The following is a 211826-nucleotide window of genomic DNA, read 5'->3' as shown; positions in this document are numbered from 1 at the left end:
GACACGGGGAGTCCAACTGTACTGGACTCGACGGTCCCCGTCATGGGGCCGAAGTCGACGTTGCAGGCTCCAAAATTTTGGCACAAGGGGCTCCACTGGCCAGCTCCAAGGGGGTTGGTACCGAAATGGGGGAACCACTCCTCCCCTGCTTCCGTTGTTGCTTCTGCACTGGTGAATGGGATCTGTGCCGGGTCGTTCCCACCAGCTTCGGTTCTGGGGGGCAGCAGTGCCGTGGGTCTTGAGCAGAGTCCTTCCGTCGTGCCATCTCCACCACAGCTGCTGGGGCACTGCACACCGAGGAACGCCGTGCCGGGTCCTGCTGCGCCGATGCGGGTTGTGGTCGAAGTGCTGGCTCCATAAGGAGCTGCTTCATTCTAAAGTCCCGCTCCTTCTTGGTTCGCGGGTGAAAGACCTTACAAATCCTCCACTTTTCTGATTGATGAGCTTCCCCCAGACACTTTAAACAAGCGTCATGAGGGATGCCCGTTGGTATGGGCTTGTTGCAGGATGTGAACCCCTGGGACTTAGGCATGTAAATCCCACAGGGAGGTAAAACCCCCAGCCCAACAGTTAACTAACTAGAACTTCAATAACTAAGAACTAGCTATGAATTAATCAACTAGGGAATACAAACAGTCCGAAAGAGAAAAAACGGTTACTCACCTTTGTAACTGTTGTTCTTCGAGATGTGTTGCTCATGTCCATTCCAATTAGGTGTGCGCGCATTGCGTGCATGGCCATTGGAAAGTTTTACCCTAGCAACACCCGGCGGGTCAGCGGTGGAGCCCCCTAGAGTGGCGCCTTCATGGAGCTCGATATATACCCCAGCCGACCTGGTGCCTCCTCAGTTCCTTCTTGCCGGCTACTCCGACAGAGGGGAAGGGGGGAGGGTTTGGAACGGATACGAGCAACACATCTCGAACAACAGTTACAAAGGTGAGTGAGTAAACTTTTTTCTTCTTTGAGTGCTTGCTCATATCGATTCCAATTAGGTGACTCCCAAGCCTTACCTAGGCGGTGGGGTCGGAGTGAAGTACCCTGTACTGCAGTATCACTCTACCAAATGCCGCGTGGTCTCTGGCGTGCCAGACGATGGTCCGATAGTGCGAGGTGAAAGCATGCACTGAGGACCAAGTCGCTGCTCTGCAGATCTCCTGGATCGGAACCTGGGCCAAAAAAGCCGCAGATGAGGCCTGGGCCCTCGTGGAGTGAGCGGTGAGGGCTGGGGTCAGTACACCGGCCAGCTCATAGCAAGCGTGGATGCAGGACGTGATCCATGAAGAGATCTGTTGAGAGGAGACCGGAGTCCTTTCATCTGGTCTGCCACCGCAACGAAAAGCTGGGCCAACTTCCTGAACTGCTTTGTGCACTCGATGTAGAAGGGCAAGGGCCCTATGGATGTTGAGGGAGTGCAGCCACCATTCCTGGGGACCAGTGTGCGGTTTTGGACAAAAAACTGGCAGGAAAATGTCCTGGTTGGTATGGAAGGCCGACATCACCTTGGGAAGAAAAGCCTGGTGAGGTCCAAGTTGCACCTTGCCCTTATGGAAGATCATGTAAGCCAGTTCCGAGGTAAGGCCCCTCAGCTCAGAGACATGCTGCACTGACGTGATAGCGACAAGGAAAGCTGTCTTCCAAGAGTGATAAAAGGGAGCATGTGGCCAGCAGCTCAAACAGGGGTCCCATGAGTCTTGAAAGGACCAGGTTAAGGTCCCACATGGGGACTGGCTGCTGGACTTGATGGTAGAGGTGGTCTAAGCCCTTGAGAAACTGACTAACCATCGGATTGACGAAGACAGAGCGGCCAGACACGCCCGGGTGAAAGGCCGAGATGGCCATGAGGTGAACCCTCACGGAGGACGCCACCAGGCCCTGCTGCTTCAGGTCTAGGAGGTACTCCAAAATGAGAGGCACTGGTGCTTGGAGAGGGGATGTGCGTTGCTGGTCGCACCAACACAAAAACCACTTCCACTTCGCCAGATGCGTGGCTTGAGTGGAGGGTTGCCTGCTGCCCATCAGTACTTGTACGGATTCTGAACACAAAAGCTCTGAAGGGTTCAGCCACACAGCATCCATGCCGTGAGGTGGAGAAACTGCAGCGTGGGATGGCAGAGGCGACCGTGATCCTGAGTGAGCAGGTCGGGATGGCAGAGGCAATAGGACTGGAGCATCCACGGACAGATCCAACAGCACAGTGTACCAATGCTGTCTGGGCCACGCCGGAGCCACCAGAATCACCTGCACCGTGTCCCTGAGAACCTTGAGCAGGACCTTGTGCACAAGGGAAAACGGAGGGAAAGCGTAAAACAGGTGACCAGTCCACGGAAGCAAGAACCCGTCTGTGAGGGAGCCAGGGCAGTGACCCTGGAGGGAGAAGAAAGCTGGGCATTTCCGATTGCTGCAGGAGGCAAACAGGTCGACCTGGGGAAACCCCCACCTTCGGAAGTTGGGGTGGATGACATCCAGTCAGAGCGACCACTCGTGGGAGCGGATGGACCTGCTCAAGCGGTCCGCCAACATGTTCTGGACCCCGGGGAGAAAGGACACCACCGGGTGAATGGAGCGGGCTATACAGAATTATCAGTCGAACGGCCTCCTGACAGAGGGGAGAGGGGCGGGAGCGGGCCGCCCCGCTTGTTGATGTAGAACAAGGCTGTGCTGTTGTCCGTGTGGACCACCACACAACAACCCTGTAGCCGTTCCTGGAAGGCCTGACAGGCAAGGTGCACTGCCATGAGCTCCCGGATGTTGATATGAAGGGAGAGCATGGATGGAGGCCACAGGCCGTGTGTCTGAAGGTCTCCGAGGTGGGCGCCCCATCCCAGGGCTGACACATCCGTGACCAGGGACAAGGAGGGCTGTGGACTGTGAAAAGGGACTCCTTTGCATACCACCCGGGGATCTAGCCACCAAGGACCCGCTCCGGGACGGTGACCACCAAGTTCAGGCTGTCTTGACCTGGGCGAAAGACTGAAGCGAGCCAGGCTTGCAACGGGCGGAGTCGGAGCGTGGCGTGCCTGGTCACATATGTGCAGGAAGCCATGTGGCCGAGAAGACTCGGCCACTTTTTGCCGACGAGGTTGGGAAGCTCTGAAGGCTCTGGACGAGACCCACAATAGCTTGAAAATGAGCATCCAATAGCAGGGCTCATGCCTGAACGGAGCCCAGAACTGCCCCGGTGAATTCTGTTCTCTGGGTCGGTTCTAGGGTCAATTTTGCTATGTTGAGGAAGAGGCCCAGCCGAAGAAACGTGTCCCTGACCAGGTGGAGGTGGGACTGCACCCGTTCTCTGGTGCGACCCCGGATTAGCCAGTCGAGGTTAGGGTGTACTTGCATCCATCATCGATGGAGGAAGGCCGCCACGACCAACATACATTTGGTGAACACCTGGGGCGCTGTGGAAAGTCTGAAGGGAAGGGCAGTGAACTGGTAGTGTTTGCGGTTGACCACAAAGCGGAGGAAGCGTCTGTGCGCCAGATGAATCGCTATGTGGAAATACGTGTCCTTCATGACTGGTCTCTGGAAAGGTGAGCTACCCTTTTCCGGCTTCTGGTGCTGCTTCTGCCCAGAATGGGAGAGGTGCTGGGACGATGTCACTGGTTGCGGTGCCGGGAATGTTGGTGCCAGGGGTCTTGGTCGGAGTCCAACTGAGGAGCAGCCCCCGCCGCTGGGGCGCTGTGCACCAAGGCACTTGGTGCTGGGTCTTGGCGCACTGCAGGAGGCTGAGGGCTAAGAGCCGTCTCCATGAGGAGCTGCTTTAAACGAAAGTCCTGCTCCTTTTTAGCCCGAGGACGAAATCCTTCACAGATCCTGCACTTCTCGGATTGATGAGCCTCCCCCAGACACTTCAAACAAAAGTCATGGGGGTTGCCTGTTGGCATGGGCTTAGAGCAGGAACTGTAGGGCTTGAATCCCGGAGCTTTGGGCATGAGCCCAAGAAGAAGAATCGGAGAGGAGGGGAAAGCCCCCCAACCCAACTAACACTAAGTAAAAACCAAATTAAACTATTAACTATAATGCTAAGGAGCGTGGAGAGCAAGCGAAGCAGGACTCCACAGTTCCAACGACCATCATGGGCGGTAAGCAGGAACTGAGGCAGCGCTGGGTCGGCTGGGGTACATATCGAGTGCCATGAAGGCGCCACTCTGGAATACTCCACAGCCGACCCGGCGAGTGTTGCTAGGGTAAACATTTCCGACGGCCGTGCACGCAGTGTGCGCACATCAAACTGGAATCAATATGAGCAAGCACTCGAAGAAGAATGCGCTTGCTTAGAGAGAGCTGCATGGTACCATATACGCACAGGCAATTATGCCGTTTACAGCCTCTGAGTCTTTAGTCTGCAGAAGAGAAGAATGAGGGGGGATTTGATAGCTGCTTTCAACTACCTGAAAGGGGGTTCCAAAGAGGATGGCTCTAGACTGTTCTCAATGGTAGCAGATGACAGAACGAGGAGTAATGGTCTCAAGTTGCAGTGGGGGAGGTTTTGGTTGGATATTAGGAAAAACTTTTTCACTAAGAGGGTGGTGAAACACTGGAATGCGTTACCTAGGGAGGTGGTAGAATCTGCTTCCTTAGAGGTTTTTAAGGTCAGGCTTGACAAAGCCCTGGCTGGGATGATTTAACTGGGAATTGGTCCTGCTTCGAGCAGGGGGTTGGACTAGATGACCTTCTGGGATCCCTTCCAACCCTGATATTCCATGATTCTATGAGTAGAAAGCAATGAGCAACCCTTAGCCTGCTCAGGCAGCGCGGCCTGCTGGGGATAACAGTGTAGACGGAGCTGTGCGACCTGCAAACACCCCCGTCAGAGGGGAAAGAACAGGTCTCTGCCCACAAGAGTTGAGGGCCGGGAGCCTAGAGCTGCCCTGAACTGTGACACAAGGGGCCAGCTGCTGCTCTAGCCAAAGGCTTGTGGGAAGTCACTTGAAATGCAGATCTCAAGAGGTCTAAAGCCCAGGACAGGTGGCCACAGCAATGGCCCCAAACACTCCATCTCAGAATACGCAGGACCCTGGCTCCATGCCCTGGGATAGGCTCTCGCTCCATAATCCCCAGCCTTCCTCACTGCGCCACTGAGACAGGTGGAGGGGCTCCGGCAGGCCGAACGGCCAGCCCATAGTGTATCCGGTGCCCAGTAGTGCTCGCCCACTCCTCCTGCTCAGACACACTCCCTGGGTTACAGACCTATTGGAAATGGGGCTGGGGGGATGGCAGACAGCCAACCTAGGTCCCTGTCCCCTCTCCCCCAGCCAGGCCTGTCACACAATCACGCTCATCAAAACTGCAGATGGCAAACCACACCTGACATCTGCCTGTCCCCACCACAAAGGGACACGGCTGTGCCATTGACCCTGGGAAGCTCTGCCCAGTGGCCAGCCCTTCATTACACTCATCAGCACAGCCTATGGTGGGGGCCTGACCCTGTTGCATCCCTGTGACACGCAATGTGAAGGCCCTTGCCCGCTGCCTGCCCAGTTCCACCACTCTCGCCTCAGCCCTGCTTTTGGATAGGGCTTTATGCAGTGGTCGGCTCAAGTGGCCATGGTCAGAGCTGGAGTGGGACACACCTGGAGCTTGGGGTGGGGGGTGGGGGGGGGCTGTGCAAAGCTCTGGGTTGTTCCCATGTTGGGTTTGACCCCTTCCAGGGAGGGACAGCTCGGTTCTGGGTCTGAGCTTGGCTGATGCCCATCTGGATTTTGCAGGCAGGTTGAGAGCCTGTCCCATTCGGGGCTCACTGAGCTTTCTCCAGGGTACAGGAACAGGTGGTTCTAAGGGCTGGTGTGCAAAATTGATCCCCACTCTCCAACTGGTGGACAGATCCTGACCCTCTACCCCTAGGAGAGCCATGTGTGCGAACGGAGCCCGCTCCGACACACAGGCTCTAGGCATCTGCAAAGCCCTTTGAAGCTTACGGTCTTATCTAAAGGCCACAGGATCGTTCCCACTCACTTCAACGGGCTCTGGAGTGGGTGGTTGGCCTGACTCTGCATGGTGCTGAGTTGGGCTCCCACTGGTTGCAGTGCGGGTTAAAGGAGCCCTTCCCGTCAGCAGATACTCGGCTCCTGGAGGTTTGACTCTTGACACTAGCCCACCAGGACAGGTTTTTGAAGATCTTTCCTCAGGACTGAGAGGAAAGAATTTATTTTATGCAAGCCAATCCTCAGCAAAGGGCTATTAAGATGAGCCAGCCCCACTCTAAAGAAAGCAGCAGCCATAAAAGCAGAGGGAGATGGTATTCCTCAGCCTCCCACCTACCCCAGGACAACTCCAAGTCATCCAGAGGAGGGTCATTTCTAGAGGAGCTGCCCCCTTAACAGAGTCCCCCTAACCACACCTGGCCTTGTTCCATCTCCGTGCATCAGCTCTCAGCACTGCTCTGGGAAGGGCCATCTGTAGTTAACTCCTGCTGCAGAGCAAGCACCAAAGCCCTCCCGCTTGCTTTGAGCTACAAGGTCATACCGTGCTGGGAGGCATTGATACAGGCCTTACCAAAAATAGATCCTTGGAACCCGGAACACTGTCTGCATCCTGTTCGGTCTTCTGATTTGGGCTGCCCAGAATCCTCTCCAATTCTGGAGGGCGTAGCAAGGGGGGACCCAAGACATAACCCCCAGTGGCCCTGCTGCTTCTTGCTAGCTTGTGTCACACAAGGAGGAGGGTGAGAATTCGGGAGATTAGACCACAAGCTGGATCCTGCAGAGCCCTGGATATTGCTGGGAAGGGGTGAGGAAATGCCACTCATCCAGCAACTGGCAGGAATTTAAGCCCAGCAGAGCAGCAGGCTGCCCAGGGGAAAGACGCATTTCTGCTGCACTTGTGACCAACCCAACCAAGAGGGGAGCGAGTGGGTGGGTGCAGGGTGGGGTGGGGAAGGAAGTGGGCAGCATGAGGATTAAATGTTTCTATGGGTAATGAGACCATCTGATTATACGTTCTCCTGCTTCACACCCAGGTCAAGCACTGGCAGAGAGGAGCTGGAAAGAGACTTCCCTGTAACGGAATAGCCGGCCCCCAGGGGCTCCTTCCCCTTCCTCAGACACTGGCCACTATTGGAGCAGACAGACCCCTGGGCTCTTGGCTTGCCTGAGGAATAAACACACTCAGCCCTGCAACAGTTTGCTCACACTTCACAGCTTCCTCCGAGCAACTCCGCCAGGGCTTCTCAGTGGCCGTTTGCAGCAGCTCATCACTCAGGGTACGTCGGTCCTGCAATCTCAGGATGTGACTGCAGCTCCTTCGGCCTGCTCGACACTGAACATTTAGGCTGACACAGCTACAGAGTGTGAGAAGTCCAATCCCTGGGCCCCGTAACTTTGCCAACCTCACCCGCCCTGTAGAAGCGGCTTCCAGTGACCCAGCTACTGTTGCTTGGGGAGGCGGAGTTCCTAGAGTGATGGAAAACCCACTTCTGGCCCTGCAGCCTGCATCTACACGCCAGGTGCGATAGCAGCATAGCTCAGGTGCCGAGCAGTGCCAACAGTGAAGACATGGCCTTACTCTGGCTAGCTCTGGCCCCAGAGCAGAGAAGCTGCGGCAGTGTGGGTCACGAACCCATGCCTGCCCTGCTCTGGGACCCGAGCACGTCTACTGGACCTGCAGTTACCTCCTAGGATTTCAGCATCGCTGATGTGGATCATCCCTCCCAGACCCTGCCATGCAGAAGGGGCACTTCTTTTGCCTGGGAAACAAATGGCAGACATGGGCCAAATCTCAAACCCATGTAGGACATTTGGGGGATGCGGAACCAGCCAGGGGAGAGGGCCCCAAAGGGCTCAGTGGGTGTGGAGGGCAGCCTCAGTCCAGGTGATGACCATCCTGGGGGCCTTCCCCCAAGGAGCAGCAGATACCAGGCAGGGACTTTGCCATAATTCTTTTATTTCAATGTGGGAAGTTTTTACATTGGTACAAATCTATTTTCAGGCTAGAACTCTGACTTGGACTGAACCCCTCCTCTATATACACACACGTGATGTTTTCAGGGGGCTATGAATTAAGGCTGCACTGCCATATGTACTAGAGGGAGGTGGGTCCAAGGGGGGTGACAAGAGGCGGCTGAGTGACGCGCACACACAGGAATGCACGTCCACAGGACCAAGAGCACTGGAGGATTAGATAGTGCTGTTGCCACAGGGAACTAAGGGCAGTGGACGGCTGAGATCCAAGAAGCCAGCTACCAGAGGCCGGCTTTCCTTTCGGGACTGCAGCACATGCCTGCCTGCCTGCCTGGTGGTGGAGGGGGGGGAGGAGAGAAACAGGGAGGTGAGGCCAGTCCAGTCACATGCCCACAGACACTAATGCTTGTTTGAGGCTGGAGGTAGCAGAAAATGCTTTTTATGTGTCTTCCCTCTGGCCTTACTGGCCCGGCTGTGCCATCAGCTGACTGTTGCCAGGGAGGGCTTAGTAAGGCAGAATGTGGGGTGGGGGGAGCGTGTAGCTTCATTTGTCCCTTTAGTCCCCTCCTACAACTTCCCCACATGCTTGCTTGTGATGCTCTGGAAGTTTGTGCAGCTGGGGTGCTGGGCTCCGGCTTGGTCTCTGGAGATCCTCCCCAGTTGAGCGCTGTGGCCACCTCCACCGCCTCTCCCCTGGAACAAGCACCCCCGCTGGATCAGACACCCTGGAACCCATGGCAGCCACCAGGTCTCTCTGGCTCCCCTCCCCAGGTCACTGTCTCCATGCACGCCAGCGGTGGCTGGTGCTCAGAGGATGACCCTTCGGTCTGGGGGCTCTCCCCGGCCAACCCGCTGGTGTCTCACTTCCAGGTGCTTGTTCTGGACTCGCTCAAAGTGCTGCAGCAGCTCCAGGTAGTCGATGTTGGTGGTGGTCGCTTTCTTGAAGCCCAGGGTTGTCTTAGTGCTGTCCCTGGGGAGAGGAAGCAGAGAGAGAGAGAGATGAGAGGGCATGGTGTGTGCCAAGCACCCAGTATGTTACCACCCCCACACAGACACCACATACTGAAGCTCCCTGCCCCAAGGGCCAGACGTTTGTGCTTTCCACTACAAAACACGTCCCCCTCAGCCTGGGTGGCAGGGAGACGCCTGGGCGGCAGGGAGACGCCTGGGCAACGACTGCGGAAGAGCCTACAGCTAGGAGCAGGCCAAGGGCTGCTAAGCAGCTGAGAAGGGGTCAGGGAGGAGGAAACTGGGTATCACGGTAGTGATGCTGCTGTCCATCCCCTACGTTTCTAGTGAACCGGCCAAGTGCACGGGGCAAGTGAAGACCCTGGTGAACCGATCTATCACCATGGATCAGAGCGCCCAGAGTGATGCTGGGCCAAGCTAACTGGCCCAAGCAGCAAGAGGCTTGGAGTAGAGGGGTGATGCGAATCTCTCCTGAAAGCTGGAGAGCACTGCCCCCACTACTGACAGCACCCCGTCCTATGAGCCACTCCCGCTCTCAGCAGAGCTAGGCTCCAGGGGGCTGGCTGGCGTTCTGGACTCCAGAAACTGCACTGCTCACCATCCAGAGACTGGGAGGAGCTGGAGCGCCCTGCGGAGTAATGCTCAGTACCTGCACCTGCTGGCGTTGCCATCCTTGGGGGGTAGAGGTGCCAGGCGCTTCCCGGGGACAGTGTGCTCCAGGCTTGTCCTCTGCTCTATGCCTGCCAGGAGGAGCCACCCCAATGACAAGCCTGGTGGGGAGTTCAGTGCCCTGGCACCTCACTGCCTGAGAGCTGGCTTCACCTGGCAACAGGAGCCTCCATGGGATACAAACCGCGGGGCCTGGCTGGGTCTGTATCAGAGGGATCCCAAACTGGAACCAGGGATGCCCCCCAGGCCAGGCAGGAGGAGTTTGGCAGAGCCCAGCTGCAGCACAGGAGGCAGCTGCAGAGGCCTGGTCTGGCCCTAGCACTGGTCTCAGATTGAAGGTGGGGCTGACACCAGCAGTGTTAGACAGTGCTGCTGCCCTGCGTGTCCGGTTACTCAGGAGCCATTCGCGGCATGTGATGTGCCCTCCCAGGGCAGGGGGCCTAGCAAGCTGTGGGCACCAGGCTGGTTTTCAATCCCAGGGTTATGCGGAGACAGTGCAAAGCCCCAGCTTCGCCACACACGGCGAGGCATTTCCCAGCGGAGCAGACAGTGCGGCAGGCAGCTGCTCAGCAGGTCAGCGCCCTGGGACAACAGCGCAGGCCAGCCCGCCTGAGTGGGAAGGTCACACCAGGTTAAGGTGCTGCAGCCAGACACAGAGGAAGCACGCAGGCTTCATTGCTGCGCAGCACCAGGGAAGTTCCTGCCCCAGTGGGACCAAGAACCAGAGCACCCAGCCGGGCTGTGGCCTCATGTCCTTTCAAAGCTAGCCCCACACCCCCACCAAGGCCACTGCCCTACAACCCTGCTGGCTGCCCCCCAAGCCCATCTGGCTCTTCACTCCTGTCCGACTGCACCCCCCCCTCCTCTCCAGCAGAGCCGGCCAAACCCTGACTTGGACGGTGAATGCACCAGCCCCCCTCTGCCACATGTGCCCATCCCCCTGGCCCCACAGAGCATGCTGCCCTCATCCGTGTGACCCACCCTGCTGATCAGCACAATGAGCCAGGCTCTCGCCCCACCCCAGCTCCCATCATTTCCCAGAAGGGGGGGAAGGGAGGGGTAGGGACGGCCCAGTCCGATGTTATCTCCCACGCCCAGTGCCTGGCCCAGCTGCAGCCGACATCACAACAAAGGGGGCCAATAGTGTCAGGGTTCCTGGGGGAAGCTCAGCCCCAGCCCCTCCCTACTCCCAGCAGGGCTGGGGTAGGTCAGGGTACAAGAAGAGGAGACAAACGTACATGCAGGAACATGTGGCTTGGAGCCAGACACGCTGCCTGGGAAGGGGGATCCGGGCAGCCTGGGACTTGGGCCCTATGGCTCAGATGGACCCCAGCTGCAGCCCATGACGCAGAGCAGGAGAGGTGGGACTGTCCTGTGGGAAGAGCACGCGAGCAGCGAGAGTGTCTGGGACAGAGCCAGGAGGGTGGGACAGTCTGCCCAGGGCTGGGAGTGCTGATGGACCCGGGACCTGTCCCTGAGCAGGAGAGAACGAGTTGCTGGAGGGGAAAGTGGTCTGAGGCTCCAAGCAGCTCTGCCTGGTTGGAGCCATGGGCTGAACTCAGCGGCCACCACCCTCCCCTGCTGGGGGAGAGATCCTGGCCTAGTGCTTGGTGGGAGCACGTGAACTCTCCCCTGGGGTTCTCGCGGGCGCTGATCTAAGGGCGCACAGATCCAGGCTAGTGTGGGATGGCTCAAGGGGACTCTGGACAAAGAAGGTCAAAGCACTTTATCTCCTGCCGCCAGCGCCCACAAAAGCCACGTGTGCTCTGCTAAAACCAGTGGCAGGCTGGGTGGTTCAGCGGCAGCACTGGAAATAGAGCCTGGAGCCTTGACCGTCAGCCAGCAGCTCTAACCACAGGCCAAGCTCCCTTGCTGTGAGGGCAGCCAAGCAGTGACTGCAGCAGTACATGGCGACACTCACCAGATGATCCCGGGTGGGAGACTCCAGTTCTCAGGTACGAATCCCAGGACATGCCAGGAGGAGACCAAGCCCTGTGCATTTTAACTGCCAATAAGCCGCGTGGATCACGAAGGAGCCAACTTAGCAGCATCTGCTTTGCAATTCTGAGGCCCTGGCTACACCCAAATTGCCTTGGGTTAGTGGAGCCAGTGCAAAAGGCGCTGGGCACATGCTGGTTCTGATTTAATGCGGTTTAATTTCAACCCAGTTCTAAGCAATTTATGCCAAACAGAAATAAGAGCCTCCCCCCACCCATGGGCCTGGACTGGTCTGACCGAGGGCAGGTGTCCACTGACGATGCTGCAGTGGTGCGGCTACCCCCGTCGCGCTCCAGGGAAGAAGCCACCACACCAGCAGGAGAACTCCTCCCACCTCCCTTGCAAGTGGCAGTAGCTATGTCAGTGGGGAAGCTCTCCTGCCAATACAGCGCTGTCTACACTGGGGCGCAGACTGGGTACCTGGTGGCTTTTTCACACCCCGAGCGACACTTATACTGACGTACGTTTATAGTGTCGACCAGCCCTAAAGCTTGTTTAGATTCACACCTGAAGTTAAACCAGGGCGACGCTGCAGGGAGACCAGCCCCGAGCGCTGGCTCCACGGCTGTATGTACTGCTGGACGAAGGAGGGCCAGGGATCGCCCGTTGGCAATATGGCACTGTGCGTCAAGGCTCGCAGAGTGAGCTCCCTCAGGCTTAAGCTGATTTACGGGGGTGGCGAGTGTGGTGCTTGGGAAAGGGAGGGACCCAAAAGCACAAACAGGCGCTGAGTGACCCGCCTCAGTGCAAGACACGAGAAGTGAATCTTCCCCTCTACTCTGCACTGATGAGGCCTCAGCTGGAGTATCGTGTCCAGTTCTGGGCGCCACCTTTCAGGAAAGATGGGGACAAACTGGAGAAAGTCCAGAGAAGAGCAACAAAAATGATTAAAGGTCTAGAAACCAGCTATGAGGGAAGACTGAAAAAATTAAGTTTGCTTAGTCTGGAGAAGAGAAGACTGAGAGGGGACCTGGTAACAGTTTTCAAGTACATGAAAGATTGTTACAAGAAGGAGGGAAAAGAATTGTTCTTCTTAACCTCTGAGGACAGGACAAGAAGCAATGGGCTTAAATTGTAGCAAGGGCGGACATTAGGAAAGCTTCCTAACGGTCAGGGTGGTTAAGCACTGGAATAAATTGCCTAGGGAGGTTGTGGAATCTCCATCATTCGGGATTTTTAAGAGCAGGTTAGACAAACACCTGTCAGTGATGGCCTTCTAAGAAATACTCAGTCCTGCCAGGAGTGCAGGGGACGGGACTAGATGACCTCTAGAGGTCCTTTCCAGTCCCATGATTCTACTGATGCCCCTCAATCCAGACCTGCAGCCCCCTGAGTAATTCCAACCTGAGAGCACCCCACCTACAGCTCCGCCAATACCCTAAACCCAGACCTGACCCCCGCTATGCCACTTAGTCCCCCCCGAGCTCTTCTGATGCCCCTCCATCCAGACAGGCACCCCCTGCTATTCCACTCCTAGTCCCCCATTCCCCAAGCTCTGCCAAGGTCCCTCCACACTTGTGCTACGGTAAGGCCCCACTGTGCTGGGTACGGTACAGACAGACAGTCCTGCTCTGAAGAACTTGCAATCCAAGTGTAAGAGCACAGATGAGAGGAGGATAATGCACGCGCACATGGCTTTCCAGCCCGCGTCTCCTCCCACACAGCTCCGCCAAGGCTCCTCATGCTGTGCACCAGCCCTGCTCTTCCAGGAGGGGAAAAGCACAAGGCACAAGCAAGCGTTTAATCCTTTCCCACAGCAGGACGGGAACCCCGCCTCCCGGCTCCTGCTGGCTGAGTTCTGCTTCTGGCTGCACTGCTTAGGAAGCTGTACTTGGCCAGATAATAAAGAGCGTTTGTCTCCTTGAGATTAATTGGAATTAGGAGCAAACCTGAGACACGGTCTGCGGGCCGGGTGCATGTGTGTCTGAGGTAGGGCTTCCCCCCCCTCCGCCGTGCTAAGACACTGCCAGGAGGAGGGGTTTCCCCTGGCCTGGATATTTTGGGGAGGAAGGACAATCTGCAGAGCTTGACATTTGGGAAATCAACAACCCCCACCTACACACACAAGGTGATTCATGGAGGAGGGGCAGAAAGAGACAGGGCCCGTTTCTTTAGCTTTGAGGAGCTCAGAAGGGGAAGAAAAAAACCCCATGCTGAAGGATTAACCCTTCAGTCACCCACTACATGCCGCAGAGAATATCTCCGAAATGCTTAGACAGACTGAGCTGAATGGCCCAGTTTCTCCTGCTGAATCAGATGCTGCTTGAGTTCCTGTTTCCAGCTGATGGCTGGGGCATCTCCACTCAGCTTTCGGGACCTGCTCCATGGCTGGGAAGACAGAACCACTGGGCGAGGAGGTGGCAAGCAGCAAGGGGCCAGTTTGCTGGGAGGTCAGCACTGATTGGGGTCCCCCGGAAGGGGGCAGGAACAGACACTGCTATTCTGCTTAGCAAGCGGCTAATGCTCCCTTCAGAGCCAGGCATGCTGAGCCAAGTGACTGACCTAGGCTATGTTCTGCCTGCCAGTGCCATGCAGTTCTTGGGGAAGCTCCTGCCATGGCTTTCGTCTCACAGGGTCCCTAGGGCCCCGTCTGATTCTCCCTCCTGGCCTCCTTGTTCCAAGGAAGCCATGCTGGCCAGCTGAAGGTGAGCATGTCTGTCCAAGGTCCCGTCTACACTGGGCTGGGACAGTGGTGGGAAACATGTGGCCAAGCTGATCCGGCTCCTGGTGCTTGGGCTGTCAGAGCAGGCAGGGCTCATGGGCCGAAGCCATGTGATTACCTGGGTGCCTATCACATCCACAGCATACTGTTTATTTTCTCTAAAGCCATAGATCTACTTGGTTTGGCTGGCTCTGCTCCCACTCCAGTGTGGATGCGATGTAACAGAGCAGGCTGCCAAGACCACGCGCTGAGAAGTAACACTTCCTGATCCCCCAACCCCACACTGCTCCACTGAACTCAGGGGATGAGGTTCTGCTAAGCCCTTTGCTCCACTGAGATCACTAGCGAAGTGTGGGGCAACAGGCCCCTGCTACTCCCTTGGTAGGTACAGTATCCCCACAAGCCCAGTCCCACTGGCCAAGTATGGTGTCCACCTTGGGTTAGTGCCGTGGGGCAGGACCGTAAAACAAATGCTTTGAGGTTGGGGGAGTTCCTTGTCCCTGGCTTTCCACCTGCACTGCTCAGAGGCTGCGGGGAAGAGCGTGAGGCAAAGAGAGAAGTGTTCCTCCCTGGAGGACAGAGGAGCGCTGCTGGGTCACAGGCAAAGAGCCCAGCAGAGTACAGCCCCACAATGCCAGCTGACAGCCGGTCACCTCCAGCACACTGCACTGGGCTGCCATTGGCATTTACTTGGGGGCAAGCGTCCGTGAAGCTGAAGCGCAAAGAGCACTAGCCTGAGACAAGTGTCATCTGGGCAGGCACCAAGTACTGCCGGCAGGTGCCAACGGGAACGCCGCATCCCTGCAGCGCCATCACGGCTGCTCCAGTCCTGTGAAGGGATGGCCCAGGGGACTGGAGAACTCAGGGCACCTGCAACGAGCCTTTTGCCACGGGGTTTGGCCTCTGATCCTAGTGACCAAAGTGCATTACCAGCTCCTTGGAGGCTCATGTAAGAAGAATTGATGGCCTCAGTTTTGTTCATAGGGGATAGGTGGCCACTTCCATCACTGCTGGCCCCTCAGCAGACAGGCCGAGACGAGGAATGGGGCACAGAATCCCCCCAGCAGCAAGACCCTCCATGGGAGGAAGGACATGCTGGAGGCCGGGATACATTTGTTCGGGATGGCCAGTTGTGATGCAGTTTGGAGAAGTAAAGCCTACAGGGAGTGACAACACCCAGCTCCCTTTCACATGGACTATGGCACTTGTGAACCTGGCCCCCCAGAGCAGGATGGCCAGCATGCTAAGCCACCAGGCTGTGGCTGTTTTAAATGCTGCAAAAAGTCTGTTTCAGGCACGGTTCTGGCTTGCTCTCTCTGGATTTGGGTGTTTCTTTGACGAAGACTGCCACATGGTAGTTGAAACCTCAGGAACCAAGAGAGTCAGCATGACCTAACAGGTAGGACACTGGATTGGCAGTCCTGGGTTCTAATTTGAGATGTGCCATTGGCCTGCTGGGTGAGCTAGTGAGAGGCACACCTCGGTGCCTGAGTTTCCCCCCACCCTCACACACACTTTGTCTTGTCTATTCAGACTGTAAAGCTGTGGGGGCAGGAATGGTCTCTCACTTTGTGTCTAGTGCAATGGATGCATAACTGTAACAGACTAGAAGAACGGACGCGCAGCTCTCCTGTGTCGACCCCCACTCTTGGATTAAGAGATTAACCCAAGGCTCAGTGACGGTCAGACTGGGGAACACAGGGAAATTCACATCCAGGGATCAATGCAACAGTCTTCTCTGCAGAGGAATGTTTAAGAAGAGATCTGATCCGTACAAGGAGTGCAGACAAAGGAGATGGGCCACCTTGATGGGGATGGAAAACCCACTAGGCATCTCTGCCCAGCCAGTGGGTCGACAACTTTCCCGCACGGCTTGCTTCTGCCCCAGCTGGCTTCCCCCAAGAAGGGGCAGCTTGGTCTGTTATGAAAGCGGGCTTCAATGTTTAATGGAATGTAGGTCACAGTTAATCAGATGCTCAGTCTGTCTGGCAGCTCTGATTGCTCCAAAAGCCCGGGTAGTCAGGGGCAAAGGGAGGAAACCCCTCCCCCTGAACATACACACAAATATAACTGCTCACACTCGAAAAAACAGAGGCTGAGAACAGAGGCCAATGCTCCTGAGTGCACAGGCTGGGGAGCGTGATGCAGCCTGCCTAGGGACTAGTTAAAAAGCAAGGATCTGCTTTCTGCACATCTTGGAACTTTGTCCCCATGGCTTTGCAGAGGAGGGATAAGCCTTTCATGTCTCCAGAAGGGATGTACTGCCACTGAGAAGCACCCCTCCCACCTCATTAGCCCGGACTTTGAAAGAGCTACTTCCCCACCAAGTGGGGCTGCCCAGCTGAACGGAGATGGGGCGGGCTGACCTGGGCCAGGGTGAAGATGTCCCTAGGAACCTTGCCCTCCACAGCCAAGAGATGCCTCATCACTGCCAAGAGAAGAGGAGAGCCACATACACTGGGAAATTTTATGCCTGGTACCGGTTTATGGTAGCAAAGGATTAACAGCACTGGCTGGAGACCCTGGCATGCCACATCTTCCCTCTCCTAGGACTTGCCACCCTCAGCCCTAGCTGCATTCTGCTCCAGAGATTTCATACCAAGATGGACAGATGTCCAGCAAGGATCAGAACCTGGCCATCCTGGGCCAGCCTGAAGAGCGAAGCAGTAAGGCAAGCCCTGATCTCTGGCTCCAAGCTGGAGGGCACCAGCCACTAGGTCACTGGGTCATCCCCCCCTTGCTGAGCCTTGTGCCCAGCTGGAGAGATACACACTCCAGTTGGAGAGCTCGCTGCCTGCAGCAGGATGCAGAGCTGGCTCGGTATACATTAGATGGGCATCCCGGGCTCGGCACTGCTAAGGTTCCTGGCCCAGTCTGCACAGCTGATGTCTAGGTCCCTGCCCCCTAAGCAGCATCCCAGCCAGTCCGTAGAGTTAAAGCCAGAAGGGGCCATTATAATCATGTAGCCCGAGCTCCTACGTAACCAGAATCAGGTGCACTGAGGGGCTGTGGTGTTGCCCAGCAGCGTAGGGGACAAGAGCAGCAGATACATCCCTGGCAGGTGACTGCTTGCGAGACAGCAAAGAAGAGGCAGAGCAGGCAAAGGTGATCAATGGCTCTCAAAGGCCAGAGTAGCCCAGGCCTAGCAGCCCATCAGACTCGCAGGGCTGCTAGCGAGGTGTGTGCACTGCAGTGGCCGGCTAGTTCAGCTGCAGGCAGGAAAAGGACTGAAGCAGCTCTCAGCGTAGGAGGCTGAATGCGAGACGCGCTGGCTCCCCACGACGCCCGGTGCTGGTGCACACCAGGCAAGCCTGGGGCAGGCAGCCCCAGGGTAGGCTCCTAGGGGCTGTTCCTAACAAGCTGGGGCAGCTGATGGGAGATCCGCCAGTCTCCATTCAGTGTAAATCTTCTCCAGGGCTCTGCTTGTTTCCATGGAGACCCTGCAAGTGAAATTTTCCATCCCGGATGCCAAATGCCTGTGGATGAGGCACAGCCCTCCAAGGGTTACCAAATATAGACAAAAGCTGAGCGAGTGCTCCACAGCGCAAGGCAAGGAGCGCGCGCAGGAGGAAGCCTCAGGCCTGACACCCAGCTCCGCGGGCAGGTGCCTCAGAGCAAGGCCCTGCTGCTGCTCGCACAGAGAAGGGGTCCGGCCTGGCCTGCCAAACGGCTCATAGGCCTTAATGCTCCTGAGCCCCGCACGTATATGCTCTGCAGCCCTCGACTGCTGCAGAAGGCAGAGGTGCCCTGGCACCTCAGTGATGTTACCGGAGGGTGAGAGTCGCAGCCACTGCTCTGCTATGAACCCCTGCCCCTGCCTCTCCCCAACTACCACTGCAGAGGTGGCAGCTCGAGCCCATGAGGTCCCAGCATGCATTGCTCCATCTTGATGCAAGCAGCCAAGTCTCAGGCCCTTCAATCCCACCAGGTCATGGCTTTGTATTAAATATAAGGGCAGCCACGCTAAATACAATTAGCTGTGTCCCGTGCATAGGTCACCACTCCACAACGGAGCACAGACCCCCCCCCCCCCAAATGTCACTATTCTTCCTCATCAGGATTGCCCTTCGACCTCCCCGCACCTTACACCAGGCTGCGAGGGCCCAAGCCCATGCTGCATCACTGAAGGAGTGGAGGTGGCTCAGCACCTGCAGGAATGGGCCTTCATAAGGGATGTTGCCAAGCCAGGCGCATATCGTATTGGGAGCTCTAGGGTTAGGACCAACATGGGCTGTGCCCGTTCCCTGAGGATACCGCATACATGGCTGGCAGGAACGCAAGAGGACAGCATGCGCTCCCAATGCCTCTAGTGCTACAGGAACCCTAGGTCAGGGCAGTCTCTGCAGGGGGCTGGAGTCCCAGCCTCCCTGTGCGGTTTCAAGGAGTTACTCCCCCAGCTGGTGTCACTCACGTGGTCTGCAGGAGCTCGGGGTTGGGCACGCACTGCAGACGGTGGGAGAGGAGCTGGAAGGCACTGCTCTGAGGCAGAAGCATCAGCAGCCCGTAGAGAGCCTTGATCAGGTAGGGGTTATTCTTCACATCCAGCAGCTGCAAGCGCAGATCTGTGGCCAGAATAGACAGGCAATCAATGGAGGTGAAAACAATCCGTCCATCTGGCAGCCAGATCCCCCCACCAAACCCTCTGCATAGGTTCAGAGATAGATCCGGGTCGTTCTTTACAAACCACCCCAAACTTCTCCCAGCTGGCTCAGAAAAGCACCTCCTGGGTGCCATGCACTCATCTGCTTTCAGAGGGCCTGGCAAGCACAACCCCGCAAGGTCCCATTATTCTCTACCCCAAAGATTGCTTTCATGTACCATTGCTTCCAACACCCAGGGGTGATGGGCGGGAGTCCCCGCCCAACACCTCTAATGCCACGGCAACTTCGGTCAGAGGCTTTGTGCGCTCCCCACCCTCCCCCACTGCTAAGCATGTGCTTCCAGAAGCAGTACACCTGATCTGAGTCAGGAAGACATGCTCCTTTCTAGGTCACTGGGCTGGCACAATGGCACCCCTCTAATCCACTGCTTTTGTCCCTGACCTGCAGGCCTGCCACCTTCCCCAGCTCCTGCTGCAGTGTCTCTGCATGGATGTGATGGCATTTCTCAGGCACAGCCTGAATTTGGATTCCTGCACCAACTGCAGAACGAGTCCTGCCACAGCCCTGCCAATGAACCCAGGCCAAGGATGGGGGTCTGCAGCTCACAGACCCCTCTTTCTTTTTGCTTTGGGAAGCAAAATCTACCAGAGTCAGTTGATTGGATGGTTTCCCTTTGCCATTTCCTTTCTAGGCCACCCCTTGCTGCACATCCCTTCACCACCTTGTGAACAGGTTGCTCACAAAATATCCAGTTTAAGATGTAGTTCTACATTGCAAAGCAGCTCTTTTCTATTCCACAGATTCTGTATTCAGTCAGAATCATAGAATATCAGGGTTGGAAGGGACCTCAGGAGGTCATCTAGTCCAATCCCCTCCTCAAAGCAGCACCAACCCCAACTAAATCATCCCAGCCAGGCCTTTGTCAAGCCGGGCCTTAAAAACCTCTAAGGATGGAGATTCCACCACCTCCCTAGGTAACGCATTCCTGTGCTTCACCACCCTCCTAGTGAAAAATGTTTCCTAATATCCAACCTAGACCTCCCCCACTGCAACTTGAGACCATTGCTTCTTGTTCTGTCATCTGCCACCACTGAGAACAGCCTACCTCCTTCCTCTTTGGAACCCCCCTTCAGGTAGTTGAAGGCTGCTATCAAATCCTCCCTCACTCTTCTCTTCTGCAGACTAAATAACCCCAGTTCCCTCAGCCTCTCCTCATAAGTCATGTGCTCCAGCCCCCCTAATCATTTTCATTGCTCTCTGCTGGACTCTCTAATTTGTTCACATCACTTCTGTAGTGAAGGGACCAAAACTGAATGCAATACTCCAGGTGTGGCCTCACCTGAAAGGAAGCATGCTGAGGAGAAAACTGGAGGCAGCAAAAGAGGCAGAAAAAACCCAAGAGGCTGCCCACAGGAGAGCTATGGAGGCAAGGGAAAAAGAACTGGAGGAAAAGGAAAAAGAGAGGAAGCATGCACTGGAGACGGAGAAGGCAGAATATACCAACAAACCCTAGAAATCCTTCTCCAGGTACTGCTTCACATCCCAGGAAGTTCCCCACCTACAAGGCAGGCGATGATACCGAGGCCTTTTTAGAAAACTTCGAAAGGGCCTGCCTTGGGTACAGCATCTCTACAGACCAATACATGGCAGAGCTGAGGCTGCAGCTCAGTGGACCCTTAGCTGAAGTGGCAGCTGAAATGCCTAAGGAATACATGAACCAGTATGAACTGTTTAAAACCCAGGCGAGAGTCAGAATGGGGCTAACACCCGAGCATTCCCGTCGGTGGTTCAGAGCCCTAAGGTGGAAACCAGACATGTCATTTACCCGACATGCCTACCGTATTGTGAAACATTGGGATGCCTGGATATCAGGAGCAAGAGTTAAATCTCCAGAAGAGTTGCCCTTCCTAATGCAAATGGAGCAGCTCTTAGAGGGTGTTCCTGAGGAAATAGAAAGATACATCCTAGATGGGAAGCCTACAACTGTAATCGAGGTGGGGGAGATTGGAGCCATATGGGTGGAGGTGGCAGAAAAGAAAAAACTAGTAGCAGTTGGGGCGAATATCAGAAGGGGCAAAACGGAACAAAACGGGTGGAGGGAGGAGAGAGGAACAATCCTGGTCGCAGTTGGAGCGGATACCAGAAGGGACAACCTCAGACCACACCCTACTACCGGGGGCAGCCCAAGACCCCAACTACAGCCCCAAGGAACAGTCCAGACACCTTATCGTCCAGCCACACCGTTCTCCAGCAACCCACCTCGCCCCAGTGACCCGTCAGCTGGACAATGTTTTAAATGTAATGAGCCAGGGCATGAAAAGGCCAACTGCCCCAAGAACCCCAACAGATTACAGTTCATTGCACTGGAATCACACCAGAGGTCCTCAGGCTCAAATGCCTCCCAGATACCCTCGGAGCGGAGGGAAACTGAGTGTGGGCAGGAAGAAGGTAACCGTGTGGCGGGACACCGGAGCACAACTGAGGGCTATCCATGCTTCCTTAGTGGACCCCAATTTAATCGGCCCAGAGATCCAAGTGATGATTCAACCCTTCAAGTCAAACTCTTTTGACTTGCCTACAGCCAAGTTGCTGGTCTAGTACAAGGACTGGTCAGGAACGTGGACTTTTGCAGTCTATGATGATTATCCCATCCCCATGCTGTTGGGGGAAGACTTGGCCAATCATGTGGGAATCGTCACCTGGAGCCAGGCTAAGCAAGCTGTCACACCTAGCTCTATTCTGGAAACTTCTACCAGGACCCGGTCAGAGGTAATGGAACCGGACCCCATGCCAACGTCAGCAACAGCAGTAGTGGATCCAGTCCCAGAGACCCAGACAGAGTCAGTCCCAGAACCAGAACCGGCGGAACAACCAGCACCAGACCCATTGCCAGCACTGAATCCAGTGCTTGCAACCCCAACACCAGAGGGCCCCACCGAACCTGCACCAGTAGATAACCCTACACAAGAGGCTCAGCAGGAGCCTGAACCCCAACATAGTGCACCAGCAGAGAGCAGTTCACAGTCAACAGAAACAGCCCTATCACCTGCATCGCTTCCAGAGGGACCAAGCATAGGTCCACAATCCAATGAGGATTGTGGAACTGATGTCTCCAGCATCAAGGGAATGGTTCCAGACCGAACAGGAAGCAGATGAAAGCCTCCAGAGAGCTTGGATAGCGGCACGGAGCAACCCACCACCTCTCAGCTCTTCTAATCGATCCAGGTTTGTTGTAGAAAGAGGACTTTTATACAAGGAAACTCTTTCTGATGGACACCAGGAAGACTGGCATCCTCGGAGACAGTTGGTAGTTCCAACTAAGTACCGGGTAAAGCTCTTGAGCTTAGCCCACGATCATCCTAGTGGCCACGCTGGGGTGAACAGGACCAAAGACCATTTGGGGAGGTCATTCCACTGGGAAGGAATGGGCAAGGATGTTTCTACCTATGTCCAACCTTGTGAGGTATGCCAAAGAGTGGGAAAACCCCAAGACCAGGTCAAAGCCCCTCTCCAGCCACTCCCCACCATTGAGGTTCCATTTTAGCGAGTAGCTGTGGATATTCTGGGTCCTTTTCCGAAAAAGACACCCACAGAAAAGCAGTACATATGAACTTTCATGGATTTTGCCATCCGATGGCCGGAAGCAGGAGCTCTAAGCAACACCAGGGCTAAAAGTGCGTGCCAGGCACTAACAGACATTTTTGCCAGGGTAGGTTGGCCCTCCAACATCCTCACAGATGCAGGAACTAATTTCCTGGCAGGAACTATGGAAAGCCTTTGGGAAGCTCATGGGGTAAATCACTTGGTTGCCACCTCTCACCACCATCAAACAAATGGCATGGTGGAGAAATTTAATGGAACTTTGGGGGCCATGATACGTAAATTCGTAAATGAGCACTCCAATGATTGGGACCTAGTGTTGCAGCAGTTGCTCTTTGTCTACAGAGCTGTACCACATCCCAGTTTAGGGTTTTAACCATTTGACTTTGTATACGGCCGTGAGGTTAAGGGGCCATTACAGTTGGTGAAGCAGCAATGGGAGGGATTTACATCTTCTCCAGGAACTAACATTCTGGACTTTGTAACCAACCTACAAATCTCCCTCAGAACCTCTTTAGCCCTTGCTAAAGAAAACCTAGAGAATGCTCAAAAAGAGCAAAAAGCCTGGTATGATAAACATACCAGAGAGTGTTCCTTCAAAGTAGGGGACCAGGTCATGGTCTTAAAGGCGCTCCAGGCACATAAAATGGAAGCGTTGTGGGAAGGGCCATTCACAGTCCAAGAGCACCTGGGAGCTGTTAATTCCCCACCTCCAACCAAAAGCCTAAGGAGTACCATATTAATTCTCTAAAGCCCTTTTATTCCAGAGAATTAAAGGTTTGTCAGTTTACAGCCCAGGGAGGAGATGACACTGAGTGGCCTGAAGAGGTGTCTACTACGAAGGGAAAAGTGCTGGTGGCGTGGAAGAGGTGAACCTCTCCATGACCCTTAGGCATATGCAGTGACAGCAGATCCAGGAGCTCTGCACTAGCTACACGCAGACGTTCTTAGCCACCCCAGGACTGACTGAACGGGCATAACACTCCATTGACACAGGTAATGTAGTTAACAATTCCAACCACAGGATCAAATCCCACCTCCAGGTGCACAGGTGACAGGAAGGTAAGTTTGCAGCCATGTATGAGGCACCAGACTAAGGGCTTGTCTATCCTTCAGATATGCTGTGAATTTAAAGGTGCAATAGCTGTTCCAGAATAACTGCATGTGTAGAGAAGCTCTAAGCACTTAGCTTGACTCTCAGATTCCAGCCAAGATTGCAGCTCCAGCAATTAGGAAAAGCCATCTTTCTTATACACTGAGCATGTCTGATTTGATCCGGAGGCAGTGAGACACCACAGACATGGTACTGCATGATGCCATTTGCAGAAGTGCTTTTCTGAATAGCATGGCACCATGAATTTCCCAGAAGAGGAACAGCACACACACGTGTCGAAATCAAGCAACCCCTGCAGGGATTACAACTGCCACCACCTGCATTAGAAAAAATTGAGTGCAGAAATCCTGCAGAGGGCTAGGTGGCTTGTGCCATCAACACAGATTCTTTTGGAATGGAAGAAACGCCTCCAGGCCTACCCCAAAGCCTCGCCAGCTGTGAACATGGCACAGCCCTTCCTAGTTACTGCATAGCACAAGCTACAAGACACAGACAGAGCAGCAGCGGAGTGAAGAAGAAACCAGCACTTCGATTCTTCAACAACAACAAGAATGTGAGCAGCATTTCTGAGTGCCACGCTGTGCCGCAGCGACTCAAGAGCCAGAGTACCAACCTCTGGGCAGAGTCCTGGGCTGTAGCCCCACCCCCGTCGGCGGGGAGCTCTAGCTTTCGATTTCACCAACCACTTGTCACGTTCATACTCCTCGGACACTATAACCGTCTCAACAGGGAGACGCAGACAGCCCCTTGGGCACTCCGATCTGTCCTGCCACCTAGGCAAGCCTGCCTTTGCCATAGATGGCCCCTTACACCAGGATCACAGCAATATTCAGATTACTCCCAAGTCCAAAGGACCAGCCACTGACCCCAGCTCAATTGCACCTTACATCTCACACAAAGACAACACTGTAGCCAGTCCTATAACAAACTCTCTAAAGATGTACTAACTAAGAAACAGAAAGAAGAGTTATTGACAAGGTTAAAGCAGGCTACCATACACACCAATGAGTTCCAATCTTAAGTTTCAAAATGAAACAGATGCTTCTATACGAAGGAAATGCTACTTGTCCTTTAGGGATGACCCAGACTAAGCACAGGGGATCTTCTGCTTATGCCTGGTAATCCTTGCGCCCCCGGAGTCCAAGCAGCATAAAGACACCTTTCCTCCTCGACAGGGGTTTTTATTCCCTTCCCCCTTTCTGCTCAGAGCTGCAAACTCAACTGATGAGTCATGCAAGCGAATTCCTCCCATCTTCACGGGGCTGGGGAAAGTAAACAGAGTCTTTTGCCCTCTTTAAGGTTCTGCACTAGTCCCCCTGGTGTCGCTGGGCAGGAGCTAACATCTTCTGCTGGAGACCAGCATGCCACACTCGTTCGTGGCTCTCCCCCGTCTGGTGAGCTAAAGTCACAGACGCTTACAATGCACACGCACACACATTACCTTGCAGTGTGGGATACGGATGCTAGAAGTGAGATTAACGCAGGCAGTAATTTGCAATCATTCCATAAACACTAAAACATACTTAGAATTCCAGCACCTATTTCAACAACACTAACACACAAGCGAGCCAGACCGGTCACAGCTCTGTATTTGTCATTGTTCAGTTGAGACATGGGGACCTGGGCATGAGCCAGCACCTGCCCTGCCAGCATCACAATGAGCACCACCCATGGCCAATTCTGATTGGTTTTCCTGTCACTAACTTTTTTTTGACCTACAGATCTAGCTACCGGCAGGAAGAGAGTTGGATCTGAAGAGCAATCCTTACTCATGAGCGTGAATGCGAGTTGGAGACCTGCTGCCCACTGTATTTCTTGCACGTCACTCCCTGCAGTATATCTATGCTAGTCGTAGTCCTGGCTCCCCTGCTGAACTGGCCATATCACTGCCCTTCCAGGCCCCTGCTTCCCCATTGGTAAAATGATGAGGACACAGACCCACCTTTGTAAAGTGCTTTGAGATCTCTGCATGGGAAGCCCTTCCAATCCTCTCTCCCCACCCACCTACTCTGTTAATGAGCCTCCCTCCCGAAAGGGGTCAGAGCTATGGCACTAACATTTCTGTGTCTGCCTCATGGAAATGGACTCTCCCTGTCCAGCCCTGCCAGTTCCCCGCAGTGCTCATGTGCAGGCTCTCAGAGCTCTTGGAAAACTGCTCTTGGAGAGAGACCCACGGGAGGGAGGGCTGGAGAGTCCCTCCCCTCCCAGCCCAGGGCCAGGCATTTCCCACCTGATGTTAGCTGGTTCCCCAGCAGTACATCTGAGCTGACATCTCAGGGGCAGGCAGCCACCTGGTGACCCCAGAGCTCAGGCAACATCAGCAAGGCTCACTGTAGGGGGAGGGCGTACAGAAGTGCATGTACTTTCCACCTTTAATTTAACCCATTCCCATCTCAATTACTCTGCCCAGTTACCAGAGAACCAACCAAGACCACCTCTTCCCCCTCCTCACTCTACGCCAGCCCTGCAGTCCTGGGCTTGTAGCATTACAGGAATTTCCATGGTAACAGGCTGGGATGCAGCAAGACTTCAGAACAAAGACCGTGAGAGACAGGGATAAAGGAGGAGATGGACCCAGAGGCTCCGGCAGGAGATCATCTTGAAGGCCACCCAACACTGGGACAGGTATATTGGCAATAAGAAGAAAGCCAAGGAAAGTGTCGGCCCTTTTCTGAATGAGGGAGGCAACCTAGTGACAGAGGATGTGGAAAAAGCTAACGTACTCAATGCTTTCTTGGCCTCTGTCTTCACGAACAAGGTCAGCTCCCAGACAACTGCACTGGGCAGCACAGCATGGGGAGGAGGTGGCCAGCCCTCTGTGAAGGAAGAAGTGGTTCGGGACTATTTAGAAAAGCTGGACAGGCACAAGTCCATGGGGCCGGATGCGTTGCATCCGAGAGTGCTAAAGGAATTGGCAGATGTGATTGCAGAGCCATTGGCCATTATCTTTGAAAACTCATGGCGATCGGGGGAAGTCCCGGAAGACTGGAAAAAGGCTAATGTAGTGCCAATCTTTAAAAAAGGGAAGGAGGAGGATCCTGGGAACTACAGGCCGGTCAGCCTCACCTCAGTCCCCGGAAAAATCATGGAGCATGTCCTCAAGGAATCAATTCTGAAGCACTTAGACGAGAGGAAAGGGATCAGGAACAGTCAGCATGGATTCACCAAGGGAAAGTCATGCCTGACTAATCTAATTGCCTTCTATGATGAGATAACTGGCTCTGTGGATGAAGGGAAAGCAGTGGACGTGTTATTCCTTGACTTTAGCAAAGCTTTTGACACTGTCTCGCACAGTATTCTTGTCAGCAAGTTAAAGAAATATGGGCTGGATGGATGCACTACAAGGTGGGTAGAAAGTTGGCTAGATTGTCGGGCTCAACGGGTAGTGATCAGTGGCTCCATGTCTAGTTGGCAGCCGGTATCTAGCGGAGTGCCCCAAGGGTCGGTCCTGGGGCCGGTTTTGTTCAATATCTTCATTAATGATCTGGAGGATAGTGTGGATTGCACTCTCAGCAAGTTTGCGGATGACACTAAACTGGGAGGAGTGGTAGATACGCTGGAGGGTAGGGATAGGATACAGAGGGACCTAGACAAATTGGAGGACTGAGCCAAAAGAAATCTGATGAGGTTCAACAAGGACAAGTGCAGAGTCCTGCACTTAGGACGGAAGAATCCAATGCACCGCTACAGACTAGGGACCAAATGGCTAGGCAGCAGTTCTGCAGAGAAGGACCTAGGGGTGACAGTGGACGAGAAGCTGGATATGAGTCAACAGTGTGCCCTTGTTGCCAAGAAGGCCAATGGCATTTTGCGATGTATAAGTAGGGGCATTGCCAGCAGATCGAGGGACGTGATTGTTCCCCCTTTATTCGACACTGGTGAGGCCTCATCTGGAGTACTGTGTCCAGTTTTGGGCCCCACACTACAAGAAGGATGTGGATAAATTGGAGAGAGTCCAGCGAAGGGCAACAAAAATGATTAGGGGTCTGGAACACATGACTTATGAGGAGAGGCTGAGCGAACTGGGATTGTTTAATCTACGGAAGAGAAGAATGAGGGGGGATTTGATAGCTGCTTTTAACTACCTGAAAGGTGGATCCAAAGAGGATGGATCTAGACTATTCTCAGTGATAGCAGATGACAGGACAAGGAGTAATGGTCTCAAGTTGCAGTGGGGGAGATTTAGGTTGGATATTAGGAAAAACTTCCACTCGGAGGGTGGTGAAACACTGGAATGCGTTCCCTAGGGAAGTGGTGGAATCCCCTTCCTTAGAAGTTTTTAAGGTCAGGCTTGACAAAGCCCTGCCTGGGATGATTTAGTTGGGATTGGTCCTGCTCTGGGCAGGGGGTTGGACTAGATGGTCTCCAGAGGTCCCTTCCAACTCTGTTTTTCTATGATTCTATGATAGGTATTCCCAGATTAGGGAGTGCTAGATAGTTTAGGGTTTTAGCGTGGATGGGGGAGGTGAAGCTGCACAGAAATCTGTATTTCACTTCCTGGGCCTGTGGCTGGGTGCAGCAATGGTGTGCGTGTGGCCTGCTGAACTCCCAGGGGCCTGAAGGGAGGTGTATTCAGCTGTGACGCCTGACCCTGGCTGTTCAATGGAGCTGGTAAAGAGCATCCATGTCCCAAGAACACCAAACTCTGCTGTGGAGAGCCAGCAACTTCGCCTCATTTGCACCCTCTCATGTAGCACCACGAGCCAGTAGTTGCACTAGGGACGAGAAATGGAGCTTAAAGTTTGACTCCATTCGCTGCTCAAGGAGAGAAGTGGACAGGAGAACAAGCTCAAAGCAATCACTACCCACAGAACAGGGCACCCAACCTGGTGCCAGCTGTGATGAGGTGGTTGGGGGGACCTCAGCCCAGCTCATTTTAAGGCACTCTCCTGGTGCACGACAGCTCCGTGCAATGAATCTGCACGCACTGCTTGAGAGAGAAGCAGATGCACTGTGCTACCAACCCTTGTAAGGTGTAGCCCGAGATGCTAGGGACTGGGTCAAGCTAGGCCCTTTGGGACATGTTTCCTTCTCTCCCATCTCACACCACAAGCATAGCTACATCAGGCAGTCCTGCCTCTCGGCTCTGAGCACCTAAGGAAAGTGCCTGTCACAAATCACATGTTCCTCACTCTGCAGATCCTGCTGGCCTGTCCCACTGATCTAGGCAGAACTGGACCAATGGCACAGGCAGCTGAAATCAGAGGGCCACTCATGCTGCTGCACGACTTGAGCGATGGAGCAGAGCAGCGGGGTACGAGTCGGCCGGGGTAAGCATTCCAAGCGAGTGCTCCAAAAGCAGGGAAGGCCTATGGCTGGGGGCTCCCACTCACCCCGGATGGATGAGCATGCCCTGGTCAAGTTTCCATCTGCAGTTACTGTGTGAAGTGTCACAAGATTTAACATGGTCAAGAGCCTGTCTCCTACATGGCACTGGGATCGTGTGATAGCACCACCCAGAATCGGGACAGGGATCCTCCAAACCGACAGCCACTGCTGCTTGAGACACATGAACACCAGGACATGGAGAGGGCACCGACAGCTCAACTCCTGTGCCCCACAGGGCGTCGGTAACTGCAGCTTGGCACAGGCCCCTTGCCCATCACCCAATTCACTGTCCTCTCCCCCCAAACTTACCACCACTGAAGTTTGCCACACAGGCTCTCTGGTCCCTTTACGCTGCCCGCCACCCTTCCTGAGCAGCTGCTGCTGGGTGTGTCAGGAGCGTGGTCACAGCTCCAGCATTGCAGTGTTGCCAATTCAGGTGGCATCCAAGGTTCCACTCGGAGTCCCAGCTCCTGGAGTCATGATTATGCAAGACTCAGTTTTCAATTAAAAGAAAAGTTTCTAGCCTCATGGTTGCAGAGAAAAGCTTGACCATGAGTCTCATGTGCACCTGACCAGCTCGGACCACAAAAGGAAGGACCACGCCCAAATTACCTGCTTTTACATGTCATGATTTTAAGCCAATCTCATGATCTTTGGGGGCCTGACTCCTGATCTGTGTATGTTGGGGGTTGGCGATACCATATGTGCTCATGCTCTGGGACATGATCATCATATCTAGAGCAGGGCTGGACTAAAGCCCATCATGCCACCGCTACAGCCCCACCCCTCACTCAGCAGCAGCTGCATGGGGTCTCCTTACCGACTACTGGAGCAGCAGAAGCTGCTGGGCATCCTTCCCATTAGGAGCAGTACCGAGCACCCCCCCACTCTCACCTGAGCAGCCAAGTGTATCTGATGAGGGGGGACAAGGGCAGGTCTGCTGCACTCTTCTCCTGCCATATATGGAGTCCTCTTCTGGGGTGGGGTTAGTGGGACTGCTCTCAGAGCAGTAGACCTTGGAGTTGGCACCCCACTGAGAAGTATGGAACAGTTCATCCTTCTCTGAGCAGTTCTTTCAGGCTCTCTGCAGACGCACGCAGACGTTGCTGCATTGGTTACACTCAGGCCACATTTTCAAGCTTTTCTTCCCACTCATGAGGGCTAGAAACTGTCTTGGTTTTTAAATGAAAGCGGAGATTCCAGTGTACCCACATGACTCCAGCAGCTGAGGTCCCAAGCAGGAATGTGTAATACTGTGCCTTGGTCCTGCTTGAATTTCAGATAGGTACTCTGCGAAGCTGAGCCCTCGCTCTGCATCCACTGTGACAGCTGTTTTCTGCAGTGAGTAACTTTGTCCATCACTTCAGGGGCTTCCCATCCTAGTGAGGCTGTTACATGTTGTGCCTTGCAGCCACATCCCCTTGTGCTGAGATCACAACACAACTTGGAAGTTAAGCAGTGTCAGGTTGGTCCAAGGGCTGCAGAAAGCAGTTGGGGTAACTCAGCAGCCTTCTGCTCTCTGGGTCTCTTAGACAGGAGGGGCAAAAGAAATCTGCTGGCTAAACCAGTCCATCTGACTGGAAAAGACAGTTACCTGTTTCCGTAACTGGTGTTCTTTGGGATGTGTTGCTCATGTCCATTCCATGACCTCCTTCCCCAATGTCTGAGTTTCTGGCAAGAATGAACGGGGGGAGGGAGGGAAGAGAGCTGGCAGTGCCCCTTATTCCATGGCATTCGTGTGCTGCTCCAGAGGGCACCAGAGCTGGTCCCCTACGGATACCACTGAGGGAAAAACTTCTGCACCGGTGCACGTGGTGAGCACACACACCTACAATGGAATGGACATGAGCAGCACCTCTCGAAGAACGCCAGCTATTTGCTTTCCTCTGATCACACTCGGCCCCATTGATCAGGATGACTACACAATTCCTAGAGTCTTATCTTTCCTTTATTCTATTAGTGCTCGTTTCCTTGACAACACTTGTCAATCAGAGTCTGCGTGTGGATTTTAGAGCCCTTTAAAATATTGCTCAAACCAGAAATTTTGGTCTCTGAGCAAAACTTCTCCTAGGAGCAGGCGGACAGCAAGAGACACGCATAACTTACATTCTGTGGAAGCTGCTAAAGGTAGGGCTCGAACCCACAGTACACGGGCACAGATGAGGTTCAAGGACCACAGCATGTCTTCTTGAGCCACACAGTTCTCATGACAATATACTACCTGGAAATCCTTTGGCTCTGAACCGAGCCCTAGGCTTGCTGTACATGAACATTTCATTGTCTTTGGCTCAAGCTACTAACATGCCAACCTGGAGTCCATTAACATAACCCTGAATACCTTCACTATAAATCTGCCACCCTCCCCCAAGGAGCAGTGGGGACCATGCACTAGCCAAACTCAATCCTGCGTGGCTGAGATCAGTTTGGAGATAATCAGAGTCATAGCCTGAGCCCCAGGTGTGCACAAAACACAAAAACAAGGTGATTTCAGTAACATGATTTTTTTTGGGAGGGGAGTGGGGGGGTGGATCCCAGGAACCCCTTGCTTAGATGACTCCAAATTTGGACCATTAACCGTACCCCACGTTCCCACAAGGCACAGCAAAGTTTGAGACTACCTGCGTCAGCAAGTGGATTTGGAGCACTTAGAGACAAGCACAACAGCAGAGCTGCCATTGCACTATAATGTTCTCAATCCCTCCATCCATGTACCTTCGCGCAGAGACAGGTAGCAGCTTTCCCATGCCACTGCCCTAAGCAGCATCACCTATACACAGTCTACGTGCAGAAGCCACGCACGTGAATCTAAGAGGCCCCTTTGAAATGGGTCCCCTCTGTTCTTTCCATCCCTTTGTTCAGTGCCAATGCGCTTAGTACTGTTAGCCTGCATTCGGAGCGCCCTCCCTCTGCGCTGCAGCGATCCAGCGTGTCCCTGATGGACTGTTCTACTGGAGGTCTCACACCGCTCACAGCAAAAAGTCTCATAACTTCTGCTCTATTTATTTGTGTAGAGCTGCCACTTGTGATGAAGGAGCAGGGAGGGGACATGCCCAGGGAGCCTGAGCAAGCAAACACACTACATGCACCAGGCGCTCCTTCCCCCACACATGTACACATGCTCTGCCACTAGGAAGCAAATTATGGAAGGGCTCCATATGATCCTTACATGTGAAAATTGGACACTCGATGAGCTGCACCAGCTTGTCTACCTCAGTTAGGAAATCCACTGTGACCTCCAGGTCCCCGCTGGACATGTCTGTTAAGGAAATTCCACTGAAAAAGAGGAGCATCCTTGGTCACCGCTGACCACAGTTTAAGTAGCCAGCAGATGAGATGCAGTGCAGATTACCCCCTGCTTCTCTCCTCCATGCGACCAATTACTGCATATCATAGAATCATAGAATATCAGGGTTGGAAGGGACCCCAGAAGGTCATCTAGTCCAACCCCCTGCTCAAAGCAGGACCAATTCCCAGTTAAATCATCCCAGCCAGGGCTTTGTCAAGCCTGACCTTAAAAACCTCTAAGGAAGGAGATTCTACCACCTCCCTAGGTAACGCATTCCAGTGTTTCACCACCCTCTTAGTGAAAAAGTTTTTCCTAATATCCAACCTAAACCTCCCCCACTGCAACTTGAGACCATTACTCCTCGTTCTGTCATCCGCTACCACTGAGAACAGTCTAGATCCATCCTCTTTGGAACCCCTTTTCAGGTAGTTGAAAGCAGCTATCAAATCCCCCCTCATTCTTCTCTTTTGCAGACTAAACAATCCCAGCTCCCTCAGCCTCTCCTCCTAAGTCATGTGTTCTAGACCCCTAATCATTTTTGTTGCCCTTCGCTGGACTCTCTCCAATTTATCCACATCCTTCTTGTAGTGTGGGGCCCAAAACTGGACACAGTACTCCAGATGAGGCTTCACCATCTCACATATCTGCTGGGGTGGCACTGCACATCAGAGTCAGGTTTCCAAAACGACGTGCAGCTGTGCCCATCACACATGCATCTGCAGAGGCAGATGGGAAATCACTACCCAGCAACCAGTGTGTGCATAGAATTACCAGGCTGGGTGCATGTCAGTGCTGATCTGGAAATCTGACCGAGTCTTTTCCACATATGGGCAGTAAAATATTACTACGTTGCGCGCGTGTGTGTGTGTGTGTGTGTGTGTGTATCACACACACTCTCTGTGGCTTATTTGGGTTTCTGCTCTAACAAACCCTCCCTGAGCTCCTACTTCAACTGCTCCATTCACCACCTATCCACCCATACCAGCAAGCGGCAAACAGTTGGTTCCTTCAGGAAGCTGCACAACAAATGAGAAATGTATCCTGGGGGAGGGGAAGGTGCATGATTAGGCAGTGGCTCAAAGTAGGAGGTTGAAGGAAGCTGTAAGGAGGTGGCCTAGAGTTTAAGAGTCTCAGCTCTTTAAACCAAGAGTCTTTCCAAGACCTGAGAGAGTCAGGCTGCCCTTCAAGCCAGCAGTGGGTTTATCAAATGTGGGCCACAGAGGTAGCTGCGAGGCGCTCTCCATAAGGAGAGCGAACGTTACCATTAGCACTGTGACACAGCCTCCCCTTGCAGCCGGCGCAGGGCTCTCGCGGCACCAATCCAAAGCATTCCCATCTCCTAAGATGAATTCTAGTGCACAGCAGAGGGGATCACGTAGATCACTATCAAGCCAGTGCTTAGGGAAATGTACTTTGGGAGTTTCATGTTTTGCTGGCACATGGAAATAATCATTATGCTCAACATAAACAATGATGTCAATGGAACTACTGGAGAACCACAGAAAACTGGTCTGGGTCCCGCCAGCAGAGCCCTCAGCTGCTGTCTCTGCCCTGGGCTTGCTAAACAAGGAAGCATTTCTGAGGCTCTGGACGAGCCGGCCAAATAAACCAAGGAATCAAGCGCAGAAACACTCAGCTTAACTAACAGAGGCCAAGGCGAGCAGAGAATCTCAGAGGAAGGGTGACAGCTGGATCACACTTGTGCTGAAAACTGAAATAAAGCAGCAGACAGAGCATGAGCCCATAGGCCCCACCTCTACTGCAGGAATGGCCGTGATTAACCCTGGTTCAGATCCAACCACGACAATGCTTGTTTTCTGCCCGCATGGAGGGAGACGACCCCTCCCCCATGTTGTAACACAACTGGACCAACCCCCAAGCTGCCACAGGGTGTTTCTGTGGCACAGCCAACGCTCTAAGGACAGATAGGCTGCCCTGGGGATGTGTTGGGGTCTCCACTGCTTAGCGTAAAAACTCGTTAGGGCAGTGACTCTTTATACAACACCTAGCAATAGGTGCTACTGTAATATTAATAGCACATTAGTAGCATTGCAAGCATCAGCACTAGAAACGCAGCGCGTGAGCCACAAGCCATCTGTCATAGCAGCAGCTGGGGGGTGGGGTGGGGGCACATGGCTCCCAGGGTGCATGTGGGATCAGGAGCAGGGGAGAGGAGGGTCAGTGACATCAGCCAGCTGGCACAATGCCATCAGCTGCTCACTGTGTGGGGCTCCTCCAAGCGAAGGGCCTGGGACCGGAGACTCCTGCCTTTGCCCTCGCCCTCCCTAGGTGGTCCCCAGGACTGAGCTTCATACCCCGGTATAGAAAAAGAAACAGTGGGGAATTGCATGGTGGAGCTTTAAGGTCACAAGGGTGACCCCTCTGAGAGCTGCATGAGGCAGCAGCCTCAGCTGCAGAAACGGACCCAACAGAGTGGGTGCATGGAAGTGTAAATGATACAGGAGGAGGGACCCTTCTCTTCCCCAGCCACTGCGCTCCTTGCTGGGGAGATAAAGGTCGGTACTCAGCCCTGAGGCACTTTCCTCTCTGCACCCACAAAAACAGACCAAAGGGAGAAACTATCCAGCCCCAGTCAAGGAAACGCTTCCAAGGCCTTTACTCTCACTCCCTCAGCAAGGGATGCCTCCTGTGTAATGAGGGTCGAGCTGGTGGGGGGCCGACTGGCGCAGCGAGGCTAAGGCGGGCTCCCTGCCCTGGCTCTGCACAAGCTCCCTGGAAGCGGCCGCAGGCGCCATCAGGGAAGCTGTGCATGCTGCCCCCTCCCACAGCGCCGGCTTTGCAGTTCCCGCAGGCTGGGAACTGCAGCCAATGGGAAATGCGGGGGCGGCACCTGCGGGTGCAGACAGTGCACCTCTGCCTAGGGGCTGGACATGCAGGCCACTGCCAGGAGCGGCGCTGAGCCAGGGCAGGGAGCCTGCCTTAGCCCCACTGCGCCGCTGACGGGGAGCTGCCTGAGGTAAGAGATCTCCCTGCCCCAGGTCGGAACCCCCTCACACACCGTAATTCCCTCCCAGACCCTGAACCCCTAACCACACTCCAACCCTGAGCCCCCTCCCGTACCCCACACCCCAACCCCCTGCCCCAGGTCAGAACCCTCTCCCGCACCCTAACTCCCTCCCAGAGCCCGCACCCCACACCCCTGCTCCAGCCCTGAGACCCCTCCCGGAGCCCACACCCCAATCCCAGCAGAGCTCCCTCCCACACTCCAAACCCCTTGGTCCCAGACCAGAGTCCCCTCCTGCACCCCAAACGCCTCATCCCTGGCTCCGCCCTAGAGCCCACACCCCCAGCTGGAGCCCTCACCCCTCCTGCACCCCAACTCCCTGCCCCAGCCCAAAGCCCCCTCTTGCACCCTGAACCCCTCATTTCTGGCCCCACCCCAGAGCCCACACCCCCAGCTGGAGCCTCCACCCCCTCCCGCACCTGAACCCCCTGCCCAGTGAAAATGAGTGAGGGCACGGGAGAGCGAGCCCAGAGGGAGGGGGCTGGAGTGAGTGGGTGGCGGGGGCTCAGAGAAAAGGTGGGGCAAGGGTGTTCGGTTTTGTGCAATTAGAAAGTTAGCAACCCTACGTTCCCACCCTGTGCAGGGTTTGAGCGCTCACCATTGTGCTCCCAGCTCCTGCTGGCTAGAGGAGCTTGGGCTTGTGCTTCCTGCTGCATTCAGAGCAAGAAGTGAAGTACTGTGTGCTGCCATACCCTCAGAGCGGGTGCTCACCCCTCGGGATGATCCCTGACCCACAGCTCCACTCACTGTCCCATGTAAGCCAGAAAGACTAGGGTCACTGGGAACTGTGGAAGACTGGCTTCCTGTTCACGGTGAGGTTACGGGGGCATCATAGCCACTGTCCCAGAAGCAACATCTTTGCTGCAGTCTGTCACCAATCAGGTCATTCACTGTGGAGCAGGAAGAAAAATGCAGTTCATAGCCACATCATACAACTCCCCGCTCAAAACCATTATGGAACAGGGCAAGAATGCTGTTTGCTAGAGCTCCCAGCTCATCTGAAGGGAGGGGAAAATAATGGCAGCCAGAAAAGGTGAAACGGTGGATGACTTCAAAGGAGATGCCAAGTGTATGCACGTGTGAACAACTCTCGTGAGCCGTGTCCTTCACAGCAACCTGTCCTGGCAAACAGAGGCCCCTGGCTGGAAGCGTCTAGTCAAATAGCTGACGTTCTCTGCACCCGGCTTACATGGAAATGGTGCTGCTGAACCAACCCTGACTGCCACCTTCTTAGAGGCTGCTCTTAAAGCACATCCTGTTTCCTGGGGAGAGCCATGCAAAGACGTCTGATGGATGAAGGAGAGAGTGGCTGTCGTGATGTGTGCACATCATGCCCACGAAACTACTTGTCACGACACTGGCCATCTCCAACAGATTCTGAAAGATGCTGGTCCAGCTCAGAACTCCAAAGTCCCATGCTAGTCCCCTAGCCACAGGCCCATCCTTCCTCTCCAAAGGGGAGGGCCTGGGGTGTTGGTTCACTGCTTCCTCTGTGCTCTGTTGAACAGAGAATTGGTTTCACAAGCAGGCAACAGCAGGAAGACTAAGGAGAAAATTATCTGCTGTCCTAGTCATGAGCACAGAGCAATTTTGAACCAATTCATTGCACTGGCCGCTCTCTCAACTTGCAGATGCCCCTTTATTTGTCTGAAAAGCCCCAGTGGCGGGTACCACACCAGAGGGGAGAGTTTCAGACTTTTTCAGAATTATTTGGGCTTCTTGCAAGAGTGGGTGCAGGCAATGAACTCAGGCCCTTGAGGCAGTTCCCTTACACAATGAAGCATACAATATACCGAGGTTTCCTCCTGGCCCAGGGGATAGCAAATGGCCTGGTTAGGGACCATCCTTAATCAGCTGTTTAACTCTACCACTGTTTGTTATGAAAACAGAGGCAAGGCTGGCTCCTCAGCTCTGACCTTGTGAGCCAGGGAGAGTCAGCTTGGCAGGTCTGCTGCCCTGTTTAGACTACATAACGTTACCACTGCTGCCCTCCTGCTCTTCCCCTGCCCACTCCCTCAGAGACCCCCGGCAGCACTGAAAAGGATACAACTTCTGGATGAGGTCGTAAGCATGTTTGTAGTTCTGGGTGAGGAAGCAGAGGGACACGGTCGTCACAGGGTTGTGGCACCAGGAGCGGTAGAGACAGCAGAATAGATTACGACTCTCCTGGGGGAAGAGAAAGCAATCAGGAGTCAGACCCATGGGTGGAGGGGTGGCATAGTGTGCAGGGCCTCAGGTTCCAAACACAGAGTACCTGCAGTCAGAAGGTCACTGCTCAGCAAGGCCAACTCAACCCTGCATCCATCCAAATCTGGATTCTGTGGCTCCACTGGAACAATAGTAAGGGCTAGATTTCCAGACTTCTGAACATACCAATGAACTCCTAAGTTGTGCAATAGTGCATGAAGCTGTGGTATTTATAAATGCAAATGACAATCTCCAGCTCCCTGGCTATTTGCATGTGCAATTACCATAACTGTGCACAGCTGTGGTCAATGCCAGTGAAACTCATGCACAACTGTTCATACATTTTCATGCAAGCATTTGTGGAGCACACTGGAAATCAGGCCTCATACAGCTGTTATAAGAACACAGGGCCTGCTCTGGATGGCTGGCAGACTGTTGTGCATTGTGGCACTAGGTTGCTGCCCTCCACACCAGCACTGGCTGCATTTCAGTTGTTATATGAAAGCTCTTTGGGGTAAGGGGAGCTCTATGACTGTAAAAATATCAGTGCAAAAGTTACCTAGTATTATCCAAAATTGTGGTGGAGTGGAAGAAATCTCCCCTGGGCTGGGATCTTCTCTGCCAGGTTTCAAGCCAGAGAGAATTTGTACAGCTGACTAATAAGAGGTTGTGAAGGAAACTGACAGACCCTTAACTCTGGTATCATCATGTGGATGCTATTGTGTGCGGAACCGGAGAGCTCTGTGAGGTGGGGACCACAGGCACAGCAAGGGGTAGAAAGGAGGGGCAGACATCTGTTTGGGTGTTTCCCCCTGCAGAAATAGCCAATAGTCCTCCTTAGCAGTTAGTGGTTTGGGAAGGCTGCCTATTGCAGCAGACAAATTGAGGCATGTCGGCTCCTTCTCTGCCCTGGCCCACAGAGGAGTCGTCTGAACCCCTTGGAGCAGCAGAGCGCATGGCAGAAGCCTGCACCATCTTGACACAGACTGAAAGACATGAAAGGCAGGAGCACAGTGGCTGCTAACAGAGCCTCCTATGCTCCTGCGTGTGGATGGCGAGCTGCAAGACGCACCCAAGGACTGGATCTGAAGGCTGTCTACCAACACAGGCCTGATTACAAAGGAGAACTCTGAACTGAGTGCCAGGGAGACAAGACACAGACCCCACCCCAGACTGGCAGCAGCACGGAAAGAGGGATGCCAGCGCTGTATGCAGGATGCCCTCGGAATGGGAAGGGGTGACATCGAGGTCCCCAGAACTGATGCCCCCTGCAGGAGGTGCTGGTTATTTATCTAGCTCTCGGAGGTGCATTCACCTGACCAATGGCAAACAAGAAGGTGGGGGGAGGGCTCTGAATGGAGAGCTGCCAGCCCCTTCAGACACCAAGAAAACAGGAGTGCTGAAGAAATCAGGGCAGTCTTGGGAAAACAGATGATGTCTAGAAAAGAATTCAACTGATGTCAGCTTCCCAGGCAGCCCACCCCCAGGGAGCCACAGGGCAACTGTCTCCTTTCAGAGCAACATTACGGCTGTGTTAGAGCATTAACGCTTCCTCCACAAAGGGCAGAGGCTCAGCGCGCTCACAGGCAGGCCTTGCTATTGCTCAGACCCCACCACACAGCAGCGCCCACTCCCACCGCCTCTGGAGCCAAGTCTGAGGCTAGGGGCGCTGTCCTGGACACAGGGACAGTGCAGGGTCGAGTCTCCAGCTGGCACCGGGGGAGGCTCTCCACCTTTCAGTCCCCAGAACTGCTTCCGGAGAGATCATCTCTGCACCCTGCCTCACAGGGCCTTCGTTTCCCCAGGCAGCAGCAGCTGCTTTGGGACCCAGGGAGCACTGCAAACTTCTCAGGGATGAACAGCTGAAGCAGAGGGCTTTGAGGGGAATGTGATGAGGTGATGCTACCACCATCACCTGTCCCCTTCCTAGCGTGCCTGGTTTGGGAGCTGGGGGGCAGACGTCAGCTGCTAAGGAGTGCCAATGGCTGTGGGGGACCCATGAGAGAGAGGCTCGTGTGCCATGGGATCAGCTTACACAACAAAGGCTGCTCTCTGCTCAGCAGAGTGCACCAGAAACCCCCTCAGAAGAGGGGGCTGCAAACCTTGGAACTGCCTCCAGGCCCCCCCAGGCACACTACTGGCGTTTGCCTCCAGCGATTAAAAACATTCACATTCCAGCTTGGCAGAGAGGGCCCTGGCACCAGTTTCCACTGGGGAAACTTTAATACCCAGCCTAGGGAGGGAGGGGGTCCCACAGCCAGGCACCGGTCTGGAGCTTGGGAGATCTAGATTCGATTGAGCTCTGCAATTCTTTCTATGGGACCTCAGCTGGTCTCAGTGCACCTCCATTTCTCCCCACCATTGTCATCTATTTAGATCCTAAGCTCTTTGGGACAGGTACTGTACGTGTCTGCACAGCACAGCACAACGGGGCCCTGATCTCATTTCAGGCCTCTAGGCAGTACCCGAATACAGAACAAGTTGTGTGCAAGGGGAAACGGATCGAATTCCAAAAGAAAAACCACTCCTCTGCGGAGAGACTGAATACAGAGATTCCAGTCACAGGAGACTGGGGCCGGTCCAAAACTGGACTTCAGTGAACTTGCAATGTTCAATTTGGATTCACTGCTTCCTTGACATAGTAACCTGCTTTTCTCTTCCGGCGTCACTGATGCAGTGTACAAAGACAGGTACACACTACCCCTAACTGCTCAGTCCCAAACGAAGTGACCATTTTTTCCCTGAGATATCAGCATCTTTCTTGGCAACAGTTTGTCACATTACTGAGGATTATGGCTTCCAATGAGAAAGGAAATGTGTATACGGACCCTACATTAATCAGGTCTAGTCACACGCAATTCTTGGACCCATCTTTCTTTCAAGCAATAACAAAGAACAATGGTTACATTTTGCACATAGATAACCCCTTCCAACCAAGGACAGAAAAGCTAACAGCCTGTTAGGAACCATTAAGAAAGGGATAGATAAGACGACAGAAAATATCATAATGCCACTATATAAATCTGTAGTACACCCACACCTTGAACACTGAGTGCAGTTTTGGTCCCCATCTCAGAAAAAGATACATTACAACTGGAAATGGTACAGAGCGGGGCAACAAAAATCATTAGGGTATGGAACAGCTTCCACGTGAAGAGCGATTAAGAAGACTGGGACCGTTCACCTTAGAAAACAGACGACTAAGGGGGGATACGATAGAGGTCTATAAAATCATGACTGGTGTGGAGAAAGTAAATAAGAGTTATGTAAAGGGGTAAACAACACAAGAACCAGAGGTCACCCAATGAAATCAATAGGCAGAAGGTTTAATACAAACATAAGAAAGCACTTCTTCACACAACACACAGTCAACCTGCGGAACTCATTACCAAGAGAGGTTGTGAAGGACCAAAGCATGAATGAGTTCAAAAAAGAACTAGACAAGTTCATGGAGGTTAGGTCCATCAGTGGCTATTAGCTAAGATGGTCATAGATGCAACCCCATGCTCTGGGCGTCCCCAAGCCTCTGACTGCCAGAAGTTGGGAGTGGACAACAGGGGCTAGATCGCTTGATGATTGCCTGTTCTGTTCATTGCCTCTGGGGCATCTGGCATTGGCCACTGTTGGAAGACAGGAAACTGGGCTAAATGGACCATTGGTCTGACCCATTATCGCTGTTCTTATGACCTCAAAGCACCATACAACTGTTAAGCCTCAATTTCTACCACGGAAATCTCAAGCCAAGAGTAAATCAACTGAGTCAGGAGCAGATTAGAGCAGCGCTATTCCAAGTGGTGGTCCACGGACTGGTGCCGGTCTGCGAGCCATCGGCTGCTGGTCTGCACGCACATTGGGAAAAAAAATTGCCGGTCCCCCCCCCATCAGATAGCTTGAGAAGCACTGGGCTAGAGGACTCCCAAGGCCACACTGTCAATGGTAAAAAGAAGAATCGGACCCAAATCCTAACCCTTGTATGACGCTCTCTTCCTCCTTGAATACTAGCCCTGCGACCATACCTTGTGGGGAACATGAGTGTAAGGTAGACACCAGACAAAATACTGAGCAGCTCCTTACCAGCAAGTCTTAAGATGGGGCTTCTGTTTAGGGCACCAAGAAGCAAGCAAGCGAGACACACGGGAGAAGCGAAGGGGCTCGGAGGTTACGTACTGGCCAGAGAAAAAGGCTCAGTATATCCTTCCCCTCAGCCAAAGTTAGTCTTGCCCCTTAATTCATTCCACGAGAAACCTGTCCGAAGCCAGCCTACATCCTGAGGGGACAACTCTGCCCAAAGGTCGCTAGGGGCCCTGGGTACATGACAGCCTCAGTCACGTGCACACAAACAGAGGGTAATAGGTGGGGAGAGCCTGTTTAATGAGGAAGTGTTCCTGTTCAACATACCGGGGTCTTCAGGTCCTTCAGCTGGTTTCTCAGCTGGAAGAGCTCGGAGGAAGTCAGCAATATTGTGTTGAGAGTGTGGACCATAGTTGAGGCAAACTTGAGGTCCTCTTCCCGCAGCAGGATGTCTGCCATGGAGTGGAAGATGTTTTCTGCATTGAGAAGCAGACAAAGCTGCCTGTATGTCAAAGAGAGAAACAAAGGGAGAAAGAAGGTTATTTACTCCAGTCTGTGACCACAATAGCAGACCCATACACCACACCCCTCTCGGAAGGTGCCCGTGTGGTGTAGAGACATAGGAGATGGAAAAGACCTATTTGGTCACATCCAAGTGCTCCCCAAGGGGCCATTACAGCACTTCCCCCTCCAGTACTGTGTTCAGAACCAGCCCAGTGTTCCAACCAATGGAGTTTCCACCACTCCCTTGGGAGAACAGTCCAAAGTCCTGCAGACAGACCTCACCATGCGGAAAGGTGCTGGGACCCTCAGATACTTGCAGAGACAGTGATGCCCACAATCCTTAGGGGCCGTTTGCCCAAGTTACTCATATCAAGCACTTCACCCTTCCCCAGACAGTAAGTCACCCTCTCTAGCGCACTCATTTTTGTTGCCTTTTCCTGACTCTCCTCTGTTTTGCCATACTCCTGTGGAGCAAAGATGCTCAGAATGGAACACAGTATTCTAGATGTGCAGAACAGCGTTCTCTGCCCTCCCCCTCAAGCAACTCAAATATCACATGGGTTTTCCACTGCTCCCTCTAGATCGCTTTTGGCTTTGTGTGACCTGGAGGAAGCATTTCTTGACAGCTGTTCAAGGTGCCTGCGTGCAGACCTAGGTTAGTGCTCCAACTGAGGACTAGTTCCGCTACCTTGATTCCCATGGAGCAGTGCCTCCCACCCAGCTCCCAGAACACTTCACAGAGGCAGGTAAGAACTGTCTCCATGTTACAGACAGGGAAACTGAGGCACAAACAGGTTGTGAGAGTTCTGCAAGGACACCCAACAAATATGTGGCAGAGTCAAGAGTCAAACCCAGGTCTCCTGACTCCCAGTCCACTTGAACACAGTGATCTGGGGGTTATGATGGACATGCTCCTACAAATACACTTTCTGCCACTATTTCTTTTATAACAGCCCAGCTCTGCACAATTCTGCTGATACAGGGTGCTTCATAAGCTGTATCACGGGGGCTCAGCTGGTCACAGCCGGAATGTTCTGCTTAGCAAACTGCAGCATTCTCCAGGTTTTTAACATTTTTCACTAAAAACCAAACCCCAGATTTTCCTCAGTGTTTGTTTGGATTTTAGGATTTTCTGTTTGGTCTGCGAAGCCTCCATGTGTCTCTAGCTCGCTACGGTTCTGGACGGTTTGTTCAAGGACACCTGAAATGCTGCCCAACACTGGCTTTGCTATTCTGTACTAGCAGAAGCCCTGATCCAACAGCCTTCAGTACCTGGAGAAGGACTTGATCCATTCCCTTTTTGTCACTGGGCAAAACACAGGCTTAAAAACTTCAAATCTCATTTTATTTTCAATGTAGAATAATCCATACAATGCACTTTCTCCTGGAGCCCACTCCGTGCCATGCAGAGACTTTCGGGTTGTGTGTGTGTGTGGGGGGGAAGGGGCCGGGACTTCCCCCAACGTGCATGACATTAAGAATTTCTTGCCCAAGTTCATTAAAATTAAAGGGAGACATTTCAGTGCAGAAATGTCCCCAATGTCTGAGGACCACACTAGCAGAGGTCAGCTAGTTGAGCCAGCAAAGTGATGCTTTCCCCTCGTCTACACTAGCGTTTTTCACCAACATTTCTCACTGGATCATGGGCTCAACTTGACCAGTACAGAAAATACCCTACTGTAGACACAGCCACTAGCAACCTGCTGGCTGGGTTGATTCTTAACAGACCCAATCCTGCCTGGTGCTGGGTTCTCTACCTTGACTTACTTCACTAGATCCGGCTCTCACCAGAATCCTATTCAGGGAAGAGCTCTGGGTGCTAAGTGGGCTTGGGTACCAAGGATACTACTTATCGCCTGTTTATATAGCATGCTCCAAGGTAGCACTGAGTGCTGGAAATGTGTCTCCTTTCTTATCCTTAGGTTGACAGGACCCAAGGACATGGGGAGGGAGGGGAAGGACACAGTCTGAGAGGGCTTCCAAGGCTACCTATAAACAACATCCCCTAGTGCACCACTGGGATTCTTCCAAGCACTCATGCCATAACCGGGCACTTGGCACTTAACAGTGGGGTGCTCTGCGATACAGGGGTGGTCTCGGTTGCATTCATAAAACCCCTTTCTTTCCCATTAAAGTAGGGGGCAAATTCCTCATGAAGATTTAATTGGATGGAGAAAGATTGACACGTTGTCCAGCTGATTGTAGGACAGTGTTCAGCACACTGGCCATCTCCGTGTTTGCACCCCAGTACCCAGGAAGTGACACTCACCATCAGGTAAACCAAACCAGCAACCGGAAATATCCCCTGGAGGCATCCGATGGACATTTATGAAGGCAAAAGCAGCAGCATGAGCCTTCCTGAAGGGGCTGGGGGCGTTAGCAAGCTGTTTGGCGAAGCTTTGCTGTGACTGGCTGGGGGGTCGGTATGCTGATGGAACACTCCCAGCACGCACCGATTAAACATGCCAGACAGGCGCTGCTGCAGGAGCTCGGAGGAAGATCACAAGGCTCGTTCTCCTTCTTGCCAGTGCTGTGCCTGTGCTCTCCGAGGCAGCAGTGGCAGCATATGGTGACTTCTGATAGCACATGCTGGATGCGTGGCTGAAGGCTCTGCCTTAGAGAACAATAAGCATCCTCCGTTGCACATGGCTTCAAGCTGTGATCTCGTTACATCCCATAAACGAAACACAGTCAAACTAGAGCAGTGATTTCTTTGGAAAACTCCTGGGCAGTAGGAAGTGGTGCTGGTGACTAAATAGGTGGCAATTCTTCTCTCTAGTGTCCCTGGAGAACCAGTGCCCCCGCTTGGTTGTGGTGGGGGGCTGTGCTGCTGGAGTGAGATTTTAAACCATCTTATGGCACTTTTTGCACGAGCTAAGGATGACAGTCCTAGTGTCTTGGCCAAATATGCTCTGCCTAGATTCCCTTCCTGTAGTTTTGGTTGAACGCCATCCTTCACTTCTTGTCCTAATGTTGTGCAGTCATTCATCCCCTTCTGGAGAGCGGTCCCATTCCACTCCAGGGAGGCTGCACTTCTGTACTGGGCAAAGGGATTTCAGTTCGTGATGCCAGGCAAAAAGTGCTTCAGGATCTCTCCTGGCTGAAAGGCAACCCAGAGATGCAGGATTGCTACCACTGCTCGGTTGGGCTGTCTGCTCCTTCACTAAACCTCCAGCACACCTATGTTGACACAAGTTACTTGATCTAGGGCATGGTTATGTGTTGCTACACTAACGTGACTGTTTCAACTACAATCCTGGCTGTGGTTAGAAGTTCCCTGGATAAAAAACAGCTTATGGTACTGCTGTACTCCTAGCTACAGGATATAACTATGACTTGCTTTGGTCCTTCCTTGTGATACTGCTTATTTTAGACAATCCATATTAGATTTGATCAGGCCCTTCTGGCCTGAAAAATCCATGAAGATAGTTCATTGTAGAAAGGTCCTACTGAAGTTACACCTCTTGGCAGGTGAAAAGCAGATTTGTTAATACAGTTTTAAAACAAATTCTTTAAGCAGAAGGCTGAGTTGCTACTGCCATAGGACCAAGAAAACTGTTGACAAGTCAGACTGAGGACATAGTAAGGCAAGACTTGGGATGAGTACACAATGAAGTCAAAGCAGTACCGCTTTTAGGAGGGTAAACCCTGCCTTTCTAATCTGCTCTGGAGTCTCTGAAAGAGTCAGTAAAGCTTTGGATGAAGGAGACCCTGTTGAACATAATTTGCTTGGATTTTTAAAATGCTTTTGACAAGATCTCTCACAAGAGGCTATTAAAGACAATAAATAGCCAAGGGGCGATGCGGAAGTGCCCCAAGGTGGATCAAAACACACAGGAAACACTGTTAATGAACAGCTGCTACTGAGAGTCCAGGGAGGCTAATAACAGGGTACTGCAGGGAGCAGCATTTAATAGATTACTGATCTAGAGGAGTAAGTGGGCAGTAGGTGAGAACATCTCTGATGACAGAGGTATTTACAGCAGGGTTGTGAGAGCTCAGGGCTGGAGGAACCCCGGAAGGGTGGAAGATGGGATAGTGAAGTGTAATTCTTCAAGTTTTGTTTAGCAATTAGGCAGCTGAACCCCCAGACAATTTTACTTTTGTCCCTCTACTGCATACCAGCATCTTACTTAAAAAAACAAAACAAAACTTTCATTTCTGCTATGAATGATTTAGATTATTTGGATGATTTAGTTGGGCTTGGTCCTGCTTTGAGCAGGGGGTTGGACTAGATGACCTCCTGAGGTCCCTTCCAACCCCGATAGTCGATGATTCTATGAATTCAGAGGGAGGAAGAGAAGGCTCAGTCCAGTTTGTGAAGGATGGGCTCCCACATCACTGAAGTATCCTCACAAGTGCCCACCTTGCTGGCAGGATTCAAAGGGCTGAAAGCTCTCTGCAGGGAGGAGTGGAGAAACACCAGTGGGGGTGAAGTGGAGACGTCAGCCCCGCCACTCTCCATCTGCAGGGCAGTCAGCCCAGCAGCTTTCACCAGCACACAATTCCCTGCACTATTTTTGAAAACCAGTGCCACAGCATCCTCCGCACCCTCCTAAACAGGAGAGGGACAGCGGTACTTTCATGGCAACTTTCTACCCTGGGTCCTGCTAAGCTCAGCATGCACAGCAGAATCCCTCTACCCACGTGGATTTTCCATGCTAGGAGCAGGGTGGCTGGGACTCAAAGGCAGCAGGAGCAGCTCAAGGCGCCGCTGGTGCGATTAGCGACACAGTACTGGCCGACAATTGGATTCCCTGTGCAGAGCTTTACGTAACCTAATCTAACATTCTTTATGGACTGTGTTCAAATGGAACGGGCAGCAATAAATAAGCCCATTTATATCAATTATTCTTACATAACTGGCTGCAGACATGTGCTTTTGGAATTAAACACTTCCCCCCTCAGTGGAGCGGAGGCAAAGATCAGCACCACAACAAACAGGCCAGGAAGCAGGGGACATAAGATACAGGAGGCCGCTTGGGTCAGGATGCTGCTCCTGATGGCACATCATGGCAAGTGGCAGCCTCAAACAGGAGCTAGCGGAGGTTGCGGAGAAGGAAGGGAGACAACCATGGGAATGAGTCACTTGCTTATTTCAAGTCAAACCTGATGCAGTGCAGCAGAAAACAAACCTTAGTGCCACAGAGAACGACCAGGGAGGAAACACGGCACTGCAGGGAGCCAGAATCACCCCAACAACCTTTGGGAGAGGGCTGGGACCTCTCCTTAGAGTTATAAAGGTAGCACAGAGCTTTTCCTACAAAACACATTTATTCTCAAGGTGAAAGCATTACAGAGAAAACATATTAACTGATCTGAGAACCCACATGCCCGCTAATAAGCTTCCCAGAGATCACTCCAGCTAGGACTCCGGTAGGAGTCAGTCCTTCAAACCCTACACAGGTTTTTCTGTGGGCACATGTTCATAAAATCTTTGGCTCAGAACAAGCACCACCCTAGATCTGAGAGTCACCCCTTTATTCAGTTTGGGTCTTTGATCTTGGGACCCTGGAAGCAGGTGATCAGCAGGCCATGGGTTTCTTCTCAAGGCAGTTTCAAAAGGAAGGGTCAGGCGATGGTCATCTGTATTGCCCACCTCCGAAGCATTTTCCAGGAAATTCACTCAACTTCAAGTTCCTTCTTGTCCTGCACACCTGCTGGTTCCTTGAAGCTCATGACTCTTCCCAGGGTTTACAATGTCCTAGAGCCGTTATAGACGATCCCACAGTAATACAAATATTGGCATTTTTAATACGATGCGCTAAGATACTTAAACTTAATTCACTCAGGTTTGTCCAGAACGTTGCAGGAAATGGCCATGGCTGACACAGGTACCAGTTCACAACCAGGCGCCTAGGATATCCAGGGACAAAGTATGCAAGGAGGCTCTTCCTCTGGCAGAGAAACATCAGTGCCAAGAACATTCCTTCCTGGGTCTGGGCCCACCCTCTAGGCACCTTGAAAATACACAAACTTCAGCTAGATCAGCATCCACTGAGCATCTGTCCCCACACCCCATTCCAGGCCATAAGGGACCACACTGGGGATCCAGTCTGACCTGCATGAGCGCTCAAACCCACTCTCTCCCTCTGGGAAAGCCAGGAGCACAGATGGGCTCTGACCATGTCTCAAAGGCAGAGAGACCAGGTTCTCCTGTACCTATTACTTCTGCAAGTGCAGGGGAGCATGTTTTCCAGGCTATACAAGCCCTCCCTGGCTACAATTCCTCAAGGAGAAACGCTGAATGGGGCAGGGGAGAACAGCCTCCAAAAGGGCCCTACAGTGTCAACCAGGAGAGAAAGGACACCCCATCCTTCAGCCTTCCTGATGGTCCATCCCACCCCTGCCATGAACTCCCAGCCGGCACGCCGAAGGGATCCCCCCGGCTCCCCACCCCCCAAACTCCCAGCCGGCACGCCGAAGGGATCCCCCCGGCTCCCCACCCCCCAAACTCCCAGCCGGCACGCCGAAGGGATCCCCCCGGCTCCCCACCCCCCAAACTCCCAGCCGGCACGCCGAAGGGATCCCCCCGGCTCCCCACCCCCCAAACTCCCAGCCGGCACGCCGAAGGGATCCCCCCGGCTCCCCACCCCCCAAACTCCCAGCCGGCACGCCGAAGGGATCCCCCCGGCTCCCCACCCCCCAAACTCCCAGCCGGCACGCCGAAGGGATCCTCCCGGCTCCCCACCCCCCAAACTCCCAGCCGGCACGCCGAAGGGATCCCCCCGGCTCCCCATCCACAGCTAACGCAGCATGGAAGTGGCTCCTCCACACGCAGTTGCACAGGGCAGGTGACCCCATGCCCATCACCGCTCACAATGGAGTTGCCTCTGGGCACAGATCCCCACCTGAACCACGCGAGAGAGAGAGATATCAGCCTTGGGGATGGGGGCGGAGGGGAGGCTGCCTCCCTGGCTTAAGTGCCTCTGGGGGCAATTACAGCCAGTCAGGGCCCAAATGCCATGATCCTGTCAGTCCTGGGGGAAGAAGAGACGAGCCCTTCATTACCCTCTAACCAGAAGGTCTGTTTTGTGCTGTGCCGCTCAGCACTGCCTTGGCCCTTAGACAAAAGCCTCCCTCCCCGCCCCAAAAGAACCCGGCAAGGTTGGGTCAGTTGAGCAAAGCTCTCAGGGCAGCGAGGAGCCAGTTTCCCTGGCTGCAGGCTAGGATACACATCAAGTAGCCAGTGCTGCAGAAGCAAGAACTGCCCTGGAAAGCTTCCTGGGAAACCCTGTGTAGGGAGCCAGAAAGGCAGCTGTGACGAGCCTGGTGACCTCTGACACGCCCCTCACAAGCCTACGCGCTGGAGCAGGCATTTTAAGGCCAGTATAATTCTGGTTCTCGCTCCCTCCCCTGACCCTCGATCAAAACCAAGAGCTCATTTTCCATAAATAGAAGCTCTGACATTTTGCTGGCCAACGCCTTGTTCCCTCGAGCAGGAGTCTGAAGCAAACTGCTGGCCAATTGCAAGCCTGGTTTTGATTAGCAAGGATGGGATTTTGTTGTTGTTTTTGTGTGTGCTAGCACTGGGAAATCTGGAAACATTTTGCATTAAAGGAACAACACACACATCACCCCTCTGTGTGAGGCGAACGGGTACTCCATTGCTTTCCACCTCAATTGGTGGAGGGATTGCTTTGCATTCCAGTCCATTTATAGGTTTGAGAGTAACAGCCGTGTTAGTCTGTATTCGCAAAAAGAAAAGGAGGACTTGTGGCACCTTAGAGACTAACCAATTTATTTGAGCATAAGCTTTCCTGAGCTACAGCTCACTTCATCGGATGCATACCGTGGAAACTACAGCAGACTTTATATACACACAGAGAATATGAAACAATATCTCCTCCCACCCCACTGTCCTGCTGGTAATAGCTTATCTAAAGTGATCATCAGGTTGGGCCATTTCCAGCACAAATCCAGGTTTTCTCACCCTCCACCCCCCCACACAAATTCACTCTCCTGCTGGTGATAGCCCATCCAAAGTGACAACTCTCTTCACAATGTGCATGATAATCAAGTTGGGCCATTTCCTGCACAAATCCAGGTTCTCTCACCCCCTCACCCCCCTCCCAAAAACCACACACACAAACTCACTCTCCTGCTGGTAATAGCTCATCCAAACTGACCACTCTCCAAGTTTAAATCCAAGTTAAACCTGAACATCTGGGAGGGGGGGGGTAGGAAAAAACAAGGCACTAATATACTGTTTACAGACAAAGCCTGGGTCCTCTTCACCTTAAATACCCATGTCTAATCTCTGCATGGGGAGGCCGGGGGGAGACACGACAGGGACACACTGCCTGCTGCAGAACTCAGGGGAGAGCTTCAGGGAGCACAAGCCGCAGAGAAGCAGCAGCAGTGTTCCGCCCTCCCTTTTCACCAGGATCGCAGCCCGTGCTTCAGGCACAGCAGTTTCGGCCCTGCTCCAGTTCTTGAAAGCTTCTGAAGACAATACTGTGGGAGGGGCAGGGAAGAGGAGAGAACAACCGGCCAAAGCACATCAACCAACCACGTGCAGCTGCTAGCCTCCATAACAGCAGCCAACAGCTGAAGCCATCAGCACAATGACTCGCAGATCACATGCCAGGGACATGGGAAACCCAGAGCAGATCTCCGCTGTTGAAGGGTTTCCACTGAGTGAAGGACAGCATAGAACAGGAGTCTGTCACATGGTAGATGGGGAAGTGGGAGGGGAAGGAGCCTGGGAAAACAGGTGGCTTTAACTAACCAAGCAATACTGGAGATTCCAGAGAGCTTCTGGGAGCGGGTCTAGAGAAACCCTTGGCAGGAGGGCAGGAAAAAGGAGAGCATGACCATCCTTCCATGCACGTTCTCTTTCCGGTACGTCACCGGCTCTGCCATTCCCTCTCCTCACCTTGGCACCGCAGGCCAGTGCACAGCATTTTGGATTTGCTGCTACTACAGCTTACAATGAAGCAGGCTTGATGCAATCAGCCATGGAGCATCTGCATAGCTAGGGGTGAGGTGGCACAGCAGGCCTTGCATTTCTGCAGACTGGGTGAAGCTCCTGCACGTTGGTCTTCAAGTGGAAATGAGATGGAGACTGTAATCTGGTCTATTTATCCCTATCACAGCCTCCTAAATGGCCTGGCACAGCAGTGCAGTGAGCTGCCTTGTGAGCACAGAAGCCTTGTAGAAGTCTTGTGAGCATAGAAGCCCAAGTCAAGTAGGATGGTTACAGAGAAGGCTTTAGGTCCAGGCAGCAGAGCTTGGGGGTGGGAGGAGATTGCACTGGTTCCGTCTGCACTACATCTGGTTCTAGGGTGACCAGACATCCCAATAAAATCGGGACTGTCCCGATGTTTCAGTTTGGGACTGGCTGGGGACATGGAGTGAAGTGCAGACGTGGTTGTCTGGCTCACTGCCCCCCAGAATGCACCCGGCTGAGGGGTCCTGTTCTCTGTACCTAGCTGTGTGTTAGACCATGTTCCTGTCGTCTAATAAACCTCTGTTTTACTGGCTGGCTGAGAGTCCCATCTGACTGCGAAGTTGGGGTGCAGGACCCTCTGGCTTCCCCAGGACCCCATCTGGGCGGACTCGCTGTGGGAAGTGCACAGAGGGGCAGAGGATACTGAATGCTCCGAGGACAGACCCAGGAAGGTAGAAGCTGTGTGTCCTGCAGACAGTCTGCTTACAGAGAGGAGACCTCACCAGAGTCCTGACTGGCTTCGTAGGGAGAAGTTCCAGAGCATTGCCCGGGGACTCTGTGACAGGGTCGGGAATTTTCCTCCAGGGCAGATTGGCAGAGGCCCTGGGGTTTTTTCGCCTTCCTCTGCAGTGTGGGGCATGGGTCACTTGCTGGAGGATTCTCTGCACCTCAAAGTCTTTAAACCACGATTTGAGGACTTCAATAGCTCCCTCATAAGTTAGGGGTTCGTTACGGGAGTTGGTGGGTGGGATTCTGTGGCCTGCGTTGTGCAGGAGGTCAGACTAGACGATCATAATGGTCCCTTCCGACCTTAAAGTCTATGATTCTAGGATTTAGTAGTTTGTCCCGCGTCCCGACCGTACACTTGTCCCGATATTTTGCTTTGAAGGCACTCCGCCTTTTATTTATTTATTTATTTTTGCTTGGGGTGGCAAAAAACCTAGAGCCCGCCGGGGGGGGGGGGGTGTTGAGCCTGTGGCTGCCCCCCATGTGTCCTGATATTTTGTTCTTGTCATCTGGTCACCCTGTCTGGTTCCAGCTGATACTCTCTGCTTCTTGTTTTCCATCAACATTGGAATCCATTCAGGGCCTTGTCTGAGAATTTGAGAGTTCAATGGCGCAGTCACACACCCGAAGTGAGAGGGGTGGGGGTCTTCCAGCCACCTCACCTTGCCCCCAAACTGCCTTGGTGCGGGAGCAGTGCCACAGAAAGAGGAGCCAGGTACATCTCCCGGGGGGGGCGGGGGGGTAGGGCATGTCATGCAGGAAGATGGATGGAAATCTCAATGGCTTCCAGGTCCCCAAGTGCTGAGGGACGGAGAGCAGAAGCAGAAGGGCACTGTAAGATCGTGCAATATAGGATCCATAGCAGAAGCAGCTGCACTTGTTGGCACTGGGAAGGTCTAGGAGTAGATTCCAGCAGACGCCCTAATCCCTCCCTTCCCTGCAGTCAGGGCCCGGATTCTGCTAACATTGATTTCCAGGTGTCAATCCCACCACCACAACTAGATGCAGTGACTACAACTGGACTGACAAGGCATGGTAGTAAGTGCCCCATTTGGTAGTTTTTGCAAGATCCTTCGGGTGCACCTACACGGCAGCTGGGGCTGTGAAGGGCAGCTCGTGTGGCTTTGGAGCAGGCTGCACAAGCAAGTACATACACAAGGGGGACAGGTGGGCTTGTACTGCATCCTCACTTCTAATCTTAGCAAGCTAGCTAGACTACAGCTAGTGCAGGCATGTTTCCAGGAGCTGCCGTTCACATCCCTGGCTGCAATGGACATGCACCCTTACGGCTGCAGCTCTTCAGGTTACGGACTGAGTCTTGCTGATTGTCTCCTTCGGGACTGGCACACTTTAGAACTGTACTAGGCACTAAATAACCAATGATAAGCCAGGAACTTGCTGGCTTCTGCCTCAAGCTTTAGAAGGTCTTTTTGGGTTGAAGCTGTTCGTGCAGAGGAAGCCGGTCTTTTTCAAAAGGAGCATCAACTTAAAAAAAAGCCCAGATGTGATTTCAAATTTACTGTTGTGACAAGGAGCACCAAGATCCAACAGTTTGGTTCTCTCTCCTTTGTTATAAGCTGTTTAGTTGCTTGTGGGTTCTACAGCACTCTGCATTGACCCAGTGTCAGTCACTCTGTTGGTTTGTCTGGGTCTTTCATCCAGCAATGGCGGAGAGAAAAGCCATTAGAAAAATAGAGGACAATGTGTTGGTAAAGACATAAGAAGTGGCAGGGCCACTGAGGGGCAGATGTAGCAGTGAACTGTTTTGGGAGTGTGGAAATGACTAGATTTCAAGTCTGTGAGCCCTTACGACAAGTTTTCAGAAAGTAAATCTATTTAGCAGGTTTGGCTGTAGAGCTGCAGCTGCTCGTCATCTTGTAGCTTTGTCGGGCAGAGGCTGTTCCTGGAGGAGGGAACTTTTTGCCTCCAAAGCTAGTTCAGCAAACCTGTTCCTGTTCGGAGGAAGGGGCAGAGAAGGGCTCGACAGAAGCAGCACAAGGTGAGATGATGTGAAATTGCTGACTGGGGCATGCCGTGACAGCCAGAGGCTGGCCGGGGACAGGATGCAGCAGAGTGCATTGAGGCAGAGCTTTGTAGCTAGCAAGAGGCAGGACCGCTCAATACAAGCATTAAAAGAAATTGTAAGGTGAACCAAAGTAAGTGAGGGGCATCCCTGTGCACAGGGCCCCATTGCCAGCGTCACTGGTAGAGCCAGCACTGTGTCTCCTCGTCCTTGGGCTGCCACCTTGACACGGTGGAGAAGCTTGCGCATACTTAAGACCTTAAGAGCGATGCCGTCTGGAACCTGTACTCCTGGTAGGGTCACCCGACTGGTAAGGTTGAAGGTGAGGTACCAGACAAAGTGCAGCCCAGCACAACACAACCCAGTACAAGACCTCAACAGCAGAACAGGTGGATGAAGCAGGATCAGCTCTCAACAGCTGCAAAGGAGGAGAAACCCCCGGTCGTCTTGGACCTCCTTGCCACCAGACACAGGTGCCTCGTCCGCCAAGATTTGCATGGCTGCCAGTGCACATCAGCTCCCTCTACATTAAACTGCTCATGAGCAGGCTTCTTTCACAGGAAGAACTTTTCCCCCCATCCCTACCCATAAAAGTCCTGCCGTGATGGGCGAGTGGCGATGGGGATAAGTGAAGTGATCGCCAGGAGTCTTTAATCACAGACCCATACGCAGGCATTGTCTGCAAGATGGTCGTCACATGTCCCTGGACTGGGATAGGGGGGCATTTTCGGCAGCAGAGGTCATGACGGAGCAAGCCTTTTTAGGAACCTCTCTGCTCACCCCATATGAGGAAGGGGCTAGAAAAGGTGCCCCAAACTTAGGCTGTCCCACCATACCTGACTGGAGAACCGTGCCCAGAGGGATCACTCCCAATGCAGTTGAAAAACAAAAATGTTTGTTGCAACTTGGAACGTCCGTACTCTACTAGATGAATTAAAAAGTGAAAGACCCAAACGCAGACCAGCAATTGTTGACCGAGAACTCTCGAGGTACAACTTCAACATCACTGCTCTCTGTGAAACAAGACGTGTAGATGAAGGCCACTTGAGGGAAGAGGGCGGTGGTTACACTTTCTTCTGGAAAGTAAAACCAGCAAGCGACAGGCGAATACACTGTGTTGGTTTTGCAATCAAAACCTTCTAGTTAACCACTTGACAGCTTCCCGTTGGCATCAACAAGCGCCTTATGATCCTCCGCATCCAATTGGTCAATAAGTCATTTGCCACTATCATCAGTGCATATGCACCAACTCTTGACTCTGAAGAACAGAAAGAATCCTTCTACACTGACCTTGATAAAATGTTGTCATCCACTCCAAAAACTGATAAGATAATCCTCTTAGGAAACTTCAACGCAACAGTTGGACAAGATTCTAACATATGGAGTAGCACCACTGGGAAGAAAGGAGTGGGCAAGACCAATTCCAATGGCTCTTCCAATTCCTTCTACTCAGCAAATGTGCAGAGCACGACCTTGTAATCACAAATACAATCTACAGACAAAGCAACAAGTACAAAACAACTTGGCAACATCCCCGCTCAAAATAGTGGCACCTCCTAGACTATGTCATTGTAAGAACACAGGATCTAAGAGATGTCCAAATCACTCGTGTCATGAGAGGAGCTGACCATTGCTGGACTGACCTCTGCCTGGTGAGGTCAGTCATGTCCATCAGGATTGCACCGAAACATAGAAAGCAATCCAAATCACACAGACAGCAATACAACATCCACAGACTTCAATCCTCAGTGCACCAAGAGAACTTCCAAACACTCCTCAGTGAAAAACTGGTCATATGAACACCAGGAAATGACAACACAAGTGTCGAAGAAGAGTGGGAAGCCCTAAAACAGACCATCTACGAGGCTTGCAAGCAATCCATTGGCCTTGCTACCTGCCGCCATCAGGACTGGTTTGACAACAACATTATTGAGATTACAGCCCTTTTGGACCAGAAGAGGAAAGCTTTCTATGACTGGCAAAATCAACCACTACCCAGGCAGAAGCAGAGCTCTTTCCATCAAGTTCAAATCTGAAGTTTAAAGGAGGACCCAAGAAATCAAAAACAAATGGTGAGAGGACAAAGCAAAAGAAATCCAAACATTCGCTGACAGACATGATATGCAGAGCTTTTTTGGTGAGTCAAAGATCTTGTACGGACCAAGCTCACGTAGCCTCACACCTCTGAGCTCCAAAGATGGTAGTGCCCTTCTTAAAGATAATGAATCCATCAAAGAACACTGGAAGGAACACCACCAAAAGCTTCTAAATCAAGCAATCAACTGTGACGGACGACACCATCAACTCCATCCCTCAGCACCCAACCTGGGAAACTCTCACCAGCCCACCAACCCCTGGGGAGGTCTGCAAAGCAATTAAACAAAAGACGAACAATAAAGCACCAGGACCTGATGGCATACCAGCTGAAGTACGGAAAGTGGAGGGAGAAAAACTGACTAACAAGGTTCACTTGCTGCTCCTCAAAATCTGGGGCACCGGAGAAATCCCTGCTGACTTACGTAACGCTAATACCATCACCATTTTCAAAAAGGGAGACAGGGCCGACTGTGGCAACTATCGGGGCACTGCCCTCTTCTCCATTGCGGGGAAGATTCTTGCTAGAATCTCACTGAATCGCCTGCTCCCTCTTGCAGAGGAAGTACTTCCAGAGTCCCAGTGTGGCTTCAGACCATCACAAGGCACAACGGACGTGATTTCCACAGCCAGGCAGATCCAGGAAAAATGTGAAGAACACCAGGAACTGTATATGGCCTTTATTGATCTGACCAAAGCCTCTGACTGTCAGCTGTGTGGCTCTGTGGAAAATCATGCCAAAGTTTGGCTGCCCAGGCAAATTTATCACCATTGTAAGACTCCTCCACGACCAGATGACTCTCTCCATCCTGTGCAGTGGCTCTGCCTCTGAACCCTTTGTCATCCGAATTGGTGTAAAACAAGGCTGTGTACCAGCACCCACCCTTTTCTCCATTTTCTTAGCAGCTACGAAAACACTAACCCAAGACTGTCTACCACAGGGCATTGGCATCCAACATCGGACTGACGGCAACCTCTTCAACCTCTCTCGTCTCCGTGCCAGAACTAAAGTAATATCGGCAACAGTAACCGAACTCCAGTACGAAGATGATTGAGCTGTAGTTGCACACTCAAAGGAGGATCTACAAACAGCCCTTAATTGTGTCTCTGAAGCTTACAAAAGCCTAGGGCTGACTGAACATCGGCACAACAAAAGTTCTCCATTAGCCAGTCCCCGGTCAATCATCAGACCCAGCAAGAAAGATCTAGTTCTTCTTTGTCAATGTATTTGTAGAAAATGTAGAATTCTTTACCTATCTTGGCAGCCATCTCTCAAAGAGGGCAGACACAGGTGTCGAGATTCAGCACAGAATTCGCTGTGCCGGCCTTGCTCAGCAATCACGGGTTCAACATCAGAACGCATACTCAACTTTTAGTTCATAAAGCGGTGGTAATCCCAACTCTCCTCTATGGCTGAGAGACTTGGGTGACATAGAAAACACCTGAAAAACCTGGAATGCCAACCCCAGCACTTTCTTTGGAAGATCAACAACAAAGTGGGAGGATCATCACACTAAAGTCAGTGCCCTCAGAGACCAACATCTTCAGCATTGAGGCCCCTATTATCCAGCACCAGCTGAGTGGGAGCGGGCACTGTGTGCGCATGCCTGATGTGCACTTACCAGCACAACTGCTGTATGCCCAACTCACCAAAGGAAACGGGGAGGCCAAAAGAAACGCTTTAAAGACACCCTCAAGCTAAACATCAAGAGATGTGGCATTGACACCATGCACTGGGAGACAGCAGCCCAGGAGAGGGGTAACCGGCGAAGACTTGTCAGAGAGGGAACGTCCACTTTGGAGGAAAACTGCCTTGCCCTGGTTGCAGAAAAACACCAGAAAAGAAAGGAAAGACAACTGTCATGCAGCAATTGTGGCCCAACCCCGTCTTCCCACACCACCTGCAATGTCTGCCAGCGAGCCTGTGGACTCAAGGATCAGACTCCTCAGTCACCAAAGGACCCGTGAAAAATAAAACCTGTGAAAGATCAACCTTGAGGGATTGTCGATGACCCTGTGCCACTGGCAGAGCTAGCATTGTGTCATGAGAAGAAGAGGGGGTAGCTAGGGAAATAGCCCTGGGTGGGGAATGGCCACTGCCATGCTCCCTGCTTGGCCGTCTCCTATCTCACCAAGAGACCAAGCCCTCCCATTTACACAGCCTACCTCAAAGTGCTATTGCAATTCATCTTTGGCCCCAGGCAGCCAGCCAATTTTAAGCCAGGTGAAACAGAGGAAATCTATCTGGCCCAATGGATAGGGCTTGCATGGAGTTGGCCTGTAATATACTGGCTGCATGTATGAGCAAGTGATATCTCCCTGTAGTGGCTGGCTGCCCCCAAAAAGGATTAGGCACCACCAGCTAGCACAGGTCTCCTTTAGCTGAAGTAGTTGAGGCTCGGACTCAATGGTCCAAGGTTCTAGTCCCGGTTCCCCAGGGATATGTGATTTATACAACTGTGCCCACTGTCTACAGAACCCAAATTAGCAACATCAGCTGAGTGTCTCCTCTCTCTGGCCAAGCTGGTAGATGCTACCAGGCCTGCTGGCGGGGGGGCGGCGGCAAAGGGGTGCAACTGCCCCGGGGCCTGGGCCCTTTTAAATTGCCCTGGAGGCCTGCAGGGCTCCTAGGTATGCGAGACCGCTCTGGGACCCACACTTTGGGGGGCCCCACAGGCCGGCGTGATTGGCCAGCACGGGCAGTCCCATAAGTAACAGATTCATCACTTCTGCCTCAGGTCCCGCCCACCCCAGGGATGGCCCTGGCCCCCGGAATTTCGGTCGGTGGGCCTGGATGCTGCGCTAAGCTTTACTCAGCCAAAAGTCAACGCTACAGCGCTTACCATACACCAGCTCAACAAGCAATCCAGCAGGGCCGGTCTCAGAGATTCCTAGCTATGCATATGTACTAGTCTCTATCATGCCAATTCCCCGGGAAGGTTCAGTTTGCATGTGCGTTCTACCAACGTTACAAGAAAAGCCGCAAGTGCTGGCAGGAGCAAAATGGGCCTGCACAGGTTTTATTTCAACCCTTTATTAAAATTCTCTGGCTGCTGATCAACCCTCTTTGTTCAGCACTGATTGCTTCACCGGTATTGGAATGAGAAACTGCAGGCCCTTTGATGAGAAGATTGAAGGTCTGTTGCGTTTCCCTGCAGCCTCTTCACCCCTTTCCTGGAGTGCTACTTTAACTTCTGACAACGCTTTTGGTGAATCACAACAGATAGCTCCCCCGATGTATTCTTGCCCTCCGGGACACCGCAAGCCTCACCCTACTTCTCCGGCACTGGGAGATCACTACTGTCAAAGCCATGCTGAGATCCAGCCAGAACCCTTCTGTCATAAATATAAAGGGAAGGGTAAACCCATTTAAAATCCCTCCTGGCCAGAGGAAAAATCCTCTCATCTGTAAAGGGTTAAGAAACTAAAGGTAACCTCGCTGGCACCTGACCAAAATGACCAATGAGGAGACAAGATACTTTCAAAAGCTGGGAGGAGGGAGAAAAACAAAGGGTCTGTGTCTGTCTGTGTGATGCTTTTGCCAGAGACAGAACAGGAATGGAGTCTTAGAACTTTAGTAAGTAATCTAGCTAGGTATGTGTTAGATTATGATTTCTTTAAATGGCTGAGAAAATAGCTGTGCTGAATAGAATGAATATTCCTGTCTGTGTGTCTTTTTTGTAACTTAAGGTTTTGCCGAGAGGGATTATCTATGTTTTGAATCTAATTACCCTGTAAGGTATTCACCATCCTGATTTTACAGAGGTGATTCTTTTTTTTTTTTTTTTACTTCTATTCAAAGTCTTCTTGTAAGGAAACTGAATGCTTTTTCATTGTTCTAAGATCCAAGGGTTTGGGTCTGTGGTCACCTATGCAAATTGGTGAGGATTTTACCAAACCTTCCCCAGGAAGTGGGGTGCAAGGGTTGGGAGGATTTTGGGGGAAAGACGTGTCCAAACTCCGTTTTTTCAGGAACCCAGATAAAGTTTGGTGGTGGCAGTGGAAATCCAAGGGCAAAGGGTAAAATAATTTGTACCTTGGGGAAGTTTTAACCTAAGCTGGTAAAAGTAAGCTGAGGAGGTTTTCATGCAGGTCCCCACATCTGTACCCTAGAGTTCAGAGTGGGGAAGGAACCTTGACACCTTCCCACATCAATACCAGCAGGCCTCTGTACTTCAACTGCAGAGCTACAATCTACTGCTGTCAAACAGTGCATTTGGGCCCAGGAAACTGGAAATTCCAGACATGCACCATGCCTTACGACTCAGCTCTCTGAACGCAGTTACACAATGCTCACCACCCCATCATGCCAATACCTGGCTGAGAGGATGTGTCAGAGACACTGCAGCTCCTGCCGAGTTGTAGTGGGGTTGGTCCTGGGAACGCTGGGAAAGGGAGTGCTCACTCTGAACTGTTATACCTATTTTATGACGGTAGCGAGGAGAAAGCCAGACAAGCAGCAGTAGATCTCAAGGAAACAACATGCAGCCTGCACGGAGGGGAAAGGGATACTGCAGCCTACAGGAGACACTTGGAGCTCAAGAACTCCCCCTGAAGAGCGAGATGGGGAAGGTCTCTCCACACGGAGAAGGGCCAGCCAGTCTCACACCAGGTTCTTGGAAGAGAGGGGAAGAGGAAAGTTGCTCCATTTCCAGTGTGCAGCCAGCACGTAAAAGGCTCCTCATGCTGCATCCCCCCGTTACGAAGAAGCCGCGTGTGCTAGCCGCCAGCAGCTATGCAGAGCTCACAGGCACACAGCAGCAGCAGCAAAAGACAGGCCTTAGGTCATTAAGAATTACCTCTCTCAATTCAGAGGGTTAGTCCTCCTTTTACACAGAGCAGGGAAGAGGGAGTGGCAGCAGCATTTCTGGCTGAGTAATGGTGAAAGCACCTGCCTGCTGGGAGCTCAGCACCTTTTGCCTGTGTGTGTCGGAGGAGGGCGGGGGCAAATGCTGAGGTGCATCTCACACAGCAGGCCAGGGCTGAACAGGGCAGCCAGCCCTCCATGGGAAAGCCAGCCTGCAGTAGGACACCTATCTCTTGCCTCCCACAAAGGGACCCTGAAACCCAGATGGGAGCTCCCTCCAGCACAGAGGATTCTGCGGCCGCCTGCAGAGCCCAGGGCAAGGGTGGGCTGTCCTCCCAGCCAGCTGTTGGCTGATTACCATGAATCAATTCCCAGTGGGGCAGGAGGGGCTGTAAGTCACTCACAGGAGGGTTGTTTCCTTCGCTTTGCAAGCGGAATCCACCTGGAAATGCCACCCCAACCTTCCCAATAATTAGGCGGTAGGGGATTGTCTGTGTTGGAGGTGGCAGGTGGAATTCAATAGGATGCAGACCCCCTGCAGGAAACCCCTTCAGCAAGGGGGCAGGTGTGGGGCGGGACTGGTTGAAAGAACAGCACGCAGGGTTGACTCTAGGCTTTGCAGCCTGGCCAGGAAGCAAGCGTAGGGATGAGCACATCTCCATGCTAGCCTGAAGCACCATCTGCCTTCCTACTGCATGCAGTGGCCCAGCAGCCCCGAGTCCAGGGGAGCAGCAGGAGAGCCAGGCGCAGCGCTGGCAAGAGTTAGGTGCCCCAGCAGAGCACAGGGCAGTGGCCAGGAAGTTGGAGCCCAACAGGTGAGTTGTTTCTGCTGACTGGCATCGTCTAGCTCCCCACTGCTGTTCTGGACCCAGTGCTCAAGAGAGGGCAAATGGTTTCTTCTTCCCTCCCCTGGCCCAGCCCTGCGAGGATGCTGGAACCGCTCCGCAGCTGCAGTGGTTACGTTTTTACAGGGCAAACGTGCTGGCAGCCAGCCAAGGCGGATAACAACTCAGCAGCTGGCTATCACGCAGAACCAATCAGAAGGGCCAGCACTGCGGCAGCTGTGTGCAATGCACCCTCCTTCCCTCACTGCAAGGCTCCTGTCTTGCATTCTCTGACATGCACCTCCCAAGTTCATGCCACCCCCTCTCCCGTCACAGCGTGACCCCCGCTAGCAGTGAGGTGCATGCACACACCAACCGAGACAGGGCAAAGGTTCAACGGACGCGGCCAGCACAGAAGCCATTTCCTCCAGCGGGAGCTGGCCTGAAAGTGAGCTGTGCAGGGTAGTCAGGGCAGACAGAGGGAGTGGAGCAGGGAGAGGTTAGGGGATAAGTCTATTTGGGGCTAATTAAACTATCTGGCTGCAACAGCAGCTCTACTGGGGTGATGCACTGCCCCTACAGGACCAGCAGCTCAGAACACTCTTCTCTTGGCTGCTCTCACCTGACCCTCCTCTGACGGATGCACCTAGGAGTCAAATCTGAAACTCATATTCAGCGTCCTTCCTCAGGACTCCCTGCTACAGCGGCAAGCCACGGCCATCAGACTGGGAGTTCCTGGCCTGTCCTCTCGGCGTGGGGGAGGAGCGCACCACCGAAGCTTGGGGTTTGTGCAGACCTCGGGGAGATGCACTGCACTGAGGTACAGCAAGTTCTGGGGATCAATCAGCAGAGTGGTGCATCTATGGGCCTGTCTCCATTGCACAGTTATCCCAGGCTCCTCACTGGGCTTTAGCCTAACCCCCCTAGGTTTACACAGAAAAGCATGACACCGTTTTGGAGTCTCTTCAAAGCCTAGGCTAGCTGACCTGGCTGGGGTGTGGTTAAACCCAGGCTCCACTTCAACTTGGGCTGGAACCCATTCACTTTGCAGTGAGGACGCAGGCTAAATCACTCGAAAGCTGACAGCCTCCAAGACGGTACCTTCCCACAATCCCCCTGAGGACTGATGAGTTCTCCCTGCATGGACTGGGAAAGAACCATGAGAGCCTCAGCCCAAAGAGCCGTGGGATATGGTCCACGACAGGGCACTAGGGGGCCCGGCTCAAGTTGGTCTCAAGTTGGCCAAAGACAGGTGTAGGGGGAAGAGGTCCTGGCCAGACTCATTTCCCGTGGGAGGGGTGGGGGAAAAGAGGCTCCGGTCTCTCTGGTGGGAGAGGTGGGGAAATAGATCCAAGCTGGTCCCAGTTTCTACAGTGGGAGGGAGAGAGGTCACAGCAGTGTGAGAGGCGGAGGGGGATTAGGGTTGCCAGCCATCCAGGATTGCCCTGGAGTCTCCAGGAATTAAAGATGAAAACTCCAGGACTAAGTCCAACCAAAATTGCCAACCCTAGGGGACCCCATGCACATGCATGCCTCTTGGGCTCCCTCCTTACATAACTTCTGCTTGTGCTGGGCACAGTAACAGCGCAGCTGTTTGCACACGAGCTAGGCTAACCCAGGTTAACAGTGCAGCACAGACAACTTCTCTCACAAGTTTACGGCAGTGCAGCCTGACTAATGTCTCTGCTCCAGTGTAATACCCAGATATACTATGACCACAGGACGGTGATTCAGAACCAGGAACAGCTTCATTCCCCTTACTCTAAGGCTCCTCCATCCAGAGTCAGGCCAGAATTTCACAGCACCCCATCTTTCACTGCTCTCTGTGGCAGCGGGGGGGAGCTGCACTTTTGAAGTCTTGCCCTAGTATGGATAAAAATCCCAAACATTTTGGCCAAGACAGCTAACGACACAGCTCTGAGTTCCCCCCCAACTTCCTGCCAGTGAAGCCCAGTAAAACATTCTCCACCACTGTCCAGGTGAGCTGGGATTTATATGGCACAGTAGGGTCTCGTGAAGTCTGAGGCATGGGTGGGTGGAGGGAGGCAGAGACAGAACAGAGATTAGAATGGAAGAATTAGAGGCAGAGAATGCCAGGGAAGAGCCAGAGAATTCAGCGCAGGGACAGGAGAACAGTATGGTGTAGGTGGCGGGACAGAACACGGGCTGACGACAGTTCAGGAAAAGCTCTATAGGAAAGGAAAAGGGATAGAAGACAAGAGGCTCAGAGCCAGGAAGCTGCACTCAGAGATGGAGTAGAGAGATAATTTGACACTGTGTTGCCATTAAATACAGCAGCCAGGGGCTGAGTTCCTTTACACAGGAGGGACTGAGCTCATACACCCACTTCCAGCCCTAGCTAGCAGGCTTAGCCCTGGGGCAATGTGTCAAGGCCTAGCCATTAAGCCTCAGGGCCATGGGAGACTGTGTGTAAGGGGAAGACTCCCTGCACCTTTATGCATTGTGCTTTATTTCACTGCTGAGCAGCTGCACAACCAAGAATCCCCCTCCCCCACACCACAAGCCAGGCCGACACACAGCTATAGTTCCCTCAGGCTGGCCTGGCCCCTTGGAAGGGCGGTGGGTTTTCTGCAGGGATTCCCTGGGAGTAGCTTGTTTGGATCTTTCCCAGCTCTCCACCAAGACAGACAGACAGACACCAAGTAAGGCCAGAACCGGTCTTTCCTCCCAGCTGCCTTGGCTGCTGCAGCTCTGTGAAGGTCTCTCTTGGAAATGGGGCTAATCTAAATATTGCTACTGCGATTGGTCAGAGCTCCCTTTGCCTCCCGCTTTCACTGCTCCGTCCCTAGGCCTCCCCAATGGCTGGTCGAAGGACCATGGCCGAGGGGATGTGTTTAACAGTGCAAAACTGCCCCAGCCCTCCAGCTTCTGAAAGCAGAAGGCACAGTGGCATATTGGTATGACTGGCAAAGCCTTGGGAAAAATGGAGGGTCTTGGTGGCAGCTCTCAAGTCCAAAGCAAGACACAGGACCAGTTGCCACAGAAGGAGACGGCTTAGAAAACCTTTGTACATTTGCAAGATAGGAAGAGAACAGGTGGCCAGTGGCAAATGGGATCCAAAACAATCCCCAAAACTACTGCCTCCCCACTACCCTTCTCTTCCTGTACGGGAAGTCTGCGCTGGATTTCGTCTCAGTAAATCTGGAGCAACTCCAGCAGGGTTAATCCAAATTCACACCATTTTAACATTAAAATCTGTCCCTTTCCCTGATCCAGAGGGAATTTCTGCCTCTCTCACTCAAAAATCAGCTCTCCCTGGCAGATCCAGCATGTGCACGGTGGCGAGATTTCCGAGACACATGGGCAAGCCCTGTTATCAGTGCACAGCTGTTGGATGGGAACTAGGATTTAGACACACACCAAATCCATTTCAGCTGCAGGCAGAAATGCCTCTTGGTGATGGAGTGGAATCTGCTGACCTCTCCAAGTACTGTGAATAGGAATGGCTGCCCCCACAACCATCACTCTTAATAACATTCCTTTGCATTATTTAATAAAGGCGATTTTCACTTTTAAGTAAGAGTCGCTCCTGCATTTTATTGATAATGCACCATGACTAATATACAGCAACAATAAATCATCATCATACTGGCAGCAAATTCCACTTAAGCATCTTCCCCTGCCATAGCCACCTGTTAAATAAATCAATCAACTCTTTACTAGGTACCAGTTAGCTCTCCAAGAATTTAGTCGATTGGTGCTGGATACACACTTAGGCAATGGTGCAGACAGCATTATTTCTGCTCCCTCTTTAAACAACTGAAACAGAACTGTAGGACCAGGATGTAATAATTGCCCCAAGACTCACTAATGAAACACACTTTGTGGGTGATGCTCACCCTCCCGGACATGCTCTAGATGGGCTAACTAAGGCACAAAGGGGAAGAGACAGTTATCTTTCCGTAGCTGGCGTTCGAGAGGTGCTGCTCATGTCCATTCCATTGTAGGTGTGTGTGCTCACCACGTGCACCGGTGCAGAAGTTTTTCCCTCAGTGGTATCTGTAGGGGACCGGCTCTATCACCCTCTGGAGTGGTGCGCACATGCCACGGAATAAGGGGCCGTGCCGGCTCCCCCCACCCTCAGTTCTTTCTTGCCAGAAACTCTGACAAAGTGGGGAAGGACGGGATGTGGAATGGACATAAGCAACACATCCCGAAGGAAAAGGTAACTTTTCTTTGAGTGCTTGCTCATGTCCATTCCATTGTAAGTGACTCCCAAGCAGTACCACCGGAGGCTGGTAGGGGTTCACGGGCGTGTCGATTGCAACACAGCTCTGCCAAATCCAGCATCATCTCTGGCTTGCTGGGTGATGGCGTAGTGCGCCGTGAACGTGTGTACTGAAGACCACGTTGCAGCCCTGCAGATGTCCTGGATAGGGATGGGCACTAGGAAGGCAGCTGAAGACGCCTGAGCCCTGGCCGAGTGAGCTTTCACTATCGGTGGAGACACAACCTGCTCCAACTCTTAACAAGTACGGATGCAGGTGATGATCAGATTCAAAATCCTCCGCGAGGACACCGGAAGGCCTTTCATCTTGTCAGCTGTCACGATAAAGAGCAGGGTCCATCTGTGGAAGGGCTTGGTGCACTCCAGGCAGAATGCCACAGCGCGCCGGACATCCAGAGTGTGCAGCCACCTCTCCTCATCGGTCGAGTGAGGCGTGGGCAGAGCACCAGGAGGAAGAGGTCCTGGTTGACATAGAAGTGCGACACCACTGTAAGCAGGAAAGCTAGATGGGGCTGCAGCGGGACCTTGTCTTTGTAGAATGCCGTGTAAGAAGGCTCGAAAGTGACGGCTGAGTCTTGCCTGGCGGACAACATACGTACATGCTGCCATGTGACCCAATAATCCGAAACAGACCTGGGCCATGGCGAGTGGTAAAGCTGGCAATGAGATCTGACTTTGCCCTGAACCTGGCCTCTGGCAGAAATGCTCTGGCTCAGGTAGAGTTGAGTACCTCTCCGATAATCCCGGTCCAACGGACAGAGTTTAACGTTGATTTTTGTTCGTTTATCAGCAGACCAAGAGCTTGACAAGTGGCTTGTAGCATCTCGATGCTGCGCTGGACCTGGACCCTGGAGCGGCCCTTGATGAGCCAGTCGTCAAGGTACGGTAAATCTGGATACCCCGACACCTGAGGTAAGCCGCCACCACTGACACACATTATAAACACTCTTGGAGCTATTGCTAGGCCAAAGCGGAGCAAACTGGTAGTGAGTGGTCCCAACTATGAAACATAGGAACTGTCTGTGAATATCAATATGTGAAAGTAAGTGTCTTTCAGATTGAGGGCAGCATACCAGTCTCCGGGATCCAGGGAAGGCATGACGGAGACCAGGGAGACCATGCGGAACTTCGACTTCTTGAGGTACTTTTTGAGGTTCCGCAGGTCAAGGATGGGGCATAGGCCCTCCTTGGCATTTGGGATTAAAAAACAGTTGGAGTAAAGCCCTCTCCTCCTTAAATGCAGTGGAACCTCCTTCACAGCTCCCACCTGCAGAAGGTCTTGTACCTCCTGAGAGGGCAGATGCTCATGAGAGAAGGGTCCCTGAAGAGGGGCAGAGGTAGGAGTGGGGGGGATAGAAGTAAACTAGAGGATACATCCTCCTGCTACTGTGCTGAGGACCCACCAGTCTGATGTTATAGTGGCCCAGGCAGGGAGGAAGGGGGATAGACGGTTGGAAAACAACAGGGAAGCAGAATCCAGGACAGAGGCTGGAAGGTCGTCCTCGAGCGCACCCTCAAAATGCCTGCTTACTACCCAATTGGTTACGGGTGGAGCTCGAGTGAGCAGAGAATGCCGGCTGATGGCCTTGCTGGCGCTTAGAGCCCACACCCCAACCCTCTGCCCGAGCCCTGAACCCCCTTCCGCACCCCAAACCCCATCCCAGAGCCTTCACCCCTTGCCAGAGCCCTTACCCCCTGCACCGAACCTTCTCTCCCAGCCCTGAGCCCCCTCCTGCACCCCAAACCCCAGCCCCACCCCAGAATCTGCACCTCCAGCCACAGCCCTCACCCCTGTACATCCCAACCCTCTGCCCTAGCCCTGCACCCCCTCCCGCACCCCAAACCCCATATCCCTGGCCCCAGCCCAGAGCCCACATCCCCAGCCAGTGCCCTCATCCCCCACACCCCAACCCTCTGCCCTAGCCCTGAGCCCCCTCCCTAGGCTAAGTCCTGTTTGGGACTAAAACCATCACTAACTCTTACACTAAGGGAACTAGCAAAGTTTTTAACAACTATATACAAAAAGTTCACAACTAGACACAGTTGAGAGGAGCAAGCTTGCCGAAGCAAGGAGACATTCCGGCACCGACACGGACGGTAAGAAGGAACTGAGGGTGGGTGGCAGCACCCCTTATACTGAGGCATATGCGCACCACTCCAGAAGGCGCTAGACCCAGTCCTCTACGGATACCACTGAGGGAAAAACTTCCGGCACCGGTGCATCTTGCAAGCACAGACACCTACAACGGAATGGACATGAGCAAGCACTCGAAGCAGCAGCACCTTGTCCAAGGTTACAAGTAGCCGAGCCAAACCCGGGACACAGAACGGGGTTTGATCTGCTGAACTGCACGGCTCCCCGTTTACACACAGCACTTTGTCCCATGCACCCCAGCACAGTAAGAACCCAGTGTTTGTTGCTGCCGTTCTTGCCACCATCCAACCTCCACTTTTCTCTTCTCAATAACCACCTTCTGCAACAGCTGGAAGCTGTGACCTGAGCACAATCGGCCTGTTCTCAGAGAAGACGCCCCCCGCTCTCTTATCCCACAGCATATCTGCAGGAGTCTCCATAGCTGGGTTCTTCATGCCACACTTCAAGGAGGGCTGCTCCCCTCCCTGCTTCCTCCCCACCCTGTGCTTCCTGCACTAATTCCATTTGGCTGGACCTTGCTTGGCAAATTCCTTCCTGTGGCCTTCACACCTTGCCTCCAGCAGCCTTTCACCATCCTTCCCACCAGCTCTGCACAGCATTAGAGAAAGGGGGAGCCCTGCACCATTTCCTCCTTTTAACTGGTCTGTGCGAGGTGGGTGTTCTAATGCTACGAAGCCCACACTGCATTAGCGATTGCTAAGGGGGATACCTGTTGCTGCGCACTTTGTGACAAATGGATGAGCGACCCTGTCTCTGCAGCCCGCCCGCCAGGACACGCTGCATCCATGCCTTAGAATCGTAGAATATCAGGGTTGGAAGGGACCTCAGGAGGTCATCTAGTCCAACCCCCTGCTCAAAGCAGGACCAATCCCCAATTTTTGCCCCAGATCCCTAAATGGCCCCCTCAAGGATTGAACTCACAACCCTGGGTTTAGCAGGCCAATGCTCAAACCACAGCTGTGGTCCTTTAGGAATTTGAAGAGGAAGCAGCTCTGTGAGCAAGGATAAAACTAGGACACTGAGGGGAGGAGACAGAGAGAAGTCAGAAGTCAAGAGAGCTCTGAAGCTGGAGAGAGGATTTCTCCCACCCCACTAAAGTAGGAAAATTGTAATTCTCCATTTTATTTTATTTATTTCCATCAATCCTCAGAAGTGCACCCCTTGGGGCAAAGGAAACCATGGCAACCCTGCCAGCTCCCACTTTAAAAATTCATCGTGCTCAATACAGTAGATTTCCAGGTGCACTTTTAAAGTTCCAGGAAAAGAGAACGGGATATCGTTTTAGTGCTTTTACCACAAACTGGGTTGGGGGAAGCTTTCTATTTCCCACCCTGTCACGGAGTCCCTGGGCGATGCTCTGGAACTGCTCCCCATGAAGCCAGTCAGGACTCTGGGGTAGTCGCCTTTCTGTGAGCAGCCTGTCTTCAGGACACACAGCTCACACAGCTTCCACCTTCCTGGGTCTGACCTCGGAGCATTCAGCATCCTCTGCCCCTCCGTGTGCTTCCCCCCAGCGAGTCCGCTCAGGCGGGGCTCCTGGGGAAGCCAGAGGGTCCTGCACCCCAACTTCGCAGTCAGACGTGACTCTCAGCCAGCCAGTAAAACAGAAGGTTTATTAGACGACAGGAACATGGTCTAAAACAGAGCTTGCAGGTGCAGAGAACGGGACCCCTCAGCTGGGTCCATTTTGGGGGGCCGTGAGCCAGACAACCACGTCTGCACTTCACTCCATGTCCCAGCCAGCCCCAAACTGAAACTCCCTCCAGCCCCTCCTCCTCTGGGCTTTGTTCCTTTCCCGGGCCAGGTGGTCACCTGATTCCTTTGTTCTCCAACCCTTTAGCTCTCACCTCGCAGGGGGGAAGGGCCCAGGCCATCAGTTGCCAGGAAACAGGGTGTCGGCCATTCTCTGTGTCCAGACTCCTGCACACACCGGCCCTCTAGGGCTCTGCAATGATCATACACCCTTACCCCACCCCCTAGATACTTAAGAACTGCATAGGGGAAACTGAGGCACCCCCACAATATTCGGAGGAAACATTAAGAACAGGCCCACTTCGTCACATCTCTCCCCCCTTCGAGATCGAACTGAGCGGGGTCACTTTACCCGGTGACCTGGGGAAGTTCGAAGCCACCAATGTTCCCATGGATGCCCCAGCATCTCTCCCATTCCTTGGTAGGAGTTACACCAGGCCCTTCCAGTTTCACGCCCTCCCTTAGGTCGGGGGTGGTCGATAGCACTAGCAGGCTGCATGTGGTAAGGTTTCTGCAGCCCATGCCCTTTGGCCACCCCAAAACCCCAGGGGGTCAAACTGGGATTGGGTTTTCTCCGAGTGCTCCAGTCTGGAGGGCTGCAATTCGGGCTCTCTTGGTTAAGGGCCCCCATCTTGACCTGGGCCACATACTGTTCACTTACAGAACTAGCATGGAGACATCCCTTTCTCCACAACCTTGTCTCCCCAACAAGCTGGCCAAACACAGCCACTTGGTTATAGGACGGTGTACCTTTCTTAACAGCTTTCACTCCATCTGAGACCTTCTCAAAGCTATCCACACTGGATCTTTCAACAGGAAAGTCAGTGGATCCATTCACAACAGAAAATTTCTGGCTGTTAGGAACTGAAACTTTCTTGATTAAATCATTTTCACACCCTTCAGTTGCAGTAAACTGCTTGCAAAGACTCCATGAGGATTCCTTTCCCAAGGGCTTTTCTATGCAACAATTCACCCCTCCCAGAAATTCTGCTCTTACCCTCTTTACCTAGGGCTTGCTCTAGGGGAACACTTTCCTGAGCAACAACAGACTCTTTCTGGGTCTCCCTTACATCCAGAATCACCTCTGGCCCATCCGGTGGATTCCTACATAATCCCCTTTGAGGCAAACTTACAGACTTCCTAGATAAAAGGTTAGAAGCATTCTCCTTCCCTTTGCCACACACAAGTTCAGGAATCTTTTCCTTCTTGCTACAGGTTTCCACACCCTCAGTAGGTAACACAATCACACACCTTCATGCTCTCCTTGTGCCCTGGCTAGGATCTCACCCTGATTAGACAGAGTTGCTCCACCCTTTCCAACAACACACTAGCAACAGGCAAAATACAAGCACCAGAATTGTCTGGTCTCGGGGATTTTACATAGACCCTAACTGGATGCGACCTAGTTACAGGGCCATTCTCCCGAGCAGACAGAAACTTAGGACCCTTCCCTTCCTGGGCTTTAGCTGAGTCCAGAACCAGCTCTGAGACAACTGCACGACCCTCAACCATCATAGGCTGAAAGGTCCCTTCTGTCTGCTCCACAGACCAAGAAGAGCCGGACACACTTTCTCCTTTACCAGACACACAGGTTGGGATCTCTTTCCCTTTGTCCCAGCACACAAGGCTGGTCACAGACAACTGCTTGGAGATCAGGGTAGCTCCCTCCATAGGCAAGTCAATACCCCTGACAGACAGAGACCCATTTCCTTCACTGTCCCAATTCTCCACCCAGCTAACAGGTAAGGTCCAGGGACTCTCATCTTCCGCTCTCCTCGCCTTCCCACCCTGCTGACTGGACACAGCCATCAGATCGCAAGGCTGCCTAGGCTCATCCAAACTTTCCTAACCAAGCACCTTGCCACTCCCCACAGATCCCCTGCCCTGCCTGTGTCTCCCCCCACTCTGCTGGGGTCTCAGCTCCCACTGTGCTCAGCGCTGCCCTGGCTGTCCCAGTGGGGGCAGGCCACTGCTTTCCTCAATGCATCAGAGCCAGGGAGAGTCCCCACTCTTGTGTGCAAGAGGGCAGGGAGCATCTCTCTGTCCCACCCAGCCCCAGGGGTCTGGTTACAGGCAGGCAGGTATCCTGAGCCTAGCGGCTCCTCCCTGCTGCCAGCCAGGTCATCTGCATTTTCACTGACCATTTCCCTCTCCGCTGATTGGTTCCCTGGATTCAAATTCAAACCCTTGGCAGTTACAGGAACAGGGCCTGGATCCTGTCCCAAAGAGACACAGTCACCCCACAACAGGGTCTCGCAGCTGGTGTCCTGGGGCACCCCAACGACCAGTCAGCCCCACTCCTCCTGGGTCTGCACAGGGATCTGGGCCATAGGCAGGGCGAGGGGCTTCGTCCCTGGGACCCTCACCCAGCTCACACAGACCCTCAGCATCTGAGGCTGCACCACCCAGGGCCTGACACCAGTTCTCTCTGTCCCAGGATCTCGCCACCCCAGGAATGTCTCCCCATTGACCATCACCTTCCGCTCCCACTGGGGGTCCGAGGGGCCTGGCCCCAGGAAACTCCACACAGACATATAGGTTGGGGTCAGGAGTGGGAGCGTGTCCACCTCCCCACCCATCTGGCTGACGGAGTCTGTGGCCTTGGGACCCAGCAAGGGAGCTAGACACCGGGGCTTTTCCGCAGGGTCCCCTTGGTTCAAATCGCCAGCCTGCTCAAAGGCAGTGAGGTGGGCATCCACACCCCCCCCCTCCTTAACTAGGGGCAGCAATTTAGTCTCGAGGTTCCCTGTGGAACTGGCCCCCCGGGGTCTATCCCCACTCACCCCGGGGAGGTCCCCTAGGCCTCTCCGCTCCCCCACCGCCAGTTCATGCTGCTGCTGCTTCTGCAGCTCTTTCTCGGGCTCTCGCTGTCTCCCACGATCCTCTTGCTCCCTCGGACTCAGCTCCAATCCCGTCCGTCTCCGATCCCCCGATGGGGAACCCGATCGTGAAGACCCCCATCTGGTCGGGGACAGGAGTCTTGGCGATGCCTGGCTCCCACTCCAGCTGCTCCCAGATCCTGCTATAGCCCCATTGGGGGTCAGGAATCTGTTCCTTACAGCGGTCATCCTCCTCCAGCTGCATGATTAACTCTGCTTTGGTGAACTTTCCAACGCTCAACCCTCTCTTTCTGCACAGGGTTACAATGTCCTTCTTAAGGAGACGGGGACAAACCATCACTCCGCTCCTCCCAAGGTGTTGTGGACTCACAGGCCCGTGTGTTCTCAGCTGCCCACGGTTTCCAGGGAGAACCCCTAGTGTGCCAGCCCTTCTCGAGGTCACCACCTCTTTGCCAGGGTCGAGCTGCAGACTCCTCCGCCCCTTGGACTGGTCACTGCAATCCCCAGGGGAACCCTGTTACTGCAAAATTCCTTCTCGCTAGTCACACACTCCCAGGGGTTAACCGCCCCCCGAAACCGCTCCTCTCCGAGCCTTCAGCAGGCCTGGTCCTCGGCAATCCCCCTTCGTGTTACTGCTCCCCAGTCACTTGCTGCAGGAAGCGCCATCCACGGGGTGCAGTACATCCCACCGCTGCCACCAGTTGTCACGGAGTCCCTGGGCGATGCTCTGGAACTGCTCCCCATGAAGCCAGTCAGGACTCTGGGGTAGTCGCCTTTCTGTGAGCAGCCTGTCTTCAGGACACACAGCTCACACAGCTTCCACCTTCCTGGGTCTGACCTCGGAGCATTCAGCATCCTCTGCCCCTCCGTGTGCTTCCCCCCAGCGAGTCCGCTCAGGCGGGGCTCCTGGGGAAGCCAGAGGGTCCTGCACCCCAACTTCGCAGTCAGACGTGACTCTCAGCCAGCCAGTAAAACAGAAGGTTTATTAGACGACAGGAACATGGTCTAAAACAGAGCTTGCAGGTGCAGAGAACGGGACCCCTCAGCTGGGTCCATTTTGGGGGGGCCGTGAGCCAGACAACCACGTCTGCACTTCACTCCATGTCCCAGCCAGCCCCAAACTGAAACTCCCTCCAGCCCCTCCTCCTCTGGGCTTTGTTCCTTTCCCGGGCCAGGTGGTCACCTGATTCCTTTGTTCTCCAACCCTTTAGCTCTCACCTCGCAGGGGGGAAGGGCCCAGGCCATCAGTTGCCAGGAAACAGGGTGTCGGCCATTCTCTGTGTCCAGACTCCTGCACACACCGGCCCTCTAGGGCTCTGCAATGATCATACACCCTTACCCCACCCCCTAGATACTTAAGAACTGCATAGGGGAAACTGAGGCACCCCCACAATATTCGGAGGAAACATTAAGAACAGGCCCACTTCGTCACACACCCTCATCTTGGGGAACATGCAGTGATCTGCATTTTAAAGAGAGTCTCCCATTAGATACTTCCCCATATGAGCACAGATGCCGAGTTCAAGCTGGGTGTCACGTGCTGAGCAGACCATGCTCAGGTTCCTAGTGGCCAGATCCTCCGACGTTGTTGCACTGTTACCCCCTTACAGACAGGTAGATAAACAGAAGAATTAGACAGTGAGCAGGAATGGACAGGAGGTGAATGGGCAGCAGGAAGAGAGGCAAGGACAGGACCCCAGCGAGTGGGCAGGACAAGAACCACCAGCTCCCACAGCACAGTATCCAGAAGAGAGGTGCTACACGCATTGGGGCATGGGAAGATTAACAGTGTGAGCCACCCAAGAGGAGCAATGTGCTCTGGATGAATGGGCCCTTGCTAAGGAGGCACTGGGGGGCCCCAGGAGCATGAAGTAATTGTGGACTTCCCAGAATGGATAGAAATCAAACTAGATGCCAGGCAGTGACCAAATCCAGGACCATGGCAGTGCTTCTGTTCTTTAATGCAGCTCTTGGACAGCATTTTGATGCCTTGATATTTAAGCCCTTGGGCTTCTTACACCTTACGCCTCACTCTTTGCAGTGTCAGGTTAACTAAGAATAAAAGCGTTCGATCAAAGGCAGATGCTCAATGGAAACAGTGAGTAGCTCCTTTGGAGACCTAGTTCAGAGGTGGGTAGTTGAACTCAGGAAGGAAAGATTAACTTTCCTCTCCACAATATTTCCAAGCTTTAACATGCGCTCACTGTCCATAACCCACTCGCCATCAGAGAACTGGGGCCTGTAGCGAAACTCCTTCCCTTCCAGCATACACAGCACCTCCTTTCCTTGAGGCCCTGGAACCTTGACACACCCCAGCACGTGGCCAATGTCCTTACAGAAATGGCCATTTATCACATGGCTGCTGAAGTTTATGCACCTTGGATGAGCCTCACCAACACCCTGCTCAGGATCACGTCCAACAGGAGTGCTGCCGGTGGGCCAGGTCCGAGCCACCCATGACAGCTGCCACCGACAGCAGAAAGACACATGCAGAAGTGCACTTCCTCCTGCCTTCCCCTGCCTGAAAGAGAATGAACCGCGCTGGTCAGAGATGCACCCAGGGCAATATTCATGGCTGGAGCAGTGATAAGTCGATGGTTTAGAGGAAGCTGGTTTTCCAATACAGAGCAGAAAGGAAAAGAAACCAGCTGAGTCTCTCCAGACTCCACCCCCTCCCCAGCCCTCAGGACAGTCTCCTTGTCTCTCCCTGATTTGGGGGAAGGGGCTGGCAGGGAGCAGAGAGGCTCCCCAGTGGCTCTACATGGCAGCTGAGCAGGCCAGTGAGACTCCATGCTGGGCTAGCCACTCCTAGCTCAGGGTCTCACATGGCCACAAAAGTTTTGCCCCAGCCTAGCTGTGGGCATCTGTCCTGGCTCCTGACCAGGCTGGAGGAGGGCAAGAAGCAAGCTGTGGCTTGTCCTCCCTGTCTGTTGGGCGGGGATCTTCGGGCTGGTGCTTTGCAAAGCAGCTGCCCATCTTCTTCAGCAGCAACTATTGCCTGCCTGCTGCTGAGGTGGTCTAGATCCTTAGCAGAGAGGGGACTTGTCCAGCCAGCTGCCCCTTAATGGCAGGCCCATACATCAGCCCTCGCTTGCATGTAAAGAGCTTTGCCTCTCCATGGGCCCCGTTCAGTTCTGTAATATTTATGCCATCAGTGTCAAATGGAAGGGGGAGGGATGGGCCTGGAAGCAATCCACAGCTAAATCTGTGGGAGTCTTTCCACTGTGGGCTCAGGCCAGGAGCTGCCAGGCTGATGTGGAGAGGAGTGGGACTCCCTGATGGGGGGCAGAGACCCTGTAAGCACTGAAGAGCCCTACTTGCACCCACGAGAGACAGAGCCCCAACGGCTTGGGGAAGAGATGTTCTCCTAGGTGGCTCAACTCATTCCACACGGGGTGGGGGCGGGTTTGCTACACATGAAAGAACCCTCCTACACCATGTCTGCTTGTGAGGAAGAATTAACTTAAGAACTGCTGAACAAGTCGCCCTACCCGGGATCCCCAGGACCAAAAGAGAACAATGAGGAGGAGAGAATCACCGCCGAGGAGGGCTGCTGCTCTCCCCTCAAAGCACTTTCACAGAGACTCTAGTGACTCGGGGAGCTGAGTTTATATAGGGACAGTGCCTGGGTGCTCCCTCTTCAGGAACATCTCCTCTTCCTGGCCAGAATAACACTTTGGCAATTGCTTCAAGGTAAATGACTCTAGGAAAAGGTTAATGATTTCATGACATAGTGCACTAAGTGGCTACATCACCTCCTTTTGCTGCGTCTCCTCTTTGTTCCCCTGCAGCTCCCAGTCCTTGCATTCAGACCTCCTCCTTTCCACTGCACATGCTGCTCCTTCTCCCCTAGACATTCCTCTTCTGCTGGCAACTTCGGTCTCCTGCTCCCATGGATGCTCCAGATGGCAGCGCCAGTCCCCGAAAGAACCTTCTGTTTCTTCAGAGCACCAGCCTCTAGTCAGTGGATGGAGGCAGCTAATTTGGTTCCTCCTTATTTCTAGCTGCTTTTACAGGCATCCAAGCTCCTCTTTGCTATCAACCAAATGTTCTGCAGAGCCCAATTGAGAACCTCTGGTATGCAGAGCTGACTACCTCATATCATTTATGAGAGATACTCAATGTCAAGTTTGCTTGCAGTGATTAAAGTTTAAGACCAGAGGGGGATAGATTAGAGATCCTAGTACTATGTAACATTTGAAATACCCAGATCAGAGAACTACAAGTTCAAATCCTGACAGATCCAGTTAGCTCTTAATTCTTCCATGTCGGAAACTGAATTTCATATATGGTCTTTTGGGCATCTTCTTTAAAAACCAAGGTCCTGTCTGCTAGATGCAGATACTAGATGGCACTCGACAGGAGTATGTTTATCCCAGAGTTTTTAATCCAACAACCTTCGCACACTGCTAAGCAACATGTTCTGAAGCAGCTTGTTAGCCCGGCCAGCTGGGTTGGGGCTGCAAGTCAGTGGTGCTGCACATTGCTTGTAAAACACTTTGGGAGCTACAGAAATGCAACACACACACTTTAAAGGATTCATGACAATACCTGCTTGTGTTTGATAGCTTGTAAAGGAGGCAGTGTGGGCCTAGTGGACAGAGCACTGGCCTGGACTCAAGAAACATGGATTCTATTCCCGACTCCACCACTAGCCTGCTGAGTGACCTTGGACAACCCTTCTCTGCTCCCCATGCCTCAGTTTCCCCAACTGTAAAATGGGGATAATGATACTGACCTTTTTTTTAAGTGCTTTGAGATCTACTGATAAAAAGTGCTACACCAGAGTTAGGGATTCAGAGAGAACACCTATCTGCAGCAGACAGACGGACAGGCTTGGCAGAACTCAATGTTTATTTTTCTCAAATTTTGATGGATAATATCCATGTTTATTTTTAAGCTTTTTTAGATCAATTTAAATTTTCCACAATTGCGTGAAATTACGAGGGGGGAGGGTCAGACCATTATTTAATGACAGCCAACGTTGAGATTCAAAAAATTAAAGCTTTATAACTATTAAAACAAATTGTCCACATCACATGTCAAAATACACAAAGTAAATATTCCTAAACTGCAATAAGAAAAATGTATCTTAAGAACTTACTTTGCCTCTGTAAATTTGATCATTGTCCATGGAAATATTTTTTCACAGGTTTGCTTGTGTACAGTGAAACCAACATTTTCGGATGTTTGCCAATAAAAATCTGACCCTTCCAAGCCTATACACAGCCACGGAGTTGAGCTAAGGTGGAAGGCAGAGGTATGCACTACGTACTGGGGAGGGGAACAGCGGGAGTAGGACTACAATTGCAAAATACCTTTGTTTGGATGTTTGTTATTTTGCAATTTATCCTTGCTGAGTCTGCTTAAAAGTGCACTGCTCCCAAGCTCACCACTTGCTGTGTCAATGCAAAAAGCAAAGCACTGAAGAGAGCTGGAGTTCAGGGACCCTACACATTGAGTGCTAGGAGATGGGAGCGTTGCAGAGGCAGGGAGTTCGATGCTCCAGGACATACTTGCTGGCTGCAGAATGAAGGATAGCTTCATTGGGGGAGGGATAGCTCAGTGGTTTGAGCATTGGCCTGCTAAACTCAGGGTTGAGAGTTCAATCCTTGAGGGGACCATTTAGGGATCTAGGTCAAAAACTGGGGATTGGTGGGGTTGGACAAGATCATCTCCTGAGGTCCCTTCCAACCCCGATATTCTACGATACCACAAAGCATGGCAGATTCCCAAGTGCTACTGGACCGGGGGAGGGACGGCCAGAACACAGCCCTGGCCGGACCAGCCCCGGCAGCTGGGGGAGGGGCGCCTATCCTGTGGCCCCAGCCCCGGAGCTGCACGGCGGGAGAGGTGCTTCTCCCCACCAGTCCAGGTGCTGCTGTGGGGAGAGAGCTGAGGTGAGTCCTCTCTCCCCGCTGTAGCCCCAGAGCATCCTCTGAACTTTTCAGCCCCACCCCCACCACATGAATTTTATGTGCACCAATGTGAAAGTGACGTGTCACACACCACCTCCATTTTGATGCACATAACAAAATTGATTCCACACACGGGTGGGGAAAATGAGAGGGAACCTGCTGCACACACTTCGTAACACGGCACCTCCTACACAGCATAGTTTTTACCGCATCCCAGTGCTCAGTTCGATTGCTGCCTGCATCAGCATGTCGTTCCTAGTTATGGGGCACTCTTCACTCTTATCATCTTCACCCAGGGAGCCAGCCGATGGGCCCATTTTAATGTTTTGGGGCTGGAGGGCATTGTAGCTGTTTCCGACCTGTCTGGCAACCCCATGACTGTGCATCTAGATTTTTAACCTGCAGGATGATCTCTTGGAAAACTGCTTTGAGACTTTGTAAAATGCCAGATAAATTAAAACTGTGACCACCTGACAGCAATCACCTATGGAACGGATGTGATTCTGCGTGCATCAGAATGAACTACGTGGCAGAGCTGGGGCTCAAAGCACAGCTTTTCCGCCTTTGCAAATTGATTGCCCAGGACCAGGCTCCAATGAGAGTCAAAGCTCAAAGGAGGCAGCAGCTTGTTTTAGTAAGTATTTGAGAAAGAAGAATTAGGCATTCCTTCATGGAAGATCTTGCTGAACATGTGCTTTACAGTGTCAGTCCAACACCTCAGGGATAATTCCTAGCAGCGTATGCACACCAGCTAAGTGGAGTTCAGGCAAGTCGCTGTGTTCCTCTTGGCTAAAAGAGCCAGGGATCAGAGAAGATGCTGTATCAGGCTGCTAACAAGTGTTGGCTTGAAAGTTCTCTGGAAGCTGGCTAGCCTGCTGAGCCATCCCAAGTCCTTGTGGAAGACCTTCCTGTGTTTGAGTGTTTGCCATTCCTTACGGACACCCAAGTAGGCACTTTGTTAGTCTCTAACACACAGCAGTGCTCTCCCAAGAAGTTACCACGAAACAAGGTTTTGGATATTCAACACCTCTAGATAATTACAAGACCAGCAAAACAACCACAGCTAAGTACTCCCCAGAAAAGGGAGCGAGCACGTTGTATTAAGGAGAGGGAAAGGGAGAGGGAAATGAGAAGAAAGTCTGCCACTGATGCACTCAGGGATTAGTGGAGGGAAGCCAAGAAAAGCTAAAATACAATGAGGGGCCATCAGGCCCAATGCCCTGATGAGCTGCTACAGCAGCCTTGCACAGTCTCAGTGCCTTGAGATTTAAGTACATTGAAAATGTGTTCAAAATCTGCCTCCTGCCGCCCAGGAGTGCTGTGCCCCAGATCTCCCCCACCATCCAAAAATAAGGATAAACTAGAAATGGTACATGACCAAAGTTACCCAAGGCAGAAGTGCATCATGACCAACAATTAGGGATCATGCAAGCAGCAGTAGGAATGGCTACGTTTCTACAGGAAAAAGAACAAGGAGGACTTGTGGCACCTTAGAGACTAACAAAGTTATTTGAGCATGAGCTTTCGTGGGCTAAAACCCACTGTTTTAGCCCACGAAAGCTTATGCTCAAATAAATTTGTTAGCCTCTAAGGTGCCACAAATACTCCTCGTTCTTTTTGCTGGTACAGACTAACATGGCTACCACTCTGAAACCTGTTTCTACAGGAGACTCATCTGAAAGAGAACAACAACTAAACAATTGTTACCTCCAAGCCCTGTTGGGAGCTTGTGTCAACCACCCTGCTTTTTAACCAGATGTCTTCACGCAGCAAGCCAGAGGTCTTAACTCAGCAATATCTGTCCCTGACCCAGGGGACAGGATTTCAGACTTTATGTTACTGAGAACCCCACTGTGTTCTTACAAGGTCACGGTGAAGGGTTAAAAGGTGAAAGGTCTGCAGGTGTCATGGCACAACACACAGCTAGGGAAAGCCAGTCCATGCCAATCTTATCACTGAAAAAGGAGAGGCACTTTTCAGCTTGCGCTGTAATTCAGAGGGGCTGCAGGTTCCACAGAGCAGGACATGCCACCCTGTGCTTTTCAGCAGTCTAGCCTCGAGAGGGAAGAACAGACGCACAACATTACAGCACGTGCCTTTGAGGGTGAATGCTAGGCACAGAACATGCCCAGAGGCCCCTGACTCACGTGCAATTCAGCTCCCTGAGTGCTCATAACATCCCGAACGGCTTGGGCCATCCCTGCTAACAGGGATGGCTTCAATGAAGCATCACCCTCCATATACCTTTTAACTCAAGTTAGTGCTGCAATCACTGTGCAAGCTCTTCCCTCGCTCCACATTCCTTTTTCCGCTCCAAGGCGCGAGGTTGTTACCGATACTTCAGAGGGTTAGGCAGCAGCAGCTCTTGGTAGATTTCTCCTTTGAGATGGATGCTCTCCTTTCAGGCTGATAGCTATGGCCTAATTTTCAAGAAAACTGACAAGCTCCTTATTTCCACTCATACAATTTCTTTCATTACAAATAAAATCAGTTAGGAACTGGCTGCAAGCCAGTGTAACAACAGCTCATACTCAGATGTTTATCCAGTTTTAGGGGTGTGTCTGAAAGGGGGTTGCTGGATGCAGCATGAGAAGGGCCAATGACTTAAGAATTTCACAAAAGGAAGGGGCCACAGTCTAGCTATTAAAGGCTTTAAGTGAGCTGTCATCACCAAACAGCTCCAATGTACTCAGCAAAATCTTGGAGCTGTCCTGGTTTTTAAGAGAACGCCCCACTGCCGTTGCTGAGCGAGGAGCAGATTGCTGTCCTAGGGCAGCGTGGGCCAAGAAACAGTGTATTCACACAGCTGTGAAAGAGTTCCAGTTTCTCATCTTGAGCCCAGCAGGGAAATAGTGGGGGCTCCCCCACATCTGCAAAGGGGCTAACATGAAGACCATCTCCTTCATTTTCAGTAACACTCCCTAAGGCCTGCTCCTGTAGTAACCTTGTGTCTGGGCTGGCTTTTAAGCCAGTTAACTCCAGTTCAAGGGGAATTGCACATGTTCTCCTTAGCCCAGCAGTATTAAAGTTCAAGCGGCCAGAGGCACTGATCAGCGTGAAGGAACTGAAATGCCCTTGACGTTAAAGTTCAGGAGAGGTGCATGGTGGCGCCATGCTGGCTACTCGCTGGAGAAGGGCCGTAGGGACAGCATGGGAGCCCAGCGCTGGAAGAGGTCAGACTGGAAGCAGATCACGCTGGGGAGGGGAGATGTGTTGGAAGGTGAAGCCAGGGGAGAGTGTTTTAAGGAGGGATTTGAGGAGAGAGGCCACCTGGTACCCTAAGGGGGTGGCTACCCTGCCCCGGCAGTGAGCCTTGTGCCCAGGCCTTGCGCTCCAACATTGGTTGTGCAGATGCTGTGGCTAGGCCTGGAGCTCCGGCTCTGAAGCCTAGGGATGAGGGTGGGCATCAGAGCCTTGACCGCCATTGAAAAGTGCGGTCTGCACAGCTATTTTTAGTGACCCGGGCCCAGAGGCTGGCTGCCGCAGGCCGTGCAGATGTACTCTAGAGTGACGACCTCAGAAGGCAAAGAGAAAGGCATGAATGACACAAAGAAGAGGGCAGGAGATAGACAAAGGAACCACTATGACAGGGTTGGACAGAGCTAAGGACTTGACGCACAGGAGAGGAATGAAAGCAGATTTGGAAGCAGGGGTGGGACAGAGCAGCCTCAGGCCTGAGATGTACAGCTTCCCCTAAGTTTGGGGGATGTGGGGTTCTGGCTCAAGTCCATCTCTTACGCCAGCTTGAAGGGAGGAGGCGAATTTAATGTTGATGAGGAAAGAGGAAGCCAGCGAAGGAAATTATGGGAGGGGAGAGAGAGATTCAGAGTGGCAGGAAGAAATCTGACACAAAGCATTCAGGGAATTGGAAAATGAAGAAAACTGTCAAGAGAATCAGTTATCAGTTCTAACCGAGGCTGTGGACTTTGGCAATAGGAACAGTGCAATGCATTCAATGGCTAGTGCTGGTGTTAGCCAGGAAGACGACGAAGTGAATCATCCTCGTGGGTTGCAGAGATCTTACAGCAGGATCGAGGGGGAACTAATAAACCCTCAAATATCAGTGGCTGTGAGGGTCACTGCCAGTGCCATTCTGATTGCGAGAGCAGGGCCCACCATCCGCGTGAGCTGCAGGGGAGCATGTCAGATACAGCAGAGAATAGCATGACAGAGGACAGCAACCAAGGGAAGGGAGTGCAGAGAGCTGATGAATGAGAGGCAGTTTCCAGGAAATCCACGGAAGATGAGCTGGTAAACAAGGGGAGCCCAGCAAAGGATGGTGAAGTACTTTGATGGGAGAAGAGAATACTGTTTAGTGGTGCACTCAGCTATACACTAAGTCTGCCCAACTCCCTTGTGGTGGCTAGCAGCAGCAATTGGCCTTCCAAGGACTGGACAGATAGAATATCAGGGTTGGAAGGGACCTCAGGAGGGGAGAGTTAGTCAGGAGATTGGACATCAGCCACTGTGTAGACCTGGATAGGGGATGAGGCTGTACTTGAAAGAAAAAGGAGGTGTAAAGTTGGTACATTTTAGTCCCTTACCAAGCAATGGCAGAAGTGAGCAGGACCCAAGTGGGATATGTGAGGAAACAGTTGGCACTGGCCAAAAATTGGGGGATTTTTATTGAGCAACCAGGATTTGTGGAGTAGAGCGAGGCTATGTCTGCATTTATGGCATCTAGAGCACATACACTGCATGCCCCCAGCACAGGTATAAAGAGCAGTGTAGCCAGTGAGGCACGGCTCAGACGTGGCAGAACATTCAGGTAGATGGGGCTCTACATGCCCAACCAGCGTCTCTCACATCTACACGACTATCTTTAGCAGTGGTGCGTGCCGCTGCCTCTCTCCAGCGCAGGGAAAGGTTCCAGCACAGCTCCTGCTGCTTAAGTCTTTTCCCACAGCCTCCCCCACCAGAGCCTTTCACTGCTGTGCATAGCTACACATCGCAGCGTGGTCACAGCCTACGGGGTACCCCACTAGTGTAGACAAGGCCTTAGTGTCATAGAATGATAGAGTATCAGGGTTGGAAGGGACCTCAGGAGGTCATCTAGTTCAACCCCCTGCTCAAAGCAGGACCAATCCCCAATTTTTGCCCCAGATCCCTAAATGGCCCCCTCAAGGATTGAACTCACAACCCTGGGTTTAGCAGGCCAATGCTCAAAGCACTGAGCTATCCCTCCCTCCGGTCGCAAGAGAGATTCTCCAACTCTCCCACTGGGGAGCCAAAGGCTAGCTATCATAAGCTCGTTTGGGCCTTATTACCATAACATGTGAGCACATCACAATCTTTCAATATTTATCTCTGTAGCACCCCTGTGAAATACATAAGAACAGCCATACTGGATCAGACCAAAGGACCATCTAGCCCAGTATCCTGGCCAATGCCAGGTGCCCCAGAAGGAATGAACAGAACAGGTATCATCAAGTGATCCATCCTCGGTTGCCCATTCCCAGCTTCTGGCAAACAGAGGCTAGGGACACCATCCCTGCCCATCCTGGCTAATAGCCATTGATGGACCTATCCTCCATGAACTTAGCTAGTTCTTTTTTGAACCCTGTTAGTATCGTGGCCTTCACGATACTCTGGCAAAGAGTTCCACAGGTTGACTGCACTGTGTGACGAAATACTGCCTTTTGTTGGTTTTAAACCAGCTACCTATCAATTTCCTTTGGTGACCCTTAGTTCTTGTGTTCACTCCTTCTCATAACAACACTTCCTTATTTGCTTTCTCCATAGGGAAATATCCCCATTATACAGGTGGGGATCTGAGGCCCAGTAAGACTAAGTGACTTGCCCAGGGTGACCCAGGAAATCTGAGAGCGCGCAGGGAATTGAATCCAGGTCTCTCAAGACCCAGACTTCCCCTTCTCTCAGAGCTCGGCTGATAACGTGGACAGTTAGCCTGGTCAGATTTTCAAGTCTGAGGAGCGAACAGCAGTTTAGAAGGAAGCAAGCCTAGTTTTTAAGGTAATGGCTGCACTGAAGCAGAGAACGAGGGGATCAGGAAACTGAAGAGCCAAGGAAACTCTTCCATGCAAATGCCAGTGACGTACAGAAGGCAGCTGGTGGAGATGGGGGAGAAGGGCATTACATGCTTTCAAGGGCTAAGAGACACATTACTGGACAACGCATAGATGGACCAGGAAAATGGCATGGGATACAAAACCAGAGGGGATAGATTCCTAAAGGGATAGACTAAGCTGAGTCAGAACCAGCTGACTGGAGACTGGACTGAGCTGACAAAGCTGCGTCTTGGATACCAGCCAGGGGAGAAGGCTCAGAAACCCCCAGCTTGCAGCTTGCTGCAGCCCAATGTCTTCAAGAAGAGCTAGCACTGGGGGCAGACTGCTTTCTGGCTTCCCAGCCCTAGAGCCCAGCCAAGAAGAGGCCAGCTGGGCTTTAAGTTTCCCCAAGTCCAAAGTGCAGTGATGAGCACACTGGCTGACCGGCTCTGAAAGGGGATGCACTTGACTACAGCATATCCCATTCCAAAGCCAGCTGGCCCGCTGATCAGGCTGGCTCCCTGCAGAACCCAAGCAGTCAGCTGGTGCAACAGGTGTTTACAGGGGAGGTGGAACAGGATCAGGGAAGGAAGTGGAGTTTACTCAGCTCCCATCCTGCCGCTCAAAAGCCTTAAGGTTTCAATGCGTTAAAACCCTTCTGATTCAATGCTGGCGCCTCAAATCCCTGTGCTTAGCCACAGCAGCCTCCGCTGCCCTTTCCCCAGCTCAGACTGAAGAGGGGTAAAATCTTGCACCCAGCTTACTGAGGTCACTCTCATTGGTTTGCCAGGCACGTCCCGAGCCTCACAGCCCTCGCGCAGCGGTCTGGGGAACGTAGCTTCCCTTCAGAAATCCGCCTTCCGAGCGTCAAAGCAAGATGGGGTGTGGCTTCCTCTTGCCTTTAGTCTTCCAATTATTCAAACACACGGGCCTGCTCGTGAGATTCAACAGGCTTCTGTTATTTGGCTCGTGCTCAGCCACTAGGCCCACCGCTACCGCTGACCTGACTAGAAAACAACCCTGCCCTGCGGCTAGAAATAAGCGCCTGTTTCTGCGGAATCCTCTCCAGCCGCAACAGCCATTACCAGGCTTCTGGCCTCGCTAACCTGCCAATGAAGTAGGGAAGCTGGAGTACAGTCAAGCCATAAGGGACAGGGCTGGAGTGGTTAACTAGGGTTTCACTGCACTTGGGGCTTTACTTGTGGGGTGACCACATGTCCTGGAAGGCAGCACATTGATTCTCCTGGGCCCTGGCCTTGGGGACAAACATCAGTGTTGCGTGGTGACTTTTACAAAGCCCTGTCAACTGGGCACCTAAGCCAGCAAGATGGAGAGCAGGCTGGCTGTGCCCTGTGCATCTCGGTCTCACTCCTCCTCCCTGTCCGTTCCTCAGCTCAGACAGAGTGAACACGGGAGGGACACTGCTTGGGTGACGAAAGGACCAGCCTCAGCCTTCCCACCCCTGCCAACGCAGCTTGTAAGTACTCCTCTGCCCTGAGCCTCTCACACTGCCTGCGAGCAGGGCAGTGCTGCTCTCCCTATTGTGCAGACGGGAAGTTGAGGCCCAGAGACCCCAAGTGATGTGCCCATGGTGTTCCTGGGGCGTTCCACCAGTCTATGCTGCAGCACCCCGATGGCTTTCCCCTTCGGTTCCACGAGCAGAGCCGAATCTGTCACCTAGCGTGGCACCTGCAGAACCAGGCAGCTTTGCGCCTTAACCGCCGGGACCGCTTTGGGCACTGAAGGCCCCATCGCTGGCTGGGAACCCCTGCTGCTGCCTGCGGCTGGGGGCAGGTCCCTGGCTGGGCTGGGGGGCGGTCTGACCTCCGTGGTACCCCCTTGAAGCCCTGTAGTAGGAGCATAGCCTGACACAGGTCCTTTGCCTGAGGTCCCTCTGTCCTTCAGTGCTGAGGGGCTTCTTTTCTTTTGCTGCCTCTTTGGCGTAGGCGAGACGGAATGATGCCGGGCCAAGTCCGGCTCCGGCGGTGTGCTGCACGCCAAGGCCAAAGTGCTGGGCATGGGTGCCGCGGTGGAGGGTTCCAATGCCGGACGAAGAGCGGCCTCAAGCGGATATCCCACTCCTTCCGAGTCCACCGGCGAAAGTTTCTACAGATGTGGCACCAGTTTTTCCTATGGCTTTCTCCCAGACACTTAAGACAGCTGTCGTGCGGATCGCTGATCGGCATTAGCCTGCTGCATGACACACATGGCTTGAAGCTAGGGGAGTGGGGCATGCCCTGCTCGGGGCAAAGTCCCAACTGGGACGCCCCTGACTATCAACTAACTACCTATGAAACTATGAACAACAACAACTAAACAAGTCAATGGATAAACCGCTGCTGCTCTTGCGAGGCAAGACAAGGTGCTCCCCACCAACCGTCACAGGTGGTGAGAAGGAACAGAGGGCGCAGTGGGCAGAATCGACATGAGCAAGCACTTTAAGAAGAACCGAGGCTTGTTCCTCATGACACTAGGGAGTTTGGGTTCTTCTCTCCCCAGCTTGAGGACCCACATGTCGCTTAGAATGACAGGGTGGGCAGGTTTGAGTTTCCCTGAATGACAGATCCTTGTTACCACGCCTTGCAAATATGAATTTCTCATGTTCTATAATATTAGTTGAATTATCAAAATTGCTCCCACGCTCATGGAAAGGAGTGTGTCATTTTTTAAAAAGAAAAGGAGGACTTGTGGCACCTTAGAGACTAACAAATTTATTGGTCTCTAAGGTGCCACAAGTCCTCCTTTTCTTTTTGCGGATACAGACTAACACGGCTGTTACTCTGAAACCTGTCATTTTTTAAAGAACTTTATTTACCCAGGCTAACAACTCCAGTGCAGCCATTATGCTCTTTGCTGGAAAGAGGTACTTGGCCCGCGCACATTTTACCCGTAGACCACACCAGCTGCTTTGTGAGTGGTTACGAGCTGCCCTGTAAATCTACAGCAAGGGGTTTTTCAACCCAACAGCCTGGTTAAGATCTAATCATGTCAACGACTATTCAGAGACCCCTTAATAGCAGATTATTATTTTTGAGAGACTGCTATGCATGCACACATACCTTTTATGTTATAAATCTGTACACACTTTTGCAGGGCTGGGGTGGGAAGAAGAAAACTGAGCCAAGGATTAGAACAGCTTCTCTAAAAGATCAGAAAACAAGACTTAAGAGATTTTTCTAGGAGACCCCAGACCACATTTCAGACTCCAGCCACAGGTTCAGCTGAAGAAAAGTATTGAGGTTTAGAAGCAACAAACATTATTGCAAGCACAATACTGCTGAGCTCATCTGTAGCTTATCACACAGTGCAGCTTTATGCATGAAGCCTGATGATTACATTATACAGCTGAAGTGTGTGAAATCCACCTAGGACCAGCCTGCAGCCCAGCCATCCTTCCTCAGCCAACCCAGCCCTCTCCCAGCACCACTGTTCTCATTGAGCTGAGCCCTTCTGCCCTCAATATCACCCTCCCTGCGAGCCTGTTCAGGGCAACATGGACCCCTCAGACAGTGCAGTCGATGCACCCGCCCTGCCCAAGCATGGCTGCTCTACCCACAAACCCTGCTTCAATGGCCTGAAGGGTCCGTTTGATTTGCCCCAGGCTGTCTCATACAACCACACGAACACATCAGAATTCAACAGGAAACTGCACTGGGGCAGAGATGCTGTTCCAGCTGGGAGACAGTCAGTGCGGCACAGCCATGCAGGCTACACGAGACAGGAGCAGCAGAGGGACAGCTCTTGTACCAACAAGCCAACCTACTGAGAAGAGGGACAGAAAGGAGGTCCCTGCTGGACGAGTGGGAGGAGCAGGAGGGGAGCAAAACAAGATCAGGGAGTCGGGGCAGAACGATCTGCACCAAGGTTTGAAGTCTGCGGTCGCAGTGAGACTTTCCCGCGCTGTGTTCTGGCCCAAAGCAAAGCTCCAGAGTCTAGCCCTAACCCGCAGAAAATACGACTAATGGGGATGCTGCTGCACTCTCACTACAGCAGCCTCTTTCCTGTGCGCTGCTGGCTCGCTCCACGCAATGCCAAGAGCGAGCGTGCACTTGGCAGCCTCCCGAGCTGAAGAGGCACAGAGTGAAAAACCAGATGCCCCCAAGGCGTCAGCGTATCAAGTCGTCAGCGAGGATTCCAGAGGTACCAAGATGCACAGCCTCGCCCTAGAGGCCTGGAACAGAGCGTGGTCAGTGAGTCAGGAGCCCCATGCAAGGGCAAGGCAAGACAAACTCATTCCCAAACTGATTTCCCCTCCCCTCCCCAATACACTCTGCTGCCCCATAACTAGACGTTCCACTGACGGCAGTAGACAGCCAGGAGATTTGCAGCAACTCAGAGGATGACACATGACTGGCATAGTCAGGACTGACGCAGGTTATACTAGTCTCTGGTACTTTAATAGTTAATGCCTCACTTCTACGGCCCCACCTATCCTGACTTTTCAGCACTGCTGCAATCCCCAACTGCCATGCACATTTTCCAAGCTAACCAAAGCCAAATGGGTCCCCCACACTTAACACAAGGGAGGATCAAAGAAGCCTTTTCTTGTTCAATCATTTTACTTGCCCTGGGTGAGCAGAATTTTGCAAGGTAGCTTTAAATCATACTTGGGAGCTATGAGTAGACACTGCAGCCAGCAATCCTACTGTTTTACAATAGACTCAGTTCTCTCCCTGCACTGGTATAAACTGCAGTGACTCCACTGAACTCAACGGAGTTACACTGGTGTGAACAAGAGGTGAATCAAACACAGTTTATCCAGACAGGATGCATGGGGCCAAAGAACCATGTTAGAACAGTTGTTCAGAAACTGTGTTCTAGCCACAGTCCCTAGGGACAAGTCAAATTCGCTCTCTCCCCCCTCTCAATTCCCCAGGCTAAGAATCCCAATTCCCCAACCTGCTCCTGCAGTCCATGCAGCGTTCCCTGGGGGCTAGGAAAACTAGTGGGAAGAACTGCTCCTCCACCCCCGCACCAAAACCATGCAAATAGGAATGCTGCCCTGCACAGAACTTCTTGCATAGTTTGAAAGGTTTTGTTGTTTTTTCCCCTAGCCAGCACTTCCTCTTCCTCTCCTCCACACACTCACCAAATTGAATTAATCCCAGCCCATTCCAATGATGTTGATCACATGTGTTTTCCATTTTTCTCAAGGAAAAGATATCCAGTTCTTACAGGCAGCTTGGAGTAATCTGGGTCACAGAGCAACTTGAGCATATAGGACAGTTAGCTTATTCCAACAGCACTCTGGAGGTATTTTTAAAAGGACATAGTCACAATTCCCTGGGCACTGTTGAGAGAGGGGGAGTTGGAGGAATCCTCAGACAGCTCGGCTTTCGTTCCCTACTTACACTCCTCTCGGAGTCTGCCAGTGGTGGCACCTGTCCCAAAGCTCCAGAGGTTGGGCATGGAGGTCTCCAAGTTTCATGCATTGCCATGGGCTGGGGGAGCCCTACAACTAAGGGTCTGCTCTGCAGTGATGCTGGGCTCCTGGGGCAGGAAGGTTCGAGAGTCACTGCTTGTTTCCAGCTTCCTAAATACAGGCCCCTGGTGCAAGCTCTAACCCCTGCAGAAATCTCTCTCCTCACCCGCGGCTTGCAGGTCTGGTTCATTTACACAGTAAATTTCTTATGCTATGGTCAAGCCCTGCTGAGCTGCCCCCCTATGCTCATGAGGCTTTTGCTGTGTATAAGCAACCATACTCAGCTGCAGTCAGGTCCTGAGTAACAATGCACTCTGAGTTCCATGTGGCCACGTAGGATATTGCAGAGATGAGAACACAATGGCACTTTGGGGTTCCCAGTGACCCGACAGAAGCCAAAGCCTTCTCAGGGTTCTCCAGAAATAATCTGGCAACATCCATGCCACATATTAACCCCCCCGCCATAGTAAGCACCACTGCCCCTAACATGCAAAGGATTTGATACATAAAACTGCCAAGACACCAGGTCACCTGTGCCTTCAGCTGCTGAGCCCATTGCATCATAGGAAGCGGGATCATTCTTATAGAAATTAATTCCGGCCACAAATTAACATAACCCATCAGTCTGAGAGGCTCCATCAAAGACACCTCCTTGCAGCACGTGCACCGGCAGGAATAGCCCAATCCTTACAGCGCCACTTAATAAACATTGCTCTTTATCTTCGGTTACCAGTGCTAGAATTCAGTGGATGCAAAGGTAAGAGCTAGAGATGGGGAGCTGGGCTGGGGGCCACTGGAGGAGAGAAGTATGGCAGGATAATTTGTGGAGATGGGGGGCAAGGGGGATGGAAAGATATCAGCCAACTGACTCCTGACCAGCTACCATAATAAATTGGACATGACGATTAACAGGAACATCCATTCATCACTAGAACTGACTAGTTTAGCAAAGCTGTAGTCCCCCAATTATTGCATGAAAAGGCAGGTTTTTTTCATGTCATCTTGCAGAGCAATTAAAAATGAATCCAACTTTCAACTACATCAGTGCAACGCACGGATTACCACCAATTCCCCCGCCAAGTCAACAGAAACTGAGCAGGTCACCAAGTGCACTAATGACTATTACATAAACTGCACTCATGAAAATTAGTGTCATGCTGACCATCAAAGGAGGAGAAGAATGTGGAGGAAAGGCAACTGACTTGGCAGTTGAATTTACCACCATGCAGGTCTAAACTAGAGGTGGGCCTGGACCAAGACTCTGCATCCAAACCCCCCAGGACCTATGGGAACATTCAGGTCTGAACTTGGTGGCTTGGCCCTTTAAGTTGACTCTATTGCCTCTGCCCCAATGCACTCACAATTTTCAACTGCTCTGAATTCAGATCACACATTCCTAGCTCAGACTTTGTCCATCGCGCTGCCCCCTGTCCTGTCCTGTCGGGAAGTCAGAGCTCCAAGTACATTTCTGGCTGCACATTGCACCATTCGGAGCCCCACAGTTCACTGAACTAAATTACACTGAAGTTGGTGATTTTTTTTTAAAAGGAAAAAAGATATAAGTAAAATGCTCCAGTTACTCCTTTCTGCAAGGCAACGGGGGCGGTGGGGGAGAATGCACAGTTCATTAAAGCAAAAAGGGCAGTCGGCCAGAGAGCCATCTTGGCAGGCAGCGCAGGGCATTTTCACAGACTTTCCTGCTTCCCAGCACAGAAGCATCCCTTGTAAAGATCACAGCTGTTTGGATTATGCCTGAGTTCATAACACAGTTTATCAAAGAGGCCAGGGTTTTTTTCCCTCTCGCTTTGCCCAGTACAAGTGGAACAGTTCACATGAAAACAAACCAGGGTTTTGTTCTGCATGCATTACCATGGAGGGTGGGAAATAGGAGGAAGAAACACACACCAGCCTCATTGGAGGGGATTTTCAGTGAAAGGGTTCCTGGGGTCTCTGGAAAGTGAGTTGCTATGCACAGGGCTGGAAGGGGTGGGTTGACATAGCCTAACTCAGAAGACTAGGTTACAGCAGGTCTCATCTCTGGAAATCTATAGCATGTCATGAGTTTGATGTTCTCAACCTAAAATCCCAGTGGGATTTGGAGTGCATCCCAAAATGGCCAAACAAATCAACAAGTGGCAGAGCATTCAGAAGGGGCCCAGAGTTGCAAAGGCAGGGAGCACTGGTGGGACAGAGCAGATATGCCTGGGGAGAGCTGCGCAGGCCCATGGCTGCTGCAAGCGTGAGGTGAGCTGGGAAAGCTGCATGAGGGCGCGAGGACCGGAACAGCAGGCGGGGCTGCAGGTCTGAAGGGCACTGGCAGAGCTGGGGATGAGGACCTAGGACTGGAACAGCAGAGGATGTTTCAGGTCAGGAGGCAGTATACCTGCAGAGCTGGGTAGGTGCCAGAGCTGGAAAAGCAGATGGCGTGACAGGGTAAGTGTAGATGCACCGGGCAAAGCAACAGGGGAAATCTGCACAGCTCCTTCCAGAATTGCCCTGGGCTCTCGCCATTCCCTTGTCACTCGTTCTGCATGAATTCAGTGCTAGAGAGAGGCTGCCTAGCCCACCCACGAGGAAGCACTGGCGGTAATATTCATCCCTAGACCCCCATTCATTCCAGTGCATGAGGATTCTGCATTCTTTCCAGTATCATAGAAGGGCCCCAACCTCAACTGTCCAATGCAGATCTGTTTCCTCAGAAGGCTGAGGAGCTTGGATCTGGGCCCCGGTTCTACGCGTGGGGCATGCTAAGATTCTGAGCTTGCTACATACCGAGTTATACTGTGACACCATTGCCTGCCCTTCCCTGAGCTGTGGGGGTAATGACAGCTCGAGTTCCTTAAAAACAAGGGGATGCAGTCTGTTACAACTGGCACAAGAAAATCCCGGGGGAATTCTCCCTTTATCCAGCCTGAAGAGTCAGCAAGAGCCTCTTAACTCAAACAAAAGCTCCTTCCTTTGCCAGCAGGTTTTCAGGGGCTCGTGTCCTGGCCATGCTCACCAGAGCGCAGAGAGCGCGGCCGTGGGGAAGCTCTGCAGACAGAGTGAAACCAATGTAACATGCGACTTAGAGGGAAAAGCGCCTCTGCTCCATCCTGCCTCCGCCCAGCAAGCACCAGATGGTTTTCTACCGTGGAAGCCAGTTGCTTTTGAACACGCCTGCCCCCCCGCCACCCCACTTTCTAAACACAGCATCTTGGTTAACAGGTTTGGTCAACTTGTCAGTCTAAAGCCTGGTCTACACGGAAGCTGGGTGTCCCACATCGCAGGCAAGTGCCCACCACACCTCTTCCTCTGGCTTGTGTGGGGCTCAACCCAAGGGACAGCTTCTGAGCACACCTACTGGCTCATGCCCCTGGGTGCACCAGGCAAGGCAACACCTAGTTTGAGGACCCTGCTGGTGTTCAGGTGTGAGCTAAGTGCCCAGGTGTCCACACCCAGCAGCACATTTTGGTACTAAGAGGGTTCTACCAGCAGAAACCTAAGGACATTAGGTGTCTACAGCCAACATTTTGATCCCCCAAACCCCAGCACACGTGCGGCTTAAACCCCTTTGTGCATCTAGCCTTAAGTGACTTGCCCAAGGTTACACAGCAAGTGTGACAGAGCAAGAAATTGAACCCAGGTCTCCCAGGCTAGCCCAGAGCCACTGGACTCTCCTTATCTGCTGTAGGGTCCATCTTCTAGCTCAGACAAAGCTGAAGGTCCTAACCACTGGGGATACCAAGGTGCTTGTGACAGACCTGGCAATTTCCTGCAATATGCTGGACAAACCTGAATTCAATAAGGTTTAACTTAATGAATACATTTAAGTATCGTAGGAGTTCATTGTATTAAAAAGGCAAATATTTATGTACTATTGGGGGTTGTCTCTAGGACAGAGACATGACTAATGTGGATTCTGGGAAGCGTTATGAGCTTCAAAGGACTGAGACAATGGGTAGGGTTGGCAGTTTTGGTAGGATGTATTGCTGGAGATTTCATCACATGACAACCTTTAATTAAATATAAATCTTTAAGTCCTGGAGACTCCAGGCCAATCCTGGAGGCTTGGCAACCCTGACAACAGGCCAGACAAGAATGAACTTTTAAAGTGAGGTAGTTTTCCCAGGAAGTCTCTGGGGGAACTGCATACAAATGTGACCCCTCCGCCCCTCACTATGCAAGAACGCAGTCTTCTGATGCTTTGCCCTTAGGAGGGGACCTTTGTCTGCTGATTGTGTGTTTCCAGAGGCCCAAACTGGATAGAAGAATGACTTACAGCTGTTAGGAACAAACTTGCGGCCACAGAAAAAACCTCAGTGAGGACTGAAGGACTGATCACCTGCCAGAGCCCTTACTGGAGTTGGGGTGATCTCTGGCAAGCTTATTAGCATGCATGTAGGTTATTTTATTGTTGTAATTTGTTTTCTCTGTACTGCTTTCACATTAAGAATAAGTGTGCTTGCTTAGGAAAAGCTGTGTGCTACCTTATATCTATAGGCAATTACACCGTTTATAGCCTCGGAGGGAGGGGTCTAAGCAGTCTGACTTGCTGGGGAACTTGCAGTATAGACAGGGAGCTTTGCAGCCTAGAAAAACCTCCATCAGGATGGAGAGAGATGTATGTCTCTACCCAAGAGGTGTTGGCTGGGATTTGAGGCCTGGTCTACATGGGGGGGGGGGGGGGGGGTTGCCGCCGCGAAAACCGATCTAAGTTACACAACTTCAGCTAGGTGAATAAAGTAGCTGAAGTCGACGTACTTAGACCTACTCACCGCGGTGTCTTCACTGAGGTTAGTCAACTGCTGCCACTCCCCCGTCGACACTGCCTGCGCTTCTCGCAGCGGTGGAGTACTTGAGTCGATGGGAGAGCACTCGGGGCTCAATTTATCACGCTTCGACTAGACGCAATAAATTGACCCCTGCTGGATTGACCGCTGCCCCCCGATCCAGCGGGTAGTACAGACATACCCTGAATTACTGTTGGTATCTTCACGTCCTGTCCTCAGCTGCTGCCTGGCACTGCTGTCACAGCTGCTGCAGCCCAGGCTGGAGGAAGGCAGTCATCCCCCAGGAGAGTGCATCGAGCTGAAGCTTGGAAAGTGCTTTGGGCTCCTTTGGGAGCAGAGGTGCGTTGCAGAGGGGAATTTTACCGAACCTGCAAAACTGGCATCTGTGAAGAGCTCCAACAATGTGGGTAAATGGGCCCTTTCCCCACAGGCAGGCAAAATGCTAAATCAGGAGCCATCTCTTGGCCTAGGGGGTTACTGTGGATAAAGTACATAGGACCTACTAGAGTGTCTAGATTTAACACACTAACAAACCTGGTTAACATCAAGCATGCCAAACAGAACAGGACGAGCACATGGATTCTTACGCTTACTCCAAAACCCCCTGAAGTGTAGAAAAAGTGTAGTGTTCACTTCTCCACACAGCCCCCAGATGGGCTCAGAAAAAGAACCACTGTGTATGTGGGGTAAGACATGCCCCTGAGGTTTTTACTGGAGCAGATGACTGCAGCCCTGAGAACACGGTGCCCTAAGGGCTGCCCATTAGAGCAACGTCCTACTTATGATGCTTTAGTGAAAGCACAGATGAACTTCCAGGGGCCATTTGCTGCCCAGAAGCCCACCTGACTCCTGGTCTGATGAGCTTTAGTGGCAAGGGATTTCATCTGGTTTTCAATGCTTCAAGGACAGCTGGATGGATCCAGGGGGAAATGCGATGCTTTGGAAGCTGCTTTGCATATTTGTGCTGCTACAAACCATTTCAGCAAGCCAGTAGTTGAATATTAATATTTTGTTCTTGCTTAATGGTACAGCCCACAGCTAGTGAGTACAGGACTCTTTCCTTGCCACATGTCAGGCTAGGGCAGAGGGAGGCAGGGTCTATCTTTCCTGGTTAGCGTGAAGGTTGGTATTTCTCACGGCCACTGACACAGTGGAAAGCAATGAGCAATAGTGAGCAAAAGGCTGCTGTGATTCCTACCCCTCTGTCTGGGCCAACAAAAGCAGCCCCTTTGAATGCAAGAACATCTGGGAGAAGAGCGTCTGTGGGTTCAAAGGGAGAGAGGCAGTGTCTTGAGCACTAGACTGTGTTTCTGAGGTGCAGTCACCTCACAGGGTTTGGGCTTAGGGTGCTCAAGTGCCAGCAGAAAACATCTGGATGAGGGACGAGATCCCACAAGGAAGTCATCCACCTGCTGAGACAGACGCTTGTCCAGGTGAAAAGGTGCCCCACCAAAGACTCGAAGTTTGGTGTGTGCCCTTTTGCTTCTTTAGGGTTATAAAGGCTGCCTGAAAGGGCTCGTCTTCCCCAAAGATGGGGCTGTATAAAGAAATATCAGGAATTTCAGTTCAGGTATTCCCTGGAGGAAGATGAGTGGTTACTGGGAGCAGCCAGTCCTTCAGGGAAGCAGTGGGGGTGCTGAGTCTTTAATAAAGATGGCTGCTCTCCTACGTGTTCTTTTGACCTTGGAGACGAGTATGTGCTAACACTGATTACAGCCCCCTTGCCTCTCCCAAATGCTTGGCTTTCATTCCCTTCTCTGGTTTCAGAGTAACAGCCATGTTAGTCTGTATTCGCAAAAAGAAAAAGGAGTACTTGTGGCACCTTAGAGACTAACCAATTTATTTGAGCATGAGCTTTCGTGAGCTACAGCTCACTTCATCGGATGCATACCGTGGAAACTGCAGCAGACGACTTCTTCTCTGCTAGCGTCAATTTCACTAACTCTACAGTCAGCGCAGGCAGGGCCTACACTAGACTTCTTCCCACTAGCGAGTTCCCTCCTTTGCTGTGACTGGCCCAGCCCCAGAACTGGTAATGACCGGTATGGCTAGTGTCGACAGGGCACCGCGTAACGACCTACATTTTAATCACACATCTACTAAGGGGACTATGTGCTTGGGATTTCCTCCCTGGTGGAGCCAGCCGTGAGTTCTCATTCACGAACATTTGGATGAAAACTGGCCTTCCCCCTGCCTCTTTTCCCTTTGGTCACTGGAGGGAGGGAGAGGAAGGCAAGGGGGAAATATTTGGGTTTTAGTTAAAAAAAAAAAAAAAAAAAAAAAAAGTACAGACAATTTTGGAACAAACTGTTCTGAAGTGTCCTGTGGGCCAGTTCTCATTTTCAGCCAGCTCCGCCTCCAGGTTGTCTCTGGCCCCTCAGGATAGGCACATCTCTCATGGTGGCTAGCACAAGCCTGGGCGAGACCCACCTGGCAGCGTTTAACTGGGGTGTTAGCCTCTGGGGTTGGGCTGAGCAGCAGTGGGAGGCTTGGGATTCCTTGAAGGCCTTGTGGCAGCTGGCCTGCCTTGGACTTGAGGCGGCACAGGGCAAAGCAGGGTGTACTCAGGTGGCAGAAGAGGGGATGTCTGAACCCACCAGCACTCGGCGTAGTGGGAAGTGTCCAACAGGGAAGGTATTTCTGTGGCTCCTGCCAGAAGTGAGCAGGGAACCTCCTGTTGTAAGGCAAGAGGCTTTACTAAACTGCAGCCTGCTGATCTGACCTCATGCCTTTCAGGCACACAGGGGCCCCGGAAGACAAGGAGCAGGAGCTGAAGTTCCTCTTACTGAACTTTATTTTCCCAGGCACCTTCTGAAGAAAGCAGGCCCCTAAGGAGAGCTGTGCATCAACAGCTGCACTGAGGGGAGTGGAAACTGGACTCTATATATCCCCGCAGCAATGCCCCCTTCGGTCAGGAGGTGGATTTAGCTATGGGCCTGTAAGTTACCCATAGAGGGAAAGCCATTAGCAGAAGGATGGGGGAGTGGAGCTACGCACTGCGGAAATGAAAAGGTCAGCAATGTTACTATTCTGTGTCCGTGGTGACTGTTCAATTCTCCAGGGCTGATTTCCTCAGTCTCCCAAGGTTACGGGAAGCCAGGGCATAATGTGACTGAGCACTACCCATTCTGTTTTGGTGCTAGGACTATGACCCAGGCATCATACCTGTCCTCTGGCCAGAAAAAAGGAAAGACCCTCCGTCAGGAGTAGATGCCAACATCACTCCAGAGACTGTCCTACAGAAGATGCTTTGCACATGTGACTTGCCAGAAATTCATTTGCCTCTAGGATCACTGAAGAACTACCCACCTGAGTCATATTCCCTGAACTTCATACACAGAACATACCTTCAGCCTCCAGGGTCAAATGAAGACTTAGTAGAAAAGAGGTGAAAGTCTTTCATAATCACCAACTACAAGGGGCCATTGCTGAGCACCAGAGGGGGTTAGGAAATAAACCATGATTATTTCAGACATTGCCTGGCAGCCTCCATCTGACCCTCTGGACCTCCCTCTTTGCCAAGATCAGACAACACTGGCAACACTAGAGAAAGAGTCACTACTTTGTTTTTTGGAGCTTTCTATCGCACAATTCCTTTTCATCTCATGTTATTCCTTCACCCCAAAATAGTCTTCTAAATTTAACCATTTTGTTCTCATTCTCTGCTCCCAAGTCAGGTTCCAAGGGTGTACAACAAGTGACTGAAATGCAGCTTGTTCCCAGTTTTCCTTAGTTTTAGCTGTCCTTGGGGCTGCAGGCAATCAAAACAGACAGAATCTGTGCCACATGTGGGGGATAAGGAATTAAAAGAAAGGAGAAAGGCTGTAGCCTTTCAATTAATTTGGGGTGCAACATGCACTTGTCACTAATAATGTGTTTGTGCTTTGGTGGCTACTTGGAGATTAATTAAGAAGAGGATTGGTGAGACACACTACATTTTATTAATACTACAATCAATATAAACAAAATCTTAGAACTAGAAGATAGCAGCAGAATCTGCATGATGTATACTCTCCAATCCATGGGCTGAGGGCTCCCCTGAAAGGGGGAGTAAGCATTAAGGTTGCCACCATCCTATCCCGAGGTCTCGCCACGGGTTGGGATTGAGTCCCCATTTATGCACTTATTCCCTTACAGCGACCTGTTTCTGAGACCACACTCTTAAGTCTTGGCCTCTTGTTCATACTTGCCGTTCCTGCTACCCATGGTTGGGTTCTGACAATTGCTGTAAGCATTTGTGCAGACAGAAGGTTCTCTATACAATGCAGTTCGGGAACTCAGGCAAAATAAAGGCTTTACAGTCTTGCAGTGTATCACAAGATAGATATTGCTAAATCTTCTGACCCCAGGTTACTTGCTAATGCTAAACTTTCATTAAGCCTAATGTGGCCTTCTGCTAACCATTGCTACCACTGGGCCTCAAGCTGAATACTACGCTTCAAGCTCACAGCTAAGCTCACTTTAAAATAATCTAAGTTTCTTTGCTTATTCCTACCTGCATCAGAGCATTAGTTACATTTTCACTGGTTTAGAAAGCATCTTAACTTCAAGATATGATTATTTTGCCAATCACCTGAATTCATGCCATGGGTTAGAGGTCAACAAGCTACTAATGGGGAAACCTGTGTTCTTCTATTAAGGATTCACTTGTGGGAACTACTTTGTTTATCCTTATAACTCAGTGCCCACTAGCAAGGAAGAGAAACTGTTAGGACATTAGTGATTGTCCAACACCTGCACATCACGTGCTCTGGTACCAACTTACCACCCTGCCTTCACCCCAGAATCAGCCTGGCATCTGCAGGACATCAGCACGTTATGCAGTAGCAGGCAGACTCACTCAGGGAGAGTGCACAACTGGACTGTGGTACTAGCCAACACATATGTATTGCACAGCACATTAACACGTATGGCCCACACCAGCTTACCATGCATTGTGCATCCGATATTAATCTTGGTATACATTCCATGCAAGTGCTGGGACGTTATGCTGACGGAATTGTATTATGCTCTTCCCACAATTCTGTTCGCCCATGCTAAGCATCCCACAACACTTTGCAAAACCGAACTCAGCTTTGGCACTAGTAAATATGAAACCAGTCAGGACAAGATCCACTAATTCTATGTCCCAGGACAGGCTGGGATGTTCCTCTACAGCACAACTAGTACTTGGAACGTGGAATCCAAAACAGGGAGATAAGGAAGGAATAGGTGGATAAAGGAAAACAAGACAAAGAGCTGATTGGTGGATTTCAGTCTTAGGTGACAAACAGAGAGCTCTCCACTACAGATATTGCTAGTTTGAACGCTTAGTTCGGAGCACACCTTCTGTGCAGGATGAACTGAACACGGCAAGAGAACAGCTTCCTATAAGGATTGGAAAAGTATTAACTTGTTGCTTTATGTATTGTAAAGATTGGTCGCTGGACAATAAAATTGGCTAAGGCAGTGATTTTCGACCTGTGGTCCACGGACCCCTGCAAGTCCGCAGACTACATTGAAGATTTCCAAAGGGTCCTCACCTCCATTTGAAATTTTGTAGGGGTCTGCAAATGAAAAAAAGATTGAAAACCACTGGGCAAAGGCTTGGTTATTTGGGTTCTTGAACATTTTTAATATAAAACCACAATTATAGTCAAGCAACTGGCTCTACTTAGGAAAAAAGTAAGAACAAATACACTGAAGACAATCTGAAAAGACTGCACTGAAGATAGCGCAAGTGGCTCCCATGATCAGTGGGTCTTGGTGACAACAGATCAAATTCAAATACTGACAGTACAGCAAACTCTCTCCCCTCCGCCTTTCTCACTTGCTTTAAATCAGTGAAAGTTAAAACTGGCATTGAAACTGCATATATTAAGCTCAAGAATTAACACCTCCGGAGATCAATGGGGCAGTTCATACCTCTCCAAGATATCGCATCATGCTGTGTGCAGACTCAGGGAGTCGTCATTGTATCAGTTACAAGAGTCTCTTCACAGCCATAAGGGCTGGAGCCTTAATTTCTCTGTTAATTGGAAGGTTGGATTCTGGAGCACAAGTCACCAAGAAAAGCACTGGCATATTAAGCTGCCACGACCTGGCCCAATTTCATTTCTGCCACGCATTGGGAAATGGCACAGCAAGCCCAGATGCAGGAACCTTTGGTCCCCGTGCCATTTTCCCCACGTAAAAGAGTCCAGCAGACTATAGTTCAGAGGAATGTCTGACAGGAAACTGTACAGTCTCCAAACCAGAATGAGACCCTGGTATAGTTCTCAATGTGCAGTGCGGGCCTTGGCCCTCTAATCAGAAACAGGACCATTCTACCACTCCCTCTCAAGCACAGTGCATGCAGACCATGGCCATGTGTTCCCTTTTGCAGAAGGCAGGGAAGAGAGAAAGCACTTGCTGTTATAAAAATCCCACATAGCATAAACTTTGACAGGAGAAGGCCATTAGCACATGCCAATCTAGGCTTTGGGAAATTAGTTTCTCCCGTGATTCTTGAGATCCGACATCTAGTGGAACTGAGGTGTAATATAAGCATGGAGTGGGGGATATCCTGGGAGAGGTGAAAAAAAACACCTTGCAGACCTTCCCCCTGCTGGGGAAAGAGCGGTGGCACTCATGCCCCATACACAATCTTAGTGTACACAGATGTTTCACTGCTAATTGTTTTAGCACGAATAATTAACACCGAGATCTAATGGCAGCTTCAAACCTTAACTTCCCCTTGAAATGAATGGGGCAACTCTCTCTGCAGACGACCTGAAACAACAGAGGAGAGGACTCAGGCAGACATCACTGCCGTTAGACACACCTTGAAGGTTTTCTCTGCAAACATAAGGGTTAGGCATGCATGAGCAGCATGCTAACCAGGACTGCAACCTCTGATCACTACACTCCTTGTAAGCGATACGGTTAATACTTAACCGTGTACCTTTCGCAATTATTCCATCCATCCAGTCTGCCTCTGACCGCCTCCTGCCCTGGAAGAGGGAGTTCCATGGAATTCAAATCTCCATGCTCATTTGGTTCTGAGTTCGAGCATACTTCAATGATGCCTTCTGATATAGGCAAGGAAGGAAAGAGACACAATTGGGCTCTGCTCCCACTCAATACTCCCTTTGCCTCGCCTGTGACCTTCAAGTTGATTTCTGAGAAAGCACAGCAGAATTTGCTGCCCTTGCCCCAGATCTGGTGTGTTAAGGATTACACACTGCCAGCTGTCTGTCGCAATGCACGTTTTCCCAGTATCCACCACCTAATTACAGGTCCCTGGAAACAGAAATCAAACCACACAAGAGACCACGACACTGATTCCACAGTTCCGTTCGCCTTCCCATTTAAAAGCGCTCTCTTAAAGTGATGAGTTTTACCAGGCAGTGCCAACTGTTGGGTGTATACATCTCACAATGACAATGCTCTGAACAGATTGTCAATGCACACAAGTACTACACCACACTGTACCTTGCACCAGCTAAAGAAAGAGCGTCCACACACCCACAGAATAGCCTGTTTCACACTCCCACTGTTTTGTTAGTGTCTCAGCAAGATAGGATCTGAAAACAGTGTTTAATTAGGAAATATTTAACCTCAGGGGATAGAAGTGAAAAATATGGTGTCTTAACATGTGAAAAATTAATTCATTTGCTCTAAAAATATCAACTGCAATGACTGGCAAACAAAGATGGCTTGCAGAGAGGTCTTTGGCCACAAAGAACCAGGCAAGCATTAGGCTAAAATGCCACACACCACCTAGAAGGAAGATGTTCTTATCACAAGTTGTGGTATAAGAAAGAGATGGAGAAAGATGGTGTTCTGACCTGATGATGAATGCTCCTCTGGTCTCCAGCAGCTTCCGCTCACTGCTGAATCTCTTGAGTAGGTTAATCATGAATTTGTAGAAGTAGGAGTTCATGGTGGGGGTTGAGGGGGAGCACTCCATGCCTTTCATACCTGGACGGGGAAGGAGAGCAAGTTACAGAACACAGTCACAAGTGCAGCTGTCTTGGAATTGGAATTCTCTCCATGTGACATGCGTTTACTCTTATGGCATGAACCTGTCAGGGTGGGGGAAGGCAGTGAGAGTCAGGTAGAGGATTTAAAGCATGATCCAATGGCCTTTCCTTTGAGGTAGTTATTTCCATAAATATGTCTGGCACCTTTATACCAAGATAACCACATTCACATGGGAGGTTACACAGATTTATTCGTGTCAGTTTCTAAATAGAGATAGTTAATTCAATGCAAAAACTATTCACAGACCAGCTCTCCATGTAGTCTAAGCTCTATTTTTACTGTGATTCTACACACACCCCTCTGCCACCCGCCCACACGACTGCCACTTTGAATAGATAGTTCATTCAAGTAGCTGAGCCAGAGCTTAGTGCATGAACTGAATTAATGAAGGTATTCCTTGTGTTGCTGATTTCATTTCTTTATGTTCCCCTTCAGGAAGTTTCACGCAGCTACTGAACAGCCTGGTGTCTGGCAGTAGCAAACACAACTCAAATTGCAGCATTTGGTGATCACAAAGTGCAATCCTAAGAACTACTAACTGGACAGCCCAAATTGAACACTGACTTACAAGTGCCTTTCCCTCTTTACAGGGAATTTGTTGGGAGACAAGGTAGGTGTGTGGGGAAACATGCATCAGAAAGATACTTTCATTTGGTGATCAAAAACAGAGGTCAGTAGTGAGCACAGAGGCAGTGCGGCCTAGTGGATAGGGCACCTCACGTCAGGCTCTGTCTCTAACCTGCTGAGACACTTTAGGCAAGTCATTTAATCTCTGTTTTCCTCTCCCACCCTTTGAGACTGCAGGCTCTCCAGGGCAAGTAGCGTCTTTTACTGTGTGTTTGTACAGCACTTAACACATTGGGTCCCGATCTCTATTTGGGGCTTTAGGTGTTACTAGTATAATTTATTAGTATTATAGTTATTACCATGGGCACTATCACTTTACAACCCTATGGATCTGAGAGTTATTTTACACACTTAAGAGAATTAGAAGTCTTAATTCACATAGCCAATTCACTGAGAGACAAGTGATAACTTGATAAGATACTATTTGCATGTTAATTGAACTGTGTAAGGGTGTTGGCAGGCCAGTTAGCTGGAGAGGCATGAAAAATGCACTTCTTAGTTCAGGATACCCAGACAATTTCACCCCAAAAACTTCAACCTTTGAAGTTCAGAGAAGTTGTCCAATAATGATTGCTTTCAAGTGATGGAACTATGGTATTTACTTAATTTATTCAGTTACTGGAACATGCCATCAAAGCCAATGGTTTAAATGGACATTTTAAAATAAGTTAATGAAGGAGCTGCTTAAAAAACAGAACACCCCTAATGCTCCAGCAAGAGGACTGCTCTGTGTGTGTGTGTGTACGTGCCCGAGTGTGTGCGAGTGCAACGGCCATAATGATACAGCTAGGGCACTACCAAAGAGCCCAGCCAGAGAGGAGCAAAGTCTTTGGTACTTCTCAACAGATCAAATGATAACTTAGAATATGATTTTTTTAATCCATTTGTATTGAGCTGGGTACACAATTAAAAGCACAATTAAAAGCATAGTGAAAAGTAAGACTGCAAATTTACGGAATGGTTTCTTGTAGGGCCAGCATGGTCTCCATGTCAGTGATCCAGATTTTGGCACAAGTTGGGTAATGCTCAGTCTCCCAGCCGGCAAGAGCTAAACACGTACAAATCCCAGGGGGAAATGAAATGAGACACCAACATGGCTGGGATGTGCAGAGGAAACTAGGGGAATCAGGCATCTGTTCCCATTGAATTTCACCCATTCCCTTAGGGGCCTTTGAGATCCCAGTCTATGCTCTTGAATAACCTTTAATGGCCAGCTCCCAGAAAGCAAGTGTTAACAACAGTAGTGTATTCCCTCTCAGCTGCAGGCAAGATGACCCAGATTTTAAAAATAAATAAATAAATAATACTAGACTGCCAAAACAAAATATTCCAATACAAAGGTGCACGTGCTCAAGTGAATACATTAACCAGAGCTGAAATATATCCATACCCTCCATATAGCCAGCACAGTTGTTCCTCATTGTTCACAGGAGATTCAAAATAGAAACACTGCAGATGACACCATATGCACCAGCCCATCTTTAAACACAGCGTGTCACCCTAGTGCTCTGCAGACCGCACTGAGTAGCTGTTCATTACCGGATCCAAATTAGAGTCCTAGCAGAAGTCGCCAAAGCTGTGACAGGCATGGCAATTCCCTGCACTATCCTGGACAAGCCTTACTGAATGATGTTTGCATATCGTTATGGGCTAGGGATTGTATGTAATTTCATGGGGCAGGGGGACTGCAATCCTCCAGGAGCTAAGGACAGTGGGGTTGAGGTGGCTGGGCAAATTCACTCAGGATGCAACACCTCTGGAGAGACTACATATACTGGTTAAGAGTGGATTCTCAGAGACCAGCAAAGAAAGGACTTTTGGATAAATAGCATGAGTTTTAACTGATTCAGGGCCAGCTTTAAGATCCAGCAAACAGACCAGACCTTCTGTCCAAAGGGGGCCCCAATCTTTCCTGGGAAGGGATGGAAGGACTTGACCTATTCATCGGGGTGCTTGTTCTGAATTAAGAGCGGTCATGAACTTGCGGCCACAGAAAACGCCTTGGTGGGGTTTGAAGGACTGATCACCTGCGAGAGCCCTTGCTGGACTTGGGGTGATTTCTGGTAAGCTAATTAACATGTATGTAAATTCTTTTATTGTTGTAATATCTTTTGTCTAACGCTTTCACCTTAAAATAAATGTGCTTGCTTAAGAAATGTGTGGTACCTTATACCTATGGGAAATTATGCTGTTTATAGCCTCCAAAGAGAAGGCAAAGCAGGCCTACTGAGACAGGTTCACCTGCTGGAAAACCACAGAGGCGCAGGGAGCTGTGCAGTCTGGAAAAGCCCCAGTTAGGATGGAGACAGACACATGTTTCAGCACCAGAGAGGTTGACAGCTGGGGATCCGGAAGCTTGAAAGTGGATGCCCTTGGTGGACACTGAGGGGGATATGATGTCACCCAGAGCTGATGCACCACATCAGCTGATTTTTAATTTATCTGCTGGAATAATGTACTGCTCACAGTCTACACAATACAACAAAAACAAACCAGCAACATAACCCTAGGAGAAACCCCAGCTGAACGCCATCGCCAGCTCCACCCCTCAAGGCAGGACTTTCCCCAACCACAGTCGATCCCCATCAGGCACTCATCTCTTCAATCGCACAGGCAGAAATTTGGACCTAAAAGTCAGACCCTTCTTAAAGGAGGCCGCTCTCTCTCCTCATGACCATGTCTGCTGCGTTCCTCCCGCACTCTGGAACTGACAGCGTCAAGGACACAACGAGCCTGTGCTGGGAATTGGTCTAGCTATAGGACTCCCTTCCACAAGAAAGGAACAAATTACGATCTGATCTTTGACCCTCAATGCAAGGCCCACCTATATATGAGTGTTGTGTGTCACCAGGCTGATCTATTTAACGCAGCCTTCTTGAGATTATCCCGTTTTATGCACCAACAGGTGTGCTGTTCTTCATGCTGTCCTTGTAGTGCTTTCTGGGGCGGCCTGATTCCGATGTCCAATTCTTCACAGAAAATTTTTCTGGGGAGTCCATGTTCAGGCATCCAAATGATGTGTCCAACCCAGCGTAGTTGGGCTTTTATCAGCATGGTCTTGATGCTTGTGGTATTTGAATTTTGGAGAACCTCCAGGTTGGTAACTTTGTCTTGCCAGAGGCTCCCCATAATGGTGCAGAGACGGCATATGGAAGGGCTCTAGCGGTTTCATATGCCATTTGTATGGTGTCCAGATCTCACAGCTGTGAGCACAGAAGCATTGTAATGTTTTATTTTGTTGAGAGGGTTCTGTTGTGGGATTTCAGGACTTGGTTTCATAGCTTTCCTAGTGACCGAGAAACTCCCTCTCCATGTCTCAGCAAAATTTGAGGTCAAGGAGGAATGGTTCTCTCATGGCATACTGACAATCAGCTCAGCCTTATGCATGCAATCACCACCGTCAAGCATTTGCCCTCAATCTGTGTTCTGCAGAGCCACGGCGATCCAAATATTGGTCCAGTTTTTCCCCTTGAAATCCAAGTGACGTCGGGTCTACCAGTGCCTCCAGGGGAAGAGCATCTGAAATGCTGATCAGGAGGGAGAAGGGAAGAAGCACCTATGTGCAGTTAGGCTAAACATATCACTTTAAAGAGCAATCTGTTGCTGTAGGAAGTCCACGACAACATGGAGAAAAAGCGGAAGTCATCTCCCATTTTGGGGGTGGAAAAGCAGAGGTACCTTGGTACCTTGCCAGCTATCAAGGTCTTTCAGTGTTTAATTATGTGTTTATCCAAAACTGCACTGGATTTTTCTCAGCAACAAATCTATGCAAAAAAATTTCAATAGATCTAGAATATATCAACCAAAATTTTGAACAAAAAGAGCTGTCCCAGCTTCACCTTCTTTCTTGAAGAGGGAGAAAGATGAAGATGCCAGGTTGGGAACAAAGGCAAACTTTGAAAAATGTAGTATTACGGCTGTACATGATCAAACAGCTGAGAAGACCTCACATTCGTTTCGTGGAGCTTTTCAATGAAAAAGGTCCATATTTCAATAAATAGCAAGAGTCCACTTGTGTCTAGGAGTACTGTGCCTAAAACAGAAAGGGAAGAGCACTCTCACTTTACACACTGGTGGAACAGATGGGTTCTGAACAACAGCACATTCCCATCAGAGTATATCCTAAGCTTACTGGGGTAGAGCACTGTTGGATCAATGCCTTCCCCCCATGCTCCCTTTAATTCTTGGTAGCCCTCTCTGGAGGGCTTCGTTTGGAAAGTTCCCAATGGTTAGGTTTCTTTCTTTGTCGACGCCTGGCCAAGGTAGCTGAATGTTACAGTCATGGAGGCATTGCAGGGCTTTTGACAGGCATTGTCTAAGCTCTGTACATGAAGGTCATTTTCACAATTAGATTTCAGAGACGTACAGATTCAGCTGGCTCTTCCACCTCCTTTGCGGTGGAGCTTCATTGCATCCTAAGCATTCCCAGCCAAAAATCAGCCACACGCCTCTCTGGAATGTCTTCAAATACTACCATAAAGTTAACTATTTGAGCTCATCTTGCCAGCTACTTATTTCATTAGCTGCCCTGCCTCCGTAATTTTTAGTCCCCTCCCCAGGTCACCTTACTGAGCTCTACATCAAACCCCAAACATGGAGCAGCCTATATATATTATTTGAATTTCCAGAGCACCCTAGTCACGGATCAGGCCCCACTGTGCTAGGCGCTGCACAAAAATAAGAGGACAGTCCCTGCCCCAAGGGCCTTACAATCTAAGTGGACTACAAGATGGCCAAAGCTCCACAGCCAGAGAAGACATCCCATAGAACTGAAAACAACCTACTTGAGATTTCATTTACTTTCAGGTACATTCCTTCATCCTGCAGATCGAAGATCGAACACTTTCCAGCCTGGAATTACACATCAGTTTAGAAGCGCTGCAATTAAAGCAGATTGTATAGTGTTTTCACAGAGGTACGTCTGGAGGAAGATGACACTTCTCTTGAATGGTTCCCAAACCCTCTGAACATCTGTTTTGCATGACACCCCACCATGACAGAGTTCACATATTTTGTATATGGAGAGCTTCATGGATCTATAAGCTAAATGGAAAGAAGATGTGAGCTAACAAGGTTAGAGAAGGCAAAGCCATATCTCCACTCAGAACTACCCACCCACCGCCCAAGATCTCATTCATATTATGATTTCAATGCTATTCTAACTCCATGGCCTTCCCACTCTCCTTCTGTCACTGCAAGGTGCTTGCACATTCTAGAGCAATAAAATTTTAGGATCAGCACTCCAGTATTTATATGAAGATGTGTAAGACACAGGTGGGAAGAGGCGTTAAGAAAACTGTGGATTAATTAAAAAGAAGTGTAAACTTCAATTAAGCTTAGACTTTGCAGATTTGTAACCTGCCAGATCGGCTGCTAACTTACTAAGCATGATGCTGAAAACAAAGAACACGAGCGCTTCGCTGCTCTTTGGTTGGAGTGTGGGTAGCTGTGCGAAGAACCATCTCCGCTCATACGTGCTACAAACACCAATCCTAGAGCTTGGCTTCAGTGGCATTAATTAGAGCAAACGGGAACATCCAATGTTCTTGTGGACCAAAATGAACAGTGTAGGCATTTAACCTGGGTGCAGACCCTGTACTCTTCACCTCCTCTCTCCCAAAGCTTGGCAGAGAAGTCTCCCTGGGACACAGTACAATCTTAAGTCTTCTTTCAACAGCTCCTGAATGGGATCCAAGAAAAATGCCAGACCTTTCACCAGAGAGCTGAAGCATCTGCACACTCAACACAGGATGGAGTAGTGTAAGCTGGAAAAGGAAGTTGCAGCTCTGAAGAGTTCATGACCAGATGTGGTCCTTATAACCACTGTTCAGATAAGTGCTGATGGTTAGAAGGAAAGTAGGAGTGATGGGGAACACAGTTCCTCCATTGTATAAGCAACAGAATGAAGAGGTGTGGAAAGCACGGCCTCCCCTTGAAAGGACCTGAAGAACACAGAATTAGAATTGCAGGCAGAGTGCCCATTCTTGGCTCTCCAGAAAGTATCTAGAGATATCCAGCCCAGATGAGGCTCCAAGCTCACTTTCCAGATTCTCGGTACATAATGTCAAACAGCTCATTTGAACTGTAAAGCTGCAAAACTCACTGCAACAATGGCCACAAAGGCCACACCAGCTTTAAAGCGCTTCTTCCCCCCTGCTAATCTATGCATGCAAATAAAAGAAAAGGCACTGAGAAAAGGCACATGGTATTTGCAATGGTCAGCTATTTGGGAGAAAAAATGGTTACCCACCTTTCGTAACTATTGTTCGAGACGTGTTGCTCATGTCCATTCCATTCTAGGTGTGTGCACCACTGTCGGAATTTTTTGCCTTAGTGGTATCCGTAGGGCTGGCTCTGGCGCCCTCTTAAGCCCCGTGATCCTGTGCCAGCATATCAGGCGCTGCTGGCCCTGGGCCCTCAGTTCTTTTTGCCAGCAACTTGTCAGCAGGAAAGGAGGGCGGGTCATGGAATAGACATAAACACACATCTCAAAGAACAAGTTACGAAAAGTAGGTAACTGTTTTTCTTCTTCGAGTGCTTGCTCATGTCGATTTCATTCTAGGCAACTCACAAGCAGTACCCCTGGAGGTGGGCTCAGAGTTCATGGTTGTGCAGCTTGCAACACTGCTCTACCGAAGCCAACATTGTCCCAGGCCAGCTGGGTGATCATGTAATGGGACATGAATGTATGGATGGATGACCAGGTAGAGGACCTACAGATATATCTTGAATCATCACCTGGGCCAAAAAGCCCGCCGATGAGGCTTGTACTCTGGTCGAAGGATCGGTTACGATTGCCTGTTCATAGCAAAACCTGATGCAGGCGGTTATCCACGATGAAATTCTCTGAGCAGAGCAGAAAGGCCCTTCATTATGTCTGCCACCGTGACGAAGAGCTGCATCGACATATGAAACAGCTTAGTCCTTTCAATATAAAAGGCTAATGATCTCCTGACATTGAGAGAGTGCAGTCTACTCTCCTCATTTGACTTATAAGGTTTCAGAAAGAAGACAGGTAAATACATGTCCTGGTTAGTATGAAGCTGCAAAAAGACCTTGGGCAGAAAGGCTGGATGTGGCCGCAGTTGAACTTTGTCCTTATAGAACACTGGGTATAGAGATTCTGAGATGAGTACTCTAATTTCAGAGACACCACAGGCTGATGATATTGCCACCAGAAAGGAGACCTTCGACGAGAGCAGCAGAAGGGAACAGAAGCCAATCACTCAAAAGGGAAGACCCAGGAGCCTTAATAGCACGAGGTTCAGGTCCCAAGGTGGGACAGGGTCATGGACTTGAGGGTACAGTCTCTCCAGACCTTTTAGAAACCAGACCGTCATGTCATGAGCAAAGACTGACCTGCCCTGTACTGGAAGGCTGAAACAGCAGCCAAGGGGACCTTAACCAACAAAAGAGGCAGGCCCTGGAGCTTGAGATGCAAAAGATACTCCAGGATTGACTGGAGTGAGGCCCGTTTGGGCCAAAGATTTTGGTCCAAGCCCAACGTGTGAACAGTTTTCACTTGGCCAGGTTGGTCGCTCTAGTGGAGGGCTTTCTGCTGCCCATCAGGATCTGTTGAACACTGGCCAAGCATGCCTGCTTTTCCACATTCAACCATGCAGTAACCAAGCCATCAGGTGCAGAACTTCTAGATTCGGGTGCAGTAGTTGGCTGTGGTTCTGGGACAGCAGGTCCGACCAGAGCAGCATCAGAGCAGCCACCTAGAGGTCCAGCAGTGTGCTGAACCAGTGCGGGTGAGGCCAAGTTGGAGCTATCAGGATTACCTTTGCCTTTCTCTGCTTGATCTTCATGAGGACTCTGGATTAGAAGCACTGGTGGAAAAGTGTATAGCGGATCCCCCAACCATGGGAGCAAGGCGGCGTCGGACAGGGAGCCTCCGTCAATCCCACAAAGAGCAGATGATGTGACACTTCCTATTTTGCCTGGACACGAATAAGTCCCACAACTCTGAAGATCACACTGACCACTTCTGGATGGAGTGAGCATTCGTGGCGAGATGAGAAGGTCCTGCTGAGGTGATCTGCTAACACGTTCCTGGCCCCTAGAAGGTGCGAGGCCATGAGATGGATGGCATGCAGCACACAAAAGTCCCACAACCCGAGAGTTTCTCGGCAAAGGACTGACGAGTGGGCTACGCCTTGCTTGATAATAAATACTGTAGTGGTATTATTCGTCAGGATTTGGACCACCTTGCCCCTCAGGTGAGGCAGGAATGCCTGGAATGCCAAGCACACCACCCTGAGCTCTCTGATGTTTGTGGGGAGAGCATGATCATCTTGTGACCAACGACTCACAGGTGAGCTCCCCAACCTACGTCTGAAGCATCAGAGACCAGGGTCACTGATGGGGCCAGGACCGGGAAGGGAACTCCCTCCAACAATGAGCGGGGGGCCGACCATCACTTCAGGAGTGACTAGATGTGATCCGTACCATGACTACCCAGTTCAGATCTTGTCTATTGGGGACATAGACCAATGCCAGCCATGCTTGCAGGGGTCTGAGCTAAAGCGGTGTGTGCCCCACCACGTAAGTACAAGCTGCCATGTGGCCCAACAACTTCAGACACATATGGGCAGTAGTGAATGGGTGGGCCCTCACGTGAGAGATTAGGTCGGACATAGTCTGGAAACGGGCCTCCAGGAGGAAGGCTCCGGCTTGTGTAGTGTTGAGTATCGCTCCTATGAACTTTATACACTGCACAGGGGTCAGAGATGATTTCTGCTCATTTAAATCGACAGACCCAGATCGTGACAGGTGGAGTGCACCAGATCGAGGATCCTATGCACCTGGGCCTGAGACATTCCCTTGAGGAGCCAGTCATTGAGATATGGATAAACCTGAACACTCGACACCTCAGGTAAGCAGCCACTAGTGTCATACACTTTGTGAACACATTCAGAGCAGACAAGAGGCCGCAGAATAGTGCAGGGACTTGGAAATGGCGTTGGCCCACCACAAAACGGAGGGACCGTCTGTGCCCCTGGAAAATGGAAATATGGGTCCTTCAAGCCAAGAGCAGCATACCAGTCTCTGGGATCCATTGATGCGAAACTTCAACTTCTTGAAATATTCGTTGAGGCGACATAGGTTCAGAATGGGTCTTAGTCCTCCTTTTGCTTTTGGGATTATGAAATATTGGGAGTAGAACGCTTTCCCCTTCAAGTATCAAGGGAACTCCTCTACTGCCCCCAGCCATAGGAGGAGTTGAACCAGGAGTTGTTCGTGAGAAGGGTCCCTGAAGAGGGACAGGGAAGGGGGGTGGGAGGGAGGAGTGGTCGAGAACTGCAGGGTGTAGCCCAGGGATACTATGCTGAGTACCCAACGGTCTGAGATTATTTGAGACCATGCTGACTGTAGAGGGTGGATCCTGGAGTCTGACTGGGGCGCCGTCCTCGTGCACATCACCAAAACCCCTGTCTCGAGCCCCCTGAATGTCTAGCTGGACTGGGCAGGCGAATGGGAGGAAAAGGGGCGACTGCATTTAAACCCTGTCTCTCTCTCTCTTAAAGGCACATTGCCAAGAAGGCCCCCAGGACCTGGGTGGCAGAGGCCAAGCGAGTGCAAAGGGGCTCAAGAATCCTTCAGGCCATGCAGCCTCGCATCAGTCAGAAGAGAGCATTCCCTTCAAACAGAAGGTCCTGGATGGAGGACTGCATTTCCTGGGATAGACCCAAGGATTGCAGCCAGGAACTTTGCCTCATCACCACGGCCGAGGCAACGACTCGGGCTGCTGAGTCAGCCCCTCGCGACCATCTTGCCATCCTCCTGAAGGGCTGCAAACTCCTGGCAGAGGTCTTGAGTCAGGGAGTCCTTGAACTTACTGAGGAAATCCCATAAGTTCAAGTTGCATCTCCCCCACAAGGCCTGATAGTTTGACACCCGGAACTGGAGACTGGCCGTTGAATACATTTTTCTTCCAAAAAGGTCCAGTCTCTTAGCATCCTTATTTTAAGGCTTGGCACTAGCCTGCCCCTACTTATCCCTCTTGTTCGCCACCGGTACTACTAGCGACCCAGGGAGCAGACGGGTGCACAGATAGTCACACCTTTTGGCAGGGACGTAGTATTTCTTTTCGGCCCCCTTGGATGTGGGTGGCATAGGTGAAGGGGTTTGCCAAAATGCCTTCGCAATCCCCAACACCCCTCCACGGGCTGGCGCTGCAACCCGCCGAGGCGGCCTCCATGAAAATGCCAAAAAGAGCGCACAGTGGTTCCACCCGCCCCTCAGCCTCCAAACCCAGGTTGGAAGCCGCCCTCCCCCGGAGGGCTCGGTGCGCCCTGAAGCCGCCCAGGTGGCTAGCGCCAGGGCCCCACTACAAGGGCGATGTCGTCACCGTGGGGGGAGGGTTCGGGGCACTTTTCCTCACCGGGAAGGGCTCCTTTGGCATCAGCACCTGCCCTGCGTCAGGATCCATGCCATGTTCTGAACCTGGTACCGCCAGTTGCTTCTCACGGCAAGGGAGGAGTGGTGAGAATACGGCGCCGGCATCAGTGGCAGACTCCTGTTGCCAAGCGTTCGCTGCAGGTGCCGTGCTGGTCTCCGGAGCCTAAGGAGGGTGGGGCGTGGAAGCTTGTGTTTGGCTCCTGACTCGAGGAATGGGGGACCGGTGCCTAACAGGTGGTGACTGGTGGTGGGGCAGCAGGGACTGGTGAAGAGTGGTTTTGCATCAGTGGTGACTGATGCACCAAAGGCCATCTGGGGGATGGAGACCTTCACCGGGGTGTTGGTTGACAGAAGGAGGGCGGGTACTGGGAGCATGGAGACCAGTGCCCTGATGCGGGTGATCCGCGCTGCATCAGCGGGGACCGCGAACGCAGTATTGGAGACCTGGGACGTTTGGCCGGGGACCAACGCCTCTGCTCCAGAGACCGATGACTGTCCACTGCCCTTTGAGGCGGACTGATGGCTAGCTTGCCCTTGGACTGGGGAGCCTTAGCTGTATCTACTGCTGGACGCAGCATAGGTGGTGCTGGAGGGGCCATAAGGTCCCTAGCCGCTTGGAAAGTCTCAGGCATCAAAGGTACTAACAAGTGCTGAGGTCCCCTACCGCTCCCAGGAGTTGGAGGTGGATCTCTGGGCGGGCTGAGGGATCCAGCTGGAGAGATACCACCTTGGAGCTCTGGGATGAGCAAGAGGCCCAAACAGGGTCCTTTGCTCAACACCCCCCCATCTTTACCCTGTGCCGGGGAGCCATGCTGCTTTCTCTGGCGCTTCTCGGGCACCGGTGAGGGGGAGCAGCGCCGGGAGGAATTCTGTGCCGGCAGGGTGCTCTGGACCAACACCAATGTACTAGGTGTTGAATTGCAGCGGGACAGTTCCAACACCGGGCAAAGTGCAGCCTCCATGAGGAGGGCTTGAAGACAAATGTCCTGCTCTTTTTGGGTCCTCGGCTTAAAGTTTTTGCAGATTCTGCACTTATCTTTCATGCGCAACTCCCTCAGACACTTTAGGCAACTGCTGTGGGGGTCGCTAACCTGCAAACTTACTACAAGCTGAGCACGGTTTGAAGCCGGGGGACCAGGGCATGCCCTGCCCAGGGCAAAGTCCCTGCTGGGACTCTAACTCAATTAAGACCTAACAACTAATTACTAACTATTGTCAACTTTATACAAAAAGAACAGTCAGTTAGGTTAATAGAAACCGCTAATCAAACTTGCAAAGCAAGAGGAAGGCGCTCCGACCAACCGTCATGAGTAGTAAGAAGGAACTGAGAGTGCGTAGGGCCGACGGCGCCTCATATACCAATGCATGAGCACGGGGCTCCAGAGGACGTCAGAACCGGCCCTACAGATAACTCTAAAGCAAAAAATTCCGACAACAGTGCCTGGGCATGCACACACCTAGAATGGAATCAACATGACCAACACGTCTCGAGGAAGAAGAAAAATGGTTACCTACCTTCTTGTAACTGTTGTTCTTCAAGATGCGTTGCTCAGGTCCCTTCCATTTTAGGTATGTGCATGCCGCATGCACAGTCATTGGAAGGCTTTTCCCCTTGCGGTACTCATCAGGTCAGCTGGGGAGCCCCTGGAATCACACGCTCATGGCAGCGTATGTAGGGCCCTGCTGACCCGCCACCTTTTCAGTTCCTTCTTGCCAGATACTCCACCAGAGGGGAAGGAGGGTGGGTTTTGGAATGGGCATGACCACCACATCTCTAAGAACACCAGTTACAAGAAGGTAGGTAACAGTTTCTTCTTTGAGTACTTGCTCATGTCGATTCCAAGCAGGTGACTCCCAATCATCTCCTAGGAGGAGGGGTTGGAGTTCAGCGGACCGCAGTTTGTAGCACCGCTCTGCCAAATGTGGCATAGTCTCTGGCCTGCTGTGTAATGGCATAGTATGATGTAAAGGTGTGGATCGATGACCACGTCGCTGTCCTGCAGATGTCTTGAATGGGGACTTGTGCCAGTAATGCAGCCATGATAAATGAGAGGGGGGACAGCTCCCTTTTGTGGGCACCCAGCCAGTCAGCTACGGAATCCCTTTTGGTGGTTGCTCTCTACTTGCTTTACCTGTAAAGGGTTAACAAGCCCACAGGTAAAAGGAAGGGAGTGGGCACCTGACCAAAAGAGCCAATGGGAGGGCTAGAACTTTTTAAAATTGGGAAAAAAGCTTTCCCTTTGTGTTCTGTGGTTGTTGTCCAGAGAGAGGGAACAGGGAAAAGTCAGGGCTATTACTATGCTGTAAAAAGCTTTTTGACAGGTATGGAAATCAGATTATACCTAGAACTACCCAAATATGTAAATAGATCAGGAAATGTCTAGCAAGACACGATTAGGTTTATTTCTTTATGGCTTGTGGACTCCTCTGTGCTAACCTCAGATGCCTTTGTTTTGCTTGTAACCTTTAAAGCTGGACCTCAAAAAGGTTATTCTTGATGTTTAAATTTTGTAAGTGGGTTTTTTAAATCTGGCAAATGCCTAAATTTCAGACGCATTTTTATGGGTTTTGGTTTTAATGAAATTTACCTTTTTCAAGAACAGGACTGGGTTTGTGCATCCTAGAGGTTTGTGCATGTTGTTTAGTTAGCTGGAGGCAACAGCTGATTTCCTTTTTTTTCCCTTCCTCCTCAGCTCTTTCCACAAAGGCGGGGGGCGGAGGGGGGGGTGAAAGGGCTTGAGGGTACCCCACAGGAAGGAATTCTCAAGTGTTCCTTCCTGGGTTCTCAAAAGGAGTGCGTGTGTTTGCACTTGGGTGGTGGCAGCATCTATCCATCCGAAGTCAGAGAGAAGCTGTAACCTTGGGAGTTTAATACAAGCCTGGAGTGGCCAGTATTAATTTTTAAAATCCTTGCAGGCCCCCACCTTCTGCACTCAAAGTGCCAGAGTGGGGAATCAGCCTTGACAGCTGCTGAGGATGCCTGCACCCTTGTGCAGTGTGCTGTCAGCGCAGGAACAGGTATCTTTGCTAAATCATTGCACGCCCGGATACAGGATGTGTTCCAAGAAGAGATCCTTTGAGACAAAACTGGAAGCCCCTTCAGCGCAGCTCTTCATTGCAATTGTGGAGTGGATGATTTCTGAAATGGCTTTGATCTTTCAATGTAGAAGGTTAATGCTGGTCTGGCATCCTGGGAGGGGAGCATTTGTTTCCTGTTGCTAGCATGCAGCTTAAGGGAAAACACACACACAGGAAGACAAATGTCCTGGTTCATGTGGAATTGCGAAACTACCTTTGGGAGAAAGGCTGGCTGCAGTCGCAACTGCACCTTGTCCTTATAGAAGACCATGTCTGGGGGCTCCAAGTTTGAGGCCTTAAGCTCAGACACCCTCCTGGCTGAAGTTATAGCCACCAAGAACGTTTCTTTCCTGGAAAAGTAGAGAACAGAACATGTTGCTAAGGGCTCGAAAGGAGGTCCCATTAGCCTAGAAAGCACCAGGTTGAGAACCCATGGGGGAATTGGCTGTCTTACTTCAGGGTACAGCCTATCTAATCCTTTGAGGAAGCGGCCCACCATGGGGTTTGCAAAAACAGAGTGACTAGCCGAACCGGGGTGGAAAGCTGAGACGGCGGCCAGGTACTCCTTTACTGATGATACTGACAGACCTTGCTGTTTCAGATGCAGCAAATAGTCCAGGATAAAGGGAATCAATGACTGTAAGGGTGGAGTGTCTTTTTGTAATGCCCAAATGGGGAATCTTTTCCACTTGGCCAGACAGGTGGCCCTAGTGGATAGTTTCCTGCTGCTAAGGAGGACCTCTCTAACAGGGTCTGAGCATGTGAGCCCTGAGGGGTTTAGCCATGGAGTTTCCATGCTGAGAGATGGAAAGACTACAGATTGGGATGCTGGAGGTGGCCGTGGTCCTGGGTGACCAAGTGGGCAGGGTTATCGACGTGTCCACCGACAGGTCTAGAAGTGTGGTGAACCAATACTGGCGGGCCACACTGCTATTAAGATCATTGATGCTCACTCCCTTCTCACCTTCAGCAGGACCTTGTGTATAAGTGGGAAGGGCAGGAATGCATAAAGCAAATGGTCCTTCCAGGGGAGGAGAAAGGCGTCTGCGAGTGAGCCCAGGCTGTGATTCAGGAAGGAGCAAAGCTGGTGACACTTCCTGTTGTATTTTGTTGCAAACAAATCTATTTGGGGAAACCCCCATCGTTGGAGGTGGAGGGACCACTCGTGATTGTGAAATGATCTGCCGAGATGACTGGCCAGTTTGTTCTGTGAACTTGGAAGGTACGATGCCTCTAGATGTATCAAATGGGCAATGCAGAAGTCCTACAGTTTGAGGGCTTCCTGGCACAGGGGAGAGGAGCGAGCACCACCCTGTCTGTTTATACAGAATATCACTGTCATGTTGTCGGTCAATACCAATACACATCTGCCCTCCAGATGGGCTTGGAATGTCTGTCAAGAAAGGTGGACTGCTCTTAGCTCCCTGACATTGATGTGAAGTGGAAGTTCTGCCTGAGATCAGAGGCAGAGTCCTGCGTCTTCCTAAGTGCGCCCCCCATCCCATCACCGACGCATCCATGACTAGAGACATTGAGGGTTGGGGCCTAGAGAAGGGCACTCCCGCGCACACTGCTTGAGGATTGAGCCACCACAGGAGGTAACCGGAGGAGGAAGTGTAACTGAACTTGTCTAGGTGGTCTCAGGTGGGCCTGTACACTGAGGCCAGCCAGGTGTGAAGATGTCAGAGCCAAAGTCTTTGTGTAAGCAACCATATGACCGAGCAGCTTCAGGCAACTTCGCGCTGTAGTAGTGGGGTATCACCTTAGGTGCTATATGATGGCACCCATAGTCAGAAAATGGGATTCCCAATAATTGATGAGGAGGTGTTAATACCAAGAGAGGGAAAATTGCTTTTGTAGTGAGCCAGCCACGCCCAGTCCCTATTCAAGCCCAACTTAATGGTGTGCAAATTAAGTTTGCAAATGAATTGTAGCTCTGCAGTTTCTCTATTATCGGGAGTGGACCCGACTGAACTGGCCTTGTCAGCACTGGTTCTCTACTTGTAAGGTAACTCCCTTCTCTTCATGTGCCAGTATATTTATGGCTGTATCTGTAATTTTCACTCCATGCATCTGAAGTGGGTTTTTTTTTTTACCCACAAAAGCTTATGCCCAAATAAATCGGTTAGTCTTTAAGGTGCCACCAGATTCCTCGTTGTTTTTGTGGATACAGACTAACACGGCAACCCCTCTGATACTTAAGGCCACGCTGAGTTGGAGGTAGAGCCAGGAACATAACAGAGTGCTTCTGAATCCTCTGCAACCAGACCAAACCTCCGCTATCGTATTCAGCTACAGTACAGCATATCTTGTGTTTCAGCGCTTGGTCAGCTGCTTGTCTCTTTCTGGAATTATAAAAATGCCTCCTGCTGCCTGGGCAATTCAAAACACCTGTGGAGCATATCGGTGCTATGAGCCAATCACTCATGAGGGCGTATTATAAATCAAAAGAGACAAGCAATTAGGAATCTATATTAAAGTCCTTATAAATATATATTATATAGCAACCCCGAATGTGCAGGTAATCAGATCACTTGATGGACTGAGCACTCTCCATAGCTCTGGCTGGGAAGGAAATGCCCTCAAATTACTTGAGACTTTTCAAAAAGTTAAAAGGATATGGACTTTGAAAGGTTTCAGAGTAGCAGCTGTGTTAGTCTGTATCCGTAAAAAGAAAAGGAGGACTTGTGGCACCTTAGAGACTAACAAATTTATTAGAGCATAAGCTTTCATGAGCTACAGCTCACTTCATCGGATGCATACAGTGGAAAATATAGTGGGGGAGATCTGAAAGGAGTGTCTTGTGTTTTTGAAAGCCTGCCATTGTCTCAAACACCCCTGGAAGCTCAGTCTACACATGAAGTTGCACTAGTTTAACCAAAATCAGTTTAAAACCAGTTTAGTTAAACTGGCATGGACCCTTTAAAATTGGTTTAAACCAGGGTTATTTCAATTTAGCTTCAGTTGATTCCTTACTGAATATCAATAAATATTTAAATCAACATAAGCCAGGTTTAAAATCAGCTTAAGAATGTCCACACAGGCATTTGCAGTGAGGTTTAACAAAAACAGTGTAAACACGCCTTAGTTGAACTGGTGCAGCTGAATGCATGCACCAGGCCTGACAGACCAGAGGAATGATTCTGTTTTCCAATTTACTTTATGCATTTGTCTAGTCTGTCACACTCCTTCCCTTGAGCAGTCAGCCCCTTTCCTCATTTTGTGTGGGCCATTCACAGCAGACAGAAAGTGAGGGAGACATTTACAAATCAAGGTGATTCTAAAACCATGGCAGCCACCGGTAGGAGGGGGCAGTTCCTGAAACTACGTTACCTCTTTAAAATTGGCGAGATTTGAAGTTGACTACACCTGCCAGTTTGTTAAAAGTGGAGTAGGCATGCAGAGACTGGGATGCTTTATAATGCCAAAACTGAGAGCCTGCTCTCAGATGGAGAAGAGGAGACTAGCAGGATAAGATCAGGGAGTTCCTGAGAACTCTTCCTGTTACTGGAAAAAAGGAAGAGCTGTGAACATACAAGTCTGCTTATTTATGACTGATAGAGGAACAGGGATGCAATGGTGATGGGCACAGGATAAACGGGCACAGGATAAACAGACACAGGTCAGTTATTTAGGTGCTTATGGCGCCCATTACCTTTGTATCAGACAAGATCTCTCAGGTACTTATCTGGCTCCTATGACTGCAGTATCTGAGCCCCTCCTAACCTTTAATTCATATATCCTCCCAATAGCCCAGGAGGCACTATTATCCCCATTTTACTGATGGGGAAACTGAGGCACTGACAGGGACTGGCCCAAGGTCCCAGGAAGCCTGCAGCAGAACAGAGAACTGAATAGCTGAGCACTCTCCTTGGCTTGTCTGATCTCGGTCAAGCTGAAAACATGAATCTCCTTTTGGTCACACCTGGACAACTAGTGCAACAGCTCAAGCGGAGGGAAACTTCGTCAGGAGCACTTCACATGCACAAGGCCCAGCTCAAGCACTGTTGAAGGCATAGGAGCCAGCATCAAGATGTTGTTAAGCGAAACCTGATGTGGCGGCATGAGAATCTGCAAAATGTCTCTCCAGAGAGCTTCGCTAGGATGTTTTGGGTTTTAGCTTTGTAAATATGACACGGAGGAGCCTCATGTGGCAGGATAAAAATAGATCCATTAAAAAACAAACGCAACTTGCAGTTCAGCAAAACAGATGCTAAGATGTCAGCCACTCAGCTGTGCCAGGCGGCTCCTCTCCCTTCTGCGGGGGACAGGATATTAGTGAGGGAAGCTAGTGCCTATGCAAACATCTGAGCTATAGCTGTACCCTTTCGTTGTCACAAGGGCACACACATTGTTGTTGCTTAACGAGCTTCCCATACAGAAAGGAGTCATGGGGAGCCCTATCCCCCTGCTCTGCCCCTCTAAAGCGATCAAGTATCCTCAGTGTACCTAATTGGCCTCAAGAACTGAAGAGTGGTTTCTGCGGTGTGTTTGAAAACCTAACGAAACTATGTTGAGACCAAACTAATTTCATTTGTGATTCCTTAGACTCAGAATACACCACTGGGTTCCCAGAGACAAAATGGCTCAGGGGACTGGCCATAGGCTGGAGTGTCTACATCAAATCCTAGCCTAGATCACTGGTGACTGCAAATTCTCACAGCACTATTTGGTAGCCTACAGGTGGTCTCAGCCTGGGTCCTCCCATCACAAAAGCCACTGCCTCTCTTGGAAGCCACAACAGACACACCAAGGAGCACGGGTGCTAACTTACCTCCTCACCCCAGACTAAGTACCTCCCCGGTCAAGGTTGAGGCATGCTGGCAGGGGGTGTTGTCAAAGCCTCTACCGGCATAGCCCTAACAGTGTAGATCCAGCCTACACTGCTGAAAGCAGTTTATCCATTGGCATAGGAACACCAGCTCCCCTAATGACATTAGCTATGTTCACAGAAGCCCAGTGTAGACACATCCAGGTTGGCCCAGCTACGTTGTTTGGGGTGTGGTTTTTCAGGTCCCCTCCCACCACGAATGAGACAACTATGTAGATCCAGCTTTTCAGCACAAACCAGGCCTCAGGTTCCACAGCTGTCCATCCAGAACCATATGGATATATAAGAAAACCAACACTGGGTAGCTGTCCCCTTAAGCACTGGTCTTTATATACACTACTACGCTTTTGCAAACAAGCACTGGCAAGGCAGCTACTGAATCCGTGCAATAACCAGTATCCCCCTCAGCTTTCTCCTCTGCATTTCCTTCCGCAAATGCTATGATCATCAAGACTTTAACATGTCTAACTAGTTACTCTACAGCCTCCCCGCAATATCATCAGGCCAAGCTCAGGATATTGGAGAGCCCAGCCATGGACCCGATGGGGATGCTGCAGCATCAGAAGATGAGTCTGACAGGATGAAGCAGGGTGCACGGGAGGTTTTTTTGGCTTGGACACATCTTGGAAAAGAGCAGGAGGGCATTTTCTACAGGCTCATCTAGAGGGGTTTAGTAGTATTTTAATTCAGTGTTAAAGATCACTAATGCAGCAGTGGCCCTTTCAAAGGCAAGCCATGCAGTGAGGGTTGGGGCAGGGAATAATTGCCCAAGGCTCTGATTAAAAGTAGGTAGAGGGCTGTATCCCTGACCTGCAGAAAGGAGGCCCATGAGGATAATGCCCATCTAATCTGGGAAAGCCTTGTGAATCCACCATAGAGATTTACTCTGTTTTGGAAGATAAATCAATAAGCAACAATAGGAACACAGCAGGAATACATAGCAGATAATTTGCACGAGAAGAAAACATCTGGCACAGCTGTGGGAGGGCCAGCAGCCAAATTTGAGAAAGAGCTTCTAGCAGGGCAGTGGCTAATATTGCCTCCCCCCTATGCTTTTAGGAATAAATGGGAATGGGTTTCAGAGAAGCAGAGGGATGCAGCGTAGTACAGAAGGATAATTCATAGGATATATAATGAACCCACAGAAGGATCGAAAACAGACAAGTGAGACTTTATCAGGACATTTCAGATCTATACCTACTTTGCATCAAAACACAGTTCTATTGAAAGAAAAGAAACAGTCAAGAAATAAATATGGTGTAGCATTTACACCAACAGTCCCCAAACTTTTGAGGGTCACCCACCCTTACCCATGTCCGCAGCTCCCTGCTCACGCCCATGAGCCAGGCTGTGGCTCAGGCCAGGGGGGTGGGGAACGGGACATACATGGATAGGAGTAAGGGAGCCAAGGCTAGGGGCGCAGCTGGGGATGGGTCTGCGAGTGGGGCCGCGGCCAGGGGCAGAAGCAGAGTCGTGGCTGGGGCCAAGGTAGCTGGGCCACCGTGGGGGCCGGTAGCTAGGCCTGCGGCCAGATGCAGCCTTGCTCCTGGCCTTGCCCCCAGCCTTGGCCCCAGGCCGGGACCTTCCCCCAGAGGAAGCTTCATCAGTAGATCTCAAAGCATTTCACAATCTTTAATATCTCTACCCTCACAACACTCCTGTGAGGCAAGGCAGTGCTACTTCCCCATTGTACAGATGGGGAACTGAGACAGAGTCTAAGGCCTTGTCTACACTACCAAATTTTGTCGACAAAAACTGCCTTTTGTTGACAAAACAGCGAACGCGTACACACTGCAATGCGACTTCTGTTGGGAAAAATGCCGTTTTGGTGACAAAGTACAACCACCCCAATGAGAGACATACGTCTTTTTCCTCTAAATTTGTGTCAAAGTGCCAGCATAGACACCACGCTTGACTTCATCAATTTAACTGGCCTCCAGGAAGAGTCCCACAATGCCCATTGTCACCGTTCTGGTCAGAGGTTTGAACTCCACCGCCCTGCAGCCAGGTAAACAACCATCCACCCCTCCCCTGCAGAAGCCCTGGGAATTTTTGAAATTCCATTTCCTGCTGGCTCAGCAAGGAGAAGTCTCATCACATCTTCCCGGTGACCATGGCAGGTTATTGCATCAAATACTCTCCCGCTTGTACCACTCCTGAGCTGTTGGATGGGCAGCACGTTTAAAACAAATAAAAAGAAGTTCTTCTCACTCAGCGCACAGTCAACTGTGGAACTCCTTGCCTGAGGAGATTGTGAAGGCTAGGACTATAACAGGGTTTAAAAGAGAACTGGATAAATTCATGGAGGTTAAGTCAATTAATGCCTATTAGCCAGGATGGGTAAGGAATGGTGTCCTAGCCTCTGTTTGTCAGAGGGTGGAGATGGATGGCAGGGGAGAGATCACTGATCATTACCTGATAGGTTCACTCCCTGTGGGGCACCTGGTGTTGGCCACTGTTGATAGACAGGATACTGGGCTGGATGGACCTTTGGTCTGACCCAGTCTGGCTGTTCTTATGTTGGATCTGATCAGTATATGGGGAGCTGTGCTTGAGCTCTAAGAATTGGGATACCTACGGGCACATTTCTTGAGGCTTGTGCGAAAAAGGCTGGGATCGGGACATGCTGCAGAGCAGAGCGAGGATAAAAGAACTGAGGCAGGCCTACCATAAAGGCGAGGGAGGCAAACTGTGGGCCTGGTGCTGCACCTAAGACCTGTTGGTTCTAAAAGGAGCTAGACACTATCCTCCATGGTGACCCCACCTCCATGAGCCCCATGGATACCTCGGCAGACCTGGAGGCAGTGGAAAGAGGACCTAACCTGGAGGATGAAGTTATTGATGAAGAGGTGGAGTTAGATGATGATGTGGAGCTCCCGGTAGGACAGGCAGCCAGGAACTGTTCTCCACTCCAGAAGCGTCTAGCCAACATCAGCAGTTGCTCTCCAGCGAGCAAGAAGCAGAAGATGAAACTCCTGGTAAGCGGTTGTAGTTTGTGTAGTGCGGAGAGGAGTTCAGGTATAGAAATGTAGAAGGCTGGCTGTGTTTCTGTGAGCTGGACATTTCCCTGTGTAGCTAATCGGTATGGCAGAACAGGGTGTTGATGCATGCTGAGATCTCACAGGAATCCTCCAGAGAGATCTCCAGGAAAGTTTCCTGGAGGTCCCCTGTAATCCTCTGCTAAAGGTTCCTTGACAAAGCAGCTTTGTTCCCTCCCCCAATGTAGGAAACTTTCCTGCGCCACTTGGCAATCATTTGTGCAGGAACCAAAGCGGCACATAGGTGAGCAGCATAGCGAGCTGGGCGGAAGCCACAAGCATGGAGTAGACATACTCTCGTTTCCCTCCTAACCCTTCGCAGTGAGAGGTCTGCTAGAATGACCCCCGCCTGTGGAAAAGCACGGGAGAATTTTAGAATTTTCCCTAGTAGCTGCACCACGACCCTTGCAGAGGGTGTTCTTTTCCCCATGTGGAGCGTGTTTCCCCCACACACACACACCAACATTCACCATGCTGTGGGTGTTTGCGGAGATGTGTGCTTGCCAAGAGAGAAAGTGATTATTATGTTGCAAAAGATGTATTTAACTGAAATGTTTCTATGCTGTGCATGAATTTAACAATCCTGCTTCTGTGCATTGTCCCTTGTGCTTCGGCCAATGTGGCCTTCAGGAACACCCCACACACCCTGGCTGAGCGTCTCTGCCAGATAAGAAAGCGCCCAAGACGCAGCAAAGACGTCATGTTCCAAGGAGGTATTGCAGTGCAGAGAAAAGGGAACGCAAGGAGTGCTGGGAAGCCAAATGGCAGGACAGAAAAGAGAATCAGGAGTTTGTTAAGGATGCTACTGATCGGAAGATTAAAGTAGATGCTGAAGTCCTTAATGCTGTAGACTAAGCAGATCCATGCTCGCCCTCCCCTGCAGCAGATTCAGAATTCTCTTCCACACCCCCCTCAAATTCCACCTGCACAGTCCTTTCCACTTTCCAGGACTTCTCGGTTTCCCCTTCACTCCACCCCCTCAGACAGCTTTCACAATGATAGCTGGACCCACACACAGCTGTGAAAGTCTGCCCTTCCCTGGTTCCTCCTTTCCCACCAAGCATCTCTGTGTGTTTGTGTGTGTGCTGTTTCTTGTGCAGTAAAAGCAAAGTTTTTGAATGGTAACTCATCTTTATTTGTTTTCTACAAATTGAGATAGCAAGCACTTCCAATACCTACACTGGCAGTTTATTCATGTGCTTGCTGGAATATTAGGCCCCAGATGTAACCATTACTTCCTAGAAAAACTACATGTAATGCAATATTGCAGCACCAATCACAGAGCTATCCATTACTGGTTCTCGTTTTCAAAGTGTTGCCTCAAAGCCTTCCTGCTTTGAATTGCACCCCTCTGGGCCTCTCTGATAGCCCTGGTACCTAGCGGCTCAAAATCAACTGCCACGTGGTCTGCCTTAACACTCCACCCCTGAGCAAACCTTTCACCCTTTGCATAATCTCTGTGAAGCTATGTACAGCACGCGGCTATGACCAAGGGAATATTATCCTCATTAAGGTCTAAGCTGCCATAAAGGCATCGCCAGCGTGCCTTTAATCTGCCAAAGATACATTCAGCTGTCATCCGGCACCTACTCAACCTGTTGTTGAACCGCTCCTTACTGCTGTCCAGGTTTCCCATGTAAGGTTTCATGAACCATGGCTGTAAGGGGTACACCGGGTCCCCCAGGATCACTTCTCTACAGAGAGGGCAGCTCTTATTCTGGTGTCCTTCAGACAATTTATTCCCTTCTCATCTTTGCTATGCCAATGAGAGCTGGCCTTCCTGCATACAAAGCAAGCGACAAATGGGACGTCATGTGCCCCACGCAGCGCAGGTCCTTAAAACACAGCTCCAAATTCATTACATTTTGAGACGCTGAAAGAGCACAGCTAGCCTTATGTCATGGGAGAACAAAGCATCTAAATAAAAGTCAATCTGGGAATGAACTCAGGAAAAGGGATGCTGCTTTCCTGATTGCAACCAATGAATGGTTGGAGGAAGCCAATCTCAATGGCAGGGAAACAACTGCATAAACACATCCTGGGAAAACATGAGAAAGAGGAAGTAAGGGCATGAATGTGGAACAGCCCAGGCCCCTTCCCTTCCCCCACACCACTTTCTTAGGAATGGGTGACAAGCTTGGATCAAAAATAGCCACACTGCATGAACAATGGAAATGTGCTATGACTTTCTGGACTTGCAAGAATGGCTGACTCAGTGACTTACACCCACACATCACAACCACAAACAGGTATCCTAGCACTCAGGGACACTGGAGTCCTTGGCTTCCTTACCCTGGGCAGGCAGCTCCTGTTCTCCTATCCCCACAACTCTCTAATGGCTTTTCAGTCTACCCTGTCCTGATCCAAGCGAATCACATAGGGAGAACATCAGCTAGCATTCTACTGGCCCCCACCGCCAATGCTGGAGTTGCTTTGCAGGTAGGACACTGCTGCTTCAGTAGTCTGAGCAGATGGCTGCAGTACATGCATCTGCTTCATGCCTCCAGGCATCTACTTCATGTCTAGGGGAAGTGGTTCTCTTCTCTTGGTTTGGGGGCTAGGTTGATTTTCCAGCACTCCACATTTGCATCTGTTCTGACCAGCTTGTGCAGACAAGTAGCAGGGAACCAGCACACCTTGCAGACAGAGGCTTTGTCATAGTGCTCTATCCCAGCGGAGTGCTAGGGAAATTTGAGCAGAAGCAACACAAGCCCAGCAGTGAGATAGGACCCATACAGCCATTAAGGAGCATATGCACATAGACCAAAGATTTTCTATTAATCACGCTCCAAAAGGCCTTTTCAAAAGGCCATAATGTTACGAATTCAAACCCCAGAGCATCCTAGCCTAGAAGCAACCCCTCACCTCACTAAGGACTAATCCTGTGCTAAATCATAGTCATTGGACCTATGTGTGAAACATGCGGGCAGTCATACTAAGGAGAAGGTGGTATGGCCACCCTTACAGAACTCCGGGGAAACACTCCTTTCCAAAAAGTTTACTTTTGGTAAAAAGCCAAATCATGAGAATTTCAGCCCCCCAAAGAGTAATCTGCCAGAAAGTTATAAGCAAGTGAGAACAGGTTTACAAAAGGAGAGCGTTTTGCAACCCGAACTATAGCACCCACCATTAGCAACCATTATACATGCATCCTGCGTGCCCTACACACACTTGACACGGTCGTGACTGGCAGTCTAAATACAGAGGACAGCTAGACACGGATGTAGCCAGATTCTTCCAAACCCTTGATTTTTTTTTTTGTACTATACTTGAATAATTGAAGCCTAGTTTCTGTTCCAGTTAAAGGGGCCGTGCAGTCTTCAGGATACATGCCATACTGCAGGCTATTTTTAGATAATCCACAAGGAAGGAAACCTTGGCCAGCCAGCCATCAGCATGATTTAAAATGCAGCTTTGCAGCTGTTTGGCCAATGCTGCATAAGTAACTCCACCCACACAGTGTCAATCTTGGACATGGAGAGGATCAACAGCACTCGCAAAGCACTGCATTAGGTTTCAAAAGTTACAAAAGCCTCTGACGAGGCAGCGTTGGCTCTCACCAGACTAGCTCATTAGGCACGTCAGTCCTTCTAAGGCTACAGGCCTGCACACAGGAAGCAGGGAGGGTTGTGTTAGCTGAAATAGTGCAACAATTCTAGAGGGTCTGAGTAGGCCTTTGGGCCAGTACTTTCCCAGCAGTGAGGCAGTCTGTGGGCATCAAGGAAGAGGAGGCAGGAGGGCAAGTAGGTGGCTACACCACTTTTTATTAGCATTCGTGCAAAGTGCCACTGATGTGAACGGCTATTTACAGAGAGACCAGACAGCCCTTACCCTGAGATGCTAACAATCTAACTCCAGCAGGAAACGGATCCGTTTGCCCAGGAGGATATGCCTGGTTTTGAGGATTGAGGAATGTGCTCATGCAGGCTATGTCTACACTATGAGCTAGGGGTGTGATTCCACTGCTCACACATGCTCACGCTAGCCCAGATATAAATAGTGTAGCCACAGTAGCTTGGAGGGAGGCACGGCTGACTCACCAGTTTCAGGCAGACTTGTACACTGCTACTTAGACTCGCTCTAGTGCCATAAGAGCTAATGCGAGGATGGGTACAGGCGCAGGGGAACCACGCCCCTAGCCCGTAGTACTGAGACAGCTACAGAGACCTGCAGCACGAGAGGGGAGTGAGAGGTGAAGGTCTGGAAGAGCGGGATTGCCAGCTGCAATGGCTGAACTGCTGTTCGGGGAAGTGGGTGGATTCCAATTGTAAATGACTTTTTCTATAAAACCCCAAAGTATGAAGATTCCCCTCCTCCAGTTTTAACATTTCACCTGTCCTGGCACTTGGGACAACGTAGAACTTCATTTTACAGAGATGAAGCCAAGGACACTTGGAACATATCTCTGTGTAACACTATGGACACAGACCAAAACATTTTCAATTGGGGCCTTTACATTTTGGGTGCCTCAGTTTTTGGAAAAACAAAAGGAGGACGTGTGGCACCTTAGAGACTAACCAATTTATTTGAGCATAAGCTTTCACGAGCTACAGCTCACTTCATCGGATGTTGTAGCTCATGAAAGCTTATGCTCAAATAAATTGGTTAGTCTCTAAGGTGCCACAAGTCCTCCTTTTCTTTTTGCGAATACAGACTAACACGGCTGCTACTCTGAAACCTGTCAGTTTTTGGAAGCCTCCAGCTTAACATCCTGGACCTTGCCCATCTAGTGCATTTTCTGTGAGGCTCAGAAACTGGGGGTGGGGAAGGAATCAAGGTGGCTTAAACTGGGCACCCAAAAAGCACAGATACTTTTTAAAATTTGTGGCCGCCATATAAATATGGCATCTGATTGATGAATGGCTCAGCTCACAGCTCCTCCTTCCCCAGGTCTCCTTTCTATGATCAGGAGAGTTTAATTTGTTCTATTTTGGGCACTTACTATTAATTGTTCTAAAAAAAGTCAGTCCCATTTAAGTGTGGCAATAATGTGACCAGTGTATCAGATAAAAAAATATTGCAGGAACCGTGGATTGCTTTCGTGGCTGAATCCACAGATGGGTAGATAGGAGCAGCTGGAGAACACTCTTCTGCATCCCAAAATACCCAAGCGATGTGGGGGCTGGAACTGGTATATTGATTCATTACTCCAAGAGAGTCCCTCTTTGCCAGACCAAATCTGACAAGTGCCACTTTGCCTCAAGAGAAATGAAGCAGCTAGAAAGGGAGAGGATGCTTAACAATTTAGATCACTGTCAGGAAGGTATGGACGGAGGGCACTTACCAGAGGAGCTCAGCTGGCTGGCTTTGACGGGAATGTGTAACTCCGATTGGCTGAATCGCGTATCAGAGCCATCACATGGCCCCTGATCTTCTGTTTGACCTGCAGGAGAGGAGGCGATCTCAGCCAAAACTTCTAGGTCCTTCAGGATAACCTGGTAAGAGGCATGGACAGCACACAGGTGAGTAATGACAATGCAGCCTGGCGAACCTGTAGAAGTGGCAGGAGACTAGAGACTTTGAGCCCTTTCTTTTTGAAGTGATTGAAAGGAAATGGGATCCAAAAAGCTAACCCTACTGACATGGATGAGGTAGAAGTGGGGAGGCCAGGACTCCTTACAGTGAAGTTCCTGGCATACACCTCCCATGGAGAAGGGCGGGGCAGAGAAATGGAAGATCTATTGTGTGACTGCAAAAGGGCAGGTGACCATTAAACTTGGGCCAAACTTATACAGTCAGCACCCCAACTAGACCAGGACTTGCTGCCCTCCACCCAGAGTATATCTGGTAAAAGCCAGTGGTTTTACTTCAGCTTCACTTCAGAAGAGAAGTGAAAAGTTCAGGTAAAGGAGGTAATTGGACGAGACATTTTCCCACCATGCAACGAATGTTGCAAACCAGCCTGGACAGCCAGCAACGTTACTGGAGGGAGGCATGGGAAACCTGTGCTGGGGATTTCCAGGCACTCTGCAGCCACAGAGTTCTGCAATTCTTGAATGTAGTTTTCATTTAAACAGGAGCTAGCAGCCATTTTGTTTGCAAGGAAAGTCTTTCAGGCACCAGCCAATGCAGTGCCATCTCATTGAGTGGAATGACAGCTTAGAGAGCTATGAATTATGTCGATTAATCTCAATGGATCGACTCCGAAGACTGTTTAAAATGACAACATTAATCCAGTGCTGATCAACTCAAAAGAAACTTCTAGCTAATGGGCTTATCTAGCATTGGACACCTCACTCATGTGAAAAGGAGTTTACGTTGGATTGAGGCTGAACGCTTTAACAATGAATGTAACAGCTTTATCCAACACTGGTCATTCTCTGCACAGGACTTCGCCATCACCCGCTCTTCTCTCTACACCTCCGCAGTGGTCATTTACAAGATTATGAGGATAATTATGGTTTTCTACAATTGTCCTGATGTCCCAATCAGTAATAATGGATCTTTTTCTATCCCTAGCTGTTTTACTGGTCACCACCATCTCTCTCATCATCCTCCTACTTACTGGAGATTTGTAAAGCATGGGAACAACTAGACACACAGGCTGATACCTTTGGGGAGCCCTGCTGCACCAACCAGCGCACAGGTACTGGGCAGAGTGGGTCTCCCACACACCCTCCAGAGTGTTGCCACCTCTTGCTATTCTATTGCAAGTCTCGGACTATTTGGCATTCTACTTGTATATTTACAGCTCACTGAGTCATGTAATTATTTGGGAATTTCAGCTTTTATTATTAATTATTATTATTATTAAAAGAAAAGTAACCTTCTCATCCTTATGGCTGCAGAGAAGAACCATTTTTTTTAAAGCCATGAATTTTAAGCCACTTGTGATTTTTGAAGTCTTGGGGTGGCAATCCTGTGTCTCAGGGCACTCAGGCAGTGGGCATTATCCTCATTTCACAGATGGGGAAAGTTAGGTGCCAAGACTCAGGTTTTAAGGCCAGAAGGGACCATCATGATCATCTAGTCTGATCTCCTGCACATTGCAGGCCACAGAACCTCACCCACCCACTCCTGTAACAGACCCAGAACCTCTGGCTGAGTTTCCAACATCCTCAAATCATGAGTTAAAGGCTTCAAGTTATGGAGAATCTACCATTCACTCTAGTTCAGACCGGCAATCAAGACAAACACCCCCTTGGTTCTCTGCCAATCTGACCCAGGGGAAAATTCCTTCCCAACCCCAATTCTGGCAATCAGTTAGACCCTGACCATGTGGGCAAGACCCTCCAGCCAGACACCTAGGAAAGAATTCTCTGTAGTAACTCAGAGCCCTCCCCATCTAGTGCCCTATCTCCAGCCGATGGAGATATCTGCTAAGAGAAGTACTGGATGGGCCATATGCCCTTGTAGGCAATCTCAGGTTAAGCGACTTGCATGAAGAGTCAGGAAGAGAATCTAGCTCTTCTGATTTTCAGTCCCAGGCTTTGTCCTCTTCTAGGCCATCCATCTCCCTTAGCGTCCAGGCCAATTTCCTGCATAACACAGCATTTCTCAGACAGGTTCTCAGGGCTTGTCTATACGGTAAGTTAGTGTGTGGAAAGCCAGTGGGTGAATCTCCAGCTCATCAGCTGGCTGCACAGTAATGTTCCATGCAGACAAGCCCTCCAAGTCTCAGCCAGAGTTGCTCCGAGCAGATGTAGGAGACAAAACAAGCTGATTTGGGGAATGCAAATAGCAGCTCTCTCCTGATTACAGCTTCTCTTTCCTTTACAAAAGCCTAAGAAAAGTACGTAGATGAACAGGCACAGCCCTCCTCTCACCCACTTATCATTGTCGAATGCTACCAGAAGCGGCTCTGCTCACCAGCACTCTTGCACACTGAAGTAGACAGCAGTCTACAAAACAAACCCTGGCTGAAACCATTCCCACTTAGCGCTTGCCAGGGGCCGTGAAGGAGTAGGGGCCAGAAAATAGAGCACCCTCTGGGCTCACATCTCACTGAACAGATGCTGCCCCTCCAACCAACTCCCATCCCTGCTGGACCATGTGGATTTCTAGCTCATCAGGAAGGATGTTCAGGTGGCTCTGAGGGAGGGGAGAACCATCTACATTTGGTTTAGCCTTCGCTGCTGTGAAGCATGGCCACATGAAGCAAAGCTACAGAGTGTATTAACCTACAGAGACCGGAGCTTAGGAAACTGTGAAAAACAAAAAGCTCCAATACACATGGGAGGTCCCTGCATGCACAAACATTGTTAAGTAACCCCATGCAACTCCCTCCGGGGGAAATAAAGGACAACAACAATCTTAGAGACAACAACCGTGCACGGAAGGAGAGAAAAAGCAAGGCCTGACAGATGTGTGGTCAATACTACTTTGAATATAGGACAAAACCATGGTAATGATCGAGCCAAGGCTGGAACAGCACAGCCATTTCGATCCCATTTTAAAACAATGTCCTCTTGGGGCTGAGATTTCTCATGTGTCGGCCCAACTCCGGAACAATTTGTTTGGGGTTGGCTGCAGGGCTCAAAGCTAATCAGTCCTTTTGGAGTCATCCACACACAGGAACAGCCTCTCCACATTTGGGGCTCAAAATCACTCCAGGCTTGCCTACCCGACCGCCTATGCCGGTATAACTTCTGTCACCAAGCAACGCAAGCTACTCCGACCTAAGAGCCTCTTGCGGAGGTGGTTTTAGGAGGTGGACGGGAAAGCGCTCTCCTGTCGGCACAGAGCGTCTTCACCAGACATGCTACAGCTGCACCGATGTAGTGCTTCTAGTGTAGACTAGCCCTCAGATACGGCTTTGTTTAAAAACAGGAAAGTAACTCGGCATGGGTTCCCCCCCGGAATGAGGAGCTTGTGAGCAAGAGCTGCCCTCTAGCTAGCAAAGGAATGGCATCTGGAAACGGAAGTTAAGTTTGAGAACGGTGCTCCAGAGTCATCCCAGGTCTGTTGGAAGCCAATGGAAGGTCTCCCATTGACTTAAGGGGCTGGTCCCAAAGCCTACAGTGCATGCCCAGAAAGACCACCACCTTCCATGGGGAGTTAAGCACAAAAGGTTCCAATGACCCATGGCAGCCAGGAGCTGCAGGGTTCCCTGCTTCCTGTGGCAGCCGGGAGCTGTGGGGTATCCCCACCACCTGCAGCAGCTTGGAGCTCCAGGGGCCACCAGAGGCAGCGGGGGTACCCCGCAGCTCCCTACCGGGGGGCGGCCAGGGACGCTGCAGCTCCCGACCGCCACAGACTGAAGTCACAGTGGTCGCTGGATGTCATGGATTCCGCGACTTCTATAACCTCTGTGACTACATCATAGCCTTATGCATTGGCTAATGAAAAGGAGCTACAGTGATGCAGTGCTCCTGCATCTCAGTGACCATGGCCTGCGTTTGCTCTTGGAGCCTGCTCTTCCTGCATTGGCTCAGCATGCACTTTCTGTACAGTACTGATGTTCTCCACTGTCGCTCACCCTGAGAGGAATCCAGCTGGGGAGGGCAGGCGGGCGGAGTGTTTTGTATGCAGAGCACATCTTCCCGCAAAGCGCCGCTGAAGCACTTGCTTTCTTTGTGTGAGCAAGAGAAAGAAACAGGGAGGTTACAGGAAAGCAATATCCTGCAGGAGCACAAATGCCTGCCATTGCCATGGCAACAGGCTGGGTGCCAGAGAGGCACATCAGCTGGGTCCCATCATTCCGGAGCTCGGCTGCCATTAAAACCTCCAGCACTTGCAGTGAACAGGGCTGGAGCCATCAGCCTCCCAGGTGGGGGGCAAAGACTCTGGGGTCTTACATGGGGGCGTGGGAGAGATAGATCCAATGGCATTTCAGATGATGGAGGAGTAATCACTCGGGATCCACTCCTGATGGATGGAGCAGCACAGCTAGGATAACCTTGCCCCCTGCCTTTACCCACAGAGCCCAGAAAGCACTGGGGGCTGCCATGCAAGCTCTCTTCAGCGCGACGTGGGGAACGAACAGGGATTAGTGGCTTTAGTCTACAAGGCCAGATGTTGGAGATCCGGGCTCTGTTCTTAGGTCTGCACTGACTGGTTGGGGGACTTTGGACAAGTCACCGTGCCGCAGTTTCTCCATCTGTAAATTGGATGATGGATGCTTAGCCACATTTAAGACAGAGTTATAACCCAGGCTCAAAACTAGCAGAGGCCAGCTATACCTCCCAGTCAATAATTGAGCTCATTCTGGTAACAAGAAAAGCGATGAACGTAGCAAAAATCTGTGTCCTACAATTCCTGCAAAGAAATTCTGCCCCTGCACAGCTCTTTGGCTACAGCTGCTGGCACCACTGGCTTTGACGGTCGCTCACTTAGACCTAGAGTCCCTACGAGCAGAAGGGCTGAAACTATTTGAGAACATGAAGATCTGATGCATTTCACCTCCATTCAGCATGAAGTGCCCCTCTCCCCCACCACACACGCATCTACAATGGTTGCTGAAGCAGAGATTTCCTTTGCCTCCCCTCTACTACGTGTGTTTCTCCCCACCACTATCGAAACTGAGCAGCTCACAAGCTTGAATGTACTCTACCCCCTCCCCATGCAGAAGGCAGGGACAGCTCTTTTACAGAGGATGGGACGTGGGCACAGAAAGGAACAGAAACCCAATCTCCCGGTTATCAGTACACTGCCCTTAACCCAAGACCATCCTGCCTCTATTCCTCCCCGCCGTGTGCTAGACTTTTCTCCATATAGCCGAACCAAAGGGCAACCAGTGCCACTTACACAATCTCCCCAGCCAAGAGAGTTTTCCTCAGCTGGGTCTCCTAGATTCCAGGAGGCGAGGCTATTTGGGTGGTGCTCTCTGCAGTAGGAACAAGTGGCGCTTATTAGTGTTAATTGGAACAAGCCTCAAAAAGGAGAACATGTCTCTTAGGAAACATGAATAGTAACCAGGTCAAAACATTCGGCGGGCACCTTCTCACTGATAGTTACTGGTATCCCCATTTAGCCAGAGCAAGCAATGGCAGGGCTGGAGAGTACTGGAGAGGAAAGTTACCCCTCCGCATGGCTGCAGATAGGCCTGGGGGGACAGACAGAGAGGGAATTATAAAAAGACAGGAAGGTTGTAACAAACTAGCTGGTTTCCTTCCTTGTTGGGAGTACAGATTTCTCTCTACATTGCTCCCAAGCAATGGTTTTAAAGGCATAGAAACCAGAGATTTGTAGGTTTCAGAATAGCAGCCGTGTTAGTCTGTATTCGCAAAAAGAAAAGAAGGAATTGTGGCACCTTAGAGACTAACCAATTTGAGCATAAGCTTTCGTGAGCTACAGCTCACTTCATCGGATGCATGCAGTGGATTTGTAGGTCTCTTCTGTTATCCAGATCTAGGTCAAGTTAATTTGCCTCTTGTTCTGGCTGAACTGATCTGATACTTAGCATCACTGGCTTCTGAGGAGGCTTTCAGGCAGGGCAAGGCGGAGAAAGCAGCCCCCACCCTTCATTTTCCTCTGCAAAGGCATCACCCGTCTCTTAGAAGTAATGTACCATGACACGTGAGCCATTCCCTAGCAACTCAGCAGTGCATCCTGCTGCCACCCAGTAACCCTGCTCATGGGGGGAGCGTACACTCTGGGGGGCAGCCCTGCTGCTCACACGCAGATTCGGGAAGGAGAACAGGAGGAGAGGAGAGAGTCAGCAGGACCACAGGTGTTGAAAGCTGAAACACTTGACGAGTGCTGCCCCACTGCTAGTTGAGCATGTCTCCCTTTGGCACCTGGCAAAGGTCCCCAGCTGCTGACGGGATGGCAGGGGGCAGACAAAAAGCCTCAGTTCTTGTGACCCAGGCACCTTCCCACACTGAAAGCGCTGAGCAGATTCCCCCAAAGCCTTCAGCAGGCAGGTGCCTTTGGGGAGCGCAGCCTCTTATTAGGGAGTTCTGCAGGCTTTGCCCTGGTGGCAAAGAGTTCGTCTCCTTCTATAAGCAGCATGTGAACATCAGAGAGGAGCGTGTCTCTTCTATCAACGCTGGAAGTGCTTTCATCACCTTGGAACGAGAAGAGCCCCATGTCCCTCATTAAGGGGATTCAGAAGAGAGATCCCATTCCCATCTAGTTGTCGACAGCTCCACTCTCCTCCCACTCACACAGTAACAAGCTCATTCTAGCACTGGTATTCGCTCCGGTGATGGACTACACTGAGATCAGAAGTAGAAGTGTTATTAAATGAACGATATAAAGAAGCCTAAAAAGGGTAAGAGGAGAGATAAAGATAGTTTTGCCAGCACGTTTTGTATCTGCCTAAGTAACACACATAGATGCACCTTGCGCCACACAATGTAAGTCCTATGGAATGGCCTGGGTTAGCCAGACCTCCATATTATCCAGAAAGCATTACAGCCCCACGTATTAGCATAGTCACAGGGTCCACCGGATCTAGTCTGACCTCCTGCATGTCAGAGGCCACTACACTCCAGCCAGTTACCCCTGCACTGAGCCCAGTAACTTGGATTAGACCAAAATTATTATAGCCCTCCGGAGTCTAAACTACAGTACGCCACAGGCAGAGAATAGGAGGGACCAAGGTGCACCAATGCCCCTGCAATGGCAGGGAACTGATTTGGTGAGATACGACCCAGATGAATTTATATTCCAGTGGCACCTAGACACCAGAAGAGATGAGGGCCCCAATGTGCACACACAGTGAGAGTCCCTGCCCCAAGGAGCAGAGGCCTGGGTGACAGTTTTTGTACCAGTATAACTGTGCCTGTTCGCAGGTGACATGTATTTACCAGCATTGTTACACCGGTACCGCCCGTAATGTGGGCATAGCTCCACACAGCCTTAGAGTGCCGTATGCTGGTATAGGTCATTTGTGTAAAAGAGGGGGAATACACTAGACCAGTAAGGCATCTTCAGACTGGGGTAGTTTATTCCCCTCCTCACATAGGAATAAAGCACCTTTATACAGGTATAATGCGTCCAGATTAGGGGGCTGTGCGGCTTTAACTATACAGCTAGAAGGCGGTACAACTTCTGTCCAGAGAAGCCTTACAGTCTAAACAGACAAGAGACCAAGGCTAGAAGAAAGGAAAGATCATCATGCCCATTTTACAGATGGGGAACTGAGGTACAGAGAGACTAAGGGAATATCTGCACAGTGATTAAATGACCATGGCTGGCCCAGGTCAGCTGACTTGGGCTCGTGGGGCTGTAAAATTGCTAAGTAGATGGAAGTGGGGAGGGTCCCAGAGCCTGGGCTCCAGCCTGAGCCCAAACTTTCACACGGCAATTTTTAAGCCCATAGAGCCCAAATCAGCAGACCTGGGCTATGGTGGCCATGTTGCGGGTTTTTTATTCCAGTGAAGACATACATGGCAGTAGGCAGGCCACTGAGGGTAAGAAATCTATGCCAGAGGCAGGAGCTGAAGTCCCAGTCCAATGCCTTAACCATGAGGCCTCGCTTCCTCACTGAAATTCACTCAGCCAGCCAGCTTCCTCAACATCTGCAGGACGTTCGAGGAACAGACCTTCATTACATGCATGACACATGCATGGCACAGATAACCTGCACTGAAGGTAAGACAACAGGGCCAGTGGATAGGGCTCTAGACAGCCAAGTTTTACTGTTGGCCCTGCCCCGAACTCATACTTTGCCTACACAAAGTTACAGCAGTTTAGTTAAACTGATTTAACTCAACCAGTACAAACCCAGGCATCACCACTCTTATTTCTGTTTAAGTTTATTAGGAACAGGTTTAAGATGAACTGAAATAAGCTGCTCTTAAGCCAAATACCATCCGTGGAAGAGTTTGCAGTTTAACTAGAGCAGTTTAAATTCACATCTGTAGGTGAACAAGTGCAGCTCTCTGTGCAGACAAGCCCACAGCGTGACCTTTAGCTTTGGTCTCAGTTTCTTCAGCTGTGAATCAGGATTAAGGCCCATCTTTGTAGAGTGCTTTGAGATCCAAGGAGGAGAAGTATTTTTGATGCATTATGTACCATAACATTTACTGTGCACAGGATGCTACACAGGCAACTGAGCTAAGTTCACTCACACGCATCCCCACCCCAGGGGTTCCAACAACATGGCAACCACAAGAGCAAAGCTCCAGTGGGTTGTGATGTTATCAGGACTAACAGCAACTGTCAGAACTGCCCCGTGTTTTATGCCTTTGAAAATCTGTAATAAAAGCACATTTTATCTGATGAGATGCCCCTCATCCCTCCTGCACATTTAAGTTTTTTTTAAAAACTTCAGCTATGAAGAACTGTCACTACTGGCTGATGGTCTGGGACATTGGTCTGGGACATTGGAGGTCACCTCACCAGTCACCCCTTGAATGTAGATCATCAGAATAGTGCAATTACCATTCAAACACTTAGACTGCTGCTAGGGAGTGAACTCTGCATTCACCGGAGTGAACAAGCCTTCATTTGCCGTGTTGGTCCCAAGATCGGAGACATAATGTGGGTGAGGTAATAACTTTCACTGCACCTGGGGGAAGTAACAAGCTTTCGAGCTGCCAGAGCTCCTCCTCAGGTTATCCATTCCTGGTGCCTCTCAGCACATGCTCAGGAAATCCAACAGCATCCCACTGAGTCAGGACCCCATTGTGGCAGGCCCTGCACAAACCCCCCCTCAGATCAGGGCTCCCCATGCCAGATACCACTCAAACCACATCCTGCCCAGTGGGAGCCATGCCCAGAGCTGGGGATTGAGCAGAGCACACAGCAAGTGGCACCAAGAATGGGTAACCTGAAGAAGAGCTGTGTGTAGCTCAAAAACTGGTGCCTTCCACCAACAGAAGCTGGTCCAATAAAAGATATTCCCTCACCTGAATAATCCTTGACAACACACCCAGGGAACCCCCTTTCCACCATACCCGGGGCTGGTACCTGTGGGAAGATTAAGGTTTCAGGAAGAGCTGGCGGAAAGGAGCAGTTCACAGTTGTTTCAGCTTTCAAATACCAGCACAGGTGCTCCAGGCCTCTGGTACTGTTCCAGCGTGTAGGGTACCCCAGAGCAAAGAGAGATCTGCTCTCTCATTCTTAAAGGGATTGGCGGGGGAGGGGGAGCAGATGCCCCAGAGCCAGCTCCAGTCAACACTGCTCAAAGAGGGCCCCCAAGCCACTGACTAGGCTGTTTAAAGATTACGCAAGGTTATTCAGTGATGAGCAATCCCTGCTCTGCGAAAGCTGCCACCCAGAAGGAAAGGGGTCAGGGTCCCTGTAATGCCGCAGATCGCTGGGAAGTGGACTCTGCCACTGGGCGCCATGTGAAATTGCTGCTGCAGCACAGCACTGCATTTTGTTACACCCTTAAAACTAGCACAAGGATGCCAAAGCATTTCACAAGCTACCGCGGCAGCCACCTGATGAGCACAAGGGTTGGGAAAAGAGACGCCCAAAGACACTCTGTCCTTGCACAGTTAACTATGAAGGGCCCTAAAGCCAGAAGCGAGGAGATGAAAATCCTTGCCTCAGCATGTAGGCTACTTAAGAAACCCTAAGTGTGCCTGCAGGTGCATTCCCTGAGGGCTAATGGAGCCAACCACATGGTTGAGGAGGTTATTCAAGCCCTGCAAATATCCTCCAGAAAACAGAAGGGATCAGAACTACAAAGGTAAGAGAGTCAGGAGGGCGAAGAGGGAATTTGAAGAACAATTAGCCAGCCATGTAAAGGCCGATACGTTATTTAATCCATCGGAAGTAGGAAGGCAGTGAAAGAATCTTTAGACCCACAAGATCACCAGGGAGTAAATGGAGCAACTAAGGAGGATAAGGACAACATGGTGAAGCCTGAAGCCAAGCAGAGGGCATCAGGACAGCACCAGTCTTTCATCTGCTCTGGTCAGGCAATAAGGAGGACATGTGAATTAGACAGCATCCCGAGAGGAGATAAGAGAGCAAATGAAAAAATAAAGACAAGGGGTGTCCACTAGTTAGGATGATAGTCTAGAACTCTGGACACCTGGGTTCAATTCCCTGCTCTGTCACAGACTCCATGTGTGACCTTGGGTGGGTCACTTAGCCTCTGTGCCTCAGTTTCCCCATCTGTAAGATGGGGATAGCAGCCCTGCCTTGGCTCACATGGGGGTTGGGAAGATAAATACATTAAAGACTGAAGTACTCAGATGCTACAGTAAGGACCTCAACTACCAGAGAGAGAGAGACCGCGCGCACGCAAATGCAACAAGTAACCAGGCTTCTCCTGGACAGATTAAAACGCTGCAAAGCCACTCAGAAAAGATGTCCTCAAAATTCAGCTGTTTTCCCCAAGCTCCAGGAAGAGAAGCTGGCAGTGCATTGCTGAGACAGTCCTCAGAAGGCCTGTTCTACACTAGCAGCGATACTGGGTGCAGCTTCTATTGGCAAAACCGTGTATTCCAGAACACATCCCATCCCCCTGCAGCAAAAGAAATTCTAAGAACAGCCGCAGCTTTCCTAGTGTAATTCCCTCTCCACTTGGGGCTTTTGCCAGCACAACTGTGTCACTCCACGATCGCTCTTCATGCTCCTGCCCAACACAGCTAGGTGGGCAACAGCACCTTGTGCAGGCCTAAGCACCATGCTTTCCTGCTTGCAGCCTGTAACTATGTCCCGGGCTGCAATTTCCCCTGGAGCCCCTGGGAAGCCGGCCTCAGTGCCAAGGGCAAGCCCTGTCCTTAGAGAGGCAACTGCAGCATGTTAAGAGATGGTTCAGAAACCTTCCGTTCCCCTTTGACATCCCACGCCAGACCCATCTTATTCTCTTTTCAGCCTGCAGCAAATGAAGGGCTGCCAGAGCCTCATTCCACAGAGCAAAGCCCTCCAAGGACCCCTAGTGGTGAGATGCCGGTCAGCGCTCCATTGCACTCGGCACAGGGTGGTTAGGAATCAGGGCACATACTGGTTGAGGGCAGTGGGCTATTCATCCCACACGAAGGCTGGCTACGCTGTGACTTGAATGCAGCCTCATTCTATAGAAGTGGACAACTAGGTTTCTTCCCAACACATTCGGAAGTTTGGGGGATTTTTAATTTATTTTTCTTCTAAATGCACGCTGGAGGGGTGGGAGGTGAGAAGAAACCAAGGGAAGGCAGCACAAGAGCCAAGAATGAGAGCCCCGTTGCTGGCAAGGCCCCAAAACCAAGGCAGTGTGAAAAGTAAACTTGCATTCCTTCCTCATCAGTGTTAAAAGAGAAACCCCCATCAATCTTCCCACGACAATTTAACTGTACCTCTTTTCAGGCCCCCATCACCAGGGAAGAAAGGGGACGGCGACCTTTGCCTTCTGACAGACAATTTCACAGCTACCAAATTTCTGCTTCAGTTCAACCCTGATCCAAATTTCTTTTATAATGAAGAGGATGGGAGAGGGGAGGATGGGGGGGGGGGGGAGAAGGCAAAGAGTATAGGAGTGGGAAGTTTCTCCCCATCCCTGAAAATCTGTACACTTAAGCTGCCCCCCCCAAAAGCTGCACACAAAAGTGTGGCATGGATTACTTAACTGATCCTGTGTGCACAAATACTTGACTACACAACTGTGGTTGCTGTATGTGAAAAGTCTGATGCAGAAATGCACACAAGTTTGCTCCCCTCAAAACTCTCTGAAACTGAAGCCTGCTATACAGTGGGACAGCGAATGTGCAAGGAAGTCAAATGCATAAAGCAGTGAGGCTATATCCGGGCAATACATTCACTTAACATCAAGCAGCAACAGCCTTTAGCCCTTCAGGAGGGTAATGATGGTAGCTGGCTGAGAGCAAACTGATCAGGACTGAAGCCATTTTGTAACACTGACAGACCTGTCATCTCTCAGGATGGGTGCCCAGATCACTTGAGGCAGATTTTCAGAAACGTGTGTAATTAGTGCACAGAGTTTCACACCTCATCTGATGCCAGATGGTGCACAGAGCATCACAGAAGCTAGGTATGAATGCACTGCAACCACCAGCACTAGGGATGAAGCACCAGAGGCCCATTGAGGTCTGGGTTCTAAAACAGTAGAGAGATCTGAACTGTAGGGCGGCCTGGAGGGGTCAGACCTTGCCCGCCCTGCACTGCTCTGCAGGAGACACAGCAGGATGCATGATGCCTGTCTGCAGTGTCACATGAATAAGCAACATGTCAATCAGCATGAGTAACCTCTGGGGAGCAGAGGGACAAGAGAGCAAGACTTGCTAAAAGCCACTTGGACTTTGCATCTGCAAACACCTGTCTTTTTCCCAGGTCCCTCCTCCTGATACAGGGGCAGCAAGTGACCAGTCACAAGAGGGAGCCTGCCACAGACCACAGTACAACTAGGACTGAGCAAAGGCTACTTCCATCTTAGGACGGGCCAGTGAAATCGTGTGCTGGGGTAGGCAGCAGGCACCATAAAACCCAGCGGCACAAGGATGGGACAGCAAGAAGCTGGAAGGCGGGAGCACCAGCTACTGAGAGTACTTCACCCTTCTACATCGTCGTTGTCCCCCAGCCTAGGATCTCAGGGCTGTTTAGACAAGCCAGTGAATTCATACTTGTTATAGGCAAGTCACATCCTCATTGTACACGTGGAGAAACTGCCTCACCTTTCTGCGCCTCAAAGCACAGAGCCAGTGGTAGACGAACAGAAAAAGGGTTGCCAGAGTCCCAATGCCACGCTTTAACCAGCGGCCCCTGCCTGGTCTCCAAAACACAGGGACACCATGACTAGGTAAGTGCCAGCAAAGGGCATCACTTGCAACCCCCCAGGCTGCAGCAGCCACTCATTTTAAGACATGCAATGATCGGCACCTGCTGAAACCTCCCAAGTCACAGGCAGAGGTAACATCCCCAGAATTTGATACGGAAAGCATAGGGTGCTTCTGGGTAGCGTGGGGGAAGGGTGCCTGCCTTACTGTTCAAATAACTGCAGCCCTACTGGCACAGAGGACTTGGGCCAACTGGCAGCTTCCTGCTCCCGTCTTCCCCCGGGCCACTCCTCTGATCATTAGAGGTGCATGCACAGGGTTCTTGCAAGTGCCCTTGCTTTGCCCTTCAGTCTCAGCGAGCAGGGGGTCTCGGGAAAGGGCCACCACCACAACCGCATCCATCAGGAATCCCATACGGAAGTGCTGCTTGCAGGCGTGTCAAATTGGATTGCAAACATCTTCCAGGATCCAACTTCTATTTGATTGAATTTCTTTGCATTTATCCTCCCCTGGCCTCCCTGCCTCCTTGAAAGCAAATATCCTCCCAAATTCAGTTCCTAATGAGCTCAATACTCCCAGGAAAGTTTTGCCACTAAATACAATTAAAACAAAATTCACACACACAAGTGTCCCTTCCTCGCCTTGCTGGTAACCACCACACAGTTCAGTTTAGAATGCCAAGCGGTCAGCATTCAGCCCCAGGCCTGGAGGAAGCTACTGTACAGAGCTGACTGGAGCCAAGAGCAGATCACAGACCTGTATCAGCTGTGCCATCTCGCTCCGGCAGTATTTATGTTGATCTCCCTCTCACACAGACTGAGCGTTATCACACTTAAAAAGCCAGGGATTTACATACAGGCTGTCTATACAAATGAGAAATTAACATGCCCCACATGCTAGCTTCACTGATCAGTCACTTGCTATTGGGGCCCACCGACACCCCAAACCCACCCCACAGATTTAAGTGCCTTAGGGCAGGCATTCTGTTTGGCAGACTTGCTTGTGAAGTTCCTATTGCCCTTTGGGTGCTCTAAGAAATAAAGCTGAATCCAAGGCCTGAGGCGAGAACAAAGGAGTAAGGAAGTGAATCTCAGGTCATGTTAAGTTCCCTGTACTCTCTTTTTGATGCACCCTATATTTTATCCTCTTTGCTTCGCATGGGGTCCCGTATTTTGGCCATGGCAAGTTGAAAGCTTAAAGCTGCAGTACATTGGGTCTAAAACCAACAGAGCAAAACTAAAAAGCAACCTGAACAAAGAGCTATTCACTTTGGTGAAAGTTTTTGTTTAGCATCATTGTGCTTGCAATCCATGCCGCACTGAGGAAAGTTCTCTGGGCTTTACTGCCCAAGCTCATCCCAGAGGCCAGGCAGTGCATCAAGGTTTGTACCCCTGCAGGGAGGGTGGCTGGTGGTGGGGAGGGTTAGCAGCACAGGGGAGCAGGGTCACGGTTAGGGTGAGTGTGGCCAGGGGAAACTGATGTGACAAACTTTAGCAAAATCCGGAATTCTCTATCAATCATCCTGGATTCCGCTCCCCTCAGGTTTAAACACTAACATAATGAGTGACACAAAATATTTAATACAAAGCCACCACCCTTTTCACAGCTGGCTGAAAGTTTTATGAGAAGTCCTCTGGTTTATTTTTTCCTCCCCAGATGTGAATGTTGGAAATTGGGGGCAATGTTAATCAACCACACCACCCATGCAAATAACTGACTACCAACTGGCTCGTCAGAAGTAACTCTGTTCTCCCCCTTGAGCTTCCAATGCCCTCCCTCCTTTAGAATCGTTGGTTTCTTCATGAGAAAGAATGGATATTTTTTATAAACTCATGCCCACACGGGGGGGGGGGGGGATATTGCTGAGGGAGCCATTCAGAATGGCTGTAACAATTCATTTACTGACTTGGCACTTCAGTTAACAGCAGACTTCATTGACCCAAAAGGTAGGTACTGCCTGAGACACCTGTATCTTCTCCTTGCTCCTCACCGGAAGAGAACTGGAGCAAGTTAGTCCTCATGCCACAATGGGATCATTTCACTTTGTGATTTCTCCTCAATTCTGATGCCCACTCAATTGGCTTGCATTAGGTTGATGAATTTTCAAAGAACCATTTAGCACAAAGTAATTCTCATGTTCCAAGTGATCTAAGCACTAGTCCTAAAAGCAGCCTAGGAAGGAGGTGGGCACCATCCCTATTTTATGGCTGGGGAATCTGTAGTGATCGGTGTAAAAGTGTGCCTTTGTTCACACAAAGATTGGCTATGGCTCTGAATACACAGAGAGAAGATCTGAATGAGAGGTGCGGTCTTTACAAAGTCATCTTTGAAGTTTGCCTGGGATCTGTGCTGGTGAGTATCTGGGTGTGTTTGGTGAGAGGATCGGAGTGTTTGTAGTGAGGGCAGCTTGAAAGTTTGAGTGAGTGCTTGACTGGTTGGCTGAAAAGGGCGGGAGTTGGAAGTGTTTTGTTTCAGGTGAGCCTGGCTCTTTAAACAAGCCGGCGCTCCGCGAACCAGATGAGCGGCGGGGAACCAGCTGAGCAGTGGGGGACAGCAGAGCAGCAAAACAGCAGGAGTTTGCCTGGGAGTTCGCCTGGAATGAGCCCACTGAGGCTTACACCCTAACGACTTCTCTGAGTAATTACTGCATCTCCTGAGGAAGCTCATAGTAGGAAGGTAATATGGATGGGGAGTGTTCAAGTGTTGTGATCTGCACCGGATGTGCCTTGTTTGTCTTTCCTCCAGAGGTCAGAAGTGACTTTGTGTGTACAAAGTGCAAGCTGGTCTCCATATTGGAAGAGAAGGTTCAAGGTCTGGAGCAACAGGTATCGACCCTGCAATGCATCAGAGAAACTGAAGATTTCCTGGACGGACGTCAGGATATGCTTCTACGGGCACAAGGTTCTGAAGATTCAGAGCAGGCTGCACAGAGCAGACAGGAGGACGGTGAAGAAATCTGGCAACATGTGACCTCCAGAAAAAAAAGGGGGAATGTCCATGTACCAGCAACGCGGATACAAGTAAGTAACCGTTTTCATGTTCTCTCCACAGGTACCATTGTGGGGAGTGGCCCAGATGATACGTCTGGGGGAAGGGAGCAGAAGGAGACTCCACCAGTTGAAAGGCATGAGATGCCCTGTCCTAGGGTTGGGGGTTCCACGACCACCACTCCCAAGAGAAGGAGGTAGGTGGTGGTGGTCGGGACTCTCTCCTCAGGGGGACTGCGTCATCTATCTGCCGCCCTGACCGGGAAAACAGAGAAGTCTGCTGCTTGCCAGGGGCTAAGATTCGCGATGTGACGGAGAGTCTGCCGAGACTCATCAAGCCCTCGGACCGCTACCCCTTCCTGCTTTTCCACGTGGGCACCAATGATACTGCCAAGAATGACCTTGACCGGATCACTGCAGACTACGTGGCTCTGGGAAGAAGGATAAAGGAGTATGAGGCGCAAGTGGTTCTCTCATCCATCCTCCCCGTGGAAGGAAAAGGCCTGGGTAGGGACCGTCGAATCGTGGAAGTCAACGAATGGCTACACAGGTGGTGTCGGAGAGAAGGCTTTGGATTCTTCGACCATGCGATGGTGTTCCAAGAAGGAGGAGTGCTAGGCAGAGACGGGCTCCACTTAACGAAGAGGGAAGAGCATCTTCACGAGCAGGCTGGCTAACCTAGTGAGGAGGGCTTTAAACTAGGTTCACTGGGGGGAAGGAGACCAAAGCCCTGAGGTAAGTGGGGAAGCGGGATACCGGGAGGAAGCACGAGCAGGAGCGTGTGAGAGGGGAGGGCTCCTGCCTCATACTGAGAACAAGGGGCGATCAGCGAGTTATCTCAAGTGCCTATATTCAAATGCACAAAGCCTGGGAAACAAGCAGGGAGAACTGGAGGTCCTGGCAAAGTCAGGGAATTATGATGTGATTGGAATAACGGAGACTTGGTGGGATAACTCGCATGACTGGAGTACTGTCATGGATGGGTATAAACTGTTCAGGAAGGACAGGCAGGGCAGAGAAGGTGGGAGTTGCACTGTATGTAAGGGAGCAGTATGACTGCTCAGAGCTCATGTATGAAACTGCAGAAAAACCTGAGAGTCTCTGAATTAAGTTTAGAAGCCTGAGCAACAAGGATGATGTTGTGGTGGGAGTCTGCTACAGACCACTGGACCAGGGGGATGAGGTGGACAAGGCTTTCTTCCGGCACGTCGCAGAAGCTACTAGATCGCAGGTCCTGGTTCTCATGGGAGACTTCAATCATCCTGATATCCGCTGGGAGAACAATACAGCGGTGCACAGACAATCCAAGAAGTTTTTGGAAACGGTAGGGGACAATTTCCTGGTGCAAGTGCTGGAGGAACCAACTAGGGGCGGAGCTCTTCTTGGCCTGCTGCTCACAAACCGGGAAGAATTAGTAGGGGAAGCAAAAGTGGATGGGAACCTGGGAGGCAGTGACCATGAGATGGTTGAGTTCAGGATCCTGACACAAGGAAGAAAGGAAAGCAGCAGAATACGGAGCCTGGACTTCAGAAAAAGCAGACTGACTCCCTCAGGGAAATGATGGGCAAGATCCCTTGGGAGAATAACATGAGGGGGAAAGGAGTCCAGGAGAGCTGGCTGTATTTTAAAGAATCCTTATTGAGGTTACAGGGACAAACCATCCCGAATGTGTCGAAAGAACAGTAAATATGGCAGGCGACCAGCTTGGCTTAACAGTGAAATCCTTGCTGATCTTCAACACAAAAGAGAGGCTTACAAGAAGTGGAAGATTGGACAAATGACCAGGGATGAGTATATAAATATTGCTTGGGCATGTAGGAATGGAATCAGGAAGGCTAAATCACACCTGGAGTTGCAGCTAGCGAGGGATGTTAAGAGTAACAAGAAGGGTTTCTTCAGGTATGTTGGCAATAAGAAGAAAGCCAAGGAAAGTGTGGGTCCCTTACTAAATGAGGGAGGTAACCTAGTGACAGAGGATGTGGAAAAAGCTAATGTACTCAATGCTTTCTTGGCCCCTGTCTTCACGAACAAGGTCAGCTCCCAGACTACTGCACTGGGCAGCACAGCATGGGGAGAAGGTGACCAGCCCTCTGTGAAGAAAGAAGTGGTTCGGGACTATTTAGAAAAACTGGACGTGCACAAGTCTATGGGGCTGGATGCGTTGCATCTGAGAGCGCTAAAGGAATTGGCGGATGTGATTGCACAGCCATTGGCCATTATCTTTGAAAACTCTTGGCGATCGGGGGAAGTCCCGGAAGATCGGAAAAAGGCTAATGTAGTGCCCATCTTTAAAAAAGGGAAAAAGGATGATCCTGGGAACTACAAGGAGGTCAGCCTCACCTCAGTCCCCGGAAAAATCATGGAGCATGTCCTCAAGGAATCAATTCTGAAGCACTTAGACAAGAGGAAAGGGATCAGGAACAGTCAGCATGGATTCACCAAGGGAAAGTCATGCCTGACTAATCTAATTGCCTTCTATGATGAGATAACTGGTTCTGTGGATGAAGGGAAAGCAGTGGGCGTGTTATTCCTCGACTTTAGCAAAGCTTTTGACACGGTCTCCCACAGTATTCTTGTCAGCAAGTTCAAGAAGTATGGGCTGGATGGATGCACAAGGTGGGTAGAAAGTTGGCTAGATTGTTGGGCTCAACGGTTAGTGATCAATGGCTCCATATCTAGTTGGCAGCCGGTATCTAGCGGAGTGCCCCAAGGGTCGGTCCTCAGGCCGGTTTTGTTCAATATCTTCATTAATGATTTGGAGGATGGTGTGGATTGCACCCTCAGGAAGTTTGCGGAGGACACTAAACTGGGAGGAGCGGTAGATATGCTGGAGGAGAGGGATAGGATACAGAGGGACCTAGACAAATTGGAGGATTGGGCCAAAAGAAATCTGATGAGGTTCAATAAGGACAAGTGCAGAGTCCTGCACTTAGGACGGAAGAATCCAATGCACCGCTACAGACTAGGGACCGAATGGCTAGGCAGCAGTTCTGCAGAGAAGGACCTAGGGGTGACAGTGGACAAGAAGCTGGATAGGAGTCAACAGTGTGCCCTTGTTGCCAAGAAGGCCAATGGCATTTTGGGATGTATACGTAGGGGCATTGCCAGCAGATCGAGGGACGTGATCGTTCTCCTCTATTTGACATTGGTGAGGCCTCATCTGGAGTACTGTGTCCAGTTTTGGGCCCCACACTACAAGAAGGATGTGGAGAAATTGGAGAGAGTCCAGCGAAGGGCAACAAAAATGATTAGGGGATTGGAACACATGACTTATGAGGAGAGGCTGAGGGAACTGGGATTGTTTAGTCTACGGAAGAGAAGAATGAGGGGGGATTTGATAGCTGCTTTTAACTACCTGAAAGGTGGATCCAAAGAGGATAGATCTAGACTATTCTCAGTGATAGCAGATGACAGAACAAGGAGTAATGGTCTCAAGTTGCAGTGGGGGAGGTTTAGGTTGGATATTAGGAAAAACCTTTTCACTAGGAGGGTGGTGAAACACTGGAATGCGTTACCTAGGGAGATGGTGGAATCCTCTTCCTTAGAAGTTTTTAAGGTCAGGCTTGCAAAGCCCTAGCTGGGATGATTTAGTTGGGATTGCTCCTGCTCTGGGCAGGGTGTTGGACTAGATGGCCTCCAGAGGTCCCTTCCAACTCTGTTATTCTATGATTCTATGATCTTAACCACGTTATACAGCTTCCTTTTGAAGTCTCTTTGCTCCTAACAGCAGTAAAACAAAGTAGAAGTAGGAAATATTCTCTGTTAGAAGGTGGGCATCTGAGACTGGGTGGGAATCAAAATTCTTGTTCCATCACATTCCTTCTGTGGCCTTGGGTGACTCAATGTGACATCTGATTCTATCCAGACTCACACCTCAAACATACTAATTCATCCAGGTTCCAGATTTCAGAACCTTTGTTGCTAGTGATGATGCACTAACTAGGCAGAAAGAACATGTCCCAGCCAGACTCCCACCCCACAGTGATGGTGCAATGTTTTTAGTTATGTGGGAAGAAAAAAATAGATATAATTTACTTGTAAAGTGAGCAAATTTGATCTGGAGTCACTGAGAGAAACAAGACTCAGCAATGCCATTTTCACAGAATTTGTTTTTCAGACTATCCCTGAACTTTAAGTCTGCCACGTTCACCTGAACAGGTCATTTAAGACCCAGGGAGGGGGGGGGGGGAGAATATTTAGACTCTTGAGCCAGGAATAAACATTACCTACTTCACGTAGCTGTTGTTCTTAGAGATGTGTTGCTCATGTCCATTCCATGTCATGGGTGCACACTGCATGCACAGTCATTGGAAAGTTTTACCTTAGTGGTATCTGTAGGGCTGGCTCTGGTGCCCCCTAGAGCCCTGTGCTCATGCACCGGTATACTGGGCAGCGCTGGCCTTATGCCTGCTCAGTTCCTTCTTGCCATCAACTCTGACAGCAGGGAAGCAGGGCGGGTGATGAAATGGACATGAGCAACACATCTCAAAGAACAGTTACAAGAGGTAGGTAACCGTTTTTTCTTTATGTCTATTTCATGTTAGGTAACTCAAGCAGTATCCCCGGAGGTGGGCTCAGAGTTAATTATCGTGTGGCATATAATACTGCTCTGCCGAAGCCAGCATCGTCCCGAGCCTGCTGGGTAACGGGATGCGAAGGTGTGGACAGAAGACCAGGTAGCGCCTCTACAGATGCCTTGAATCGGGACCTGTGCCAGGAAGGCTGCTGATGAGGCTTGTGTTCGGGGCGGTCACAATCGCCGACGGTGGCACTTTTGCCTGTTGATTACAAAACTTGATGTGGGCAGTTATCCACAAGGAGATTCTCTGAGAGGAGACCGGGTGACCTTTCATCCGGTCTGCCACTGCAACGAAGAGCTGTGTCGACTTACAGAAGAGTCTGGTTCTCTCAATGTAGAAGGCTAAGGCCCGCCTAACATCCAGGATATGTAACCTACATTCTTCGTCAGATTTATGAGGCTTTGGAAAGAACACCGGAAGGAATATGTCCTGATTATTGTGAAACTGCACCACCACCTTTGGTAAGAAAGCTGGGTGGGGCTGCAACTGGACCTTATCATTGTAGAACCCGGGTGGGGTGGTTCCTCTATGAGCACTCAAATTTCAGAGACTCTGCAAACCGAAGTGATTGCAACCAGGAAGGAGACCTTCCACAAGAGAAGCAGCAGAGAACATGAAGCTAATGGCTCAAAGGTGGGCCCGTGAGCCTTGACCGTACCAGGTTCTTGTCCCAAGGTGGGATAGGGTCAAGAACTTGAGAATAAAGTCGCTCCAGACCTTTCAAAAATCTAAAAGGTCATATCACAGGAAAAGACAGATCTACCCTGCAATGGAGGATGGAAGGCTGAGATGGCCACCAAGTGAACTTTGATTGACGAGAGTGCCAGACCTTGGTGCTTGAGATGCAGCAGGTAGTCTAGGAAACAGATTCTGGTCTGATGCCCAATACATAAAGTGCTTCCATTTGGCCAGGTAGATCACCCTAGCAGAGGGCTTTCTGCTACCCATCAGGACCTGCTGGACTTGTGCTGAGCATGCCTGCTCCTCTGCATTCAGCCATGCAGCAGCCGTGCTGTCAGGTGTGGGGATCCTAGGTTCGGGTGCAGCGGATGGCCATGGTTCTGGGACAGCAAGTCCAGCCAGACTGGGAGTTCCAACAGCGCTGCCTTGAGAGCTCTAACAGCGTGCTGAACCACTGCTGTGCAGCCATGCCAGAGCTATCGGGATCACCTTCGCCCTGTCCCACTTGATCTTCAAGAGGGTCCTGTGCACTAGAGGTAGTGGTAGGAAAGCGTACATCAGTGCCCCGAACAAGGCAGTGGCAGACAGGAAACATCTGTCAAGCCTGCAGATCAAGGAGAATCGATGACACTTCCTGTTCTGCCTGGACACAAACAGATCCATCTGGGAGGACCCCCCACCTCTGGGTGGAATAACCACCTGTGGTAAGATGAGAAGGACCTGCTGAGAAAATCTGCTAAGACATGCCTGGCCCCGGGAGGTGTGAAGCCACAAGATGAATTGTATGCTGTATGCAGAAGTCCCACAACCTGAGAGCCTCTTGACACAGGGCTGATGAGCAAGCCCCGCCCTGCTTGTTGATGTAGAACATCGCTGCAGTATTGTCCATTAGAATTTGGACCACCCCGCCCCTCATGTAGGGAAAGAATGTCTTGCAGGCCAGGCGTATCACCCTGAGTTCTCTGATATTTATGTGTAGGGAACGTTCTTCCCACAACCAGAGACCTTGTGTGCTGAGGTTGTTGAGGTGAGCTCCCCACTCTCAGTCCAAAGCATCGGAGACCAGTGTAACTGTCGAGCAAAGGGCTACAAAGGGGATCCCCTCCAACACCACACGTGGGGGTCTCCACCACACCAGGGATGACAATGTGCAGTGGAACTGTGACCACGAGATCCAGATAGCGTCTGCCAGAAGCATAAACCGAAGCCCGCCACGTCTGCAGGTGTCTAAGATGTGGTGAGCATGTCGGACCACATAAGTATGTGCTGCCATGTGGCCCAGCAACCTGAGGCAGATCCAGGCAGTTGTGAGCAGGTGGGTTCTCACATGGGTGATAAGGTCCGACATGGCCTTGAACCGTGACTCTGGCAAAAAGGCCCTGGCCTGGGTAGAATCAAACACTGCCCCTATAAATTCTATCCACTGAACCAGAATAAGGGTTAATTTTTGCTCATTTATGGATAGGCCCAGATCCTAACAAGTGGCCCACAGACTGAGGCTGTGCTAAACCTGTGCCTGTGACCTGCTTCTGATGCGCCAGTCGTTGAGGTATGGGTAAATCTGTAGGTCTCAGGTAAGCAGCTATTACCATCATACATTTCATGAAGACCCTTGGGGAGGAAGAGAGGCCAAAGGGCAGTGCTGTAAACTGGTAATGATGTTGGCCCACTATGAAACAGAGGAATCTCCTGTGTCCATGGAAAATAGATATGTGAAAATAGGCGTCCTTTAAATCGAGGGCGGCGTACCAGTCTCCTGGATTCAGAGAGGGGATGGAGGAGGCCAGGAAGACCATGCAGAACTTCAACTTCTTGAGATATTTGTTGAGGTGATGCAAGTCTAGGATGGGTCTGAAGCCTCCTTTGGCCTTTAGGGTTAGGAAGTATCAAGAACAAAATCCCTTCCCCCTCATATCTTGAGGAACTTTTTTTTTTTTTTTTACGGCCCCTATCCATAGGAGGGTCTCCACCTTCTTGATGAGAAGTCACTCGTGAGAAGGGTCCCTGAAGAGGGACAGGGAAGGGGGTAGAAGGGGGAGGAAAACTATAGGGTGTCCCCAGATGCTGTGGTGTGGAGCACCCAGTGGTCTGAAGTAATTTGGGCCCATGCAGCAAGGAACGGGGATAACTGGTTCAAAAATAAAAGTAGGGCTGGATCCAGGTGCAAGTCCAGTGCGTTGCCCTCAGGCGCACCATCAACTTGACTGCTGCAGACCACCTTGGTGGCGAAGGGGGCCCGGCTGAGGGGCCGAGGAAGATGTGGCAGAGTGATGGTGTTTATAACCCATCTCTTCTCCCGGAGGTGCTCTGCCGAGACAGGACTGAGCATCCAGGCGATAGCAGAGAGGCCGGAACTGCCTCCTAGAGGCCTGAGGTGCGTACAACCTGAGGAAGAGCAAGGTGGCCCTCGAGCCCTTCAGCCTAGTATCTCTCTCTGCTGCTAAAAAGGGTGTTGCCCTTGAAGGGGAGCTCCTGGATCAAGAGTTGGACCTCGTTCAATAGCCTACAGGACTGTAGCCACGAACTGCATCTCATAGCAATGGCAGACACCACCGGCTGTGCTGCAGAGTCAGCTGCGTCCAGCGCCGCTTGGAGAGAGGCCCTGGCCACCGCTCTGCTCTCTTCCAAGATTGCTGAGAATTTGTGCCTTGCCTCCTGGGTTAGAGAGTCTGAACTTGGCCATTGAGTCCCAGTGTTGTAACTGTACCATCCCAGCAGTGCCTGCTGATACGTAACTGTGGACTGGCTGTAGAAAACTTTTCTTCCAAAAAGTTTTTTAGCATCCTTGTTTTTAGAGGTTGTGCTAGATTGCCTATCTGTCCCATTCATTGGCAACTGATTTAGTTGGGGATTGGTCCTGCTTTGAGCAGGAGGTTGGACTAGACCTCCTGAAGTCCCTTCCAACCCTGATATTCTATGAACCAAGACCACCGGTGACCTGGGGGAGGGTGGGAATACATGTACTTGAACCCTTGGGCTGGGACACGGTACTTTTTCTCTGCCCTCTTTGATGGTGTTTGCCACAGTGCTCTGACAAGTTTCAGCACCCAGTCATACGCTGGTAGGGCCACGTTTGATGGGGCCACCGCAGCCAAAATATCAGACAGGCTGCCAGATGGCTCCTTGAGCTCCTCGATCTCCAGACCCAGGTTGGAGGCCACCCTCTCCAGGAGCTCCTGGTGGACACAGAAATCATCAGGCAGCAAAATGTTAGCTGGTCCAGCCACCGCCTGGCTGGGGGAAGAGGACAAGGAGGCAGCCACAGGCAGTGCGGCTGATTCTTCCTCGACCGCTGGTGCTGACTGCACAGATGCTGCTGGAATCTCGGTGCCGGGATCTGGTTCCGAGTCAGTTCCCGGTGCCGGTGGTGCCAGAGGCAAGGCTTGGGCCTTGGAAACTACCAAGGCGCCTGGATAGAATATGAGCCCAGCATGCGAGGGCACCCACAAGAAGTCCAATACACCCACTGATGTGGCCACTGGGCTAGGGACCGGAAGTCGGGCCTGCCACAGGCTCCAGCCCATAAGACCAGTGCCGGCGATGCCTCAGAGGTGTGGAAGGCTCACTCTCAGACCCCTAGGAGGACTCCTCCCTAGGAGACCAAAGTGGAGCTGAAGCGGGTGCATGCTGATAGCTGTGGCTGGCTAGAGAGCGGCACCACAGGGTCAGTGACTGGTGTCTCGGTGCCAGAGATGTACTTCATGGTACCAGGAGGGCAGAGACTGTGAGCGACAACATGGTGATGTGGAGTTCTGGGCTGGGAAAATGGGTGCCATGTCAGAGGTGCAGCTAGTGATCTCATTGCAGGTTTCTCTTTCAAGGGAACCACCTTTGAGGAGTCTGCCGAGGATGGGCCTGGGTATCAAGGCGTGGGTGGCACAGGGAGAGACATCAAGTCTCTTGTAGCCTGAAAGGCCTCCGGCTTTCAGGGAGCCAGGAAATGTTGCAGGCCCCGACCATGTCTGGGAGTTGGCGGTGGTTCCCAATTTCAGGGAAGGGACTGGAATGGGGGCAGGGAAGGGGGGGGTGGTACAATGATAAAACTGCAAGCTTTTAGATCAGTGGTTTCCCCAGCTTGCTACTGTATCTGCTGCTCTGGAGTTCCAGAAAGGAAATCACCTGCTCCAAATTCATTCCAGGTTATTCTTCTGTGTTACAGTGCCACTAACTCTGGGCTGCTCTGTCTCTGAATATCACCTGGCTGGCTCTGTTCTATGACTGCTTTCAGCAGGATTCTGAGAGCTGGGTCAGGGTTGGGAGAGGGAAAGAAGAGTTGAGACACAAAGATGATTCACAGAAAACTGAAGTGCGTTCTCAGGTACTGGGCTCTGCCCTGAGGGGAACACCTGGTCTGGCAAATCCGGTTCATAAGTCAAACTCGTGGGGGGTGAACAACATATAACATGATCAACTCCTACCTCACTGTCTCATCAAGTGCATTTCTTCCCTTCCTCTGGGACAGCTCATTTGGGAACAGTGCAGGGAGCGATTCAGGAGGACTGGGCTGCTGCAGTAAGGCATTAAATACTGTATAGACACCTTGCTCTACTATAGGTAGTGTTTAAGGCTGGCATCGAGACACACTAGCATGATCTTGCTGATCCTCGGAAGCCAGACGTCCCTTCAGCTCCAGCCCAGCATAGGACGATCACTCCAAATCAGCTTGAGGTTATGCTAGTAGGTCAACCTCTAATCACCTGGAGGATCAGCGGCTAGCACTGCTGCTCCCTCTTCGAGGGGGCAAGTACCCCCAGGGGAGGAAACACTGCACTCCAGTGTGTCACACTGCAGGACAACAGGCCACCTTCCCCAGGGACTTGTGAGGCACAGGAAGAATTATCACGCTTCTAGCCAGTACAAGGCTGGACTGTGCATTTGATGTTGCACTGCACGGTGTGTGGAGCCTTATAAACAAAAGGTGCCAGATTCCTGCCCCCATGGCCTTAGAACACACTGGAGAGGTGAAAGTGAATGTTACGATGCGGGCGTACTTAGAAACCCCCAAGAATATCCTGGTAAGGCTCTGTGCGTCTGCTCCAGATCACCCATACGCTACAGACAAGTCATAGCTTACAAATGGCTGCTGTGAAATTGTCTAGAGCAGGGAGTAAACCTGAAGCAGCGGTTCTCCAACTGTGGGTCGGGACCCCAAAGTGGGTTGCGACCCCATTTTAATGGGGTCACCTGGGGTGGCTTAGACTTGCTGGGGCACAGGGCCAGGGCCAAAGCCTGAGGGCTTCAGTCCTGGGTGGTGGGGCGAAGGTTACAGGCGCCCTTGCCTGGGGCTGAAGTCCTTAAGCTTTGGCCCTACAGCCTGGGGCAGTGGGGCTTGGGGTCGTGTAGTAATTTTTGTTGTCAGAAGGGGGTTGCGGTGCAATGAAGTTTGAGACCCCCTGACCTAAAGAAAAAGCTACCCCGAGCCGCTATAGTGCTACCTGTGGCAGTGTCAGAAATTGAATCCTAATCCCTTACCTCCAGTCCTCACTGCAGTCACGTTCACAATCTCCTCCCTCTTCCCACCCCTCCAAAAAAGCTATTTCGGGCATTCCCATTTCCACTTTAGCAGGAAGCGAACAAAGCAGGTTAGGAGCCAGCTGAGCAGTGTTATTTAATGGACTGAATCTTCTACGGATTTCCTAAGTTAAAAACATTTACATAAATCGGCAGGATTAAATAAATCTTCAAATTACTTTTGAGCTGATCCCAGTTACGTCACATGAAGGAAATGCATCACCGGGGTCCTTTCTGCATTGCTTATTTTTAAATACTAAAAAGAAACATAATTGTAACATGACTCATTGCAATTTCCTGCCAAACCAGAGTCTATCTGCAAGATATGGGCTTTCTAGAGCATTGCAAATGCAGATGGGATGCTTTGAAAACGCTTGCATCGTAAGCAGCAGGGTATGGAATGTGGCCATGCAGTCACTTGGATTTGCAAGTACAAATCATTCCCTTGATATTACTTATTTTCCCCATCTCTCAACAATCCCCTTAACCAAGGATTTATTCCAGGCTTGGCGACTTTGCCTTCCTAGTCATGCAGTCCAAAGCCGATATTTCATTATTTTCAATCCGCTGAGAAAGTCTAGCCTATGAGTCTACCAAAGACCACTAGTAGGGCTATGTGCATTAGGCATTTAACACCGGCTGCATTCCTGGCTTCTAACACAGCTAACATTAGCATCAGAAGTTAGGAACGCTATCGGCCTCTGATGGTAACTGCCAGATCTGCTAATGTCTAATGCAGGAAGGGCTTTATGAGTCACCTGATGAAGTAGTAAGGGGGAAGAGGTGAATGTTAGGGGCTGTGAGAATGGACCAGGGAAGGGTGATGCGGAGAAAAGAGAAGGAAGAGGAAATGGAGACGAGACAAGGAAAAGCCTACGTGCTCTCAGGAATGGGAGCATCTTGTTAGACAGGAAGCAAAGCAAAGTGCCTCCAGAATGCCATGCCAAGCACCAGGAAGTATCATAGAATATCAGGGTTGGAAGAGACCTCAGGAGGTCACCTAGTCCAATCCCCTGCTCAAAGCAGGACCAACACCAACTAAATCATCCCAGCCAGGGCTTTGTCAAGCCAGGCCTTAAAAACCTCTAAGGATGGAAGGTTTTGATGGGCAGCACCCAATTGCTGGGCCCAACGCAGGGAGCAAAGACTCGAGCATGCATGTTCCTTTTAGAATACTGACACCTACTTTGCTCATGGCAGAGACACTCTTGCTGATCAGTGAGAGGCTAATCCTGTCTTTCCCCAGCAATCAGAGAGACCCAGCAAATGCCAGGCAGAAGAGACCTCACACACTCCTGTTACAAGGTGCAGAGTCATCAATTCTGCAGCAGGAACAGCTCAAGAAGAATCGCTGGCAGACAAGAACAAAATATTCATCTGAAGATGTCAAAAGCGCATCACTCACCCAGGTTAAAATCCAAGCCCCCCCTGCCTTGAGGTAAATATTTCAATTTTACAGGCAAGAGCGAAGTGAAGCAAAGCATCTTTCCCAATGTCCCAGGGCATCAGCTTCAGAGTCAGAAATAGAACCCAGGAGTCCAACACCTAAGCCCCAGTTCTTACCACTGCAGGCAGTACTGCCAGCTGTTGTATTCCCTTGGCAGTAGCACGTTACCCTGGTATTTTGGTGTAGTTCTCTGCATTGCATGGCTCTAAGCCTAGAGCCTTATCCATTAAGCAACAACACGTAAGTGGAGACACCTGCCAAGGCAGGGCAAGGCCCTCCTTAGCTCTCCTAACTCTTGTTGCTAGTCAAAATCTCAGCACACCAGGCCAACACAACCCCAACACTGGCTGCAGCACACCAGCCAGGCCTAATCGCCCCACTCCCATGATCCCCCTCAGGCACAAATAACGAGGTAGTGTCTGATTTCTGAGCGAAAGGATATTGAAAGCAGCTTAATGTAACACTGAGTCTGACACAGATTGGTGAAATACTGGCTGCACCAGCTGAGAGCCAGGTACTGCATGTAGCCTATACCTGCACTGCCATGAAAGGTGTGTTTAACCACAGCACAACACACGAGCCACCCTGGTGGAGAGAAGGGACTGCAAGGCAGCCAGGCCAGGCCAACCATGGGCAAGAGAGTATAGGGTTGATTTCACCTAGCTACCTTGTGGTAAAAGCTGCAGGGCCTGGTCTCCACTAGGATATTGTGGTGGGCTAGCTACTGCACAAGAATTATCCTTCTGTAACACTTTATTTGGTTTCCACACTGCCCAGTAGAGTCAAGAAAGTAACCAACTGCAAATCAGGTGGAGCCCCTCCACCAAGGTTGGCCTTGTGCTGGGTGACTTGGGTCCTCTCCCCCAAACACAGGTCAGTAAAGGAGACAGCAGGGGTGCTCAAGCCCCCACCCACAATGGCCAGTCAGTAACAGATCAAGCTGGCCTTAACATCACCAGGCTTTGGCTCAGCAGCCCACTGAGGGGAGTAGGGAAGTTCACACACTAGAGTCACGGGGTTCATCCCAGGCTTGACTGTGGGAGTCTGAAATTACAGCTAGAGATGGGTTTGTCAGTAGACCCAGTGAGACAGCACTGGATTGGGTCACGTGCAGGGAACTCTCTGCAGCCACAAGGGCTAGACAATCCTGCAGAGCCAGAGAAGAGCTAATACAGCGAACTGGTGTGTTCCAACCTAGCTGCGCTGATCCAGGTTAGCCCAAAGGCTAAGATGAGAGCATGAGAGCTGGCAAGCACAGCCAAGGGGGTTTCTATATGAGGTGTAATACTCACCTCGTCTGACTCATCCGACAAGGTCCGCAGCAAAATGGGAAAGAGGCTGTCTGTATGCCGGAACATCTGAAACCAGAAAGACACATGGCCTCAGAGTCACACAGAGTCTGAAATATCCCCTCCCACACACCAGGAGCCATCCTCATCAGGGCAAAAGGCTAGTGCAGCTTTGCACGCATTTTTCAATTGTACTTGGAAAATCCCCCTCCCAGCTAGCTGGCAAGCTCTTCGAAGTAGGGAACAAAACAGTAGCTCTGCTGAAAGTATCAGTAGCAAACTTATTAGGCCAACAAGTACAATCCCGGGAGGACACACAGTTACTTGTTTGCTGAGCTGATTCCATACCTATCTAATGAGCAGGCAAATTTCTAGTGTGGGACACTGTCACTTTCCTACCCTTCCCAAGAGAGGAAAAGCCAGAAGAGACTTACAAGTGAAGAATTTCTTATTTAAACCATGGGTAGTTTTGGGGTGAATTTTTGGGCTCCTCTTTATGTGGAGCTGCAGCCACCATGGCATCAATTCAAATTCCACCTCCTGTCTGATTACACACATGGTTAATGAGACCTGATGTGCAAGAGGCAGTGTGAATGATGGCAGCTGCTCCCCCTAGAAAACTTATGACATGTCCTACAAGAACTGATCTGTTTTGGGAATGGTAGACAGCACCCCAGGGGAAGGAAGAGGGAGTTGCTTCCCCTCTACCTTCTCTTGGAAGAACCTCGCAATCTATAAAGGCCAAGTTCATTCCCTTCTCCTCCTCCAGAGGATTCTTGAAAACCTTGCCAAGACCTGATGTACACTAATACCCATGCATGGATCATACCCCAGATGTGCTTTAACTGCCGGCCAAGCTGTTCAGGATAGGGACTGTATCTGGTGACTTGGACACCTACCACCACAGAAGCCCTAATTCATCTATAGCACCACTTCCCAAGCACTCTCTCCCCTTGCAATGAGTCCACTGATAAAAGCTCAGCTACAGCAAGTCAGGAGCGACTGATCTAAAAGGTCCTTCCCAGGTGCTTCTCCAAATCTACTGACATTTCGCTCTTCCCCCTGACAGCTCGTCTAACAGGAAGAACCCCTGTGCCAAGTACTATGCCCGTTAGGCTGGCCTGCCTGCAGAGTCCTAGACAGTGTCCAATGGGAATAATGACCTGCAAAGGCAGTCGGAAGTTTCAGCTCTGATGGAAGAGCCCCAGAAACCACACACAGCTTTAAGGGAGAAACCAGCCCGGGTCTACCCCAGAGACGCTGTGCAGAGCAGAGTTTTCAGAGGCCTCTCGCTAGCAGTCCAGGCCCCACAACGGATCTACAGGGGTACCTATGGGAGGTCTACGGCAGCCTTCTCCTGAGAGGGAAGGCGGTGGCAAAGGACACGAGTCTGAAGGGCTAGGAGGGTGTGACAACTGTCAGCAGAACAGGTAACTTCTGAATGAACCCAAAGCTTGGTGTTTGATTCAGAAGCAGGGCAGAGGTTCAGCTTGGTTTTTATCCCTCAACCAGGAGCAGTGGTTTGCCTACCCACGCTATTAAGGGCCCTAATGTCAGAAGGGCTCATTTTGATGGAAGCCAGGGTATTGCTCATGTTTGTACGGACCATTTTCTGCAGTTAGATCCGCCTTCAATGCACTGCAGCCCAGCTAGGCTAGTGGCACCTTTAGAAAGAGCGCAGAAAGGCCCCCAACTGATTGTAAGCCTCAGGTTAATGGGCGCTGAGAACAAAGACTGTAGCTAGAGCCAAGTATGCAGCACTCTGCCAGAGTTACAACACCCCACTAGCTCCAGCCCTGCAGCTCATCCCCATGTCTGCCACTGCTAAACTGCAGCACCCCCATTACTCTAGCTCTGCAGCAGTTCCTTGCAATTGCAGCCAAGGGCTCCACCATACAGCTCTGCCAATGTACCTCCCCCCTACATGCAGTGCCCCCTGCTGGTCATAGAACATCGCTGAGGCACTGAGCCAGGACCACACACTGGCTTTGCAACAGACACAAGTGGTCAATGATAACCAGGCTGAGACCAAGGAGCTCCAACCCAGCTCCACAAAGGCAGCAGGCTATTGCACCAATTGTTTCACAAGCCAGACTTACCTTCCGTGGAGTCTTGATGTACAAGTGATAGAGCCATTTTAGGACTGCAATTCTGGTCATCATCCCGGTGGCTGTGTCGTGAAGGTGGCAGTCCAATACCTGCACTATCCCATCAAGGTTGAGGGTCACGGGGACCCGGTCAGTGCTGCACAGAAAACCAGGGGCGCAAAGACAGCAGTTGGTGGGCGCACGTGTCCCTGCGCTGCTCCAGCCCAGAAGCTTGGCCCCAGCACCCCCTCTTCCACAAATCAACTGGCAAGTGACCCCAGCTGCCTAGGCTTGCTGTCTTTCAGAGCTACACAAGAGCGAAGGAGCAATTTTACACAGTCCACAACTGACGAGAGCTGCTAAATTAATGGATTGGCTAACCAGGAACCCACTGCATGGAGGGGTGGCGGGGAAGAGAGAGGGATGGATGGATAGAACAAGCAGAGCCTGCGTATACCACTCAAATCAGATGGCCAGAGAACCTTTAGTATTGGGTTTATCATTCTGCTCCCCAAAGTCCTCTCCTCCCTAGGGCTGTTGTATCAGTGTTTGCAGCTCCTCTCTCGTTACATGTATTTCTACTCTGGGCATGAAGTGAAAGACTGAACAGTGCAATTCCATAGGCTAGAGGAGCACACACTTGCCCAGCCCCGCCGCAACATGCTACCCCTCCTACTTACTGTGACCCCAGGGATCAGGTGTGCCCGACAGCCTAGCTCCCAGCCCCTCACTCATCACTAGAAAAGCCTGGTTTGGCAGCTCTGCAGCCTGATGGGTTAAGCACTGGCTGAGGAGCTAAGAAACACAGGTTCAAGTCTTAGGTCTGTCTTATTGGAAGTAATATAAACCCCCAACCTGTATCTCCTGGGGGTTAGGAGGAAGCTTTCCTGGGGGTGGGTTGTCCCACAACTGCCTCTGTTACAGTTTCTTGAACCTTCCTGTAAAGCATCTGACAGGACACTGTACTTGAGGGAAAGCTGCTATTCTCTGAGCAGTTAGCGTGGCCCATTAATCTAGGTACATAAGGCCTTGATGACACAGGAGAATCTTGGAGGAACACGTCTGCAGAAACCCAAAGCTTTTCCTCCTCCCCCCCCTTTTCTTTTAAAGCCATAGCACCACAACCCTACTAAAGTCCTATTAGTGAGGGATTTCACACTAGGAAGCGGATGTGCTGGGAAGTGCTCTTCACTTCCCTGTCATACACTAACTGTTCCATCCCCATCTGAAAAGGGCATGGAAATACTCCTGTTGCCATGACCTAGAGGCCCAGCTATCTAAACACTAGAATGAGGATTCCTAGATATCATGATAGGTACATTAGGACAGGGGTGGGCAAACTTTTTGGCCCGAGGGCCACATCGGTGTTGCAAAACTGTACGGAAGGCCGGGTAAGGAAGGCTGCCCCTCCCAAACAGCCTTGCCCCCGCCCCCTATCCACCCCCTCCCACTTCCTGCCCCTGACTGCCCCCCTCAGAAGTACCGACCCATCTAACCCCCCTGCTCCTTGTCCCCTGACTGCCCCCCCAGGACCCCACCCCCTATCCAACCTCCTCTGCTCCCTGTCCCCTGACTGCCCCATCCCCTATCCACAAACCCCCCCCCCCCCCCCCCGGACTCCCATGCCTATCCAACCCCCCTGTTCCCTGTCCCCCCCACACAGAACCTCTGCCCATCCAACTGCCCCCTGACTGCCCCTCCCAGAACCCCAACTCATCCAACCCCTCCCACCCCCCCGCTCCCTGTCCCCTGACTGCCCCAACCCCTATCCAAACTCCTCCCCCCGGGACCCCATCTCCTATCCAACCACCCCCTACTGCCTGTCCTCTGACCACCACACCCCCGGAACCTCTGCCACATCCAACCGCCCCCTGTCCCCAACTGCCCCCGGGACTCCCTGCCCCTCATCCAACCCCCCTGCTCCCCACCCCTTACCATGCCTCTCAGAGCGGCAGGAGCTTGCAGCTCCGCTGCCCAGCTGGATCCAGCCATGCAGCCGCACTGCCTGGAAGGAGTGGCAGGTCAGAGCGCTGACGGCGCGGCGCGCTGAGGCTCTTGGGGAGGGGATGGGGGCTAGCCTGCTCAGCCAGGATGGTCCCGTGGGCCAAATGTGGCCTGCGGGCCATAGTTCGCCCACCTCTGTATTAGGAGAACCTAGCAGACAGCCTACTACTACGTTCCTTCAGCACTCTCCTCTGTTCCATAAAGCCTGCTCCTCCTACCCCCTGGATAACTTCTCCTACAGCCTGTCCCCACCTCACACTCCCCCAAAGGCCCTTTCAAGGGTTTTCTTGGTCGTCTTCACCAGCTTCTGCACTCATTCCCTCCAACCGCGTGAAGGCGGTTCCAAGCAAGCTGTTCTCGTCATCTCAGCCCCTTAGTCCAAAAGCACCTCCCCTTCATGATCTAGGCTCAGCTTATGACCTTTGGAATCAATTCTGTTGTTAAGTTATGGCAGATTCCACAGTGTCTCTGAAACGTGGTTCTAGTTCTATTCGATCAAGCCAGATTTCCACCAAGACTGAAGGTAGGGTCCCAGTCTGGTACTGACTCTACAAAATCCCTCTCAAATGTCCTTTGACCAGCCTACAGATGGTGTGGCTTAGTAGATTCTAAGGTTGTGGAAGACACGTTCTGTTTGCATTAGAGTACTCCAGGTATTCAGTGCACATTTCTACATGCTTAAGTAGCTGAACGTATCGATAGTCCTCCTGGGATTCTACCAAGGCCCACAGTCCTTTTTCAGTCAACAGTGAGACTGGTGATTGTTGTGGAAGAGTTTTTGAATGTTCACAATGCACTTTAGAGTGGTACCACTTTCTGTCCCAACAAGGCAACACACCCAGTGCCCACAGGTCAAATGTGCAGACCTCCTTTTCTCTGCATTCTTGAATAACATCTTCAGCAACTTAGACACAATACTGTGCAGTTTCTCAGACACAGAACCGGCGGCGGGAAGCAGGAACACCTTCCCCCCTGCCTGAATGCTTGTAGCCATTGGAGGGCCATCTCTCACATTCTGCTCACCATATTCCATTAATGCCAACACTGGTTTTTCAGTTGCTACTTTGATTTTGCTTCTCCATTTGCAGCCTGGGAACCTGCAAGTTAAGTGTCTAGAGAAGTATAGCCAGGGCAAAGCGCTTAATGGCTCATTCTAGGGTATGTTAAGAAAAGAAGAAGGGTATGCTAAGACAAAGAAAAAGGCAGCCAAAACTTCCTGAACAAGCTGTTCTAAAGTGCATTTCTCTCTCTTGCTTGCACGTGTGCGGATTTACCATCCTGATACAGACACCCACAATGGGGGAGAAGGAATCTTTCTAACATGCTCCCCCCACTTCTAAAAAGTTATGGACTTTCAGCATCTGCACCTGGCGGCGGGGGAGGGCGGGCAACATTGAAGCCAAGGTCAGACAGTAAAGAACGGAGCTGCTTGCAACACCGGTATTGAATCAGGAGTCTGTTTTCTTCCTCTCACTTTGTTTTCTTGGGAGGGGGGCCTATACCCAGCAGAAGGCAGTAAGAACTGAGCCTCATTACTTTCAGCTGAGCTTCACTTCCCTGTATAAAGCCAAGCGGCTACTGACTTCAGGAGTAGTAAAGCCTGTAAATCATTAGGACATTTTAGTAAATCATTCAGCTCCCCCCCACCACACTCCTCACCAGAGCAGAAGTTGAAACGGCCTTCCACGAACGCAGAGAAGACGCAAACCGAGTAGGACTTACGGAAACAGCTTTCACGGATTCATTCCATCCCAGGCCATTCTGAAAGCAGCTTTTCTAAGAGCAGCCTCACCACTATCTGCTCCTCACAGATGGCTTGAAGAGCCTCTGCCTTTGCAGCTCAGAGTGCTCCAATAAGCACCGTCAAAGTCTTTGTGCTCTGGCGGGTGCAGGCCGTATTCGCCGGCACAGGGCAATACCGAGTCTCTCAACATTCTACTGTAATGGGTCTCCTGAGCTGGAACTCGGGGTGACAGACAGGAACACGCGCACTGTGCTCTGTTCAACAGCGTATGCACCTTGCTGGGTTTCCTTTGATTAGTCTTACAATAGTTTTTTCATTTCAATCACCTTTTCCCCTTCCTTTCTTGCCTTGAGCGGAGTCCTTCATGTTTTTCACTCTCCCTTCTCTGTACACATCTCTCAAACCCTAGCCCCCGCTCTCTCCCCAACCATTCCGTTTCTAACCCCACCTCCATGGAACTCTGTAGCAAGATTAGACAAGACCCCATCCACCCCTGGAAGGAGATCACCCCAGTCCCTGTTTAGGGGATGGGAATTTTTTTTATTTTATTTTTTTTTTAAATCTTCCTTCCACAGAGGCCATGGACAGCGAATACTGGGGCCAGTGGACACCTGCCCCAAGAAGTGGGGTGTATTGAGGGCTTCACTCGCTGTTTGTCTCTGGGTTCCTGGATTCCTTCCTCTGCCTAACAGATAGGAGGGGAAGGGAGAGCCTGGAGTGCAGCAGCAATGATTGGAGGCGTATTTCAGCCCAGCACCAGTTTGAGGGTCACTGAGCCTCTGGCAGAGCGAGCAGGTGCGCTGGGCAACACGGCCTCGAACGCGGATAGCTACACTGCTGCCTTGCATTCTGCTGAGCTAGAGTCACTGCTCACAAGCAGAGCTGGCATGAGGAGTGAGCAGAGTCCAACTCAGTGCTCTGTGGCAGATGGCAGGGGTCCTGTCTCGCAGTCCAAGCTAGGGACTAGGCAAGAGCCAGGCTGCCTGACAGCCCAGTCTGCGTACACCTGTGCAAACAAGACGGCTGGGTGCTGTGCTGCCAATCACTCCCTTTCACAATCTAGGCATTCAAGTTGAGATTCCCGGCAAAGCGAATGCCGCAAGCAATCTCATGTTGTTGCTCCTCACTGCTAGGAGGCCTCAAAATCCGGAGCTGCACAGCAGCTTGATGGCAATGCACTAGGAGGGAGGGGCAGCTTTGGATGAACAGAGGAGATCTGGCAGCTGTAGTGATTGATGCTCTGTGACTGTCCAAGACTGAACCCTCCTGTAACAGCACGTGGCTGAGTTACGTCTGTATGAACACCCATAGCCACCTGGAACTGGCATCCCTGGAAGCTAAATGAATCCCTTGGAATTTCCTGCTGTGGGGCAGAGCCACGCTCATGCGGGATGGGGTAAGCTTGTCCAATGACCGTCAAACCCACTGCTAATTCCTGCCCGGCGTCTCCTGTTTCAAAAGGTTTAGGATAGCTCTGAAACAAGGCTCCCTGCAAATCCTGCTCTCTAACCTCCACTCAGCTGAGACACATCCACCGCCTCATTACTTCCGCTCTCTGAAGTAACCCTAGCCCCAATGGCGGATGTTATCTGCTTGGTACAGAAGGTTAATTATTTGTGATACTGTAGTGCCTAGGAGCCACAGTTGTGGACCAGGGCCCCACTGTGTTAGGTTCTGTGCACACACAATAGCAGATGGTCCCTGCCACAAGGAGCTAGACACACCCAGAGTGGGGGAAAGGGCAAAACAGAATAAGCTCAGTGCTGTTGTGTGTCACCAACAAGGGAGTTTTGCTTCTTCCATGCCAGTAATGGCTAAAAAACCAAAACAGCCTGATTAGTACTTCTACCAGACAGCAGCAGCACAGAGCTCAGCATGCAAGAGAAGAAAATGCCCATGGGAAGCCATTGTACTAGGGTTATAACAACGATTACCTTTGAGTTGGCTTTGCCTCAGGGCCTCAGTTTCCCCAGCTAGTCATTAAATGCCAGGAAGGGCCTCCTTACCCACTGTTAATATGTCCTTCCTTGATTTTTTGTGCATCTGTAGCACCCAGTGCACCCCAGCTTCAGGTCCTTGAAAACATCTAACAGGGGAAAATACAAGTAACTCTGCCCCTTTTAACCTCAAGAAGTGGGCTTTTACATAGGAATTGCTATTGTGGATCGGCCCATTAAATATGGGATAGTATTTCCTTCTCCAGAAGAAATACTTGACGCTCCCAAGGAGGGCAGTGGTGTACTGGGGGATGGGACACTCCAGGATTGGCTCACTGGTGAGTAGTTAACACTCTGCAGTGTAAATTAGTTTGTGTCAAAGCTGCCCAGTACTTCCTACATACCTGGGCCTGAAGCCATCCGCCTTCTGGAAACACTGCAGGATCTCTCCTCAGCAACACATCACCCCTGTCCTACACTCTATGGGAAGCCAGTGGAGAGTCCCCTTCAAGGTTTGTCTTCAAGGTGCTCAATACCTAGGGCCCAGGGTGTTCAAAGCTCCAGGATAAAGAGTGGTCAATATCTCCACTCCCCTGGTACAACAGAATTTCCTAGCACGTGGGTTGAACTCGTCTGCAGAGGACAGAGCACATTCTAGGGGGCCAGTCCCAGACTATGGATCAGACTCCCCCAGGAATTAAGTACCATGAGAAACCTTCCCACCTTGTACTCCAATGCAACCTGCCTTCTCAACAAACAAAGAGCAGCATGGACATCCGAAAACAAACAAAACCCTATCAAAACAAAACGTGCCACTGCGCACACACATCTCCCCGGGGAGAGGACGAGAGCAAGGGCAAGCCCCATGTGACGGTCACGTCACTTAATGCATGGATTGCACGGTGCTCAGATACGAGGAGGCTGCAGGTGGGATAAGAACCTAGGCAGCATTTTAAAAAGACATCCGGCTACACTATTCTAGAAGTCAGGAATGGGGGAGCCCTGTTAGATCACCCCATCCATCTGCCTGAGCTGATCTGCATCCCTTTGCAAGGCACTTCAGAGTAGGGGGCTAAGGCTCCAGATCCATCAGCATCAATGCTTCACTGGAACATGCATGACTGGATGGCTCACGAGACTGAAGGAGCCTTCTCTCTCTCTCAGCCATCAGCTTGTCTCCAACCCAGATGGAGAGTGACCAACAACAGTTCACATCCAGCCGCTGACTCAGTCCGTTTCCTAAAGGACAAAGGTCGACAGTGCGAGAGCAGCCATCACATCGACGCTCACTTTGGAGAGCCACAGAGGCCTTTGGCACAGAAACTGACCAACGCTCGCATCCATCTCTTCAGAATGTGGATGGGGTGCAATGGCAGGGTGTGGGGAAACTTGCCCCAGCACCGCCTGTGCTGTACTGGCCCTGTGGGTGGAGGCTGCTCATTTCCAGTATCACCGCACACTTCACCCGCACGATTTAAAGAAAAAAAAAAAGCTCCTGAGAAATCAGCTTGGCAGACCGTCCGCATCAGCAGTGAATGCTCTGCGCGAGTGGGCTCTGAAGCGACAGGCCATTAAACGAATTCTATTTAACATCTTACATGTAAAGTCCACTGATGAAACTTGCATCAGCGACAGCTTGGGTATAAAAAATTCAATGCACTATTAAAGGGACACAGTTCGGTGGCCTAGTACAGGGGTGGGGAAACTTTTTGGCCCGAGGGCCACATCTGGGTATGGAAATTGGATGGCAGGCCATGAATGCTCACGAAATTGGGGTTGGGGTGCAGGAGGGGGTGAGGGCTCTGGCTGGGGGTGCAGGCTCTGGGGTGGGGCCAGAAATGAGGAGTTCAGGGTGCAGGAGGAGACTCCAGGCTAGGGCAGCGGGTTGGAGGGGGGCGGGAGGGGTGAGAGCTCTGGCTGGGGGTGTAGGCTGTGGGGTGGGGCTGGGGATGAGGTATTTGGGGTGCAGGAGGGTGCTCCGGGCTGGAACCAAGAGGTTCGGAGAGCGGGAGGGGGATCAGGGCTGGGGCAGGGGGTTGGGGCACGGGAGAGGGTCGGGGGTGCAGGCTGTAGGCAGCACTTACCTCAAGCAGCTCCTGGAAGCAGCAGCATGTTCCTCCTCTGACTCCTACGCGGAGGCGCGGCCACGCCACAGCCAATGGGAGCTGCGGGGGCGGCACTTGGGAGGGGGGCAGCGCACGGAGCCACCTGGCTGCCCTTAAACATAGGAGTAGGAGTGGGGGGACATGAAGCTGCTTCCGGGAGCCGCAGCATGCATGCGTGGAGCGTCCCCTGACCCCGCTTGAGCAGGAGCTTGAAGGTCAGATTAAATTGGTTAGTGGGCCGGATGTGGACGTAGTTTCCCCACCCCTGGTCTAGTGGCTTGAGATCATGAGGAAACCCAGAGACGTGGGTTCTAATCCTAGCTCTGCTACTAATCTGTAGGGGGACCTTGGAAAAAAAAAGTCATGTAACCTCGCTACACTTCTTTTCCCCCCCTCCCGCCCACCCTCTGTGTCGACTTTGGTTGTAAACGCTTCAGAGCAGGGACTGTCTCTTACCACGTTTGTACAGCACCTAGCACAAGGGGTTCTGATATCAGGTGAGGTCTTTGGGTCTCCCATTATGCCAGTAATGATGGTGGACCCACTGCAGATCAGCCCATCAAATCTGGGATGGTATTCCCCTCTCCAGGAAAGATACCTGACACTCCAAAGGAAGGCAGTGATGCGCTGGGGGACAGGACACTCCAGGACTGGCCCACTGGTGAGTAGTTAACACTCTGCAGTATAAGGCTTTTATCATTAACTTGGTGCATTTGACAGCCCATTGGCTAGTCAGTTTCCAGGCTGTGTTACACACAGGGGAGAGATAAGGCTCAAAACTGCACACTGATAAGTACTTCACTTTAAGCAGGTGACAAGTCGCCAGTGACTTCTATGGCCACTGTTGTTGCACTTACGGTTAAGCACGTGTGTCTACTGACTCAGGGCCTAGGACTGTAAAGGCACAAAAACTAACAGGGGGACTCCAGCAGGTACAGTAACCCATGAGATGGGACTGTAGTTTGATTGTGTGCCTTTAAACTAGTGCAAAGGCATATTAACACCTGAGTTACAGTGACACTCTCTGGTGAGCTGGTGGTATTGAAGTCTATTCAGGTTTTACCCAAGCTTAAAACAAAGCCTTTCATTAAGCTGTGCACGCGCAAGGAATGCGGGACTGGATGTATTAACCGTCAGCTCCATACTAAGGGGCACCCCACGGAGAAACAACGAGCAGTCCTTGTGGCACCTGAGAAATTAACAAATTTATTTGGGCATAAGCTTTCATGGGCTTTTCATAGCCCACGAAAGCCTATGCCCAAATAAATTTGTTAGTCTCTAAGGTCCCACAAGGACTGCTCGTTGTTTTTGCTGATACAGACTAACACGGCTGCCCCTCTGAAACCTGACCCCACGCAGAGTTTCTGCAACTTCACCCCAGCTGTGCAGGACAGAAACGTACAGCAGCTATTCCCACTCTCTCTAGGTTCCTAGAGCAGCATCCATTGCTGGGGGGACCTCCTGGACGGAGCTGAGCTAACAAGACTCGCAATAGGCCAGTGATCTCCTTGGCTTCCCAAGCAGGCAGGGATACAGCTGAATTTACTTTGCCTTCTCCCCTCCTCTGGGAGGTCTCTGCGAATTGGGCTGGGAGCCTCCCCTTTTCAGTCATCAGGGTCTCATGCTGGGTGGAGTGAAGGGGGTGAGCAGGGAAGGCTGGGACAGGTGGGGTCGTGGTTCTGTCCATGGCGCGTTTGAAGCGCTGATTCCTTCACCCCCTGCAGAGAGCTCCTGCCTCACAAACGCCCACCCCTCCCTTGGGCATGCCAGCTCCCAGAAGGCCAAGTGTCTTGTTTTAGGGGCCCTCAAAAAGGAGTTTGGAGTCTCTAAGAGCACAGGAGTGGCACTGGTTAGAGCCAGAGCCTGCATGGCCAGGCCTCCCTCTGACAGCCTTGTCAGCACACATGTATTGGTCTGCTGCCCTTATTGCAGCCCTGACAACGCCCCTCCATCCTCACCCCGGCCAAGTCTCTCCCAGCCTCAACAAAAGGGAAAGGAGGTCTCACTGACCTGTATCCCACGCATGCCATTCTCAAGCAATAACCATTACTTTACCTGCTTGCATTGAAGACACTGGTGCTGCTGAGGCTGGAATTGCTGGAGGCTTCCAGGCAGCCTAGAGGAAGATCAAAGGAGCACTAGTTAGCTGCTTTGATGGGGCAGATTGAGACAGCGACTCCTACTCATCCCCCTGGCTGGAGAACACCGCAGTACCCTGTAGATCTGTGCAATGAAGACAGTCATTCAGGCCTCTGGAAGAGCTCACCCCCAGGTCCAACACCACACTGCAGCAGGCACTTTACATTAACATGGGTCCATACACAGACACTCTCTCCTGGTGCCCTCTAGTGAAGGAAGGTGGCCATGAGGATATTTTCACTAGGACAAGCTCAAGCTATAGCTCTCCAAGTCCACCTAGCATTTAGATATTACTCATCCACCTCAGCCCAGCCTTCCTCCCCCTTTAGCCCTGTGATACAGGAGGGCCAGGGAGCAGTGGGAGAGTGCTAGAGGGGAAATATACAAGCTCAAGGCTAATTAAGGCGTGGTTCCCTGTAGACTAGGGAAGGTGGCTGTAGGTTAATTGGAGCACCTGCAGTCAATTAAGGCCTTGTTAGGGTAGGCATCCCTAAGGAGATCCTGACAGACCAAGGGACTCCCTTCATGTTGAGAGTAAAGAAAGACTTATGTACCCTGCTCCACATCCAAACCTTGCGAACCTCAGTCTGTCATCCCCAAACAGATGGTCTGGTTGAGCGATTTAACCGAACTCTCAAGAGCATGATCCGAAAGGTGGTGGCCAAAGACTGGGATACCCTCCTCATATTGCAAACTTCAGGTATGGGAGAAGTTCCCCAAGCATCTACTGGATTCTCTCCCTTCGAGTTACTGTATGGACGCCACCCATGCGGCATATTAGACATCGCAAAGGAAGAATGGGAGGAACAACCCAACCTGGGGAAGAACATCATTACACATGTAGCCCAAATGAGAGAACGAATAGCCCAAGTGACCCCCATAGTACGAGAGCATTTGGAAAAAGCACGAGAGTCCCAACGAACCTACTACAATCGTCGGGCAAGAACACAAGAACTTCAACCAGGAGAACGGGTGCTGGTACCAACAACAGAAAGTAAGCTCCTGGCCAGCTGGCATGGACCCTATGAGATCGTGGAAGCTGTTGGGGAGGTGAATTATAAGGTGAAGCAGCCAGATCGCCAAAGGCCAGAGCAGATACACCATATCAACTTACTGAAACCCTAGCATGATCGGGAGACGTTCCTGGCTGTCCTGCCGGTTCAATCCCAGGCAGATGGCCCACAAGGGCAGGTAAAGATATCCCCAAATTAGCCCCAGAACAACATACAGAGGTTGTTGAAATGATCCAGAGGAACCAAGATGTGTTCTCCACACAACTAGGCCATACGATGCTGATCCAACACCACATAGTCACCTATCCTGGAGCAAGGGTGACAATAAAACCCTATTGCATACCAGAGGCAAAAAAGAGAGAAGAAATTAGGGCAGAAGTAAAGAAGATGCTGGAACTTGGGGGGGATTGAGGAATCTCACAGCCAGTGGTCCAGCCCTATTGTCTTGGTCCCCAAGCCTGACGGCAGCCTGAGGTTTTGTAACGACTTCCGGAAGTTAAATGAGGTATCCTAATTCGATGCCTACCCAATACCATGTATTGATGAGCTGGTGGATCAGTTAGGTTAAGGCCCGATACTTAACCACCTTGGATTTGACAAAAGGCTACTGGCAGATCCCCCTGGCTGAGGACGCCAAGGAAAAAACCACTGTCTCTACACCTGATGGCCTTTCCCAATATACCATCCTCCCTTTGGGGCTCCATGGGCAGATGGACAGATTACTTATGGACAGATTGCTTCGACCCCATGCCAAGTATGCTGTTGCCTATTTAGATGATGTGGTAATACATAGCCTTGACTGGGAGACGCACCTGGGGAAAGCGGAAGCAGTACTAGATGCTCTTAGACAGGCTGGCCTCACTGCTAACCTGTCCAAATGTGCAACAGGGTTAGCTGAGGCCAGAAACCTCGGGTATGTAGTCGGAAGGGGTCTGGTGAAGCCCCAATGGAACAAAGGGGAGGCAATACAGGAATAGCCTCGCCCAAGCTGCAAGAAGCAAGTCAGAGCATTCTTAGGGATAGTAGGGTACTATCGCCGGTTCATCCCTCACTTTGCCACAAGGGCGGCACCTCTGACAGACCTGATAACAGCTCGGGGCCTGGAGATAGTTAAGTGGACCGAAACGGCAGAAGAAGCTTTCACAGACCTAAGGATGGCCCTTTGCAGCCACCCGGTGCTCATAGCCCCAGATTTCAAAAAGGAATTCATCCTACAAACAGACGCCTCAGAGGTAGGACTTGGGGCTGTCCTTTCACAGACGGTGGGGGATGAGGAGCACCCAATCCTTTACCTTAGCCAAAGGCTCCAGCCCAGGGAACAACAGTACGCCGTAGTAGAAAAGGAATGGATATCGGTTAAATGGACCATGGAGATTCTACAGTACTACCTGCTGGGGCGGCGGTTCACCCTTGTGACAGACCATGCCCCACTCCAATGGATGCACACAAACAAGGAGAAGAATGCACGAGTGACTAGATGGTTTCTATCCCTACAACCTTTCCACTTCTGGATACAGCATAGTACCGGAAGCCAACAGGGCAACGCGGACAACCTGTCACGACAACACTGTCTCTCGTCCCAAGTAACCCAACCCCGCGGTGCTGAGCGGGGGGGAGAAGAGATGTGTGATACAGGAGGGCCAGGGAGCAGTGGGAGAGTGCTAGAGGAGAAATATACAAGCTCAAGGCTAATTAAGGCGTGGTTCCCTGTAGACTAGGGAAGGTAGCTGCAGGTTAATCGGAGCACCTGCAGTCAATTAAGGCCCTGTTAGGAACCTAATAAATCCCCCCTGCATCAGGCAGACATAGGAGGAGGAGGAAGGAAAAAGGACTGGAGCTTGGAGGTGTGTGGAGAGATTTGGAAGACCTGAGAACTGAAGGAAGGGAGACTCCCTTCCCCCCAGCATTTAAGGACCGAGGGTAACCCCACCTAAGGGGGATGAGGGTAAGAAACCCGCAGGAGTTGAGAGGGGCTGGGACTCGGAGCAAACCCAGACCCTTCCCCCGCTTCCCTCCTCTAACACCTTCCCAGGCTAGTAGCGAGGCCCTCGGCACCCCAGAGCAGGGGCAAAGGGTGGCATCTTAGCTCCCCGCCAAGCAAAGCGCAGGACCCACCAGACTAACATTGGCCACCTTGCCACAGCCCTTACATAAAAGGAACCCAGCTAGCACCATCAAGGCTTGCAAACTGGTTTCCTAACTTCAGAGGAAGAAATTCCAACCTTGCCCCAAAATTAAGTTAATGGAACTGAACTAGACGATCTGGTCACTTCCCCATCCAGTGACTGACTGGTATATCTGAGAACGGACATCTTGGGTCCCAGTCCAATTAGTAATGGGGCAGGGTGTCCAGTCGCAAACCATACCACCCCATCTGGCACTGACCAGTCCCTCCATTGACAGGCAAGGGAAGGCCTGAATGCCACACAGGCTGGCTTTCTCAGACCCAGAACTGGTCCCATTTGGGTCAGGGAACAGGCATGATAGGAAAGTTCATACTGTAGCTGGTCTGGGGGTGAACAAGGCCTCTGGCTGCAGGGCTCTTAACGCAGCACGTATCACTGGGAATTGCACTGGTTTTTAAGCCATTCAACAATAGGTGGGGAAGGGGAAATATTTTCCTCCCTACACACCTTCCAGCCCCACCCCCCGTTCCTGAACCCCTCTAGCTGCTACCTGGAATCTACTCCCGGTAATAGCCTAAGGAATTGTATGAGATACTGGTTACATCATGAAATGCAGATCCAAGTCAGAGTCTTCCCCACCCTGGCCAGATCTGCCTCTGTACAAGGAGCGGGTGATGTGAACACTGTTCATTCTGCTCCTGATCAGCTCAGAGTCACTGGAGAGCAGATTCTGCAGTGTCCAAGCCAGCACCCTGAGGGAGGGAGAGAGCAGCACCTGCTCTCCGATGGTTACAAAAGGCTGGCAGCCTGTCAACCAGCAACTGAAGCAGCAAAGCTGGTTGAAAACCTCAGCCTAGGAAGAGAAGTCTGGGGCTGTACGTTTCACACTGCAGTCCCACACCCCTCCAGATAGACTGGCTTACATTTCAAAAGGCTGCTCCTAGACTGGCCAGGAATCAAATGCCGGCGGCCTCCATGGCAAGCGAGAATTCTGCACCGAGCCACCAATATCCCGGCTGCAGGAAAGGCTGGACCAGTCATTTAAGGACTGAGCCCTGGTCTACACAACATTTAGATCGACCCAGTCACGGCACTCAGGGTGTGAAAAATTTACACCCCAAGGGCCGTACGTAAGCCAGCCTGACCCCGCTGTAGGTGCAGTTACGTCAGCGAAGGAATTCTTCCAGTGACTTTGCTCGGGCCACTTGGAGAAGTGGGATATTGACACTGATGGAAACCCCCCACCATCGACGTTGGGGCATCGCTGGCGCTCGGGTGGCAGAGCTGCAGATGTGCTTCCATAGCGCAGACAGGCCCAGAGTCCCAGGGACACCCCGGGCCAGGAACTGCTCCTCACATACACTGAAGCTGCTACGTCAGCAACTCAACACAGACCAGGCAAAGCGTGATCTAGTGAGAACACCGCAACATTGCAACACTAGAACTAGGGGCGATTCACAGGGGTTATACTTAATGTGAACGCTCCTCTCCCCATGGTGCTAGAAATGGGATTTACTCGGTTTCATATTTGTTAAGTCAGTCCCCTGGAAAGGGCTAACTAGGACAGAGGGTTAGGTTGGTGCATGGCAATCACTTTTAATTAAGAAAAAAAGCCTCGCTCTTGCATTGGCCGGGAATCGAACCCGGGCCTCCTGCGTGGCAGGTGAGAATTCTACCACTGAACCACCAATGCTACAGCTGGAAAAAACTGCTTCTCCAGCTGTTTTGTTCACACTGCACACCTGGTGAAAGTCAGGAAGTTTCTGGTTACAGCCCTGCTTTGGAAACATCTAAGAAAGTGCTGGGATGTGCCTTCCCCGCTGCAGCCCTGCAACCTCCCAGCAGGGATGCAGCCAGGGAAGGAAGCCTTGGGATATGCCAAGCCTGGGCCTCCAGTGCCAGGGCAGGGTGCAGCCTCCGTGAGCCATGCACATTTTAACTGAAAAAGAGCCACAGGCGGCTCGTGATCCACGGTTTGCCCACCCCTGCCATATACAAATGAAACTGCCAGCCCCTAAATCCCAGACGAGAGTGATCGCACTCCCATGTCTTTCATGGATTTTGCTATCTTGGCTACTAGGAGAATGATGTTGCCAGCTGTGAATGTGTGGCCTGAAAGCCCTGCATGCACTGGAAAAGTCATTTGTTTCTGACAGCAGTCATCTGCGTCAGTTTGTCCTGAGCCAATGGCAAAGAGGTAAAGTGAACTAAGTGAACCTATTTTCAACACCCCTGCAGAAAATGTGATTGAGAGTCAGTGGATGATCATGCTCGAGTGCAATCAAGACTGTTTGGGCAACAGACACACCACAGGGGACCTGTTGCTGATAGCCATTGTCAGCAATACATTAGGTCATTTTCTTAATGTAGATGCTACCTTAAAAGCAACTAGTATTCAAATTGGTGGTGAGGAGCCCTAGTCATGGACCCCACTGTGCTATGCATTGCACAAACATAACAAAAAGATGGTCACTGCCCCAGACCTCTAGGTGAGGAGGAGTTAACTGCTAAACACACTTCTGTGTCAACTGTTGGCCATAAGTAGGATAGCCCCTATAAATAACTTTTTGGGTGAAGATCAAGTCACATTTAAAAAGATCCTAAGGACCTACCAGGCAGTCACTTGACAGGAGACTTGTGAAGTACTGTTGCTCTTCTTATTAGCATTGTGATCACTTACATGGCCTCTTCCATGCTGCCCCAAAGACTCATTGACTCCTAGGATTAAGATAGAACTGGGAAATTCGCTACACAATGCCAGGTGTGATGCCATTGCCTGTGGTCACTCTGACACAACACAGTCTACTAAGGACAGTGGTCTCTCTGGAGTGGCCCCACAGGCAATGCCAGGCAGGGTCAGAGTGTGCACCCCGTCACATGCCAACGGAGATTTGAGGGCACGGTGTGCTGGGATGCTTTTGTCCATCCTGGCGACATGGCTGAGAAAGCATGCAATGCCACTTCAGGGTATGAGGAGTGACTGAAGGTAAGCTGGGTTTTTGCCAGATTGACATTTTGCGCAAAGGTCAAACCACTTTTTACTCAGGATTTGGTGCTGACAGCACACACAGAACACTGCTGGCTGCTCCAAGTCTACCTGTAGCAGGGTACAGGTTTTTGACCAGCATAGCAATATGGATAGTACACAGGTTTGATAGATCCTGAAATTTGGTAAATGTATGTAGGTTCCATCAACTTGATTGTAATTGGTTTCAACAATTCTTTAGATGCAGTTTTAATGTATTTCACCTGTGCTGTGATTCTTCAGGGCAGTTTGTTTTACAGTCTTTGTATTCTGAATGTTTCTTTCCTCTGTTTTTAAAATGTCAACAGAAACAGGAGAAACAGACTATGCAGCAGAAACAGTGACAGACTATGCATACTGCTGTCAAGTGTGCAAAGACAACAAAATGAAAAAAAGGAGGGAGGGTTATTCTCTAACCTTTCCTCACTTATCCTAGTTGTTACCAGACATGCCAAACTTGTGGGGAGACCACAGAAATTGGGCTTGGTTTTGGCTTAATTGGTTTGCGAGTTGCTTGTTGGCTAGTTTTTCGCTTGCAACTTGTTAGGCTTGTACATTGTTTGGCTTAAACCTTGTTTTTTTGATCAGCTCCCAGCAAGCAGGGGTGCACAGTGGGCCCCATCACAGTCCCAGACTGCACACTGGGGGGAATCTACTCAGAGTGTTGGCTTTTTCTTATCTTCAAAGAGGATTTATTTTCCAGGGTTGCTCTGCAAGAGAAACTCACAAACTGTACAGGGGGAGCCATGAAACTGACTAGACTACAAGCTTTCTGAGGCAGAAACTGTCTTTTTTCCTCTTTTTGTACAGCGCCTAGCACAATGCAGTCCTGGTCTCTGACAGGGGCTCCTGCGCATTACCACCTAACAAATACACATGGTACTGTCAAGTGCATAAAGTAAACTGGAGAAAGAAGTCTGTCAATTATAGTGACATTGGGTTTTACATTATAGTAGAAGGCAAAATAATTCAGACAGAAATGTGATTTTTCAGGTGACAAAGTCCCTTTAATACTTTGGTTACTGGCAAGTGGCAAAAAAAGTTTAGGGACGCACATGCACTCTACTTGGGTTGTACTGGTACTTGAGTGAGGTCATTACAATTCTCCTCAATCCCAAATAATGAAGCTTACAAGGACCTATGCAAAAGGCAAGAGCCATGTCCCTAGATTCCATGTTAATTATGTACTGACATAACCTACAACCAGGAATAAGGAAAAATCATTTCACTACCATGATGTAAATGCTCAAACAATAGCTTCCACAGACAACCCCTGCATTTCAGCCATTTGACTTTAGACTGAGCAAGGGCTATATTGAGGCTAGACTGCTCATTGTAAAGGGGCATGCCAAGTTACAATGCTCAATGGTTTCTAGGATTTAATATTACGGAAGCACTCAGACATAGCAGCATCGCTGAGGAGTGTGAAAAATCCACACCACTGAGTGTTGTAGCTATGCTGACCTAGCCCCCAGTGTTGAGGCGGTGTTCCTACACCAGATGGAAAACTCCTTCTGCTGGCATAGGCTGTGTCTACACTAGGTGATTATGCCGACATAGCTATGGTGCTGTAGCTGTGTCAGTAGAGTCCCTGCGGTGTAGATGCAGCCTCAGGCTCTAATCAGGAGGAGCAGATCCACTGTGCTGCGTGCTGTACAAACAAAAGACAGATCAGAAGGTCTCTCTCGACTGAGGACACAGTTGTGAAATAGGATTTGAAGTGCCAGGAAATGCAACATTTTATATGCATTTAGCAGACTGGACTGCAGCAAAAGAACGGAAGCCAATGGGGAAAGCATCAGCTTCGTTGATTCTGATGGACCGATCTGCCCAATCACACATCTAATAAATGGGTCCCATGTTGCGCTTCACAGGTGCTCTGTCCATCAGCTCCCCAAGGCCTTGACTGGAATATGTCTGAACAGGCAACCCTGGGACATGCAGGTGAAGCACCAAAATGCTAACTATTTGGGTGCCATCCTGACAAAGCCACAATGAAAAGGGACTCACCGCTGGAGGTCACCTGCTGCTGGGAGAGGGATTCCTCCTTGGGTTCCATCTGGAGGCTCAGGGATTGCTTGCCCTCATCCGTTTCGTCATCTTCTGGGATGACCAGCTTCATCAGGCTCTGGTTACACACATTAGCTACCTCTTTGATGCCTGAGCAGAGAGGATGTAAGGAACAATCTAATCCAAGATGCTTTACACCTTAGACAAGCCATGCAGCAGGGACCCAGAAGAATACATCAGAGCTATTCCCATTCCCTAACCCACATAGTTCACACCCCCTGTCCAGCCATGACAGCATCCCTGTAAGCTATACATTCTGACAGCTGCCCTCTCACATTGCTGCCCACCACCCTTTTTTGGGCAAGGGTGGAGGGAACTATATATTTGTGGCAGGAGGGTTGGCTAATTCCTTGTGTCCCACCTCAGCAACCCCCGAATCCAAGTAGCGATCCTCTGCTCTCACATCACACCAGAGTACACAGCTGGAAGGGTCTGCTAAGGTGACCAGATATGTCCTGTTAAGTGATCAGACATCAGCGCTCACACTCCACAGAGATGGGGCAGTTCATCCTGCTCAGAGGCAGTGCTTCAAGGAGACTCAAGCATCATTATAGGAAGGGGCCATTCCTGAGTTCACACCCTCGTGCCCCAGAGAAGGTGATTTTCCCAGGCTAACCACTGACTGACACCAAGGGCCAGCAGTGGCCCCATTACACATGCAGCATGCGATTTCCCTCCTCCCCAGAGATCTTACCTATTTGGGTTCCCCTTCTTCACAGGCCTGGTCAGGTCATTTAAACCCACCTAGGGGCCTAAGGAGGGGTAAGATTGTAACATTTTTGTTTCTTTCCCCCCCTTCCACCAAACCCTCTCTGGCCAGGAGAGCTGGGATTAGCTCCCTGAGGAGCTTTAACAATGCCCCCAGAATACCCATTCGTAGCTGCGTACGCTTGGTGATGACTACATGACCGAGAGGAAGCAGAGACACTGGAGCCTGGCAGCAGTGCCTGCTTCCCCTGATCTGGGTAACAAGGATACTCTTCTTCCGGTCATCATAGGATAGGCATGGCAGAACAGCGGTCAGGATCCCTGAGGAGTAGGGCAGCATCACCCGACCAGCCAGCTGGATGAATTCCCTCATCCAGCACATGGCTGTCAGCTGAATCAGATCATCTGGAAAACAGGGACCAAGGAGAGCTGAGGAAGAGGCAGGTGGCACAAATGGATCAAACTCAACAAACTACCCAACATGCACAACGAGAGGACACTTGGCTTCTGGTTTTGGTTTCATCAGCAGGGTCATAGGGAGGGGTGCTCTCCCAAAGATCCATCCCCAAAAGCCAAACGTAGCTGGATGTTAAAAATGCTTAGTGAAAGTGCTAAATGTAAACGTGCTGGTAATCATTAGGCTTCAGTGTTATGAATGTCAGTGGGAGTTAAGGGCACTACATGCATCAATGTTAAGTATTTATAACATGCTCCTCACCACGGGAATTGTACACCTAAGTCACCACCACAACCTAGAGGCCCAAGTATGCTCTACATGTCTCCCTCCTTCCCCTGAGGCTGCTAGGGGATTTACTGCTTAACTCTCCAGGTTCTACCGCAGAGTAGCCGTTGAAGAGGCCTGTCTGCAAACACAGGCAGACAGCATTGCACTGGCTCCCACTCAGGGGGTCTCTTTCAGAACCACAAGGGGTAGGACGATTGCTTTAAAGAAAATTCTGAAGAAACTAATGGGGCCAGCAGAAGGGTGAGTGCTGGTATGAGGTACCAGCCTGGCCGCACACCCAGCTGCCCCCTTCTTCCCACTTGGCCTCCAGCCCCCTCCACATTGGGGGTTTGTCCTGATCCAGCGACCCACTCACCAGCAGTGTGAACACCCAGTCTAGGCAGGAACAGCCTCTATTTGCGCAGATTATGCAAACCCCTGCTTGAGACCTGAGTAAGCTGCACAAATGCAGATCACAGCTTATAGCAGGTTTCAGAGTAACAGCCGTGTTAGTCTGAATTCGCAAAAAGAAAAGGAGGACTTGTGGCACCTTAGAGACGAACCAATTTATTTGAGCATGAGCTTTCGTGAGCTACAGCTCACTTCATCGGATGCAACGAAAGCTCACGAAAGCTTATGCTCAAATAAATTGGTTCGTCTCTAAGGTGCCACAAGTCCTCCTTTTCTTTTAGCTTATAGCAGTTTACCCTGTCTCCACCCAAAGCTTGCAGCATTAGTGCAGTTAAGGCAGGGGGAACTGCCGATGGCTGAAGTTGGGGTAAACCCCAGAGAAGAGGCCACAGACATAGCAGGATGCACGGAATCAAATAAAACCCTTTAAAACTGTTCCATCAATAACCTGATTTACCCCGATTCAGTTGCTCAGGCCTGGGTGTCACAAAGTCACACCAGTTTTGCTAGAAGTGTTATTTTATAATCAATACCAGTTTAGACAGAGATGAAACTTGGCACTCCAAAACTGAGGCAGACCTAGTTTACAGGTTTACCTGGCATGGGTAAATTCAGAGAATTTAAATAGATACAATTGCTTTAAAATCAAAATAAGTATTTTTGGTGGTTTTTGCATGGGGTGTATTATCCATGTTTATCAGGTAAAACCAAAAATGAGAAACCTTAAACATATTAATTATCTATGCCACAGAAAGCCTGAGGCACTTGGGCCTAATTTTTCAGTCCTTGGGACACCTAAAATCCAGTGGTGTGCCATGACACTTTTAGCAAGGCATGCAATTCTACAATGGCGTGCGAGGTCACACTGTGTGGAGGATACCATTTTGTTTTACAAAGTGATAACTCCATGCATGTTTGGGGTCTGGCAGAAGTGTCCCATGGCCACACAGTCATATTCAGGGCTTTCGTGTTCTGGAATGGAATTCTGGAGCGATGTAATGCAAGCAGTAGTAATTCACAGGGGTGACAGCATTAAAGGCTACGGAGCACAGCAGCATGCCCAGAGACCCAGACTTGCTGGCCACGCTTGCAATGCTTCTAGCCCTCAGGCCATTGCCTGAGCCCACCTTCCAGCAGGGGCAGCTCCAAGGTCTTTTATCTAAAAGTCAGGAGGAATCTGTTTAAACCAAGGCATCTTTCCAAGCACATTCTGCTGAGAGTGAGAAAAAGCATTTCTGAGCATGGGACAAACCAGGGCCTGGATCTGCGGCGAGGTCTCCGGTCACTCTAATATCACTGGTACAGCACTGGTGGAAACTGTCCGGCTGAGCAGTGACATTTGGGACATCAATATGAGGGATCCCAGTGTCAGGGGCAAAGCCCCTGCTACTGTCGCTATACAACACTTGACACTCAGGCGGAAGGGTCGATAGAAACCCGGAATCCTGCTCTATTTTATTGGCGGAGAAACTGACAACCAGTAGACTACGGTGGTGAATCAACCTGAAGGGTGATTGGCAAATGCACTCACTGACAGCTTCACACTGTGCCCACTGAAGGCACTGGTAAAACTCACCCACTTCCATGGGAGAGGAGTGGGGGTAGTGGTGAGCGCTTGTGAACCCCACCCCTCAGCATTTTTAATTCCAGACTATGCTGGTAGGTGAACGGATACTAACTGTGCATGGTGCCTGGCTTCCTGAACTCTAACACTGGGATCCCATGCTTGGGCCAGGAACGCAATTCTCCGTCAACTTTAATCAAAGAGCTTTCCAAGTATATTCCATGGTGGGAAGTTCCCCAAGACAGGATTTTCAGAGCCCCATGCAAAGCAGCTCATCCTCCCTTTGAAAACACAACCCTGTCCAAGGCCTGGTGCTGGTTCACCCATGAGCGAACCGTGATCCAACACAAGTACTGTGTTGGTGCTGGGATTGTAGCCTGTTTTCTCGGAGGGGCAGGGGAGCTGTAGAGGAGAACTGTGCCGTCTACACCAACAACAGACTTCAATCCTGAATCAAAGGTTTTGGTCACAGTCACAGGGACCGTGGCTGCCACTCAGGCTCCATCCAGTACACTGGGCTTTGCACACTCACCAGAAGCCTGACAGTGAATCACTAGAATATTGGCCATTTCTGCAAACTTGACGCTGGAAGGATTCTTCTTGATCTCTTTAAGGAACTCTCCGAGGGCCACCTCACACCTGCAGGGCGGAAGGACAACCAGTTAAGAGACTCATTCTCAGCCTACAGAACACAGGGACCATACACCAACCTTCCTGTGTACATATGAACTGACATCAAGAGCCAAGGCATCACCAGTTAGCTGCGGTGAATCTGAGCACGTATCTTCTCCCACCAGCTGTGGTGGTCAGCACTCATCCGAACAGGGGGCTTGAGCGTTTCCAACATCAAGCACATGCCTGTGAGTTATCCACACTCAAGTTAACTCCCCTTGAGTTAGCCCAGCTTGAGAGAGAGCAGCCACACTACAAAATAACACTGGCTGCACAGAGCAACTGTGAGCGCTGCACAGACCAGCTGCGTCCCCACCGCATTACTGAGCTTGAGCATCAGCAGCATTTAACCGTCAACCCACATCCCTTGCCAGGCCAGCTAGCTTGAGTTTACAGCATCCCTGAGCTCGAGATGTGTGTGAGAACAGGAGTCGGGTTAGGGGCTACACTCGAGTTACACCTCAAGCTAACTGCCAGGAAGACAAACCCATGGTGAGCTGCTGCCTCACTGACCCAGTAGTCAGCATCTTGCCTCTCAGATACCATCTCTGCCTAGATCAGAGCAGCAGGAGAACCATGCTCTACATCAGGGGTTCTCAAACTGGGGTCGTGAAATCTGTGCATCTCTCACCAGCGCCCCATGCGCCGCTCCTCCTCCCCCCCGCCCAGAGCGTTTACCCAGTGCTCCGCACCCCCCCACACACTCACATCTTCCGGATCTCTTTGCTGTTATCTCCCAGGATCTGGAAGAGTCCATCCAGGATCTCCGGCAGGTAACCCAGGAGATTAATGTCAGGCACCGACTCTAGCACCAGGATCTAACTCAGGGAAGGAGCAAGGAAGACAAGAAAGAGTCCTAGTGAGTTTCAGAGAAGACCAGAAGTAAAAAACAAACCAACCACCCCAGAAGGATGCTTTGGTGCAGGAATAGTGAAAAAATGGAGGGGCACGTAAACTTGGTAATAGTAGGTGGTACTGTAAAGAGCACGGTTGTCTGAGCTGGGGGTACTGGACTAGATGACCTAATGGGCTCTCCATCGCAAGGGGCAGTGCGGGCCAATGGACTAAGGGCTTGGCGACACTTACATTTTATAGCACTAACTTGCTGACTCAGGGGGGTGAAAAATCACCCCCCTGAGCGCAGCAAGTCTGAGCACTTTAAAGCACGAGTGGAAACAGGCTCCAAGCACTGGGAGCCGCGCTCCCAGTGCTCGGAGCCAATCCCCTCATGGAGCTAATCCCATGACAAAGCTTTGAAGTTTTCAGTGTAGCCATGCCCTAAGTACCAGGGAACATGGAAGTTCTCATCCCAGCTCTGTCACCACATCCTGCGCACTAGTCAATCCATGACACCTGCCCCATCTGCAAAAGAGAGGGTACTTATCTACCCTCCAGGCAGTGGAAGGGTTGTTTGCGCTCTTACTTTGAGAGTACAAAGTGCTATGCAAGTTAGGCATGTGCTACGTGTTTTCATTATCTTCTGGGACTCTACAAGTCCATGGCAACAGAACTGCGGAGAGCTACTCAGCCAACAGCTACGGCCAACTGCAGGAAATAAGTTAGGAGTGACTCAATCTTTTAAGGAATGAGTGAGTCTGAGGACAAGACAAAGTGAACATCATGCATCTGCATCCACTAAGTTAGAGCAGGACATGTGCCTAGACACCATGATGATGGGCACACTGAACCCCAGCTGCAGCGCAGCCACAGCTGTTTGATAGCTTTTGTTAGACCTTTTTGGAGGACAAGAGCTCGACAGCCCTGGGCTACAGCCATATCACCCCTTGATAGAGCCTCAGCAGTGGAGCAGACGTCACAAGTGGTATGTCATACACACTTACCCAGGATATGATGAACTGCCGGGCGTACTGGTTGTTGGAATAAATCCTCTCCCGCAGGAGTGGGATGAAACCCACAAGGTCAAACTTGTTACTCTCAGTCACGATGTCCTATGAAACAACCATCATTGGTAGGTTAGGGCAGCGATGGGGCTTGGCCCCCCCAGCGCTCAGACCCTACGCACCAGCGCAGACACCAGCTGGCCACTTCCTATTTTTAGCGAGTCAGGGGCTGAACATATTTTAGAAAGTGAAAAGTCACCCACAGTGGATGGGGCTCAAATCAGCCAATTCTAGGCATGGGCAATGACTCTCAACTATTGGTCCTCGAGCCAAAGGACCACAGGGTGTGTCCTAACTGGTCAGCGAATCAGGCATCCTCCTTTGGCAGTGGTCAGTACTGAGGTTTCAGAAACAGGTGAAGTCTCACTCCCCACAATGCACCAGCCCAACTGCACAACCCTGAACATGGAAGTGGGGGGGAAGTTTCCTTGACTCACGCACTAATCAACTCATGCCCCACAGCATGTGACTGAACCACCCTGATATGTAATAAGAAGTGTCCCTAGTCCTTTTTAGGGCTCACCTACACTATATGACAGATCTCCTGCAACAGTGAATCCCTTTGCTCCAGTCTTATGGGACAGTGGACAGGAGAGTGTAAGGAGGGCTGGACTCTCCCACAGTGACCCTCTGCTACCTCCCCAACATGGATCTCTGCACCATGCCAAGCGCTGGGCTGGTATTTGGGAGCAGGGAAGGGAGCGGTCAAGGGGCCTGTTAGTCCTACGAGTTAGGAGGAGGAAATATGGAGGTTTGGGCAGGTAAGAACCACACTGTACATAGATCAGGAACTGGAATTAAAGGCTCCTACAAGAGACAGCAGCTTCTACTCTACAGACAGAGCACTCCAGCTCACCTGCTGGAACAAGGAACCCTGATGAGAGACAAAAAATGGTAGAGTCCCCACTCTGTAGCCTGGTGAGGGAGATGCAACCTACTGATCACAGTGCAGCCTTCCCCCGGAGCAGCATGGTGGAGACAGGTACTCCAATAAGCTTTTCATTAATGTTCACCCGTTGCTGTGTTAAAGGCAACTCCTCCCTCCCCCCAGTAATACTTCAGGTGTATGAAGCCTTAGCATGGAGATGGCCAGTGAAGCAACATCTCATTCCATCAGAGCAGCCGCCTACAGGAAAGGGAGCGATTTCCACAGCCACAGGATGAAGTTGTGATTGTATTGGCTGGTACAGCCTCCTGGAAATGTAACAAATGTATAACTCTGTCCCCCGTCCCCCACCAAGGGCCTTCTGACATGGGTCCCTAGGATAGTCAGCTAAAAGAAGGGAAATGGGAATTACCTTGAGAAGTCGGTCCAGTAGTTCAGAGCCGCTTTTCACATTTGGGTCTGGATCAGCGGCAAGCTGCAAGTTACAAAAACAAAAATGCCATCACAGGTTCCAGGGTTCCAGAGAAAGACACAGACAAGTGTATTTGTGCTGGGTTCCTAGCAGTGCCCAAGGTTGTTCGCCATGAGAAGACATCCCTGACACTTGTACAGGTTAAATCAACTTCATTTCTTGCCAGCAGTTTCCTTTCAGACTAGAAGTTGAATGAGTTTCCAGGAAGGGCCTGGGGAGATGGTTGCATGGGGCAGAGCTGGGTTCACAACTCTGAATGGAAGGTGTGACCCAGGCAAGAGAAGGTCAACACACACTAAGCCTGATCTGAAATGCGTGAACACCACTTCCCGGCTGCTACCTTCAGCTCAGCTCTCTTCTTGCAACCACAGTGAGCAAGGGACAGACACAGCGACGGTAGCGGCCTAAGCCTTCTACAGACATTCCTACAAGAGCAGGGCCGAACAGCCCCAAAGCCAAGCGTGCCTACACCCTGTCTTGCAGCAGGAGGGATCTGCACCGGTGGCCCCTTTAGTAGGGTGACAGGTGAGGGCTCCCACTCTGCACCTTCATGGGGGAGGGAAGGCAGACACAGGGGAAAAGCTACTTACCTTACTGAGGCCATCAAACAGCACGTTGAAGTGTGGGAGGACAGAGCCCCTGGCCACTTTGACGATGTTATACAGGGCCTCGCAAGCATAGTACCGCAGTCGGCTGTCAGCATCGTTGAAGCAAGTCAGCACCGGCTCAATCAGCTCTTTCAGGTACAGCCCAGAATCCTGATGGAAGAACAAGACTGGGGGTTAGGGCCAGTCCTCACTTGGGGTGGGAACAGACTGACCTCTGGCAGCGTATGTCATACAACGGAGCACTAGGACATGGCCACAGGTGGCAGTGCCACGAGGCATCGCCACCTTCACGAGCATTGGCTCGTACAACCAGATCATACCAAGCGAGCCTGTACCATCTCACCCTGGCTCCAGATTCACAGGGAGCTATCAGACTAGCATTGTGAATGCCACTGGAGGATTGCAGGCCTTGTGCTGCAAGCTCCAGCACAGGAACGGAGATCACTGCATTCTGGCTCCCTGATAATGCCAGGATCACCATTTGGACGTAACCATAGAGAGACAACAAGTCATTAAGACTTCTTTGGAACAGCGATAGTCCCATTCCTGAAACCAGAGACTTCAAAACACATTCATCCCATCACAGGAGATCACATGTCCCAAACACTGTCGCTATCAGGTTTGAGCCTAGACTGAGCCCAGGCTCGTAGCCAAAACTAGGTCTCTGAGGGAAATATGACCAGATGGGTTACTACCCCCTAGCTCTCGGACCCTCATGCATTAGCTATGGTGTGACGTTATCCGATTAAAATAGGACTGTATGAATCCTTGTTGCAACCAGTGTTATATATTTGCAGCAAATTTTGTATAAAGGTTGTCGAGTGACGTCTATGAAAAGGTTATATTTTGCTGGTTATGATTATGCTATCTGTATGCATGTATCATTTTAGTATGTGAAGTTATAAGTATTGGAATATCCATCAGCTTTATGGGGATTGTCTGCCCCATTCTTTGTGGTTTACCCTAATCAAATGACCATAGCTATCCCCCACTGAGACACTGGTCACAACCAGTTATGCCACGTAATATATCTGCAAAAATATCATCATTTGCCAGATATGATCATCTTGTTTATATGTTTGGATCACCTTTGTATTAGGAGTTATAGATATGTATGTGTCTGTATTTCAAACTTGTGCTATGCTTCTGGATGATACCCCTACACAGTTTGGCATCAGCACTGCCTAGCCTGCTTGATGGCCCATTTGTGACATTGCATGCCATGTGTTTTATGGAAATATGCTTATGAATACGACATAACTGGAATATGCTTTATGCTAAATACCCCTTGTAGGGTGTCATTAGAAATCTTGTAATCTACTAAGTGCGTTCATCCTATTTGTTTGCATGTATGATTTCTATGTCTGGAGTTAGGAGAATAAGGTATAAACTTGTATCACTGATGCAAACGTATTAAGTGGAGGCCATTGGGGGTGCTCCAGAAACAGTTACTTGAAAGTCTTCCTGTGTACTTGTGGGCCAGCCCATGGGGAATGGAGACTAGGGGTCTTACAGTGACATGTGGCTATGCCACCTGATAATGAAATTCATCTGAAATCTGGTACTTTTCCATTTAGGAGGAGGGGTGGAGACCCAGAGACAAAAAATTCCCTGCCTTGTGCCAAAGCTATAAAAGGGGATGGAGCAGGACAAAAGGGGCGGCCAGTCATGAGAAAACCCCTGCTTACCACCTGAGATGTCTGCTGGATCTAACAAAAACTGTACCGGGGAAAGGATTGGGCCCAGACTAGGAAGGAGTCTAGTCTATGAAAGAAGTTTATTGGAACATCTCTGAGGGCGAGATATTGCCTGTAATCAGTTTCTTAATGTATTAGGCTTAGACTTGCGCGTTTTGTTTTATTCTGCTTTGTGACTTACTTTGTTCTGTCTGTTATTACTTGAAACCACTTAATTCCTACTTTTTATACTTAATAAAAATCACTTGTTTATTAATAAGCCCAGACTAAGTGATTAATACCTGGGGGAACAAACAGCTATGCATCTCTCTATCAAGGTTATAGAGGGTGGACAATTTATGATTTACCTTGTATAAGCTTTATACAGAGTAAAACTGATTTATTTGGGGTTTGGATCCCATTGGGAGTTTGGGTGCTGGAGACAGGTTACCTGCTGAGCTGTTTTTAGTTAACGTCTGCAGGTTTGGGGGGCATGGCCCAGATCCTGGGCCTGTGTTGTTGAGCCAGACACGCTAGCCTGCTGCAAGGCAGGGTTCTGGAGTCCCAAGCTATCACGGAAAATGGACTCAGAGGTAATTTCAGCACATCAGGTGACAGTCCCAAGGGGGTCTCTGTGACCGAACCCGTCACACCATTAAGGACCATCAGCTATACAACTGACCCATTGAGAGACGGCAGATACACTTTATGACTCAGCAAGGCATGCAGGGATATGCCTATGGTGAGAACTCTGTGGCTTCCAAGCCATGTGCTGGGCAGCTTGTGTTTAAAATAAAGGAAGCACAGGCCGCAGGGCAAGAGACTATAAAAGGCAGCTCCATCTTCTCCATTTTGTCTTCAATCCTACTTATAGCCTCTGGAGGAACCTTGCTACCAACTGAAGCTCTGAACAATGGACTGAATGACCCATCCAAGCTGTGAATGTACTCCAGAGACTTAAGACAGCAGGTTTATTCCATCACTGCTACAAGCCTGAACCAAGAACTTTGCAATTACTGTATGTAATTGATTCCTTTAACCAATTTTAACTCTTACCTTTCTCCTTCTTTCCTTTCTTTCTATAAATAAACCTTTAGAGTTTAGATACTAAGGGATTGGCATCAGCATGATTTTTGGGTAAGATCTAAGTTATATATTGACCTGGGTGTGTGGCTGGTCCTTTGGGATTAGAAGAACCTATTATTTAATGAGACTGGTTGCAGAGAACCACTCATCTCTGAATCCAGTGGTTTTGGTGGTGATATAAGAACTGGAATGCCTAAGGAAACTGCCTTTATGTTTTCTTGTTAGCCAGTGTAGTGAAACAGAAGTTTACTTTTGTGGCTGGTTTGGTAAATCTTTTAAGAGAACCACCACCATTTTTGGGTTCTGTTTGCCCTATTTCTCAGTAGTTCGGCCTGAATTTGGCACTCTCAGTTGTGACCCATTAATGCACAGTTACAGTACAGCACACTGGTTTCTAGGGCCTTGTCCCTGCAGAGATTTGACCCATTATTCCCAGATGGGATGACATACATTGGAATGAGCAGAGATGGTCATAAGCGAAGAGTCTATTGCAGGAGCGAGTTAAATACTCAAATTGCACTTGACTGGTCCAGTGCTATTAGATTTACAAGAAGTTTTTGAAGACAGTTTTTTGTTTTCACCCAATTGGCCAAGCACCTCCCCAAAAGCTCTAAGGGCCTTTCAACAGGAAAACACAAAGCATAATGACTTCCACCCAAAGACTTCCTCTCATCACAAATACCCATCCCCTCACACCATTCTGCTTCTCCAAGATGCTGTCACCCACCAGAGATAGGAACTCCCCACCCACCCCCCCATTTCAAAGGGCTCATCTTACCCTCTGAGGCAGCGCCTGGGAATAGACTGTAGTATGCCTTGAAGGGCAACAAATTTGGGCTCTGCTGGGGCAAAGGAGAAGCAAGTTTCCATGGAGATGGCCTTTTACCAACACACTCAAGCTACTAACCTCCTGTTTAAGCCAGGAACCAGGGACAATAGTCCTACTGAAGCCAACAGTGACTGCCAAGTCTCCTGCCAGGTCTTCTTGCAATTGTTCGGCAGAAGGTTTCAATCCACTCATCTTTAAGCCATTTGATTTCTATGGAAATTCATCAAGTTTAGGGCTAGAATTCAAGCCATCCAATGGAGAAAAAAAGTCTTCCCCTATACCAAAATACTGATGGGGGGAGTTGAATGTTACCTCAGTTGTGCATGTGAGATGCTCACAACCAGAGAGCTTCTGGCGTCTTGGGGTACAATCTGGCCTTGGGTCATCCTAAATATTCAAGGATTTTTTAAGTTTTCTTATACAAACTAAAAGCACCCTGGTGTTCTTATTCTGCTGGCTCAGCATTAGCAAGTCAACCAAAACCTCCTTCTTAGGACTGAACAGTCATGAGACACAACGCGTCCAGGTTGGTATACCAGCTTTAAAAAAAAAAAAAAGGAGTTAAGTTGATAGTGTCCTTTTAAATGAAGTGGAAATTAACACGGGACTTGTTTAGCATCTAGTCAACTTCAGCAGATGAATTAGAAGTACTTTCATGAACTATACCTGCCTCAGAGTTCACCTGAGAATTTGTGTGACTTTAAAGTCACATTTCCATTTTTATTTTTTCATCTTGTGTTGCTATATGAAATATCCACACAAACAGAAATTTGTCTGACTAGCCTCAGATGTGATTTTCTTTCTAATCTAATCAGCTCTAACGATCCAAAATGTTACTTTTAATTATTGTAGGTGAAAAAATCAGAGTTGTCTGGAATTCTAAGTTGATGTCACCCCTTTAGAGTAAGGAAGAATGTCTCAGTGTTCACTAAATGGATAGTGAAAAAAACCCAGTACAGAAAAAGTTATTTCCAGGCTAAACAAATAAACTGAAAGTTTGTATTAATGTTTTTATATACCTAAGAAGTTTCTGAACTGCATCCGACAACAGATTTCCATAACACTTGAGAACATTATAATTTGTTTAAGTTACTTTCCCATCCAGCATTGATGCCACTTATCCCAGAAGAGAACAGAAAACAAGATTTGTAGTTAAATCTGTGTCCTCTGGGGGGGGGGGGGAATCAAGATATTGTGGTGTTGTGGATAAGCATTTTTTAAAAAGACAGCAGCAAAAGTGATAGGCATTTTAATAAAAGGATTAAGAATCTGGAGTATCACCCAGCAGCAGAAACTGATGATTTTAGAGGCAATTTAACATTAACTCTGAGCCCTGGCCTTCTTTACAGTGTATCATTTTAGCTGGTTAGTGACTCTCAGTCTCATTAAAGGGGAATTAAAATCCTACCACATGTGATTTTATACAGGGATAGCTTGTCTCTAGAGTAGTGCGCTGGGCTGAAATGCAGAATGAAATGCTGTAAAAAGATCACCTTACTTTTTCCTTCCTCCCTCATCAAGACATTTCTGATAACTAAATGTGTATCTGATCCAAAGCCCATTGTGACTTCAGCCTGTGGATCAGGTTGTTCATGCACAAACCTCCCTGTTTTACTGAGCACAAAGCTGGATCCTGTAGCCATTACTCAGTGCTCTCATTGAGGAGAATGGCATAAAGGACCTAAGGAAAGAGGAACAAGCCCTTAATTTGAACAGAAGCCAGTTACGTTTCCCCTTGCACATAAATGTTACAATAAGATGTCAGTGCAATAGCACCACACTGGGATGCATGTCTATTTTAGTGACTACTAGAAGTAGTCTAAAGTCTTATTCTAAAGTCCAATGGAAAGATAAAGTGTAAATTTATGTAATGGCTTACCGTTGTCTGTGCAGCCCAGCGTGGTTTGGGTAAGTCTCTGACTGGGGCTAGCCTGTATTCTAGCTATGCTTTAGCCTAGTTAAGGTTCTGTGTATGATACAATAAACTACCATGTTGTGGGACTGAGTGGTGCAGGGCTATGTTTCATCATAAGTACATGGCATTAATATAATTGAGACACAAAGATGGTTTTCCTTCGGTATCTTCCAAAGCCCAGGCAATGCTGAAATGTCTACTAAGCTCCCAGACCTGATCCCACACCTCCAGTGTTCGGTGGCGTTCATGGCTTTTGCCTTGAGCATCTCATAAGGAGCAGAGTAACTTCTGCTGCCTCTTCTGAGGTGGACAGAACACAGTCTCCTTAGACATGCCTTGTAACATTCCTGTTCACATCCTTCCCCAGCGCAGCACCAGTGTTAATTTTTCATTCTCTCCCCAGCATCCGGAGTTTGCCAATTACAATTAAATGTTTCCATAGAGCAGCCTGGGCCTAACACAGGGCTAGGATGCATACCCTCTCCTGGGTGCGCTGGTGAGCACTAACTCATGGAGCAGGCTGTTGACATCAAGGAGACTGCTAGGGGAACACTTTCCAGCAGCCTGTAGACCATAGGGAACAGATGCTCACTTGTGACAGTGACAGGCGGAAACAAACAACTGGGAACCCTACCTTCCCGAGAGCAATGGAGCAGGCTGCCAGGCCGATGAGCCCCCCTTTCCTGCTGTGAGGGTGCTGTGAGAGTGCGAACTCTTGCGACAGGATCTGGATCACATGCTTGATCTGCGCTGCGTTGTTCTGAGCCACAAATTCTCGCACCAACCTAGCGGAGAACAGAGGGTATGACAGAATATCTTGGCCTGGCTTCAACAATACATGGTTTAGAGTCTTGTGCACTGGCTACCAGACTCCTCCGGAAACATGGACAGGATAGGAGTATTCATTACAGAGACCCTCAACTCAAGCCCTCCAGTGAAAGCCAGCAACTAAAAAACAAGGCAGATGAATGGGCTGCTCCTCACCCCTACCCCGTCATTTACCCATGCCTCGCCTTGAACTGGTCCAATCACTTCATGAGACAGTGTGGACTCACTTCCTCAGGGGTAACCTCTTTATCTGTGACTTATCTAAGGACAGGTGGCTCATCCCCTCTTCTGGTCCTTCAACTACCCCAAAAATCCCCTGTGCACTGGGCTGGGGCAGGCTCCCTAAAGATCCCCAACGTCTATGCAGCCTTAAACCGGCAAGGCTCAGCACAAGCATTAATTGCTTTCTACAGTTATCACCCCCCAACCCCAGCCCTCCCAAGAGCAAAAGGCACCCTCCTCCTCCCAACCAACAGAGGAGCACGTGTGGCACTTACAAAACAGAGACTGGGAGTTATGACCCAGAAAGATTAGGAAGAGCATTCAAATGCATCTCACTGTGAGCATCCTCCTATCTCCCAAACTCCTTGATGGCTTTGCATTAAACTTTCAAGGGAGATGCTAAACTGAAGCAAGATCTCATGTGGGATTTCAGGCAACTTAGTTTTGGCAAAATTGGGGTCCGGGGGGTGGGAGGGGAATGGGCCACAGGTGAAGCTTCCCCATCATAAACCCAGAGAGAAACCAACAGCTCTCCAGAGTTTTACTAGCTGTGGTACACAGATCTCTGTATGAGGTTTCACCTCAACATTTTACTGCCATTGCTTAGTGGTCCAGCATTCATTGCTATGATTCAGAAATGGACAGGGGCGAACATGGATGGCCCCTGTCTAATCTGCCCTCCCTGCATAGATCAAAGCAGATCAAGAGAGGCATACAGTACCTTAAATGTATGCTCCCCAGAGTAAGTGAACTCCACTTTACAGGCCAGGCAGCAGTACTTTGCTCACACTACCTGGAGATACTCCCCAATCCCCTTCCAGACTGGTACCTCCATGCCTGCAGTCTACTGCATGGATACAAAACCCATTTCTACAGAACGGATCTTGGTTGGTTGGCTGGCTGAGAAGGAAACTCCCCTAACCAAGGTCTGGTCTACATTATGAGGTTAGGTCGAATTTAGACACATTAGGTCGCTTTTATAAGCGATGCAGCTACACAACCAACTCCAAGGACGTAAAGAGCTCTTAAAATCGACTGCTGTTCTCCTCCCCGGCGAGGGGAGCAGTGCTAAAACCGAACTTCCTGGTTCCAATTTGGGGTAGTGCAGACACAGCGCTGTGCAATTGGATGGTATTGGCCTCCGGGAGCTATCCCAGAGTGCTCCAAGGTGACCGCTCTGGACAGTACTTTCAACTCTGATGCACTAGCCAGGTACACAGGAAAAGCCCCGAGAATTTTTGAATTTCAATTCCTGTTTGGTCAGCATGGCGCGCTCAGCGGAACAGGTGACCTTGCAGTCCCAGAGTCACAAACGAGCGCCAGCATGGAGCAAACGGGACACACTGGATCCGATTGCTGTATGGGGAGAAGAATCTGTGCAGGCAGAACTCTGACCCAGCAGAGGAAATGCGGATATATATGCCAAAAATCACACAGGGCATGGTGGAGAGAGGCTACATCAGGGACACACAGCAGTCCCACGTGAAAGGTAAGAAGCTCAGGAAAGCCTACCAAAAGAGGCAAACGGTCGCTCCAGGTCAGAGCCCCATACATGCCGCTTCTATGATCAGCTGCATTCCGTTCTGGAGGGGACCCTACCACTACCCCAACATTGTCCATGGACACCTGCAAGGGGGGAGTCTCACGAAACGGAGGAGGAAGCGGAGGAGGAGGAGAATGTGCAGCAGGCAAGTGGTGAATCTGTTCTCCCCGGCAGCCAGGACCTTTTCATCACCCTGGAGCCAATACCCTCTCAGGGCCTATTGTTCCCAGACCCTGAAGGTGGAGAAGGCACCTCTGGTGAGAGCACATTTGTAACTACAGGGGTTAAAAGCAATTTTGTTTAATGTTTGATTTGCCCTGAAGAATTGGGATGCATTTGCGGCCAGTACAGCTACTGGAAAAGTCTGTTAACGTGTCTTGGGATGGAGCAGGAATCCTCCAGGGACATCTGCATGAAGCTCTCCTGGAGGTACTCTGAAAGCCTCTGCAGAAGGTTTCTGGGGAGGGCTGTCTTATTTCGTCCTCCACGGTAGGACACTTTACCATGCCAAGCCAGTAGCAAGGAGTCTGGAATCATTGCAGCACAAAGCATGGCAGCAAATGGTCCTGGGTTTTGGTCGCATTCAAGCAACATTTGATCTTTATCTTTCTGTGTCAGCCTCAGGAGAGTGATATCATTCATGGTCACCTGGTTGAAATAGGGGGATTTTTGTAAGGGAACAGTAAAAGGACCCTGTTCATGCTGGGCTGTTTGTGCTTGGCTAAAAGAGGATGGCCACGCGGTGGGGGTAGGGGTGTGCTGCACATCCAACCCCAAACCGCAGCCCCTGCTTTTAAATGGCAAACCCAACCGGCATTGCTTGCTCTGGGAAAAGAGGGCGCTGCAGTTTGAAACCATTCCCACATGTTACGAAGGCGGAAGAAGCCAACCCCGTGTACTCTTTGGCTTACCATGGCTGCCTGGAAACAGAATTCTGCTGCCCAGCCATGTGTGATGTGCCACCATACCGGCAGGCGCTCAATTTAAAAGGCAAAATGCGACCTTGTACCTAAAGCGCATGTGCTGTCTGCTGTGACTTGCTTGATTCACTGTGAAAGAGTCCCTCTTTTGTTCTCAGAAATGTAGCTTCTTAAATTGTACTCTCCCTTTTTATCTCCCCTGCAAGTGCAAATGTTTCTATTCACCCCCTATCAACTCCATCCCTGAGGTTATTGCAGATTCGAAGGTGGGGGGAAAACAAAAACAAAACAAAAAACAAAAACACCCCACACTCGCAATGACATGTTTTCAGAGCTCATTCAGTCCTCCCAAACTGATGAGGTACAGCTGAATGCATGGAGGCATTCGGTGGCAGAGGCCAGGAAAGCATACAGTGAACATGATCAGAACATGTGAGAGGAAATGCTGAGGCTAATGGGAGAGCAAACAGACAGGATGAGGCATCTGGTGGAGCTGCTGGAATGGCAACAAGAGCACAGACCCCCGCTGCATCCATTGTATAGCCACCTGCCCTCCTTGCCAAATTCCATATCCTCCTCACCCAGACACCCAAGAACACGGGGGGAGGCTCCGGGCACCCAGCCACTCCAGAGGATGGCCCAAGCAACAGAAGGCTGTCATTCAAACAGCTTTGATTTTTAATGTGGCTACAATAAGCAATGTGGTCTGGTCTTTCCCTCCTCCCCAACCCCTCCTGCGCTACCTTGTCAGTGATTTTTTTTTTTTTAAAATAAAGACTGAATGGCTTCAAGACAAAAGGGACTTTATTTCCTTTGCCAGCTGTGGTCGAAGGGGGACTGGCTTACAGAGAAGTACATTCACCAAAGGGGGCGGTTTTGCATCAAGGACAAACACACACAACTGGCACATGTAGCCTGGTCAATCATGAAACTGTTTTTCAAAGCCTCTTTGATGTGCAGCGCACCTCGCTGTGCTCTTCTGATTGCCCTGGTGTCTGGCTGTTCAAAATTGGCTGCCAGGCGATTTGCCTCAATCTCCCCCTTACTCTCACGGAGATTGTGGAGCACACAGCAAGCAGCAATAACAATGGGAATGTTGGTTGCGCTGAGGTCTGAGCGAGTCAGTAAACTGCACCAGTGACCCTTTAAACATCCAAAGGTGCAGTTTACCACCATTCTGCACTTGCTCAGCCTGTAGCTGAACTGCTCCTGACTACTGTCCAGGCTGCCTGTGTACGGCTTCATGAGCCATGGGAGCAAGGGGTAGGCTGGGTCCCCAAGGATAACTATAGGCATTTCAACATCCAACAGTAGTTTTCTGGTCTGGGAAGAAAGTCCCTTCTTGCAGATTTTCTAACAGCCCGGAGTTCCAAGCGTCATGCACCTTTCCCGACCATCCTACGCTATGTCAGTGAAACATCCCTTGTGATCCACCAGCGCTTGCAACACCATTGAGAAGTACTACTTGCAGTTTACGTACCGTTTGGCAAGGTGGTCCGGTGCCAAGATAGGGATGTGTGTTCCGTCTATCGCCCCACCAGTTAGGGAACCCCATTGCAGCAAAGCCAACCTCTATGTCCTGCACATTTCCCAGAGTCACTACCCTTGTTAGCAGAAGGTTATTGATTGCCTTGGATCACAGCAGCCCCCCCAGTAGATTTGCCCACTCCAAATTGATTCCCAACTGACTGGTAGCAGTTAGCTGTTGCAAACTTCCACAGGGCTATCGCCACTTGCGTCTCAACTGTCAGGGCAGGTCTCATTTGGTACTCCTGCGCTTCAGTGTGGGGGAAAGCGACTCACAAAGTTCCATGAAAGTGGCCTTACGCATGCGAAAGTTTCGCAGCCACTGGGAATCATCAGATACCTGCAACGCTATGCAGTCCCACCAGTCTGTGCTTGTTTGCCGGGTCCAGAATTGGCGTTCAACTGTATCAACCTGCCCCAGTGCCACCATAATATCCCAATTGCCACATCCCGTGCTTTCAGGAACATCTGTGTCCATGTCCTCCTCACAATGTTCCTTGTGCTGGCAGCTCCTAGCTACGCTCTGCACATACTGTATGATAACGCGCGAGGCGTTTACAATGTTCACAAAAGCAGTGCACAGCTGAGGGGGCTCCATGCTTGGCGTGCTATGGCGTCTGCATGGATAACCCAGGGAAAAAAAAAAAAAAGGCAAAATGATTGTTTGCCGTTGCTTTCAAGGAGGGAGGGAGGGAGGGGAGTCTGAGGACATGTACCTAAAATCACCCGCGACAATGTTTCTGCCCCATCAGGCATTGGGAGCTTAACCCAGAATTCCAATGGGAAACAGGGACTGTGGGATAACTACCCACAGTGCACCACTCTGCGAGTCATTGCTAGTCACAGTATTGAGGCCACACCTTGCTGACCTACTGCGCTTAGTGGGGACACACGATCGACTGTGTAAGGTCGCTTTCTAAAGATCGACTTCTGTCAAATCGACCTTATTCCGTAGTGTAGCCATGCGTGGAGTATCGTAGTGCGAAAGCACCACGGCTTTGTCTACACTAGCACTTTAGTTGGTCAGGGTGTGAAACAAAACACCCCCACCCCACCCCGACAAAAATGCTAGTGTAAACATAGCCTAAGTGTGCCTTTATGGATTTTAGGTTAATCCACAGCTGAAGTGAATTCTGCACTGGCTATTCCAGGCTTCTCCACCACCACCACCTATATCAGGTGTAGGCAAACTTTTTGGCCCGAGGGCCACATTGGCGTTGCAAAACTGTATGGAGGGCCGGGTAGGGAAGGCCGTGCCTCCCTTAACAGCCTGGCCCCTGCCCCCTATCCACCCCCTCCCACTTCCCGCCCCCTGACTGCCCCCCTCAGAACCCCTGCCCCATATCCAACCCCCCTGCTCCCCGCCCCCTTACCATGCTCTCAGAGCAGCGGGAGCTTGCATCCGGCTGGAGCCAGCCACACCACTGCACTGCCCGGCAGGAGTGGCAGGTCAGAGCGCTGACGGCACCGCGTGCGGAGGCTGCGGGGGGGAGGGGACAGCGGGGGAGGGGCCGGGGGCTAGCCTTCCCAGCCAGGAGCTCAAGAGCCGGGCAGGACGGCCCCGTGGGCTGGATGTGGCCTACGGGCTGTAGTTTGCCCACCTCTGACCTATATGCAGTGAAGCCTCCAGTTTGACGCCAAGCTGAAAGGGTTAGATCCCATTTCAGAGCATGACACCTACCCTTCTTTTGTAAGAGTCAAGTGTAAATTCAGTCAACTCCACTTATAATTCCTATTATACCAAAAGTACTGCTGGCATGGCAGTAACGGTGATGCAGTGGAGATCGTGGACAGAAAAATACACTTTTGTCACTCATGTTACTGCACATGTCTTTGCCATAGGAAAGAGGACATGGAAGGGTTTATGCAAGGACAGTTAAACAGACACAAGGCCACACTGGTGGCTCAGTAGTAGAATTCTTGCCTGCCATGCAGGAGGCCAGTGTTCAATTCCCAGTCAATGCATACATAAAAACAGCCATCTTGGAGTCTAGCCCAGTGGTTTTCAAACCTGGTCCTGGGTCGCAGTGTTGCTGATGGATACAAGTGTGATATCAACACATAAAAACCTCCACCCTGCTGGAATACCCACCAGACAGGTGTCTCCCAACCATGCTTGAGGGTTCCAGATTAGGGACCAGCTTCTAACTAGCATATTTTGGATGAATTTAAAGCTTCACAATTAATTGCATTGTTAAACAATAATAGAAGCCTTTTATTTAAATATTTTGGGTCTTCTACATTTTAAAATATATTGACTTCAATTATAAACAGAATATAAAAAGAAAAGGAGTACTTGTGGCACCTTAGAGACTAACAAATTTATTTTGAGCATAAGCTTTAAAGTGAGCTGTAGCTCACTTAAAGCTTATGCTCAAATAAATTGGTTAGTCTCTAAGGTGCCACAAGTACTCCTTTTCTTTTTGCAGATACAGACTAACACGGCTGCTACTCTGAAACCTAACCGAATACAAAGTGTACAGTGCTTGCTTTATATTATTTTAATTAAAAATATTTGCACTGTAAAAACAAAAAAAGAGTGTTTTTCAATTCACCTCATACAAGTACCATAATGCAATCTTTTTCGTGAAAAAAAATAATCTACATTCATAAATTGCACTTTGTTATGTAACTGCACCCAAAAAACAAAATGTCAAATTCTTGAGCCTACAAGTCCACCTCAGTACAACTTCTTGTTCAGCCAATCACTAAGACAAATCAGTTTGTTTGCATTTATGGGTGATAATGCTGCCGGCTTCTTATGTATGAAAGTGAGAACAGGCATGGCACTTTTGTAGCCAGCACTGCAAGGTATTTACACGCCAGATATGCTAAACATTCATATGCTCCTTCGTGCTTTGGCCACCGATTCCAGAGGACATGCTTCCATGCTTGTTAAAAAAAGTGTGTTAATTAAATTTGTGACAGAACTCTTTGGGGGAGATTAGTATGTCTCCTGCTCTGTTTTACCTGCATTCTGCCATATATTTCATGTTAGAGCAGTCTTGGATGATGACCCAGCACGTTTGTTTTAAGAACACTTTCACAGCAGATTTGACAAAATGCAAAGAGGGCACCAACAAGAGATTTCTAAAGAGAGCCACACCTCTCTTTAGAGCTCGACCCAAGGTTTAAGAATCTGAAGGGCCTTCCAAAATCTGGGAGGGACGAGGTGTGGAGCATGCTGTCAGAACTCTTGAAATGTAACACTCCAATGCGGAAATTACAGAACCCAAACCACCAAAAAAGAAAATCAGCCTTCTGCTGGTGGCATCTGACTCAGATGATGAAAGGGAACATGCATCTGTCCGCACTGCTTTGGATCATTATTGAGCAGAACCCCTCATTAGCATGGACGCACGTCCTTTGCAATGGTGGTTGAAGCATGAAGGGACATATGAATCTTTAACGCATCTGGCATGTAAATATCTTATGACGCTGGCTACAACAGTGCCACATGAATACCTGTTCTCACGTTCAGGTGACATTGTAAACAAGAAGCCAGCAGCATTATCTCCCAGAAACGTAAACAAACTTGTCATAGATTACCTTTAATAAGCAATTCTTGTAGGGGATATTCAGTAGACAGCAGAAAAGCAGAATTATAGGAAAGGTCTGGAGTTCAGCCACAGCCACAGAGCTACCATAAGCAATGAGGACTTTAACGGAGACTAAACATGCAGTCCATCTTCTCAAAAGATGGAACCATAAAGATTTCTCAGACACTCAGACACAGCCTTGGGGAAAAGACTGCTTTCATGTTCGTAGCCTACACCCAGCATGAAGTCTGCATTTCATATTTGAGAAACTGGGGGAGTTGCTTTCACTAGCCAAGTCAGCTGCTTAGAAAGATCAGTGTCATGTTGATTTAAACAAGCAGGGGGAGTGTTGGCATTACCAAGCATCATTTTCCCTGGCCTGCATTCCCTATACCCACTTTTTCATGCTTCTCTCACAGAACATTAGACCCTTGATCCCAGAGCTTGTTCGTATCCAGGCTTGGAAGCATTTGATTTTTATAGGTAAATGTCGATAAACATTGATTTCATGGTACATGCACAAACCAACAAAAAATATTTCCAACAACAATCAAATTTACAGATAGGCAAAAGAAAAATATTGCTTGAGAACTTCTTGGAGTTTGATTTAAGGTCAAAATTTTGACATGACTTTGAAAGAGCTGAAAACAATTATGAAACAAATAACCAGGGAGGAAGTATTTAATCAGAAAAAATGTAAACGATGATTGGGGATCTTTTAAGAACACCTTACTGCACGGAAGAAGAAGGCTGTGCTGGTTAAAAACCAACTGGGTTCTGAGTGCAAGTGAAGACAGTAGTATATATAAAAGAATAATATATATCAGATGTAAGAAAGGGAAGTTTATAGTAATGAATATAAATCAGAATTTAGGAACTGTAGAAAATTGATAAGGGACGCAAAGGGACATAAGGAGAAGTCACTGGTGAGCAAACTTAAAGAGAATAAAAGGAGTTTTTAAAATATATTAGGAAGACAAAGAATCCTGACAATGGTATTGGTCCATTACTAGACAGAAATGGTGGATCAATCAATAATAATGCAAAAAAGGTAGAAGTGTTCAGGATTTCTGTTCTATATTTGGGGAAAAAAGATAACTGATACATTGATGGCAACACTGTTTCCATTCCACTAGTATCTCTGGAGAATGTTAAACAGAAGCTATTAAAGTCAGATTGCTTCTTGGAGCAGCTTGTCCTGGAACCCACAAGGGCTGAGGCGATTGGGGGGGGCGGGGGGGGATAGCTCAGTGGTTTGAGCACTGACCTGCTAAACCCAGGGTTGTGAGTTCAGTCCTTGAGGAGGCCATTTAGGGATCTGGGGCAAAAATTGGGGATTGGTCCTGCTTTGAGCAGAGGGTTGGACTAGATAACCTCTTAAGGTCCCTTCCAACCCTGATATTCTATGATTCTCAATTTAGTCCTAAGAGTAACACAGGATCTGAGCTAAGAGGTGAATATAGCTGACCCACTCAGTAATAGAGACCATAAAGTAAACTTAACACACTTGGGGGGGAGAGGAGCGAAATGCCAAATAAACCCATGGTAGTAGCATTTAACGTCTAAAAGGGGAACTACACAAAAATGAAGAAGCCAGTTACAGAGAAGCTAAAAGGAACAGTCAATGGTAAAATGTCTGCAAGCTGCACGGAGACTATTTAAAACCACCATAATAAAAGGTTCAAACTAAATGTATACCCCTTCTCCCACCAAAACAAAAAACCACAAGGACCAAAAAAATGCCGCTCTGGCTAAACAAAGTAAAAGATATGGTTAGAGGAAAAAAGACAATCTGTAAAAATTGGAAGTCATTGTGACACTGCACCCCATATTCTTCAGTGATATTATTAGGAGTAAAATACATCATAATTATGATGTATTTTATGCAAGATAAGTCATGTGATGCATCATTGGAAAAGTTATGAATTGCCTAATATGATTATCAGATTTGTATGCATGTATCATTTTTGTGCCTGAAGTTATGAATGTTGACTGTGTAACTGTCTTTCAAATGTAGTTACACCTGGGTAACACCCACTAGACAAGATGCTTTCAGGCTAGATAGTGAGTGGGGAAGGACCTATTAAGGGCAATGGGCCATAAGGAAAACACAATAGGCCTTAGGAGAAGCTTATCTCCCACCTGGTGAGCCTTCCTGTGAAGGCTACAGACAGCCTCCAAGTAACGGCTGCTATGACTCTTCAAGGACACATGATGAGACCACATGTCTCGAGGCTCCATCTTTGGATGTCAGTATTTTGACACAGACTAGTCTGGGAACCAAGCTTTGAAACAAAGTGTTCCCACCACATGCTATATAAGGCAAGGAATGACATCATTTGTCACTCAAGAAGACTCCTAGAAACACCTGAGGAACAAAGACTGAACTGGGGGAAGTGCTGGACCCAGGCTAAGAGATTTCTAGCCTGTGAAACGAAACACCTGGGGATTCTAAACTTAAAGCAAGTGCAGTCTTGCCCCTTAAGAATCTGCAGCCTGCCCGCATCATCTCTTAGGGTGAGAATCTGCTATTCATATCCAATCTATTCATTAAGCTAAGTTTTTGTTTATTTGCTAGGTAATCACTTAAAATCTATCTTTAGGTAATAAACTTGTTAACAAACTTGTTTTTGCTTTATCTAAACCAGTGAGTTGGAATGAAGCGTACAAGAGGCTGTAGCATATTCCTCTCCACATTGAGGGAGGGGGCAAATTTTATGAGCTTACGATGTACAGTTCCCTGTGCAGCAAAAGATGGTATAATTTGGGGTTTACCCTCCAGAGGGGGTGCGCACCTAGGGAGCTGGGAGTTGCCTTGGCTGTAGCCTTCATATGCAGGGGTTGGTCAGAGAGCCTGCATGTAACTGCAGCTGGGTGTGTCCCTACCGATATGTATGGTGGTGAGAGTGCAGGCTGGAGGGCTTTGCAGCTGGTGACAGTAGTGAAGTGTGAGAGGGAGCCCAGGCTGGTACGTCAGGGGGCTCAGTGGACCCCAGTCCCAGACTGAATCCCAGGGGTGATAACCCATCACACTCATATCATACTGAGGAAAATAGAAAGGAACATAAACTCTGGCAAGTCAAGTGGTAAAAGTATAATTAGGCAGGCCAAAAATAATTTGAAGAGCAACTACCTAAGGATAAAAAAATTTAGCTGTTAGTTTTTGTAAGTAGATAGAAGAAGGAAGGCTGCCAAACAGTGAGTGGAGCCACTGGAAAATCAAGGTGGTAAAGGAGCACTCAGGGAAAATGAGGCTGTTACAGAGACGCTAAATGAATTATTTGCATTGGTCTTCACCGAGCCAAGGACATAGGAGAGATCCCCACACTTGAGCCGTTCTTTTTTGATGACAAATCTGAGGAACTGTCCCCGACAATCAGTAGAGGATGGAAAATATCATAATGCCATTAAATAAATCCATGATCCACCCACATGTTAAATACTGCATGCAGTTCTGCTGTCCTCACCTGAGAGATATTAGAATTGGAAAAGGTGCAGAGAAGGGCTATGAAATTCATTAGGGGTGTGGAACAGCTTCCATATGAAGGGAGATTAAAAAGACTGGGACTGTTCAGTTTAGAAAAGAGACGACTAAGGGGGAAATAGGACAGAGGTCTATGAAATCATGACTGTGTGGAGAAAGTGAATAGGGAAGTGTTATTTACCTCTTTACATAACACATGAATTAGGGGTCACCCAATGAAATTAATAGGCAGCAGGTTTAAAAACCAACCAAAGTACGTACTTCCTCACACAATGCACAGTCAACCTGTGGAACTCATCCAAAGTACAACTGGGTTCAAAAAAGAATTACATAAGTTCATGGATCCATCAATGGCTATTAGCCAATATGATCAGTAAGCTTACGTTTTTGTCACGGTTATTTTTAGTAAAAGTCACAGACAGGTCATGGGCAATAAACAAAAATTCACAGGAGACTGTGGACTTTGTGACTTAACCAGGGGGCAGGGCTGGAGAGTGGGTGGAGGAATGACAATTGGAGCCCCTCTCCCGGGGGGACGGGGGACTGAAAGCCTGAACCCCACTGCCATGGGGGAGAGGGGGCACAGTTGCAGTCTCTGCTGCTAACAGCTGAAGCCAAAGCAGTCACAGGGGTCCGGAGAAGTCACAGAATCCCTGACTAAATCATATTTTAAATGATCAAGGATGCAACTCCACACACTCAGTGTCCCTAAACCTCCAGAAGCTGGGAGTGGATGACAGGGCAATTTCGAGTGATCCATTCCCTGTTTTCTTCATTCCCTCTGAAGCATCTGGTACTGGCTACTGTTAGAAGACAGGGTAGTGGGCTAGACAGATCACTGGTCTGACCCAGTATAGTCAATCTTATGATTCATAAACGGGAATTTCAACTGCAAGTAGAGAGGTTATATTAATCTCTATTTGGCACTGGTACGAACGCTACTAGACTACTGTGTCCAGTTCTGGTGCCCACAGCTCAAAAAGGATGTTGACAAACTGGACAGGGTTCAGTGAAGAGCCACAAGAATGATTAAGGGATTAGAAAACAACTTTTATAGTGACAGACTCAAGGAGTTTAATCTATTTAGCTTAGCGAACAGAAGGTTCGTGGCTGATTTGATTACAGCCTAAAAGTACCTAAATGAGGAACAAATATTCAATAATGAGCTCTGCAATCTAGCAGGGAAAGATCTAACATGATCCAATGGCTGGAAGTTGAAGCTAGACAAATTCAGACTGGAAACAAGGCACAAACGTTTAATCCTGAGAGTAATTAACCATTGAAACAATGTAGCAAGGGTCGTGGTGGATTCTCTATTACTGATAATTTTTAAACCAAGATTGGATGTTTTTCTAAAAGATAATGACTAGGGCATATTTTGGAGAAATTTACTGGCCTGTGCTATACAGGTCAGACTAGGTGATCAGACTAGGTGACCCTTCTGACCTAAGAATCTATGAAAGTTTGTGATTTATTGGTTATAAAGCTTTAACTTTTGGAATCTCAATGTCTCCGCTCATTTAATAATTATTGTCTGCCCCTCCCCACTTTCTGATCCCCCATAATTTCCCACAACTATAAATTCCCACATTTAAATAAACTAAAATGGAAAAAGCTGCCTAAAAATAAACAGATCTGTCAAAATTATTTAAAAATTGATTTCTGCCGAGCCTGTTGATAGCCATTAGCTGGGCTGTCCCTGCTGTGCTAATGGAATTTCTTTGGGTCCCCCTGCCAGATTTATTGAGACCTTTTATTTGAAGGGGGCAGAGCTGTTCAATCTTTAGTAGAGTCTTAAAGGTTTCCTGTCGATTAAGTATTCCTGATAAAATAGTTTGAAGTAAGCAATCTGTCTAGAAATCCCATCCTCTCAGTTCAACTTTTACTCGACACTCGAGATGCCAGTTTCACTACTTTTCAGGATAGAGCCTTGTGGCAGAAAAAACATGAATTTCTAATGCAAAAAAAAAAAAGGGGGGGGAATATTTGGCGGTGGGGAAAGAGGAGGATTGCAAACCTTGCAGGGCCTTCTCTATTCATAAAAAGAAGGAGTCCAGTGGCACCTTAAAGGCTAACAGATTTATTTGGGCATAAGCTTTCGTGGGTAAAAAGCCACTTCTTCAGATGCATGGAAGTGGGTTTTTACCCATGAAAGCTTATGCCCAAATAAATCTGTTAGTCTTTAAGGTGCCACCGGACTCCTTGTTGTTTTTGTGGATACAGACTAACACGGCAACCCCCTGATTCTTTATTCATAATACAGCAGCACAAAAAAAAGAAAAGAAACCACCTTACACTTAAGTATGGCTACACTAGAGCTTACAACTTGCACAGATGCAACTGCACCACTGTTAGCTCTCTGGTGTAGCCACTCTAAGCTGAGCTCTGTCAACATAATTAATGCACCCCCAACGAGCAGGAGCAACAGTAGCTGGGTCGGCTGGAGCTCTCCCATTGATATTTAGCGTTGTCCACACCGACACTTAAGTCCATCACTGGGAGGAAGGGGTGTGGCTTATTCACACCTCTGAGCGACATAAGTTACACTGATGTAAATGACAGTGTAGACAAAGCCCCAGCTCCAGTTCATGACAACTCCAATTCAACATGTGTCAGAGATGACCAGTGCAGAGTTAAGATACTCAGAGCAGTGCTAGTAGCAACTATTATCAAAAGAGATAAAGAGGTGAGTCAGACACGATTTTATACATTAAAAACATCCTGTGAAGTACAAATGCTATCGCAGGGAGGACTGATCTAGATTTTACCCCTGGGGGAATTTTGCATCAAAAAATTAAAAATCCTGTAAAATTCTGAAAATGTTATTGGTCAATAACACTATATAATCACACCAGTTTCAATTATTGTGGTAATTTATTTCAAAACACCTCTCAGCAAGTATGTCTGTAACAGGAGTAGAAAACTAAAGAAATCCCGGTGAAAACCCAGTTCCTGTTTCTCTGCCCTTCCCCCTCCCCCAAGCCCAACCGGTGGGCCAGCCACTCTCACCCCTTCCCAGAGCTCAGCCATGGGGCCTTCCCCTGAGCCCAGCCACTCATATCCCCCCCCCCCAGCCCAGCTGAAGCCCCGCAGGAACAGAAACTCATACCCCCTCACCCCCAGAGGCCAGCCACAGCCCAGACACTCACACCCTCTACCTACCCCCTACCCGCCCCCCCCGACATCCAGAGTTTCCTGCATGCCACCACCACCTTCCTTCAGGCCATACTAGGAACTGCAGCTGCTGGGAATCCTCCTGTTTCCCTTCCCCTCGCCTTGTCTTCTATTGTGAGTTGGGCTCTGTTGGGTCCAGTAGCTCCTAGTGGCAGCCAACAGCTCTGCAGCCTATTTCTGGGGCGGAGGAAATTCTGCACACACAACATTAATTTCTGCATTGTACAGTTGAGCAGCATTCCCCCAGCGGCAAGACATAGCTTTTGAGGCTTCCTTCTGACCTTAAACATGCTAGATTCTGACAACCCACTTAAAGTGGTTTCTGAGCTCTCTTCAGCGTTGCTGCTAGACACTTGACATTGACAATGCTCAGCCCTGCCAACATTGGCTACCTCTGTAGTACACAGGCTTCAGAGCCGCACTTCACCACTGGTGGAAATTGTGGTGGTCCTGAATTACAAAGCATGTTACTGTAATCAAGTCTTTGGAAGATTACCACCTAGGCCTGGGATATCAAATCCCACACACTGCAACTGCTTGGAAGGGTCGAGAAAGTGAGCGAAAAGGGTATGATGCTGCCTTAGGGGTGGGGAGTGAAGGCATATGTGAGAGCACAAAGAAAGCTTATACTGGAATAAGTAGAGTGGGCAGAGAAGTAAAGACGACTGCACAAAATTAGAACCAAAGTAACCATCTGCACTTAACATGTTACCATCCTATAAGATCTCAGCCAAAAAACAATAAGAAATGTCTATAACACGCCCCCCCAGCACCCTAAAGATTAAGACAGTTTAATTTCCTGTCAAATGTGCACTATGGAAAAGGAACACATCAATACTTAGAGAGCTAGACAAATTTCCATTTCCGTGCAAGAAGCAAAAGTGTCCTTACGCTGTACCTTACGCTGATGACAAGCAGAGCAATAAATTCTTTATTGCATCACTAGAGGTTTTATGGTTTTGAATCTCCAGTTATGTAATGTAACTGATTTTTCACCCATGATGCTCTGATTTGAGCACTCCACCCATGTTCCAACAGTGAAACTTGAGCATTACTGTTTGGTTAGTTTCAAGCTCCCGAAAATGCTTTCGTGTTTAGAGCAGGGGTAGGCAACCTATGGCACGCATGCCAAAGGCAGTGCACAAGCTGATTTCAGTGGCAGTCACCCTGCCCGGGTCCTGGCCACCGGTCCGGGGGGCTCTGCATTTTAATTTAATTTTAAACGAAGCTTCTTAAACATTTTAAAAACCTTATTTACTTTACATACAATAGTTTAGTTATATATTATATAGACTTATAGAAAGAGACCTTCTAAAAATGCTAAAATGTATCACTGGCACGCGAAACCTTAAATTAGAGAGAATAAATGAAGACTCAGCACCCCACTTCTGAAGGGTTGCCAACCCCCGCTTTAGAGTCACTGAATTTCAGGAGGATGCTGAACATACAGTTAAGAAAGGAGTTTCCGGGTCAGGTTTTACACAGCTCTGTCCTTTAACTTGGTGGTTCTCAACCGCAAAGTGGGTCACAACACCGTTTTAATGGTTTTGCCAGGGCTGGTGTCAGACTTGCTCGGGCCCGGGGCTTTGCCCTCAGCCCCGGGGGGCAGGGCTCACGTTACTCCCCCCCCGGGACTGAAGCCCTCGGCCCCTCCATGCCAAGCACCGGGGCTGGGGCTCAGGCTTGGGCGTCCTCCCCCGGGGACATGAAGTAATTGCTGTTGTCAGAAGGGGGTTGAGCTACAATGAAGTTTGAGCGCCCGGCTCTAACAAAAGCTCCAGGCGGTCCGAAATCCTCACTCCCGCCGCCACTTGGCGCCCTGAAGGTTAGCCGCACAGACCCCCCTGCGGGCCGGCTCCCGAGGGCCCGGCTGCCCCGGAGCCCCGCGCAGGCTGGCGGTCCGGGCCAGCCGGCCCCAGGCCAGCCCGGCCCCAGGCCCCGCTCACGCCCGGCTCTCACTTCTCGATCTCCAGCGCCGCCACCTTCCGCTTCTCGTAGAGCTTGTCGTTCAGGGCCCGCACCACGCTGGGCGCCAGGGGCGAGAAATCCTTCTCCGGGTTCATGCTCCCGCCGCCGCCAGCGGGCTCAGCCCCGGCCCGGCGGCCGCTCCACACCGGGGACGGGGACGGGGCTCTCGGGGCCCGACAGGCGCCGCCGGCTCGCGGCCGGGAGCGGGAGGAGCCCCAGGAGCCCGCGCGGGCCGGGCCGGGCGCGAGCGCGGCGCTACAGGGCAGCAGCCACCTTAGCTCGGGCACGTGACTCCGCGCGGTTCCGGTTCCGGTCGCGCTCCCAAACCGGCCCCCGCCCCTCTCAAGCCAGCCCCTGCCCCGCCTCTTCCGGTCGAGGCCGCGCTCTCAGCCCCCCCGTCGCCCCCCCGTCGCCCCGGCCTGGGAGCGTGGCCCCTCCCACCCAGAGCCGCGGCCGCGCTTGCGCGCTGTGGGAGGGCTCGCTCCGTCTCCTGTCGCCGACACGCCCCCCGCGGCGATCCGTAGTGGCCCGGTCCTGCCGCGCGTGCGTTCCAAAGCGGCGTCGGGGGGGCGCCGCGCCCGGGCCCGCGGGCCCCGTTCTCGAGCCGGGCTTCGGGGGATCCCTCGCGCTCCGGCGGCGGGGGGGGCGCCGGGGGATCCCTCGCTCTCCGGCGGCGGGGGGGGCGCCGGGGGATCCCTCGCTCTCCGGCGGGGGGGGCGCCGGGGGATCCCTCGCTCTCCGGCGGCGGGGGGGGGCGCCGGGGGATCCCTCGCTCTCCGGCGGCGGGGGGGGCGCCGGGGGATCCCTCGCTCTCCGGCGGCGGGGGGGGCGCCCGGGGGATCCCTCGCTCTCCGGCGGCGGGGGGGGCGCCCGGGGGATCCCTCGCTCTCCGGCGGCGGGGGGGGCGCCCGGGGGATCCCTCGCTCTCCGGCGGCGGGGGGGGCGCCCGGGGGATCCCTCGCTCTCCGGCGGGGGGGGCGCCGGGGGATCCCTCGCTCTCCGGCGGGGGGGGGCGCCCGGGGGATCCCTCGCTCTCCGGCGGCGGGGGGGGGCGCCCGGGGGATCCCTCGCTCTCCGGCGGCGGGGGGGGGCGCCCGGGGGATCCCTCGCTCTCCGGCGGGGGGGGGGGGCGCCGGGGGATCCCTCGCTCTCCGGCGGCGGGGGGGGCGCCGGGGGATCCCTCGCTCTCCGGCGGCGGGGGGGGCGCCGGGGGATCCCTCGCTCTCCGGCGGCGGGGGGGGCGCCGGGGGATCCCTCGCTCTCCGGCGGCGGGGGGGGGCGCCCGGGGGATCCCTCGCTCTCCGGCGGGGGGGGGCGCCGGGGGATCCCTCGCTCTCCGGCGGGGGGGGGCGCCGGGGGGATCCCTCGCTCTCCGGCGGGGGGGGAGCGCCCGGGGATCCCTCGCTCTCCGGCGGGGGGGGGCGCCCGGGGGA

At 50.7% G+C, this 211826-nt stretch overlaps 1 protein-coding gene, 1 long non-coding RNA gene and 1 other non-coding gene across 10 annotated transcripts; 1 reads left to right on the top strand and 2 right to left on the bottom strand.

The window, feature by feature from the left end:
• Positions 1-7858: 7858 nt before the first annotated feature.
• On the bottom strand, positions 7859-210722 carry VAC14 (VAC14 component of PIKFYVE complex). 8 transcript variants are annotated; one of them, XM_073307160.2, is made up of 21 exons: positions 210385-210722; positions 193823-193973; positions 191586-191660; positions 191352-191483; positions 187665-187832; positions 187015-187077; positions 185657-185764; positions 184524-184633; positions 183676-183782; positions 180715-180849; positions 179677-179826; positions 171419-171479; positions 161586-161730; positions 159490-159555; positions 129719-129869; positions 102261-102393; positions 41733-41907; positions 37195-37313; positions 32003-32082; positions 18605-18755; positions 7859-8865 (listed from the first exon to the last, which is right to left on the bottom strand). In XM_073307160.2, the coding sequence occupies exons 1-21, from the start codon at positions 210486-210488 to the stop codon at positions 8703-8705; spliced, it is 2547 nt and encodes an 848-aa protein (XP_073163261.1). In that variant the 5' UTR covers positions 210489-210722; the 3' UTR covers positions 7859-8702. The 8 variants fall into 8 exon arrangements, with proteins under 8 accessions (XP_073163261.1, XP_073163263.1, XP_073163262.1 ...); XM_073307162.2 differs by lacking the exon at positions 18605-18755; XM_073307161.2 differs by lacking the exon at positions 191586-191660 and having other exon boundaries at positions 210385-210721.
• LOC140896082 (uncharacterized) lies at positions 104569-112996 on the top strand. The gene is made up of 3 exons (XR_012154446.1): positions 104569-105146; positions 111843-111961; positions 112614-112996. It is a non-coding gene; the product is annotated as an uncharacterized LOC140896082 (long non-coding RNA).
• On the bottom strand, positions 176264-176334 carry TRNAG-GCC (transfer RNA glycine (anticodon GCC)). The gene has a single exon. It is a non-coding gene; the product is annotated as a tRNA-Gly (tRNA).
• Positions 210723-211826: the final 1104 nt, after the last annotated feature.

The sequence above is a fragment of the Lepidochelys kempii genome, chromosome 12 (genome assembly GCF_965140285.1).
Source record: "Lepidochelys kempii isolate rLepKem1 chromosome 12, rLepKem1.hap1, whole genome shotgun sequence".
NCBI lineage: Eukaryota > Metazoa > Chordata > Testudines > Cheloniidae > Lepidochelys > Lepidochelys kempii.
The sequence above is the reverse complement of the archived record's forward strand: the minus strand, read 5'-3'. Positions and strand labels throughout refer to the sequence as shown.

Coding starts and splice junctions, on each gene's coding strand:
- VAC14 (XM_073307160.2), bottom strand. CDS start 210,488: ATGAACCCGGAGAAGGATTTCTCGCCCCTGGCGCCCAGCGTGGTGCGG. Junction 187,833..191,351: donor GTTCCTGGCTTAAACAGGAG/GTTAGTAGCTTG, acceptor TTCTTCCATCAG/GATTCTGGGCTGTACCTGAA. Junction 41,908..102,260: donor AGAGGAGCATTCATCATCAG/GTCAGAACACCA, acceptor TTTGACATACAG/GCAGCTTTGTCTGCTTCTCA.